General features: G+C 44.7%; 1 protein-coding gene across 1 annotated transcript; it reads left to right on the forward strand.

Annotated features, from left to right (window-relative positions):
* The first annotated feature begins 6301 nt into the window (after window positions 1-6301).
* On the forward strand, window positions 6302-194245 carry LOC124597197 (collagen alpha-2(I) chain-like). Its single transcript, XM_047135923.1, has 9 exons — window positions 6302-6542; window positions 29519-29736; window positions 39197-39206; window positions 39289-39571; window positions 51987-52269; window positions 100534-100749; window positions 155496-155671; window positions 164233-165475; window positions 193958-194245. The coding sequence occupies exons 1-9, from the start codon at window positions 6302-6304 to the stop codon at window positions 194243-194245; spliced, it is 2958 nt and encodes a 985-aa protein (XP_046991879.1).
* Window positions 194246-288358: the final 94113 nt, after the last annotated feature.

The following is a 288358-nucleotide window of genomic DNA, read 5'->3' on the forward strand; positions in this document are numbered from 1 at the left end:
GTGTAGAGAGCTAGAGCTGTTGAAGTAATAACGCAGCTGTTCTTCACGATTCAAAAACTTTGCTTCCTTTGTTTCGACAGCCAGGCCTCGTGGCGGCAGTGTCCCGCCTCTGGCCATCAGTTATCGAATTTACATTGAGTACTCTGGAGCACGGCGCCCTCTCCGTACGGAATTTTCACTGCGCCTGTCTGCGGCGGACGAGCACAAAAGTCGCAGGAAGCAGCGGCGGCGCTCAACGAGAGGCGCAGACGCCGGCGGTAAAAAGCGAGGCCCATTCAGCCGCCATGTTATTTATCGCAACGACCGAAGCGCCCTGCCTCTGGTTGCGGAGCAAACCGATACGCGAGCGCCAGCTCTGGAATGAGCATCCGCCCCGCCTTACGAAGAGAACGGGGGGCAAAAAATAATGTCGCGTATTATGGAAACGAGTGCTTGATTCCCCCGAGTGCGGGGAAGTCCCGTCATTACTTGCGGCGCGCTGCCGCGCCTCGTATTTACGCGCGCCCCGATCATCCGGGGAACCCCCGGCGCGCTTCGTCTTCCAAACGGCGGCCATTACGGGCCCGCCGATCGGCAGTTGCGCGGCATTAACGTCGCCCGCCGGCTTTTTCTCTTAACCTCTTCATCATCCACCAAACTACAGAAATTTCTCGACCGCCTTTGCTGCGTCTCTTACTGCTGCTCGCCAGACAACGCCAGTTCGTGTGCTGCAGCTCGCCAACGATGAATATTAAATACACATTGGAGCACGGGAGTTATGGCCGATGCGTCTGCCTGTAACAGTCTTTCTCAGCGTGTGAGTTGCTGCTAAAGTTTGACGTAATACACTGCCGGGAAAATAGGACTGTGTCTTGTGGTACCAGCTGTAATGTCGCGAGTCAATACGCAATAGCATTTATTGCACTACTTCGCAGTACGGCTCATAGCTTTGGAGCCGTTGGTGGTGACAGAAACAGCAGCTTGTATCTTTGCGTGACTCGTTCGCACCTGTCGCTAGCCTGGCCTGGGAAGCGGTACCTGTGTCAATTCGAGCGACAGAATGTTCAAGCCCCTAAGAATCTAAATAAACTATATGAAATATTATTCAATTTAGTTAAAAGTCAATATACTGCCCTTTGCTATTAAAAAGAAGATTGTGTAAAATCTCAGTTTTCTAGCTGGCATACTTTCAGAGTTAGAGAAAATTAACAAAAACATCCGAAGCCGACACTTGTAAGATTAAAGTCAGTTAGGATTCATAACAGTTTGTTTTTTATTATCATTTGGAATCATTACTAAAGTTCACAAAATGTTAGGTCAATTTGTTTGAATTTTTCTAATTGAAAACATTGACTATTTTTCATTTTCGTAATTTAAAAATCAGAAAAGATCAATATTTATTTAATGTGTTGATGTGTGAGTAAATGAGAAAGAGTGAGAGCGTGTATGTGGGACATATGAAAAAATTCAATATTATCTCATGTCAAACATTACGTAACAGTATTATGGGCAAGTGTTAAGCAAGCAAGTTGCAATGAAAAATGTAATTTCCCCACCTTGCTAATCACATATATATAAGGGTACTTGCTTTTGTAAGAAGGCAGCCAGAATAGCCGTTTACAGAGTAATAGCTTTCTAAAGTTATTTCAAGATTAGTTTTCGTTTGATTTTGTTAAACATTTTATTAATATTTGCATGATGAAGTGACGTAGATGCATCTGTGAATGTTGATTGGCGTAAACACTTTTAGCGCGAGAAAGAACTCTGAGGATTGTTTTGATTGGCCGGTCATTTTGAACAACCAATCAGCGTTAAGCGTTTCCCGCGCACTGGAAGTAGTTATAGGCCCTGGAAGGAACGGCACTGAGGGAATAACTGCCTAGCTATCGGACGTGAACGTGATGCTGGAAATGTCCGTCTACATTATGAGTAAAATCAAGAAGTTATTGGTTTCTCGAGTCCGGATTATATTTATACTAAGGATGAGTCACCTAACATTAACCGCTGGATGTATTTCGTAAACCACATCAAATACCGACGAATCGATTCCACAGACCGAACGTGAGGACAGGGGCTAGAGTAATTGGTTAATACAAACCATAAAAAAATGCACGGAAGTATGTTTTTTAACACAAACCTACGTTTTTAAATGGAACCCCGTTAGTTTTGTTAGCACATCTGAACATATAAACAAATACGTAATCAGTGCCGTTTGTTGCATTGTAAAATGTTAATTACATCCCCAGATATTGTAACCTAAAGTTAACGCTTGAGTACCACTCCTCCGCTGTTCGATCGTGTGTATCGGAGAGCACCGAATTACGTAGGGATCCAAAGGGAACGGCGATGGACGTTAGGTACAGAAGAGACTGGAACAGCACATTACGTCCACATGCTAACACCTTTTAATTGGTCTTTTTCACTGACGCACATGTACATTACCATGAGGGGTGAGGTACACGTACACACGTGGTTTCCGTTTTCAATTACGGAGTGGAATAGAGTGTGTCCCGACATGTCAGGCCAATAGATGTTCAATGTGGTGGCCATCATTTGCTGCACACAATTGCAATCTCTGGCGTAATGAATGTCGTACACGCCGCAGTACATCTGGTGTAATGTCGCCGCAGGCTGCCACAATACGTTACTTCATATCCTCTGGGGTTGTAGGCACATCACGGTACACATTCTCCTTTAACGTACCCCACAGAAAGAAGTCCAGAGGTGTAAGATCAGGAGAACGGGCTGGCCAATTTATGCGTCCTCCACGTCCTATGAAACGCCCGTCGAACATCCTGTCAAGGGTCAGCCTAGTGTTAATTGCGGAATGTGCAGGTGCACCATCATGCTGATACCACATACGTCGACGCGTTTCCAGTGGGACATTTTCGAGCAACGTTGGCAGATCATTCTGTAGAAACGCGATGTATGTTGCAGCTGTTTGGGCCTCTGCAATGAAGTGAGGACCAATGAGGTGGTCGCCAATGATTCAGCACCATACACTTACAGTCCACGGTCGCTGTCGCTATACCTGTCTGAGCCAGCGAGGATTGTCCATGGACCAGTAATGCATGTTCCGTAGATTCACTGCCCCGTGGTTTGTGAAACCCGCTTCATCGGTAAACAGGTAGAACTGCAACGCATTCTCTGTTAATGCCCATTGACAGAATTGCACTCGATGATTAAAGTCATCACCATGTAATTGCTGATGTAGCGACACATGAAACGGGTGAAAGCGGTGACGATGCAGTATGCGCATGACACTACTTTGACTCAGTCCACCGGCTCTCGCAATGTCTCGTGTACTCATGTGTGGGTTCATGGCAACAGCAGCTAACACACCCAACTGCACCCGCTTCTCCTGAGACGGGCCTGTTACGGACCCGTTTGCGTGCTACGACCATACCTGTTGCATACAGTTGGTAGTAGATGTTTTGCAATGTGCGGCACGTTGGATGCTCTCTGTCCGGGTACCGTTCTGCATACACCCTGCAGGCTTCAGCTGCATTTCGTCAAAAAAATGGTTCAAATGGCTCTGAGCACTATGGGACTCAACTGCTGAGATCATTAGTCCCCTAGAACTTAGAACTAGTTAAACCTAACCAACCTAAGGACATCACAAACATCCATGCCCGAGGCAGGATTCGAACCTGCGACAGTAGCGATCTTGCGGTTCCAGACTGCAGCGCCTTTAATCGCACGGCCACTTCGGCCGGCTGCATTTTGTCGACACTCGCCGTAGATGAGTATCATCTCCGCCTTTTCAGAGTTCGAATACACCATGGTCACAGTTCCTACAACACTACACTATCACAGACGTCTGGTAACACGGTGTACTACAGTTAGTCTGCGTGCGGAGACGAATGCAGAATAACAATAGCAGCAAGCGCTACATGCGGACACTGCGACAGCTAGACCAAACCACAACAGTGCACTACAGCCACACTCGTAAACACGGTCGTCATCGTCAACATGTCCCTGCAGATACTGCTCGCCGACCGTGGCCCGTGTTTGTTACAACACGCAACTGAACGTCGGAGGTTTCAAGCGTCAACTTTAAGTTACAATATCTCCGGATGTAATTAACATTTTACAATGCAACAAACGGCACTGATTACGTATTTGTTTATATGTTCAGATGTGCTAACAAAACTAACGTGGTTCCATTTAAAAAAACGTAGGTTTGTGTTAAAAAACATACTTCCGTGCATTTTTGTATGGTTTGAATTAAACAATTACACTAGCCCCTCTCCTCACGTTCGGTCTGTCGAATCGGTTCGTCAGTATTTGAAGTGGTTTACGAAATATATCCAGCGGTAACGTTAGGTGACTCACCCTGTATATATAGTTAAGGCTCACCGGCCACTTGACAATCTTCTTCTTCTGTGCAGATGCACAAACAGTGCCCGAACTCTTACGGGAATCGGCAACGCGCCGCGAGTAATGAGTATAATGTGCGGGGTCACTACGGATGTAGTGCAGGACAATACGTTGAGAACATGGGTTTCGCAGGATGCGTGCCAGAGATAAGTCCCTGCAGTCGCACTATCCTCTGTGTCCTCGATGGCTTACAGTCTGCTTTCCGCAGCGCTGCGGCGAGGACGTCTTGTTTACGTCCCGTCCGCGCGGTCGCGAGTGCCCGTAGTTGTTTACTGCTGCGTTGTCGCTAGTGTAGAGTCCATCACTACCGACGCAACATGGCACATTCATACAGACAAACCACCATCAAGATCAGTTTTCAACCCGATCATGCACGACCGCGAGCTTTTGAAGTGGAACGTTTTCTACGTTGTTGTTGTTGTGGTCTTCAGTCCTGAGACTGGTTTGATGCAGCTCTCCATGCTACTCTATCCTGTGCAAGCTTCTTCATCTCCCAGTACCTACTGCACCCTACATCCTTCTGAATCTGCTTGGTGTATTCATCTCTTCGTCTCCCTCTACGATTTTTACCCTCCACGCTGCCCTCCAATACTAAATTTGTAATCCCTTGATGCCTCATAACATGTCCTACCAACCGATCCTTCTTCTTGTCAAGTTCTGCAACAAACTTCTCTTCTCCCCAACCCTATTCAATACTTCCTCATTAGTTATGTGATCTACCCATCTAATCTTCAGAATTCTTCTGTAGCACCACATTTCGAAAGCTTCTATTCTCTTCTTGTCCAAACTATTTATCGGCCATGTTTCACTTCGATACGTGGCTACACTCCATACAAATACTTTCAGAAACGACTTCCTGACACTTAAATCTATACTCGATGTTAAGAAATTTCTCTTCTTCAGAAACGCTTTCCTTGCCATTGCCGGTCTACATTTGATATCCTCTCTACTTCGACCATCATCAGTTATTTTGCTCCCCAAATAGCAAAACTCCTTTACTACTTTAAGTGTCTCATTTCCTAATCTACGTGACGACGTTAAAATTGACCCGCGAGACATTATTGGTATCCATCTCACTATCACGAGCCTCTCTATCACGAGAAGTGTTGTCTACGTCAAGCTAGTAAGTGACGAGGTGTGCAACAGAATCGTGAGCGCACATGCGAACGATCTTAAATTCAAACATTCTGATGGCCATATTGGGGCGGTCTCTATCGATCACGCGGGGCTTGGCCTCCGTACGATACGCGTCTTCGAACTCCCTTTCGAAGTACCACCGGACGTAGTCACCGCGGCTTTCCAGCCCTGCGGCAGAGTGATCAGCCATATGGCCGAAAAATGGACCACCTTTACAACGTACCCCGTTCTTAACGGGGTACGACAGATTAAAATTGAACTGACCAAACATGTTCCGTCATATCTTGTCATCGGCGGATGTAGGGCGATCATTATGTATGACGGTCAGCCACGCACTTGCTCTGGTTGTGGCCAAGTAGGGCATGTCCGGTCGGATTGTCTCCGACGACGGCTTACTCAAATCCCGACAGGTGAATCTATGACTCCTTCTACGGTGACGACCCTTCCTCTCAATTACGCCGAAGTTACACGGGCAGCAACCTTTTCCGATAATGACGACATTAGTCCGATAGCCGCCCCCGATGGCGAGACCATAATGGCTTCTGCAGTACAGGATCCGGTCTCTACAACGGCGCCCCCACCTGAAGATAATCACCGACCGACCTTGCAAGAAGGTGTGGATGCCAGGATGGAGATTGACCCACGGGTTGTGCCGACAGCGGCTTTTCTTCCAGACACCAGAGCAGCTGAAGAAATCCACCCATATTCAGATACTGAAACACACGTCCGTAAACAGCGTTCCCCGCGAAAACACAAGAGACGGCGGCGTGCTCCATCGGACGAGTGTTTGCAGCGATCGTCTGACATGGACTGTGGAAATTCCGACGACGGTACCGGCGGTACAGAGGCCGCTGTAACTTCAAACTCAACAGATCGCCGTGGTGACGGCTTCAGCCCCTCCGACCCCACAGAACAGCAGGGTCACAAGCAGACAGCCGCTGCCGATTCCCAGCCAGCAGAGCCGATGGAGTCAGCGCCGAGTGCCGCAGCAGCCACTAACAGCCACCAACAGCCGATGGTATTTCATGGCGACTGGGCGGACGACTGTGAGGAACACTCCTTGCCCATCGTGTCGGACGACACGGGGGGAAATTTACCCCACCAGTGTTGATCCTTTCCCGCCGTCAGTTACAGTGACGAGACAGCCTTACAAGGGTATTGATGGCCAACACGGATGCTGTGGATAGACCTCAAACTTATCGCGTTGCAACTATAAACATCAACACTATACGGACGCGCGCTAAGTTATCCTTGCTTCAGGATATGTTGAACTCTGCTTCCATCGACATAGCCCTTCTCCAGGAAGTGTACGTCGACGACTTCCCAGGCATGTACGGTTATGATGCTTGCGTCTCTCCAGCTTCCCCAACAGGCAGCGGTGTCGCTGTATTTCTTCGGGAAGGGATAGTGGCGGACGATATCCTGTTTCTGCCTGGGGCAAGAGGAGTGGCACTCACGGTACTGGGTGTCCGCCTTATCAATATCTGCGCACCTTCCGGGACGGACAAACGTCGCGAACGTTCACGATTCTTTGCGGAAGACGTCGGCCCGTTCTTCCAAGGCCGCCACGACCATCTGGTGTTTGGAGGTGACTACAATTGCGTACTGGCGCCCAGAGACCAACTCCCACGACATAATCCGTGCCCGGAACTCGAGACGCTAATTCGAGACCTGCAGATGGTGGACACTTGGGAACATCTTCACGGCCACCGACCGGGATTCACGCACTTCACGAGTCACTCTTCCAGTCGTATCGATCGGATTTATGTCTCACGCTCTCTCGCCGCTGGAACACAGGATGCGGAACTGTGGCCTGCAGCATTCTCGGACCACTCAGCTTACATTTGTGCCGTCACCCTGCGGCGGCAACAAGTGTGGAGAAGCCGCAGGCCGTGGAAATTAAACATCGCTCACCTGTCGTACCCGGATTGCCGCCAAGCTGTTGAGGATACGTGGCATTCGTGTGAAAATCGCCTCCGCGCATATCCCACAACGATCCGCTGGTGATTGGACTGCGCCAAACCGGCACTGAGGCGAACGTTGATAACCTACGGTCGTGACCACGCTACTTGGCGAAGACATGCAATCGACTTTTACTTCCTGGTCCTGCGCGACTGCGATGCTATGGCGCCGTCTCCGGAACGACAAACGGCGGTCCACCGTGCTAAGGCTCAGATCCTCGCTCATATGCGACGCCACCTAGAGGGGGTAGCCATCCGCTCGAGGACGCAGGATCGGATACCTGGCGAACGCCCGTCAATGTTCCACGTCCTTCGTGAATGTAAACGACGCCAACGAACGCTGATACGCTTCATCGACACGGAGGACGGTCATCGCCTCACCACGCAACAAGACATAAACACAGCGTTCTACAATCATTATTCCCAACTCTATTCCGCTCAGACCCCTGATCCGACAGCACTGGAGGACGTCTCTCAGACGATTTACGGCACCGAAACCCCGGCAATGGAAGCGGCCTTGATGGAAGAAATTACGGAAGAAGAAGTGATCGACGCCATTAGAAAAGGAGCTGTCAACAAGTCTCCGGGTCCTGATGGCCTCCCCTTCGAATTTTACCGGACTTTTCAATATTTATTAGCCTCCCGATGGACGGACATCTGTCGCGAACTACACTCCTGGAAATTGAAATAAGAACACCGTGAATTCATTGTCCCACGAAGGGGAAACTTTATTGACACATTCCTGGGGTCAGATACATCACATGATCACACTGACAGAACCACAGGCACATAGGCACAGGCAACAGAGCATGCACAATGTCGGCACTAGTACAGTGTATATCCACCTTTCGCAGCAATGCAGGCTGCTATTCTCCCATGGAGACGATCGTAGAGATGCTGGATGTAGTCCTGTGGAACGGCTTGCCATGCCATTCCCACCTGGCGCCTCAGTTGGACCAGCGTTCGTGCTGGACGTGCAGACCGCGTGAGACGACGCTTCATCCAGTCCCAAACATGCTCAATGGGGGACAGATCCGGAGATCTTGCTGGCCAGGGTAGTTGACTTACACCTTCTAGAGCACGTTGGGTGGCACGGGATACATGCGGACGTGCATTGTCCTCTTGGAACAGCAAGTTCCCTTGCCGGTCTAGGAATGGTAGAACGATGGGTTCGATGACGGTTTGGATGTACCGTGCACTATTCACTGTCCCCTCGACGATCACCAGTAGTGTACGGTCAGTGTAGGAGATCGCTCCCCACACCATGATGCCGGGTGTTGGCCCTGTGTGCCTCGGTCGTATGCAGTCCTGATTGTGGCGCTCACCTGCACGGCGCCAAACACGCATACGACCATCATTGGCACCAAGGCAGAAGCGACTCTCATCGCTGAAGACGACACGTCTCCATTCGTCCTCCATTCACGCCTGTCGCGACACCACTGGAGGCGGGCTGCACGATGTTGGGGCGTGAGCGGAAGACGGCCTAACGGTGTGCGGGACCGTAGCCCAGCTTCATGGAGACGGTTGCGAATGGTCCTCGCCGATACCCCAGGAGCAACAGTGTCCCTAATTTGCTGGGAAGTGGCGGTGCGGTCCCCTACGGCACTGCGTAGGATCCTATGGTCTTGGCGTGCATCCGTGCGTCGCTGCGGTCCGGTCCCAGGTCGACGGGCACGTGCACCTTCCGCCGACCACTGGCGACAACATCGATGTACTGTGGAGACCTCACGCCCCACGTGTTGAGCAATTCGGCGGTACGTCCACCCGGCCTCCCGCATGCCCACTATACGCCCTCGCTCAAAGTCCGTCAACTGCACATACGGTTCACGTCCCCGCTGTCGCGGCATGCTACCAGTGTTAAAGACTGCGATGGAGCTCCGTATGCCACGGCAAACTGGCTGACACTGACGGCGGCGGTGCACAAATGCTGCGCAGCTAGCGCCATTCGACGGCCAACACCGCGGTTCCTGGTGTGTCCGCTGTGCCAGGCGTGTGATCATTGCTTGTACAGCCCTCTTGCAGTGTCCGGAGCAAGTATGGTGGGTCTGACACACCGGTGTCAATGTGTTCTTTTTTCCATTTCCAGGAGTGTACTATCCCCGGACGTGCCGCTCCCAGCGGCCCTTGTGGAAGGGATGATTATTCCTATTCACAAACCGTCCGGTGGCTCACGACTGCAGGACTACCGCCCGTTGACGCTATTGAACTGCGACTTTAAGATCTTTTCTCGACTGTTCGCGGCGCGGATACGCCAGACCCTACAAAATGTTATCTCACCCAATCAAACGTCATTAGGAGGCGACAATAATATTCGAACAGCACTCAGTGAATATCGTGACTTGATCTCACTGGCGAGGGCATGTCGTCTGAAGGGTGCACTGGCGGCAATCGATTTTAGTCAATCTTTCGACTGAGTGGACCACGACTATTTGGAAGCGGTCCTCCAACATATGCGGTACCCACAGCCATTCGTCACTGTCGTCATGCGACTACTCCGTGGCGCGACGTCCAAGGTGATCGTCAACGGCCGACCTTCGCAGCCCCTCACCATTTCTCGATCGATACGCCAAGGCCGCCCTCTGTCCAATTTACTTTACGCTGTGGCCATGGAATCTCTCCTCTGCGGCCTGCGCCAACGACTAACGGGTATGACGTTACGAGGCCACACTTTCCGGTGTAAAGCGTACGCTGACGACCTGGTGATTGTCATCCGCAACGGTGACGACACCGCTAGCGCACTGAATTGGATAGCGAAATATGGCATGGCCACTGGTAGTCGTATCAACGTCGCAAAATCGGTGGCGATGAACATCGGGGTCGGATTGTCGGAGAACAGTGTCACCCCCTTACAGCTCAGAAATAGTCTGAAATGTCTCGGCATTGATTTTACAGACGATATACGACGGACCGCTGCTCACAACTTTCGACGGCTTTTACGAAATGTTCGGACTGGAATTGCCAACAACCGCCTACGAGCCCTGGACATCGTCCAACGGACCCAGTATGTTAACACACATTTAGCGTCACGCATTCCGCACATCGTCCAGATATTACCTATAGCGGTGATGTTAGCTCGCCGTATACTTGCGGCTTTTGGGTCCTTCGTGAGTTCAGGAATGCTTTTCAAGATCAAATATGAGACTCTCACCCTTCCCCCGGATCGGGGAGGGCTTGGCCTTTATCACGTTTATGACAGAGCGGTCGCCCTATTTGTGAGCACATTAGTCAAACTGTGGCACCGCCGTCCGGACAATCTGACCAGTTTGTTAATAGAAGAACTAGCACCGCCCTCCCTATTGCCGCCTGTGCCGATACACCATGTCCCCTCCTCGCTCTTCTACATCGGTGTCTTTTACCTCGAACTCTGTTACGTTCGACTTGCCTTACCAGCGACTCAACTGGCGACGGCAAAGACGGTTTATAGGGTCCTGCAACGTGGACGACCCGATAACGTCGTGGAGAGGAAGCACCCGAACGTCAACTGGCGAGTAGTGTGGAGGACAATTCACCACGTAACACTGGACACTGACGTCACGGCGATGTGGTATATCACTGCCAACGGTAAGCAGGTGACCAGATCAAGGCTACATGCGATCCACATGGTGGAGTCACCCACGTGCACGAGCTGTGGCGTTCAAGACAACGATGAACACCGTCTTCTGTGGAGAGTCTACGGCAGTGTGGCACTTAGTGAGGCAAATGTCAGCATACTTCCTTCGGGTAACGCCGACTCATATCGACCCCAAGACTATCTTATTCCCGGATGAAACGTATTACCCACGCACTAAAACTAATGCACTGACGTGGCTTCGTGGACATGCAGTGCATTTTTTTTTTCAAGACGGCACTAAGGACACTTTAGACTTTTGGAACTATTTGCAGGAACGACATTGCAAGATCCTCCGTAACCCAAAGTATCGACGACCCTCCACGTAGCTGGAACATCACGGGTAAGAGAAGCTAAAATTACAATACGATGATAGAATACTACACGGTACAACGTGGGATCTACTTTCATCATTACGAGAAGTCATACCCGGATGATACAGCAGATGGAGAGTATCGTTGTGAACCCTCACACTCTGTAGCAGTATTTGCCCAATTTCCTCTTTTTGTCCCCGGTGCGAAAAGGTCTTCGCAGTTTTAGTTTTCCCATCCAGTGCAAGATGTAGCACTGGTTAATGGTGGTATGGATTCCACCCTCCAGTTTCGTTTCATGGTTTCCTTCGCCCCGCACTTTGCTCTCTTTCTTTATGCCTTTTTCTACAACTATTAGCATGGTTTTAGTTATGTGCGTCCCCAACTCGACACAACGAGTGCACTTACTAGTTTTCAGTTCCTTACTGTTAAAAACAATAAAAAAATAAAAAAATGAAAAAAATAATTAAAAATAAATGAATGAATTTAAAAAAAGTCAAACAGAGCTTGGAAAGAAAAAAAGGGGGTAGCGTAAAAAAAATAATAAAACAAAAAACAAAAAAACATGAATAGAGCGTCTGCCATGTAAACAGGAGATCCCGGGTTCGAGTCCCGGTCGGGGCAGACATTTTCATCTGTCCCCTTTGACGTATGTCAACGCCCGTAAGCAGCTAAGGGTTTTCATTTCATTGTAATCCGGATTATATTCCCGTGAAAGCAGTTGCATTTACGGACAGATTGTGAAAATCTGAGCTTTGTGAAGTGATCTGTTGGAAAGATAAACGCGTGTTAACTTTCGGCCTTTGTAGAATTCCACGTGGCATATTTCATACCCGTTTATGGAATAGGTGGCGAGCAATTTCTGTTAATAGAAATCCACTGAAAAGGACCGAAAGTGAAACTCATATATTGTAGCACACTGTAGATTGCGAAACAATTCGGGTTGGACTTAATGACATTTCTGGCTGCCTAGCGTGTGCACTGGGTTGCATGAACTGTGACCTGAGGACAGTGATATTATTCGTTAATTAAATTTGGGCTGATGGCAAGTGTTTGATTTTGAACCTGAGAAATAAAAGAACTTTTTGTAGTATTGTGCCATTTTTCTAAAGAGATGAAGGAATTGCCCTCCACTCGAAATTTGTTATAAGATGTAACAGGATAACTTGCTACCAGAGTTTACGCTGACTTTGCAAACGTAAGTATTGACAGTGTTTCTCCTCAACGCTACTTTCAGCATCGCCTGAAGAATATCTACGTATGCAGAGAAACGGGCTGGTGATCTGACGCCGTACTGAGGTAGGTGGAACTTTTGTAGTTAACAGTATGACGAGAGACAGTGAACAAACACACACGACGCAATTCTAACCCGGCACGCCTCACAGTGTTTAAGATATGCATACTGAGAGGTGGTGCAGTGTTCATGATTCGTTGGTGACGGTCATTGGTGATCAGATGGCGCTTAGGAGGCCTGGTTTCAGGCAGTAACTGTGCTGAGTTTGGAGCTGAACTGTGGTTGCAACAATTATTCTAGGGTGCAACCATGTCCCACAGATAAGTATGTACTCCTGTTGAAATACTTTAGCCATTTGAACAGTATCGCACTGTAGACTTGCGGGAAGCTGGATGGACGTATCAATGTACTACTGCAAATGATGAGCACAACGTATTGGTGGTTTGTCACCGCTGGTAGCTGTGGGTGTGGAACATTCCCACACCCATAGTCCAGCTTCTGGACATCCGTGTAGCACAATGCGTGTCAGGGTCGACGCATTGTGTGAGCGTGCAATGGCTAGCCGACCATCATCCAGGGGAGAAATCCATGCTAATGTTGCAGCACCTACTGTGTCACCGATGACCACTGGGAACCATCTGTTTCCAACAGCCCTAAGATCACATGTCCCTCTGGCTAGACCACTAGACACCATGACAGCACCAAGCATGGCTGGTTTGGTGTTGTGAAAGCGTCGACTGGAGAGTGGAATGGTTATCTGTTGTCTTCAGTGATGAGAGTACATTCAATCTGTATGCGAGTGATGGACGTACTCATGTATGACAGAGACCTGGTGAACTGCTGATTACAGAGTGCATTTCCCCATGTCAGAGAGGTCCCACCCTAAAGTTCATGGTGCGGGGCCATCAGTTACACCTGGCAGTCATATTTAGTATTTCTGCAGCATAAAGCAACCAGTCCCCATTACATTCTACAGATTATATCGAAATAATCAGCAACCAGTTGCATAAAAGAAATTGTAGCTCCTTAATTTTATTTCCTAGAGACTGAACCCCTTCCTAGTGATGTCTCTTCAACAGGAAACTGATCTGCTTCTTTAGCAGGACTATGTATCTTCACATACAGCTTTTGCGATGCTACATGCTCTTTGTGGTGTAAAAACCTGGCCTGGCCAGAAAGATCAGTGTTTCTCTCGCTAGTTGTACAAGTATGAGACATTGTGTTATGCAAACCTACTCACTTCCCAGAGCCTGCAAGAACTATTGTCTAATTGTAATGAAAGACGCAAGATGAGTGTGACAGTCTATTGCATGATCCATCTGGCACCTTTATAATCATTCGCATATCAGACTACACACTGCACTGCAGCCAGTGGAAAAGGGGGGGGGGGGGTACACTGGAACCAGATATTGTGACAGGTGCATTTCATATGGTTTGAATTTATCTTGTACTCCTCCAATGAAGCACTGTCTGTAAGATCACTTGTCAATAAAATGTCCTTGTCCTTCAGCTTGTTGCATTTTTGCCAGCAGTGTGTATTTTCTGCAAAAGTTATGTAGTATAGCGAATACTGTAGAAGAGTATCGTGCACAGAAAATAACTTGGCCCGTACCTGTGCAGATGCCGTAGTATTGGAGGGCACAGCAGCAGTGGTGGGGGTTCCACTGTGGGCAGGCACTGCACACGGTAGGGGAGCTGTGGTGCAACAGCTCAAGCCTACTCATGAGCTGAACTTGGCAGCTAAAGGTATAGCAAGTCTGCAACCACTACGTTAGCAAGATTTCCCAGTGCGACCAATAACTTGACAGGTCAACCTCGTTTAATAATGAACAGAATGCTTTCCAATATTACTCTGAAACTGCAATGAAGGGATATTATTTATTTTCGCCCGACTTTTACACTTTTCTTCTTTCTCATGTCGTGTTAAAATTAGCTTCTTTTACCAAAACTCAGTGGAGTTCACCACCAACATGCACAGTGCTTTGCTGACAGTTTGGGCCACGGTTTCGATCCCTACTATCAGTTCTTATCAACTGAAATCCGGTCTCATCTGACCAGGCCAAGGTCTAGAACCCAAACAGTACTGTCACGAGTCCAGGAGACACGTTGCAGGCGATGTCGTGCTGTTAGCAAAGGCACTCGCGTTGATCGTCTGCTGCCATAGCCCATTAACGCCAAATTTCGCCGCACTGTCCTAACGGGTATGTTCTTCGTACCTCTTACATCGATTTCTGCTATTTATTCACGCAGTGTTGCCAGTCTATTAACACCGATAGCTCTGGCACACGCCGCTGCTCTCTGACGTTAAGTGAAGGCCGTCAGCCAACGCGTTGTCCGTGGTGAGAGTAATGCCTGAAATGTGGTAATCTCGGAATACCGAGTTACCTAGAGATTTCCGAAACGGGGTGCCCCATGCGTCTCGCTCCGACCACCATTCTGCCTTCAAAGTCTGTTAATTCACGTCGTGCGGCCATAATCACGTCGGAAACCTTTCCACAAGAATCACCTGTCTACAAATGACAACTCCACCAGTTCAGCGTCCCTTCACACCTCGCGTACGCGACACCACGGTCATCAGTATACATACAAGGTGTACAACTTTGCTTCCGCCGATTTTTCCCCAACATTAGAGGCTTTAATGAAACACATTGGTTACACATATATCATTCAAACTATTTTCCATCGCTGGCCACTACTTTCTCCCATCTTTCGGGCACTGTACGAATCCCGCATCGAAAAAATTGTTCACATTTTGAAGCTATCCACGAATCGATCCAATTTGTGACTTCTTCATGAGATCGGAAGAGTTGGTCAGCCAGGCCATGTGCCATTGATCTAAACAGGTGATAGAGAGAGCAATGTCTGGAGAATACGGGGTAGGACTTCCCATTTTAACGTTTCCAAGTACTTTGTGACCTCTTTTGCAACGTGGGGTCGAACGTTGTCGTGCTGAAAAATCACTTCATCGTACCTCTCGCTGTATTGCAGCCATTTGTCCTTTAATGCTCTGCTCAAACGCATTAATTGCGTTCGATAACGGGCACCTCTGATTCTTTCACTTGGTATTAACACCTCATAGTACACGACGGCGAGCTGGTCCCACCAAGTGCAGAGCATGATCTTGGAGCCGTGAATATTCGGTTTGGCCGTGGACGTGGAAGCATGGCCGGGATGTCCCTATGATTTTTTCCGTTTAGGGTTATCGTAATGAGCACATTTTTCGTCCCCGGTCACAATGCGATGCAGAAATCCCGTCCTTTTTTGCCTCTGAAGCAACCGTTCACAAACACACAAATGCCGTTCAACGTCTCTTGGTTTCAGCTCACACAGGACCCAAGTTCCCTCTTTCTGAATCATGCCCATAGCCTTGAGACGCCTTGAAGTGGCTTGCTGCGCCACTCCCACTAATCGTGCCAATTCTTCTTGACTTAGACGTGAGTCTTCACTCAGCAATGCCTCCAATTTTGCATCTTAGAAAACATTCTCTCTTCCACCACTACGGCGGCCCACGACGTTAAAATCACCCTCCTTGAAGCGTTGAAACCACTCACGACACGTTCTTTCACTAATAGCGTCCTTACCATACGTAATTGAGAGTATTCGATGATGCTCAGCCGCTGTTTTCTTCATATTGAAATAAAACAGTAACATCTCCCGCAAATGACGAGAATTAGGCTCGCAGACTGACATTTTCAATCAAGAAGAACTTTATGATGCAGACACAAATCGACTAATGTTTGAATGAGGTTATGTTGACCGAGGTCCAAGCTAACTGCCTGACGTCTGCGATCTGTTTCTTTCGACCGCTACTTACCGTTGTTGCCACCTATCGGCAAACGGCGGAAGTAAAGTTGTACACCTTGTACATATAGCTATCCCATGACAAATGCCAAAGGAAAAGAAATATGATCGGTAGAAAATTGAACTGTCAGGCTGAATCTCGGGGTAGTCTTTCATATGTTCCTAGAGTCCATGGTGGAAGACCTATACTCGTGATAAAGATGCCTGCCATAGTGCTTTCGACTCTGTAAATACATCTATGTTATTGCTGTTGTTTCTCCAGTCCTAATACGTAAATTTAAGTTTGATGTTAGGCAGTTCCTCCCTTTTATAAATGCATTTCTTGCTACAGCCAGTCTGAATTTTAAATCTACATCTACATCCATACTCCGCAAGCCACCTGACGGTGTGTGGCGGAGGGTACCTCGAGTACCTCTATCGGTTCTCCCTTCTATTCCAGTCTCGTATTGTTCGTGGAAAGAAGGATTGTCGGTATGCCTCTGTGTGGGCTCTAATCTCTCTGATTTTATCCTCATGGTCTCTTCGCGAGATGTACGTAGGAGGGAGCAATATACTGCTTGACTCCTCGAAGGTATGTTCTCGAAATTTCAACAAAAGCCCGTACCGAGCTACTGAACGTCTCTCCTGCAGAGTCTTCCACTGGAGTTTATCTATCATCTCCGTAACGCTTTCGCGATTACTAAATGATCCTGTAACGAAGCGCGCTGCTCTCCGTTGGATCTTCTCTATCTCTTCTATCAACCCTATCTGGTACGGATCCCACACTGCTGAGGAGTATTCAAGCAGTGGGCGAACAAGCGTACTGTAACCTACTTCCTTTGTTTTCGGATTTCATTTCCTTAGGTTTCTTCCAATGAATCTCAGTCTGGCATCTGCTTTACCGACGATCAACTTTATATTCATTCCATTTTAAATCACTCCTAATGCGTACTCCCAGATAATTTATGGAATTAACTGCTTCCAGTTGCTGACCTGCTATATTGTAGCTAAATGATAAGGGATCTTTCTTTCTGTGTATTCGCAGCACATTACACTTGTCTACACTGAGATTCAATTGCCATTCCCTGCACCATGCGTCAATTCGCTGCAGATCCTCCTGCATTTCAGTACAATTTTCCATTGTTACAACCTCTCGATATACCACAGCATCATCCGCAAAAAGCCTCAGTGAACTTCTGATGTCATCCACAAGGTCATTTAAGTATATTGTGAACAGCAACGGTCCTATGACAATCCCCTGCGACACACCTGAAATCACTCTTACTTCGGAAGACTTCTCTCCATTGATAATGACATGCTGCTTCTGCTATCTAGGAACTCTTCAATCCAATCACACAATTGGTCTGATATTCCATATGCTCTTACTTTGTTCATTAAACGACTGTGGGGAACTGTATCCAACGCCTTGCGGAAGTCAAGAAACACGGCATCTACCTGGGAACCCGTGTCTATGGCCCTCTGAGTCTCGTGGACGAATAGCGCGAGCTGGGTTTCACACGATCCTGTTTTTCGAAACCCATGCTGATTCCTACAGAGTAGATTTCTAATTTCCAGACAAGTCATTATACTCTAACATAATACGTGTTCCAAAGTTCTACAACTGATCGACGTTAGAGATATAGGTCTATAGTTCTGCACATCTGTTCGACGTCCCTTTTTGAAAACGGGGATGACCTGTGCACTTTTCCAATCCTTTGGAACGCAAGAAGGGGGCAAGTTCCTTCGCGTACTCTGTGTAAAATCGGACTGGTATCCCATCAGGTCCAGCGGCCTTTCCTCTTTTGAGCGATTTTAATTGTTTCTCTATCCCTCTGTCGTCTATTTCGATATCTACCATTTTATTATCTGTGCGACAATCTAGAGAAGGAACTACAGTGCAGCCTTCCTCTGTGAAACAGCTTTGGAAAAAGACATTTAGTATTTCGGCCTTTAGTCTATCATCCTCTGCTTCAGTACCATTTTGGTCACAGGGTGTTTGGACATTTTGTTTTGAACCACCTACCGCTTTGACATAAGACCAGAATTTCTTAGGATTTTCTGCCAAGTCAGTACATAGAACTTTACTTTCGAATTCATTGAACGCCTCTCGTATGGCCCTCCTCACATTACATTTCGCTTCGCGTAATTTTTGTTTGTCTGCAAGGTGTTGGCTATGTTTATGTTTGCTGTGAAGTTCCCTTTGCTTCCGCAGCAGTTTTCTAACTAGGTTGTTGTACCACAGTGGCTCTTTTCCATCTCTTACGATTTTGCTTGGCACATACTCATCTAACGCATATTGTACGATGGTTTTGAACTTTGTCCACTGATCCTCAACACTACCTGCACTTAAAACAAAACTTTTGTGTTGAGCCATCAGGTACTCTGAAATCTGCGTTTTGTCACTTTTGCTAAACAGAAAAATCTTCCTACCTTTTTTAATATTTCTATTTACGGCTGAAATCATCGATGCAGTAACCGCTGCATCCTCTTAACTTCGGCCATCGTCAGTTATTTTTATGCTCAAATAGCTGAACTCATACGTTACTTTTAGTGTCTCATTTGGTAACCTCATTCCCTCAGCATCGCCTGATTTGCATGGACTACGTTCCATTATCCTCGTTCTGCTCTTGTTAATGTTCACCTTATACCTTGTATCCTTCTTTGAAGACACTGTACATTCCGTTCAACTGCTCTTTCAAGTCCTATGCTGTCTCTGACAGAATTAATTAGAACGTAATAGGCAAACCGCACAATATTTAAATGTTATTTTATCCGTGTTGGATCTTGTGAAAAACCACATGGACCACAACATAACAAATCTAATGGAACGGTTTGCTGAGCAGACGACAGGTTGCTGATCAAAACACCTGTGTAATGAAAAATAATAGCCATCTGAAGATAAGTATGGTAGCCCGAAACCGGTTATGGCACTGAAATAAAACATTTAAAAAGTTTTTATTGTTCGGTGCGTCATTGACCAACGCACAATATTTATTTCTTCTTCCTGAACTTCAATTCCTTCTCCAAATTTTTCTTTGCTTTCCTTTAGTGATAGCTCAATTTACAGTTTGAATAACGCAGGAGATAGGCTGCAACAGTGTCTCACTTCATTGTCAATCACTGCTTCCCTTTCGTGCCCTTCGATTCTTTTAACTACCGTCTAGTTTTTGTACACAAAGTATACAATTATTCGCTCTCTGTATTTTAGCTCCGCTGCAGTCAGAATTCCGAAGAGTGTATTCCAGTCAACAATGTCAGACGCCTTCTCGAAATCTACGATTGTTATAAACGTAGATTTGTCATTCCTTAACATGTCTTCCAAGAGAAGTCGTAGAGTCAGTACTGCCTTGCGTGTTCCTACATTTCTCCAGAATCCTAACTGGTCTTCCCGTAAGTCAGCTTCTACAAGTTTTTCCATTCACCTGTAAAGAATTCGTGTTAGCATTTTGCAACCGTGACTTATTAAAGTGATAATTCGGTAATATTCACATCTGTCGGCACATGCGTTCTTTGGAATTGGAATTATTACATTCTGTCTTACGTTTGAGTGTATTTTTCCCGTCCACCAGGTGGAATAGCTTAATTGTGGCAGGCTTTCCCAAGGATATCAGTAGTTCTAAGAGTATGTCGTCCGCCTTGTTTCGACTTCGGTCTTTCAGTGCTATGGCCATTTTTTCTGTCAGTATCACATCTCCCGTTTCATCTTCGTCAACTTCTTCTGGTCTTTCCACAAAACTTCCTCGAAGATCAAATGGTTCAAAATGGTTCAAATGGCTCTGAGCACTATGGGACTCAACTTCTGAGGTCATCAGTCCCCTAGAACTTAGAACTACTTAAACCTAACTAACCTAAGGACATCACGCACATCCATGCCCGAGGCAGGATTCGAACCTGCGACCGTAGCGGCCTCGCGGTTCCAGACTGTAGCGCCTAGAACCGCACGGCCACTCCGGCCGGCCTCGAAGATCATTTCCCTTGTTTCGCCACTCTATATATTCCTTCCACCTTTCAACTTTTCCTTCTTTGCTTAGTACTGGTTTCGCATTCGAGTTCTTGATTAGTTATACATGCTATTTGTTGCATTTATTCTCTATACAATCCTGCTCAGCCACAGTGCACTTCCAGCCAATCTCATTTTTAGCTGCCTGTGTTCTCTTTTGCCTGCTTCATTTGCTGCTCGCCAGACCTTGTCATTTTACCTATTTGATGCTCTGCTCCCTTCACTGTTTCATCTCTCAAAGCTACCCATTCGTCGTCTATTGTATTCTTTTCCCTACAGTGCGTAAGAAATTTCATTTCGAAGTAACTTTGTTTCTGTTTCATCTCATACGGCACGCAATTAAACGGGAAGTTGATGTTAGTTCAGCGCCCATCCCCCCAATCCATTACACGTTCTGCCATCAGTCCTTTCAGCGCGCTGGCAGTAGCATAATTCTCACGCGGGTGGCCAATTTGTTTATGCTCTCAGCAGAAGCGCAGAGCCGCTGCATGCAATTATTTAGTCCATACCACGTACACCAATTACCGCGAGCCGCTACGCTGTTATTACGCAATTAAACGCTACATAATTTCCCCGCCAGAGTTACGGCCGGAAGAAAGAGCATTAATAATTCATGCCATCGCTCGCCAGAACACGTTATGCTGTCCCGCCGCTATAGTAACCAGCACCGTTAGGGATCCCTGTCTATCTTCTGCAGCAGGTCCGACACCACCTGCTCACGAAAAGAAATCTGATTACAGCGCTGGCTGACAAGGCTTCGTGTGATCTCTTCATGTCTCTCGTGAATACTAACTGATAGCAATTTTCTTGGTTAAGTAACGTAGATGAAGGATACAGCAATTCCCTGAACAAACCATTAGATTTCGGACCGGATGTGGCCACGCATGAAAGCTGGAGATATTAAAGGTAATAGTGAGGTGTCGAAAAATAAGCTAAGACACAGCAGTGCTATACATATAAAACAGTTCCTGCATCATTCACTTGTTTATTCTGCCACTAAGCGTTTCGATGGTTCAAACTACTATCTTCAGGTGGAGAATTGTTTATTTACAAGGCTGGTACTGGTGGAGAGTACAGACGTCTTTTCACAATCGCAGACCAAGGGCAGTGTAGGTTATTGTGCGTCTTTAGAGAGACGGTATGGTTGTAAAAGGCGTGCTTACTATTATCTGATTCAGTTGTAAAAGGTCTGAGTGCTGTTACCTGATGTATGCCCTTTCCACTGCACATTAAATTTGCACTGAAACACACTATAAATGTAATGTGCATTGGATAGGACATACATCAAGCATAGCGCGTATGACCCCAGTTGTTTTTTGCGCCCGGAAGCAAAACAAACATACATCAGGTAAAAGTATGCACACCTACAACTGTGCTGTCCCTCAAAAGACGCAAATTAACCTACACTGCTCTTGGTCTGCGACTGTAAAAAGACGTCCGTTCGCTTCACCAACACCAGCGGTATAAATAGACAGTTCCCCGCCTGAAGATTATAGTATGAACCATCGAAACGCTTAGTGGCACAATAAACAAGTGACTGACGCAGAAACTTTTATTTTTATTGATCAACAGTCGCAATCCTCATAGTGCCGTCCCTTATGGACGAAATATTCTTTCAACGGCAATGCTACTTTCAGTTACAGGACACACAAGATGCCGATGAATACCAAACTGTGGCAGTTCATGTTCGCGTATTGTGCAAACAAGTGGTGTTTTTTTCGTGAGGAAGGTGAAACTTCTGGAAAGTGAGTTGTTGAAGAAAGATGGGATACCATTACCAGATGGAAGGCTCTATTGTTATCCGTCTTTCTGAGACTAACGCTCTGATTTATAGCGTTAAGAACATTTCAAATTATTGCTGACCGAAAGAGCAGATCTTGTTCTTACCAATAGGCAGCTACATTCCCAACGACTCTGAACGTAGACCAGAAAAACTGTTCGTCAGTTCTGAATGGTAACGCTGCAACAGGCTATAGCAATAGGTATACAGGCAGCTGTAATGTTAAAAATCAACAGTTTATTCTTTCACGAGTCTTCCTGGCGAATCATCGCTGTGTCTGTCGAATGATTGGCTTGTTTATCACCTTACGAGTGCTGTCATTGGGTTCAAATGGCTCTGAGCACTACGGGACTTAACATCTATGGTCATCAGTCCCCTAGAACTTAGAACTACTTAAACCTAACTAACCTAGGGACATCACACAACACCCAGTCATCACGAGGCAGAGAAAATCCCTGACCCCGCCGGGAATCGAACTCGGGAACCCGGGCGCGGGAAGCGAGAACGCTACCGCACGACCACGAGCTGCAGACCAGCTATCATTGGGTGAGCCGCTTTAAGTGCACGTGCCGACTAGCAGAGTCACTTATAAACCTATCACCCTTCATTATCCGAACAATCATTTCGTCAGTTGTGTGTGCTTTCTCTTTGTAGACATTGTCTTTCAACCTTTCCCACTGACAAAAATGTGAAGAGGTGAGGTAGGTCCGGGGACATTTGTGACCTAGAAATGTTACCATTTCGGCCGATCCACCTTCAGGGAAATATTAGATTTAGATGATAGATCAGAAATAATTGTCACGTTTCATGGCCACCAAGGACCACGGACCTTAATTACCTCTACGCATTTTTGCTGTGGGTATTGGAGAAAGGCGAAGTGAACAAAGAAAGTATGTGAACATAAGAGACGAATTGATTGATTGGATTATGAATAGTGCTGCTCTTACAAGATAACATCAGAACAGCTACACGTGGTGGCATCAAGAGAATACGAAAGAATTTAAGTTGGATGTGGAATTTATCAAAATTAGCTTTGAACTTAATCAGTTGCCTTTTGTTTACTCTATCATCAAGGGATTTGTTTTGGTTATGTTCTAACAGTTGTATCTCTCCAAGCAATAAAAACTGGACAAATATTATATGGAATGTTTTATTCGAATTAGTCTCTTACAGTTTTTACTATTCTTCACACACCCTGTATACCATACGTGAATTTCAGATCTTTTTTATATTGTTATTGTGGGAGATAAAGCCTTTAAAGTGATTTTGTGTCGCTACTGTGCACGTAGAGATTTGTTGGCTGCCCAATGATTGGCAAAAAGCGCAGATCGTTACCGTTTTCAAGAAGGGTCGTCGAAAAGAGAGACAACTATATGCCTGTATCTGTGACGTTGTCTGTTGTAGAATTTTGGAACACTTTTTTATGGTTGCGTATCTCGACATTTGTGGAGCTCAGTCACCTCTGTAGGAATCAGCATGGGCTCCGAAAACAAAGCACGTGTGAAACTCAGCGCGCTCCGTTCGTCCACAAGATCTAGAACGCAGGTGGGTACAGACGCCCGGGTAAATACCGTGTCCCTTGACTTCCGGAAGGTATTCGACACAGTTCCGCTTTGCCGCCTAACGAACAAAATACAAGCGTTCGAAATATCTCACCAGCTGTGTGACTCGGCTGAAGAGCGCCTAGCAGGGAGAACACAGTATGTCCTCCTACAGTTGAGAGAACTCTTAAGACGTAGAGGGAAATTCGGGTGTGCCTCAAGAGTGTGTTACAGGACCATTACTTTTCACAACATGTATAAGTGATTTCGTAGACGACGTCGGAAGTTCCAAAAGGCTTTTCATGGACGATGCTGCTGTATACAGAGGATTGGCGACACTGGAAAAATTTAGCGGAGAATTGACTCTTTGTGCAAGGAATGGCTCTTGACGCTCAGAGTGAATAAATGTAACGCATTGCCAGTACGTAGACAGAAAGACCCGTCATTGTATGGTTACAAAATTTCAGAACAATCACTGGAAGAATTACATCAAGTATCTGGGAATATGTTTCTTCCATAAAATATGCAGGAATAACGCGTATGGAGCGATGTAAAGTGGATCGGCCACATAAAATTAATCGCGAGTAATGCAGATACCAGGCTGACTCATTCAAAAACTACTCAGGAAATTTAGTCCATCAACGAAGGAGACAGGTTACAAAAGACTGGTTCGGCCAGTACTTGAATATTGCTCTTCGGGCTGCGATCCGTAGCACATACCACTGATAGAGAAGGTAGAAAGAGGAACAGCAAGTTTCTTTACAGGTTCTTTTAGTAAGCACGTAAGCGTCACAGATATAACAAACCTACACCATTGGCAGACGGTGCAAGAGAGGCGTTCTGTATCACGGTTTAGTGTTAAAAGTTCCGAGAGCGTAAGTTCGTTGAAGAGTCAACCAGTACATTGCTTCCTCCCACCTTTTTTCTTTTCTTTTTTTTTTTCAGTCATAATTCTTCTGACTGGTTTGATGCGGCCCGCCACGAATTCCTCTCCTGTGCCAACCTCTTCACCTCGGGGTAGCACCTGCGTCCTCAGTTATTTGCTGGACTTATTCCAATCTCATAGTAGAATGTAAACTGCCAGGGCCGGAATTGCCACAATTAATACAGGGTGTCTACGTGGACAAGAAAAAAATTCCCGGATTTTTCCCGGATTTCCCGGTTAAAAACACAATTTCTCCCGGATGAAATTGCGTATAAAGCGGGTGAAAATACATCCGGGTTAAGTAACAGTATACTTTCCCTCGGAGCTATAAAACGTATCAGTCCTTTGAATCGTAAAGGTCTTATACCGGCGGAGGACGTCCCACCACTTTAGGAAACGAAACCTGGAAAAACAATGCGTTTGGAAAGTTGTTTGATGCGAGACAATTATTTTCGTATTTACACAAATTCCACAAATTACAGCACGGTAGCTTCCGAATAGAGATTGCGTTGAGCGATGCACTTTTGTCAGCCAGTCATAGCTCATGTCACGTGATCTCGCTAGCGAATGACGGCAGTTATTCAGAGCACGAGGCCTACGAGAAAGACAGGCCGCGGCGCGTACGTTACGAAGGTAGGCCGAGCTCGCTCAAATCAGCAAAGTGCGTTTCTACACCGGTTAACTCGTAAGTAGATGTGTATGTACGAACGAGAACTGCATCGTCTATTGGCATCCACTGTTATTAGTCCTATAATGATAGGAAGTCCGTAGGCCTACTATCAGGCTCTAATTTGGCAATTAAAATCGTGCCAAAATGATTATCAGTTGCGTAGAAAAATTGAAGTGTTCTGGCATGAAGAGACTTGTGACATTGCTGACACATTATGCACATTTTTTTGAAGGTCAGTTACACTTTTTGGCATCGATTGCATAATTTATCTATGAAAGAACAACATTAAATATGAAAACTAACCTGAAGCTCGGTCTTTTTTTAGCGTGTGTTACATATTAAGTCATATCAAATACAAATGTGCCGGTAAAATTTTAAATAGTGGCATTAATGACTTATCTTCTGGGGCCGACAGTTTTCAAATGGCTGATCCTCAAAGTGTTACGTTTTGAATGAGAGTTATAACGCCCTGTGATTTAAGAAATTCACTGCACCCTCTCACACGTAACATAAATCATCTTGCATGGAAATTTACGTTAAAAGTAACGCATCTCAAGCCACTATTCGTAATATTTTCTGGTGATCTGTTAGAAATTTAAACAATTGTGACGTCACGCACATCGAATGCACGTTAGTTGTTACGGACGTACTGCATAATCTTTGACACTTTTCGGTGTCGGCAAACTGGTCTGTGCATTGTGTAAATTACCCATTTTCCATCCAACTAAACTTTTATTTTGGTGTTATTCTCTGATTTATGTTTCATTGCTGCAGTATTATTCAGCAGTAGTGGACTAAAGTTCTTTGTCAGCGTATCTGATCTTACACGTCAAACCTACAAAACTAACTGAAATATCCCGGAATTCTAAAAAATGCCCGGGTTTTTCCCGGATTTGTCCCGGATGAAAAAATTCCCGGGTTTTTTCCGGATCTCCCGGATGTCCCGGGCCGTATACACCCTGTAATAAGATATTTTGGAAGCTCACGGAAGCGGAATTTTGCTGTAGTCAGTAGCGAGCCAAGGTGTGAATCGGACATTCATCAAAGTTGCGATCCCCTTTGAAAATGTCCTCCCCAGATGGGGACGAAACGTCGGGTTTTAAAGTGAAATCCCTTCGACCACGGCATAACAGCCCAGAATACTTTACTAATTGTGATTCCAATCTCTGTCTGCCTCTACAGTTTTTGCCCTCTACAGCTCCCTCTAGTGCCATGGAACTCATTCCCTCATGTCTTAAACCGAAGTCCTGTCATCCTGTCCCTTCTCCTTGTCAGTGTTTTCCACATATTCCTTTTCTCTCCGATTCTGCGCGGAACCTCCTCATTCCGTACCTTATCAGTCCACCTTCAACATTAGTCTATTACACCGCATCTCAAACGCTTCGATTCTCTTCTGTTCCAGTTTTCCGACAGTCCCTCTAAAAATTACATTCTCAAAAATTTCTTCGTCAAATTAAAGTCTATGTTTGATATTAGTAGAATTCTCTTGGCCAGGAATGCACTTATTGTGAGTTCTGGTGTGCTTTTTATGTCTTCCTTGCTCCGTCCGTCGTTGGTTATTTTACTGCCCAGGTAGCAGATCTCCTTAACTTCATCCACTCCGTGACCATCAATTCTGAAGTTAAGTTTCTCGCTGTTCTCATTTCTACTGCTTCTTATTACCTTCTCCTTTCTTCGATTTTCTCTCAATCCATACTTTGTACTCATTAGACTGTTCATTGCATTTAGCAGATCATGTCATCAGCGAATCTTATCATTGATATCCGTTCACCTTGAATTTTAATTCAACTCCTGAACCTTTCTTCTATTTCCATCATTTCTTCTTCGATGAACAGACTGGACAGTAGGGGCGGAAGACTAAATCCGTGTCTTACACGCTTTTTAATCCGAGCGCTTCGTTCCCGATCGTCCACTGTTATTCCCTCTTGGCTCTTGTACGTGTTGTATATTAACGCGCTCTCCCTATTATCCTACGCTTATTTATCTCAGGATTTCGAACATCTTTCACGATTTTACATTGTCTAACGCTTTTTGCAGGTCGACGAATCCTATGAACGTGTCTTGGCGTTTCTTTAGTCTTGCTTCCATTATGAATCGGAACGTCAGAATTGCTTCTCTGGTGCCTTTACCTTTTCTAAAGCCAAACTTTTCGTCATGTAGCACATCGTCAATTCTTCCGTTCTTGTGTACATTATTCTTGTCAGAAACTTAAATACATGAGCTGTTAAGCTGACTGTGCGATAATTCTCGCAGTTGTCACCCCTCGCGATCTTCGTAATTGCATGGATGATATTTTTCCGAAGTCAGACTGTATATCGCCAGACACGTACATTCTACTACCTATATCACTCGAACAGACAATGAAAATCAAATTAGAGCGAGAGAGATTCGAGCCCTCATCGAGGTTTACAAGCGATCTCTTTTGCCCCGAACTATTGGGGACTGGAACAGGAAATTGGGGAAATGGCACTGGTGCACGAAGTACCCTCCGCCACACACCATGAGGTGGCTTGCGGATTGTAGATGTGGACGTTTATACAGGGTGTTACAAAAAGGTACGGCCAAACTTTCAGGAAACATTCCTCACACACAAATAAAGAAAATATGTTATGTGGACATGTGTCCGGAAACGCTTAATTTCCATTTTAGAGCTCATTTTAGTTGCGTCAGTATGTACTGTACGTCCTCGATTCGCCGCCAATTGGCCCAGTTGAAGGAAGGTAATGTTGAATTCGGTGCTTGTGTTGACATGCGACTCATTGCTCTTCAGTACTAGCATCAAGCACATCAGTACGTAGCATCAACAGGTTAGTGTTCATCACGAACGTGGTTTTGCAGTCAGTGCAATGTTTACAAATGCGGAGTTGGCAGATGCCCGTTTGATGTATGGATTAGCACGGGGCAATAGCCGTGGCGCGGTACGTTTGTATCGAGACAGATTTCCAGAACGAAGGTGTCCCGACAGGAAGACGTCCGAAGCAATTGATCGGCGTCTTAGGGAGCACGGAACATTCCAGCCTATGACTCGCGACTGGGGAAGACCTAGAACGACGAGGACACCTGCAATGGACGAGGCAATTCTTCGTGCAGCTGACGATAACCCTAATGTCAGCGTCAGAGAAGTTGCTGCTGTACAGGGTAACGTTGACCACGTCACTGTATGGAGAGCGCTACGGGAGAACCAGTTGTTTCCGTACCATGTACAGCGTGTGCAGGCACTATCAGCTGCTGATTGGCCTCCACGGGTACACTTCTGCGAATGGTTCATCCAACAATGTGTCAATCCTCATTTCAGTGCAAATGTTCTCTTTACGGATGAGGCTTCATTCCAACGTGACCAAATTGTAAATTTTCACAATCAACTTGTGTGGGCTGGCGAGAATCCGCACGCAATTGTGCAATCACGTCATCAACACAGATTTTCTGTGAACGTTTGGGCAGGCATTGTTGGTGATGTCTTGATTGGGCCCCATGTTCTTCCACCTACGCTCAATGGAGCATGGTATCATGATTTCATACGGGATACTCTACCTGTGCTGCTAGAACATGTGCCTTTACAAGTACGACACAACATGTGGTTCACGCACGATGGAGCTCCTGCACATTTCAGTCGAAGTGTTCGTACGCTTCTCAACAACAGAGTCGGTGACCGATGGATTGGTAGAGGCGGACCAATTCCATGGCCTCCACGCTCTCCTGACCCTAACCCTCTCGACTTTCATTTATGGGGGCATTTGAAAGCTCTTGTCTACGCAACCCCGGTACCAAATGTAGAGACTCTTCGTGCTCGTATTGTGGACGGCTGTGATACAATGCGCCATTCTCCAGGGCTGCATCAGCCCATCAGGGATTCCATGCGACGGAGGGTGGATGCACGTATCCTCGCTAACGGAGGACATTTTGAACATTTCCTGTAACAAAGTGTTTGAAATCACGCTGGTACGTTCAGTTGCTGTGTGTTTCCATTGCATGATTAATGTGATTTGAAGAGAAGTAATAAAATGAGCTCTAACATGGAAAGTAAGCGTTTCCGGACACATGTCCACATAACATATTTTCTTTCTTTGTGTGTGAGGAATGTTTCCTGAAAGTTTGGCCCTACCTTTTTGTAACGCCCTGTATATGCCTACGGATAGTACTTGTCGCGACAACGTTGCAATTGTGACACATTTAAAGCGGAATTTAGCACGAGAACCGCGCCGTGTTTCGGCAGCCCCTACCGCTGCAGCAGCAGGCAGCCTCTCCCTGGGGCAGCCCACGCCGCTGCCGCCACAGACCACGCCATTGTCCCCTGACCTCTGGTGGCGCAGCCGCGGTGGCCGTGAGCCAGCCGCGACGCCATTCATCAAGCTGCCACTCTTCCCCGCGCCTCCGGAAACCTCGTGCGCTCCAGCGCTGCGCTCACTTCAGCTCTACAAGTCAACGGCCACTGTTAGCTGCCAACAGTGGACGGGCTCAGAATGAGAACAATTCTAACCACTCTGCCCAGAGTGGATTCTTCGTAGCTTCCCACAGCCGTCCTCACACGAGGCGCGATTCTCATCACGAAGCACGCCACACGTGGTTCCTGTACGCCCTGAAAGACCTACTACCTCTCACGGAACGAGATGAGCTTAAGGGGACCACACCCTGCCTATTTAACCCATGTTAATCTACGCAAGTATTTGAACCATTCCTGAAAAAACTGTTTGATGCAGGACCTCAATATTTTTACTGTATATTACATGATGGTAATAGAGTCAACTGTACTAAAATCTACTTTATCCATTTTATACTTTTTAAGAAATACTTTTTTAAATTTATTAACAAAAAATATTAAGTTTTTCCTGCAGAAATTTTTTTTTTTTTGTGAATTTCCTAATGGGGGAATATTAATGAATGTGGTACCAGAGGTGGCTTTTTATGTTATGCAGAGTGTCTGAAAATTTAATTCATTTATCTATGATAGTTTCTGATATAATGTGGCATATGTACTGAAAATTTTAGTTTGCGGGAAATTGACTTTAAAGAAAAAAACTTTTGAAATTTGTTACTTACAGTTAATTAAAACTGTCCTGCTGCATATGATGGCCCTTCTTTGGTCTGTAGCAGGTCTTCCAGCTTATTTTTCACCTTCCAGGATGTTTGTCTTGCTTCCTTGGTCATATTAGTTGCAGACCTGTCTGCATAGGCTATCCTCATTTTATCGCAATGTTGCAGCCCAGTGGTCATATTTTCACCAGGATTAATTTCCAGCTTTTTCAGTACCCAGCACTTCCCAATATTACCACAATCGAATGTAATAACAGCATCATGAACTCCTAGTTCCATTGTATGAATGCCTACAAATACAGTTTTATGAAGATGGTTCAAAATTATGCTGTTGAAACATGCATTTGGGTCCTGTGACTGCCCATGCAGACATTTCCTTAGAAGGTCAGGTTGAGCCAAGTCTCTGAAAATAGCTTTAATTGCTGTAATAACAGCAGCAGGAAGAGAATGCTGGTGATAATAAGATTCTCCAGTTGTCTGAGCCCTATTGTATTTGCACCACGAATTTTCTCCTGATGGACACAATCAAAGACATTATCATCAGTGGAGGATTTACGGAAGAATATGGCACAAATATCTCTCTTCACTGCCTCCAGATTTTATTTCTCCTAATTGCCTGCTCATAATATACCTGCAAGTTTTCTGTTTCATTTTAGTTAACCGACCCTGTCCGGTCAACAATTTTCCATCTTCTAATTTTTTTCCTCTCATATCAACAGTTAGTTTCCTCAGCCTTGTTCCCTAACGTTTTTGAACGTGGCCTACACATTCTATTTTGCTAATAATGCCATCTTCATATAGCTAAGAGTTGACAGTGGGTGGGTTGACAGTGGGTGACAAAGTGGGCGTGGCACAAAAACACGTGGTAGGAAAATGCACTTTCAATGCTCGAAAAGAAAATTTTTTCAGCAAAATCCTTTTCAGAGTACTTAAATAAAACCTTAATCTATCGAAATAAGATGAAAACCGAAAATCGATTTTTTTCGACCTGAACCACGGTGTGGTCCCCTTAAAGGGCGCACGGCTCCGAAGGGTAGACTCGGAAGTGATGTCAAAATGACGAATACGTGTCCAGCGGCACCTTTCGAGTACTTAGCGTGACACTAACACCACCTTCTCCCGTAGGTGAGTGGATTCTCGGAAATCACTGATAAAGCTAAATATTTCACTTGAAGCAGTTTGGTCCGACTGCGGAAGTGGGAAAGATGATAATTATAGATGGTTGCACCAGGCCGGAAAGGAGTAAATAAGCACAAGTCTTTATTAAAAAGGGAAAGAACTGTAAATGTCCGTGTAAGTAAACAAGTGCCGATACACAGGGTGGTTAACTTGACATTTTCTTGAAATCGCTAACCAATGTCTCTTATTTTTCGCAGATGCTCCTGAAGAACGCTCACGACTGCAGAAAGGATAGCTATTGTTTTGGCTCGACTAAGGAAAGGCAAACCTATGTTTCTAGCATTTGTAGACTTAGAGAAAGCTTTTGACAATGTTGACTGGAATACTCTCTTTCAAATTCTAAAGGTGGCAGGGGTAAAATACAGGGAGCGAAAGGCTATTTACAATTTGTACAGAAACCAGATGGCAGTTATAAGAGTCGAGGGACATGAAAGGGAAGTTGTGGTTGGGAAGGGAGTAAGACAGGGTTGTAGTCTCTCCCCGGTGTTATTCAATCTGTATATTGAGCAAGCAGTAAAAGAAACAAAAGAAAAATTCGGAGTAGGTATTAAAATCCATGCAGAAGAAATAAAAACTTTGAGGTTCCCGATGACATTGTGATTCTGTCAGAGACAGCAAAGGATTTGGAAGAGCAGTTGAATGGAATGGACAGTGTCTTGAAAGGAGGATATAAGATGAACATCAACAAAAGCAAAACGAGGATAATGGAATGTAGTCGAATTACGTCGGGTGATGCTGAGGGAATTAGATTAGGAAATGAGACACTTAAAGTAGTAAATGAGTTTTGCTTTTTGGGGAGCAAAATAACTGATGATTGTCGAAGTAGAGAGGATATAAAATGTAGACTACCAATGGCAAGGAAAGCGTTTCTGAAGAAGAGAAATTTGTTAACATCGAGTATAGATTTAAGTGTCAGGAAGTCATTTCTGAAAGTATTTGTATGGAGTGTAGCCATGTATGGAAGTGAAACATGGACGATAACCAGTTTGGACAAGAAGAGAATAGAAGCTTTCGAAATGTGGTGCTACAGAAGAATGCTGAAGATTAGCTGGGTAGACCACATAACTAATGAGGAACTATTGAATAGGATTGGGGAGAAGAGAAGTTTGTGGCACAACTTGACCAGAAGAAGGGATCGGTTGGTAGGACATGTTCTGAGGCATCAAGGGATCACCAATTTAGTATTGGAGGGCAGCGTGGAGGGTAAAAATCGTAGAGGGAGACCAAGAGATGAATACACTAAGCAGATTCAGAAGGACGTAGGTTGCAGTAGGTACTGGGAGATGAAGAAGCTTACACAGGATAGAGTATCATGGAGAGCTGCATCAAACCAGTCTCAGGACTGAAGACCACAACAACAACAAGAGGGATGACCCACCAAGAGGTAAACAGGATTTCCTGAGGAAGTTTAGAAAGCCAGGTCCATCTAGGCAAGCCACAAGGGATTTCGTGAATACGTTCAGAAGAACAGCAAGTGTTGCTGGTGGAGTACGTTCTGGGAGGCCAGTAACATAATCAGACACATAGACGCCATACAGAACGCTATCAGCCGCAGTCCAACCGCCTCAACACGACGACTCAGGGGGGAGCTAGAAATCCTGCAAGCGACAGTGTGGCGGACTCAGATTCGCGCTGAATAAACGTGCATACCACATCCAGACTGTACACCACCTTGACCCTGAAGACACTGCTGCTCGTGTTGCCACGTGTGCAGACCTGCTAAAAGCAATGGATGACGAAAATCCAATGGAAAACTTTCTCTTCAGTGATGTATCGACATTTCACACGTGGGGCGAGGTGAAATGGCACAACTGTCGCATTTGGGCGGATGAACAGCCAAAAGCAGTTCAAGATCGGTAACGTGACACACTTAAGGTGAATATACGGACGAGAGTGTCCAAAACAAAGGTATACGTACCTTTCACGTTTGCTGAAAAGACAAAGGATCAATTTTCCTAAACATGCTTCAACAGTCTCTGGAACCACAAAATGGAGGGCGGGATGAAAGACCGTGTTTCCAACAAGATGGCGCTACTCCGCACCCTGCAAACATCGTTCGACATTATTTCGAGGAAATATTTTGTGGTAGATGGATTGACCGCGCATCACCTAGACTACGGGCTGCCCGCTCTCCTGACCTGACGCGCTTGGACTTTATTGTTTGGGGTTTTATAAAGTCAAACATGTACAAAGTAAAGATTAATAGCCCAGACCAGCTGATACAGCCAATAAACGATGCAGCTGGAGCAATAATACAAGATACAATCGTGACCGTGTTTCGTGCCACACAGGAGAGATACGCGCTGTGCGTAGATTTGCAGGGTCACCACACTGAGAAGTTTTCATGTATGTCCCCCACGCGGTGTGTGATGAAGCTGTAACTTTCATTTTGTGAATAAACATACGTTTCCTCAAAATGTCTACACTTTATGTTATGTATTAGTTTTTGTTGCAGTTTATTCGATGTAGAAAACCCAATTTTTACCATTTTCTTCTGTGGTGCAGTTTGTACCTGGGTCTTTCTTCACTTTGTCTAGGAATTTGTCAACTGTGGAAGCACTGTAACCATTGGCAAATGCAATCTTTTTCACTGTGTATTTCTTGTTGCATATTTTCTTGGTTCAATGGTATTTTAGTTGCCCTATGATGCACTGACCTCAACGCCGCCTGTTTATGGATATTTGGGTGACATGAGGCTGCAGGGATTGTGGTGTCGGTCATTGTGTTTTTCCTATGAATTTTAAATGTGTATGTGTTGTTCTGTCTTGTAGTATTTAGCTCCCGAAAGTTGATGCTATTACTTTGCTCACGTTCCACTGCAAATTTAATTTTCTCATGTAGATTACTGAAGTAATTTAGAATGTCTGTGATGCCTTTGGTATCCCATTTCACTAACAGTAGTGTGTCATCTACAAATCTCCTATAAAATCCAATTTTCTTTAGGCAAGGTTCTTGGCTGTAAAATAATTTATGTTCTAAGTGATTTATGTATATGTCAGCTATGGTACCAGATATACATGACCCCATTGCTAGGCCATCTGGTACTTTATAAATGTTGCGATTAAAAGCGGACTCTCTCACATCGACAACATCACATAGAAATGGCATAACACAAAAAACGCGCTTGAAAATGGGTATCATTTCCCGAAACGCGTCGTGTGAAAAATAAAATAAAGAAAATCGTGACTGGTAGCAGAAGGATTACTTATTAACAGACCTATTGTTTTCACAGTCGCAAGCATTCAGGACCATTTATAATGGATCAAATCAGATGTTGCTTTCAGTTCGAGCTCGTATTTGTAGGGTGTCATGCTATAACTTGCGCCCTGTGAATATAATACGATGTTCCTAAGCACCAGCATATTGAAGATCTTTCGAAAACGCTTCGTTGTTGGTACGATTTGCTGTGGTAAAACGACGGAAAACATCATAGTGATGGGTAAAGAATCTTCGGATTTACTTACAACTCGCGCGTTATGAAAGTACGCCATTTTAAGTCAACAGTACAGCGAAGATCCATCAGAAACACGTCGTTCTTGGTAGGATTTGTTATAATTAGGTGCCAATTAATAATGTATCGGCATTTAAAGCCTTCAGAAGATCTTAACATAAAATACACGGTCATTCGTCATCGTCGTCATCATCATCATCATCATCATATCATCATCATCATCATCATCGTCATTGTCATCCTATACGGATACAGCACCGAGACTACGATATAATGAAAGGAGGCTAAATGATATGGGAAAAACATGTAAAAACCACATGACTGTATATGGTTGAAGACTGCAGCGTACAAAAGTCTTACTCTAGACTTTGTTCCTGCCGGCAGATAAAGTCGCATTGCTGATGATAAACATAAATTAGTCTCAGTCTGGTGCTGATTATCAACAGTGTTTCCTCGCTGCCTTGCTGACTGCTAGAACAGTGTTGACACCCTACCGTAAACCAAGGTAGGCTGCTTCTCTCCGCGGGACGGTGAACTCTGCTATGCTGGCACTGCTGCCTTCCAGAGCCATCGAACTGGCGACAGCAGATAACGGTCGAAAGCCTGGGTGATGTTAATGAGATAAGACCCTCTCCCTCAGAAACTTCGTCAGCGCCTGTCATTATAATAATGGCGCCTGAGTAACATCCCATTTGACCTCCAAAATTGGTGAGAGGCTTTCCTGTCATTAGAAAGACTTTTCCTTGTCAACACTGTCGGTGTAATCCAACATGGTAACCTGCAAAATGGTGTAGTGAAAGAATATACATGTAGACGCTTGTCAGCCTCACCTTCGTCAAAATTTTATAATTACACCAGAGGAAGAAGTCTGCTACTAGAAGACGTTTAGAAAAATCAGACGCTCATTTCGGAACCAATGTACAAGGAACCTTGAATAAGTAGTGCAACACCTTTTCTCGGCACAAATTTTTGTGAGACATGGTGGAAAATTCCCGCTTCAGCCCGTACAGTTTCATGAAGTTCCGATACATGGCTGGGCTATACGTAGATTTCAAAAAGGCGCCTGTAACAGATGTGCATTCCAAGCAGAGTGTATCTTTTGGCGGAGAACCATACCGCCGCAGATATTCATAGGAGCTTGCAGTATGTATGAGAAGACATGATAGCGAACAAAAGCACGATGATCCGTTGGTCGAGGCGTCTGTCATCATCGCAACAAGGTCTGACTGCGAGTAAATCGAAGGAAGACGAAAGTAGTGGGACGTAGCAGAAATGAAAACACCGACAAACTTCACATCATAATTGGTGATCACGGAGTAGATAAAGTTAAGGAATTCTACTTAGGAGGCACAAAAAAACCATGAAGGGCGGAGGAACGATGACATCAGAAGCAGACTAGCACTGGTAAAAAGGTCATTCGTTGCCAAGAGAAGTCTGCTAGTATCGAACATCGCTCATAATTACAGCGAGAAATTTCTGAGAATGTACTTTTCGAGAACAGAATTTTATGGTACTGAAAGATGGGCTGTGGAAAATCGGAACAGCAGAAAATCGAAGCATTTGAGACGTGGTGCGACAGAAGCACCAGAATTAGGTAGACTGATCAGATAAGGAACGAAGAGGTTCCACACAGAATGGGCAAAAAATGAACATGTAAAACTGACATGTGGTAGGATGTGTGTTAAGACATCAGGGAATAATTTCGACGGTTCTAGAGGGAGCTGCATGTGGTAAAAACTGTAGAGAATGACAGAGACTGGAGTAAACATTAAGACAACGTTGTCAGGAAGTACAGCATCTGGTACTGACTTTCACTGAAAGAACAGTGGAGATCGCAATAACATTTGTTTATTATGACCAATTTTGGCTTACGTTAAAGCCATCCTCATGTTTTTTTTGAGCCCCCTATGGCTGGTGCTGGCAGCTTCTCGTTTTTTCACGTGATGCCATTATCGTAAATTTCTTTATTATGTGTACGATTGTGCCAACCGCAGCCATAGGGGGCCCAAAAAATGTGAAGATGGCTTTAACATAAGCCGGAACCGGTGATAATAAATAAATGTTATTGCGATCTCGGCTTATATTTTAATTAGAAAGACTGGAACACATCCGCAAGTAATTGACAGATATATATCACTTAAATTAATAATAAGTGATGGTACTGATCCACCGTGGTACACAAAACGGGTCAGATTGCTGTTGCTGAAGCAACGGAAAAAGCATGCAAAACTTAAAAGAACGCAAAATCCCAAACATTGGCAAAGTTTTGCAGAAGTTAGAAATATAGCGTGTGCTTCAGTGTGAGATGCTTTTAATAATTTCCACATCGAAACTCTGTCTAGTTATCTGGCAGAAAACCCAAAAATATTCTGGTCATACATAAAGCACACCAGTGACAAGACGCAATCAATGCCTTCACTGCGCGATAATAACGGTGAAGTCACTGACGATAGTGCCACTAAAGCAGAGTTACTAAACAATGTTTTTAGAAACTTCTTCACCAAAGAAGACGAAGTAAATATTCCTCAGTTCCAATCAAGAACAACTACCAAAATGAGAAACATAGAAGCGGATATCCTCGGTACAGCAAAGCAGCTTAAATCACTTAATAAAGGCAAGGCCTCCGGTCTAGGTTGTATACCAGTCCGGTTCCTCTCAGAGTATGCTGATACAATAGCTCCATATTTAGCAGTTATATATAACCACTCTCTCACAGAAAGATCCGTACCTAAAGACTGCAAAATTGCTCATGTCACACCAATACCTAAAAAGGGAAACAGGAGTAATCCGCTGAATTACGGGCCTATATCACTAACGTCGATTTGCAGTGGGTTTTGGAACATATACTGCGTTCGAACATAATGAATTACCAGGAAGAAAACGATTTATTGACACGTAGTCATCACGGATTCAGATAATATCGTACTTGTGAAACACAACTAGGTCTTTATACTCATGAAGTAATGGTGCTACCGACAGAGGATGTCAAACTGATTCCATATTTTTAGATTTCCAGAAGGCTTTAGACACCGTTCCTCACAAGCATCTTCTAACCCAACTCCGTGCCTACGGAATGTCGCCTCAGTTGTGCGACTGGATTCGTGATTTCCTGTCAGAAACGTCACAGTTCGTAGTAACAGACTGAAAGTTATCGAGTAAAACAGAATAATATCGGGCGTTCCCCAAGAAAGTGTTATAGGCCCTCTATTGTTCCTCATCTATATTAATGCTGTAAGAGACAATCTTAGTAGCCGTCTTAGATTGTTTGCAGATAATGCTGTCATTTACCGTGTTGTTAAGTCATCAGGTGTCCAAAAATGAATTGCAAAATGATTTAGATAAGATATATGTACGGTGCGAAAAGTGGAAATTGACCCTGAATAAAGAAAAGTGTGAAGTTATTCACATGATTACTAAAAGAAATCCACTAAATTGCGAATACGCGATAAGTCACACAATACTGAAGGCTGTAAATTCAACTAAATACTTAGGGATGACAATTACAAATAACCAAAAATGCAACGATCACATAGATAATGTTGTGGTTAGAGCAAGCCAAAGACTGCGATTAACACTTAGAAGGTGCAACAGGTCTACTAAAGAAAGTGTTTACACCACGCTTGTCCGTCCTATCCTGGAGTATTGCTGTGCGGTGTGGGATCCGCGTCAGGTGGGACTGACGGATGACACTGAAAAGTACAAAGAAGGGCAGCTCGTTTTGTACTATCGCGAGATAGTGCCACAAACATGATACGTGAATTGGAGTGGCTATCATTAAAACAAAGGCTTTTTCGTTGCGACGGAATCTTGTCATGAAATTTCAATCGCCAGTTTTCTCCTCCGGTTGCGAAAACGTTGTGTTGGCACCAACCTACATAGGGATAAATGGTCATCACGATAAAATCAGAGAAATCAGGAATCGCATAGAAAAATTAAAGTGCTTGTTTTTCCCACGCGCCGCTCGAGAGTGGAACACGGTAGAGAGACAGCTTGAAGGTGGTCCATTCAACCGACTGACAGGCACTTAATTGTGAATAGCAGATTAATCACGTAGACGTAGATGTAATTGAGGGTGTAGGTTGCAGCTGCTACTTTGACATGAAAAGGTTGGTACAGGAGACGAATTCTTGGCGGTTGCATCAAACCAATCAGAAGTCTGACGACTGAAGTGAATAAATGTCTCTGATTGGATTATATTGGAAGTGAATAATTCGAGACCCTCCTTTGCAGAGGCTGGGCGGTAAGTTCGCTACGCCTTCTCGACTGGTCCGCGTAGCATTGAGAGAAGTCTCGGGTTTATACGTCTGTAAGGTGAACTGCAGCCGGCGGGAGCTTGGTGCCGGTGTTCGCCGGCCAGGCAGGCAGCGCCGTTGGTTGGGCGCGGCGTCCCAGGTGCGGCGGTCTCGTCTCGGCACAGCCGGGACACCTGCTGCCGCTGCCGCCGGTGGTGCCCGTTGCAAACCGGTTGTCCGCCGGCCGCACCTCGCTGGACATAAACGGAGCCGCCACCACCGCCACCCCCACCACCACCCCGCCACCTGTCCTGTCCCCCGCACAGTCGCGCCGTGGAATGCAGCCGCGGGAACAACCGCCGCCGCTATTTCTGTGCGCGCCACGCCCGCACTGGACATTGTCGCGACACGAAACCGCAAGTTGTTAAGTTGGGCGTTGTGGCTTGTACACGACAGTGCCGCACGATAATGGAAATAATTCTGCCGGACTGGGTACAACTCTGTTTCTTGAAAGTGTGGACCGCTTCACGAGAAACTGTTGCGAGTTAAAATGTAAAAAAACCTGACCTTCTCAAAGCAAAAAAACGGAGTCCCACAAGGATCTCTGTTGGGACCTTTATTATTTGTTATATTTCCGCATAAATCCGTTATATACGCCGACGACACAAGTTTTGTCACATCACATAACGATGTGTGGATGTCCTCAAACATATGAACAACTCCATGATGGAAAATACAGTGTTCCTGTTGTTGTTGCGGTCTTCAAAATGGGTCTGAGCACTATGGGACTTAATATCTGAGGTCATAAGTCCCCTAGAATTAGAACTACTTAAATCTAACTAACCTAAGGACATCACACACATCCATGCCCGAGGCAGGATTCGAACCTGCGACTGTAGCAGCAGCGCGGTTCCGGACTCAAGTGCCTAGAACCACTCGGTCACAGCGGCCGGCCTGTGCTGCCATTCATGAACATGAAACGGCCGGTTGTTGCGGTCTTCAGTCCAGAATGGTGTGGCCGTGCGGTTCTAGGCGCTTCAGTTTGGAACCGCGTGACCGCTACGGTCGCAGGTTCGAATCCTGCCTCGGGCATGGATGTGTGTGATATCCTTAGGTTAGTTAGGTTTAAGCAGTTCTAAGTTCTAGGGGACTGATGATCTCAGATGTTAAGTCCCATAGTGCTCAGAGCCATTTGAACCAGTCCAGAATCTGGTTTGATGCAGCTCTTCATGCTACTCTATCCTGTGCAAGCTTCTTCATCTCCCAGTACCTATTGCAACATACATCCTTCTGAATCTGCTTAGTGTATTCATCTCTTGGTCTCCCTCGACGATTTTTACCCTCCACGACTGCTACGGTCGCAGGTTCGAATCCTGCCTCGGGCATGGATGTGTGTGATGTCCTTAGGTTAGTTAGGTTTAAGTAGTTCTAAGTTCTAGGGCACTGATGACCACAGATGTTAAGTCCCATAGTGCTCAGAGCCAATTGAACCATTTTTTTTTTTTACCCTCCACGCTTCCCTCTAGTACTAACCTGGTGATCCCTTGATGCCTCAGAACGTGTCCTACCAACCGATCCCCTATTCTAGTCAAGTTGTGCCACAAACTCCTCTTCTCCCCAATTCTATTCAATACCTCTTCATTAGTTATGTGATCTACCCATCTAAAATTCAGCATTCTTCCATAGCACCAGATTCCGAAAGCTTCTATTCTCTTCTAGTCCAAACTATTTACTTTCCATGTTTCACTTTCATACATAGCTACACTCCATACAAATTCTTTCAAAATGGTTCAAATGGCTCTGAGCACTATGGGACTTAACATCTGTGGTCATCAGTCCCCTAGAACTTAGAACTACTTAAACCTAACTAACCTAAGGACATCACACACATCCATGCCCGAGGCAGGATTCGAACCTGCGACCGTAGCAGTCGCGCGGCTCCGGACTGAGCGCCTAGAACCGCGAGACCAAATTCTTTCCTGATACTTAAATCTATGCCCGATTTTAAAAAATTTCTCTTCTTTAGAAATACCTTCCGTGCCATTGCCAGTCTACATTTTATACCCCCTCTACTTTCACCATCATCAGTCATTTTGCTCCCCAAATAGCAAAACTCATCTACTACTTTTAAGTGTCTCAATTCCTAATGTAATACTTAGCATCACCTGATTTATTTCGACTACATTCCACATTATCCTCGTTTTGCTTTTGTTGATGTTTGTTTTATATCCTCCATTCAAGACACTGTCTATTACTTGAATTGCCCTTCTAGGTCCTTTGCTGCCTGACAGAATTACAATGCCGACGGCAACCCCAAAATTTTTATTTCTTCCCAGTAGATTTTACTTCCTTCACTTCTTGCTCAATATACAGATTAAATAATACAGTAGTTCTAGGAAAATAGGTCTAAGTGAAATAAAAAAACTGAACAGATTCTCCTGATTTTACATCTGACATTTCGTGGGCAGCCAATATTTTTCTTAATTTATGGCCAATTTCGAGCTTGATATCCTGCAATATATGTTAATGAGATAAACTCAGTCACTTGAAAGGCCGAAACCTGGGTCGTAATGAAATAGACAACAATACAGTGTAATGGTGGTGTGTTAACTTAAAAAACCTCTTTCCCTTTAGAAACATTAATATTGGATAAAATAAATTACAGGTATCTGCCTCGATAGTAAATTGTGCTGTAATGCCCATTTAGAAAAGCTCTCCATTTACTTGACATTTTCTTTCTATCTCCTAAGGATATTGAAGGATTCCGTGAGTAAAGAGCTCACTTTTTGGTGTACTATGCCTTTTCCTTACACACACTATGTAATATTTCTTCTGGGAAAATCTGCTGGCGCAAAAGAAATTTTCTCTGCCTGAAGAAAGCCATTCCAAGTGTGTCGACTCATATGGAAGCAGAAACAGAATTTTACTGAATACTTCTCGCGCTGGATTAACCCTAGATTACAATAATACCCTCGCAAAATTTACGTTTGCGGTAGGGTATAAAACGGGAAATTTTCTACTTAACCATACCAAAAGAGTTCTAATAATGGTAATTAACTAATGCATAACCTATAAATTATGACTTCCTTTACGATGGTGTTGTAGAATTTGACATTTACACGTCTTTAGTGTTCTATGGTTAATCCAAATTAATTTTTTTCATGTTGACAATTTATTTTTCTACAGTATACCATACAACACAAGCGAATCGCATCAAAAAGAACTTAAAATGGTGGTAGAGACAAAATTACAAGAAGAAGCGTTCTATAATACAAATGAACTTCTATATAATGAAAAAAATGCTCTTATAATATAAATGTCACTCTGAACAAACCAAAATGTAATTTATGCCGTAAAACCGAATTCGTAGTCTATGTAATCTGTGATGCGCACAAGGTAACCCTTATCTATCTAATAATATATAGTTTTGTTATTTATTTGTATAAATACGTAGACACTTACGATGCTTTATATAGGGTGGTCAGAAACAGTCGATACGTTGCACCGTTTCCGATCTGATTAGATCTGACGTTAGCCAATCAGGTCGATCGGTGCCCAATTCAAGGACTTGCACGCGCTAAAACGCACAGACATCCGTGGGTCCGTGAGTCCTAATGCTCATTACCTGTAGAAAATTGCCCTTTTCAGATGCGATAAATTTAAGCTAGATGAGCCAAAACTACACTTGTTCGGTTCGAGGATACCAAACAAAGAAAACGTGTGGCGACATCGTCCGTGGCAGGCCTATTGAATTTGCGCGCGCAGCGACCAGACTGCAGAACTTCAATGCTAAGTAACTCGGAAACGGCACAGCATATCAGATTATTGTCTTAAGATTTATTTCTCAGCACAACGTACCCTACAATAGCCTTTTGAGATTTTCAGACAATTTCTGACCACCCTCTAAATCACAACACTTTTTTTTCCGTACAGACAAATAAATCAGTTTGAATATGAGATCTACGTCTATACAAAGGGTGGTTGTCAACTCATATTACAGGCCTATAAGAATCGAGGGACATGAACTGATGACCTCAGATGTTAAGTACCATAGTGCTTGGAGCCATTTGAATTTTTTTTTTATACAAATAATTACACAAGAAGAGAATAGAAGCTTTCGAAATGTGGTGGTACAGGAGAATGCTGAAGATTAGATGGATAGAACGTGTAGCTAATGAGGAGATACTGAATAGAATTGGGGAGAATAGGAATTTGTGGCACAACTTGACTAGAAGGACGGATTGGTTGATAGGCCACGTTCTGAGGCTTCAAGGGATCACCAATTTAGTATTAGAGGGAAGCGTGGAGGGTGAAAATCGTAGAGGGAGAGCAAGAGGTGAATACGTGTAGTGAGACGCGAAATTGAAGCGTCACCCATCCACCAGTGTCAGCCCAGTTTGCAGGTGAATATAAGTTTAATTTAGTTTTGTTTATGTATTTTTGTAATATTTGTAATGGTTGTGAATTGTCTAAAGTTTTTGTATTTATTTTTTATGTTTCATGTACGGAAAGGGCGGCGCAACGAACAGAGACAGCATCTTCGCTGCCGGGACCAGAGAGAAAATTGCTGGCCACTATACGTCGCGGGTCGACAGCCAAAGAGCAACAGTAGATCCTGAAACCGAGTTGTTGCGTCGTGCTTCTAAAAATCAAATAATTGAGAATTTGTAATGTTTTGTACAACAATGATATCATAGGAAGTTTAATCTTATTGAAAATGTTAGTTTTGTCTCGTCAAGGCTCAGGTTCACGTCTGTATGTAGGAAGATAATAAACTAGTGGATGCTATTAAAGTTGAAATACGTTTTCCGAGGATTTATTTATGAAGAATTATGTGAATGAATTAATAATATATTTGACAAGATTATTGAATTTTGACAGCGTTCATCGTGACTTTGAATCTCAAAAATCAGATAACGTGTATCAATATAATTTCTGAGGAGAAACAAACGACATATAAAATTGAAAAAGTTTACGCAAACCAATTGGCCCGAGTGACGTAATTCTGTGCATACGACTCAAATGATGTTTTACAGTTTCGTTCAAGAACCATTCTGAGACAATTTAAAAAGAATATAAATAATTTTGAAGTGGGTTGTAACTGACGTAGGTGACGAAGTCTACACATGGTCATATGTCGAAAGAAAATCATTTATAAGAAACTTACGTCGTTACACTAGATACGCTAAGCAGATTCAGAATGATGTAAGTTGCACTAGTTATTCGAAGATGAAGGGGATTGCACAGGATAGCAGCATGGAGAGCTGCATCAAACCAGTCTCTGGACTGAAGACCACAACAACAGTAACATTGGTTCTAGAGGGGAATTAGTAGACAGAGTTTTGATAAGGAACCCATATTCGCAGACGTACCGTTTGAATGTGAAATAAGTATGCAGGTCGCATCGCTTTCGTACCTACCGCTTAACGGTACGCTCCCAGACTGTGAAGAGGACACCTGCGTTAGTCCCTGTTGTAATAATGATATCAAACACAATTTTCGTAGGAATACAACGACGGCTGCTTGAAACCTCTCAGTTGTCTACTAGAAAGGTTGACTGTGATGCTCCACAGACAATCTCGACTTTGAAGTGGGCGTACTTCGTCACGTAGCAGATAACGCGACGACGAGTACTCTAAACACTGCCCACACTATGGTCTCAGGTAGAGCACACAGGTCAGAAACTCGTTGCCTCTACTGTGTGCGTACCGCGAAACGAGAGATTTGAAAGTGATCCGGTCTTCAGACATATTTTACATCCAAACGGCACATTTCCGACCATCGAAACTTTACCTATCGAGTCCCCTCTACAGCCCCTAAACGCCCGCAATAGGAATTGTGAGACACCAGGTCTCCACAACTACTGCACAATTCACGCTGAAGTGATCATGTTGTGGTGTTGCAGTTCTTATTATTTCGGTGCTTGCTAAGAATATATTATTGCCGCGCGGGATTAGCCGAGCAGTCTTGGGCGCTGCAGTCATGGACTGTGTGGCTGGTCCCGGTGGAGGTTCGAGTCCTCCCTCGGGCTTGGGTGTGTGTTTGTCCTTAGGATAATTTAGGTGAAGTAGTGTGTAAGCTTAGGGACTGACGACCTTAGCAGTGAAGTCCCACAAGATTTCACACACATTTGATTTGAATATATTAATAAACACGTTACAGGCCTTTATGAGACCACGCGAAGCATTTATGACTACTTGTATTTCCTTTTCTTCCAGCACTCTTTCATTCGTTCGCTAAAGGCCCTCTTCCTTTCTTCGGTCCACTTTGGTCTTTGGGCTTTAGGTGCTGTCTTCACTGACATTACTTCATACTTCTGTATTTTGTGCCTGTAGACGCTTTTGTCTGTGATGTCCGCTGAATCTACCTGAGCTTCTTCCAGAACAGTTTTGACTTGTGCCATCCAAGGTGTAGTGATTTTGAGCCTCTGTATGCATCTGAATATTCTGTTCGTGGGCCTGGTCTATGGGGGTCTGCTGGTGTGGCCGTAAAATTTTAGTCGCCTTTTTCTGATGTCCGATGGGACGTTGGACAACTTCTCTGTGGTGTCTCTGGAATGAAGCCTGTATCCGTCGTCTGTGAGTTTTGGTCCAGTAATTTTTCTGATAATTTTTTATTTCCTCTCTAAGGATCTTCTGTAGGTCCCCTTGGTGTGTAGAGTCAGGCGTATAGCACCTCGGGTTTGATTACAGTACTGTAATGACTGATTTTGATCGGGGTGGACAGACATTTTTTTCTTGTGTTTACACTGTGTATTGTATAAGGCACTCTTCATCTTCAGTAACGTGGTTTTATACGTGATCCCTTTTCTGTTGGTTCGAGCACTTCCCCTAGGTATTTAAAATGTCTTACTCTGTTGATCTTACCATATTTTGTGTTTAAATTCAGTATGTTGAATTTTTGTTTTTTGAAAGGAGATCTGTAACCCTACTTTTTCTCCGCTGTCTTATATATATGGGTAGAAGTACTCAAAGAGCACGCAGTAGCACGTAGTGCTACAGATCTCCTTCTTCAGCACAAAATTCAACATACTGAATTTAAACACAAAATATGGCAAGATCAACAGAGTAAGAAATTTTAAATACCCAGGGGAAGTGCTCGAACCGTGTGTGTGTGTGGGGGGGGGGGGGGGGAGGAGGTGGGGCAAACATGCAGGTAGGTAGGTATTTCAGAGCCAGGTACCAGGTACATAGAATGTCTCAGAGGCCTGAAAAGCAATAGCTCACATTCAATATTTGCAAATCACCTGACAGCACAGAATCAGCACCCAACGAACATTGAAACTGACTAAAAGATTCTTGAAACTAATAGCAATCTATACCAGAAATTAAAAATTGAACAAAACTGTCACATCCCAAAATCAATAGCCCACGGAAAGAAAGCACTAAATGAATACACATCACTGTGTAATAAAACCCTCTTCGCCACAACTGAAGAGCTTTCATATGATCTGCCCCCGGAACTAAATTTCCCTCTCCCCCATACTGCACTCATTCACTCTAGATGCCGTTCCACAAGAACCTCTCCTGCCCTCCCTCCCTCCCAGCCCTGAACAAAACACACACACACACACACACACACACACACACACACACACACACACACACACACACACGACTGCAGCTCGCTGTATACTATTTTCTGAATCTAATATGGTAACCACCGAGCAAAACAGAAGAAAAAGGTCAGAAAGGTCGTCGTGCCCGCTTTATTTACTTACTGCGCCATTGAGATGTTCGTACTGCATCTTACCTGAAAAGAAAGACAGAATGCCGATTAGTTGATGTGATCATAAGAATCCGGCAAAAAATGTAGCTGCTACACATTGCATCCTAAAACTGACATTACATTTTTGCTTGTGAAGTATCACTTATTAACGGCATGTGTCGGCTGGACTTTTATCAAGCGTGACAGGTTCATTATGAGAGAAATAGCACACTGTGATTTCCGAAAGCCCTACCGCACACTCGAACAATCTGCACTATGGTACGACACCTGTTCAGAAAACTTCGTACCACCTTCCGTGGTGCCTCTTCAAGAATAGTAGAGAAAACTACTGTTGAAATTGTAAATTCACTGGTACGGATACAATATTTAGTATCGAAAAGAGAGTATCAGTAATCAAAACTCATCTAGTGAAAGCGTAGTGTTTTTCAAGTAAGTCTCTTTTTGAAATGAAAATAATTAGGTTGGTGCATAACATCGTAGCGTTTAGTTCTGCATGTTGGTATACCGGTTAATGTTGGTTTATTTACCGAGTGCCAATTTTTATTCGTAGTTCACTGTTGTTATTTGAGTTTACATGTTGTCATTTCGTCTTGTGGAGGTAGTGAGTGGAGCGGTGGACGCTAGAAAATGGAGTCCCCAGTGGCGACATCGGAACATTTCCGACATACTGACCTATTTGAATTCAGTAGAGGGGTGATAGCAGAGGAAAGAGCCAGAAACATTTGTGCCCTGTGTGGAGATAATGCCATAGGACAGAGCACGGCAAGAAAATGGTTTTCTCATTTTAAAGAGAATTGTTTTGACAGTGACACCACGTTCAGGAAGATGTCTGGTGTTTCATGCATATAGTTTAAAAGTATTAATCCACAATTATCCACGTCAGTGTAGTCAAGAACTGTGAGATGTGATGAACTATTGTCATTCCACCATCGTGCGGAATTTGCATGCAATAGTGTAGGTTCAAAAAGGTAGTGTGTGAGTACCGCACGCTCTAAGCCAAAATAACAACAATCACCGGGTGTCCATATATGCATATCTGCTTGTTCGTCATCAACTGGCTTGTGAACAACACGAAACATTCCTATCCTGTGTCGTTACTGGTGACGGGAAATGGTGTCTTTCTGCTAATAGAAGGAGAAAAAGGAATGGCAGAGGCCAAACAAAGCAGCAACTGCGCTTACAAAGACCTGCTCGCATCCACGAAGAAAATGTTATTCATTTGGTGAAAGAGGGACGGTGTCTTGTACTACGAATCGCTTCCCCGAGATGTAACCTCACTGCTGTCATTTATTGTCAACAACTGACGCAACCTAAGAACAGCGACCACGATGACCGCGTGAAGTGATGCTATTCCGTGATTTCGCCCGCCTGCATTATGTTACAATGACAAAAAAAATCCTATTTAGGAGTCCGGTTAGGAAATCATTCCGCACCCACCTTATTCAAACGATCTTGCGCCCTCTGATTTTCAACTTTTCGGCTCTCTATCGAAGGAACTTCTTTTCCGGATGAAAATACGCTTCGAACACGGCTCGATGAATTCTTCGCCTCAAAACTGTGATTTTTTTGTCGTCGCAGAATTGAAAAGTTATCCCAGCTTTGGCAGAATGTTGTACATAGTGAAGAACCTATTATTGATAACTAAAGTCTCTGATATCGCTACAAACCCGTGCACCAGTGCAATAAACCAAGTAGAGTTCTCTTAGCAGTTTTATTTTTACCTGAAAGCCTTTACTTTAACCTATTTTCCTACATAATTCCCACCAATATTAAGGAACTTGTCGTATCGTATAACCAGCTTTTAGTGCCATTCTCGCAGGGATCTAGCGCCCGAGCATAAATTTCACTAATTTGAAAGTTCCATAACTATTATATAAAGCATACTTGTTGACACTTACGACTGATGGGATGGTACGGAAATGAGTGAGAACTTTAAATATGCCTGTACGAATGTATATGATGAGGAACGAAATGGGTGACCTTCAATCATTACTCACGATTTGGTGCGGAAAGTTGATGAAAAACAGAGACAACAGAAGCGTTAGTATTTCGACGTTAGGTGATGAGTTTCGTCGAGTGTCAAGGAGTATGCTTTATGTGGTTGCTACGGAACGTTAAAACGATTGAAAGTTATTGGTCAGGCAGCGGATTTCTACGAGGATGGTGTTTAAAGCCGGTTGTACGATGCGGTGAGTGCCCTAATGTTGTTGGGAATTATGCAGGAAAGTAGGTTAAAGTACAGGTTTTCACGTAAAAATAAAATTGCTATGAGTAGTCCATTGGCTTAATTTTTATTTCAAAACGGTGCTTACTTGAAAAACACACGCATTGTACCATACAACGACGTGTAACAAGTCACTTGCTGTTCATTATCTTTATAATCGATTTACGAGACAACCTGACCAATCCTCTTACACTGTCTGCTGACGACGCGTTATTTACCGTCTAGTAGATAGATTAATCTGATTGTTCTGTCTAGACTCCTTGTGCTTTCGGGATCAAATAATAACCCCCAAGTTAAGAGAAAAAACTCATTTTCATTGCTTTTCCGTTCGTTTCATCAATTTCATGTAAAGGAAGTGTGATTTTTTTAAGAAGGTAGTATTGAGTATGGACGGACAAATGCCTAAAAGTGTCGATGTATGTTGTATTGACTTTTATGAACGCAATCGATACTATCGAGACAACAAAACCGGTATTCCGATAAATCAATCGATATTTTCAATACATTCACAGGAATTTTAAAAAATTGGTCGAAGTCATAGAAATGATTAACAAACATTTAAAAATTGACAAATATTTTATTATATCCAACAATGTTCAATAAAAGACGAAGTGCACTATAAATACACTTATTTACAAAATCCAATTAATGACACCGGTAATCATCACCGATAGACAGTAATAGAACCTTTTGTTTAACATATTCCCTGACAGTCTGCTTGTGTTATCAGGCACAACAAAGTTTACTAAGGAAGCCACTCTCTTGGACGAAACCGAAGAGGCTTCACATATTACGTTTTCGAGCAATTTTTGACAAAACATTTGTGAAATTTTGCCTTAACATGTCAGACAACAGAGTCCATTTTCCTTTAAATAATAGTGCAGTAATGTGTGTGACTTTTGTGCCGAGTCTGCGTTACTTTTGCAGTGTGTCTATCTTTTCTTGATCCAGGCAACCAGGTGTTAAGAGAAACGGACATTCTGCCAAAGGCTGGGAGCAGGGAGTAACAATTTCCTCCATTCTCATACAGTGCTGTCACCAAATGTGTTCATTTTGCACCTATCATTAGCAGTGTCAGATGTGACACACACACAAGCAAAAAGCTTTCATGAACATGTGGTATACATACATTCATATTCAAATCTTGTGCTCATTTGTAGTACTGAACATGAAATAAAATCAAACACATTGCAAGACATTTGCTGTCGGATTGGAAAGATTGATAATAGTTGGAATGGGCAAGACATCTGCTGATGAGAACTATAGTGGCTATGAAGCAAGACAGGACAGGCAAAAATATCGCTTCCGATATTCACAATCGAAGATCAATTTACTCATACATCCATGATTTTAGTAGCGCCATATATATATATATACTACTGGCCGTTAAAATTGCTACACCACGAAGATGACGTGCTACAGACGCGAAATTTAACCGACAGGAAGAAGATGCTGTGATATGCAAATGATTAGCTTTTCAGAGCATTCACACAAGGTTGGCGCCGGTGGCGACACCTACAACGTGCTGACATGAGGAAAGTTTCCAACCCATTTCTCATACACAAACATCAGTTGACCGGCGTTGCCTGGTGAAACGTTGTTGTGATGCCTCGTGTAAGGAGGAGAAATGCGTACCATCACGTTTCCGACTTTGATAAAGGCCGGATTGAAGCCTATCGCGATTGCGGTTCATCGTACCGCGACATTGCTGTTCGCGTTGGCCGAGATCCAATGACTGTTAGCAGAATATGGAATCGGTTCAGGAGGCTAATACGAAACGCCGTGCTGGACCCCAACGGCCTCGTATCACTAGCAGTCGAGATGACAGGCATCTTATCCGCATGGCTGTAACGGATCGTGCAGCAACGTCTCGAACCTTGCGTCAACAGATGGGGACGTTTGCACCACAACAAACATCTACACGAACAGTTCGACGACGTTTTCAGCAGTAGAGAATATCAGCTCGGAGACCATGGCTGCGGTTACCCTTGAGGCTGCATCACAGACAGGAGCGCCTGCGATGGTTTACTCTACGACGAACCTGGGTGCACGAATGACAAAATGTCATTTTTTCGGATGAATCCAGGTTCTGTTTACAGCATCATGATTGGTCGCATCCGTGTTTGGCGACATCGCAGTGAACACACATTGGAAGCGTGTATTGGTTATCGCCATACTGGCGTATCACCCAGCGAGTGGACGTTACATTTCAGATGTCTTACGACCCGTGGCTCTACCCTTCATTCGATCCCTGCGAAACCCTACATTTCAGGAGGATAATGCACGACCGCATGTTGCAGGTCCTGTACGGCGCTTTCAGGATACAGAAAATGTTCGACTGCTGCCCTGGCCAGCACATTCTCCAGATCTCTCACCAATTGAAGACGTCTGGTCAATGGTGGCCGAGCAACTGGCTCGTCACAATACGTCAGTCTCTACTCTTGATGAACTGTGGTATTGTGTTAAAGGTGCATGGGCAGCTGTACCTGTACATGCCATCCAAGCTCTGTTTGACTCAATGCCCAGGCGTATGAAGGCCGTTATTACGGCCAGAGGTGGTTGTTCTGGGTACTGATTTCTCAGGATCTATGCACCCAAACTGCGTGAAAATGTAATCACATGTCAGTTCTAGAATAATATATTTGTCCAATGAATACCCGTTTATCATCTGCATTTCTTCTCGGTGTAGCAATCTTAATGGCCAGTTTGGTACAGCTTTTGACTCGAGGAAATAAACTAGATGTTAATGTAAGTTTTTATGTATTTTCACAGTAAACGTAGCTTCAAAAGTACTCCGCACTGGTCAGTGACGTTGCAATGACGGGACCAGTTTCAGCATCCGCGCTGTCAGGGTGAGGCAGTTTGCAGAAGCTGGGAAGCCGTCGACCACCTGCCTGAAAAGCCGCCACAGCACCGGCGCGGGACGAGCAGCAGGGGAGCCGACAAAGAGGCGGGAGGCGGCGTTGCTAGGCGACGCGCGACCGCCGCCGCCGCAGCGGCAGGTAATCAATAGCGGCGCACCGCCGCTCAGCGCCGCGGCGGACGGGCGGCGCGGCGGGCGAGCTGTGCACGCCGGGAGGCCCACGTGGCGCGGCTGTGTGTACAGCGTGCAGGCTAGGGTATACAGCAGCTGGTAGCGGACAGCCTCCCTAAGCGGTGCCTTGTGCACTAGGACTTCTGATTTAAAAAAAAGTCTGGAATCTGAGACATCGATATTTAAAACGAATCGTCATTACCTGCCCTCGATATATCACGGAAAATATATGGACTAACTGTACTGTTTCTCCTGGGTGGACTTGGGTTTAAAAAAAATGTAAACTAAATATTACGACAAATTTTATAAATAACCGACAAGTACGCCAAAGAAGAAGAGATACAACTACAATGGACATGTTCTTCCATGGAGTCTTGCGCTTCTATGCATGAGCTATCTTTCCTTTGTCATTTGCTTATCTTATCTGCTTGGGTTCAGACCTAAGAGGACGTTCTTGAGTTAAGATCATCTTGCTGTACCAGTTGATAATGTAAGTTGTACTTAAATCCCCGAAAAATATAATGGTTATTTGGTCAAAAGAATTTGTGTATGGTTCAAATGGCTCTGAGCACTATGGGACTTAACTTATAAGGTAATCAGTCCCCTAGAAGCTTTCATGAATATGTGGTATAGATACATTCATATTCAAATCTTGTGCTCATTTGTAGTACTGAACATGAAATAAAATCAAACACATTGGAAGACATTTGCTGTCGGATTGGAAAGATTGATAATAGTTGGATTGGGCAAGACATCTGCTGATGAGAACTATAGTGGCTATGAAGCAAGACAGGACAGGCAAAAATATCGCTTCCAATATTCACAATCGAAGATCAGTTTACTGATACAGACGCGAAATTTAAGCGACAGGAAGAAGATGGTTCAAATGGTTCAAATGGCTCTGAGCACTGTGGGACTTAACATCAGTGGTCATCAGTCCCCTAGAACTTAGAACTACTTAAACCTAACCAACCTAAGGACATCACACACATCCATGCCCGAGGCAGGATTCGAACCTGCGACCGTAGCGGTCGCGCGGTTTCAGACTGTAGCGCCTTTAGCCGCTTGGCCACCCCGGCCGGCATTTGTGTATGTGGTCAATCTACCGTAAATCTCATACCTTTATTGCCTTAAGTAGATATGGGCTTAACAAAGAATTTTCATTGTTAGGCGCCATCTTAGAAAAACCTTTAACAATTTTCTTTTACCTCATCTACGAGACGTGCCGTCGGTTAGGACAATTAACTTTATTTCAGATCCCACGAGACCGGAGGCAGCTACTCCAATTTTACTTACAGATTTTCTTTATATCACGAGATAACATCCCAGGCAGAAAAGGTCAGGTCACAGGCTTCCAGTTCCATTATCCGATTTCATTTGTAGATGCTACTCTTGTTATCTTATATTGGGGAATCGAGACGAAACCACGATATTACGTTACGTACTACAATAGTGTACACCGAACAGACTTGGCAAATATTCTCTGGTGCAACAAGCACACGGCGTCTCACGAGCCTAGTGTTGCATAAATGAGGAAAGAACAATTAATTATCGACGATTACGTAACTACCCTGAGAACTCAGCTAGTTTACTGAGTGTTTATACACGTCGGGCTAAATTAAACAACATATTACACTGTTAATAATATTCCTACATTATTTATTTCTCTTTTATGCTGAACCATTATATTAACGTGTGTTTCCTTTTTATATAAGTCACGGCTCATTTTACTTTATTACATTACATTTGCGAGGTGCCGGGGCTAGCAGTGTATTTAACACTAAATTCTAGAATCTACATATGTAAATGATGCTCTAAGCCCCCCTATTCTAACTCCGACTTTTGCTGTTACACAAGGATAAAAAAAATATACGCGAACTGACTGTAATCAACCCTGCAAGTGGAGTAGAAAAGAGTTTGGCACCTGCAATAATTTAATTTGATAAATAAGTTAAATAAAGGAAGGTTTCTTTAACGTAGTGAGAAATGATGGGTTGCTCTACCGATTAACAGAATGAAAGTTCTGTCCAAAATAACTAAGCACAAAATAATAAACAAAAACACATGAAACATTTATAATACATCAAACTGGCTCAAATTGAATACTCAAACAAACGCTGTGAAGGTGAACTTGTCACTAAACTAGATTGTGAGGTTTATGACGAAGTGGTATGTGGAGCACAATTCCTTGCCACCCAAATCCTAAGAGAGACACACAGCTAACCCAACATTAATTGCTGCTATTCAAGACACAACAAAGTTAGAAGAAAGACGAACAGGCGCGCTCTGCTGAGCTCTGATTATCACCTAGGAAAATCCCTATCTGCCGGTGCTGCGGACATACATTACCAAACTGTCTTCTTAACTGCCAGAACACGATCTGGCGTACCGGAGGCGACGGCTGGTTGCTTCGACGTCCTCGACCGAAAGGCGAGAGCCGACTACCTAGAGCACCTGTACAGGCCGAACACACAACATTCCCGCCCCCACGACAGTGGCCATAGTTAAACGTTCCAATCAGCAACTCGAAAACCGGCGGAAAATTCCACTCCATTGCCGGAGCACTACCATTCCACCAATGGAGATTCTTGGCGCCAATTTCTGCACTGATTTTGCTACGTCACGGAGCTATGCCCTGAAACAGCCAATCACAGTTACTATTTTGCAGAAAGCGCGGGAATTTTCCCGCCACAACTGCCTGGGTACACAAGTCATTCCCACGCCTCGCTGGTAGCCCGCCAGAAAGTGTTTTCGCTAAGATTCTGCGAAGTAACGGAACCTCTAGCCCAGCCGCTACTTCAGACCCCTCCGGACGTGTCTTTTGACAATGTCGGCGTCTGCAAAGCTTTCACTCGACTTCCTCACACCCGTCGGCTTAACCCTTTCCAGATCAGGATTGCCCGCCTGTCACCGGACCACCCGGGTGACGAGAGACGCTGCGTGGGAAGTCCGCATGTGAAGGAACAGTGACCCTTCACTGCATGCAACTAGAGAGGAAACTCGTAAGATAGAAATATGAGAGGGGGCTCATGCCACCTCTCACATTAGCGGCCTATAAAAACATCGGCTGCGCACTGCAAATATACTGACGATTTTGGAGCTGTATATGTAAGTACTGATGTATTATTAAATATTCTGTACTTCAACAAGCTAGTAGCTTGCTTATCCCCTTTAGACCAAGAATTGAAAGGAAAACGATGCGTCACTTGCTAATGATGGTAACTGCATGTAAGTGGCACAATAAAGTGTCCGATGGGTCTGCCGCTCGGTTCCGTCACCAACCGGATTTGTCCAGAACTCTCCATGTCGACTTCCCTGGTTTTTTTTTTTTTATTTCTGCAAACACCAGCTACCTAGCAGCCGTAGTGTCAAAATTGCACAGTTAAGTTAAACGTTGCTCTGTTGGTCGCGCCAAGGGCCGATTACATCACCGTTTGCCCCCACAGGTCACCGCAAAGACCAACCTTGTCATTTAGATTTTTGTTCAGTTTCAGCAACTGCTTCTGAAGAATGCCGATGTGAAGAAATGGCACAGTAATAACTTTAAAAATTGTTTGACGGAACTGGTGTGCTATTTCTACATCGGAAATCTTGTTATGCCATTCAAACAGCCACCCCGCAGTACGATAGGACTACTACTTTGCACCACCTATACTTGCTTCACACAATCAAAGAGAGAGACTGGACGTGCTGAAAGCTCGAAAAGTAGTAAGACTCCTTCACACAATGAAACTAAAATTACGTTCTACTAGAAATTCAACAAATGTTGTTGTTGTTGTTGTTCTTGTTGTGCTCCACAGTCCAGAGACTGATTTGATGCAGCTCTCCATGCTACTCTATCCTGTGCAAGCTTCTTCATCTCCCAGTACCTACTACAACCTACACCCTTCTGAATCTGTTTAGTGTATCCATCTCTTGGTCTCCCTCTACGATGTTTACCCTCCATGCTGCTCTCCAATACTAAATTGGTGATCCCTTGAAGCCTCAGGACGTGTCGTACCAACCAATCCATCCGTCCTAGTCAAGTTGTGCCACAAATTCCTCTTCTACCCAATTCTATTCAGTACCTCCTCATTAGTTACACGATCTACCCATCTAATCTTCAGCATTCTTCTGTAGCACACATTTCGAAAGCTTCTATTCTCTTCTTGTCTGAACTATTTATCGTCCACGTTTCACTTCCACACATGGTTACATTCCATACAAATACTTTTAGAAACGACTTCCTGACGCTTAAATCTATACTTTATGTTAACAAATTTCTCTTCTTCAGAAACTTTTTCCTTGCCATTGCCAGTCTACATTTTATATCCTCTCTACTTCGACCATCATCAGTTATTTTGCTCCCCAAATAGCAAAACTCAATTACTACTTTCAGCATCTCATTTCCTATTCTAATTCCCTCATCATCACCCGATTTAAGTCGACTACATTTCATTATCCTCATTTTGGTTTTGTTGTATTCACGTTATATCCTCCTTTCAAGACACTGTCTATTCCGTTCAGCTGCTCTTCCAGGTCCTTTGCTGTCTTACAGAATTACGTCATCGGCGAACCTCAAAGTTTTTGTTTCTTCTCCATGAATTTTAATTCCTACTCCGAATTTTTCTTCTTTTTGTTTCCTTTACAACTTGCTCAATGTACAGATTGAATAACATCGGGGATAGGCTACAACCGCCGCCTTGTGTGGCCGAGCGGTTCTAGGCGCTTCAGTCTGGAACCGCGCGACCGCTACGGTCGCAGGTTCGAATCCTGCCTCGGGCATGGATGTGTGTGATGTCCTAAGGTTAGTTACGTTTAAGTAACTCTAAGTTCTAGGGGACTGATGACCTCAGAAGTTAAGTCCCATAGTGCTCAGAGCCATTTGAACCATAGGCTACAACCCTGTCTCACTCCCTTCCCAACCACTGCTTCCCTTTCATGCCCCTTGATTCTTATAACTGCCATCTCGTTTCTGTACAAACTGTAAATAGCATTTAGCTCCCTGTATTTTACCGCTGCCACCTTCAGAATTTGAAAGACAGTATTCCAGTCAACATTGTCAAAAGCTTTCTCTAAGTCTACAAATGCTAGAAATGTAGGTTTGCCTTTCCTAAATCTATTTTCTCAGGTACGTCGTAGGGTCAGTATTGCCTCACGTGTTCCAACATTTCTACAGAATCCAAACTGATCTTCCCCGAGGTCGGCTTCTACCACTTTTTCCATTGGCCTGTAAAGAATTCGTATTAGTATTCTGCAGCCGTGGCTCATGGAACTGATAGTTCGCTAATTTTCACATCTGTCAACACCTGCTTTCTTTGGGATTGGAATTATTATATTCTTCTTGAAGTCCGAGGGTATTTTGCCTGTTTCATACATCTTGCTCACCAAATGGTAGATTTTTGTTAGGGCTGGCTCTCCCAGGGCTATCAGTAGTTCTAATGGAATGTTGTCTACTCCCGGAGCCTTGTTTCGACTTAGGTCTTCCACTGCTCTGTCAAACTCTTCACGCAGTATTATATCTCCCATTTCATCTTCATCTACATCCTCTTCCATTTCCATAATATTGTCCTCAAGAACCTCGCCCTTGTATAGACCCCCTATATACTCCTTCCACCTTTCTGCTTTCCCTTCTTTGCTTAGAACTGGGTTTCCATCTGAGCTCTCGATATTCATACTAGTGGTTCTCTTTCCTCCAAAGGTCTCTTTGATTTTCCTGTAGGCTGTATCTATCTTACCCCTAGTTATATACGCGTATACATCCTTACATTTGTCCTCTAGCCATCCCTGCTTACCCATTTTGCACTTCCTGTCGATCTCATTTTTGAGACGTTTGTATTCGTTTTTGGCTGCTTCATTTACTGCATTTTTGTATTTTCTCCTTTCATCAATGAAATTCAATATCTCTTCCTTTACCCAAGGATTTCAAATATTTACCGAAAATTTTGAAAAAAACGTGATATAAAATAAAAATATAGGCACTCGATATAGCGTTTTCGCTGACGTACGCCCATATTTCTCGGAAAAATATCGGTATCTCAATATTTTATCAACAGCCCTAGCGTGCACGGCAAATCCGCCGCTGCGTTCTCACGTTGTTTACCGTTGCTGCTGTTGGTGTGCACGGAATGGCTACTCTCTCTGTTTTATTCCTTTCTAGTCTCTCAGCAGAATCCCGGCGAAATGGAACGTGAACAGAGGCTAACATGGGTTTTTGTTGTATCTTTCTCGTTGAATTCGTCTTTCTTATTCCCCAGTAAAGTTTTACTTTGAGATATAAGTGAGAAAAAAATACTGATTTACTGATTTCAAATTATTGCTGAATGATGGAAGAAGGACGACGAGTGGAGGAACCCCCGCCCCCCCCCCTTCCCATTTATTGGTGTGGTTAACGGCCAGACCGTAATGAATTCGGAACACGTGGGTTCAAATACGGGTGGCTACCGACTAGCGTGCTGGAAAGCTCGTCGAAATTGCCAGGGTCGAAGTGTATTTTCCCTCCCTGCTGGTCGAATCGAGTCACGTAACACGGAGGTGGCATGTTCCCTCTAAGCCAGTGCTCCCAACCATTCTTGGACCATTATTCATGATTGCAATCGGACATTAGCGACGTCACCCTCTGGCTCGATGACGCTTCGAACAGCAAGAATTCGATACACGCCAAATGAACGTCAGAGCTCAAAAATTCATGTGAGGTGTGAGATGGGTAAATTATGTCATATTGGCACCAAATTTCGCCAAAATTCTGCCCAAACGCCACCGTGGACATGTCACACCATGGGGACGTCGTTAACAACCCCCCCCCCCCCCTTACCTGCATGTCCCTCTTCCTGTGACACCTCCACGATGGGGGTCAGAACCGCGACGCCCATATCGAATTCACGTAGTTTTCTTGTGGGTGCCTCAGGACATTACAGACACACTGCCACTCAGAACAGACACACTGCCGTTCAGAACAGACACGAGAAGACATCAGGAGTTGGCGTAAAGATCATCAATGGCACTACCGCTTTCCTTGGGGCATTCACTTGGACACATTTCACGGTCAATACGGCATTTGCGGTGCGATGTGCAATAGCCGGCGTTCTTGGCAATCTTTGACAGCGCCGACACCCCCGGACGATTCAACTCTTCATCTGTCTAGATCTACATCTACATCCATACTCCGCAAGCCACCTGACGGTGTGTGGCGGAGGGTACCTTGAGTACCTCTATCGGTTCTCCCTTCTATTCCAGTCTCGTATTGTTCGTGGAAAGAAGGATTGTCGGTATGCCTCTGTGTGGGCTCTAATCTCTCTGATTTTATCCTCATGGTCTCTTCGCGAGATATACGTAGGAGGGAACAATATACTGCTTGACTCTTCGGTGAAGGTATGTTCTCGAAACTTTGACAAAAGCCCGTACCGAGCTACTGAGCGTCTCTCCTGCAGTCTTCCACTGGAGTTTATCTATCATCTCCGTAACGCTTTCGCGATTACTAAATGATCCTGTAACGAAGCGCGCTGCTCTCCGTTGGATCTTCTCTATATCTTCTATCAACCCTATCTGGTACGGATCCCACACTGCTGAGCAGTATTCAAGCAGTGGGCGAACAAGCGTACTGTAACCTACTTCCTTTGTTTTCGGATTGCATTTCCTTAGGATTCTTCCAATGAATCTCAGTCTGGCATCTGCTTTACCGACGATCAACATTATATGATCATTCCATTTTAAATCACTCCTAATGCGTACTCCCAGATAATTTATGGTATTAACTGCTTCCAGTTGCTGACCTGCTATTTTGTAGCTAAATGATAAAGGATCTTTCTTTCTATGTATTCGCAGCACATTACACTTGTCTACATTGAGATTCAATTGCCATTCCCTGCACCATGCGTCAATTCGCTGCAGATCCTCCTTTATTTCAGTACAATTTTCCATTGTTACAACCTCTCGATACACCACAGCATCATCTGCAAAAAGCCTCAGTGAACTTCCGATGTCATCCACAAGGTCATTTATGTATATTGTGAATAGCAACGGTCGTATGACACTCCCCTGCGGCACACCTGAAATCACTCTTACTTCGGAAGACTTCTCTCCATTGAGAATGACATGCTGCGTCCTGTTATCTAGGAACTCCTCAATCCAATCACACAATTGGTCTGATAGTCCATATGCTCTTATTTTGTTCATTAAACGACTGTGGGGAACTGTATCGAACGCCTTGCGGAAGTCAAGAAACACGGCATCTACCTGTGAACCCGTGTCTATGGCCCTCTGAGTCTCGTGGACTAATAGCGCGAGCTGGGTTTCACAAGACCGTCTTTTTCGAAACCCATGCTGATTCCTACAGAGTAGATTTCTAGTCTCCAGAAAAGTCATTACACTCGAACACAATACGTGTTCCAAAATTCTACAACTGATCGACGTTAGAGATATAGGTCTATAGTTCTGCACATCTGTTCTACGTCCGTTCTTGAAAACGGGGATGACCTGTGCCCTTTTCCGATTCTTTGGAACGCTACGCTCTTCTAGAGACCTACGGTACACCGCTGCAAGAAGAGGGGCAAGTTCCTTCGCGTACTCTGTGTAAAATTGAACTGGTATCCCATCAGGTCCAGAGGCCTTTTCTCTTTTGAGCGATTTTAATTGTTTCTCTATCCCTCTGTCGTCTATTTCGATATCTACCATTTCGTCCTCTGTGCGACAATCTAGAGAAGGAACTACAGTGCAATCTTCCTCTGTGAAACAACTTTGGAAAAAGACATTTCGTATTTCGGCCTTTAGTCTGTCATCCTCTGTTTCAGTACCATTTTGGTCACAGAGTGGCAGAGTGCAGAATGTCTAAGGTCATCGCAAGGCTGCACCCCAATTCAACATGATCTGAACCCTTTGACATGTAGTGCGACTACAATTTTTGCTCTGCTATATAGGGTGAAATGACTAGGGACCGTTCAAATCCATCAGATAAAATATGAACACGATCCAAAGCATCAAAGGGTGTATGCTAGTTTTTTTTCAGCTCTTCTGTGGCTTGACCTCAGGGAAGGGTGCGGGAGGAACGGCAATGACATGAATAAAAAAAAAAAAAAAAAGAAAAGAAAACAGCAGTGGATACCGCTAAGGCTCCTTCAGTTCTCAGGCGCCTAGTGATCTGTAAAGGCTAGCCTCTGTACAGGTGCATTTGTAAAGTGATCAACAACGGTACACTGGTGGCATCAAGGACGTTGCCGAAATGAAGGGGAGTGCCAATCCGTTCACGCACTTCTCAATGTCGCACCTCTTACCCCACGCCATAGTCACGCAACAGGACAGTGCAAAACAGATGGGCTGAAATCGCATAAACAGCCGTTGGTGCTTTGGATCACGTTAAAATTTTGTCGGACGGTTTCGGAAGGCCCTAACGGTTCCATTCGGTATACCAGAGCAAAAACTGCGGACGTTCTACGAGTACAATCCAAAGTGGCTAGACCACGTTCACTTGGGTTGCAGCCCCATAATGTTCTGAAGAATGCGGTGAGCAGTCGGGGAGAGGGGTGGGAGGCGGGGGTTGTTGGCAGTGTCAAAGGTTGTCCCAGGACATCGTTCTGTTGCACACCATCGTTTTCAACTGCGAAATGTGTGTAAATGTAAATGAGAACCCCAATTGAAGGGGTTAGTTTCATTGATGCACATTATGCCACCTCCTGTTGCCTTTTCGTGTCGATTATGAGCGGTGCTGCGATTAAAATATTTTCCTTAGCTACCCATAAGAAAACTGTCTGAATCCAACGCTGGGCTTCCCAGTTCTGACCTCCATCACACAGGTGTCAAGAGAAGACAAAGGAAAAGAACGAGAAGACAAAGAAAGGAAACGAGAAGACAAAGGAAGGAAACGAGAAGACAAAGGAAGGAAACGAGAAGACACAGGAAGGAAACGAGAAGACAAAGGAAGGAAACGAGAAGACAAAGGAAGGAAACGAGAAGACAAAGGAAGGAAACGAGAAGACAAAGGAAGGAAACGAGAAGACAAAGGAAGGAAACGAGAAGACAAAGGGGGGGGGGGGGGGAAGGGGGACGAACAAATAAGAAAGAAAACAAGAGGAAAAGAGGACGAAACCTGGATTTGATGTGCTGTCCACAGGTTAAAGACTTTGTGTCCAACGTTAACGAAGCACTCTTGTGCACAGCACGGAAGTGTGTTCGCCATCCGCTTCCCTTCTTCATATACGGGCGGTAATCTTCCACCTTTTCATGCGTATTTAGGATTTTCTGCGATCTTGCGTGATCCCTCACGGTCCGGTTTAATTAACGCGCCGCTTTCAGAGCACCGCTTCGCTTTAAAAGGCTTTTTAACGCGCCGCTCACATCCGCTTTTCGAAATCCCGCGGTTACCTTCCGATTCTTCTTCCTGAAAAGGTACGGAACGAATTTCTATCAAACCCACTCGACTAAATCCCCACCTCAAACAAATTCACTCGCGACTCACGCCTCCACTGCTGCTGAGCTGCAGACACGTTCTTTTTTTAGTTCGTATTTATATTTCGTAATGGGAAACAGTCTTCCGTTCCATGAAGTTTGCCCAGCCGCTGATGTAGGCGTCTACGAGCGACTTTCCAGTCTGATTTGTAATATTTTTGAAAGCTTAAAAGTTGTAAGCCACTGGAAGGTACGATTCTTCCTCTACAGTTCTTGGAGTCGGTTTTAATCTCCTTTTTTGTGATTTGGTGGATTAATACCGTTTACTAATCCTCTAGCATAGCTTCTGTTTCCCAGATTTTGTGAAGGCCATGTAGTTTACTATTATTATTATTATTATTATTACATATTTTTCTGATTAAGCTGGCGTTTGGGCTTTAATATTACACGATTATACAAGTTTTACTTGATATTTTTTTTCCTTTTCCCTAAAACCTTTTCATTCTTTGACTGTGTTCCTGTTTCCTACGTTCTGCCCATATTTTCCCAGTTTTCTTCCTCCATTTATCATTTCCCTATTGATTCCTGCTTATTTTAGGTATTTTTCTATTTCTCGAAACCAACTGCTTTTTTTTTTAATTGAGCTGCTTACTATATCAAAAAACCTCTTTGTGACCGAGCGAGGTGGCGCAGTGGTTAGCACACTGGACTCGCATTCGGGACGACGACCGTTCAATCCCACATCCGGCCATCCTGATTTAGGTTTTCCGTGATTTCCCTAAATCGCTCCAGGCATTTCCTCTGAAAGGGCAAGGCCGACTTCCTTCCCCGTCCTTCCCTAATCCGATGAGACCGATGACTTCGCTGTCTGGTCTCCTCCCCCAAAACAACCCCCCCCCCTCCCCTCTTTGTGTGTTTTGTTCATTCTAGGTATGCGTCCATAAAATGTTATAGGCCGATTCATGAACCGCGGCGGTCCGCGCACATAGAGGCATGCACGGGGATTGCGTTGTTGCCGGTTCCAAGAGACAGCTGCTGTACGCCAGAAATGCGGGTGACTTGCGTTTTAAGAAGGCGTGTAGACTGTAAATAATGTCTCTCGCTTGCTTACTTAGAATTTGCCGCTAACCTCCACTATCGGCGACGACAATTCACAACAAATGGAGTAAAAATTCAATAAATAACTTGTAACCATCACGTTTGAGGTAACTAGTTCACAGCTGAGCGCTCAGAACACTGCTGAACCCAGACTGGCTGTCGGTGAATGCGTGACATAGGTGCGCAGAACAAGCATGAACAACGGAAAGAGATTTTCACTCAGCAGCGAAGTGTGCGCTGATATCAAACTTTCTGCCAGATAAAAACTGTGTGCCGGATCGAGACTCGAACTCGAGACCTTTGCCTTTCGCGGGCAAGGGTTCTACTATCTGAGCTACCCAAGCACGACTCACGCCCCGTCCTCACAACTTTACTTCTGCCAGTATCTCGTCTGCTACCTTCCAAACTTCACAGAAGCTCTCCTGCGAAATCTTATGGAACTAGCACTCCTGGAAGAGAGGATATTGCGGAGACATGGCTTAGCCACAGCCTGGGGGATGTTTCAGAATGAGATTTTTATTGTGCAGCGGAGTGTGCGCTGATATGAAACTTCCTGCCAAGTTCGTAGGAGAGCTTCTATGCAGTTTGGAAGGTAGGAGGCGAGGTACTGGCGGAAGTAAAGCTGTGAGGACGGGGCGTGAGACGTGCTTGGGTAGCTCAGATGGTAGAGCACTTGCCCGCGAAAGGTAAAGGTTCCGAGTTCGAGTCTCGGTCCGGCACACAGTTTTAATCTGCCAGGAAGTTTCAAGCCTAAACACGATCGCCATCGTTCGTGGCTATAGTCGGCGTTTCCTGGTCGCGTCTGGGAGTGCCTGTCGGTTCGGATAAGTCTTTGGTTGTCTCCTCGTCGTTATTGTTATTACGCTATTAGTGTCTATGATGTTGACTTAAATCCTGCGGTCAGCAGCAGGCTCCGGCAGGAGACCTGGCGAGGCGCCAGTGGCTTGCTCGTTAAGGGGAGGCTCAGACTTTGCCACCTCTGAGAGGCGGGAGCCCGCAGCCCTTCTGGAAGCCGCAGCTAAGGGCGACGGCGAGCACTCCCGTTAATTGCTGCGGCGGCAGCTGACAGCCGGGGGCAGATCGGCGCCGATGTGCGACTCGTTATAATCGCCCCAAACCCTCGCTGCAGCAGCCCCCTAGCAGCAGGCGGAAACCGCCAGCGCACCCTCTGGTTCCGTCATCTGCCGAAGGAATAGATTTATGAATAACTCGTGATTACACGCAGCACGCACTACGCTAGACTGAATCGAAGAATGACGAAAGCAGTGAGTAGTAGTATCAGTGTGATTAGTGATAAATTGGGGATGTGGAAATGGACAAAGTTGAGGATTAATAAAACATCGGGTTTCTAGCCGCGTGAAGTGGTTGGTTGTCCACGAGCTTTCGGCGGAGATCTTTTCTGCTGTTGTGAAGTGATTGACTGTCGTGGGGATGCCGCTGCCGTCGCCAGTGACGTCACTGGTGCTCAGTCACACACCATATATAGCAATATTTCGGTGATGCGACCGCCGCTACCGCTGAACTGCCCAATCACACGATCACAAGTAATACTCAGCTGCGAGCCATCGTCTTCATTGAGGGCTCTGACCCAATATTTTGATCTCTATTACTTCGTTTATTACGCTATCCCAAACCGCGTAATAATAGGGGATAGCGTAACAAATGAAGGAATTGAGATCAGAATATCGGGACGACGCCTTCAATAAAGACGATGGGTTGCTGCTGAGTACGACCTGGGATCCTGTGATTGGGGGATTGCAGCGGTAGCGGCGGTCAGGCCACCGAAATATTTCCATAAATGGTGTGGGACAGAGCACCAGTGACGTCACTGGCAACGCCGCAGGTATGTAAGAACGGCAGCGGCATCCACAAGACAATCAATCACTTGACAGTGGCAGAGGAGGTTTCTGCCGAAAGCTAGTGGCAGTTAACCACTTGACACAGGTTGGAACCCGACAATATTTGATCAATGGATATCGACGCGAGAGCATGCTTTCGTACGAAGTTAAGGATTTCTGCTACCTCGGAAGCACAATGACCTATCAAGCACGAAGCAACGACCAGCACATGCAAAGAGGTCTTTGGTGGTCAAACGAAGTCTTACTAGTGTTAAACATTGCCGTTAATTTCAGAAATAATGTACAGGGACTACAGGTTTGGAGCACAGAATTGTATGGTAGTGAATCAGAGACTGTCGCAGAACTGGGGAAGAGGAAGCGTTTGACATTTGGCGCTGTAGAAAGTTGTCAGAAATTAGGTCGATTGATAAGAAATAAAGAGAAACACATGGAAAACACATACAAGAAGAACGTGGCACAAGAAGAAGAAGAACACTGGCACAAGGAGAAGAAGAAGAAGAAGAAGAACACTGGCACAAGGAGAAGAAGAAGAAGAAGAAGAAGAACACTGGCACAAGGAGAAGAAGAAGAAGAAGAAGAAGAAGAAGAAGAAGAACACTGGCACAAGGAGAAGAAGAAGAAGAAGAAGAAGAACACTGGCAGAAGAAGAAGAAGAAGAAGAAGAAGAAGAAGAACACTGGCACAAGGAGAAGAAGAAGAAGAAGAAGAAGAAGAAGAAGAAGAAGAACACTGGCACAAGGAGAAGAAGAAGAAGAAGAAGAAGAAGAACAACAACAACACTGGCACAAGGAGAAGAAGAAGAAGAAGAAGAAGAAGAAGAAGAAGAAGAAGAAGACTGGCACAAGGAGAAGAAGAAGAAGAAGAAGAACACTGGCACAAGAAGAAGAAGAAGAAGAAGAAGAAGAAGAACACTGGCACAAGGAGAAGAAGAAGAAGAAGATAAGAACACTGGCCATTATTGTCAATTTTAAAGTTCTGACGTATATACCGTGTATGGGCTTCACTAATATTGTAATGTAATTTTTATATTCTGGCTGTATATGCCACTGTACGTAACTCTCTCGGCGTAAGCGCCACCAGCCTTTTTGATGTATAACTACATTAATTGTACCAAGGCTCCCATACTGATATAACGGAAGTGTTAAACGCTTTCCTTCTTTTTATTGTTACTTGATCTAAGGACGTTATTAATACTGATAATTTACACGTTGCTTTTGTACGCCAATCGGCACATGGTTCGCGCCATGAGCGCCACCTGCCCTGGCCGCAGAGTAACTACGCTGGCCGATTACACTCAGTCGGTTGTGAGCTCTGCAACATCCATGTACTGATTTATATTTACGTGACAAACCCTATTTTTAGGGCTATATTTTAATTTTGACAAATGGATCTATGCAGACATTTGTAAAAACGGCGATGATACATCAGTCCATACTAATGTAAAATTGTAAGTACCAGTCGTCGTTCTCATATTTTTGTAATGCAAGAGCTCTCTAATTTGTGTTAAAATCTATTCTTGACTTAAGTTTCATACCTTTCTAATGTAAGCTATGATGTTCATTGTCCTTAGGCCACCTTCTGAAGAAGACAAATTTAAATTTGTTGAAACCTAGGTAAAGAATTCTTTATCCATTGCAACTGGTCGGCTGTTTATAATTTTTTAATAATAATGTAGTTCTCGCGAACATTTGCCATCTCATCGACATATTTACTGATACAGTTATTCGAACCTTTGCATTTCGACACTTCTTACAATTATCCATACGCGTAACAACCAAACCGGTTGAAATTTGCGTATGCCGCTTTGGGATAACTTAGTGAGACGCGAATGTAGTGCCATCGTCTCCCCCTGAAAAAAAATCAATGCTGTGCCCTCAGCAGGTTACGTGACGACCACCGGGTTTTTCGACGAATCGAGGTCCGGTACTCACCGAATTTCTCGATCACAGGGAAAACGTTAGCAGCGGTGTGTACTGTGAGGCACTCCTTGGTCTACTGAAGTCCATCAAGACGAAACGGCCTGGCCTGCTCACTGAGGAAATGATTCTGCTCCACAATGATCCGCGTCCAAACGTCCCCCGAGGTCAGACTGTTCAAAAATGTTAAATGTGTGTGAAATCTCATGGGACAACTGCTAAGGTCACCACTCCCTAAGCTTACACACTACTTAACCTAAATTATCCTAAGGACAAACACACACACCCGTGCCCGAGGGAGGACTCGAACCTCCGCCGGGACCAGCCGCACAGTCCATGATTGCAGCGCCTGAGACCGCTCGGCTAATCCCGCGCGGCTCAGACTAATTGTTACGGCCAAGTTCAAGTGGAAGCAGTTTGACCGTCTGCCCTACAGCACGGAAATGTTGTCCTGCGACTTCAGTGTGTTTGGTTCGCCACAGAAAATATCTTCAAATGCAGCGCTTCAAGTCTGACGACCAACTGAATTACACACTGGAGTACTAGCCCCTATCACAGTCACAGGAATTCTGACAATAGCCAGTCCTTCGGGGCGTGAAAGGATGGGATAATTCTGCTGAAGCCTTTGGTGATTACTGCTCAATAAAGACTTCAATTATACCCGCAGTGGTTTTTTTTTAACTTCTCTGCCCGACATCCGTCATACACTAAGCTGACGAAAGTCATGGTACAACGATATGCAGGTATACAGATGGCGGTACTGACGCGTACACAAGATATGAAAGGGCAGTGCATTGGCGGAGCCGTCATTTGTACTCATGTGATTCACGTGAAAAAGTTTCCAACGATATTATGGCCGCCCGACGGGAATTAACAGACTATGAATGGTAGTAGATGCTAGACGAGACATTCCATTTCGGAAATCGTTGGGGAATTCAATATTTCCAGATCGACAACGTCAAGGGCGTGCCGAGAATATACTTCAGGCATTAGCTCTCACAAGGACAACACAGTGGCCAACAGCCATCAACTTAAATATCGAGAGCAGTGGCGTTTACGTAGAGTTATCAGTGCTAACAAACGGCAACATTTCGGGAATAAATAGGAGGAAACAATGTGGGACGTACGACGAACCTATTCCGTCAGGACAGTGCGATGAAATTTGACGTTAGTGGGCTACGGCCGATTCGAGTCCCTTCGCTAACAGCACGACATCGCCTGCAGCGCCTCTCCTGCTCTTCGTGACCATATCGACTGGACCCTAGAGGACTGGAAAACCGTGTGCTGGTCAGATCAGAGCTGACAGGGTTCGAGTGTGGCGCAGACCCCGCTAGGTCATGAACCCTGTTTGTCAACAAGGCACTGTTGAAGCTGGTGGTGGCTCCACAATGGTGTGGCTGTGTTTACACGGCGTGGATTGGGTCCTCTTGTCCAACTGAACCGATCATAGACTGGAAATGGTTATGTTCGGCTACTTGGAGACCATTTGCAGCCATCCATGGACTTCATGTGCCCAAATAGCGATAGAATTTTTATGGATGACAGCGCACTCTGTCATCGGTTTCAAGAACATTCTGGACAATTCGAGGGAATGATTTGGCAAACCAGATCGCCCAACATCGAAAATTTACGGGACATAATCGAAAGGTTACACCGTGCACAAAATCCTGCACCGGCAACATTCTCGCAATAAATTATGGACTCCTGGAGAGGCGGCATGGCTCAATATTTCTGGAGGGGACTTGCAACGACTGTTGAGTCCATGCCACATCGAGTTGATGCACTACGAAGGGCAAAAGGAGATCCGACAGGATATTACGAGGTATCCCATGATTTTTGTCCCCTTAGTGTATATGTGTTGTTGTGGTCTTCAGTGCAGAGACAGGTTTGATGAAGTTAGTGTATATACGATTATGGAAAATTACTTTTTCACGTCTTTCATCACTGGGCTGTCTGAGTATTTCACTTATAATGGCTGAAATGTGGACTCTACGTATTTCTCAGTATATGCAACTGCGTCAGCGTCTTGTTTCATCCCTGTGCGAGATTGATTCCCGCTGTACAGGTATTTCGCAATTAATGAAGTTTATCCAGAGGTGGCTATCCCATCTACATGAAAACTGTATTTTAGACTTTCTCCCATCGCTGATTTTTAATGGAACTTTGATACACTAATTTCTCTGCAGAAATTAGTGGACACGGGTGGAAATCCGCACATTTTTGAAAATTGTGTTTTCCGTATTACTGTGGACCGTATAAGCCGAGCGGCGATCGCATTAACTCAAGACAAATACAGAGGGGTCCAAAAAAATGTAACCACTGTTTAAAAGTCTATAACTTGCAAACTAATTGACAGAGTTGTCTCATTTTTGGTGAAAGTGTAGCTTGAAGTCCAACTTAAAGATACCACTGTAGGTGTTCGAAATGATCACCATTAACATCCACACACAAACGATGCCGCCGAACTGCAGCACGAACTACTGACTGCAACGTGTTCAGTTGGATATTTGCACATGAATGTACGATGGATTCTCGAAGTTCATCCAATGTGCGTGGCTTCTGTCGATAAACGACGTCCTTTACTGTTCCCCACAGGTAAAAGTTCAGAGGAGTTAGGTCTGGGGAACGTGGTGGATACTCCACAGCACCTCTACGGCCTATCCATCTTCCTGGTAGATTTTCGTCGAGATACGCCCTAACACGATTTTGGTAGTGGGCTGGGGCACCATCTTCTTGTAAGTAAACTCTTTCGTCTTCACATAAGTCTCGGATGGCAGGTAAAATGGATGTCTGAAGCTTATGAAGGTACACCTCACCGGTAACTGTGCCGTCAAAGAAGAATGGCCCAATCAAGCCCCGGTAAGACAACCCACACCCCACATTTACTCCTGGCAAATTCAAGGCTTTGTCTACATGGACGTTCGGATTTTTGGCGGCCCTGTAGATGCAATTGTGGCGATTTACTGTACCATTGAGTTTGAACTGTGCCTCATCAGACCACACAATCATCTTTGCAAACTCTTCATCGCTGCGCACCATGTTAGTAAACCACTCGCAGTACTCCATTCTACGATCTGGGTCGTTAAACGTGTCGGTGGCTCTGTTTGATACTCATTTCGCCATTGCCGTTGAACCTCATTAATGTTTTCGTACTTAAAATACCACTTCAAAACTGACTTCCTTTCATCGAATGTAAGCCTTGCACCAGCCATGTTTACGCGAGTAACTAGGTGCAACTAAGAACAAAACACTGACTATCTGGCGACTGTCATCTGACAAAACAAAACGACGCAATACAACGCTTGTGTGGCGATTGCCGGAACTACAAACTATTACACTACCAAAGATGAGACAACTACGTCAATTAGTTTGCCAGTTATGGACTTTTAAACAGTGGATACATCTTTTTGGACCCCTCTGTATTTACGTGTGAGCAGTAAATGTTAAGACAACACGTCCGCAGGGTCTGTGATCTCGTAACAGCGTCAAGCCGTCTGCCAGTTTTGTTCGCAGTCAGCGAAAGTGGAAGATGAACTACCACGGCTAATTGGAAAGTTGCGTGACTTTTCTGTAAAGCTCAGAGCTGATTGCCTGTTATGGAACAAAAAGAAGTTGCGTGCGGGAAACGGGGAGGTCGAGAAAACAACGGGAGAGGGAGAGGAGGTTGTTCACTGCGGAAAGCGATTGATCTCTCGTCCAGCCGTCCCCGTCGACTCCAATTTCGCTTGGATGTATCGCATCCTCGAGTCCATAAAATTTAGTTAGCTCTCCAACTCCACTAATAGCGTCACCGCAGCGTAGCTAGCGCTTACGAAACAGAAAACAAGAAACTACTGGTGAAACTAGCGGCATTATTTACTGCGCTGAGGAAATGTAGTTTCCCTGTCTCTTTTCCTAACAATGCATTGACTCAATGAGATTAAAATTGGCGACAGAAGTGGAACGCGAACTGTATGAGTAGTATACACAGGGTACCCCTCCTGAGAATCAGCATTTTCTCTGGTGTTTCGGGAAATATTTTCAATTTCGCTTTTGCAATGTGTAGCTGGAGTCAGCCCAAACAAATACTGCTCATCATGTTTTTCACACCACGCCCAGTATCGACGGAAAGCGTCCGTTTGTTTCCCGTTTCAAAGAAAAAAATCATTTTAAATTTACGGATGTCTATCGCACTGCATGGACGAGGGACTTGAGTTGCTGATATCTATAAGAAAAAGTACCACTACAGCTGTATCTTGAGAATGTCTTTTTTCCGCCACAAGGCTGGTTTCGGCGGCACATTACCGCCATCCTCAGACCGCACCACTGCCAAAAGAGTATTACAATTCTTTGGCGCATTTACTGTGAGATCCTTGTTTCTAGCACACAATGTCGAGTATAGATTCCTGATGAAAGCTAGCCCATGTGTGCCACAAACAAGGAATCAATAGTAAACGCGCCAAAGAAATGGTTGGTTGGTTGGTTGAGTTGGTGGAAGAAAAAAATGGATCAAATGGCTCTGAGCACTATGGGACTTAACATCTGTGGTCATCAGTCCCCTATAACTTAGAACTACTTAAACCTAACTAACCTAAGGACATCACACACATCCATGCCCGAGGCAGGATTCGAACCTGCGACAGTAGCAGGCGCGTGGTGGAAGAGACCAAACAGCGAGGTCATCGGTCTCATTGGATTAGGGAAGGATGGGGAAGGAAGTCGGCCGTGCCCTTTCAAAGGAACCATCCCAGCATTTGCCTGAAGCGATTTAGGGAAATAACGGAAAACCTAAATCAGGATAGCCGGACGCGGGATTGAACCGCCGTCCTCCAGAATGCGAGCTCAGTGTGCTAACCACTGCGCCACCTCGCTCGGTTGCCAAGGAAATCAAATACTCTGTTGGCAGTGGTGGGGCCTGTGGATGGCGGTACTGTGCCACCGAAACTAGCCCTGTGATGGAACAAAAACATTCTCAAGATACCACTGTGGTGGTATTTTTCTCATATAAAATCATTTTTGAAGCTGAAATTTTCCGAGCCGTTCGATAGAGCGGTCCCAAATTAATCTGGTGCAAAATTTGTTTTAGTGATATCTGTTAACAGGGACAGTAAAACCTGAAGAGCGACCAGTAATCTAGCTAGGAATGGGAAAACTGACCGGTTGCAGCCGATACCGGTTTTTTGGTTCTGAATAACCGGTATTTTTCGGCATTTCTTTAGTCTCTGTCATTTTTCACTAATAACCGGGTAAAAAGCGAAATATCTATTACCCATAGCAGCAGTACTATAATTTTTCGCTTTTTTAAATTTCAAGGAACGAATAATTTTATTCGTAAAATTTCCATTGCTTTGAAATACTGCATTATCAAAGAAGATGGGGAAAAGCTGTCTTCATTTTAATGACTGCCGACAGAAAGGACCAACGAACACATGACATAAGAATTGGAAAAGCATTGCTTAGACAATATGTACCTGTTACCATTTGGCGTCACGAGAGTGAAAAGCGGGGGTTCGGCGATTTGAGCAGCCATATTGTGGTATTTCATGGTTACCCTGCACGGTCATATCTCTGCCAAGGATCAGGTGACCATTCTGGCTGATCACGTCCATCCCAAGGCACAGTGCTTGTTCCCCAATGATGATGCCGTGTTCCAGTACGACAGGACCCCTTCTCATGCTCCTCGCATCGTCGGCGACTGGTTTACTGAGGACGTTGATGAATTGTTCCATCTCACCTAGCCATCACAATCACCAGATCTCAATATTATTGAGCCACTTTGGTCCATATTGGAGAGAAGTGTGCATAATCTCCATCCACCTCACTCATTGTTACCTGAACCTGCCAGTGTTTTGCAAGAAGTATGATAGAAATTCTTCCAATCCATATGTGGCATACAGCAAACCAGTGCTTAACAGTACTGGTTAAAAACAGTCTTGGTTGCAATTTTAGTTTTTTATTTTTCAACGACGCGTTTCGTCTTATTTAGGCATCTTCAGGCCCGCCCGGTTGGCCGTGTGGTCTAACGCACGGCTTTCCGGGCGGGAAGGAGCGCCTGGTCCCCGGCACGGATCCGCCCGGCGGATTTGTGTCGAGGTCCGGTGAACCGGCCAGTCTGTGGATGGTTTTTAGGCGGTTTTCCATCTGCGTAGGCGAATGCAGGCTGGTTCCCCTTATTCCGCCTCAGTTACACTATGACGGCGATTGCTGCGCAAACAAGTTCTCCACGTACGCGTCCACTACCATTACTCTACCACGCAAACATAGTGGTGGCACTCGTCTGGTGTGAGACGTTCCCTGGGGAGTCCACCAGTGGCCGAACCGCACAATAACCCTGGGTTTGGTGTGGGGCGGCGGAGGGGTGAAGTGGACTGCGGTAGTCGTCGTGGGGTTGTAGACCACTGCGGCTGCGGCGGGGACGGAGCCTCTCCGTCGTTTCTAGGTCCCCAGTTAACATACAATACAATACAATACAATACAATAGGCATCTTTGGGTTATCTTTTCTAGATGGACGCGAAAGGCACCAAGATCTGCATAACGCGTTCCCGTTCACAGGAGCGAATAACAGAGTAAGATAGGGGCTCAGGTACCTGATTGAAATTTCATGAGAAGATCCCGTCGCAACGAAAAACACCTTTGTTTTAATGATTGCCACTCCAATTCATGTATCATGTCTGTGACACTATCTTCCCTATTTCGCGATAATACAAAACGAGCTGCCCTTCTTTGTGCTTTTTCGATGTCATCCGTCAGTCCCACCTGATGCGGATCCCACACCGCACAGCAGTACTCCAGAATAGGGCGGACAAGCGTAGTACCTGAGCCCCCATCTTACTCTGTTACTCGCTCCTGTGAACGGGAACGCGTTATGCAGATCTTGGTGCCTCTCGCGTTCATCTAGAAAAGATAACCTGAAGATGCCTAAATAAGGCGAAACGCGTCGTTGAGAAATAAAAAACTAAAATTGCAACCAAGACTGTTTTTAACCAGAAGTATGATATACGATTTCCTTGAAAAGCAAACGGGACCCCTATTTATCCATTCCGAGACGATTAGAAACTGTTTTGAATGTCGACATATTTCCTGCGCCCTATTAGGCAAAGCAATGTGTTGTGTTTTTCGTGTTTGCACATTTTTGTCCACTCCTGTATATGTAATTCGTTTTCTCTTGCAACTCAATCATACTCTACTCACTAAAGCTTCGACTACACTGGGACCAAACGGCTATTTACAATTTGCACAGAAACCAGATGGCAGTTATAAGAGTCGAGGGGCATGAAAGGGAAGCAGTGGTTGGGAAGGGAGTAAGACAGGGTTGAAGCCTATCCCCGATGTTATTCAATCTGTATATTGAGCAAGCAGTAAAGGGAACAAAAGAAAAATTCGGAGTACGTATTAAAATCCATGGAGAAGAAATGAAAACTTTAAAGTTCGCCGATGACACTGTAATTCTGTCACAGACACCAAAGGACTTGGAAGAGCAGTTGAACGGAATGGATAGTGCCTTGAAAGCAGGATGTAAGATGAACGTTAACAAAAGCAAAACGAGGATAATGGAATGTAGTCGAATTAATTCGGGTGATATTGAGGGAATTAGATTAGGAAATGAGACACTTACAGTAGTAAAGGAGTTTTGCTATTTGGGGAGCAAAATAACTGATGATGGTCGAAGTAGAGGGGATATAAAATGTAGGCTGGCAATGGCAAGGAAAGAGTTTCTGAAGAAGAGAAATTTGTTAACATCGAGTATAGATTTAAGTGTCAGGAAGTTGTTTCTGAAAGTATTTGTATGGAGTGTAGCCAGGTATGGAAGTGAAACATGGACGATAAATAATTTGGACAAGAAGCTTTCGAAATGTGGTGCTACAGAAGAATTCTGAAGATTAGATGGGTAGATCACATAACTAATGAGAAGGTATTGAATAGAATTGAGGAGAAGAGGAGTTTGTGGCGCAACTTGACAAAAAGAAGGGACCGGTTGGTAGGACATGTTCTGAGGCATCAAGGGATTACAAATTTAGCATTCGAGGGCAGCGTGGAGGGTAAAAACCGTAGAGGGAGACCAAGAGATGAATATACTAAGCAGATTCAGAAGGATGTAGGTTGCAGTAGGTACTGGGAGATGAAGAAGCTTGCACAGGATAGAGTAGCATGGAGAGCTGCATCAAACCAGTCTCAGGACTGAAGACCACAACAACACTGCACTGTGGCGCACAATAAAATGTTGATAACGAAACAGCGTCAGCTCTAAACAGATTTTAAGAGTACCCATTCGGAGCAACTGCCTTATTGTGTCAGTGACTCTGTGCCGCCATTTTATTCCTTTCCGATGCTTCTGTGCTTAGTTCACGCTGAAGACTTGCGCTTGTGAAGAAGCACCAGGAATTTGAAGGTTCGGGCAAAGTTGCCGGGAGGCTTCGCAAAATATCTACAGGCCTCATTACCGCAGCAACACGCTTACCCGGCCGCAGACACGGAACAGCGTGGCGTGATATAGCAGCTTGATCACCGGATCCGCGGGGCGGTCGTGTCAAAGGCGCAGTGAATGCCGAGGGAGCTGTGGCGCTCTTAACGAGCGGCGAGGAGACACCGCCTGGAGTCTGGAGGAGTGAGTCCCCCCCCCCCCCTCCCCCCCTGTAGCCGTTGGAGGGCTCGGCAAACAGATCGCGTGCCGGCGCCTGGAGCAGTTACGCAGTCTTGCAGCCGACGAGAACCGGGGGGAATTCTGCTCGCTTAACCTGGAGACTCCTGCAGTCTTTTGCTGCCAACGCGAAGGTTTTGATACAGGGTGACAATTATTCAGCTCCACGAGAAAAAGGGAGTGAGACAGGGTTGAAGGCTATCCCCGATGTTATTCAGTCTGTACGTTGAACAAGCAGTAAAGGAAACAAAAGAAAAATTTGGAGTGGGAATTAAAATCCAGGGAGAAGATATAAAGAAAGCAGAGTGTCTTGAAAGGAGGATATAAGAGGGCTATCCACAAAGTACATTACGTTTTGGAATTAAAAATAAATAAAGTATTGGAATTTTTTTTAATTATATACAGTTGAAAGCCACACTTAAATACTACTTTTCTACATAGTTGCCATTTAAATTAAGGCACTTATCGTAGCGATGGACGAGCTCGGAAATTCCTTCGTCGTAAAATTCGGCCGCCTGCGCCTTCAACCACGTGGTTACCTCTTCTTGAAGCTGTGCGTCCGTCGCCATCAAAACGCTGCATAGCCAACCACTTCTTCATTGCTGGGAATAAGTGGAAGTCGCTCGGTGCCAGGTCGAGACTGTACGGCGAATGAGGAAACAACTCCCACTTACAAGATTCGAGAACTTCACGAGTGGCATTTGTCGTGTGGGCCCGGGCGTTGTCGTGAATCAGCAAGATCTTTGAGCCGAACTTTCCCCTGCGCTTGTTTTGTATTGCTCTTCTGAGGTTGTGCAGAGTTTGGAAATACCTTTGAGAGTTTATTGTAGTGCCTCTTTCCAGGAAATTCACAAAAATCACACCTTTTCCGTCCCAAAAGACAGTCGCCGTCACCTTCCTTGCCGACATTGTCTGCTTGCGTTTCTTGGGTTTTTGGGGAGAATTTGTGTGCCCCCACTGCATTGACTGCAATTTTGTCTCGCAGTTCACATGCTTAACCCATGTTTCGTCACCAGTAACGATGCGATCGAGTAATGAGTCGCCATCTTTCTCGTAAGGGTCCAAAAACGTTAACGCTGTAGCCATTCGCTGATTTTTGTGAATCTCTGTCAAGATTTTTGGTATCCATCTTGCAAAAAACTTGTGGAAACCAAGCTTGTCGGTAATGATTTCGTGCAACAAACTTCGTGAAATTTGTGGAAAACACATAGAGAGTTCCGTTATTGTGAAATTACGGTTTTCACGGACCGCGGCATCGACGTTTTCGATAAGTTCGGCAGTCACTATGCTGGGTCTTCCACTTCGCTCTTCGTCGTGAACGTTAGTTCGGCCATTTTTAAATTTTATGACCCATTGACGCACTACACCTTCAATGTTGTCCCCATACACTTCACAAAGCTGCCGATAGATTGCTATCGGTGTACAGTTTTTTGCTGTCAGAAACTTTATTACAGCACGCACTTCACACTTCGCGGCATTTTCAATTAACGCTGACATTTCAAACTGTCACAGTAACTCAACGGGGTACAGCACGAACCTCTCACTAGCACGGCAGGATGCCGACTGTGCGGCGGAATGCCATGACACCAAGATGGCCGCGCTAGCCCCGCCCCTAACGGACACAAACGAAAACGTAATGTACTTTATGGATAGCCCTCGTACGATGAAAATCAACAAAAGCAAAAAGCAGCAATTTGCGGAAGGGTTGCACATCTGTCACATTGAACGATTCTTTTCAGGCGTTGTCGGTACCGTTCTTGCAGGATCCTTTTCCGGCCGCAGCAATGTCGCATATTTGATGTTTCATTTACAGTAGTGAAATGGTCGTACGGGAAAATCCCCACTTCATCGGTACATCTACATCTACATCTACATCTACATCTATACTCCGCGAGCCACCTTACGGTGTGTGGCGGAGGGTACTTATTGTACCACTATCTGATCCCCCCTTCCCTGTTCCATTCACGAATTGTGCGTGGGAAGAACGACTGCTTGTAAGTCTCCGTATTTGCTCTAATTTCTCGGATCTTTTCGTTGTGATCATTACGCGAGATATATGTGGGCGGTAGTAATATGTTGCCCATCTCTTCCCGGAATGTGCTCTCTCGTAATTTCGATAATAAACCTCTCCGTATTGCGTAACGCCTTTCTTGAAGTGTCCGCCACTGGAGCTTGTTCAGCATCTCCGTAACGCTCTCGCGCTGACTAAATGTCCCCATGACGAATCGCGCTGCTTTTCGCTGGATCATGTCTATCTCTTCTATTAATCCAACCTGGTAAGGGTCCCATACTGATGAGCAATACTCATGAATCGGATGAACAAGCGTTTTGTAAGCTACTTCTTTCGTCGATGAGTCACATTTTCTTAGAATTCTTCCTATGAATCTCAACCTGGCGCCTGCTTTTCCCACTATTTGTTTTATGTGATCATTCCACTTCAGATCGCTCCGGATAGTAACTCCTAAGTATTTTACGGTCGTTACCGCTTCCAATGATTTACCACCTATGGCATAATCGTACTGGAATGGATTTCTGCCCCTATGTATGCGCATTATATTACATTTATCTACGTTTAGGGAAAGCTGCCAGCTGTCGCACCATGCATTAATCCTCTGCAGGTCCTCCTGAAGTACGTACGAGTCTTCTGATGTTGCTACTTTCTTGTAGACAACCGTGTCATCTGCAAATAGCCTCACGGAGCTACCGATGTTGTCAACTAAGTCATTTATGTATATTGTAAACAATAAAGGTCCTATCACGCTTCCCTGCGGTACTCCCGAAATTACCTCTACATCTGCAGATTTTGAACCGTTAAGAATGACATGTTGTGTTCTTTCTTCTAGGAAATCCTGAATCCAATCACAAACCTGGTCCGATATTCCGTAAGCTCGTATTTTTTTCACTAAACGTAAGTGCGGAACCGTATCAAATGCCTTCCTGAAGTCCAGGAATACGGCATCAATCTGCTCGCCAGTGTCTACGGCACTGTGAATTTCTTGGGCAAATAGGGCGAGCTGAGTTTCACATGATCTCTGTTTGCGGAATCCATGTTGGTTATGATGAAGGAGATTTGTATTATCTAAGAACGTCATAATACGAGAACACAAAACATGTTCCATTATTCTACAACAGATTGACGTAAGCGAAATAGGCCTATAATTATTCGCATCTGATTTATGACCCTTCTTGAAAATGGGAACGACCTGCGCTTTCTTCCAGTCGCTAGGTACTTTACGTTCTTCCAGCGATCTACGATAAATTGCTGATAGAAAGGGGGCAAGTTCTTTAGCATAATCACTGTAGAATCTTAAGGGTATCTCGTCTGGTCCGGATGCTTTTCCGCTACTAAGTGATAGCAGTTGTTTTTCAATTCCGATATCGTTTATTTCAATATTTTCCATTTTGGCGTCCGTGCGACGGCTGAAGTCAGGGACCGTGTTACGATTTTCCGCAGTGAAACAGTTTCGGAACACTGAATTCAGTATTTCTGCCTTTCTTCGGTCGTCCTCTGTTTCGGTGCCATCGTGGTCAACGAGTGACTGAATAGGGGATTTAGATCCGCTTACCGATTTTACATATGACCAAAACTTTTTAGGGTTCTTGTTTAGATTGTTTGCCAATGTTTTATGTTCGAATGCGTTGAATGCTTCTCTCATTGCTCTCTTTACGCTCTTTTTCGCTTCGTTCAGCTTTTCCTTATCAGCTATGATTCGACTACTCTTAAACCTATGATGAAGCTTTCTTTGTTTCCGTAGTACCTTTCGTACATGATTGTTATACCACGGTGGATCTTTCCCCTCGCTTTGGACCTTAGTCGGTACGAACATATCTAAGGCGTACTGGACGATGTTTCTGAATTTTCTCCATTTTTGTTCCACATCCTCTTCCTCAGAAATGAACGTTTGATGGTGGTCACTCAGATATTCTGCGATTTGTGCCCTATCACTCTTGTTAAGCAAATATATTTTCCTTCCTTTCTTGGCATTTCTTATTACACTTGTAGTCATTGATGCAACCACTGACTTATGATCACTGATACCCTCTTCTACATTCACGGAGTCGAAAAGTTCCGGTCTATTTGTTGCTATGAGGTCTAAAACGTTAGCTTCACGAGTTGGTTCTCTAACTATCTGCTCGAAGTAATTCTCGGACAAGGCAGTCAGGATAATGTCACAAGAGTCTCTGTCCCTGGCTCCAGTTCTGATTGTGTGACTATCCCATTCTATACCTGGTAGATTGAAGTCTCCCCCTATTACAATAGTATGATCACGAAACTTCTTCACGACGTTCTGCAGGTTCTCTCTGAGGCGCTCAACTACTACGGTTGCTGATGCAGGTGGTCTATAGAAGCATCCGACTATCATATCTGACCCACCTTTGATACTTAACTTAACCCAGATTATTTCACATTCGCATTCGCTAATAACTTCACTGGATATTATTGAATTCTTTACTGCTATAAATACTCCTCCACCATTGGCGTTTATCCTATCCTTGCGGTATATATTCCATTCTGTGTCTAGGATTTCGTTACTGTTCACTTCCGGTTTTAACCAACTTTCCGTTCCTAATACTATATGCGCACTATTTCCTTCAATAAGAGATACTAATTCAGGAACCTTGCCCTGGATACTCCTGCAGTTTACCAATATTACGTTGACTTTTCCTGTTTTTGGTCTCTGAGGACGGACGTTCTTTATCAACGATGATAATGTCCTCTCTGGTAAGCCGTCAGGTATTTTATCGTTTCGCCCAAGGGGGGGTCCCTCTAACCTAAAAAACCTCGGAGATGCTGTGTCCCATCGCTCGTGCGGCGACGACAACACCGCGTTCAAACTCACTTAAATCTTGATAACCTGCCATTGTAGCAGAGTAACCGATCTGACAACTGCGCCAGATACTTGTCTTATATAGGCGTTGCCGAACGCAGTGCCGTATTCAGCATGTTTACGTATCTTTGTATCTCAATATGCATACCTATAGCAGTTTCTTTGTCGCTTCAGCATGTTCGTTATTTCTCACGTTTTGTTGTGACTGATCCTCCTCCTTTTGCGTTCTGAGGGCACCGCACACGCACATTTCCCGCCACAAACATAATGATTTCTCAAGGAGGAATTTGGCATGTGCATTAGACAAAGCGCTCACAAGTGCGATATTCGTTTTATCGATACGTATGAGCAGGGACAGTAAAATGTAAATGTCGTGTGACTAGGGCCTCCCTTCGGGTAGACCGTTCGCCGGGTGCAAGTCTTTCGATCTGACGCCACTTCGGCGACTTGCGCGTCAATGGGGATGAAATAATGATGATTAGGACAACACAACACCCAGTCCCTGAGCGGAGAAAATCTGACCCATCCGGGAATCGAATCCGGGCCCTTAGGACGGACATTCTGTCAAGCTGACCACTCAGCTACCGGGGGCAGACACATGGACAGTAAAGCAAGAGGAATAACAAATAGTACCCTAGCAGCGGCCTGCCCGGATAGCCGAGCGATCTAACGCACGGCTTTCCGGAGTGGGAAGGAACGCCTGGCTGATTTGTGTCGAGGTCCGGTGAGCTGGCCAGTCTGTGGATGGTTTTTAGGCGGTTTTCCACCTGCCTCGGCGAATGCGGGCTGGTTCCCCTTCTTCCGCTTCAGCTACACTACGTCGGCGATTGCTGCGCAAACAAGTTCTCCACGTACGCGTACACCACCATTACTCTACCACGCAAACATAGGGTGTGAGACATTCCCTGGGGGGATCCACCGGCGGTCGAACTGCACAATAACCCTGGGTTCAGTGTGGGGTGGCGGAGGGGTGAAGTGGACTGCGATAGTCGTCGTGGGATTGGGGACCACTGTGGCTGCGGTGGGAGCGGAGCCACTCCGTCGTTTCTAGGTCCCCGGTTAACATACGACATACAACCCTAGCAGCGACAACATCGCCCTGACCCGCAGCGACTGCTACTGCCCCGCATCATTTCTGGACATGAAACGTGTTAGCACATAAAATTACCCTCAGAAAAGCAATAATAGATAAAAATAAAACGTACATTTATGCTATGCATGTCAACGGTATAGCGGAAGATTTTCTTTAAGGAACTCAAAAATGGTTCAAATGGCTCTGACCACTATGGGACCTAACTTCTGAGGTCATCAGTCCCCTAGAACTTACGAGTACTTAAACTTAACTAACATAAGGACATCACACACATCCATGCCCGAGGCACGATTCTAACCTGCGACCGTAGCGGTCGCGCAGTTCCAGACTGTAGCGCCTAGAACGGCTCGGCCACTCCGGCCGGCTTTAAGGAACTCCCCGACAGTTTAGGAAGAGTGAGCCATAAGGATATTTTTCACTGCAGACTTGAAAGTACGAGGCTAACTGCTAAGATGATTTTTTTTTTAAATTCTTGTGGCCGCTTGTTGAAAACGGATGCAGCAGGATACAGAAGGACTTTCTGCACATGAGTGACGGAGGTGCGATCCAAATGAAGGTTGGCTTTCTGCCTGCACGAGACTAATTTCGCACCGTTCTGTCGAATTAGCTCGTAAAATACTCTATAAAAATAATTTTGTTCGTAACGGGAAACATGCCGACGCTTTCTGTCAAACCTGGGCGCCACATTAAAGACTCCATGAGCGGTATTTGTTCGGGCTGAATTCAACTAGACGTTGCAAAAGCGAAGTTACAAGTTATCTGGCGAAACGTCGGAGGAAATGCGCTACATATACGGCCCAGCTCGTGGTATTTGGAATAAATTCAGTTTTATGGCACAGTTACAAGAGGTAGTAAGTAGGCTGTTTAGGTTTTTTATGTTGGTAACGCCACGTAGCGCTCTGTATGAAAATCATTGGCTGTGCTGTGTGCAGTCTGTGGTTGGTTAGCATTGTTGGAATATTCGCCATTGTAGTATTGGGCAGCTGGATGTGAACAGCGCTTAGCGTTGCGCAGTTGGAGATGAGCCGCCAGCAGTGGTGAATGTGGGGAGAGAGGTGGCGGAGTTTTGAGAGCGGATGATCTGGACGTGTGTCCATCAGAGACAGTAAATTTGTAAGACTGGATGTCATGAACTGATATATATATTACGACTTTTGAACACTATTAAGGTAAATACATTGTTTGTTGTCTATCAAAATCTTTCATTTGCTAACTATGCCTATCAGTAGTTAGTGCCTTCAGTAGTTAGAATCTTTTATTTAGCTGGCAGTATTGGCGCTCGCTGTATTGCAGTAGTTCGAGTAACGAAGATTTTTGTGAGGTAAGTGAATCATGACAGGTATAGGTTATTGTTAGTCAGGGCCATTCTTTTGTAGGGATTATAGAAAGTCAGATTGTGTTGCACTAAAAATAATGTGTGTCAGTTTAGTGATGATCAGAATAAGTAAAGAGCGTAATGTCTGAGTACGTTCAATTCTGCTCAGCTGTTCGAAAATCAGATAATGTAAGAGGTTTGTCAGCACAGTAATTCATAAATTTTTCCCAGGGGGAGGTTTCAAGGTCACCTATGCGACCGGTCGCTCTTGGGCCGTCCACAGCACTGGTGGATGGACTTTTCCGCTTGTGTGCTTGGAAATGCGACGAGGCTGGTCCAGAGTGACCTGGCGAACAGCAGCGGTGGTCCAGGTCAGGCGGGTCCCCGCGGCACAGAGCCGCCATTGTGGTCCTGTGGCGGCGGGGGCTGTTGTGCGGGTGCGTGCGCGCCACTTCACACGGTACGTCGGCCGCGCCCGTGTTGTGTGGCCTCCACCTGCCCACCCCCCACTACCGATACGTCTGTGCGCCGCGGCGTGTGAAAGAAGAATCACGCCCGTGAGTTCTGCCGCCCGGAACTGGGAAAAGACTGCTTAGTCACGGATTCCCGTCTGCCACCTATGGCCTCCGACGCTGCCATTTGAGGGGTCTTCCTGTTGGCCTTAAGAGGCCCGTGTTCTCAGATAAGTCCGCACCTACCTGCAGTCGAAAAGCGTCCACTTACCTGCCAGGAATGCAGGCGAGTCGAGCTCTTTCTTACTTATCTCGCCTGCCATTTCCCTTCCCTTCAAATCCCTCAGTCACCCCCCACCCCCTGCCCGTCCTTCCGCCTCCCTATCACGTTTTTGTTGGTAGTTCCACTAGATACTGTCAGCCATCACTGGAATGTATGTCGAACGTCCTGTCGACGGTAACGAAGCCTTCAAAGCTAGCGCTTGCCTACCATATCCTAGAAATGTTTCAGCTGAAATAGGCAGAATATTGAAAAGACAAAGTAATCTTTCGGTCCCCTTCCAGAATATCAGGGCTTTTGGGATCTGTTGAAGACAACTCAGAATTGCGCACAGCAGGTGTTTACAGGATTTCGTGCACAAGCACCAAATCATACGTAGGCGTCGTATCGGCCGCCGCACAGCAGCAGTCAACTCGGCGCGGCGAGCTACAACACGCGCGGCACAGCGAGTACCGCTGGCGCCGCACACGATGTCAACAACTGGCGCAAGTGAACGCGTCGTCGCGGGGTTAGCGGCAGCGTACACACCACTACTGATACGGATTACCCTCGCGGCACTGCCCTTGCCACCAGAGTGAGCAACCGCATAAGGGCGCCATCTACCAACACACTGATTGGCCGGACCTGCGGATTTAAGCGAGCTCCCTGAGCCCATTTAACCATTTCAGTCTTCGCCGATGACTGTCTTACTACGCGGCTGATGGATTCACGACGACCGAACCGTGCTGTGGCGTCCCTGGCTGGAAACTTGCGACGCGTCGGTATCGGCTGGTCGGCAGTGGTTTGGACTTGTATTCTCTACTAGTGACTCTGATTTCTCCTTGGCGCTACAGCCAGCGAAGTGTTGTGTAGTCGAACTTAGTTTTGTTTGGAGTGACAGAAGGTCAAACGAATTTGGTTATCACGGAATATTTGTTGTGTTATAGTGCGGACATAACAACAGTAGGGAAAATAACGCGCACTGTGCAGGATCGTGTTATAGATTGAAAGGTATGTGCTAAGGTCTGATCAGCATAGAACCAGAAAATAAAGTCGGTAGTTGCCAACCGCAAGGTGGGATGAGTATAATATCTTTGAGTAGGACGATCTTTGATGGTTAAGAGAGCTGGACGCGCGCAGTACAAAACTCGGGAGTCGCAGCGAGCCGGCAGCGGTGGCCGTGCGGTTCTAGGCGCTACAGTCTGGAACCGCGTGACGGCTGCGGTCGCAGGTTCGATTCCTGCCTCGGGCATGGATGTGTGTGATGTCCTTAGGTTAGTTAGGTTTAAGTAGTTCTAAGTTCTAGGAGACTGATGACCTTAGAAGTTAAGTCCCATAGTGCTCAGAGCCATTTGAACCAGTCGCAGCGAGGTGCCCGGAGGAAGCAGACGTGTGGTGACAGCTTTGGTTCAAATGGCTCTGAGCACTATGGGACTTAACATCTGAGGTCATCAGTCCCCTAGACTTAGAACTACTTAAACCTAACTAACCTACGGATGACACACACATCCAGGCCCGAGGCAGGATTCGAACCTACGACCGTAGCGGTCGCGCGGTTCCAGACTGAAGCGCCTAGAACCGCTCGGTCACTCCGGCCGGCTGGTGACAGCTTTAAGGTAGGACTAAAGCTGCGCAATTTACACTGAGCAAACTTTAGCACGTAAAGGAGAGAAGATATATAATGATTTCAAAGTGGTTTCTGTTAGATAATGTTCAGAGTTAGGATTTGTATGTCCAAGGTTTGACGCAGTAAGTGTTTTGCAAAATTTTTTGTAAGAGTGATTCGTGCTACAAAAATGTTGGAGATGGTAGTTCTGTGTATGGCTTAACATTTTAACAATATATATATTGAGATCAACATTGTGTTTAAATCTAACAGCCTGAATCATAATCATCTACATCCATTGCTTGTATTGAATATGAAAATGAGTAGTAAAGTAAAGTTACCCACCAATGAAAGAATTTAAAAAATGAGGCCTGTCTGCAATATATATGTGCAGTTGATGGTTTGAAATCGATTTGGGTATAACTAAAGGTATCAGAGCAAAGTAATTTCAAATAACAAATTTTATGCCATTGCACACCTGGCATTATTCAAGGCAAGTTATAATTTCATTCATTAAACATCAGGGCCAAAAGTTAAATTTTCAGTACCATCTTAATGCCATTTCACAAACGGTATTAGTCTCTTAAACTTGATTGCTGAGTCAAATACATGTTTCATTACTGGCAAAATGGAGGAGTGCAAGAAACAAGTTCGCAGACGCAGCAGATGCAGGTTTGTTGAATAACTAATTTGGAACAACTTTATCATTGGTACTTTCACTAATTAAAAGGGAAAATTTTGGTTAGATACTTTCACTTTTAAAGATATATTTATCTATGATACTTTCAAGATCATCAGCGGCGTACTCGCCTTCTCCAAGGGAGCAAGTCCGCTGTCGCTCATCACCGCATTTCTTCTTGTCATTCGACGAAATACAGGAAAACAAAAATTGTGGCCGATACATCAAACTTCTGGAGTTCAGTCATCAATGAATCAGTGTAAACACAACTGTCTGAATCTCTTATGAATCCAGACGGCGGTTTCCAGTTAAATTCCGCTCGGGACCCGTTTATACAGAAACTTCGTGGTCTGTGCAATCGGTATCGTCCTGCAATCTTGCCGTGCGAAGACAATCGTTTTGATATTGAAGAGGCGAACTTTCACCACGGACCAGCGCACAGGCTTCAGCAGAAGGTAATAGGCTCAAGCAACGCATGCGCAGTGCCAACTAGGACACCACTCATGTACGGTCGGGATTTTAAACAGGAGAGCTTTGTGTATTGCTCGTCAGTATTCACCTGAAGATGACCGAAGACTCTGCTCCGAAATATCGTACCAGTAGGCACCCGGCAGTCCTCCCGAAATTTTATGTAACAATTCGTACGCCGAGACAGTTTTAAATTTCAATGCAATCAAGACTTTTTAATTCAAATCTCCTGACTGATTTACCGACTCGTCAGCGGCCAATCCAAACCACTACGGATGGAAACTTAAAATTTGGAGAATGTGTTGACTGTGTAGCGTAGGGATGGTGTAAGAAGGGAATTTTTCAAAATTCCACCCCTAAGGTGGTGAAATATGGGATCAAGATTTTTATGAAAATATTTCTTTATGGAAGCAGATTCGCTTTTTGCGAATAACATTCAGAGAAGACCTTTCTTCTATGGCCTTAATTAGCGTCGAAAGATTAGAAGGTGCTGCAATAGCTGCTTAACCGTCATGAGGACAAATCGGCTTTGTCAGAACGGCATAGAAAAAGAAACTGGTCTATAATACATTAATATTTCAGCAAGCCTAATACATGCTTATGGAATTATTTTTGTTGCAATCACTACGCAAACTACTCATTAGTGATCGCGAAATGCCGGCCGAAGTGGCCGTGCGGTTAAAGGCGCTGCAGTCTGGAACCGCAAGACCGCTACGGTCGCAGGTTCGAATCCTGCCTCGGGCATGGATGTTTGTGATGTCCTTAGGTTAGTTAGGTTTAACTAGTTCTAAGTTCTAGGGGACTAATGACCTCAGCAGTTGAGTCCCATAGTGCGCAGAGCCATTTGAACCATTTGATCGCGAAATAGGTCTGTTTACATGCGATTCCATGTACAGGAATAACCGTTTGAGATGAGCGAATTCAATACGCGGTGTAAGACTGGCGATAACAAGTGTAGAACCGCTCATCCGATTAGTCACTTCCTTCTTCTAACTCGTTATACAAAAATTAAATTAAACCCGTTGGAACATTTTAGCTATGCAATGACGGACAGCTGTGTAAAGGATATCTAACTCTTTTCTAGTGTGTAGATTTACACATGAGAAATGGGCGTGACATAAAAATTCGATTAAAGAAAAAAACTCCAGGCAGACTATACAGTTTACGCGAGCGAAGCAGCGGACGCTACGCTTGTTTATAATAATATTATAATTATAATAATATAAATACGTAAAATTATTACGTCCCTACTACTTACCCGTAAGCGTTTCAGCCAGTGATTTTGGACACCTGATCCCCTGCTTCAACGCTGCCAGGCAGAAAATAATCGAATTATGTAGTAATATATACAGGGTGGTCCATCGATCGTGACCGGGTCAAATATCTCACGAAATAAACGTCGAACGAATAAACTACAAAGAACGAAACTCGTCTGCCTTGAAGGGGGAAACCAGATGGCGCTATGGTTGGCCCGCTAGATGGCGCTGCCATAGGTCAAACGGATATCAACTGTGTTTTTTTTAAAATAGGAACCCCCATTTTTTGTTACATATTCGTGTAGTACGTAAAGAAATATGAATGTTTTAGTTGGACCACTTTTTTCGCTTTGTGATAGATGGCGCTGTAAATGTCACAAACGTGTAAGTACGCGATATCACGTAACATTCCCCCAGTGCGGACGGTTTTTGCTTCGTGGTAACATCACCCGTGTCAAAAAGGACCGTTTACCAATTGCGGAAAAGGTCGATATCGTGTTGATGTATGGCTATTGTAACCAAAATGCCCAACGGGCGAGTGCTATGTATGCTGCTCGGCATCCTGGAAGACATCATCCAAGTGTCCGGACCGTTCGCCGGATAGTTACGTTATTTAAGGAAACAGGAAGTGTTCAGCCACATGTGAAATGTCAACCACGACCTGCAACAAATGATGATGACCAAGTAGGTGTTTTAGCTGCTGTCGCGGCTAATCCGCACAGCAGACAAATTGCACGAGAATCGGGAATCTCAAAAACATCTGTGTTGAGAATGCTACATCAACATCGATTGCACGCGTACCATATTTCTATGCACCAGGAATTGCATGGCGACGACTTTGAACGTAGTGTTAAGTTCTGCCACTGGGCACAAGAGAAATTACGCGACGAAGACACATTTTTTGTACGCGTTCTACTTAGCGACGAAGCGTCATTCACCAACTGCGGTAACGTAAACCGGCATAATATGCACCATTGGGCAACGGAAAATCCACGATGGCTGCGACAACTAGAACATCAGCGACCTTGGCGGGTTAATGTATGGTGCGGCATTATGGGAGGAAGAATAATTGGCTCCCATTTTATCGATGGCAATCTGAATGGCGCAATGTATGCTGATTTCCTACGTAATGCTCTACAGATGTTACTACAAGATGTTTCACTGCATGACAGATGGATGTCCGGCACATAGCTCGCGTGCGGTTGAAGCACCATACCACGGCCCGCACGTTCGCCGGATCTGACGTCCCCGGATTTCTTTCTGTGGGGGAAGTTGAAGGATATTTGCTATCGTGAACCACCGACAACGCCTGAGAACATGCGTCAGCGCATTGTCAAAGCATGTGCGAACATCACGGAAGGCGAACTACTCGCTGCTGAGCGGGATATTGTTACACGTATTGCCGAATGCATTGAGGTTGACGGACATCATTTTGAGCATTTATTACATTAATGTGGTATTTATAGCTAATCACGCTGTAACAGCATGCGTTCTCAGAAATGATAAGTTCACAAAGGTACATGTACCACATTGGAACAACCGGAATAAAATGTTCAAACGTACCTACGTTCTGTATTTTAATTTAAAAAACCTACCTGTTACCAACTGTTCGTCTAAAATTGTGAGCCATATGTTTGTGACTGTTACAGCGCCATCTATCACAAAGTGAAAAAAGTGGTCCAACTAAAACATGCATATTTCTCTACGTACTACACGAATATGTAATACAAACTGGGGGTTCCTATTTTTAAAAAACGCAGTTGATATCCGTTTGACCTATGGCAGCGCAATCCAGCGGGCCAACCATAGCGCCATCTGATTCTCCCCTTCAAGCTAGACGAGTTTCATTCTTTGTAGTTTCTTCGTTTGACGCTTATTTCGTGAGATAGCCGGCCCGGTCACGATCAATGGGCGACAATTTGTGGCTTGTTAGTGGTACAGACCGATTCTGGACGCGTTGAATGGACCGTCCAGAGCTCGCCTCAACGGGCAAAGGCCCCGGCAAATCTAAATCACGTAACCGACCATCCACAGGAATTAGAGACTACTGACGCAACTGCTGCACAGCAATGCTCAGCATTTAAACTCACTCTACTGGCAAATACTTCCCGCCCCCTCCCTCCTTCCAGCTTTCCCCGTAATTTCCAGCCTCTCAGAGCATTTGCAAATTTAGGCCAATAACTCACGCCTAATTGAATGCAGATTTCTACACGCCTCGAGAAATCTGCATTCAATGCAGATGAGGGATGAAGAGAACAGAAGGAGAGGAGGAGGAGGAGGAGGAGGAGGAGGAGGAGGAGAGAGAGAGAGAGAGAGAGAGAGAGAGAGAGAGAATGTGGGGAGGTGGTCGAAGCTATGCAATTCGATTATTTTCTGCCAGGAAGCACTTAAGCAGTGGATCTGGTATTCGGAATCACTGGCCGGAGAACGTACAGAGACCAGGAGTAGTGACGTAAAAATTTTACTATTCTAACTCCTATGAAGGAATGTTTTCTCTCGAAGATGGTAATTGCATGCTGCTTTCCCGTGAGTATTTTTGATGCTAAGGGAACATCAACTGCAATTTTTTGAAGCCGTAGTCCATAAACCCGCGCTATACACGCATTGAGCAAGAAAACATGGTATCATTGCCTACTACGTGACACTGCGTACTGATATTTGAAGATTTTCTTAATGATAAAAGTTAACACTCTTTCTTTTAGAAACATCTTTTACTGTTAGATTAGACCGTATTTCTACGAAGATTTTAGATTAACAACACTGTATTTGATGCTATGTTACTGTAAAAGATTATCTAAACTGGAAAAAATTACATTAAATTGTGTAAGAAAGGAAGACAGTGTTGTACGGCGCATATACTGGAGGAGGATAAGCATCTAACTAACTTAAGCTTTTTGAAGGCATTTGTCAGTAGAGTATCCTTCTAGGTAGAGGAAAGGTGGATGATAACTGGCAGGAGCAAGAAAAGCTTTTGAAACGTAGTGCTGCAGAAGAAAGATGAAGATCGGGTGTGTGGACCGGATGATTAATGTAGTACTGAATGAAGTGGTGACCGAAAGAGCTTTATGGCACGACGTTAGGTTGACGGAACACATCCTGCAGCATTAAGCTATAGTTATTTTTGTAACAAAGACAAACAAATTCTACACAAAAAAATGTTCAAATGTGTGTGAAATCTTATGGGACTTAACTGCTAAGATCATCATTCCCTATAAGCTTACACACTACTTAACCTAAATTATCCTAAGGACAAACACACACACCCATGCCCGAGGGAGGACTCGAACCTCTGCCGGGACCAGCCGCATATTCCACACAGATTCTGAGGAAGAGCTCCGCCCCTTGTAGGAGTTTATCATAGGTTGCTGAAGCGACGACAGGTGCCTAGTGATTGAAAGGAAGAGCAAATCAGCCGATTTTTGAAAAATTTTGATACACATATACCCAGAATTTGATGCCTGAATCACTTTCGTCAACCTGCTGTAGAACTGGGATACATTTTATGCTTACGCATTATGATGTTTTTGGAAAACTAAAATCTCTTCTATAAAGTTCAGTAGCCCAAGTGAATGAGTCTCATCCCATGATCTATTGGAAATGGCTAGCGGCGAAGTCAGGTAAATATTGAAGCGAGGTTTAATTGTAAAATCTTTTGTCATTTTAATATTATTCTTCATGTCATGGTGCTTTCAAATGAAATGAGAAAATATCCAAATTTCTTTAACTTTTTTGCTCAGAGAGTAAAAACGAACAGTTTACAAGGAAATAAGCTGCCTCGTTTCGTATTTGACACCAAATAGTCAATTGCAAACCGATTAATTTTCGCCGGTGTGGCCGAGCGGTTGTAGGCGCTACAGTCTGGAACCGCGCGACCGCTACGTTCGCAGGTTCGAATCCTGACTCGGGCATGGATGTGTGTGTCATCCTTAGGTTAGTTAGGTTTAAGTAGTTCTTCTAAGTTCTGGGGGACTGATGACCTCAGATGTTGAGTCCCATAGTGCTGAGAGCCATTTTGAACCAATTAATTTTCGTTGAAAATCTAGAGAGATCTACTCTCCCAAGGCTGTTACGCTATTAAAGTGAGGAAGTCAAGGATCCAAAAGTCAGCGAAACAGCACAGAGACCCAAATAAATGGGCCAAACATCACAATTGTCATTTGATCAATTTTAACGCGGCTGGCAGTGATGGTCGGGCACGTTACTTCTGCCTTGGAAGAGAGACAAATGAAAGTGCAGCTCACCTCTACCCCCCTCGAACGCCTGGAAATTTCCACGTTAGGAGCTCAACTTGTGTATGCACACAGGCTGTACCACTGGAGGAAGATGTATGGGCAGTGCAGCAGTGAGCTAAGAGAAAGTCCAGTCGATGTATGGTCAGCAGTGTAAGTGTGCCAGGCGAGTCACGAACTGGTCGTAAATACTAGAAGGGAGATCTTACTCCGTCGGAGTAACGCGCGGCATGCAACGGGGCGGACCTACTTGCATTGTCCGTTAAACTCTCCGCGTCTCTCTATGGTCATACTCTTGTAGAACAGCCTTAAACTGATTCCCAGAAAGATTACTAATGGTGCCTGCTACACAAATTTTCAAGTAATGTGGTTTTTTCCACATTTATTATGAACACAAACATTGTGATCACCAGATACAATTTAACATCAAACGTTATGTGCAGTTAGGTACCAACACTTAACTATACGCCAAAGTTCAAGAAAGAATAGGCAGTCTCACCTGCAAAATAATTTTTTTACTATTTATTTAGTTTGTGATGCGTTTCACTCTCACAGGAGCATCATCAGACATCGGGTAGGATACTCGAGGACCACTGGGAAGTGTACAGAAAGGTAATTTAATGGTTCAAATGGCTCTGAGCACTATGGGACTCAACTGTACAGAAAGGTAACTGCAGGACTTTCTGTACACTTGCCAGTGGTCCTCGAGTATTCTAGCCAATGTCTGATGATGCTCCTGTGAGAGTGAAACGCATCACAAATTAAATAAATAAATAAACCAATTTGGAAGAGAGACTGCCTATTCCTTCTTGAGCATCTTAAGAGGTTGCTATACCATGATCCGAAAGAAGGCTGGGCGTTATTTTCATACGCGACAGTGGCATTAACGACATAACAACACTATGAAGCCACATTTTTTTGAACACAATATCAACAGTACATAGCGACAGAGTATCACTGATATAGTGCACATGTTCAACAGAAGTTCTTACGAAGTCATACACTTTATCGAAGTTAACTTGTTGAGCCACACGCGTATCTTGAATGGACAATACTGTCGGGCGATTTTTATACAATGTTACTGACTCTGACTCTGGCGAGTATGTTACACAGGTGTTACTTGATTGCTTGGCGATGCGGACTGCCTGTTTTGGGGTGGAGTGAGCTACACAGAGTGACTTCTTAACGTTTAAAAACGCGCTAAACGACGCGTACATACCACTGCGACAGTTAATTTAAGACAAGACACATGGGGCCGCAAATGACGGGAAATACCTCAAAAGATGACAAATATTGAACATGTGACGACACCAGATTACATACCTCGACGCACGTGTAACGGTGCAAATTTCTAACTCCTTTTGTAAAAGTGAACTGTTGTAAACGTAGAAGTTACACATATTTTCCTTGCTCTAACTGATCAAAAGCTTTTCTTATTTTGAGTTTCTTTTCTTTTGTCTTTGTTTGCAAACATTATTTAGTGTAGGAAACATAGGTCATTTGCTGATAACGACGAAATTGGGAAGCTTAGACTCACTCACTTGTGATGCAGTACGGCAGTTTTTTGCTGTTCTGTACTATGCAATAAACTAGCGGAGACCACTAGGCAGGTGTAAGATGGCTATTTTTTGATGACGCTATTGGATGTGTTAATATTTGTAAACGAAAATGATATAATTTACGAATTGTGGTCAGAGAAACTGTTGTTAGCCAACGGTACCCATGTCTGCGATGACAGCACTGTGGAGTCGTAGAATGTTTCACAGTCAGTAGTGGACAGCTGCGGTGTGGAGCAGGCGGGTGGTTTTTCGTTGAGCGTACAAGGTAATGCATGGACGCACTTTTGGAGCTATGTGGGTTGCAGATTTATTACGAGGAGGAATGAATTATGACCCAGAACAATGGCTCGATAGCACACGGACATGAAGGTATTGAAATGAACAAGGTATTGTGTGATGAGGTAAAAATTTTGGTGGTAAGTTCCTATGGGACCAAACTGCTGAGGTCATCGGTCTCTAGGCTTATACACTACTTAATCCAACTTCAATTAACTTACGCTAAGGACAACACACACACACACACACACACACACACACACACACACACACACACACACACCCGAGGGAGGACTCGAACCTCGGCGGGAGGAGTCGCGCAATCCGTGACATGACGCCTCTAACCACGCGGCCACTCCACGCGGCTAAAAAGTTTATTTTCATTTTTGTAGAGTTGTATTGTTGGTTCACTTCACTCTCGTCACAGTCGATTTTTTGATAATTATTGTATTGATTGATCTGAGTTAATTTACTGATCATGGAAGTTATTAGATTAAATGACTTTCCATATTAGAGTCTATAATTGGTTTCTTAGGTAAGTTTCTGCCTAGCTGAAATCTCTGAACTTAAAGATTGAGTCTTGTGTTTAACTGGCACTCTCTGTTAACTGGACTAACTGTACTTACTTTTTAGCAGTGTTCTTTAGCTGTTGCGGAGTCTTGCTGTGTTGCTGTTTCTGCCCGTACTTCATTTTGCAGATGACATTCAAAACACGTGATTGTTTCGTTTCTTTGAGCAATGTAGGTTCTGCCAGTTTCTTTATTTTACCAGGGCCATATGTCAGTGCAGAAAAAAAATGGTTCAAATGGCTCTGAGCACTATGGGACTTAACTGCTGAGGCCATCAGTCCCCTAGAACTAAGAACTACTTAAACCTAACTAACCTAAGGACATCACACACATCCATGCCCGAGGCAGGATTCGAACCTGCGACCGTAGCGGTCGCGCGGCTCCAGGCTGCAGCGCCTACAACCGCTCGGCCACTTTGGCCGGCACCAGTGCAGAAATTTTCGTGTGTTTCGTGCTACATTCTTGTACAGGTCGGCTTTGCTTATTTATTTGCTTATGTATGAGATCGGTTTCCACACACACACACACACACACACACACACACACACACACACACACACACACACAGACGAGATTCCTTTTAATTTCGTGTAAGTGATATGGCTTTGAGCTCAGTAGCACATTTAGGTTCTCTGTTCACATTCCCAGGTTTGTACTTACGATAATACACACACGTAAAGGCTTCTCACTTACACCGGTACATACAAGCTTACCTCAATGTAAACACATTATTGTCTAATGCAGAGAAAACAACAGGCTGCCGCACGCAAGACTCGAAACCTGAGCCCCGCGCGCTAAAGTCGCGAGCTTAGGGCGGGAGCCACACCGACGTGAATACGTGACTCGTGTTGGGTTCATCAGGTGCGGCAGGCCGATAGGGTCAACCGCTGCACGTACATCATATGCTAACATCACATGCTCAACATTTGTGATCCACTTTTGGGATATTTTCTGACACTTTGTCACTTACGTCTCTTCGCAGATTTTTAAACGTTAATAAAAATCACGCCGTATAAACATGGGTTATGAACATGGGTTATGAACATGGTGCGATTTGATAAACTACATTTTGGTTTGAAAAACGGTTACGTTTGGTTTTTTGTAATTCAGAGTGACTATATGTTATAATACTAATCTTGTCGTTTAGGAAAACACGAATGCTCGTGGAAACATGTTATCCGTCCGCGCTGGGAATAACCCATTTACAAGTACATGCGCCATATTTCGTTTGATAATCACCTCTGCCAATTTTGTACAATTCTCAATTAATGGCTTAATTATTTAGTGAAGGATGTCATTCGATGCAGGAAATTTTAAGCGACAAAATCATGGTGGTAAAAGTTGGAATCAACCAAGAGCAATGGGTAAATCTACAATAGAAGACCTAGATATATTTGAACTTTTAACATTAACTATCTCTTAAATCAATTAGTTTCAGAAAAATCAAAGAATGTTACTAGAAGGTATGGCTGTCTTATCTTCCCAGTGGGTGGTGTCATCATTATCAAACGTGTACATCACATCAAATCTTTTCCAATTACGCACTGTAGTAGAATTTTCAATCACTCATAACTTAACAAACAGGGTTTTAAACAAAACTAAGTAATCAGTTTTGTCATGTTATGTGAGACTATAACCTGAGGTAATGACACTAAATGTAGTCTGGTGTAAATAATAATTGGATAGATTCGTGCCTAGCAACACATATACGTGGTACAAAACATCAGAATCAAATAGCAATTGAAGCAAAAATTAATTATTACTTGCATTTAATATGAATAATACGGAGATTGCATCTTGCTCCGATTCAAGCGAACCAGCCTTTAGTTTCGACATGCTGGGCTGCGCTTCTGGAGACGTACTCTGGTCAACAGGTGCAGCAAGTCAGCAACAGCTTTTGTGACATCCATCCATCCATTCATCCATCCATCCATCCATCCATCCATCCCTCCCTCCCTCTTTCCCTCACTCCCAATCTCGTTACAGCTACGACATACAAGCAACGTGGAGCTGACTCATGTATAGCAACGAATACCTTTCTGAATATAAAAACATAATAAGCAAACAGTTACATAAAATAAATTTAATTTCTTGACCGGTTTCGGGCACTCAATTCCCTTCTTCAGAAGGTTATGCCTATCACGTTATTTGCGATTGTCAGTAATGAAGTGCATCCAGCACAGGATCCGGTCACTTATGTACCGGGTGACCAAAAAGTCAGTATAAATTTGAAAACTGAATACATCACGGAATAATGTAGATAGAGAGGTACAAATTGACACACATGGTTGGAATGACATGAGGTTTTATTAGAACCAAATAAATACAAAAGTTCAAAAAATGTCAGACAGATGGCGCTTCATCTGATCAGAATAGCAATAATTAGCATAACAAAGTAAGAGAAAGCAAATATGATGTTCTTTACAGGAAATGCTCACTATGTCCACCATCATTCCTCAACAATAGCTGTAGTCGAGGAATAATGTTGTGAACAGCACTGTAAAGCCATGGTGAGTCATTGGCGTCAGATGTTGTCTTTCAGCATCCCTAGAGATGTCGCTCGTTCACGATACACTTGCGACTTCAGGTAGCCCCAAAGCCAATAATCGCACGGACTGAGGTGTGGGGACCTGGGAGGCCAAGCATGACGAAAGTGGCGGATGAACACACGATCATCACCAAACGACGCGCGCAAGAGATCTTTCACGCGTCTAGCAATATGGGGTGGAGCGCCATCCTGCATAAACATCGTACGTTCCAGCAGGTGTTTATCAGCCACGCTGGGGTTGATGCGATTCTGTAACATATCGGCGTACCTCTCACCCGTCACGGTAGCAGTTACAAAACCAGAATCACGCATTTCCTCGAAGAAAAAAGGCCCGATAACGGTAGATGAGCTAAATCCAGCCCATACCGTGACTTTCTCGTCATGCAGTGGAGTTTCCACGATAGTTCTAGGATTTTCGGTAGCCCAAATTCTGCAGTTGTGGGCGTTGACAGACCCTCGGAGCGTGAATTGAGCTTCGTCGTTCCACAACACGTTACTCAACCAATCGTCATCTTCCGCTATCTTTTGAAACGCCCACACCGCAAATGCCCTCCGCTTCAATAAATCGCCAGGTAACAGTTCCTGACGCCGATGGATTTTGTACGGATAGCACCGGAGGTTACGCCTAAGTGCCAACCAAACAGCAGTGTATGGAATGCCGGTGCGACGTGCGACTGCACGAGCGCTGTCTTCCCCGTGCGTAGACGATCCCGCTACAGTCTCCATTTCTTCCTGAACTGTCTCAGCAGCATTACGCCTTGTGCTCCGTCGGCCACTACGGGGTCTATCGCCTAAACAACCCGTGGCTTCGAATTTCGATATCATTCTCGCCACAGCTGCATTTGTTAACGGACCTTTACCCGTTCGAATCCCCTTCCTATGGCGATAGGATCGTAACGCTGGACTAGCACATTCCCCATTCTGGTAATACAGCTACACTAAAAGCGCCTTTTCAGGTAACGTCAACATGCTGCGACTGCTGGCGCATCTGATTCTCTCACTCATTACAGCTCCTTTTATACACGATTGTCAAGCGTAGTCATTGACGTCTTGCTGTCCAGCGCCATCTGTCGGACATTTTGTGGAACTTTTTTTTTTTGTTCTAATAAAACCCCATGTCATTCCAAGCATGTGTGTCAATTTTTACCTGTCTATCTAAATTATTCCGTGGTTTATTAAGTTTTCAAATTTATACTGACTTTTTGATCACCCGGTATATTGTTCTTGAATGCATGAGCTGTTAAGCTGATTCTGCGGTAATTCTCGCACTTGCCAACTCTCGCAGTTTTCGGAATTGTGTGGATGATATGTCGCCAGAATCATGTAAGTGCATTCTGCATACCAACGTGAATTCTGATGGAATACGTAATATAAGGTACCCGATGAAAGTCTTAATTTTGTCGCGTGCTGTCGAGAGCTCGTATGTATTGAACACGCAGTCAAGAACTATTAAACTCGTCTGAAGTACACTCATGCTCATTAATTAAGGATAATGCTGATATATGGTGAAACACGCTCTGATGTGCGGTTTGCGGGTTTAAATCACCTCGGAGTATGACCATGCGATGCATTTGACCTGCGGTTGTCGCACGGTGGCGCTGGCAGCAGTCAAATGGTTCAAATGGCTCTGAGCACTATGGGACTTAACATCTGTGGTCATCAGTCCCCTAGAACTTAGAACTATTTAAACCTAACTAACCTAAGGACATCACACACATCCTTGCCCGAGGCAGGATTCGAACCTGCGATCGTAGCAGTCGCGCGGTTCCGGACTGAGCGCCTAGAACCGCTAGACCACCGCGGCCGGCTGGCAGCAGTCCACATACGGAGAGGTGTGTTGGTGCACGTCAGAGTACGGTGCAGCGACTAAGTGTGCAGACGTTTTCAGATGTGCTAATGGTGACAGTTTGTTGGAAATGACTCAAAGGACACATATTGATGACATTATGAGGAGTAGAATACAAGAGCGACTTGAGGCTGGTCAAACACAGCAGGTCGTAGCACGGGCCCTCCGTGTGGCACAAACTGTGATCTCAAGATTATGGCAACGATTCCAGCAGACAGCAAACGTGTCCAGGCGTTACAGTACGGGACGTCCACAGCGTAAAACACCATAAGAAGACCGATATCTCACCATCAATGCCCGCGGATGGTCACTGCGTACTGCAGGGGTAGCTTTGCTCGGAACCTTATCGCAGCCACTGGAACAGTTGTCTCCAGACACACAATCTACAGACGACTGAACAGACATGGTTTATTCGCCCAGGGACCTGCAAGGTGCATTCCACTGACCCCTAGTCACAGGAGAGCCCGTAATGCCTGGTGTCAAGAACATAGTGCATGGTCATTGGAACAGTGGTCCCATGTTATGTTCTCCGACGAGTCCAGGTATAGTCTGAACTGTGATTCTCGCTGGGTTTTCATCTGGCGTGAACCAGGAACCAGATAACAATCCCTTAATGTCCTTGAAAGAGACCTGCATGGAGGTCGTGGTTTGATGGTGTGGGGTGTGATTACGATTGGTGCACGTACACCCCTGCATGTCTTTGACAGAGGAACTAAAACAGATCAGGTGCATCGGGACGTCATTTTGCACCAGTATGGCCGCCTTTTCAGGGGTGCAGTGGGTCCCACCTTCCTCCGGATGGATGATAACGCACAGCCCCACCGAGCTGCCACCGTGAAGGAGTACCTTGAAACAGAAGGTATCAGGCGACTGGAGTGGCCTACTTGTTCTCCAGACCTAAACACCATCCAGCACATCTGGGTTGCTCTCAGTCGACGTATCGCTGCACGTCATCAAACCCCTACGACACTTCAGGAGCTCCGACAGGCACTGGTGCAAGAATGGGAGGCTGTACCCCAGCAGCTGCTCGACCACCTGGTCCAGAGTATGTCGGCCCATCGTGCGGCCTGTGTACGTATGCATGGTGATCATATCCCTTATTGATGTCGGGGTATATGAGCAGGAAACAGTGGCGTTTAGTAGCACATGTGTTTTGGGACGGTTTTCTCAACATATCACCAATGCCGTGGACTTACAGATCCGTGTCGTGTGCATTCCCTATGTGCCTATGCTATTAGCGCCAGTTTCGTGTAGTGCCACATTGTGTGGCACCACATCCACACTTATGCTTAATTTATAAGCATGAGTGTAGTTACTCGCTCCTCCCCGGACACGGCTGCTGGCACTCGTAAGACCTGAAGTGTCACGTGCTGTGACGTACGCGCCACGACCTGTCTTTCTTGTTCGCCTCACGCGGCGAGTTAACGCGCGGCGCTGAACGCTTCAGGTGCTGTAAAATGGTAGCAGACGCCGCTCCGAGTGCGAGTAGTAATGTCTGCGCCTATTGTGGTGCAGCGTCGGGCCGGCGCGCCCCCTGGCCTGGGCGGAGTACGCTATACGGCGCGTCCCGGACTCATCCGCTATTCAGCGCGCGCGCCTCGCGGCGGACAGGGCAATGCTTTTAGCCCTCCGCCCTGCGTCACACAGGGCTGGCTGGGCGGCGGCGTGCGTGCGGTGTCGCCAGCACACGGCTGCCCCGGGGGACACGAGGCTCCGGCCGAAGAACAAGGGGTCCGCGAGCGCGTCGCAGCGCTCCCACGGGACGGTCGAACGGACACACACTCTACTCTCTGATGACGCGACCCGCTCTACGGGTCCGAAACGTTCTCCTCAGTTTCCTTCCCTGTGCCAACAAAGGGCGCGTCGTGAACTGCCGGACCTCTTGTCGGCTCCACTCAGGACCACTATTTTGCTCATGGCTACTGAGAGGAACAAATGAGAACAATCTATTCAATCAGTTGTTCGAAATCCATCAATTCAATCCGTTGAGTGGATTTTACCCGTAACTAGCTGCAGTGTCCGGCGTTATCCGTGGTGTTTAACCTCTTGTCGACGCCTGTTCACGAGTCAGGGTATCTTGACATTAGCCTCTCAATATACGGGGGTGAGTGAAAAGAAAACCTTAAATTTGTAATAACAAATCGAAATTTCTCGCCGTTATCCTGTAAGCACGAGGATAATGGAATGTAGTCGAATTAAGCCGGGTGATGCTGAGGGAATTAGATTAGGAAATGAGACACTTGAAGTAGTAAATGAGTTTTGCTATTTGGAGAGCAAAATAACTGATGATGGTCGAAGTAGAGAGGATATAAAATGTAGACTGCCAATGGCAAGGAAAGAGTTTCTGAAGAAGAGAAATTTGTTAACATCGAGTATAGATTTAAGTGTCAGGAAGTCGTTTCTGAAAGTATTTGTATGGAGTGTATCCATGTATGGAAGTGAAACATGGACGATAAATATTTCGGACAGGAGGAGAATAGAAGCTTTCGAAATGTGGTGCTACAGAAGAATGCTTAAGATTAGATGGGTAGATCACATAACTAATGAGGAGGTACTGAGTAGAATCGGGGAGAAGAGGAGTTTGTGGCACAACTTGAGTAGAAGAAGGGATCGGTTGGTAGGACATATTCTGAGACATCGAGGGATCACCAATTTAGTACTGGAGGGCAGCGTGGAGGGTAAAAATCGTAGAGGGAGACCAAGAGATGAATACACTAAGCAGATTCAGACGGATGTAGACTGCAGTAGGTACTGGGAGATGAAGAAGCTTGCACAGGATAGAGTAGCATGGAGAGCTGCATCAAACCAGTCTCAGGACTGAAGACCACAACAGCAACAATATCCTCTAAGTTGGTAAGCGTGCTACAAACAGCGTGCACAATGGCCTGTAGGTGGCAGCATAGTGCAGATGCACACATACCGTCGCAGTATCAGTATAAATATGGCCGCTCCGCTTGCTACTTGCACCAGCGAAGAACAGCGTTCTGTTATTCGATTTTTGCGTAGCTATGGTGTGAAACCTATTGAAATTCATCGACGAATGAAGGTTCAGTACGGTGATGCATGTTCGTCACAGCAGCAAGTCTACGAATGGAGTTGGAAGTTAGCAAGTAGTGTGGCTTCAGTGGAAGATGCTCCTCGTCCAGGTCAGGCATAACGAGTTGTGACTGCACAGAACATTGCAGCAGTTGAAGCCATAGTCAAGGAAAACCGCCGAGTGACACTGAATGACATTGCAGCATGTATGCAGATTAGTCATGGGTCAGCACACCACATTGTGCATGATGTGCTCCAGTTTCACAAAGTGTCTGCAAGATGGGTGCCACGGCAGCTGACTCCTGAAATGAGAGAACGACGTGTTGATGCTTGTGAAGAACTCCTTCGGCGCTTTGAACGAGAACGTGATGGCTTCCTTGAAAGAATCGTTACTGGAGACGAAACCTGGGTTCACTTCCACCAATCGGAAACGAAGGGAGCGAGCAAGGAATGGCGCCATTCCTCATCACCAAAACCAAAGAAGTTTCGAACAGAACCATCAGCAGGGAAGGTTAATCTGACACTCTTTTGGGACGAAAAAGGCGTCATTTTGGACCAATACGTGCCTAGAGGGACCACTGTCACCAGTGCAGCATACACAGATCTCCTAAAAAATCATCTGCGGCCTGCAGTCAAATGAAAGTGACGTGGATTCCTTTCAGCAGGTGACCTTTTGAAACATGACAATTCAGGGCCCCCACACTGCCCGTACAACAGTTGCAGCAATTACAGACCTGCATTTTCAGTGTCTCCCTCATCCACCATACTCACCGGACCTTGCCCCAAGTCATTTCCATATGTTTGGACCACTCAAAGACGCAACGAGAGGAAAGAAGTTCCGTTCTGATGAAGAGGTACGCCATGCGGTGCATGAGTGGTTGCGCGGACTACCAAAAGAATTTTTTTTTAAAGGAATTTATGCACTTTGTAAGCGCTGCAGGACTTGCATTGAGCGTGGGGGAGATTATGTTGAAAAGTGATACAGCTTCGTACCACTTTTGCACAATAAATAAAATTTTAAAAAATATCTAAGGTTTTCATTTGACTCACCCTCGTATTTATTCCTTACTGTCATTCATTGTTAACAATATTATCTTATTCCCAAGAATAAGCAGCTTTCACTCAGTTAATACTCGACAAGAATTCAAACCTGCGTTTGGATCGGACTTCCTTAACTCCTGTGCACAAAGGTTTGCAGTATATTGCTGCATCCATTTTCAATAAGCTACCACTGGAATTCAAAAATCTTATCAGTAATCCAAGCGCTTTCAAATCGAAACTGAAGAGTTTCCTCATGGGCCACTCCTCCTATTCTGTCGAGGAGTTCCTTGAAAAATTAAGCTGATTCTTGTTGTATTGTTGACTGCGTTTACTTAAACTTATGGACTGACTATTTTCGGGTTCATAAACGTTTACAGGGCGTACATACAGTTCGGGAGTTCGGGAACACTTTCAGTTCTTTATTGCACAAGAACCAAACACTGTACAGATATCATACATATGTCATTTTGAAGAGAAACCCTGAAAGTTTTTTTTTTTTTCATGTATACCACGACAGCGTAGTTTGGTAATTTGCCGATAGTCAGCGCTAGTCGCAAACATGGCGAGTTCAGGTGCGAGGGCACTTCGCGAGAGTATTGTCACTGTGTATTCCTACTCGGACATGTTGCAGCAATGGCCGATGCCTCAAATGCAGTCGGACTCTCCGTTCCTCTTTCAGCAGAATGGGGCTCCACCCCACTTTAATCGTGATGTTCGTGGGTACCTGAACACTGAGCTACCGCATCGATGGATCGGCCGTGTTACAGAAAGGGGCAGCTGTTTCATGAAATGGCCTCCCCGATCACCAGGTCTCACTCCGTGTCACTTTTTTCTGTGGGGGACACATTAAAAAGTGTATGTATCGCCTCTACCACGTGATGTAGCAGAGCTCCGGCAGAGAATACAGGAAGCGACTGCCACAGTCGACGATGCCGTGCTGGAACGGGTATGGCAAGAATTCGATTACCATACTGACGTCTGCCGGGTCACTCGAGGTACGAATATCGAAAGCTTGTACAAAAAAAAATAAAAAAATAAAAAAACACACCTTTCAGAGTTCCTCTGCAAAATGCAATATGCATGACATCTGTACAATGTTTAGTTCTTGTGCAATAAATAATTGGAAGGGTTCCCGGACTTCATGTACACACTGTATTTTTATCTGTTATTACTTTTTTGTAATTTCATGTACTGACATGTTCCATGACCTTGGAGATTTGCTTCTCAATTTGGTCCTACGTAACTTGACGTGTAAATAAACAATATCTGCCACGCTAGGTGAATGGCCCTGTACCTTTTTGATACTCACAACGAACGCAAGCTGCATCGGAAACTTCAGTCGCTTTAAGTCGCAGGCCATACTATATTTGAATTACTCGGCGTCAACGGAATGCGACGAATGAATACGTCTCCGCTTGTATGGAAAGGTCATTAGCTGCGTCATCTGTTACATTTTGCGAGAAGTATCTGACTGCAATTTTTTGAGAACTGCCGTAAATATGCGCAGGGCGAAATTTTGTGGCAGACATGTTTGTATCGGTAGTAAGCGAGGAATCGCGCTCCGGAGTCCGAGTGCACGAATTTTTCTCCACCCTGTATATTACATAATTCTTTTCTACTCATACTACGAAACATTATGCAGACAGTGATAGTCCTTTTATCTTTAAAGTCTGCAAAAATTTCATGAAGATCGAAATAAAACAGTAGATTTGTATGAATTACAAACAAAAACGGACGCTCTTTCTTGTAATTAGGCGGCCGCGGTGGACGTGCGGTTCTAGGCGCTTCAGTCCGGAACCGCGCGACTGCTACAGTCGCAGGTTCGAATCCTGTCTCGGGCATGGATGTGTGTGATGTCCTTAGGTTAGTTAGGTTTAAGTAGTTCTACGTTCTAGGGGACCGATGACCTCAGATGTTAAGTCTCATAGTGCTCAGAGCCATATGAACCTTGTAATTACAAACAATTTAATAGATTGTTCGTCCATCTCTGGAACGAAATACATTGCTAATACTGCGTTTCAGTTTGTTGGTAAGTTTGTGGAGGTATGTGGCCTATGTCTAAGCGCAGTTCATGTAATTCGCATAAATAATGGGCCGTTGATTTACGCACGCGGTGATGACTCCCGATAACGACCCAGATGGGTTCGACAGAATTTACATCAGGTGAATTTAGCCGCCCAGACGTCAACGAGGGTTCACTGTAATACTCCTCACACGACTGTAGCACGATCCTGCCTCCGAGACACGGAAATTACACTGCTGGAATATGACATCGCCGTCGGGGAAGACATCAAGCACTAAGGGATGCAGGTGGTTCGCAGCTGTCAGCTTGTTTTCGATTACTACCACACGTCCAACGCAAGCACAGGAGATTGTACCCCACAGCATAGTACTGCTCCCAACAGCCTGCGTCCGTGGCGTGCTACAAATTTCGAGTCGCCGTTTACCTCGACGACGGCGTTTGCGGAGACGACAGTCTACCTTGGGTAGCAAAAATGTGACTAATTCGAAGAGCACAGACGTTTCCACTGATTGACGGTTGAAGCCGGATGGTACCGTTCCCACTGACGATGTCGTTGGGCAAACATGTGAACACGTAAGGGTGGTTCGCTGCGGAGCTCCACATTCAACAACGTACGATGAATGGTGTTTTCCGAAACACTTAGGTGTGCACCAGCATAGTGCTCTTCGGCTGAGATGCCAGAGATCAACCTCTATAGCATTTCACAGAGCAGACAAGCCTCCAAACCCCACATTCTGCGAAGAGTTGTGGACGTCCAACCGTTTAGCGCCTAATGATAGATTCGCCGTATTTATACCTCTTTCCGTAATTGCTCACGACAGTAGCACGTGAACATTCGATCAGCTTCGCCGTTTTCGAGATACTCGTTCACAGGCAAAGTCGCTTTGATTTCCGCATACGCAGCCCGTATCTTTGCTAGGCTGACCCCCCGTTCGTGTCTGCCACGCTTACATGGTTCAAATGACTCTGAGCACTATAGAACTTAACTTCTGAGGTCATCAGTCCCATAGAACTTAGAACTACTTAACCTAACTAACCGAAGGACATCACACACATCCATGCCCGAGTCAAGATTCGAACCTGCGACCGTAGCGGTCGCGCGGTTCCAGACTAGCGCCTAGACCACGCTTACATACTTTTGTTACACCGTCACGTGCCCGCAACGCCACCATACCACCAGACGGCATTCAACGTCGCGGTGGGCAGCGGTCAAAATGTTTTGGCTTATCACTGCAGATCTAACTACTCACCCGAAATCGATGAAACTGGCGTTACTTCTCGACGTAATCGCCCTGCAGACGTACACATTTTTCACAACGCTGACGCAATGATTCCATGGCAGCGGCGAAGGCTTCTTTAGGAGTCTGTTTTGACCACTGCAATAGCAGCACGGCTGGTGAATGTGCGGCCACGGAGAGTGTCTTTCATTGTTGGAAAAAGCCAAAAGTCACTAGGAGCCAGGTCAGGTGAGTAGGGAGCATGAGGAATCACTTCAAAGTTGTTATCACGAAGAAATTGTTGCGTAACGTTAGCTCGATGTGCGGGTGCGTTGTCTTGGTGAAACAGCACATGCGCAGCCCTTCCCGGACGTTTTTGTTGCAATGCAGGAAGGAATTTGTTCTTCAAAACATTTTCGTAGGATGCACCTGTTACCGTAGTGCCCTTTGGAATGCAATGGGTAAGGTTACGCCCTCACTGTCCCAGAACATGGACACCATCATTTTTTCAGCACTGGCGGTTACCCGAAATTTTTTTGGTGGTGGTGAATCTGTGTGCTTCCATTGAGCTGACTGGCGCTTTGTTTCTGGATTGAAAAATGGCATCCACGTCACATCCATTGTCACAACCGACGAAAAGAAAGTCCCATTTATGCTGTGGTTGCACGTCAACATTGCTTGGCAACATGCCACACGGGCAGCCATGTGTTCGTCCATCAGCATTCGTGGCACCCACCTGGATGACACTTTTCAAATTTTCAGGTCGTCATGCAGGATTGTGTGCACAGAACCCACAGAAATGCCAACTCTGGAGGCAATCTGTTCAACAGTCATTTGGCGATCCCCCAAAACAATTCTCTCCACTTTCTCGATCATGTCGTCAGACCGACTTGTGCGAGCCCGAGGTTGTTTCGGTTTGTTGTCACACGACGTTCTGCCTTCATTAAACTGTTGCACCCATGAACGCACTTTCGACACATCCATAACTCCATCACCACATGTCTCCTTCAACTGTCGGTGAATTTCAATTGGTTTCACACCACGCAAATTCAGAATACGAATGATTGCACGCTGTTCAAGTAAGGAAAACGTCGCCATTTTAAGTATTTAAAACAGTTCTCATTCTCGCCGCTGACGGTAAAATTCCATCTGCCGTACGGTGCTGCCATCTCTGGGACGTATTGACAATGAACGCGGCCTGATTTTAAAACAATGCGCATGTTTCTATCTCTTTCCAGTCCATAGAAAAAAAATCGGAGGCCTTAGAACTTGAATGCACCTCGTATTTGGGGTGGTACCTATACTGCCAACAATTGAGTCTCGAGGCCTATCGCGACCAATACACTGCGACATTGTCGGACACAATCACGCAACAGAACTATCGAATATATGCTCGGGCTCTGCTACCCGCTACAAGACTATATAACTAAACTTATTGTTGCGCCGCTTGAAATAACAATGCCTTGACTTTGTCTGCCTCTACATCTTGCAGTTATAGTGTTGCTAACAATGATTTTGAGATTTCGTTAACTTTGCAGGACGCTTTCGTGAAGAGTGTGCAGTGACATACTTTTTTGTCGGTGAAATTCGCCAGAATAAAATACGCATAATTTCGGTCAGGTACGTCCACCAATCAAAATTATCTAATTAAATAAAAATCGTAGTTCGTTTCAGTGTTAGCTATTCCCACAACCTTAGATATTTGCGATTTCATCTTTCCTTTAGCCTTACATTACGATGGTCATGCAGTGCTAGGGTGCTTTAATCGCACTAGGTAAATCTTGGCCCTTATGACTTTGTGGAGGAGTCAGCGTGGCCCGCGGACTAAAATGTTTGGAGACCCCTGGTGTAGATGATTGATAGACGGGTGCAGCACACCAGTTTCAGACGTATCAGAACGATCTTCGCTTTTAACTTTCGGCTCGGTCGTTTCCGGACCAGTGACCCTCACCTAAAATTGATTCATTTACCCTTCTCCATCATCCCTGAAGGTTTGCAATATCATCAAGGAATCGCCCTGTGTACGCTCCATCTGCGGATGCAGTGTCGTCACACAACGGACAACTTTTGTCACGTCTTTCCGCGTCACGCTTGCGCTGGAGTGGATTACGGTGTCTTGTTCCCTGGGACACGGCGTGCTTTTACGTCAGACACATCCGGCTGCAATCACACTGACGTACATGGGATTGGGAGACATCTTGTGCAGTCTCTTCACGAACCCTTCAAGCAAAGACAGGGCTTAGAGATTGAACATCTACTTCCTTTCGACTTAGGGTCGCTCATGTTTACCTAGTAAGCGAACTTTCGAAAGCAACAAGAATCGACTTTATTTTTGTAAGCGATGGCTCAACCATGTAATAAACAGAGGAAAAATTCCCCTACCGGAGCACAAAAAATTCGAGAGCGTTTATTTAAAACCTGGTGGTCCTGACAGTCAGGATACCAGTTACATTGGAATAAGGCTGGGCGTCTCTGACATATTCTGAGTCGTGGTCACCTTTGTGCTCAGACGGCAAAGACTACCAAATCCACCGGTTAGTCCCTCAACCGTTAGGGGTAAAACCCAATGGGACCCGGGGCAAGTAAGGCTAGCAACCTGCTTCCCTGGTACTTTAAATATGATGCTGGCAACAATCAGAGCAAAATGCCTCGGACCTTTGGAGGTGACGGAGCCCCACCTCCAATTGACAAACCAGAGACTCCTAAGATACGACTCGGCAAACGAATGGTAACGAGATGGGGAGCTATTAATATCAATGGGGGCTACTCTGGGAAGAAGGTAGAGTTGGCAGAGGCTGCAAGTAAGATGGGGTTGGACGTTTTAGCTGTTAGTGACATTCGGGTAAGGGGTGAGAAAGAAGAGGAAGTGGGAGAATACAAGGTTTACCTGTCAGGAGTCAAAGCAGGAATAGCACAATGAGGTGTAGGGCTTTACATCAGGAAAGAAATGGAATCCAGCGTAGTTGCAGTAAGATATGTAAACGAACGACTGATGTGGATAGATCTGACAGTGTCTAGGAAGAAAATTAGGATTGTGTCAGTATATTCGCATTGTGAAGGGACAGATCAAGATAAGATGGATAGTTTTTATGACGCACTCAGTGACATAGTTGTTAGAGTAAAGGACAAGGACAGTGTTCTGCTCAGGGGTGATTTTAATGCCAGGATTGGAAATCGAACAGAAGGATATGAAAAGTTTATGGGTAAATTTGGAGAGGATATGGAGGCCAACAGGAACGGGAAACAACTCTTGGATTTCTGTGCCGGTATGGGCTTAGTAATCACAAACTCCTTTTTTAAACATAAGAACATTCACCGGTATACTTGGGAAGGCGAGGGAACCAGATCTGTCATTGACTAGATAATAACAGATCAGGAATTCAAGAAGGCTGTGAGGGACACACGTGTATTCAGGGGATTCTTTGATGACACTGATCACTATTTAATCTGCAGTGAAATTGGTATTGTGAGGCCGAAAGTGCAGCAGGTCAGGTCCATATGTAGGAGGATAAGAGTGGAGAAACTTCAGCATAAGGAAATCAGGCACAAGTGCATAACAGTGATCTCAGAAAGGTACCAGTTAGTTGAATGTTGGGAATTACAGTCATTGGAAAAGGAATGGACAAGGTACAGGGACACAGTACTAGAAGTGGCTAAAGAATGTCTTGGAACAGTAGTGTGTAAAGGTAGGATGAAGCAAACAGCTTGATTGAATGACACTGTCAAGGCAGCCTGTAAAAGGAAAACGATGGCGTATCAAAAATGGCTACATACTAGAACTCAGGTAGACAGAGAAAGGTATGTTGAAGAAAGAAACAAAGCCAAACAGATAATTGCAGCATCCAAGAAGAAATCTTGGGAAGACTTTGGAAACAGGTTGGAGACTTTGGGTCGAGGTGCTGGAAAACCATTCTGGGGTGTAATTAGCATTCTTCGAAAGGGAGGTAAGAAGGAAATGACAAGTATTATGGACAGGTCAGGAAAGCTGCTGGTGAATCCTGTTGATGCCTTGGGCAGATGGAGGGAATATTTTGAAGAGTTGCTCAATGTAGGTGAAAATACGATGAGTAATGTTTCAGATTTCGAGGTAGAATGGGATAGGAATGATGATGGAAATAGGATCACATTTGAGGAAGTGGAGAAAATGGTCAATATATTGCAGTGCAATAAAGTGGCTGGGGTGGATGAAATTAAGTCGGAACTCATCAAATACAGCGGAATGTCAGGTCTTAAATGGCTACACAGGATAATTGAAATGGCGTGGGAGTCGGGACAGGTTCCATCAGACTGGACGAAAGCAGTAATCACACCAATCTTTAAACATGGAAACAGAAAAGATTGTAACAACTACAGAGGTATCTCTTTAATCAGCGTTATGGGTAAAATCTTCTCAGGTATTGTTGAAAGGAAAGTGCGAGTATTAGTTGAGGACAAACTGGATGAAAATCAGTGTGGGTTTAGGCCTCTTAGAGGTTGTCAGGACCAGATCTTTAGCTTACGGCAAATAATGGAGAAGTGTTACGAGTGGAACAGAAAATTGTATCTATGCTTTACAGATCTAGAAAAGGCATATGACCAGGTTCCTAGAAGGAAGTTATTGTCTGTGCTACGAGATTATGGAATAGGAGGCAAACTTTTGCAAGCAATTACAGGTCTTTACATAGATGGTCAGGCAGCAGTTAGAGTTGACGGTAAATTGAGTTCACGGTTCAGAGTAGTTTCAGGGGTAAGACACGGCTGCAACCTGTCTCCACTGTTGTTCATATTATTTATGGATCATATGTTGAAAACAATAGACTCTCTGGGTGAGATTAAGATATGTGAACACAAAGTAAGCTGTCTCGCATATGCGGATGACAGATCAGAAATGTAAGGACTATGGTATGAAGATTAGCATCTCCAAAACGAAAGTAATGTCAGTGGGAAGGAGATATAAACGGACTGAGTGCCAAATAGGAGGAACAAAGTTAGAACAGGTGGACGGTTTCAAGTACATAGGTTGCATACTCTCACGGGATGGCAACATAGTGAAAGAACTGGAAGCGAGGTGTAGCAAAGCTAATGCAGTGAGCGCCCAGCTACGATCTACTCTCTTCTGCAATAAGGAAGTCAGTACCAAGACTACGTTATCTGTTCACCGTTCAATCTTTCGACCAACTTTGTTGTATGGGAGCGAAAGCTGGGTGGATTCAGTTTACCTTACCAGTAAGGTTGAGGTTACGGATATGAAAGTAGCTAGGATGATTGCAGGTACTAGTAAATGGGAACAATGGCAGGGGGATGTCCACAATGAGGATATCAAAGAAAAACTGGGAATGAACTCTGTAGATGTAGCAGTCAGGGCGAACAGGCTTGGATGGTCGGGTCATGTTACACGCATGGGAGAAGCAAGGTTACCCAAGAGACTCATGGGTTCAGCAGTAGAGGGTAGGAGGAGTCGGGGCAGACCAAGGAGAAGGTACCTGGATTCGGTTAAGAATGATTTTGAAGTGATAGGCTTCACATCAGAAGAGGCATCAACGTTAGCGCTGAATAGGGGATCATGGAGGAAATTTATAAGGGGGACTATGCTCCAGACTGAACGCTGAAAGGCATCATCAGTCTTAAATGATGATGATGATGATGAAAAGTGGGGTTCCAGCTGTCTCATGCCACCTTAGCCGCCTGATCTGAACTCTACCTCTTAGCCCTCTACTTCTCTATTCTTTATGGTCGAGTGCTCCATAGGGTACGTTGACTTACTTTATTACAATTCCACCCTTGGGTCACGATGGTTATTTGTAGCCAGGTTATGAATTTCGGTCTGTAATGACCATCTTCAGACCTGAATGGAAACGTGTTTCATTATAAATGTGCAACACATTTCTATTCACGTCTGAAGATGCTCGTTAGCGACCGAAATTAATAGCCTGACTACAAATAAACATTGTGATCCAAGATTTGAATTGTAATAAAGCAAATATCAATCACTGAAAACTTTTTCGTGACTGTCGCAACTTGAATGTTGATTTAGTCCTAAATAAAACGACGCGTCTCTCTATTGTTTTAAGACAATCCTAGTGGAACACATATGTATACCATCTCGCTGACATGTTAGCACCTAATACGTGCAGTTGTCGTGAAGGTGAAAGATGATACTGACAGAAACGAACAACAAACCAGAGGCACACTCTATACAGGTACTGCGTGAACAGTCTTAGTTTCACGCCAGTCTCTTAGTCCGAACACCACAGTGAAAGGGAAAAAGATTAGCCGAAAGACTTCAGAGATGCAGAGCGTTGAATCAACATCCCATCATTTACCGAAAGAAGAATTACTGTCTGGTCTTGTGCCGACGCGTCGATTTCTTTTCCTATGTATGTCTAATGATTCTTGACGTTCGAAGTTTTTTGTACTATAAATGCCATATCTGTAATTCAATAATTTTTAATGCGCATGGCCAGAGAATGCAAACTTAATGTATATAGCTGTAATTGCAATAAAATCAACAAAATGTTATCTCTGATTTTTTGGTAAGTTTTACGTCACTTGACTTTAATAAACACACTGTTGTTCTTCTTCTTCTTCTGCTAGACTTCTTTCTCCTGCCTTGGCCAGTGCTTGTGTAAGCATTTGTGATTTTTAGATAATAATAATTTCATTAACTGGGAATCGTGTACGTGTATTTATCGTAAAACTAATTATCACCATTTTCACAGATGGCAGATGTTCGCGTTCCTGTAAGTATCTGTAATGCTTTTTCCAGAATAACGGTTTAATTAGCAGGCATTAGCCATCTGCATGAGATGTAGAAGTCTCAGGCAGATCGCTACTAACGTTAGCCAACTTTTCCAGAGCCTACGTTTATTATTTAATTACGAAGACCGACGTCTAAGCGGAATGAATTTGGCACACCTGTAATAAATTCACACGGTCGCGAATTAAGAACTACGAGCCTGCTAATTCCAGCAACCGAGTACTAGTCCACGGACTCTCGTTTCCAAATATGAATAATTTTCTTTGCCAATGTAATTCTCCTTCTCGGTCGGAGGGGAAGACTTACATAACATTCTACACCTGCCTTTTCCTGTACAGAAAGCTCTGGACTAACTTTACATTGGAGTCTCGGACAACAGTGTGGAACTACAAGGCAAGTACTGCCTGGAGACGTGAATACCATGTGTTGCTGTGGAGAACACAACAAAACATCAAACAGCTTGGCGATAGCCACGACGCCAGAGATGTACTGGTAGCAAATGACAAGGCTATTAATGCTGCCACATATTGCGTGGACTGAGTTATCCACAGCTTGGAAAAATAAATATTCCATAATTGTCCATAACACCATGGAAGGGACTTTGCTTTCTAGAGATTGTGGCGACCGTAACATGTATCAATTTTTCTATTACAAAAAAAAAAAAAAAAAAAAAAAAAAAAAAAAAAAAAAAAAAAAAAAAAATCCCACGCGACTGAGAGTTTTGGAATTTTGATCCAGACGCGAAGTTCACTATTATGTAAATAATTACTTATTGCTGCTAAATAAAAAGCAAATGTCGGAAAGAAAGTACCAGTGACACCGGGCGACAACAGAGTGCAATCAACATTAACGATTTAACAACGTCAAACCAATCGATTGTTTCCACTCAGAATACAATGCACTGTTAGTCGGACGGGTGTATTCGTCGTTCGTACCGTTCCGGAGGGAGTGCGAACTTAACAACACACTATCCGCAGCGTTAGCTAGGAATGGAGTTAACTGTGAAACTGAAATACCTGTGTGTGAACGTGAACAGTACTTTTTCATGTCCATGAAATACTACACCTACTTTTTTCAGAGGCTGTAAAAGATAAACACGTTTGTGCGTCTAGGTATGATCTGTGTATGCGTAGCCGGTAACGTAATTTTCTGCATAATACAATCAGCTCCCACAGAAGTAAATGAACAAATAAATGTGCCGGACGTTGTGGCCGAGCGGTTCTAGGCGCTTCAGTCCGGAACCGCGCTGCTGCTACGGTCGCAGGTTCGAATCCTGCCTCGGGTATGAATGGGTGTGATGTCCTTAGGTTAGTTAGGTTTAAGTAGTTCTAAGTCTAGGGGGCTGATGACCTCAGATGTTAAGTCCCATAGTGCTTAGAGCCACTTGAACCATTTTTCGAATAAATGCAAATGATTGTTAATTTACGCAGATCATCCCAACTTTTTAGTAAAAAGGTATGCAAGCGATCACTATAATTTGGAAATGTTTGTATCATCTTCACTACTCCTAAGGGACATTTAAACACTGAACTTTCTACCTCTTACAATACATCAAAGCATTAACTGCATCGGGAACAAATTAATCCCCATCAATATATTAATCAGATGTAAATGAAAGGAATTATTAGTCAGTTCAGTACATAATGAAATAAATATCTACAAGATGAAGGAGAGGTCAGATAAACTTTCAGAGGTGGTAGTACGGATCGACCCGAGAAAAAAAATTCAGTAAACATGGGCTCTAAAACGCATACTTTAATATCTACGAGCTCTTGTTCATCTTCGCTACTTCGAAACACATCTCTTCTACTGAAGGATTGCTCACAGCTCAAGAAGTTTACAGCCCACGTTTACTAGATATTTTTGCCTTGCATTTGATCCATTTGGCCACTTCTGTAAGTTTGTCGCAGTTCTGGTTCACCCTTTATAGTAGTTAATTTAACATTGCGTACCACCCTACATATCTTCACTTGCCCCTGTGGGTAGCGGTTATCCTCTGAGGGGCATGTGTCCCCAATTGTAGACTACCGGTGTAGTTTAATCAATGGAAGTACAACAGACTCCTTCCACTCAGAAGAATGAATTGATATCTCAGGCATCTAAAACACAGGAAAGTGGTTTCTGTTGAAAGAACGAATACATTTTTCAGTTGACAGTAAACCACTGACTGGTGTCATTTGAACAGAACTGATGAATAATTCACTCAGTGTGCAGAAGTACGACGGACTGAATAGATTTTTCATTCAATTGCTCCCACAGACTGGCTTCACTCGAAAGGAATGAATAAATAATCATCCAATCGATACCTAAACCACAACCGACTAAATGTGTTTTCATTCGGTGTACCTCGTAAAGTAGATTCAGTCAAAAGAACGAATAACTCAGCCGATACGTTAAAAAACAGGCGGAAGAAGATGTAGAACAATAACCACTACCAGTCAGAACAGACGGTGATTTCATTTAAAACGCGACCAGTTTCGGACTCGTGCCCATCTCTACATCTACATCCATACTCCGCAAGCCACCTCACGGTGTGTGGCGGAGGGTACCTTGAGTACCTCTATCGGTCCTCCCTTCTATTCCCGTCTCGTATTGTTCGTGGAAAGAAAGATCGTCGGTATGCCTCTGTGTGGGCTCTAATTTCTCTGATTTTATCCTCATGGTCTCATCGCGAGATATAAATAGGAGGGAGCAATATACTGCTTGACTCCTCGGTGAAGGTATGTTCTCGAAACTTCAACAACAGCCCGTTCCGAGCTATTGAGCGGCTCTCTTGCAGAGTCTTCCACTGGACATAAAAGTTTTCTGGGTATAGTACTGCGTCATAATGTAAAAACTACTGCTGCTGGAGAAAAACCAACGTTTCGGCCACGATTGCAGCGGCCTTCTTCTGGGTCTAATGGTGCGTTCTAGCTATGCAGTGTCCTTTATATTTTGTTGTTAATGTTCACTACGCATGCCATTACGTCATAATTTTAAAAAGGTAGTTAGTTTCATTGGTCACTTAAGGAAGAAGGAGAGGGAACTTTATTTTAATAGGTTATTGCGGTGGAGGGAGAACGTGACCTCTGTTGTCTATTGGCTCTTGTGTTATGTACCATGATTGGTGGTCACCGTCGAATGAGAAGTTTGCTGCTGTTTACTAACTGCTGAATGTCGGCCGCGCGGCGGCAGTTACTCGCCGGTAGCGCTCGTGCCTCGTGTTGACACTGTGGTCTGTCGGGCTCTGATTGCTGGCAGCCAAGATGGGGCAAGCCCGAGTCCATCCTCCCTGTTCATGTTGTTAGGGTGTTTTAGTATTTCGATGGCCTCTCTGATTTTGCGTTTCGTCATAATTGGCTGCTTGGTCAACACAGGCTTCGCTGAACTTTATTTCTTTTCCGCAGTCTTGATGGTGTTCTTCCACTGCGGATTTGTTGTGTTGCCCTAGACGAATATAGCGCTCGTGTTCCCGAATGCGCGTTGCTATTGGCCTACCAGTCTCGCCGATGTATGCCTCACCACATTCACATTCCAGCTTGTAAACGCCTGCAGTGTGTAATGTATCCACCTTGTCCTTAGTGGAGGCTAGCACGTCCTTGATCCTACGACCACTATAGAAGACAGGCTGCGACCCAACGCGGCGAAGGTGTTTGCCTATTCGGTCAGTAACGTTTTTCATATAAGGTATGCGCACTGTTGACTGCAGTTTGTCTATTTCTTGCTTATCTTTCTTCCTTGTGTTCGTCGACAAGGCTGTGTTTATCGACTTATGGCTGTAGCCATTGGCTAAAAACGTTGTGCGTAACCTTTTAAGCTCAGGTGTGATGTTATGAGCATCACTTAGGCGCTGCACACGGATTGCCAAAGAGCGGTTGACAGAGTTGTTCTGCGCTGGGTGGTGGTAGGATTGGGCATGCAGATAGGTGTCTGTATGTGTAGGCCTGCGATATACTCTGTGCCCCAGTGTGCCCTCCGTTCTCCTGTACACTTCGACGTCTAGAAATGGATACAGGTGATCAGACAAGATACTTACGTACGTGTCACCTATGAGAGTCGTATGTAGACGTATCAAGGGTGCCGCATCACTCCAACTGCACACGCCTCACACCATTACAGAGCCTCCACCAGCTTGAACAGTCTCCTGCTGACATGCAAGATCCATGGTTTCATGACATTGTCTCCATACCCGTACACGTCCATCCGCTCAATACAATCTGAAACGAGACTCGTCCGACAAGGCAACATGTTTCCAGTCATGAATGTCGATGTTCAAGGGCCCAGGAGAGGCGTGAAGTAGTCAAGGGTACACGAGTGGCCCTTCGGCTCTGAAAGCCCATATCGATGTTTCTTTAAATGGTTCGCACGCTGACAGTTGATGGCCCACCATTGAAATCTGCAACAATTTGCGGAAGGGTTGCACTTCTGTCACGTTGAACGGATTCTCTACAGTCGTAGTTGGTTCCATTCTAGCAGAATCTTTTCCCGGCCACAGAGATGTCGCTGATTTGATGTTTCGCCGGGTTCCTGATATTCACGGTACGCTAGTGAAATAGTCATACGGGAAAATCCCCACTTCATCGGTACCTCGGAGATACTGTGTCCAGCACTCGTGCGCCGACTCCAGTACCACGTTGGAACGCAAATCTTGATAACCTGCCATTGTAGCGGCAGTAACCGATCTAACAACTTCTCCAGACACTTGTCGTCTTAGATAGGCGTTGCCGACCTCAGCGCCGTATTCTGCCTCTTTACATATCTCTGTATTTGAACACGCATGCCCATACCAGTTTCTCTGGCGCTTCAGTGTAGTTACTACTACTGCGGCTACAGGTCATTAAATCGTAGCTTACTGGCATAATTTTGCACGAGCTGCTACTGGAACTACATTTACAGTTCTCAAGAAAAAAACTTAACCGATTTAGTGGTCGTTAGAGAATCGTCAGTCTCCATGCTAACGCTAGGAAACTATTCTAAACAGGAGAGCTTGAGCGGTTTTTTTTTATGAACGCGCTCGAGACGGGACGCCCACTGACTGCAGCTCCTGCTGGGACCGGGACCGATAACACCAAATCCGGGGGAGGGCAGGAGCGGTCGCGCGCGGCCGGCCGAGGACAAAGAGTGGGTGGTGGGCGCGCAGAGAGGACACTCCACAGCCGCCGACGCATCCTTTGGCGGCTCCTCTGGCGGTCATTACGCGGCCGCCGCTGATCGATGTCGGCGCGGAACAAAGGCGCCGCACGCTCGCCGCCGCCCGCTCTCTGATTGGTCGGCCAGGGTCCGCGGGCCTCTCCACTCTGCCACCGCGCCGTTTATAGCCGCACCGCGTCTCGTTTACTTCGTGACAGCGACCTCTCCACCTGCCAAACTCCCTCCCTCACGTCTTCAACTACACACACTGCTCGGCCAGAGCATTGAGACCTCCTACGTAATAGCCGGTACGTCCACCTTTCGTACAGGTAACAGCCGCGCGCCGGAGGGAGTTGGCGCCGCATCTGCAGAAACAAGACACCTGATTCCCGCAAGTTCCGGAAAACGGGGCGATCAGCTCTGATGCCACGTTTGATCACATCTCAGATGTGTTCACTGGGCTCAGATATGGCGTGTCGAAGGGCCAGCACATCAATTTGAACTCGCCACTGTGTTCCCCGAACCACTCCATCACACTCCTGGCCTTGTGAGATGGAGCATTATCTTATTGAAAAAATGCACTGCCGTCGCGAAACGTGATTGCCATGAAGGGGTGTACGAGGGTCTACAACCAGTGTACGATACTCCTTGACCGTGACGGTGCCTTGCACGAGCTCCACTGGACTCATGGATGCCCAAGTGAATGTTCCCCAGAGCATAACTGAGCCGCCGCCAGCTTGTCTCCGTCGCGCAGTAAGGCGAGAAGTTGCTGTGCCCCTGGAAGACGACGTTTTCGTGCCCTCCCATCGGCATCTACATCTACATCTACATGGACACTCTGCAAATCACATTTAAGTGCCTGGCAGAGGGTTCGTCGAACCACCTTCACAACTCTCTATTATTCCAATCTCGTATAGCGGGCGGAAAGAATGAACACCTATATCTTTCCGTACAAGCTCTGATTTTCCTTATTTTATTGTGGTGATCGTTCCGCCCTATGTAGGTCGGCGTCAACAACATATTTTCGCATTCGAAGGAGAACGTTGGTGATTGGAATTTCGTGAGAAGATTCCGTCGCAACGAAAAACGCCTTTCTTTTAATGGTTTCCAGCCCAAATCCTGTATCATTTCTGTGAAACTCTCTGCGATATTTCGCGATAATACAAAACGTGCTGCCTTTCTTTGAACTTTTTCGATGTACTCCGTCAGTCCTACCTGGTAAGGATCCCCCACCGCGCAGCAGTATTCTAAAAGAGGACAGACAAGCGTAGTGTAGGCAGTCTCCTTAGTAGGTCTGTTACATTTTCTAAGTGTGCTGCCAATAAAATGCAGTCTTCGGTTAGCCTGCCCCACAACATTTTCTATGTGTTCTTTCCCATTTAAGTTGTTCGTAATTGTAATACCTAGGTATTTAGTTGAATTTACGACTTTTAGATTAGAATGATTTATCGTGTAACCGAAGTTTAACGAGTTTCTTTTAGCCATGATGAAGAAGGTACAGGGATTCATCAGGCAATGAAACGATCTGCTACTGCGCGCCAGCGTCTAGTGCCCACGGTCACGTGCCAGTGTCAGTGTGACATGTCGATATCGGGGTGTTAATGTTGACATGCATGGGTCTCCGGCTGCAGAGGCCCGTCGTTAGGAGTTTTCGGCGCACTGTGCGTTCAGACACACTTGTACTCTGTCCAGCATTACAGTCTGATGTTAGTTCCGACACAGTTCGCCGCCTGTTCTGTTCTACCAGTCTGCCCAGGGTACGGCGTCCGACATTTGTAATGAGTTTTGGTTACCCAGCCCCACGACGTCTGGACGTGGTTTCACCTTGGTTTCACAACGAATTGAAGACACTCACCATAGCACTCCTCGGACACGTATCAAATCTTACCGTTTTCGAAATGCTCGTGTCGAGCCTCCGGGCCGTCACAATCTGCCCTCGGTCAAACTCAGATACATGGCGCGCATTCCCCATTCTACACACGGACAGCATACCCACATACATGTCCCGTGCATTCTTGACTATAATCCGTTCACCATAAGAGTAAACCTGATGTAAACAAACACAAACGCGATGATTGGTCAGAAGCCGTAGCACACGAACACTGGTGTCGTTACGCCCTTGGAAGTAGACCCTACTTATGGATCAAATGGCTCAGAGCACTATGCGACTTAACTTCTGAGGTCATCAGTCTCCTAGAACTTAGAACTACTTAAAGCTAACTAACCTAAGGACATCACACACACCCATGCCCGAGGCAGGATTCGAGCCTGCGACCGTAGCAGTCGCGCGGTTACAGACTGAAGCGCCTACAACCGCTCGGCCACCCCGGCCGGCGATTGTATTGTGGAAGACTTGCAGTGCATCAATTCAATCTGCTTAAAAATTAAATGACATTCGCAGCTCTATTGCTCCAATGCTCGTCTCTTTTTACGTGTGAACTGCAGCTGGCCACGTTACTGCAGGCTAGCTGCACCAGCTGACCGGCCAGTGTTGTCCATGTTGAATGCGCCAGTAAAGCTCTTGTCCCGTATTATGGCTAACTCGATGTGCGCGTAACGGCTCTGAGTACTATGCGACTTAACATCGGAGGTCATCAGTCCCCTAGAACTTAGAACTACTTAAACCTAACTAACCTAAGGACATCACACACATCCATGCCCGAGGCAGGATTCGAACCTGCGACCGTAGCAGTCGCGCGGTTCCAGACGGTAGCGCCTAGAACCGCTCGGCCACCCCGGCCGGCGAAGCAATATTAAGCCAGCAAAATCTACAGGGTTATCTAACTTATATCTAATCATTTACAGCTCCTACGAACACAAGACCAGACATCAAGACGATGACAACTGGACGACATCTATCATTTATCTCAGTGGCTCTCCAGTCACCACCTATACCGCTTGCGCAAGTACCGATGCAGAGAAGGTGTTCTTTGGTGCTACAATGTATATTGTTCATTACCTGGCTTTTTTACAAATCAGTTATCTTTTTCTTAATATGGATCATCACAACATTAATTAAATGAAAATAAATTAGAGATAAAAGAAAAAAATAAATATTTCAAAGCAACGCATCACTTCACTAACGCTCTATCCCAATGTCAGGGGCTCTTTTCCCTACCTATCTACATTGCTCCACATTTAGAGCTAGCTATCACGTTAACTAGAAATGTAATAATTATATCTTGGAACTCTTCCACTTGGTCCGTGTTTGCATAGAAAAACAACAATAATATCAGAAATCGAGGGTTTTTTCTTTATTCTCCCAAAGTAGTTTCGGCGAGGCGATAAATATCACCACCATCAGTGTTTTTTTTTAATGTAAAACATGCAAGGCGAACTCAATTTCTGATTTATTGTTGTAGAAATGTTGTCTAAGTCATCTTGTATCCTTCAGCCAAGGCCTTCCCGTAAACCGCAACATCAGCAGCAAGCAACAGCGAATTGCTGCTTACTCTGTCTTCAGATCATTTGTGTTTGTGTATAGAGAATAATAGCTCTCCTGTCGCACTTCCCTGGGGCACTCCAGACGATACCCTTGTCACAGACGCACACTCGCTGTCAAGGTCGACGTACTGGTCTCTGTTGCTCAAAGAGGTCTTCGAGCTTGTGCCTATCCATTACGGATATTTTAGAACCCGTGACCTAACTGTATGTAAATACATAAAACTGCAACCAGTCACTTTTTAAATAGTTATTTATTATTCCGTGAACGGATTTTCGAACCTTTCACCTTCACCTCCAGATGGTTTTCCGGAAGTTACATCACTATTTGTAGCATAATGCTAGGTGCTGGCTCGCGACAGAATGGGCGATTCTTTTGTGTTAACGTCCGTCTGTCTGCTTCCATCTTGATGGCTAGTTGTGAAGTGATGTACCAACTGGTCATCAAAATGGAAGCAGACAGACGGACACTAAGAGAAAAAAGTCGCCCATTCTGTCGCGAGCCAGCGCGTACCATTATGCTAGAAATAGTCATCTAACTTCCAGGAAACCATCTGAAGATGAACGTGAAAAGGTTCGAAACCGGTTCGTGCAATAATAAATAACTATCAAAAAAGTGACTGGTTGCAGTTTTATGTATTTACAGTCTTCGAGCTACTGTCATACCTGTGAACTTATTCCACATGCTCGTATCTTCGTTAACAACCTGCAGTGGGGCACCCTGCCAAATGCGTTCCGGAGCTCTAGAAATACGGAATCCGTCTGTTCCGAGTTTCACACCAGCGATGCTTTCTAAAACCGTGCTGATCTGTCTACAACAGCTTCTTTGTACCAAGGACCCTCTTCATTTCTGAGTAGTCTGTACACCCACCGTCCTCAATTGTTTGTTGGTTGTATTTCAATACCTGTCTTTCCATGCCGTCTTCTCCCTCTCCAGCTCCCTCTAGAAGCGTGAAAATTATTCCGTGATGTCGTAACACACGTCCTATCATTCTGTTCCTTCTTCTTGTCAGACTCTTCCACATTTCGTTCCTAGCCCATTCTGCGGAGAACCTTTTCATTTCTTATCAGTCCACGTAATTTTCAATATCCTTGAAGACCTCTCAAACACTTTGATTTTCTTCTCCTTCCCCCCTCATTCCATGATCTACTCTCATACAATGTTGTACTCCAAACGTACATTCCTAGAAATGTTCTCCTCAATTCGAGGCCGATGTTTGCTACTAGTCGCCTCCTTCTCGCCACTGACGCCCTCTGTGTATGTAGTCCACTTTTTATGTCCTCCTTGCTATATTCATCATACATTTTTTAGGTACAAAGGAGGCAAAATTCAGGTTGATTCTTACGAAGATGAAAACAGCAAAGAGCCACTATTCACAATGCTCTTTATTTACTCAAATAACGGTTTCGAACCGATTGGTTCATTTTCAGTCGGCTGTTCACGTCTAGATTCACATTTGTTGGAGTTTACAATCGGCTCTATTCCCCCTAGAGGAAACATTTGTCTGAAGATGAACCTGTCGGTTCGAATTCAGGAACTGCGGTATTTGTGTAAATAAAGAGCATTGTCAACAGTAGCTGGTTGCTTTTGTCTTCTTTGCAAGAATCTATCTGTATTTTGTACACAGTCGTGGTCTGAAAACGTCAATTTTCGAAGAAAAAAAATAGCAGGAAGCAAAATTCCCCCACTGCGTCCATTTGGTGATCCCCAATTTTGACGATAATTTTATGACTAATCTCATTTCCGCTAGTCATCACTTTCTTCGGGTTACTATCAGTCCATATTCTGTGCTCAGTGGACTGTTCATTTCGTTCAGTATGTCATGTAACGGCTTGTCGCTTCCACTGAGGATAGCAATACCATCAGCTGATATTATCGATATTCTCTCAACCTCAATTTTAATCCAACTTCTAAAGCCATCCTTCGTTTCCGTCATTCCTTTTTCTATGTACAGATTGAACAGGAGAAAAAAAGCTGCATCTCTGACTTGCACTTAATTCGAGCATTCGTTCCTGATCTTCCACTCGTACTGCTTCTTCTTGGCTCTAATACATATTGTATATTATCCGTCTTTCGCTATGGTTCAAATGGCTCTGAGCACTATGGGACTCAACTGCTGAGGTCATTAGTCCCCTAGAACTTAGAACTAATTAAACCTAACTAACCTAAGGACATCACAAACATCCATGCCCGAGGCAGGATTCGAACCTGCGACCGTAGCGGCTTGCGGTTCCAGACTGCAGCGCCTTTAACCGCACGGCCACTTCGGCCGGCGTCTTTCGCTATGCTCATACATATTTTTGTGAGAATTTGGAACGTCTGGGACTATTTTACATTGTGGAACGTCTTTTACGGATCGGGAAATCCTATGCTGGAGGATTTTAAGATGCGTAGTTAAGTGTTGCGTGAGTATTTGCTTCCCCATGGGGGGAGGATATGTTATAATTGAGTGATTTGCCACTGTCATTCTTGACATTGAGTTTAATATTCGGGAGTATTTGGAACCGATAGTGTTGCTTCCGGAATACCTAAGTACGCGAGCACACAATCAGTTGATTTAACCGATCGGAGAATGGGGACGTTACAAATCCACGTTCCTTTTTCAGTCACCTTTAAGGTTCCCAATACTTTACCGAATTTCGAGAGTTCCGGATTTCATTACTGATGCGACTGCCCCGCAGATTTTCATAGTTACCTTCCTTGCCGATGAAAATTATGATAAAAAATAGAAAGAGAGGAAGTCTAATTGTCGAACTCTGAGTCATTACAATTGGTGTTTCGAATAAAAGAGCTCAGTTGAGAAGAATGGATTTCAGCAGATATTTACACCGTAGAAAAGTTTACGAAGGAAGGCTTCTAAATTTAAGTCTCAACCTTCTGAACTTAAACGGTTAATACACTAAGCGTTAGTCGGACCTTAAGAAGACGACATCGGCTCTTTTGCGTCTATGAAACGGCAGCAGTCTGTGTGAAGGAAATGGATTGCTTTAGTGTGAGAGATTCGCACCCTTTACGCTGACGAAGAATTCGGAACAATTAAAAAGGGGCCAGATACGTACAAAGAATTTGGTAGAGAGAAAAATATTAGACAAAATTTGTTCTCTGAGACATTGAACGACAGAGAAAAGACGACGTTCTCGTCAACTGTCTCTTAAAATTTCACTGAGGCGCGATGTAACGACTGAAACCTATCTGCTGTTTGTCAAACGCATTTTGGGCGAAAGTCTTACAAGAAAAGCTATTTAAGAATGTACCGATGAGACGTTATTTGTCAAGTATTCCGCGGAAACAGTCGCTACCTCCATTTCATTCTAAGGCCTGACGAATATTGACGGAATAAATTTATGCGCAGACGTCGATGAGAAAAACTTAATGTTCACTTTACGTGGAATTACTCTAATGATGCTCCAAACAAATTATTTGTGGCACAGACAAAGCGTCTGGACGAAATGACCGCGCAACACCCAGTTTATTCCCGGTTTCGAGTTTTCTACCTTGTCTCACTGAAGAGCAAAGTACCCTCTGACGGAACTCAGCCACGTAAGAACTGACACATGGTGTGCCCAGCGACTGTAATGTAAATCGAAAAACCAAAAGAGCAAACTTGCTGCTCTGTTGAACCTGCGCATTTATTCTTGGAAATTTAGGAGGGCAGTGTAGCTGAGAGAATTCTGTGAACACGCACCCGATAACCAGAACCCATGTTCCAGCGAACACACTGCTTTTTTGTAAACGGCTGGGGGTTGAAGACTAATGTTTTCCCGCACCGTGCCCTCGCTGTCTGACAGCGTCTGGCTTCGTGGATCCTCTGCAGCACGAATTTGGTTTTCAAATCGCTCGCCCGCTTTCGAAGTCAAACAACGGAGTCGGCCCCGGGGCAACCGTTTGTCCGCCACCGCTGCGACCAAGAGTTTCCGCCACGCTACCGCGGAACACGGGTCAGGGTGCTACGTTGCTGGAGAATGACGTGCGCGTTCGCCGCCGTTCTCCCTGGAATTGAATACCAGTCTGGAGTTGAATACCAGTCGAAGGCGTCTATTTTCACTATGATTTGAACCACGGTCTTAATGTACGACGTGTGGCTATTAAATAACGGGACTGGCACTGTCAACACAGTAAGTGCGCATGCGCCAAACATGAACAACCAATAGCTGTGAAGTGTGAAATGTCATTCGAATGCGATACCTGTGGTGTCTGCAGACCAATCAGTGTGACTGTCGCCTTCGTTCTTGTAAGAGCTATTAATTTTTTTTCCCCCAAAATCGGCTTTTTTTGTAGTAAGTTAATATCTATTCTTTTTATACATAAATAAAATGACTAAGCGTAAAAGTAACTTCAAGACACGCAAATTTGCGGGTAATATATGTGAGACCTGCATTCATCGAATATCAACCAATGAAAAGCCATGTCATACTTTGTGTCCACCTCCACCAAACACTTGATGTAAAAATAGGCAAGCTGAATTTTCTGGCACGCTGCATCAATTTACACAAACATTCTCTTCCTCTGGCAGTAATAGAGGCAATCAAACCTATTTACAGAGATGTGGCAAATCCTGAGCTACTAAAGAAGTGTTTACATGGGAAGACCCAAATTGTGAATGAGTCCTCCAGTAATGTGTGGTGCCGTGTGCCTAAAAGTGTATTTGTTGGCCTTATGACTGTAATGTTAGCATTGTCTGATGCTATAATAACTTTTAATGGTGGGAACTAGGAAAGACAAGGCTCTGGAGAAGTTAGGTGTATGATTTGGACAGAACACAGCTAAAGGACTATTGGAACTCAGTGAGCTTCGTGTCCGTGAAACAGAGTAAGCTGCTCAGCAAATGACAAAAGAAGCAAGAAGGAAAAGGAGGCGGCAAGCTCTGGGCTCTTGAGACACTGAAGAAGACAGATTTTGGGCCAGGGCAATTCTAGTGCATAAAAGGCGCAGTAATGTCTGTATAAGAACTTGTAATAAAGTTTTAAACCTCAATATCTCTTAATTACATTTTTTTGCAATAATGACCAGTTTTCTAAAAAAGTACTGATGGTAGAGACATTTGTGAGATTCAACACATATGGAACAAGAATAATTAAAATATCCTGAGTTGTTTTGTTTTTTATGTTCATTTATTTACAAAATTCTGTCAAAAATTGAGTGTTTGAAAAAAAAAAAAAGATAACATGCACCACAACAGAATTTCAGTAATAATACTAGTTCAATTTATCCAGAAAGGTAAATTCAATAATTGTGGAAAATTGTAAATTAGTGTCTTAAAAAGCTTCCAACATAAGGCGTCACAAAATTCGATAATTCAATATTGGCGGCCTAGGACATACAAAAATGTCTCCTTAACAAAATTCTCTCGGGCTTCCAGCCGTGCCAGGTAACTTGCTGCATACCGTTTTTCTTGTTTCTTTGTGAGCCACTGTCAACATCCTGGGAACCCACCTGGCACAAACCTTTTTCTAACGCCAACACTTTCAGCTTTCAGTATTGTGCAAACACTTCCTTCCCCTATTCCAACGTAGCGTGACAATTCGTTCACTGTGATGCGTCTGTCAGCAGTCACCAATTCGTTAACTCTCTGCACATTGTCTGGAGTGTGTGCAGTACGAGGCCTGCCGCTGCGAAGACAATCCTCAATACTGCCGTGCCTCTTATCACGTAACATGCTTGCCCACCGACTAACTGTACTGCGATCGACAGCAGCATCTCCATACACCTTTTTCAACCTCTTGTGGATGTTTCCCACTGTCTCGTTTTCACAGCACAGGAATTCTATGACAGCACGTTGCTGCTGATGAACGTCAAGTGTAGCAGCCATCTTAAAGACATGCTGTGACGGCGCCACCCACGGGAACAGGTTGAACTAAGTTTGAAAACAAGCGGGAAGGATGTACCTACACATTCTAAAACTTTCACACATGCAGAATGAAAACTGTATTTTTACAAAAATAGTGTGCATTTCTTTTGGACTGGCCCTCGTAGTTCTGGTGACTATGCCGAGAAATAGTGTCATGTACCTGTGTCACTTTGAAGTGTAGCGCCGCGTTCAGTAAAAGCTGCTTTGCCTGAAGTAACCTCCTACCTCCATCTGGTTGAATCATGTCAGTAATGCGAGCATGTATTGTGTGTACGATTTTGGGTAACTGTTATTGTCTTTCAGTTGCCACAGGCTTCTTTTCCAGTGGCGATGACACACACACACACACACACACACACACACACACACACACACACACAAATGTAACCGGCACTAAGTAGATACTAAAACGGCCATACTGGTGGAAAGAAATAAAAATCGAGAGCAGAAAAGCGGACGCTGCAAGACGGTTGACAGGAGAGATGTTCGCTTTCGGGGAAGGACGGACGGGATGTAAAATCTTTTAAGAGCAGGGCGGACGCACAGAAAGTTGTGGCAGAACGTCGCAGGAATTCGCAGTGTGCGCCTGCCGGCCGTCTCCTCGCCAGCTATGCTCTGTCCCAGGGTCACAGGAGTGGAGGAGGGGGACACAGAGCGGAGAGGGGGCGGAGATGGTGGCGCCGGCGCCGCAGACTTGTGCGAATATCATTCCGGAGGCGGCGCCGGGGGCGGCGTCGGCGCCGGGCGTCGCGTCAGGGCGTCGCCCTGGCGGCCGGCGCCGAGGGACGCCGCCAACCGACGCCCGCCGTCTGTGCGAGCACACCCGTCTGTTGTAAGTCGCGACTCTCAACTTTAGCAGACACAGCGGGAGAAAAGAAGATAAAGATTTTATTTGATCTGATTCTAGAAAGGTCACTTAGAAAGTTAACAAGCCCAGAGACAGCAGGCCAGAAGGATCACGTACGGAGTGACCCACAGTCCTCCAACATTTGAAAATGCACCAATTCACGGAATGGTGTATGTAGAGCTTAAATTTGAGAAGCGTGCCTGAAATGTAATTGGGTTTTTTTATAACCAAAAACGAGTGCAATAACTGGCCAACAGATGGCGATGGACAGCAACATGTCAGTAACCTCTCATAAGAATCGTCTACAAAATGAGCTGTAGTGAGATACGGAGTCAGATCGTCCCTAGCCTGGCTGATAAATACCTGCTGGAAGATACGACTATTATCCTCTCCATATTGCTACACGTGTGAAAGATCTCTCGTGCAAATCCTTTGGCTAGGATCACCTGCCCAGGCGCCAGGTCCGTTGCGATTGACTTCCCAACTCCGCAGACCTTGAAACATCCCCTTAGAAAAATTATGAATGACTGTGCTGGTAAACCTCTTACGTTATTTGATTTTCGAACAGCTGAGCAAAACTGAACATACTCAGATATTTCTCTCTTTACTTATTCTGATCAACAGTAAACTGACACACAATATTTTTTTAGCGCAACGCAATCTGACTTTCAATAATCCCTACAAAAGAATGGCCCTGACTAACAATAACTTATATCTTTCATGACTCGCTTACCTCACAAAAATCTTCGTTACTCGAACTACTACAATACAGCGAGCGACAATACTGCCAGCTAAATAAAAGATTCTAACTACTGAAGGCAGAAACTACTGATAGGCATAGTTGAAAGATTTTGGTAGAGAACAAACGATTTATTTACCTTAATAGTGTTCAAAAGTCATTATACACTCCTGGAAATTGAAATAAGAACACCGTGAATTCATTGTCCCAGGAAGGGGAAACTTTATTGACACATTCCTGGGGTCAGATACATCACATGATCACACTGACAGAACCACAGGCACATAGACACAGGCAACAGAGCATGCACAATGTCGGCACTAGTACAGTGTATATCCACCTTTCGCAGCAATGCAGGCTGCTATTCTCCCATGGAGACGATCGTAGAGATGCTGGATGTAGTCCTGTGGAACGGCTTGCCATGCCATTTCCACCTGGCGCCTCAGTTGGACCAGCGTTCGTGCTGGACGTGCAGACCGCGTGAGACGACGCTTCATCCAGTCCCAAACATGCTCAATGGGGGACAGATCCGGAGATCTTGCTGGCCAGGGTAGTTGATTTACACCTTCTAGAGCACGTTGGGTGGCACGGGATACATGCGGACGTGCATTGTCCTGTTGGAACAGCAAGTTCCCTTGCCGGTCTAGGAATGGTAGAACGATGGGTTCGATGACGGTTTGGATGTACCGTGCACTATTCAGTGTCCCCTCGACGATCACCAGTGGTGTACGGCCAGTGTAGGAGATCGCTCCCCACACCATGATGCCGGGTGTTGGCCCTGTGTGCCTCGGTCGTATGCAGTCCTGATTGTGGCGCTCACCTGCACGGCGCCAAACACGCATACGACCATCATTGGCACCAAGTCAGAAGCGACTCTCATCGCTGAAGACGACACGTCTCCATTCGTCCCTCCATTCACGCCTGTCGCGACACCACTGGAGGCGGGCTGCACGATGTTGGGGCGTGAGCGGAAGACGGCCTAACGGTGTGCGGGACCGTAGCCCAGCTTCATGGAGACGGTTGCGAATGGTCCTCGCCGATACCCCAGGAGCAACAGTGTCCCTAATTTGCTGGGAAGTGGCGGTGCGGTCCCCTACGGCACTGCGTAGGATCCTACGGTCTTGGCGTGCATCCGTGCGTCGCTGCGGTCCGGTCCCAGGTCGACGGGCACGTGCACCTTCCGCCGACCACTGGCGACAACATCGATGTACTGTGGAGACCTCACGCCCCACGTGTTGAGCAATTCGGCGGTACGTCCACCCGGCCTCCCGCATGCCCACTATACGCCCTCGCTCAAAGTCCGTCAACTGCACATACGGTTCACGTCCACGCTGTCGCGGCATGCTACCAGTGTTAAAGACTGCGATGGAGCTCCGTATGCCACGGCAAACTGGCTGACACTGACGGCGGCGGTGCACAAATGCTGCGCAGCTAGCGCCATTCGACGGCCAACACCGCGGTTCCTGGTGTGTCCGCTGTGCCGTGCGTGTGATCATTGCTTGTACAGCCCTCTCGCAGTGTCCGGAGCAAGTATGGTGGGTCTGACACACCGGTGTCAATGTGTTCTTTTTTCCATTTCCAGGAGTGTATATATATCAGTTCATAACATCCAGTCTTACAAATTTACTTTTTCTGACGGACACACGTCCAGATCGTCCACTCTCAAAATTCTCCCATGCCTCTCCCCACATCCACCACTGCTGGCGGCTCACCTCCAACTGCTACGCATTGTTCACATCCCACTGCCCACCAGTACAATAGCGAATATTCCAACAATGCCAACCAGCCACAGATTGCACACATCACAGTCAGTGATTTTCATACAGAGCGCTGCGTGGCGTAACCAACATAAAAACCTAAACAGCCTACTTACAACCTCAGTGCGTGGAGTTACCATTGCTACCCCAAACCGTCCGACCTCGTTAGGGATGGTAAAAGACAACATGCAGCAGCAATTTCTCACCATAACTACCTACATGCTGTACACCGCTCTTCACAACGTTGTCCCTCGACTACAGGTAAAATACCGCCGACCTGTTGACCACTTGCCATGAATAACATTTTCTTTGCTAAAAGTCTGTATTCACGCTAATTTTTGCTTAGGTATCATATGAAGAGCCATCTGCTAATAATTTTGTGAAATTTTTCTGGTTTCAACAAAACCTCGCGTCATTGTCACGTCATTTCAAGCACGTCCGCCCCCGGTAGTTGAGTGGTCAGCGCGACAGAATGTCAATCCTAAGGGCCCGGGTTTGATTCCCGGCTGGGTCGGAGATTTTCTCCGCTCAGAGACTGGGTGTTATGTTGTCCTAATCATCATCATTTCATCTCCATCGACGCGCAAGTGGCGTCAAGTCGAAATAGTTGCACCCGGCCTCCATCGACGCGCAAGTGGCGTCAAGTCGAAAGAGTTGCACCCGGCGAACGGGTTACCCGACGGGAGGCCCTAATCACACGACATTTCTTCTTCATTTCAAGCAATTGTTAATTCTTTGATGGGTAGATCACATAACTAATGAGGAGGTATTGAATAGAATTGGGGAGAAGAGGAGTTTGTGGCACAACTTGACAAGAAGAAGGGACCGGTTAGTAGGACATGTTCTGAGGCATCAAGGGATCACCAATTTAGTATTTGAGGGCAGCGTGGAGGGTAAAAATTGTAGAGGGAGACCAAGAGATGAATACACTAAGCAGATTCAGGAGGTAGGTTGCAGTAAGTACTAGGAGATGAAGAAGCTTGCACAGGATAGAGTAGCATGGAGAGCTGTATCAAACCAGTCTCAGGACTGAAGACCACAACAACAACAACAACAACAACAAACCCACATTATTCTGCGAAGTACTGAAATTTCAAATGTTAACCGACTTTTGGGTCAACCTGTAGTGTTAACAGTACAGAATGATCAAGATATGGTTCAGATGGCAAGAATGTTGTGTGAGAGGCACGGAGAGCACGCTCTAACATGAATGTGAGTATGGATAACGCTAGATACCTCTTAGTGAAGAGAGAGAACGGCGACAAACATTTAGATGTTAAAATCTCTGAAATGTTGAAACAGCTCAGACGACTTGAGGCAGCAGTTAAAGGAATGGGACAGACGAGGAAATAACGGCAATAAATCAAGCGGAGAACATGTCAAGGTCTGTCCTCGGAAAGCTGCTCAAGAGATCCATGAAGATTGGGATCTACAAGGTTGCCATGCCAACCCTGTTCCTGTACGGAGTAGACTCCTAGAGACTGACCCCAAAGATAGAAAGAACGTTTGAGAAATCCTGAGAGAGATTTTTGGACCAGTGAAGGATGGGAACGCCTAAGGAAACGACCGAGAAGACCATGGCTGAGGTGGATTGACGTCGTCAGGGAGAATGCGAGCACGATGGGACTAGCAGGAGAAGACTACTTCCACCGGTGAAGATGGAGGAGGCTGAATGGAGAGATCAAAGAACGAGTGCCGTTTGTGTGGGCCGCATGTGAAGTTAAAAAGTAAAAATTCTGTGTCAGAAAACACCTAAGTCGCCTTTGTTTTCAAGAAGGTATCAGAATTAGAGTGATCAAACAGTTCAGACAGTGGAGAACAATAAACGAGAATATTAAGACCAGAGAGGCAATTGCGGCACAAAAAGTATGGCAGAGCCCAAATGGACTGACTAGCCATTGCCGACGACATGGCGATAGCAGTGAGACGATGGAAAGACGCGAAAACACAGCTCGACAACCTAAGAGAGGCAGCAAGAAGGGTGGGAGTGAGCGTCGTGTACAACAAGACAAAGGTACTTTGCAAACAGCAGACGAATTTAAATACTGGTAGAATACACAGCGTGTCTATAAAGTCCCTTTACAACTTCAAAATTTTATTACAGCGGCAGTTGTTGAAATATTTTAACAAAATTTCTTTTATTGTAACTACTGTTTACTAAAGATTTTATATATACTAAAATACTTTGTTGATGGAAGGAACTGAACCTCTATAAAATGGCAACTTCTCAAGAGAAGGCACAATGTGTGTCCTGGTTTATTGAGACCAAAAGGAATGTTCTGACTCATCGAAACTTCAGAACGAAGTATGGAAGAGATCCACCATCGCGCCCTTCAATCCGTGCAAGGCGCAAAAAATTTATGGAGACAGGGACAGTGTTGTATAAACGGAGGAGCCGGCGACCAAAAACATCCGAGGAAAATTTCGATCGTGTTTTGAACGTCTTCACTCGTTCACCTACAAAGTCCATCCGCACTGCTGCCAGACAGTTGCAACTACCACGTTCAACTGTACGTAAGGTCCTCCACAAGAACATACCGTTGTACGCTTACAAAGTGAAACTGTTACAGACACTTGGGCCAAACGACAAGCCAAAACGGACAGAGTTTGCACTCAACATGCTGGAACGCCTTCCGGAGGATGAAGCGTTCCTCAAGCGAGTTTGTTTCAGTGACGAGGCAACTTTTCATGTTTCTGGGACATTAAAAAGACACAGTGTGAAAATCTGGGGATCTGAACACCTCCATTTGACTAGGGAACTTCACCGGGATAGTCCCAAAGTGAATGTGTGGTGTGGAATCATGTGCAACCGAATAATTGGTTCATTTTCTTCAACGACTCAACAATTACTGCAGATGTTTACCTCAACCTTCTGACCGAATATGTAGCACCACAATATTGATTGACTTGAAACCAAGTATTTTCCAGCAAGATGTGCACCGCCACATTGGAGACTGCATGTTTGTCGGTTCCTCAGTGAAACATTTCCAGGATTGGGAGGGATGGGCCAATTCCTTGTCCACCGCGTTCGCTAGATATCGCTCCCTTGGACTTCTTTTTTGGGGGGGTATGTAAAAGATATCGTGTATCAAACACAGATACGAGACATTGCTGAAGGATTCGTAATGCCATTGCCACCACTGATGACGCTGCGCTACAGCGAACATGGCAAGAAATCGAGTACCGTCTTGATGTGCTTTGCAACTAAAGGCGCCCATATAGAGGTGTATTAAACTCTGTCAAAAAAACTTTTATAAAAACTGATTGTTAAAATATTTCAACAACTGTCGTTGTAATAAAATTTTGAAGTTGTAAAGGGACGTTACGGATACCCTGTATGACAGGAAGAAACAGGAGTAACAAGCGAATAATCAGGTGGAGAAGATGAGGTCAGGCTTCTGTATAGCCAGAGATACATACAATAAGAAGGCAATATCTACTAAAGCATATAGACACTACAAGGCAACTGTTGGGAATGCAATATTATATCCAACTGAAGCGATAATACTAGCAAGAAACAGCGTAGAACGGCCAGAGACAGAAGAAAGAAGAATACTAACTAAAATACTAGGTCTTAACATTATTAGTGAGAGAGAGATGCGAAGATCTGGCGAAGATTTGTTCAAAATGGCTCTGAGCACTATGGGACTTAACTGCTGCGGTCATCAGTCCCCTAGAACTTAGAACTACTTAAACCTAACTAACCTAAGGACAACACACACATCCATGCCCGGGGCAGGGTTCGAACCTGCGACCGTAGCGGTCGCGCGGCTCCAGACTGTAGCGCCTAGAACCGCTCGGCCACTCCGGCCGGCGCGAAGATTTGTGTCGGAGCATGGGGAAAATATCAGCAGAAAGACTGAAAATGGGTAAGGTGTGTCTGAACATCTAACCCGGATGAATATGGATGTAATGACGAAAAGCGTATAGAGAAAAGCAGGGAGGACAGGAGGAAAGAAATAACAAAGAGGGTTGTTGAACTCCGGCCGCATTGGTCGGAACTGGAAATAAGACAGAAGGAAATTACGAGAATCAAGTACCCAAGACCAGATGCCTCAGACAGACGACACCGAAGGATACGGGAAATGGATAAAGAATCACCAGTGGAGCAGACAAGAGAAGCGGATACTGAAGAGCGGAGAAACGAAGAGACAGGATGAAGAGGTTCTGGTTGGGAAAGTGCTAAATACAATCCATGAGGAGGTTACCTATAGTCCCACAGAGGCCTTAACGCAAGAAGTAGAAGAAGATTCTGGTCGTATGTAAACTATACCATCAGGATGGTACAATACATACCTTCACTGTGCGATGGGAGTATTAATGTTAACTGCTGACAGCGCGACTAAAACACAGTTACTAAAAACAGTACTCCGACAGTTCTTCGCCAAAGAAGATCCAGTAAATATTTCAGAATTCCAGTTAAGTACAGCTGTCTACATCTACAAACATAATCCGCAAACCATCATACGATTCATGGCGAAGGGCACGTTGCACCACTGCTAGTTATTCCTGCTATTATACAATCGCAAATGGAGCGAGGGAAAAACAACGTTCTTTATGATTCCGTACGAGTCCTGATTCATTTCTTTCTCCGCGGTGCTTAAACGATATGTACGTTTCCGTTCTGGAGTCTGTTGTGAATAGCACTTCTCTTAACTCAACAGCATTTCGTGAAAAGAACGTCTTTTCTCCAGGGATTCCCGTTTGAGTTCACGAAACATTTCCGTAATACTTGCGTGTTGATGAAACCTACCAGTAGCTAATCCAGCAGCACGTCTCTAAATTCCGACCTGGCGGAGATCCCAAAAGCTATAAAATTACAATGGGTCGTACAAATGTTCTGTACACAGTCTCGTTTAAGATGAGCTGCTGTGAAGATACAGCTAAATGGATAATTTTTTTTTTCCTTCTTTCTTTCCTTGTGGTTCCTTTTACTCTGTAAGTATGTCTTTGGCGGTCTAGAATACTTTTTTGTTTTCCTCTGTAATATGAAAAGTTACTATGACTTGCTTTATTTTGCAAAATGAATCTCGTTTTAACTGAGTATGCAAAAGTTTCAATGCGTGTTTCATTTTCTTTGTAATGCTTATGTCTAACCCGCTGTGCAGAAATAAATGTAATATGTAGCACTGTTGCAAGAACTGAGATGCGAGAGTGATATCGATAGTCGCAGTCGGACGGCAAAGGCAGTCAGGTGGTGTGCGGTGTCATAGCGCACGGGCGGGTCATATGTTGTGTAATCGTGTTAGGCATAAGCATACGATGAGTCACGGCCGCGTTCTTATTTTTCAGTCGCAGCTTAAGCTAAAGTTCAACGTGGACGTTATGAAATGAAGTGTTACAGTTTGTGGGTATTGTGCGCTTCGTGGAGAACTATAAACAGCAGTGATAATGTGTACGCGAGTGGACTGCGATTGGCTTTGTGAGAGCTGAATTGTTTCCTCCTCCTAACTGAGTTGCGCGGACTAATATACTTTAAAATACTGATCTGGTTTGCTACTCAATAAACTGCTGCACGTGTTAAAACATTAACTGTCCCCGTAGAGACTTACAAATTGATTGTGGCGTGTGGCACTGTCTTCTCCCGAATTGTGAATTCGCTATCGTGATTGCTAAAAATGTACACACTATAACGTCTCAATCAGCGGGACGAATTGGGTACTTTGTACAGGACGTTAGAAATAGAAACGTGTGTGTAAGGAACGTTATCATCATCCGCATATGAACGTGGATTTTTCTCTGCCTCGTGATGGCTGGGTGTTGTGTGATGTCCTTAGGTTAGTTAGGTTTAAGTAGTTAATTAGTTCTAAGTTCTAGGGGACTGATGACCATAGATGTTAAGTCCCATAGTGCTCAGAGCCATTTGAACCATTTTTTTTGAACGTGGATTAATACGTAAACAACTACGTTCCACCCGCCCATGACGTAAGAAAGGGAACGAAGAATGCAATAACCGCCCGGAGAAATACATTCCAAATGGTTCAAATGGCTCTGAGCACTATGCGCCTTAACTTCTGAGGTCATCAGTCGCCTAGAACTTAGAACTAATTAAACCTAACTAACCTAAGGACATCACACACATCCACGCCCGAGGCAGGATTCGAACCTGCGACCGTAGCGGTCGCGCGGTTCCAGACTGAAGGGCCTAGAACCGCTCGGTCTCTGCGGCCGGCAAACAATTTGAAACGAGACTCGTCCGACCAAGTAACATGTTTCCAGTCATCAACAGCCCATTGTCGTGCAGTCGTCAAAGGCATACGAGTGGGCCTTCGACTCCAAAAGCCCGTTTCGATTATGTTTCGTTGAATGGTTCGCACGCTGACACCTGTTGATGGCCCAGCACTGAAATCTGCACTCATTTGCGGAAGGGTTGCATTTCTGTCACGTTGAACAATTATCTTCAGTCGTCGTTGGTCCCGTTCTTGCAGGATCTTTTTCCGGCGCATCCATGTCGGAGATCTGATGTTTCAGTGGACTCCTGATATTCACGGTACACTCGTGAAATGGTCGTACGGGAAAACCCCCACTTCACTGCAAGCTCGGAGATGCAGTGTCCCGTCGCTCGTGCGCCAACTACAACATCACGTTCAAACTCACTTAAATCTTGATAACCTGCCATTGTAGTAGCAGTAATCGGTCTAACAACTGCATCAGACACTTGTCTTATATAGGCGTTGCCGCCCGCAACGCCGTATTCTGCTTGTTTACATATCTCTGTATTTGAATATGCGTGTCTATACCTGTTTCTTTGGCGCTTCTGTGTACGTAAACTGTGTTTACTTTATAGAAGAGGTCGTATTAGGACAGACTCTTGACCAAGTGCAAGTTTATTTAGCTCTTACAGCTATAACTGAACAAAATTATATCCATTTCCTTAATTATTTATCAATGATTTACGGGAGTTTTCGTGTTTTATGCTCTTTTGGTGTTGTTTGCCAAACTGTAGAGTGTATACTTTCGTTAAGCTAGGAAGTAATACTGGTTCTTTTTAGTTCAAATAATAGAAATTCACGGTCAGAATGACGCAAAATAGAGCTCTGAAAACTATTTTCTTCACATGCGGCTCATATCTTGTCGTAACTTTCTAACACAGTACGTTATGGTTTAATTTCTTTACACTACCCAGTCATTTTCTTCACATTTTACGTGCTCGTTCCATTTAATGGCGTTTTGGAACGTTACTCCTAAATATTTAATCGACGCATCTGTGTGAAGCAGACCACCACTAATTCTGCATTCGAACATTACAGAATTGTTTTTCCAACTCATCTGCATTAACTTACATTTTTCGACGTTTAGAACTAGTTATTCTGCTGAATAACAACTTGACCACTCTAGTGACGAAAGTTGCTCCGAGTTGCGTGGAATGCAGCTATGCATTGTGTAAGTGACTAAGAACAGTTTTAAAACTAGTTGTTTCAGATAACTTCAGCTAGATAGTTACCAACCGTTGTAATACTAAGGTTGTTCAGGTGTTATTCACGTAATGGCCAGAATACCAGATCCGCCGTCCCTTTTTTTTCCAAACTCCAAATACCAGGACGGACAAGTGCAGTATAAACGCCAGAGAGAAGACCTACCAATGATGTCACGAGGACTCATCGGGGTCAGTCCGATTTGAGCACGTCGTACGGCTTCCTAGCGTGAAGGTGGAGGACTAGGTGCACTTATAAAATCACTGCTCGACCAGCATTATCAGCAGAGTCTAAACCAATGGGTACTGATCAGAATTGTAAAACTACCGTAGGCTATCGTACACTACCGTAAGTAACGGTTGACTACGGTAATTTTCCTATGGTCGTATTTTTCACAAATATTACGTGAACTGTATTATTCGACCATCATCTACGATTAGACCCTTTTTAGATTCCGTAAAGGATGAACCTCTTTCACATAAGGTGGCTGTCTGCCGTATTCCTTGCAGTTTGAGCATTTCATTTACTGGTCAGACCTTCATGACCGTCGAAGACTCTTGTGTTGAGGACAAGCGTCACACACGCTATTGGAGAACACTGCCCTGGCACCCATCATTCTATGGAATATAACAAGACGGAGATTCTGCATTCATTTCCAGCCAAGTGTTACTAAGGAAGCAGTTGAGATGAAATTTGCAAGTGACCTTATAAGTAGATGTGAAGGTTTTTGTTTAAATTCTGCATGGAATACTATTCTCTCTCTACTTGGTCAAAAAACGGAGGGTCAGAATTAATGCTACCTCACTCTTTGGTTATTAATTTTCGCTATTGATAACTTCTGACGTAGGTTATCTTTAGTTGTGTGATGGTGCTATTGTCTACAGTGTGTGTGTGTGGGGGGGGGGGGGGGGGAGAGGGGGGGGGAGTTTGACGGCTTTTGGCTCGGATACAGAGGTTTTAAATTTTCTTGACAGCGATCTCCCGTTTCATTTGTGCCTCGGAAATGACAAGTTCTGGATCTGTCGAAATATCGGCGGTTGTCGAAGATATCATCCGACCACGTTCGCGAAAGTTATTTGAGCGTTTTATATGCCGGAAGAAACTAAAGTATCAGAAAAATAGTAGTCCATCCTTAGGTTCTCCTTTCTTGGGAGCATGTGGGCGGCAACTATACTGGCTCTTAGCTAAGAGTCCGACGTCGCTTGCACTTTTCAAAAAATGGTTCAAATGGCTCTGAGCACTATGGGACTTAACATATGTGGTCATCAGTCCCCTAGAATTTAGTACTACTTAAACGTAACTAACCTAAGGACATCACACACATCAATGCCCGAGGCAGGATTCGAACCTGCGACCGTAGCGGTCACGCGGTTCCAGACTGAAGCGCCTAGAACCGCTCGGCCACACAGGCCGGCGACACGATACAGATGGTCCTGCAAAACCATATAATGTAAAGTCACAGTAAGAAGAAAAACGAGCAAAAATTTTCTTTACGTCTCACTTTTTTATATCAGTTACAACCTAAAATATGTTCAGTTTTTAGAGTTTCCAATAAGCAAAACCCACTGATGATGGCACAGAGTCGCCGACACATATTTGGGTAACAAGAAAAACAATGTTTCTGCATTAAAGGCGGAACCTATATCCATGAATTAAATATCCACACCTGACATTTAATCTTCACACCTGAAATAGGATGGTACTGTAGTCTCAAGGCATGACTTTTGATAGTATTCTTGAGATTAGTGTCTCATATGACAAGAGCAGTTTGGCTTCATTCATCGGATCTTATCAGCATATTACGTAAAAAGGTCCATTACACCTTCTGCAGAACAAGACAATTTTAAAATTGTCAAACTGGAGATCAAGGGTTCCAATAAACCTTTGCTTGCAATTGGCTGGCAGATTTTTTCAACCTCTACAAATTTACTGTTGTGTCGTTACTGAATTTACAGCCAAGGTGGAAAAAATTGAATCGTAAGGTGTTTTCTTTTTTCCTTTTACTCACTTCCTTCGCGGGAAACCTACCTTCTTTCCAGTGTGGGTCGTACACTACTGGCCATTAAAATTGCTACACGAAGAAGAAATGCAGATAATAAACGCGTATTCATTGGACGAATATATTATACTAGAACTGCAGGTGAATATCGACGTCTGAAGTGCTGCCTCTGCTCTCGCGCGTCGAAGAAAGACGGCGGGAGGAGTGGAGGGGAGGCGAGGGAGGCGGCGAACGAGTGCTCGTCGTCTGCGCCTGGCCGTGGCAGAGTGGCCACGATTTTACGCGCGGCTGTTCGGCTCGGCTGGGGCCTCCCATTGTAGCAGTTCTCGGCACTCCCTCTCAGATCTCCACACTGTTCCTCCCTGCCTCCCGCTCGAGTTGGACAAAAAACCTGACCGCGAGCTCTAGAGCAGGCAGAGGTGGTCCAGCGGCGAGGCGGCGGGACAAAGGAAGAGGTAGGGTAGGTGGCCACCGTCCAGAGCAGGGCACGCCGGTTAGATGGGCGCGAATTAGCCGGCGAGCGGATTCATCAGAGCGCTGCAGTCAGCCACGTTCCCCACTCTTGCTTACCCCCCCCCCCGACACCGACCCCACCCGCAGTGCCGCCGAGACCGGGCGACAGCCTCGCTCCCCCACACTGCCCTTTGACAGCCCTCGACGCCTCGGAAAGGACACCTACGGACGCCGGGCAGTGCGCCACCGCCCTGTCATTGGTTCACGTTTCCGGCGCAGCAGATCAAAGAGCCCGCCGCGTGGGCGGTTTGCAGTCTGCGCCCACCGCAGTACGCCAGAAACACGTGACACAATGACAGCGCAGTCGCTTTCACGACATTTCACCTGCCGAGCAGCGTCTCTCCCGTGCTGTTTTATTACTTTAGTACCCCTGCCTGACTAACATCGAGATCGAGACGGACGTACCAGCGTTGTTTCGTGGAATTGACAGGCACTGAATAACAGAACATTACCAGTTGGTGTTTTATGTGACCTACAATAAGAAATCCACAGGATGTGCAAAACGGCTAAACGGGAATGGCTAGAGGACAAGCGCAAGAATTTTTTTTTTTTTTTTTTTTTTTTTTTGATCATCAGTCTACTGACTGGTTTGATGCGGCCCGCCACGAATTCCTTTCCTGTGCTAACCTCTTCATCTCAGAGTAGCACTTGCAACCTACGTCCTCAATTATTTGCTTCACGTATTACAATCTCTGTCTTCCTCTACAGTTTTTGCCCTCTACAGCTCCCTCTAGTATCATGGAAGTCATTCCCTCATGTTTTAGCAGATGTCCTATCATCCTGTCCCTTCTCCTTATCAGTGTTTTCCACATACTCCTTTCCTCTCCGGTTCTGCGTAGAACCTCCTCATTCCTTACCTTTTCAGTCCACCTAATTTTCAACATTCGTCTATAGCGCCACATCTCAAATGCTTCGATTCTCTTCTGTTCCGGTTTTCCCACAGTCCATGTTTCACTACCATACAATGCTGTACTCCAGACGTACATCCTCAGAAATTTCTTCCTCAAATTAAGGCCGGTATTTGATATTAGCAGACTTCTCTTGGCCAGAAATGCCTTTTTTGACATAGCGAGTCTGCTTTTGATGTCCTCCTTGCTCCGTCCGTCATTGGTTATTTTACTGCCTAGGTAGCAGAGTTCCTTAACTTCATTGACTTCGTGACCATCAATCCTGATGTTAAGTTTCTCGCTCTTCTCATTTCTACTACTTCTCATTACCTTCGTCTTTCTCCGATTTACTCTCAAACCATACTGCGTACTCATTAGACTGTTCATTCCGTTCAGCAGATCATTTAACTCTTCTTCACTTTCACTCAGGATAGCAATGTCATCCGCGAATCGTATCATTGATATCCTTTCACCTTGTATTTTAATTCCACTCCTGAACCTTTCTTTTATTTCCATCATTGCTTCCTCGATGTACAGATTGAAGAGTAGGGGCGAAAGGCTACAGCCTTGTCTCACACCTTCTTAATACGAGCACTTCGTTCTTGATCGTCCACTCTTATTATTCCCTCTTGGTTGTTGTACATATTGTATGTGACTCGTCTCTCCCTATAGCTTACCCCTACTTTTTTCAGAATCTCTAACAGCTTGCACCATTTTATATTGTCGAACGCTTTTTCCAGGTCGACAAATCTTATGAAAGTGTCTTGATCTTTCTTTAGCCTTGCTTCCATTATTAGCCGTAACGTCAGAATTGCCTCTCTCGTCCCTTTACTTTTCCTGAAGCCAAACTGATCGTCACCTAGCGCAGTCTCAATTTTCTTTTCCATTCTTCTGTATATTATTCTTGTAAGCAGCTTCGATGCATGAGCTGTTAAGCTGATTGTGCGATAATTCTCGCACTTGTCAGCTCTTGCCGTCTTCGGAATTGTGTGGATGATGCTTTTCCGAAAGTCAGATGGTATGTCGCCAGACTCATATTCTACACTCCAACGTGAATAGTCGTTTTGTTGCCACTTCCCCCAATGATTTTAGAAATTCTGATGGAATGTTATCTATCCCTTCTGCCTTATTTGACCGTAAGTCCTCCAAAGCTCTTTTAAATTCCGATTCTAATACTGGATCCCCTATCTCTTCTAAATTGACTCCTGTTTCTTCTTCTATCACATCAGACAAATCTTCACCCTCATAGAGATTTTCAATGTATTCTTTCCACCTATCTGCTCTCTCCTCTGCATTTAACAGTGGAATTCCCGTTGCACTCTTAATGTTACCACCGTTGCTTTTAATGTCACCAAAGTTTGTTTTGACTTTCCTGTATGCTGAGTCTGTCCTTCCGACAATCATATCTTTTTCGATGTCTTCACATTTTTCCTGCAGCCATTTCGTCTTAGCTTCCCTGCACTTCCTATTTATTTCATTCCTCAGCGACTTGTATTTCTGTATTCCTGATTTCCCCGGATCATGTTTGTACTTCCTCCTTTCATCAATCAACTGAAGTATTTCTTCTGTTACCCATGGTTTCTTCGCAGCTACCTTCTTTGTACCTATGTTTTCCTTCCCAACTTCTGTGATGGCCCTTTTTAGAGATGTCCATTCCACTTCAACTATACTGCCTACTGCGCTATTCCTTACTGCTGTATCTATAGCGTTAGAGAACTTCAAACGTATCTCGTCATTCCTTAGTACTTCCGTATCCCACTTCTTTGCGTATTGATTCTTCCTGACTAATGTCTTGAATTTCGGCCTACTCTTCATCACTACTATATTGTGATCTGAGTCTATATCTGCTCCTGGGTACGCCTTACAATCCAGTATCTGATTTAGGAATCTCTGTCCATGATGTAATCTAATTGAAATCTTCCCGTATCTCCCGGCCTTTTCCAAGTATACCTCCTCCTCTTGTGATTCTTGAACAGGGTATTCGCTATTACTAGCTGAAACTTGTTACAGAACTCAATTAGTCTTTCTCCTCTTTCATTCCTTGTCCCAAGCCCATATTCTCCTGTAGCCTTTTCTTCTACTCCTTCCCCTACAACTGCATTCCAGTCGCCCATGACTATTAGATTTTCGTCCCCCTTTACATACTGCATTACCCTTTCAGTATCCTCATACACTTTCTCTATCTGTTCATCTTCAGCTTGCGACGTCGGCATGTATACCTGAACTATCGTTGTCGGTGTTGGTCTGCTGTCGATTCTGATTAGAACAACCCGGTCACTGAACTGTTCACAGTAACACATCCTCTGCCCTACCTTCATATTCATAACGAATCCTACACCTGTTATACCATTTTCTGCTGCTGTTGATATTACCCGATACTCATCTGACCAGAAATCCTTGTCTTCCTTCCACTTCACTTCACTGACCCCTACTATATCTAGATTGAGCCTTTGCATTTCCCTTTTCAGATTTTCTAGTTTTCCTACCACGTTCAAGCTTCTGACATTCCACGCCCCGACTCGTAGAACGTTATCCTTTCGTTGATTATTCAGTCTTTTTCTCATGGTAACCTCTCCCTTGGCAGTCCCCTCCCGGAGATCCGAATGGGGGACTATTCCGGAATCTTTTGCCAATGGAGTGATCATCATGACACTTCTTCAATTACAGGCCACATGTCCTGTGGATACACGTTACGTGTCTTTAATGCAGTGGTTTCCATTGCTTTCTGCATCCTCATGTCGTTGATCATTGCTGATTCTTCCGCGAATTACCCCTAGAACCTTTCTCCGCTCCTCCGCCCTCTTTGACAAGGCCGTTGGCAGAATGAGGCTGACTTCTTATGCCGGAAGTCTTCGGCCGCCAATGCTGATTATTTATCAAAATTTAGGCAGTGGCGGGGATCGAACCCGGGCCCTAAGAAGTTTTGATTATGAATCAAAGACCCTACCCCTAGACCACGGGCGCAAGAATGTAAACGCGTATAGATGCCGCCTACAGAAATATTAGAGACCTTTCGAGAAGAGAGACCCAGCCGTAAGAATATCTACATCTACATCTACATACATACTCCGCAATCCACCATACGGTGCGTGCCGGAGGGTACTTCGTACCACAACTAGCATCTTCTCTCCCTGTTCCACTCCCAAACATAACGAGGGAAAAATGACTGCCTATATGCCTCTGTACGAGCCCTAATCTCTCTTATCTTATCTTTGTAGTCTTTCCGCGAAATGTAAGTTGGCGGCAGTAAAATTGCACTGCAGTCAGCGTCAAATGCTGGTTCTCTAAATTTCCTCAGTAGCGATTCACGAAAAGAACGCCTCCTTTCCTCTAGAGACTCCCACCCGAGTTCCTGAAGCATTTCCGTAACACTCGCGTGATGATCAGACCTACCAGTAACAAATCTAGCAGCCCGCCTCTGAATTGCTTCTATGTCCTCCCTCAATCCGACCTGATAGGGATCCCAAACGCTCGAGCAGTACTCAAGAATAGGTCGTATTAGTGTTTTATAAGCGGTCTCCTTTACAGATGAACTACATCTTCCCAAAATTCTACCAATGAACCGAAGACGACTATCCGCCTTCCCCACAACTGCCATTACATGCTTGTCCCACTTCATATCGCTCTGCATGTTACGCCCAAATATTTAATCGACGCGACTGTGTCAAGCGCTACACTACTAATGGAGTATTCAAACATTACAGGATTCTTTTTCCTATTCATCTGCATTAATTTACATTTATCTGTATTTAGAGTTAGCTGCCATTCTTTACAGCAATCACAAATCCTGTCCAAGCAATCTTGTATCCTCCTACAGTCACTCAACGACGACACCTTCCCGTACACCACAGCATCATCAGCAAACAGCCGTACATTGCTATCCACTCTACCCAAAAGATCATTTATGTAGAAAGAAAACAACAGCGGACCTACCACACTTCCCTGCGGCACTCCAGGTGATACCCTCACCTCCGATGAACACTCACCATCGAGGACACCGTACTGGGTTCTATTACTTAAGAAGTCTTCGAGCCACCCACATATTTGGGAACCAATCACATATGCTGGTACTTTAGTTAGGAGTCTGCAGTGGGGCACCGAGTCAAACGCTTTCCGGAGTCAAGGAATATGGCGTCCGTCTGATACCCTTCATCCATGGTTCGCAAGATATCATGTGAAAAAAGGGCGAGTTGCGTTTCGCAGGAGTGATGCTTTCTATAGCCGTGCTGATACATGGACAGCAACTTCTCTGTCTCAAGGAAATTCATTATATTCAAACTGAGTGCTCAGATGGTAAACCAGTCCTAAGCAAAGAAGGGAAAGCAGAAAGGTGGAAGGAGTATATACAAGGTCTATACAACAGCGATGTACTTGAGGGCAATATTACGGAAATGGAAGATGACGTATATGAGATGGGAGATATGATACTGCGTGAAGAATTTGACAGAGCACTGAAAGACCTAAGTGGAAACAAGGCCTCGTCAGTAGACAACATTCCATTAGAACTACTGATAGCCTTGCGAGAGCCAGCCACGACAAAGTTCTACCGCCTGGTGGGTAAGATGTATGCGATAGACGAAACACCCTCAAGACTTCAAGAAGAATGTAATAATTCCAATTCCAAAGAAAGCAGGTGCTGACAGGTGTGACAATGACCTAACTATCAGTTTAATAAGTCACGGCTGCAACATACTGACACGAATTCTTTACAGACGAATGAAATAACTGGCAGAAGCCGACCTCGAGGAAGATCAGTTTGGATTCCGTAGAGATGTAGGAACACGCGACGCAATACCGACCCTACGACTTATCTTAGAAGACTGGTTAAAGTAAGGCAAACCTACGTTTACAACATTTCTAGACTTACAAAAGCTTTTGAAAATGTTGACTGGAATACTCTCTTTCAAATTCTAAAGCTGGCAGGGGTAAAATACGGGGAAGGAAAGGCTATTCATAATTTATACAGAAACCAAAAGGCAGTTATAAGAGTCGCGGGGCATGAAAGAGAAGCAGTCGATGTGAATGGAGTGAGACAGGATTGTAGCCTATCCCCGATGTTATTCAATCTGTAGGTTGTGCAGGCAGTAAAGGAAACAAAAGAAAAATCTGCGGTAGCAATTAAAATTTATGGAGAAGAAATAAAAACTTTGAGGTTTGCCGATGACATTTTAATTCTGTCAGAGGCAGCAAAGGACCTGAAAGAGCAGCTGAAAGGAATGGACAGTGCTTGAAAAGAGGGTATAAGATGAACATCAAGAAAAGAAAAACGAGGATAATGGAATGTAGTCCAATTAAATCGGGTGATGCTGAGGGAATTAGATTAGGAAATGAGACGCTTAAAGTAGTAAACAAGTTTTTCTATTTGGGCAGCAAAATAACTGATGGTGGTCAAAGTGAGGAGGACATAAAATGTAGACTGGCTATGGCAAGGATATCGTTTTTGAAGAAGAGAAATTTGTTAACATCAATATAGATTTAAGTGTCAGGAAGTCTGTTCTGAAAGTATTTGTATGAGGTGTAGCCTTGTATGGATATGTTTGGGAGAGACATCACTAGTTTACATATTTACATTCAATTAAAAAGCGTGTAAGACAAGAATGTAGCCTTTCGCCCCTACTGTTCAATCTGTAAATCGAGGAAGCAATGATGGAAATAAAAGAAAGGTTCAGGAGTGGAATTAAAATTCTAAGTGAAAGGATATCAATGATATGATTCGCTGATGACGTTGCTATCCTGAGAGAAAGTGAAGAAGAATTACATGATCTGCTGAACGGAATGAATAGTCGAATGAGTACAGGGTAAGGATTCAGAGTAAATTGAAGAAAGACGAAGGTAATGAGAGGTAGTAGAAATGAGAAGAGCGAGAAACTTAACATCAGGATTGATGGTCATGGAGTAGATGAAGTTAAAGAAGTCTGCTACCCACGCAGCAAAATAACCAATGACGGATGGAGCAGTGAGGACATCAAAAGGAGACTAGCAATAGCAAAAATGGCGTTCCTGGCCAAGACAAGTCCACTAATATCAAATATCGGCGTTAATTTGAGGACGAAATTTCTGAGAATGTACGTCTGGAGTACACCATTGTATGGTAGTGAAACATGGACTGTGGGAAAACCGGAACAGGAGAGAATCGAAGCATGTGGTGCTACAGACGAATGTTGAATATTAGGTGGACTGATAAGGTAAGGAATGAGGAAGTTCTGCGCAGAATCGGAGAGGAAAGGAATATGTGGAAAACACTGATAAGAAGAAGGGACAGGATGATAGGACATTTGTTAAAACCAGAGGGAATAACTTCCATGGTACTAGAGGGAGCTGTAGAGGGCAAAAACTGTAGAGAAAGACAGATTGGAATACATCGAGCAAATAATTGAGGCCGTAGGTTGCAAGAACTACTCTGGGATGAACAGGTTAGCACAGGAGAGGAATTCGTGGCGAGCCGCATCGAACCAGTCAGAAGATTGATGACAAAAAAGAAAAATCTACACCTACATAGAGACACCGCAAACCACCGTACGGTCCGTGGCGGAGGGTACACTGTACCACAAGTTGTCATTTTCATTCCCGTTTCACTCAGAAACAGAGCAGTATAAAGGCGACACTCTATATGCCTCCGCATGAGCCGTAATTTCTCGTATGCTTATGTTGGTGGTCCTTACGTGTAACGTTTGTTGGCCGCAGTAGGATCGTTCTGCAGTCAGTTTCAAATGGCGGTTCTCCAAATTTCGTTTATGGTGTTTCTCGAAAAGAACGTCACCTTCCCTCAGGATTCCCATTTGAGTTTCCGAATCATCTCCGAATACTTATGAGTTATTCGAATCTATTGACAACAAATCTGGCAGATCGCCTCTGAATTGCTTCGAAGTGTTCTTTTAATACGCCCTGGTACCGATACCAAACGCAGTACTCAAAACTGCGTCGCACTAGTGTCTCATATGCCGTCTCCTTCACAGATGAACCACACTTTCCTAAAATTTTCCCGGAAAACGAAGTCGACCATACCCCTACCCTAATCCAGTCCTTACATGTTCATTGCATGGTACGTCAACTGTTAAAATATGAGATAGTAACTCAAGAGGTACTTTGATGGAGCTGTGGAGGGCAACAACTGCAGTGACAAGCTATAGGTACTCTGAGATGAGAAAGTTGCCACAGGGGAATGAATAATGGCGATCCGCACGCATCACAGCATACAGAAGACTGACGGGGGGGGGGGAGGGGGAGGAGGAGGGGGGGGGGGGAGGAGGAGGGGGGGGGGGGGAACGCTGTTGCCTGCCTTCAACAGTTAAACGAACTTACCAAGAGACCATTATAAGGGGACCTACTGTTCAGCCCGCCGCGGTGGTCTCACGGTTCTAGGCGCGCAGTCCGGAACCGCGCGACTGCTACGGTCGCAGGTTCGAATCCTGCCTCGGGCATGGATGTGTGTGATGTCCTGAGGTTAGTTTAACTAGTTCTAAGTTCTAGGGGACTGATGACCTAAGATGTTAAGTCCCATAGTGCTCAGAGCCATTTGAACCATTTGAACCTACTGTTCAACGTGCGCTACAAACCACGGTACGTCTCGGCATTATTCACATCAACAAAATTTGCCGGGGGTGATATACAATGTGAGCACAAAGTTTTGCCCTGGTTATAACAATTTATTACAGCAAAACCGTTTGACTTAATAATTTACATTTGATGCCGTTACATAGTTTAGTGTTACTAGCTTTTTAAGACCACTTACGTTAGTAAACCTCAACGTATGGTGGCTCGGAGAATGTCGAGGCGGTATTCCAGTTCCCGCCAGGTGTTTCGTAACATGTGGAGGGAGGAGTAATGTCCGTTTCGGTGGATTGGAAGGAACGGTCCAACACCTTGGCCACCCAGCTCTCCAGACATTACGCCCCTCCACTTTTTTTTCTGGGGCTATATCAAGGACAGAGTCTTCGTCACACAAGTTGCTAACGTCGACGAACTGAAGGCTAGGATATAAGCTGCTGTGGGTACTGTGACAGAACACATGTTACGAAACACCTGGCGGTAATTGGAATACCGCCACACTTTCCAAGCTACCAGGGGAGGACACGTTGGGGTTTACTAACGTAAGTGGTCTTGAAATAAACTAGTAACACTAACCTATCTAACTGCATCAAATGTAACTTATTATGTCAAACGGTTATTCTGTTATAAATTTTTATAATCGTGCAAGACTTTGTGCTCAGCCTGTAAGTGGTGACAGACAAATATACCCCAGCAGGAATCGTACCAGAGACCGTGCAAACCGTAGTATGGCGTCAACCAAACTCCGCGATACTGCTTTTCGCGTTGATCGGGATCCCGCGCTTACCATGGGGATCTGTAGCGGATAGGCTGATGAGGGCCACGAAGCCTTGTAGGATGTCGACAGCCCTACGTAAATAGCGCCCGAGAGGATACGGATATTTTTTGCTCGTCCATGCAGGATCGTACAGCTACGTCCGTCGGGTGGGTTGTGTATCCGTTTGCAGGAAGGCAAGTATCCCCCCCCCCCCCCCCCCCACAGCCACCACCACCACCACCACCACCCCTCGCCCCCTCCCCCCCCCCCCCCCCACACACACACACTGCGACGACATGTGGAGCACCACCGCCTGCAAACAGGGCGACTATTGTTGCTGTTTCACTTGACGGGGTAGCACTGACAGAGCCGCAACGACAGTGGTGATGTCTGGACAACATGTTCACGCGATGGCACCGCGTCGTCTTTCCAAACGAATCCCAGTTCTGTCCGCAGCTTGACGATAAACGTAGCCGAATATGGATGCTCCAGATTCCATTCGTAATTGACATAGAAGCCCAGCCATCTAACGTGATTGCACGAGGTACACTGGGCACACAACACCATCTCTTGTTGTTCGCATAGCCGCTACGTTGGACAGCAGGCATTAAATTTCGGTCTCTGAAGACTTTTAACTGTGCGCTAGTTTCGAGGTCTGCAGGACGCTGTCCTTCAACAAGGTAGCGCAAGACCACGCGTTGCTCGTGCTGTCCTCGCGTATCTCGACGCGGGGTGTGTTCGACTGTTACCATGGGCAGCATCGCTCTCCACATACAATGTCTGGCCATGTGCTGCAGAGAGCCTGGCTAGGAAACACTCGCCAGCCATTTAGATTATTGAAATCTCGCGTAGAGCTTGAGAAGCATAGAATGACGTACCCTTGTCATCTAACCTCAGCTGGACTCAGTTTCGTTACACGAGAGGCACTGCTGCGTTGGAAGCACAATTGCCGCTACAGGTGGTTGTTATGTGTAGTAAATCTGTAAATCTTGCACCCTATATAACCCCACGACGCCAACACGTTTAGTCAGATACTCTCCTTAATATACCAGATTTTCGCAATAAAAAAAAGATTTCGTTTACTGCTATCTTTTCTGATGTTGCAATTTTCATGGCCAGCAGTCTACGAGCAGACGTGACCTTTGTTCTTTCCGTGAATAGCGCGACTTTTGTAATGGCTGTACTGCTCGCCAAATGACGGTGCCTGTGCTGAAAGATGGCGTATCGGCCGATGTGTAATACTTATCCGATTTTCAAAACATGTCACGTGAAAAAGTTTGCCGCGCGGAATTAGCCGAGCGGTTTAAGGCGCTGCAGTCATGGACTGTGCGGCTGGTCCCGGCGGAGGTTCGAGTCCTCCCTCGGGCATGGGTGTGTGTGTGTGTCTTTAGGATAATTTAGGTTAAGTAGTGTGTATATCTTCACTCGACAGAGGCTGTATTTCTTTTCGTTATCCGCCATAATTACTGCGCCGCATCAGATTACGTAAAATATTGCACGTAATTTTAAGAAGTTTGCAGAGGTAAAAACGAATTGAGTAAACTTTGCGTATGGTTGATTTTAGCTCATATAATGCAGTGAATCAAATTTAGATAAGATACAGAAATTTTATTTGAAACTGAGAGCAGAACGGTATCTCATTTCGTTCTCGAGTTATTGGGTTTTATTTCCGACGGCCGGTCGCGTGCGAAGAGCCGGTTCTGTCAGTGCGGACTTGCCGGCCGGCTGTTAATCTTCCGATTAGATGAAAAAAAAATATTCTTGCACGTCTACAGTCTGATATCTTTGCTCGATCAAGGAACGGTCGACTATTGCTCTGCATCAAATTAAGTGAAATATTGCGCGAGGTGTTATGGATTTTGCACAGGTAAAAACACATTGCGTAAACTTCGCGTATGCCTGATTTTAGCTCATACATTGCAGTGAATGTTAGAGACCAGAACGATCTCAATTCGTTTCCGAGTTTCTGGGTTTTATGTGAGAAGGGTGGTCACGTGATATGTGCGTATTCACGTCCTTGCGGCTCGCGAATCATGCCGTCATAGCAATCTTTATATTTCAAACGATTCGAGATATGCAAAAGAGGACTTTTTTGCGAACTGTAGCACGGCGCATATTTTGTGTGATAAATACTTCTTTATTCACCGAGATACGGAAGTAACTCGTCCGCAGCAGAGAGCTGTCTGCGGTTCAGGACGCATACAGACGTATAGTAGGAAAATCCAAACCGCGCGCGTATACACGTCCACAGCACTTGGAGAACGACACAGCAGGACGTGTACACACGTCCACAGCAGCGAAAGGATTAATACTCTGTCGACAAGTAATTCTTTGCGGATGAGGTGTGCATCGTTAGTGAATGTAATCCAGGTCAGTTGGAAAAGAATGGGAGAACTCCCTTAATTAAAACTTCCAGGCTGAGAAGTCGTGGTCGAACAGTAGAATTTCTTCGTCATGACGTTTCGTTCCCAATTGCGGGCAACATCTTCCGAGATGAGTCAACGACTGGCTGGTGGGGCGTAGATGCCTCGTTTATACGGAGCGCATATATGGCGCCACCACCCATCACGCACTGTGGACAAACTGCATCTGACTAACGTCATTACTCTCGATCAGAGGCAATCTATTGTCACATTATTGGTATGAAGCTGACAGTCATATCTTACCTAAATTTAAGCCTTCTTTCCTGTGAAAATTTTTGTGGTGTTTATAGATCTCTACGGCTTCTCCATATAGGTGCATAATAATGCGATGTCTTTAACTAGCACGCTTGTATCATTAAATTTTATGTCATTACCACCTCTTTAAGAACATGTCCCGCTACAGAAGATTTGTCGATGTGTCCCATACATTTCCTTTTTCTGCTCAGTTAGGCAGATATTACCACTCCTAAAAATGGTTCAAATGGCTCTGAGCACTATGGGACTTAACATCTATGGTCATCAGTCCCCTAGAACTTAGAACTACTTAAACCTAACTAACCTAAGGACATCACACAACACCCAGCCATCACGAGGCAGAGAAAATCCCTGACCCCGCCGGGAATCGAACCCGGGAACCCGGGCGTGGGAAGCGAGAACGCTACCGCACGACCACGAGATGCGGGCATTACCACTCCATTTCGTTGTTCCAATATAAACCTTACCACGCCTACACGGAATTTTATACACCCCAGGGGTTGAAAAAGGGTATAGTGCGTCTTCCACCGATCTTAAACATTCACTGATCTTCTTGGTGGCTCTGAAAATTGTTTCAACTCTAAACTTGGCCACAACTTTCCCAATACGGTCAGTAATATTGTGGATAAACGGAAGATTCCCAGCCGACGGTGGTGGTTGTGGCATATTTCCGGACACTCTTCTTCTGGGATGGAGTGCTCTATCTCAGTATCAGCGTATCCATTTTTCTTAAAAGCATTCGCAAATGGTTTTGTTCTTCTTTGAAATAAACTGACTCACAGATTTTATCATCACTATTCACCAACGTTTTAATAAGACGTCTCTTCTGCCTGGGATGATTCAAATCATTATGGAGTTAACAATCTGTATGCGTTTCTTACTGAAAAATCAAAAAATTAAGCTGTCCGTTACTCTCTGTCTCCGTAGTAAATCGGATCTTGGAATTAATGCTATTTAAATGCATCACGAAACCGTTCAATTCCTCTTCACCGTGATTCCAAGTCATAAAAATGTCATTCTCATACCGAGACCGCTTCAGAGCCCTTTTATTGGCTGACTGCAGCGCATGAAGTTCAAAAAATTCCTTAAAAAGATTAGCAATAGCTGGACTTAGAGGGCTTCGCAGACGGAAAGTGTCCGGAAACATGCAACAACAACCACAACTATATTGGTGATCCCTTGATGCCTCAGAACGTGTCCTGCCAACCCCTTCTTCCAGTCAAGTTGTGCCACAAATTCCCCCCCCCCCCCCCCCCCCTCCTCCCCAAGTCTATTCAGTATCTCCTCATTACTTACATGATCTACACATCTAATCTTCAGCATTCTTCTCTAGCACTACATTTTGAAAGCTTCTGTTCTCTTCTTGTCTAAACTATTTACCTTCCGTTCCGTTCAACTGCTCTTTCAGGTCCTTTGCTGTCTCTGACAGAATTACAATGTCAGGAGGGGGTAAACTTCAAAGTTTTTATTTCTTATCCATGGATTTTAATTCCTACTGCATTTTTTTTTGTTTCCTTTACTGCTTGCTCAATATACAGATATACAGGCTACAATCCTGTCTCACTCCATTCACAACCACTGCTTCTCTTTCATGCCTCTCGACTCTTGTAACTGCCATCTGGTTTCTATACAATATACAATACTCCCTGTATTTTACCACTGCCATCTTCAGAATGTTAAAGAGTATTCTAGTCAACATTGTCATAACCTTTCTCGAAGTCTACAAATGCTAGACAAGTAGGTTTGCCATTTTCTTAATCTATCTTCTAAGACAAGTCGTAGGGTCAGTATTGCCTCCCGTGTTCCAACATTTCTGCGGAATCGAACCTGTTCTACCCCGAGGTCGGCTTCTACAAGTTTATCCATTCGTCTGTAAAAATTCGTGTCGGTATTTTGCAGCCTTGACTTATTAAACTGATAGTTCGGAAATTTTCACACCTTTCAGCATCTGCTTTCTTTGGGATGGGAATTATATTATTTTTGAAGTATGAGGGTATCTCGCCTGTCTCATACATTTTGCTCACCAGGCGGCAGAGCTTTGTCATGGTTGGCTCTCCCAAATCTATCGTTAGCTCTAATGGAATGCTGTCTACTCATTTCTACTTAGGTCTTTCAGCGCTCTGTCAAATTCTTCACGCAGTATCATATCTCCCATTTCATCTTCATCTACGTCCTCTTCCATTTCCATAATATTACCCTCAAGGGCATCGCTCTAGCGTTTTCGCTTCCCACGCCCGGGTTCCCGGGTTCGATTCCCGGCGGGGTCAGGGATTTTCTCTGCCTCGTGATGACTGGGTGTTGTGTGCTGTCCTTAGGTTGGTTAGGTTTAAGTAGTTCTAAGTTCTAGGGGACTGATGACCATAGATGTTAAGTCCCATAGTGCTCAGAGCCATTTCCATTTTCGGGCATCGCTCTGGTATGGACACTCTACATACTTCTTCCACTTTTCTGCTTTCCCTTCTTTGCTTAAAGGTGGTTTTACATCGATTCCTATGCGCTCTATGGAAACGGGACCTCCACGGCCCTGCAATTAGTCGTTCACTCACCTTGGATGATGTTGCCCACAGTTGGCAACGAAATGCCAATAGTAAAAATTTATACTGTTCGACCACGGCTTCTTAGCACCGAAGTTTTAATTAATGAAGCCGCCGGCCATGAAAATGTATGAATGTAATGTCACATTATTGCACTTAGGTCTGCCTTTAAACACAGTGGTGAACGATAAATACGAAACGAATGGCTGCTCTTCTCGCCTTTCTCCGCTCATACAGCAAAATTACTGCAAGCTCTAAAAATTTTAATCGAGGTAATGGTACGCATCTGCTCGATCAGCGCAGCGCTACTGCAGCCTGTGGTGTTAGTTATCTTTTTCCTCTCGCACACAGCTACGCCACGGAGCAGCTGCCCTCTTGGACGGCAGCCCACTCGAGGACCTCAGGAGGCCGCTGTTCCCGAGGACACTCGCCGTGCGGTGGCACCTCCACATTCCTGGGCCCGTCAGCGGCGCACCTGCATCCACACTTGGCACTCAGCTGCCGCCCGGGTGTAAACGACACGCCAGGTGGTTCGCGATAGCAGTCACGCCGGGGCAGCCCCACACCGTCATACACTAACTATGCGGCACTTACCGCGCCTCTGGTACTCAAGGTTCTCCATCACATTACACATTCATTAACGGTAGCTGTCAGTGTCCGACCGAAGGTCGATCTCTGGCCGAAGCCGATTAATCGACTATCGCCCTAACCTTCCGCCGAAGCCGAAGGTTTAACAGCCACAAGAAATTCCGCTCAAGATTGGCAAAATGTGAATAAAATAATGATTTTTTTATACACCGAAGAGCCAAAGAAACTGGTACACCTGCCTAATATCGTGAAAGCCCCCCCCCCCCCCTCACGAGCACACTAAAGTGCCGCAAGACGACATGGCATGGACTCGCCTAACTGGAGGGAACTGACACTTTGAATCCTGCAGGGCTGTCCATAAATCCGTGAGACTACGAGGAGGTGGTGATCTCTTCTGAACAGCACGTTGCAAGGCATCCCAGACATGCTCAGTAATGTTGTGTCTGGGGAGTTTGATGGCCAGCGGTAGTATTTAAACTCAGAAGAGTGTTCCTGGAGCCACTCTGTAGCAATTCTGGACGTGTGGAGTGTCGCATTGTCCTGCTGGAATTGTACAAGTCCGTCGGAATGCTCAATGGACATGAATGGATGGAGGTGAAAACTGTGTGCCGGACCGGACTCGAACTCCGGACCTTTGCCTTTCGCGGGCAAGTGGTAGAGCATGTCTCCGCAATATCCTTTCTTCCAGTAGTGCTAGTCCTGTAAGGTTCGCAGGAGAACTTCTGTTAAAACTGGAAGGTAGGAGACGAGGTACTGGCGGAAGTAAAATTGTGAGGAGGGGTCGTCAGTCGTGCTTGGGCAGCTCAGATAGTAGAGCACTTGCGCGAGAAAGGCAAAGGTCCTGAGTTCGAATATAGGTCCGGCACACAGTTTTAATCTGCCAGGAAGTTTCATATCAGCGCACACTCCGCTGCAGAGTGAAAATTTCATTCTGGATGGAAGTGATCAGACATGACGCTTACGTACGTGCCACCTGTCAGTCGTATCTAGACGTTTTAGGGATCCCGTATCACTCCAACTGCACACGCCCCACACCATTATAGAGCCTCTATCAGCTTGAACAGTCCCTTGCTGACATGCAGGGTCCTTGGATTCATGAGGTTGTCTCCATACCTGTACACGTCCATCCACTCGATACAATATGAAACGAGACTCCTCCGACCAGGCAACATGTTTCCAGTCATCAACAGTGTAACCTCGGTGTTGACGGAGCCAGGGGAGGCATAAAGTTTTGTGTCGTGTGTTTCAAGGAATGGTTCGTTCGCTGATACTTGTTGAACGATTTCCTTCGGTAGTCCTTGGTCCCATTCTTGCAGGGAAACCACACCATGTAGTAAAAACGTATGAATACATAATTTTGTGTGTTCTGGAAAAAATTTGTAATTACTTTTTTGAAAACTAATATTTACATGTGTACAAACAGTAAAAAACATCCTTTATGTTCATCAGCCATAAAATAAAAGCCCACTGATGATGCTGCAACTGCAGTGAAACGTGTTTGGATAAAGAACAAAATTGCGTTTTTCTATAGGCGGACCCTATCCAAAAACATATGTATTGTTAAAGTAAACACGGAAAACCGAGCTCCAACCTCAAGAAGTAAGAAGTTTCTTAATGACTAGACCCTACCGTGCTCATATTACCAATTAAATTTAGTTCCATTCAGACTCTGAAGTTTGCCGTTGCTGTATTGCTTTACCTAATAAAACTACCACGGTGCAATAGTTCACGGCAGCCTTAAATCACTCGGAGACCAGGAAAATCGTGCCAGAGGAAGCTCGTAGAGCCACCATTAATTAACAGTTGCAAGTTTCTTACTTACTCCGCCATCAGCATGCTCGGGTTGAAGCTTACCTGGAAACAACAAAAACTGCCGGTTAGTTTCCAAGATCGTTATAATCAAGCAACAAAAAAAAAAAAAAAAAAGATACGCACTGTGACAGAAAATTTTTTATAGTATTATGTGAACCTTTTATTTTTTACGCACATTTCGCACATATTTAACAGTATATGTCATATTTCGTTTCTTATCGAAGACTCCACAGTTACAATGAAACAGCACACGATGATTTCTGTCATCGCTAGCGACATTTATAAAATGCCGAGGTAGTTCCTTTGAAAGGGCACAGCCGACTTCCTTCCCCATCCTTACCTAATTCGATGGTAGCGATGGTAGCGTTTGATCCCCTCCCCCTGGACCAACCAACCCATCATTTATAAAATTTCTACTAAGAAAGGAATTCTGTTCAAATTTTTCCTTATTGCGTTCTGTGGCTCCTCCAAAGATTGGTCAGAAAATTATTGGGAAATTTACAAGTTCGTTCACTAAAAACTGTTGAAATATATTTGAAAGAGCGTCTGGTTAACTGGTTAATTACATTGAGAAATCGAAAATGATAAATTTCTGAATATTATAACCAAAGAGAACAAGAAAACTTGTCTCCTTGCAATTAATTGTGCATTTTTTTAACGTAATCGACCGTCTACAGACTGTTCCAGCAACGTTAACTGGGGAAGCAACGGCTGAATGAGGAAGGTCACATTTGTCACATTGAAAGTGACACCTTTTGTTTCGCGAAACTGTTTCTCACACTGATTACCTGTTTCTGGTCCACCACTGCCTAACTTGAGGAAGCTTACGGACGTTTTGTATTTAGAATGTCTTGGACGTCAGAGCTACAAAAGATGATAAAACCTGAAATTGTATTTCGCAATATTTTGGAGTTATATTTGTCAAAACAAAGCCCATGCGGTAGACGACATTCCATTAGCAGTATTGAAATCCTTTGGAGAGGCAAACTTGGCGGGTGCAAATATTTCCATCTGGTTTGCAAGATTTATGAGACAGCTGGAACACACACATATACTTCAACAACATAATACAATTCCAAGGACGGCAACTGCTTACATGTGAATAGGACCGAACCATCAGCTTAATGAGTGATGGTTGCAAAATGACGACACGAATTATTTGCAGAAGAATGGAAAAATCTTGTGTTAAGTCGACGTCGGAGAAGATCAGTTACGGTTCCGGAAATTTGTACGAACACACGAGACACAACTTACCCTATGACCTATCATATAAGCTAGCTTGGAGAAAGTAAAAAAAAAAAAAAAAAAAAATGGTTCAAATGGCTCTGAGCACTATGGGACTCAACTGCTGTGGTCATAAGTCCCCTAGAACTTAGAACTACTTAAACCTAACTAACCTAAGGACATCACACACATCCATGCCCGAGGCAGGATTCGAACCTGCGACCGTAGCGGTCGTGCGGTTCCAGACTGTAGCGCCTTTAACCGCTCGGCCACTCCGGCCGGTGGAGAAAGTCAAACGTACGTTGAAGACATTAGTAGATTAGAGAAAGGTTTTGTCAATGTTGACTGGAATACACTCTTTGATATTCAAAGTTATCAGGGAAAAAATAAAGAGAGAAGAAGTTTACTTACAACTTGTTCAGAAACCAGATGGCAGTTTTACGAATCAACTAACATGAAAGGGAAGCAGTGGTTGAGACTTGAGACTGGAATGGGACAGCGATGTAGCCTACCCCCGAAGTCGTTCAATAAGTACATTGAGCGAGTAGTAAAGGAAATCAAGGGGAAATTTGGAAAGGGGATGAAAGTTCAGGAGAAACAGAAATTTTGGGGTTTACCAGCGCCACTGTAATTCTGTCAGACGAAAAAGGAGTCTGAAGAGCAGTTTAATAGATGGATTCCGCCTTGAAGAAGAGATTGTGAGGTGAACATCAAGAAAATTGAGAGGTGGGTAGTGGAATGTAGTTAAACTAAATCATGCGATGCTTGGGCAATCAGATAAAGAACACACTGGAAGTACTCTAGGTTTGGTATTCTGGCAGCAAAGTAACTGAAAACAGACTATGTACAGAGAAAAGTGTTTCTGGACAAGAAAATTTTGTTGATTTGGAATATGAATTTAAGTGCTACGAAGTTTTTCCCGAAGATACTTTTCTGGACAGTAGCCTATCTGTTCGGGCAAGAAGACAATACAGGCCTTTCAAATGTTGTGCTAGAGGACAAATGCTGTAAATGAAATGCCTAGATCCGGCAACTAATGAAAGAGGCACTGAGTGGAAGTAGGGGGAAAAAAGAAATTTTTGGCATATCACAACTAAAAGGAGGAATCGGTTGATGGAATATATCCTGAAACGTCAAGGAATAGTCAGTTTGGTAACGGGAGGCATGTGTGAGGGGTAAAAATGGTATGAGGGGACCAAGGTTGGATTGCATTAAGCAGGTTGATATGGATGAAGGTTGCAGTAGTTATTTGGGCATGGAGAGGCTTGCACAGGATAGATCCGCGTGGAGAGCTGCATAGAACCAATCTTCCTACTGAAGACGACAAAAACGTCTTTGTTATGTGTAATTTTAGCGCTTCTCTTGTAAGAGCAGGAAGTCTACAATTGAACGTCTCAGTATGCGTGCTGGGGTACTTCAAAAAACGTCTAATGCCCACAACATCTTGCCATTTCTGCATCGACACGCCGTACTTCTGTGATTGGCTTACCCTGTTGCGGAACATTGCTCTTCAGTGTGGATGAATAGGTCTTTGTGGCATAGAGTTCAACGATTCCACGTGTCTTTCAACTTGTACCATCTAACCTACACTCACTTTCTGGATACCCATACTTCGCCACATACCACCTCATTCTATGCGGCGGGGTTGTGCGCCGGTATGAGAGTAGTAAAAAAGCTACAGGAAATCCTAATCTCCCTGTTCACGCAAACATTCCAACCATCAGTAAGGCAAGGCTTCGCTCTTGCCACCCTCCCTTGGAAACATCAAGAATGTTAGTTGGCAACGGCATTAATACTAATGACTGCTGGAGTCACACATGGCAGATTAATGCTACGACGGAAGAACCGAAGATGCCGCGCATATCTATCAAGCCACCTGGTTTTCAACTGAGCCGCAATATCTGGTCGGTTATTTTCTCACGTGGAAGAAATTAACTTCACCGAGCTGTGTCTGAGGCGCTGAGAAGCAGGCTTCAGCATGGTTCAACAATGTCCTCTGGGAGCTTTTCCTAGCGACGCAACAGAGTTCCTTGTGATGACGGAGGGATCAACAAACTACATTCGTAGCCTCGTTATTAGTTTGTAGTCTAATTTTAGATAATTTTTTGCCATAAAAGAAATCAACGGTCTCTTGCAAGGGCTTCGATATCGATATTTCTTTCACCTTACGCTTGCCATTCTTGTAAGACCTATTCTGCTTCTTTAAAATTTCATCTCGCAAGACTATCCTGCTGAACTGTCTTTACTTCATTACCCATGTTTCTTACGCATACGCTTGTATTCAATCATAATATTCCCGGTGTAACAGCAGCTTGCTTTTGGGTAGCACGTCATAGCTGCAAACCACGCTTCTTACACTCTGCAAGAATCCACGGATTGCCTTCCCCTTTCACTAATCATTATTCCGCTCGCTGTCTTCTATTATGCTCCCCAGGTAAATGGAGCTTTTCACTTTCTTTAGTATTTATCCTCTAATACTCATATGCATTGCTACTCTTTTCTTATTCCGCGTTGTCACTCTCAGTTCTCATTTATTTACATTAAATTTCTATCCATACCGTCCCACCATATCCTCTCAAACGTTTAGCCCGTCTTGTACTCTTCCTCCTCCATTTTCTCACACCTTTAAATCATCTGCATACACAGGTGACACTGCCCAAAGCGCTTAAATATACGATTATGAGCATACTGAAAGGTCAGCAATAGCACAACTCGCCGTTGTGTGCGCTTGCTGTACGTGCTTCTGAACATTGGTCCTCTTCCAGACCGAGTTCAGATTTATGTACGTCTATGGAGATTTATTCTGCGTAATCTCACACTGCAATTCTAAGTGCCTACAATGTGTTTGCTGTCGTTGCCCTGACGCAGCTGGGTTTCAAATTGCAACGCCGTAGCGGTTAACCTCCATGAACTTCAGTGACGTATGTAACATCTATTACAGTTGTCAGTCGAATCAAGGCTCGCGCCAGATACTTCCACCAGCTGACAGTGGTAGCTGGCTGTTCATCCTAGCACTACCATACGTTTGTCTGTCGACAACAAATCTCACACGGGCACACAGATGTAGACTTATTTTCTGTTTGTTTACGTACACTAAAATTTATTGGCTTATTTTAGACGCCACAACCATTTTATCGGCATAAAGCTATGAAGAGCGTCTAATATTTTGATCAGGAATGGTGTCAAAAAAATGGTTCAAATGGCTCTGAGCACTATGGGACTTAACATCGGGGTCATCAGTCCCCTTGAACTTAGAACTACTTAAACCTAACTAACCTAAGGACATCACACACATCCATGCCCGAGGCAGGACTGAAGCGCCTGGAACCACTCGAAACATTTTAGCTTTACAGTATTAAGTACTGAGTACGCACCGACATGTCGCTGCTAAAATTTTTAGATCGGAAGACAGATGCCAAGCCGAAACTGATTATCAATTTTCATAAAATGTTACGTGATGAAGACATTGACATTTGTCAGTATGAGAAGGTCAGAGGCTTTCACGTGTGGGCTTTAACAAAATGTATTCCAGTTAAGTTGATGAACTTTGAATGCAATTTCTAAAATTAATACATTACTTCTAGGACTTCGACTCGCGAAATTGCGACGAATATTCAGCTCACTGCAAAAGCCACCTCATCAATTAGAGGTGGCTCTTCAGTTGATTAATTAAGCTGTCGTTTCATCTGGTAATTACTTTGCATTATTCCTATGCTTTAAGCGATTTATTACGGTTAAGGTTATACTTCGTTTAAGAAAAAATTTCTGAGACCACCTCTCTCTCTCTCTCTCTCTCTCTCTCTCTCTCTCTCTCTCTCTCTCTCAAATTCCTCTGCGACGTCGAAGTTAATTTAATTCCACCACTCTCGACAAATTGCCGCAGGTAAAATAAAAGCTCGTTCGTCAGAAATTCAGCAATATTTCTTAGTTGTTTTGTACGCTCATAGAACGTCTCTATAGCCGGCCGGAGTGGCCGTGCGGTTCTGGGCGCTACAGTCTGGAGCCGAGCGACCGCTACGGTCGCAGGTTCGAATCCTGCCTCGGGGATGGATGTGTGTGATGTCCTTAGGTTGGTTAGGTTTAATTAGTTCTAAGTTCTAGGCGACTGATGACCTCAGCAGTTGAGTCGCATAGTGCTCAGAGCCATTTGAACCATTTTTGAACGTCTCTATAAGCCATCGGGGGATTAAATTTCAATAGAAATGCTGGAGTTCTACGCCACTGTTAGGAATGGAATCATAGCTACAGCAATGAATTTAGTCTCTCTTTTGTAACACGTGAATCTGGATTTATTTGGGCCGGAAAATAACTGACGATTGAGGAACAAGAGAGGATGTAAAATATAGAATAGCAATAGCAAAAAATCGATTCTAAAAAAAAGAATTTAAAATTGGATGTTAAAATATAGCTTTTAGTAAGTCTTTTCTGGAGTTATGTCTGGACTTAGCCTTACAGCGAAATGAAACGTTCGCAATTAGTAATTCAGATAATTCAGGCAAGGAAAGTTCAAGCTTTTGAAATATGTTGCTAGAGAAAAATGTTAAGTATTAGGTGGCTAGATTGTGTAACAAATAGAAAATAAATTTATGGGCGAACTTGGCTAAACGAAAGGATCGGTTGATAAGACAAACTCTGAGACATCAAGGAATCGTCAGTTTTGTAATGGAAGAAAATTTGAAGATAAAAGTTGTATAGGAAGTTCAATGCTTGAATACAGTAAGCAGGTTCAAATGCATGCAGTTCAAATGCATGCAGGCTGTAGTTATTATACAGGGATGAAGAGACTAGGAGGCTTCCACAGGATGGAGTAGCATGGAGTGCTGCATCGAACCTGCCTTCGGACTGAAGACTACAACGACGACGACAGACAGTGCACATGGTTCCGACAAGGCAGTTCTCGTTTCATCCTTCAACGTAAGATTTGCCGTACCAAAGTAGACTTACAGAGATTTGGTTGGTTGGATGGGGAAGGAAGTCGGCCGTGGCCTTTCAATGGAACCATCCCGGCATTTGCCTGAAACGATTTAGGGGAATCACAGAAAACCTGAATCAGGATGGCCCGACGCGGGTTTGAATAGGCCGTCCTCCAAAATGCGAGTCCAGTGTGCTGACACTGTGTCACCTTTCTCGGATTTGGTCTTCAAAGATGAACCATATTCAGATTAAATGCTTAAACTGTCGATTTTGCGCCGGCCGGGGTGGCCGAGCGGTTCTAGGCGCTACAGTCTAGAGCCGCGCGACCGTTACATTCGCAGGTTCGAACCCTGCCTCGGGCATGGATGTGTGTGATCTCCTTAGGTTAGTTAGGTTTGAGTAGTTCTAGGGAACTGATGACCTCAGATGTTAAGTCCCATAGTGCTCAGAGCCATTTGAACCATTTTGTCGGGTTTGCTTACTCGGGTGGCTGCAGGTAAACTGCGGAGAAATCGAGAAAGAAATACTTGTCACAAAGAACAATTTACAGAGAGAAAAGTCGAAATCACCTTGGGAAGAGTGGACAGGTTGGAAAGAGTGGACAGGTTGGAAAGAGTGGACAGGTTGGAAAGAGTGGACAGGTTGGAAAGAGTGGACAGGTTGGAAAGAGTGGACAGGTTGGAAAGAGTGGACAGGTTGGAAAGAGTGGACAGGTTGGAAAGAGTGGACAGGTTGGAAAGAGTGGACAGGTTGGAAAGAGTGGACAGGTTGGAAAGAGTGGACAGGTTGGAAAGAGTGGACAGGTTGGAAAGAGTGGACAGGTTGGAAAGAGTGGACAGGTTGGAAAGAGTGGACAGGTTGGAAAGAGTGGACAGGTTGGAAAGAGTGGACAGGTTGGAAAGAGTGGACAGGTTGGAAAGAGTGGACAGGTTGGAAAGAGTGGACAGGTTGGAAAGAGTGGACAGGTTGGAAAGAGTGGACAGGTTGGAAAGAGTGGACAGGTTGGAAAGAGTGGACAGGTTGGAAAGAGTGGACAGGTTGGAAAGAGTGGACAGGTTGGAAAGAGTGGACAGGTTGGAAAGAGTGGACAGGTTGGAAAGAGTGGACAGGTTGGAAAGAGTGGACAGGTTGGAAAGAGTGGACAGGTTGGAAAGAGTGGACAGGTTGGAAAGAGTGGACAGGTTGGAAAGAGTGGACAGGTTGGAAAGAGTGGACAGGTTGGAAAGAGTGGACAGGTTGGAAAGAGTGGACAGGTTGGAAAGAGTGGACAGGTTGGAAAGAGTGGACAGGTTGGAAAGAGTGGACAGGTTGGAAAGAGTGGACAGGTTGGAAAGAGTGGACAGGTTGGAAAGAGTGGACAGGTTGGAAAGAGTGGACAGGTTGGAAAGAGTGGACAGGTTGGAAAGAGTGGACAGGTTGGAAAGAGTGGACAGGTTGGAAAGAGTGGACAGGTTGGAAAGAGTGGACAGGTTGGAAAGAGTGGACAGGTTGGAAAGAGTGGACAGGTTGGAAAGAGTGGACAGGTTGGAAAGAGTGGACAGGTTGGAAAGAGTGGACAGGTTGGAAAGAGTGGACAGGTTGGAAAGAGTGGACAGGTTGGAAAGAGTGGACAGGTTGGAAAGAGTGGACAGGTTGGAAATAGTGGACAGGTTGGAAAGAGTGGACAGGTTGGAAAGAGTGGACAGGTTGGAAAGAGTGGACAGGTTGGAAAGAGTGGACAGGTTGGAAAGAGTGGACAGGTTGGAAAGAGTGGACAGGTTGGAAAGAGTGGACAGGTTGGAAAGAGTGGACAGGTAGGAAAGAGTGGACAGGTCGGAAAGAGTGGACAGGTCGGAAAGAGTGGACAGGTCGGAAAGAGTGGACAGGTCGGAAAGAGTGGACAGGTCGGAAAGAGTGGACAGGTCGGAAAGAGTGGACAGGTCGGAAAGAGTGGACAGGTCGGAAAGAGTGGACAGGTCGGAAAGAGTGGACAGGTCGGAAAGAGTGGACAGGTCGGAAAGAGTGGACAGGTCGGAAAGAGTGGACAGGTCGGAAAGAGTGGACAGGTCGGAAAGAGTGGACAGGTCGGAAAGAGTGGACAGGTCGGAAAGAGTGGACAGGTCGGAAAGAGTGGACAGGTCGGAAAGAGTGGACAGGTCGGAAAGAGTGGACAGGTCGGAAAGAGTGGACAGGTCGGAAAGAGTGGACAGGTCGGAAAGAGTGGACAGGTCGGAAAGAGTGGACAGGTCGGAAAGAGTGGACAGGTCGGAAAGAGTGGACAGGTTGGAAAGAGTGGACAGGTTGGAAAGAGTGGACAGGTTGGAAAGAGTGGACAGGTTGGAAAGAGTGGACAGGTTGGAAAGAGACGTTGAAGGCCCCTCAAAGATGAAGACTTGCCTGAAGACGTGATAGAAGAATAGAAACACACAGGGATACAGTACTGGAGTCACAGTTTAACAGAGCTTTCGAGATCCTATTAAATCGTTTGGAAAAGTGGCAACCAAACGACTTTCCAGTTACTTGAATGATGAAAGCCGAAAACAACAAACAACTGTGTTGCATGCCGGACCAAGACTCGACCTTTGGCTTTCGCAGGCAAGAGCACTCTTGTCTGACCATTGGTGGTCTTGTTCCTGCAAGTTATGGGATCCAGTTGATTTTGGACTCGCTGCATTCGACTTGGTTGGCGGCAAATTCTGGCGTAACACGCTTAATAAGTTGTACTGTTTCTGTTTAAAGACTCCGTTGGTCTTTATCGCTGTACTTTGTACCGGGATGGCAGACTACACTTGGGCATGAAGAAGCAGCTTTTTCGCGTCGAAACTGGTAGCATCTTTTGAGTAAAAGACGTTCGAATTACAATACAGCACCTGATTCCAGTTTTGATTACTCACTTCACGTCCGGCTGCTGCCCCACCGCCCTCGATGGACTACCAGAGACTACTCACGTTATTTTGTACAGTGTGAGACAGGAGCTACACTAGCCGACTTGGGAGGAAATATAATCCTCCCTGTCTCTAGGCTAGTAAGGAAAATAAATGCGAAAACTATCGTACGAACAGCTTAATAGCTCATGCATCAAAATTGCTAACGATAAGAGTCAGAATAATGAAAAAGAAAGTTGAGAATGTGTTAAATGAAGATAAATTTCGCTTTTGGAAAAGTAATGGCACCAGAAATGGTTCAAATGGCTCTGAGCACTATGCGACGTAACTTCTGAGGTCATCAGTCGCCTAGAACTTAGAACTAATTAAACCTAACCAACCTAAGGACACCACACACATCCATGCCCGAGGCGGGATTCGAACCTGCGACCGTAGCGGTAGCTCGGCGCCTAGAACCGCACGGCCATTCCGGCCGGCTGGCACCAGAAAGGCAGTCTTGACGTTGCGCTTGATGATGGAAGCAAAAATGTAGAAAAAAATGAGGAAACAGAGCAGAATCTGTCCACCTGGGAAAAGCTTTTGACGGTGCAAAATACCGCAAAACGTTCGAAATTATCAAAAAGGTAGGTGTAAGATATAAGGAAAGACAGGCAATATAAAATGTGTACAGTAAGCAAAAGGGAATATTAAGGATGGAAGGACTGAAACGAAGAAAGAAGGAAGGGGTTTATTAGTTATTGGGAGTTCCAACGTTAGGCGGGTGATGGAGCCCCTTAGGGAAATAGCGGGAAGGTCAGGGAAGAAGGCCAGTGTTCACTCTGTCTGCTTGCCGGGGGGTCTCATCCGAGATGTGGAGGAGGCCCTACCGGCGGCGATAGAGAGCACTGGGTGCACCCGACTGCAAATTGTTGCTCATGTCGGCACCAATGACTCCTGCCGTCTGGGTTCAGAGGTCATCCTCAGTTCGTACAGGCGGTTGGCGGAATTGGTGAAGGCGGAAAGCCTCGCTCGCGGGGTGAAATCAGAGTTAACTATTTGTAGTATCGTTCCCAGAACCGATCGCGGTCCTCTGGTTTGGAGCCGAGTGGAAGGCTTAAACCAGAGGCTCAGACGATTCTGCGGAGATCTGGGGTGCAAATTTCTCGACCTCCGCTATCGGGTGGAGAAATGTAGGGTCCCCCTGAACAGGTCAGTCGTGCACTACACGCCGGAAGCGGCTACAAGGGTAGCGGAGTACGTGTGGAGTGCACATGGGGGTTTTTTAGGTTAGAGAATCCCCTCCCTAGGCCCGACAAGACGCCTCCTGAGACGCAGCAGGGTAGGAGTAGGCAAAATGCAACAGGGAATAACAATATTAATGTGCTAATAGTAAACTGCAGAAGCGTCTATAGAAAGGTCCCAGAACTGCTCTCATTAATAAACGGCCACAACGCTCATATAGTACTAGGGACAGAAAGTTGGCTGAAACCAGACGTAAATAGTAATGAAATCCTAAACTCAGATTGGAATGTATACCGCAAAGACAGGCTGGACAGTGAAGGGGGAGGCGTGTTTATAGCGATAAGAAGTGCAATAGTATCGAAGGAAATTGACGGAGATCCGAAATGTGAAATGATTTGGGTGAAGGTCACGGTTAAAGCAGCTCAGACATGGTAATTGGATGTCTCTATAGGCCCCCTGGCTCAGCAGCTGTTGTGGCTGAGCACCTGAAGGATAATTTGGAAAATATTTCGAGTAGATTTCCCCACCATGTTATAGTTATGGGTGGAGATTTTAATTTGCCGGATATAGACTGGGAGACTCAGACGTTCATAACGGGTGGCAGGGACAAAGAATCCAGTGAAATTTTTGTAAGTGCTTTATCTGAAAACTACCTTGAGCAGTTAAACAGAGAACCGACTCGTGGCGATAACATATTAGACCTTCTGGTGACAAACAGACCCGAACTATTTGAAAAAGTTAACGCAGAACAGGGAATCAGCGATCATAAAGCGGTTACGGCATCGATGATATCAGCCGTAAATAGGAATATTAAAAAGGGTAGGAAGATTTTTCTGTTTAGAAAAAGTGACAAAAAGCAGATTTCAGAGTACCTGTTGGCTCAACACTAAAGTTTTGTCTCAAGTACAGATAGTGTTGAGGATCAGTGGACAAAGTTCAAAACCGTCGTACATAATGCGTTAGATGAGTAAGTGCCAAGCAAGATCGTAAGAGATGGAAAAGAGCCACCGTGGTACAACAACCGAGTTAGAAAACTGCTGCGGAAGCAAAGGGAACTTCACAGCAAACATAAACATAGCCAAAGCCTTGCAGACAAACAAAAATTACGCGAAGCGAAATGTAGTGTGAGGAGGGCTATGCGAGAGGCGTTCAATGAATTCGAAAGTAAAGTTCTATGTACTGACTTGGCAGAAAATCCAAAGAAATTTTGGTCTTATGTCAAAGCGGTAGGTGGGTCAAAACAAAATGTCCAGACACTCTGTGACCAAAATGGTACTGAAACAGAGGATGACAGACTAAAGGCCGAAATACTAAATGTCTTTTCCAAAGTTGTTTGACAGAGAAAGATTGCACTGTAGTTCCTTCTCTAGATTGTCGCACAGATGACAAAATGGTAGATATCGAAATAGACGACAGAGGGATAGAGAAACAATTAAAATCGCTCAAAAGAGGAAAGGCCTCTGGACCTGATGGGATACCAGTTCAATTTTACACAGAGTACGCGAAGGAACTTGCCCCCCTTCTTGCAGCGGTGTACCGTAGGTCTCTAGAAGAGCGTAGCGTTCCAAAGGATTGGAAAAGGGCACAGGTCATCCCCGTTTTCAAGAAGGGACGTCGAGCAGATGTGCAGAACTATAGACCTATATCTCTAACGTCGATCAGTTGTAGAATTTTGGAACACGTATTGTGTTCGAGTATAATGACTTTTCTGGAGACTAGAAATCTACTCTGTAGGAATCAGCATGGGTTTCGAAAAAGACGGTCATGTGAAACCCAGCTCGCGCTATTCGTCCACGAGACTCAGAGGGCCATAGACACGGGTTCACAGGTAGATGCCGTGTTTCTTGACATCCGCAAGGCGTTCGATACAGTTCCCCACAGTCGTTTAATGAACAAAGTAAGAGCATATGGACTGTCAGACTAATTGTGTGATTGGATTGAGGAGTTCCTAGATAACAGGACGCAGCATGTCATTCTCAATGGAGAGAAGTCTTCCGAAGTAAGAGTGATTTCAGGTGTGCCGCAGGGGAGTGTCATAGGACCGTTGCTATTCACAATATACATAAATGACCTTGTGGATGACATCGGAAGTTCACTGAGGCTTTTTGCAGATGATGCTGTGGTGTATCGAGAGGTTGTAACAATGGAAAATTGTACTGAAATGCAGGAAGATCTGCAGCGAATTGACGCATGGTGCAGGGAATGGCAATTGAATCTCAATGTAGACAAGTGTAATGTGCTGCGAATACATAGAAAGAAAGATCCTTTATCATTTAGCTACAAAATAGCAGGTCAGCAACTGGAAGCAGTTAATACCATAAATTATCTGGGAGTACGCATTAGGAGTGATTTTAAATGGAATGATCATATAATGTTGATCGTCGGTAAAGCAGATGCCAGACTGAGATTCATTGGAAGAATCCTAAGGAAATGCAATCCGAAAACAAAGTAAGTAGGTTACAGTACGCTTGTTCGCCCACTGCTTGAATACTGCTCAGCAGTGTGGGATCCGTACCAGATAGGGTTGATAGAAGATATAGAGAAGATCCAACGGAGAGCAGCGCGCTTCGTTACAGGATCATTTAGTAATCGCGAAAGCGTTACGGAGATGATAGATAAACTCCAGTGGAAGACTCTGCAGGAGAGGCGCTCAGTAGCTCGGTACGGGCTTTTGTCAAGTTTCGAGAACATACCTTCACCGAAGAGTCAAGCAGCATATTGCTCCCTCCTACGTATATCTCGCGAAGAGACCATGAGGATAAAATCAGAGAGATTAGAGCCCACACAGAGGCATACCGACAATCCTTCTTTCCACGAACAATACGAGACTGGAATAGAAGGGAGAACCGATAGAGGTACTCAAGGTACCCTCCGCCACACACCGTCAGGTGGCTTGCGGAGTATGGATGTAGATGTAGATGAAGTGGTCCTATTAAAAGAAATTGGCAGTTTTTCGCCACTATTGCTCAATCGATATATGGAAGAAGCAATGAGGGAAAGATGAGAAAGGTTCAGGAGTGGAGCTAAAATTCAAGGTGAAAGGATATCATGAGATGCACTGATAACATCGCTACCCACATTGAATGTGAAAATTGAAGGACTGTTGAATAGAACGAAAAGTGCAGTGAGTACAGAATATGTATTGAGGGAAAACAGAAAAACGACGAAAGTATTGAGGGGTAGAATAATGATAATGGCGAGAAGCCCAACACCAAAACTTGTGATCACAAGGTGACGAATCCGTCTACCTTGGAAGGAAAACAGGACTTAAGAGACGAAGCTAGGAGAACTAAAAAACAGATCGTCACAGAAAATGAGGGCATTCCTGACCAAGAGAAGATTGTCTGAGAATGTACGTTTGGAACACAGCGCTGTATGGAAACAGAACCATGGCGCGTGGGAAAACCAGAATAAAAGAGAATCGAAGCGTTTCAGATGTGGTGCTACACAAGAATGTTGAAAATCAGATGGACTGATAAGATCAGTAATGAGATTTTCGTCAGGATAGCCGAGAAAATATATGGAAAAGTGTGACAAGGAGGTTTGAAAGGATGCTAGGGTATGTGTTAAAACATCATGGAATAACAATCTCCATGTTTCTTAAGGGCACCGAAGGAAATATGGTGGTGCAAATATCTGAACTGTGAGATAAAGCTGTAACCACGAAGTTTTTCGCTATGGATTCCTTGTACAACATGTTCTCGGAAAATTTCTGCCTTTAAGATCTGCAGTAAATTCCTAACTTTCGACAATTTCTACTACTGTCTTCGTGAGGAAATAGAATTATCACCAAGACCATTATACAATTCAACAGTGTTCGGCCATAAATGAGCAACAGCTGCAAGTTTTTTTGCTATTTCGTTACAGCACCGCTCCCGAGAGAAAGGCACATAAAATACGTGTCGGCAAAAGGTGTGGAGGCGTATGCTACCCTTTCAAAGAAATAACCTGCAAACCATTGAGTACAGAGCAGAATTGTGTAGTGCCATGCGGACTTGCGAAACAAGCTGCATTAATGAGCCTGCCCTGTTACGTCACGGAATGCCGCCAATCCGGTCGCGGAACAAGCACGGGGTACTGCAGCGTATTTTGGCGCCAGAATTGCACAACTATTCATCGGCAGCCATGGAAGGCGCATCGCTGCCAGCTACACATGTCGTACTGGAATGGCTGGTGAATTCTTGTGCAAAGGAAGGCACTAACTTTTGGAATTCATGATTCTGAAATAACACATTGCTGGAACAGTGTGACACAATACCAGTTTCTAAAAATGGAACAAAAATAGCTTCGCAGGTAATGATAGGAAGATGGGTTACCAATGGGATCCCCAGTATCAGGTACCCTAGCAAACATTTTCATAAGCCATGTAGAAAACTTAATTTTCAAAAATGTTGTCACGAAGAATTACAACATACTTTATTGGTTCAGATACATGGATGACAACCTTTCTTTAACAGATGAATCTCAGGCAAAAATTGATCAGTTGCGTACAGATATAAACACAATACACAGAAAGATAAGATTCACAATGGAAAAATAACAGAACAACCAAATAAACTTTTTATATATAACCATTAAAAAAGAAAATAAATAAAAACTAGTAATAAAAATAAATAATTTTTATTTTATTAAAAAAATAAAAAATAAGAAATCTCTCTCCCTCTCTAATACACACACACACACACACACACACACACACACACACACACATTCAAAAAACAGTTGGATGCAGAAAGATGAGAATGTTGGTAACACTTAGAAAAACAAATGAAACTCTTTATTAAAAAGATGGCAGTTACAGTGATGTGTAACGTAAACAGTGAACTGAAAGTGAACTGTAAGATGTCTGCCGGTCCGGGTGGCCGAGCGGTTCTAGGCGCTTCAATCCGGAACCACGCAGCTACTGCGGTCGTAGGTTCGAATCCTGCCTCGGGCATGGATGTGTCATGTCATTAGGTTACTTAGGTTTAAGTAGTTCTAAGTCTAGGGGACTGATGACCTCAGATGTTAAGTCCCATAGTGCTTAGAGCCATTTGAACCATTTGTAAAATGTCCACCTGGTTGCGAGATGAGAAAAAGCAGTTTGCTTGGATGCAGTGAATTAGAAGTTACCTGTAAGTACCTTTTCATTTCATAAAAAAAAACGTTAAGGAACTGTTTTTAAATCTATAACCATAACCTGTGTGTAAAAATGGACAAATCGTGTAAGATTTTAGGACACCCACTGAAGATGCCTCGTAAAAAAGGCGAAACGCGTCTGGGTGAACAAATAAAAATAAAAATTTCGATATGCAGCATGCAAAAAAGGCATTTTCTTTGAAACAACTGCAATTTATTAATGACACTGTCTATTTTCGCCTACCTTTTAAGAAGATTTAAGAAAAAAAAAATTCCTGCGCTGTCAGTTCTCAGGGTAAAATATCGCAAATTGTGTAAATTAATGGTAGTTTCCGAGCAGGCTAGCACCGATGCAAATTGACGTATTCGAAGTAGTGTAACATTTTCTGGCATTACATCTTTCAAGTAGGAAACGGAGTGTTTTGTGTGTACGCACGATATGCTGTACGTAGTATTCCCGAGAGGAAGTGGTCAATATTCAGGGATATCACAGAAATGATCACTTTAAGCGAAAATCTTCATAAGGATTTATGCCCTATTGCGAATGGTTTTGGGTATAACACATTTAATGTAAATGTGTCATTTATTCTCAGTGCACTGTGAATGTTTAAAAAGCACCACAGTTGCGTAAAAGAAGTCGAGATGAACAGTGTGACACAGGATCTATCAACTCGGGAAACCATCTCAGACTGGCCTACAAAACGTACGTAGCTACACGACACGTGCGTCACCAAATTTTCAATATTCAGAATAGGGCATCTTTCCACAGAGTTTATTGCTTCGAATGAGCGTTACTGTCGTATATCTGAATACTGACCATTCCTGCTGGGATACCCTTTCTATGTTGGCATCGATCATCATCATCATCATCTTGGACAGTTTCCAGCTGGGTCTGTCGGGAACACAAGCCTCTCTATCGTGTTCTGTCTTTCCACCATTCCCCCTCTTCCACCTTCGTCCAGTTCTCTCCTCTTCTCGTCGCACATTCCTTCACTCCCTTCACCCATCTATCTCTTGGTCTTCCTCTGGGCCTCTTCCCCTCCAGTTGCAGATCAAACATCCTCTTTGGAATTCTTCCCTCATCCATTCTCTTCATGTGTCCATACCACTGCAGTTTTGATTTTTCTATCCTGTCCTGTGCTGGTTCCTCCTTTAGTCTTTCCCTCACATACACATTTCGCAATCTGTCTCGTCTTGTTACACTCAACCTGCTCCTCTGGAACTTCATTTCACTAGGCACCGATAATCTATTTTAAATACGAGGCTAGCAACAATTACGGTCTTTTTATCGACATTGTTTAACAGTGAATGAAGCGATAATGTCATCAAAAGGAAATATGCTCGTTTGATCTGCAGTCAACTATTTATAAAGCAACAAACCTCAAAGACTGTAGAAAGAAAATTTTACTTACAATAAATAGCCTTTATCACTGGCAAAGAAACTAATACGTTAAATGAATGGTAACACCAGAATAGATTTTCCTTTCGCAGGTTAGCAAAGAAACGAAAAAACTACGATTTTCAAGGAATTATTAGAAGGATGTAGTCCCAATGAGGGAAAATAAGTGAATATACAGATTTATGTGGAAATTTTTACGGTAAACGAAAGGGCTCAAAATTTAGCACCTGGAATTTCTTAACTAACATTATAGTCGCAATAATGAATTAGTAATGATATTTTAAGTAAGATCCTAATGAAATCAAAATTCATATGACCAAAATTAATTATGGGTGGGGTGGGGGGAGAAAATGTACGACAGTACACTATATAAGAAACGATACCACATGTGGAAACTAACTATCTTAGTCATGAATGATTAGAATTATTACTAGAAGCGACAAGAGCATTGAACACTCGGTGAATGGAGGGCCACTGTTCCTTAGAACCCAGCCAGTGAATACCAGTCAATGATCAGGATGTGTGAGATACGATGAGAAAGGTGAATCACTGAACTCGGACAGAGAATAGATGGAAAAACAACGTGAAAAAGATCTTAGGCAAATATATACTGCGAAAAATATTTGACATAAAATTGTATCTACACTTATACCCGAGAAATCGCAGAAGTGCGTGCCAGAGTGCGTTCCCAAATAATGAATACTCAAGTGTTTCTACGTTCCACCTACGGACTGAGTATCAGGTTACATGAACTAGCAATGAAGTCCTGTCCACCTGAGGAGGAGGAAGCAGGGTCAAGAGTGAGAGGGTAGTACTCATTTAAAAATGACAAAGAGAAAATGGCATGCCAGTATTACACACTGAAGCGCCAAAGAAATTGGAATAGGCACGCGTATTTGAATACAGAGATATGTAATCAGGAAGAATACGGAGCATCGGTCGGCAACGCCTATACAAGACAAGTATGCCGCGCAGTTGTTAGATCGGTCACTGCTGCTACAATGGCAGGTTATCAAGATTTAAGTAAATCTGAACGCAGTGTTATAGCCGGCGCACGAGCTATGAAACACAGCATCTCCGAGGTAGCGATGGAGTGGGCGTTTTCCCGTACTACCATTTCACGAGTGTACTGTGAATTTCAGGAATCTGGTAAAACATCAAATCTCCAACATCGCTGCGGCCGGAAAAAGATCCTGGAAGAACAGGATCAACGACGACTGAAGAGGATCGTTCAATGTGACAGAAGCACAACCGCCGGCCGCTGTGGCCGAGCGGTTCTAGGCGCTACAGTTTGGAACCGCGCGACCGCGACGGTCACAGGTTCGAATCCCGCCTCGGGCATGGATGTGTGTGATGTCCTCAGGTTGGTTAAGTTTAAGTAGTTCTAAGTTCTGGGGGACGGATGACCTCAGATGTTAAGTCCCATAGTGCTCAAAGTACAACGCTTCCGAAAACTGCTGTTGATGTCAATGCTGGGCCATCAAAAAGTGTCAGCGTGCGAACCATTCAATGGAATATCATCGATATAGGCTTTCGGAGCCGAAGGCTCACTCGTGTACCATTGATGACTGCACGACACAAAGCTTTACGCCTCGCCTGGGCTCGTCAACACCAACATTGGACTGTTGATGACTGGAAACATGTTGCCTGGTCAAAAATGGTTCAAATGGCTCTGATCACTATGGGACTTAACTTCTGAGATCATCAGCTCCCTAGAACGTAGAACTACTTAAACCCAACTAACCTAAGGACATCACACACATCCATGCCCGAGGCAGGATTCGAACCTGCGACCGTAGCGATCGCGTGGTTCCAGACTGGAGCGCCTAGAACCGCTCGGCCACATCGCCCGGCGTTGCCTGGTCGGACGAGTCTCGTTTCAAATTGTATTGAGCTGATGGACGTGTACAGGTATGGAGACAACTTCATGAATCGATGGACCCCTCATGGCAGCAGCGGAGTGTTCAAGCTGATGCAGGCTTTGCAATGGTATGGGGCAAATGCAGTTGAAGTGATAGGGACCGCTAATACGTCTAGATACGACTTTGACAGGAGATACGTACTTAAGCATTCTGTCTGATTAACTGCATCCATTCATGTCCATTGTGCGTTCCGACGGCCTTGGGCAGTTCTAACTGGACAATGCGACACCTCACACGTCCAGAATTGCTGCAGAGTGACACCAGGAACACTCTTACGAGTTTAAACACTTCTGCTGGACACCGTACTACCCAGACATGAACATTATTGAGCATATGTGGGATGCCTTGCAACGTGCTGTTCAGAAGATATCTCCACCCCCTCGTACTCTTACGGATTTATGTGCAGCCCTGCAGGATTCAAGGTGTCAGTTCCTCCAGTATTACTTCAGACATTAGTCGAGTACATGCCACGCCGTGTTGGGGCAGTTCTACGTGCTGGCGGAGGACTCTTCACGATATTAGGCAGGTGTACAATTTTCTTTGGCTCTTCAGTGTACATCTCGGCCATAACTCTTCACCTGCTTGCACAGCCTGCTCCAATAAGAACATTGCCGTATACTGCACACAGTGCAGCAATGATGACCACATCATTAATGTGGCCACACATTGGCGTAATTGTATGGCGCGTGGCATCTTTTTACGAGATACTCGAGCTTCCACGAATGTGATCAGACCACAGCGTCTCCTCCACAGCTTCCACGAGCTTGTTACCGTGCCGCGCCCTCTGCCGTTGCGACAACGGGTGTCCGGCGGAGCCTAGCGGGGTGCTATTTCACGGCGCGGAAGACGACGCCCAGCTAGCGACGGCTAGAGCTGCCGCTGACGTCGTTAGTGGGGCTGGCGCGTCCCCAGGGAGCCAATTAGCCTACCTGAGGAAAGGAGAACCGGTAGGGGTGAATGGGTGGGGGTGGGGCGGTGCAGCCATTAGCGGTCTAATCTGCCGACTCGTCGCTTCCTTATCGCGCCTGTCCCACTTGTCGGCCGAGGCTGCGCGGTGGGCGGTCAGGAGCCGGCGAAATGACGCCTCGCTGCACTCCCGGCTGAAATTCATTAGCTGACGCCGGGAGCACAAGTGGGTCAGCCGTGCCACAAGTTACGTAGTGGCGCCACTTTTCAGACTGCAATTGCACTGGTGTGCAAAACTGAAGGTTCAAAAATGGCTCTGAGCACTATGGGACTTAACTGCTGAGGTCATCAGTCCCCTAGAACTTAGAACTACTTGAACCTAACTAACCTAAGGACATCACACACATCCATGCCCGAGGCAGGATTAGAACCTGCGACCGCAGCGGTCGCGCGGTCCCAGACTGTAGCGCCTAGAACCGCTTGGCCACTACGGCCGGCAAAACTGAATGACAAACTAACTTACGCATATATCATTGCCAACATAGCTCGACTAAACTTTGTCAAACAGAAATGACACTTTTATTCCCACTAAATAATTTGAATACTCTCTTTCAAATTCTGAAGGTAGCAGGGGTCAAATACATGGGAGCGAAAGGCTATTAACAATTTGTACAGAGACCGGATGGCAGTTACACTACTGCCCATTAAAATTGCTTCACCACGAAGATGTGCTTTTTTTTTTTTTTTTTTTTTTTTGTCATCAGTCTACTGACTGGTTTGATGCGGCCCGCCACGAATTCCTTTCCTGTGCTAACCTCTTCATCTCAGAGTAGCACTTGCAACTTACGTTCTCTATTATTTGCTTGACGTATTCCAATCTCTGTCTTCCTCTACAGTTTTTGCCCTCTACAGCTCCCTCTAGTACCATGGAAGTCTTTCCCTCATGTCTTAGCAGATGTCCTATCATCCTGTCCCTTCTCCTTATCAGTGTTTTCCACATATTCCTTTCCTCTCCGATTCTGCGTAGAACCTCCTCATTCCTTACCTTATCAGTCCACCTAATTTTCAACATTCGTCTATAGCACCACATCTCAAATGCTTCGATTCTCTTCTGTTCCGGTTTTCCCACAGTCCATGTTTCACTGCCATACAATGCCGTACTCCAGACGTACATCCTCAGAAATTTCTTCCTCAAATTAAGGCCGGTATTTGATATTAGTAGACTTCTCTTGGTCTGAAATGCCTTTTTTGCCATAGCGAGTCTGCTTTTGATGTCCTCCTTGCTCCGTCCGTCATTGGTTATTTTACTGCCTAGGTAGCACAATTCCTCAACTTCATTGACTTTGTGACCATCAATCCTGATGTTAAGTTTCTCGCTGTTCTCATTTCTACTACTTCTCATTACCTTCGTCTTTCTCCGATTTACTATCAAACTATACTGTGTACTCATTAGACTGTTCATTCCGTTCAGCAGATCATTTAATTCTTCTTCACTTTCACTCAGGATAGCAATGTCATCCGCGAATCGTATCATTGATATCCTTTCACCCTGTATTTTAATTCCACTCCTGAACCTTTCTTTTATTTCCGTCATTGCTTCCTCGATGTACAGATTGAAGAGTAGGGGCGAAAGGCTACAGCCTTGTCTTACACCCTTCTTAATACGAGCACTTCGTTCTTGATCGTCCACTCTTATTATTCCCTCTTGGTTATTGTACATATTGTATGTGACCCGTCTCTCCCTATAGCTTACCCGTACTTTGTTCAGAATCTCGAACAGCTTGCACCATTTTATATTGTCGAACGCTTTTTCCAGGTCGACAAATCCTATGAAAGTGTCTTGATTTTTCTTTAGCCTTGCTTCCATTATTAGCCGTAACGTCAGAATTGCCTCTCTCGTCCCTCTACTTTTCCTAAAGCCAAAATGATCGTCACCTAGCGCATTCTCAATTTTCTTTTCCATTCTTCTGTATATTATTCTTGTAAGCAACTTCGATGCATGAGCTGTTAAGCTGATTGTGCGATAATTCTCGCACTTGTCAGCTCTTGCCGTCTTCGGAATTGTGTGGATGATGCTTTTCCGAAAGTCAAATGGTATGTCGCCAGACTCATATATTCTACACACCAACGTGAATAGTCGTTTTGTTGCCACTTCCCCCAATGATTTTAGAAATTCTGATGGAATGTTATCTATCCCTTCTACCTTATTTGACCGTAAGTGCTCCAAAGCTCTTTTAAATTCCGATTCTAATACTGGATCCCCTATCTCTTCTAAATCGACTCCTGTTTCTTCTTCTATCACATCAGACAAATCTTTACCCTCATAGAGGCTTTCAATGTATTCTTTCCACCTATCTGCTCTCTCCTCTGCATTTAACAGTGGAATTCCCGTTGCACTCTTAATGTTACCACCGTTGCTTTTAATGTCACCAAAGGTTGTTTTGACTTTCCTGTATGTTGAGTCTGTCCTTCCGACAATCATATCTTTATCGATGTCTTCACATTTTCCCTGCAGCCATTTCGTCTTAGCTTCCCTGCACTTCCTATTTATTTCATTCCTCAGCGACTTGTATTTCTGTATTCGTGATTTTCCCGGAACATGTTTGTACTTCCTCCTTTCATCAATCAACTGAAGTATTTCCTCTGTTACCCATGGTTTCTTCGCAGCTACCTTCTTTGTACCTATGTTTTCCTTCCCAACTTCTGTGATGGCCCTTTTTAGAGATGTCCATTCCTCTTCAACTGTACTGCCTACTGCGCTATTCCTTATTGCTGTATCTATAGCGTTAGAGAACTTCAAACGTATCTCGTCATTCCTTAGTACTTCCGTATTCCACTTCTTTGCGTATTGATTCTTCCTGACTAATGTCTTGAACTTCAGCCTACTCTTCATCACTACAATATTGTGATCTGAGTCTATATCTGCTCCTGGGTACGCCTTACAATCCAGTATCTGATTTCGGAATCTCTGTCTGACCATGATGTAATCTAATTGAAATCTTCCCGTATCTCCCGGCCAAAGTGTACCTCCTCCTCTTGTGATTCTTGAACAGGGTATTCGCTATTACTAGCTGAAACTTGTTACAGAACTCAATTAATCTTTCTTCTCTTTCATTCCTTGTCCCAAGCCCATATTCTCCTGTAACTGTTTCTTCTTCTATCACATCAGACATTCCAGTCGCCAATGACTATTAGATTTTCGTCCCCCTTTACATACTGCATTACCCTTTCAATATCCTCATACACTTTCTCTATCTGTTCATCTTCAGCTTGCGACGTCGGCATGTATACCTGAACTATCGTTGTCGGTGTTGGTCTGCTGTCGATTCTGATTAGAACAACCCAGTCACTGAACAGTTCACAGTAACACACCCTCTGCCCTACCTTCCTATTCATAACGAATCCTACACCTGTTATACCATTTTCTGCTGCTGTTGATATTACCCGATACTCATCTGACCAGAAATCCTTGTGTTCCTTCCACTTCACTTCACTGACCCCTACTAGATCTAGATTGAGCCTTTGCATTTCCCTTTTCAGATTTTCTAGTTTCCCTACCACGTTCAAGCTTCTGACATTCCGCGCCCCGACTCGTAGAACGTTATCCTTTCGTTGATTATTCAATCTTTGTCTCATGGTAACCTCCCCCTTGGCAGTCCCCTCCCGGAGATCCGAATGGGGAACTATTCTGGAATCTTTTGCCAATGGAGAGATCATCATGACACTTCTTCAATTACAGGCCACATGTCCTGTGGATACACGTTACGTGTCTTTAATGCAGTGGTTTCCATTGCCTTCTGCATCCTCATGTCGTTGATCATTGCTGATTCTCCCGCCTTTAGGGGCAATTTCCCACCCCTAGGACAAGACAGTGCCCTGAACCTCTATTCCGCTCCTCCGCCCTCTTTGACAAGGCCGTTGGCAGAATGCGACTGACTTCTTATGCCGGAAGTCTTCGGCCGCCAATGCTGATTATTTATCAAAATTTAGGCAGTGGCGGGGATCGAACCCGGGACCGAAGACGTTTTGATTATGAACCAAAGGCGCTACCCCTAGACCACGTGCTACAGAAGCGAAATTTAACCGACAGGTAGAAGATGCTATGATATGCAAATGATTAGCTTTTCAGAGCATTCACACAAGGTTGGCGCCGGTGGCGACACCTACAACGTACTGACATGAGAAAAGTTTCCAACCGATTTCTCATACACAAACAGCAGTTGACCGGTATGTTGTTGTGATGTTTCGTGTAAGGAAGAGAAGTGCGTACCATCACGTTTTAGACTTTGATAAAGGTCGGATTGTAGCCTATCGCGATTGCCGTTTATCGTATCGCGACATTGCTGCTCGCGTTGGTCGAGATCCAATGACTGTTAGCAGAATATGGAATCGGTGGGTTCAGGAGGATAATACGGAACGCCGTGCTGGATCCCAACGGCCTCGTATCACTAGCAGTCGAGATGACATGCATCTTATCCACATGGCTGTAACGGCTCGTGCAGCCACGTCTCGATCCCTGAGTCAACAGATGGGGACGTTTGCAAGACAACTACCATCTGCACGAACAGTTCGATGACGCTTGCAGCAGCATGGACTATCAGCTCGGAGACCATGGCTGCGGCTACCCTTGACGCTGCATCACAGACAGGAGCGCCTGTGATGGTGTACTCAACGTCGAACCTGGGTGCACGAATGGCAAAACGTCATTTTTTCGGATGAATCCAGGTTCTGTTTACAGCATCATGATGCTCGCATCCGTGTTTGGCGACATCGCAGTGAACGCACATTGGAAGCGTGTATTCGTCATCGCCATACTGGCGTATCACCCGGCGTGATGGTATTGTGTGCCACTGGTTACACGTGTCGGTCACCTGTTCGCATTGACGGCACTTTGAACAGTGGACGTTACATTTCAGATGTGTTACGACCCGTGACTCTACCCTTCATTATATCCCTGCGAAACCTTCATTTCAGCAGGATAATGCACGACCGTAGGTTGTAGGTCCTGTACGGGCCTTTCTGGATACAGAAAATGTTCGTATGCTGCCCTGGCCAGCACATTCTCCAGATCTCTCACCAACTGCAAACGTCTGGTCAATGGTGGCCGAGCAACTGGCTCGTTACAATACGCCAGTCACTACTCTTGATGAACTGTGGTATCGTGTTGAAGCTGCATGGGCAGCTGTACTTGTACACGCCATGCAAACTCTGTCTGACTCAATGCCCAGGCGTATCAAGGCCGTTATTACTGCCAGAAGTTATTGTTCTGGGTACTGATTTCTCAGGATCTATGCACCCAAATTGGGTGAAAATGTAATCACATGTCAGTTCCAGTATAATATATTTGTCCAATGAATATCCTTTTATCATCTGCATTTCTTCATGGTGTTGCAATTTTAATGGCCAGTAGTGTATAAGCGTCGAGTGGCATGAAAGGGAAGCAGTGGTTGGGAAGGGACTGAGACAGGGTTGTAGCCTTTCCCCGATGTTACTGAATCTGTATACTGAGCAAGGAATAAAGAAGACAAAAGGAATTTTAGAGTAGGAATTAAAATCCAAGGAGAAGAAATAAAAACTCTTAGGTCTGCCGATGACATTTTAATTCTGTCAGAGACAGAAAAGGCCCTGGAAGAGCAGTTGAACGGAATGGACAGGTTCTTGAAAGGAGGATATAAGATGAACATCAACGAAAGCAAAACGAGGATAATGGAATTTGTGTAATTAAATCAGGTGATGCAGAGGCAATTAGATTAGGAAGTGAGACACTTAAAATAGTAGATTAATTTTAATATTTGGAGAGCAAAATAGCTGATGATGATCGAAGTGAGGAGGATATAAGATGTAGACTGGCAATGGGAAGGAAAGCGTTTCTGAAGAAGAGAAATTTGTTAACACCCAGTATATAATTAAGTGTCACGTAGTATTTTCTGAAAATATTTGTATGGAGTGTACCCAAGTATGGAAGTGAAGTGTGGACGATGAACAGTTTAGACAAGAACAGAATTTAAGCTTACGAAATGTGGTGCTACAGAAGAATATCAGAGATTAGATGGATAGATCACGGCCGGCCGGTGTGGCCGATCGGTTCTAGGTGCTTCTGTCTGGAACCGCGTGACCGCTACGGTCGCAGGTTCGAATCCTGCCTCGGGCATGGATGTGTGTGATGCGCTTAGGTTAGTTAGGCGATGACCTCAGAAGTTAAGTCGCACAGTGCTCAGAGCCATTTGAACCATTTTTGATAGATCACGTAACTAATGTGGTGGTACTGAACAGAACTGGGGAGAAGAGAAATTTACGGCACAACTTGATTAGAAGAAGGGATGGGTCCGTAGGACATGTTCTGAGGCATCAATGGATAACCAATTTAGTGCTGGAGGGAAGCTGGAAGGTAACAATCATTGGAGGGAGACCAAGGCATGAACACACTAAGTAGATTCAGAAGGATGTAGTTTGCAGTAGTTACTCGAAGAGGCTTGCACAGGATAGAGTAGCAAGGAGAGCTGCATCAAACCAGTATCTGGACTGAAGACCACAACAAGAACAATTTCACTAAAGTTACCGCTATTTATATGGTGCCCCGGACACAACAAAAAGGGGGCATGGTTCTTAAGGGGAGATTTACTACCTTTGGCCCGAAAAAAGCATGTTCTTTGAGACTGTTTTCCTCAGGATTTGTTATAGATACGAATGTCAAATTTGGTCAAAATTTTTATTGATATTCCCTCTACAGGCTGTCGGAAATGTCGAAGAGCAAAGGCGGAAGTGCCGTAGGAACGAATCAAAATTTCGATGTAGACCTCCACGCGCGGTATGTCACTGGTGAGCCGGCTCGTCTGAAATCAAAAGTGAGTTGACTTTAGCGAAGTATATAAGATTCTTTGGGAGTTGTACCTCGCTTAAGTTATTTGGACCATAGGAACAAAATGGCGGCTATTTAAAAAAAATGGTGTTTTTTCATCGATTTTCCGACTTCGTCGGCCAAGTAAAAATATTTATAGTTGATGGATCGGAATAAAAGTGGTATATGTGGTGTCACCGCCAGACACCACACTTGCTACGTGGTAGCCTTTAAATCGGCCGCGGTCCGGTAGGATACGTCGGACCCGCGTGTCGCCACACGGCAGGTCTAGAGAGACTTCCTAGCAGTCGCCCCAGTTGTACAGCCGACTTTGCTAGCGATGGTTCACTGACAAATTACGCTCTCATTTGCCGAGACGACAGTTAGCATAGTCTTCAGCTACGTAATTTGCTACGACCTAGCAAGACGCCATTATCATTTGCTATTTATCTTGTGATGCATGTACTGTCAGACCGATGTTCACCAATTATGGATTAAAGTTAAGTATTCCACACGCTACGTCCTGTTTCTGCTAGTTCATTTCCGTGTCCTGTTCCAGACCTCACGCCAGCCTGCGTGAGCTTAAAGGCGTGCCTTTCGGCTACCCGTGACTGTGGATTGGCTGTCTTGCCAGTCCACAAAAGTATAACTCCTAGACAATTTAGTTAGCTTCGTCGGAAACAAAGAATCATGTCAATCGGTTCAGTAGATTTGAATTTACCATACCACGCGATAAAAAAGTCATTTCGAGAAAAACGCTTTTGAAGTTTTGACAACATATAAATCAATATTATGCAACGTACGTTCAGTCTGCTATTCCGCATCCATAAACTAGTCCTTCGTCTTCCTCATAGAGAACGTTCTGCTCGATCTGGGCCATCCTGCGCTGCTCCATAGCCGCTCGTACGGCCGGTGAAAAGCGGTTTTCGGCCGCTCGAATCCGGTGGTCGCCCGAATGCTTGGCGAACTGCGTCGAATAGAGTCCCAGGGTGACGTGCATCGTTGTCATGGTCTTCAGAATTGCTGAATACCCTTCGGTGAAGCTGCTCACTGCCAGGAAAGTCGTAGTCTCCACAGTCTTCGCACCAGAATGCAAATGCTTGGGGGCTAACTTCCAAACAAACGCGTTCAAACTTTCATTTGAATTGTGTGTGTTTCCTCCCAAGCACTGGTACAATAACTTGTCCTCCGAAAGAAAAAAACTGGTGCGTGAAAAAGGCCGATTTCAGGCAGGTGCGTTTTTTTGTTCAACCGCGAATAACAAACACTTCCATTCCTGTTCGGAAAAACCGTTTCAGGGGTGGATTCTAAACACTTTTATGGATCCAAAAATGCAATTTAAAAAAATCGATTTTTTGAACCAAAAGATAGTAAACCTCCCCTTAATAGCGTTTGTGACCACCACGGGCGGCAATGCATGTTGAGCAACGTCCTCCCATGTTGACCTCAACGCTGGTAAGGAGTTCTTGTGGCAGGGTGTTTCATTCCTCCACCAGCGAGGGTGGTGCATGTGGACGTACAGCGACACGTCTCCATCTTACAAGTGCTCGATGGAAATTAAGTCAGGGGATCGGGCAGGCCAATCCATTCAGCAAATACGCTCTCCCTCCAATAGTTGCTCCACCTGCACAGTCCGATGCAGTCGCACATTGTCATCCATAGAAAGTGAAGTTATCGCCGAACGCACGAGTGAAAAGGCGCACATTTCGATCGAGTAGTGTCAACGCTGATCAGTGAGTGTACCGTGTTCAAGGATTTGGAGTTCAGTACGCCCATTCAACATTATGCCCCACCACGCTGCAACACCTGGATCACTAAAACGATCGTGTTCGATTTGACGTAACCTCATATTGCGAGAGATGGTAACACGTAATGCAACAAGAAATACTGTCGAAGGTGCGACTGAAATTCACTGTGAAAGTATTGCACCGTCAAGATTCGCGGATGACCTGCTATCCTCGGTGAAGGTGAGGAAGATTACAGAGCACACTCAATAGAATCAACAGTCTGATTAGTGCAAATATCGACCGAGACTGAAGGACGAAATTAACCAAGAGCAGCAAAAATGAGGAACTTAACATTTTGAATGTGGACGAAGTGACGCTGGAAACAAAATAATGTTTAACTGAAAAGTATAGAGATACAAAAAGCAGAGAAGAACAGGCAAGGAGGGCATTCCTATCCAAGTGAAGTCTGCTAGTAAAATTTATTCCAATCCATTGTGGTGCGGTGGTATGGCAACCTTCTATTGTGTTTTAGTATTTAAAGACAATCCTAGGTTGCAGAAAGCTCTTAAAAAAATATGCATTTCGCCCGTGGAGGGTTATCGTCAGGTTATCGTGAAATGGCCGGCCGCGGTGGTCTAGCGGTTCTAGGCGCTCAGTCCGGAACCGCGGGACTGCTACGGTCGCAGGTTCGAATCCTGCCTCGGGCATGGATGTGTGTGATGTCCTTAGGTTAGTTAGGTTTAAGTAGTTCTAAGTTCTAGGGGACTGATGACCTCAGATGTTGAGTCCCATAGTGCTCAGAGCCATTTGAACCATATCGTGAAATGTCGTCCATCAGTCATAGCAGCGTAGAGTAAGGCGACGCTCGAAAACTGTAATAATGGCCGCGGAGCAAATCGCTGGTGGGCGATCCGCGCTCACAAAGAGTGCACACAGACAACCTGGTGGTGCTCTACCTCGTTAACGGCTCGTTTTTTAAGAGCTCTCTGCAGTTTAGGACTGTCTTTCAGTATTGAACTTGTTTGTGTCAAACATCAGCCTTATTTTAATGAAGCAAAATCTGACAAAATATCTCTCAACCACACCACTGTATGGTATTGGATGACGGATTTTGTGGAAAGCACGGAAGTATGAAGATTTGGCACTGCATGATGATTTTGAAAATCAGATGGACAACTAAGATAACGAACATGAAGGTTCTCTGGAGAGTGAAAGAAGAAAGGAAGATGTGGAAAACATTCCAGAAGGACCGGATAGGACGGCAGGACACGGGTTAAGTCATCATGGAATAACTTCCACGGTATCAGAGACAGTTGCATAGGGGAAGACAGACATTGGGACATACCCAAAAAACATAACTGATGTAGTGGGCAAGTGCTCCTCTGAGATGAAGAGGTTCGGACAGGAGAGGAGCAATTCCAGGCGTGCCACCTCAAACCAGTCGCAAGAAGGATGACAAAAAATGCCAAGGAGGTTTTCCCCAGGCCAGCGTTGGGCTTTGTAACTTTTTATGTGAGCTCAATCGGTATGCTACAGCGGATATTGGATTTTTTTACCGTTACCTTGAACGCTGAAATGACGCTGGCAGCGATTATCAAAATATTTTTCCTAATGCAGCAAAGGAGTGTTATGATCCGTGTCTACCAATTGCCTTTACCTTCTCTGGCAGTGGTGAAGTTGCAGTGCACAGCGGAAATGCGTGTTTGGCAAACACCTGTTTCACGCCGACCACGAAATTTCGTGCAGTTGAAATGAGAGCTTGATTGTTTCACCGTCACGTGCTTCATATCTTAGGTTTCACAAGGTTTTTTTTCTTCAAAAGCAGTTTTATTATAAACCTGAGACTTTTTCTACATGTTTCACACTCACACAGGTGGAGAGACCAGAGATCTTAGCGAACGTTTCGTCCAGCTCTTACAAAGAAAGAGCACCGAAGTGTTGAATTGGCATAGAATCCAATCAGAGATTAGTACAGAAGAGGAAATTACCAATTCAACGACTGCAATCACGGGGCGATATCGTGTGTAGTAAGAGAGTGGCAAAATTTAATATGCAAATGTCTTTTATAAAATCAATTTTGCTTAGCATCCTGGACCCACCCGTGAGTTAATGAATCACAGGACCATCGGATGCAAAGATCAAAATTATTCTGATGGCCGCCATGCACATTATTAAAGAAGAAAGACCGAAGATGGCGGGCACCGTTGAAGGAATAAGTGCCATTTAGGTCAGTTTGGCACTGTGGCCAAGCTGGTATGGATGTCAACCTCATCTCACAGCGTAGGAGACGTAAGTGCAGCCTCACCTGTAAGGTTGTCTCTCGGGACTGTGTTTCGCTGCTGGAGTCGCACCGTCTGGTCAGTGAAACAGGTCTCTCGTCGGTTCCGTTTGTTTTTGGATAATTGCTGAAATCTGACGTGGGGTCTCCAGTCATCTACTGTCCTTCGTGGGCACTGCGACCATACTACATTAACTGTCGGTAAAATTCTTGAGTGGGCGTGCCGACCACTATAAATGTCTATCACGCGATTCCGCGAAAACTATTCGATATAAGAGACCGCCCGGCTGGCCGTGCCGTCTAACGCACGGCTTTCCGGATGGGAAGGAGCGCCTGGTCCCCGGCACGAATCCGCCCGGAGGATTTGTGTCGAGGTCCGGTGAACCGGCCAGTCTGTGGATGGTTTTTAGGCGGTTTTCCATCTGCCTCTGCGAATGCGGGCTGGTTCCCCTTATTCTGCCTCAGTTACACTACGTCGGAGATTGCTGCGCAAACAAGTTCCCCACCATCACTCTGCCACACAAACATAGGGGTTACGCTTACCTGGTTTGAGACGTTCCCTGGGGGGGAGGGGGGGGGGGTCCACAGGGAGCCGAACCGCACAATAACCCCGGGTTCGGTGTGGGGCGGCGGAGGGGTGAAGTGGACTGCGGTAGTCGTCGTGGGGTTGTGGACCACTGCGGCTGCGGCGGGGACGGAGCCTGTCCGTCGTTTCTAGGTTCCCGGTTAACATACAATACAATACATAAAATTCGGTATAAAAAATGGATTCTTTCACACCGTACAGCCTGGTGCCTTCACTCGATAAAGCACTGAATTTCTTGTCCTTTCTTGTCATAGTTTTGTGCTGCTTGAAACTAAGTAAATCACTGCACAAATTTTTAAGTATTGCATATGTAAAAATAGTTTACATAAGGTTCGTTTTAGGTCATACATTGCTGCATACGAGATGTAGCCAGCGTATCGAAATTTTATTTGATGTTGAGAGCTGAACGATATTGTCTATATTCTCGAGGTATTAGGTTTTTTATCTACAAGAGGGTTAAGCGGTCTGCACTCAGATCTGTCGGTGCACAACGTGAATCATGTGGTCGTAACAACTGTCATACTTGATAAGCGGTGCAACATACTGAAGTCAGGTTTTGTGCGAATGACAGCACGCGAAGAGGTGCGTGTTTTGATCCATCATTAACACTCTAAACTATTTTATCTGTCAAGATATGGAAGTATAGTTTTTTTTTTCAACAGAAACATGAACTTTAAAAGCACATAATATCTTGTTGAAGAAGAATACCATGGCACTGTACACGTTAATATTTACGATGTTCCATATGGGCGACTTAGCTTTAATCGAAACCTGTTTGTTGTTATGTCACAATGTACTATCACAAAGTAAGTACACCTTTTAATTATTTCAGTTTGCATCGAGACCATTTGTTGATTTATTTAGAATGCTTTATAGTTACGTGTAATGGTATTATTACCTACAGGAGCGCTACTGAAATGGTCTTTATACGGAGACGGCTGACTCTACAGTAGTTCCTTTTATAGAGTGATGCCAAAGAAGGAATAATTGTCTATCACCATCCTCAGGTTTCACAGGTGCTGTAGAGCCAATACAGCATAAAGAAATTGAAAAGCCAAAGAAACTGGTACACTTGCTTAATATCATGTAGGGCTCCCGCTAGCACGCAAAAGTGACAACACGACATGGTATGGGCTCTACTAATGCTTGAAATACTTCTGAAGGGAATTGACACCATGAATCCTGCAGAGCTGTTCATAAATTCTTAAGAGTACGAGGGGGTGGAGATCTCTTCTGAACAGCACGCGGGAAGGCATTGCAGATATGCTCAATAATCTTCATGTCTAGAGAGTTTCGTGGCCAGCCGAAATGTTTAAACTGAGAAAAGTGTTCCTGGAGCCACTCTGTGGCAATTCTGGACCTGTAATGTGTCGCATTGCCTTCTGCAATTGCCCAAGTGCGTCGGAATGCACAATGCACATGAATGGATGCAGGGGATCAGACAGGATGCTTGCTGTCAGAGTCGTATCTAGACGTATCAGGGGTCCCATATCACTCCAACTGCATACGCCCCACACCATAACAGAGCCTCCACGAGCTTGAAGAGTCCCCTGCTAACATGCAGGCCCCATGCATACACCAGGTTGTCTCCATAGCCACACAAGTCCATCCGCCCGATACAATTTGAAACGATACTAGTCCGACCAGGCAACATGTTTCCAGTCATCAACAAACCAATGTCGATGTTGACTGGCTCAGGCGAGACGTAAATCTTTGTGTCGTACAGTCATCAAGGGTAGACGAGTGGTCCTTCGACTCCGAAAACCCATGTCGATGATGTTTCGTTAAATGGTTCGTACGCTGACACTTGTTGATGGCCCAGCACTGAAGGGTTGCACTTGCGTCAGGTTGAACGAGTCTCCTCAGTCGTCGTCGGTCCCGTTCTTGCAGGATCTTTTACCGGCCACACCGATGTTTTACCGGATTCCTGATGCTCACGGTACACTTGTGAAATTGTCGTACGGGAAAATGCCCACATGATCACTGCCTCGGAGATGCTGCGTCCCATCGCTCGTGCGCCGACTATAACACCGCGTTCGAACTCACTTCAGTCTTGATAACCTAAGTTTGTAGCAGCAGAAACCGATCTAAAAACTGCGCCAGACACTTGTGGTGTTATATAGGCACTGCCGACCGCAAGGCCATATTCTACCTGTTTACATCTCTCTGTATTTGAATACACATGCCTGTACCACTTTCTGTGGCGCTTCAGTGTATGATGCCGACTAAGGGCGGGCTGACTCAGGCAATTTGTTGGCAGTTGTTATGAACGTGTTGTTTGGTTTGGGAGAGGGGACCAAACAGCAAGGTCATCGGTACTATCGGATTAGGGAAGGCTGGGGAAGCAAGTCGGCCGTGCCCTTTCAATGGAACCATTCCTACATTCGCCAGAAGCGATTTAGGCAACTCACGGAGAACTTAAATCAGGAAGGCCAAACGCTGGTTTGAACCGTCGTCCTCCCGAATGCGAGTCCTTCTTGCGCACCATGACACCGCCTTGCTCGGTGGACGTGGCGGAAGATGGCCTTTACGGACATGGAACTGCAGAAGGGATCTTGAAATACGTCTACGCAAGACTTCACGGCATGTTCAAACAACTTCACGGGAGCTGAAGTCGTTCCTGACCACGAAATGTCTCTCCGATCTGCAGCTACATCTCAGTCCGCAGGAAGCGGCCACGGATTGGTCAGGTGTACAAGCAAAACAAAATGCCAAAATATGAGGTGCCTTTGTGTCAAAAAGAAAATTAATTGCAATTCAAAATGTCACTCTAGCCTTCCGTATTCCTACAAAAAGGTCATGCCAATTCTGCTTTGTGTTTTACCGTTAACAATATTCTGCTCACACTCTTCTTTAAGTCGTCATATATATGTACAAGATCAAATTGCCAAAAAGTAATGTGTGTTTTTTTGTGAGGAAGAAACATAAGAACTTACTACAACAAGTACTTCAATCTCAGTTCCGCCTGCATTGTTTTCCCGTAAGAATATCCTGTGCTTTATTTGGTAGTTTTGTTCTTTCAGTTTCAAATGCGTATTAATTAATGAAGGCATTTTATCTTTTGCTCTTTTAACACTTTGCGTGAATGGTACTGGTCATTCTGTATAATGCCTAGGAATAGTGTAGATGCTGAGAAAAACATGTACGAGAGTCAAAATGGCTCTGAGCACTATGGGACTTAACATCTGTGGTCATCAGTCCCCTAGAACTTAGAACTACTTAAACCTAACTAACCTAACGACATCACACACACCCATGCCCGAGGCAGGATTCGAACCTGCGACCGTAGCATGTACGAGAGTCGTTCAGTAAGTAATGCCCCACATTTCTTTTAAAAACAGCCTTTAATATACCGGTACATAGAAAAACGTCCTTGTTGGTGCTTCACATTTGATGTTTGTTCTGTGCGCCGGCAGATGGCAGAACAGTAGTACACAGTCAAAATCGCGTCTACATACGACTCACGTTACAAGCAGCGTGCTGTTATTGAATTCTTGTGTGCAAAAAAAAGGAAACCGTGGTGAAAATCCCTAAATGTTTGTGTGCAGTGTATGACGATGCTGCAGTTGATCTTGTTCCAACACGATGATGTGCGCCCAAACACAAGCCTCAGAACCCGGGAACACATCGTCAAATTGGGTTGGAGATCACTGGCTCATCCACCCTACAGTCCAGACCTGGCATCCTCGGACTTCCATCTCTTTGGGCCGCTTAAAGATTCTCTACGGCGAACACACTTCGAAGATACAGAGTGTGTCAGTCATGCAGGGAAAACATGGCTGCGCCTACAAGACAAGAGCTTTTACCAGCAGGGAATACGTGCTCTTCCATAACGTTGACGTACGGCCATAGAACGTGATGGTAACTACGTAGAAATATAGGAAATGGACAAGACATTTTGATGTATATTGTCACCAAATTCTGGCTCTTAACAAAGGCACCCTGTCTTACAGGGTGTCCGAAAAGACTTCCCTGATTACATAAATTGATAACTCAGGCTAGAAGTAAGATACAAATATGAAACTTGTGTCGAAGAGACACGATCACCAACGATAGTGCAGAGACACTTCCAGACAACATTTGACAGGAATCCACCAGGTGTCAAGAGCATTAAAGCCTGGTATGAGAAGTTCAAGAACACAGCATCGGTTGCTGACCTTCCGAGGCCTGGTCAACCAAGAACCTCAGCAGACAAGGTAGAAGCTGTAAGGCAGTCTTTTCTGCGAAAGTCTGAAGAAATCGGTGCGCAGGGCCTCACGTGAATTACAGATGCCAAAAATCTCTCTCCATGACATTTTACACAAACGTTTATTGTTTCGTGCATACAAAGTGCAAATCGTTCAGGCCTTGTTGCCCAATGACAGTACACGTCGATATGACTTTACGGTCGAGATGCTATCACGTATTGAGGACGATGATGGTTATCTCAGACGAATTGTCTTTTCGGACGAAGCGACCTTTTTTGTCAGTGGAGTAGTGAATCGCCATAATGTGCGCATTTGAGGTTCACAACCCCATGGCGAGGTCATGTAGTGCACAAGAGGCAGTCCAAAGGTGAATGTTTGGTGCACGCTATTGCACGATCGAATTATCGGGCCATTTTTCTTCGCTGAGGCTACCATCACATCTGCAGTGTATCTGGACATGTTGCAACTGTATGCTGTTCCTCAGCTGCTTCAGTATCATCCCGACGTCTTGTTTCAGCAAGACGGTGCACCGCCTAATTGGGGTTTGGACGTCCGTGCCGATCTCGATATGACCTTTCCTGGGCGATGGATTGGTCGTGATGGGCCTCCACGCTCTCCTGACATAACCTCATTAGACTTCTTTTTATGGGGTTATGTCAAGGACGAGGACTACCGAACACGTGTATCAGATCTTGAAACCCTGTGGCAACGGATAACCACAGTCGTTGAATCGATCCCTCCAGTGATGTTGGCTAATGTGTGGACGGAAATTGAATATCGCCTAGATGTGCTACGTGCTACCAAGAGTGCTCATGTGGAAGTTTACTGATGTGTGAAAAAACTTTGATAGTTTGTAAACAATTAGACACAAGTTTCATATTTGTATCTTACTTCTAGCCTGTGTTATCAATTTATGTAATCAGGGAAAGACTTTTCGGACACCCTGTACTACATTGCAGCAATCTTCATTTAATAGTCATTATTCCAAACGCACTTTCTATCACTTGTCAAGCCTCAGAAAGACACTTGTTCATAGTGGTTTGCATTGATCCAAGTTTAACACCAGGAATGGTATGATTATGTAAGTCAACAAGGCAGCCACAGACCATCAACCGTCTGGTGACGAATCTTTACTTCGCTTACGTAGCCATCCAGGCATCCTGTTTTGAAGGAATATTTTCGTTTATCGGTTACGTTAAGTTTTTGGGGCGGGAGTGTGTTTCTCTTAGGCAGGCGGCGACTTTAGTAATAAGGGCGCCTCCGGGAGCAGTCTACCCGTAGCGGCAGCGAGGCGTGGCGCTCACGCGACCCCGCCCGCCGCCATTAGCGTAATGACAGGAGAGGACAGGACAGGACAGGACAAGGGAGAGGGAGAGGCGCTGCAGGCCGTACCTGTTAACAGGTCGCCAGGTGAGACGCGCCACGTCACCAAACAGCCGGGTCTCGACCACCTCTCAGTCTGCCACAAGGCGGCGTTCCTAGCCTGTAGCTGCGGTGGGCTCAGGAAATCTGAATAAAGCTTTTCGCGGCGTTCCCTTACATGAAAGGAATAGGGTTCAGATCAGATAAGATCCGCAACAGCCAGACTTCTTCGACTGCTACATCCAAAACCTTTGAAACGGTAAGGAGCCTGAGCACTAGAAGTTCGATGTGCTTGCTTTAAAAGTGGTCATATTACACATCAACTTCCTTCTTATTTTACAGCCTGATTGGACCACTTCGGTCAATCATTTTCTGGTTATCATCTTCAATAGGTTTTCTTTCCGAACTGCCCAGTACCTTTTCACTGATTTTGATCTTTTTCGTCCTTCCTCATCTAAGAATACCCTTTCTTTATACTGCCAATAGGCCATCTGAGAATCACGTTCCAATTTCAATTCGTCCGCAGCTCGTGGTCTAGTGGCTAGCGTTGCTGCCTCTTGATCACGGGGTCCCGGGTTCGATTCCCACCCGGGTTGGGGATTTTTTCTGCACGGGGACTGGTGTTTGTGTTGTCCCCCTCCCCCACCTCCCCCTCCCCCCCCCCTCCTCATCATCATCATCATCCGTGACAATGAATAGATTGGAATGTGTACAAAAATTGTTCAAACGGCTCTGAGCACTATGCGACTTAACTTCCGAGGTCATCAGTCGCCTAGAACTTAGAACTAATTAACCCTAACTAACCTAAGGACATCACACACATCCATGCCCGAGGCAGGTTGCGAACCTGCGACCGTAGCGATCGCTCGATTCCAGACTGTAGCGCCTAGAACCGCACGGCCACTCCGGCCGGCGACTGTGTACAAAATTGGATTGTGAAAAAACTGGGACTTTGTATGGGCGCTGATCACGTCGCAGTTGAGCGTCCCACAAACTAACCATCATCATCAATTTCAATTCTTCTTTGTTCTTTTCTTTTCCTCCAGTAATCTTTCATTTGTTCATTATGTTTCTTCTTTCTGTCTTCAGATCATTTTGAACCGGTCTTTTTAGCTACCCTGCCTTGGAATCCCTCCATTTCAATACTTTTTTCCCCGAAAGGCTTCTGTTGTTTATATCTTGGTTTTATTCTGTTGCTAAATCCTTTTTTACGTCGTTGACCCAGCCTGTGTACTTTTTACACCACAAATATTAGAAACTCCGAGTTAATCTAGTCTCATGCGTTCGAAATAAACGTCCAGAAAAATAAGTCTTCCTTTTTCTTATTACGTTCCACACATTTTCTGTATTTTGGAAAATTTCCAAAATTTTCTCGAATATTCTGCTAAGCAGGCTGACACCATATGCAGATGAAATTGTGGGGGATTACCAAGCAGGCTTTTGGAGGAACAGATCAACTATAGACCAAATATTCACCCTGCGTCAAATTTTGGAAAAGAAATGGGAATACAATAAACCAGTTCATAATCTTTTCATAGATTTTACAAAAGCATATGATTCAGTATTGCAATCAAAATTGTACAGAATTCTTTTGGAACTTGGAATACCAAAGAAGTATGTTAGACTTATAGAAGCGAGTTTGAAAGACACAAAAGGTAGAGTACGCGTGGGGAAATTGGAGTCAGAAGAATTTGTAATAAAGAACGGACTTAAGCAGGGAGATGCCCTGTCTCCGCTACTTTTTAATTTAGTCCTAGAATATATTGTACGAATGGCAGCAGATAATTCAGAGGGTGTGGAGTTAAATGGAAATATGAAGATATTAGGATATGCAGATGATCTAAACATCATTAGCGATAGGAAAGAATCTGTAACAGCAAATGCGAATGCGTTAATCAAGGCTAGTGAAGGTGTAGGTCTAAGGATAAGTGAAGAAAAAACTAAATACCTGGTTACTACTAGAATGCCAACAGCAGTAGATCAGGAAATTTTAAGAGTTGGAGACATGCAGTTTGAAAGAGTGAACACATTTAAGTATCTAGGCGTGGACATCACTTCAAGAAATGAGATTGAATCCGAACTGAAGAAGAGATTACGGGCGGGAAATGCGTGCTACTTCTCACTTCTCACTAGATTACTTTCATCACGGATATTGTCTAGGAATTTAAAAATTAGAATATACAAAACTATTATTCTACCAGTTGTGCTGTATGGGTGTGAGACTTGGTGTCTAACTGTGCAAAATGAAAAGCCGTTTCGAGTATTTGAAAACAAAATTTTGAGGAAAATTTTCGGAGCAAAAAGGGATGACATTGGCGGAGGGTGCCGAAAACTGCAAAACGAAGAGGTTCACGAACTCTATTTAAGCCCTGACATAATCAGTATTATTAAATCACGTAGGCTGCGATGGGCGGGTCACGTAGCTCGAATGGATGAGGGCAGGGCAGCGCGCAGAGTACTGGTAGGGCACATAGAGGGAAAACGTCCTGTGGCGTAGATGGGAGGACAATGTGAAGGCTGATTTGAGGAGCCTAGGTATTGAAGGTGAATGGAAGGAAATAGCCCAAGACAGGGACAGGTGGCGCAAATACATTGCTGCGGTAATGTACTCTCGAGTCCGGTATGACCAGTTAATAAGTATATTTTCTGTATTTTGGTACATTTCGGCATTTGCTTCGTGATTTCCAACCTTCTCCTGTGTTTTGTGGAAACACGAATTTAAAAGTTCATACGAACCTAGTAGAAGCCGACCTCGGGGAAAATCAGTTTGGATTCCGTAGAAATGTTGGAACACGTGAGGCAATACTACTGACCCTACGACTTATCTTAGAAGCTAGATTAAGGAAGGGCAAACCTACGTTTCTAGCATTTGTAGACTTAGAGAAAGCTTTTGACAATGTTGACTGGAATACTCTCTTTCAAATTGTGAAGGTGGCAGGGGTAAAATACAGGGAGCGAAAGGCTATTTACAATTCGTACAGAAACCAGATGGCAGTTAGAGTCGAGGGGCACGAAAGGGAAGCAGTGGTTGGGAAGGGAGTGAGACAGGGTTGTAGCCTGTCCCCGATGTTATTCAATCTGTATATTGAGCAAGCAGTGAAGGAAACAAAAGAAAAATTCGCAGTAGGTATTAAAATCCATGGAGAAGAAATAAAAACTTTGAGGTTCGCCGATGACATTGTAATTCTGTCAGAGACAGCAAAGGACTTGGAAGAGCAGTTGAACGGAATGGATAGTGCCTTGAAAGGAGAATATAAGATGAACATCAACAAAAGCAAAGCGAGGATAATGGACTGCAGTCGAATTAAGTCGAGTGATGCTGAGGGAATTAGATTAAGAAATGAGACACTTAAAGTAGTAAAGGAGTTTAGCTATTTGGGGAGCAAAATAACTGATGATGGTCGAAGTAGAGAGGATATAAAATGTAGACTGACAATGGCAAGGAAAGCGTTTCTGAAGAAGAGAAATTAGTTAACATCGAGTATAGATTTAAGTGTCAGGAAGTCATTTCTGAAAGTATTTGTATGGAGTGTAGCCATGTACGGAAGCGAAACATGGACGATAAATAGTTTGGACAAGAAAAGAATAGAAACTTTCGAAATGTGGTGCTACAGAAGAATGCTGAAGATTAGATGGGTAGATCACATAACTAACGAGGAAGTATTGAATAGGATTGGGGAGAAGAGACGTTTGTGGCACAACTTGACCAGAAGAAGGGATTGGTTGGTAGGACATGATCTGAGGCATCAAGGGACCACCAATTTAGTATTGGAGGGCAGCGTGGAGGGTAAAAATCGTAGAGGGAGACCAGGAGATGAATACACTAAGCAGATTCAGAAGGATGTAGGTTGAAGTAGGTACTGGGAGATGAAGAAGCTTGCACAGGATAGAGTAGCGTGGAGAGCTGCATCAAACCAGTCTCAGGACTGAAGACCAAACACACACACACACACACACACACACACACACACACACAGACACACACACACACACGCGCGCGCGCGCGCGCGCGCGAACCTGTTCCAATATGACCCATTTTTCGTAAAAGAGAATCAATCTGTTGGAAGGGGGGGGTGGGGGGGGGGGGGAAGTACTGAAAACAATAATACACGCACAGTAAGTAAAGTTCCCGGTGCAGTATCAGCGGGCAGCAGTGTAAATAATTAGGGGAAATGTCGTTAGGGGAGTATCGTACCGCCGGGGCATCACTGCTGGAGCAGCTTAGGGCGACTACGAGCGCCCCAGTGCGCGCGCGGGGCGATCCCATTCGCGGAACTGTCTGTCCCCATTGACAGTTGGCAGCGGCTGGCGCCCGACAATGCAGCCAGTGTGGCCCTCGGAAACTGGCAGCCCAGCGCGTCCGATTACCTCCATCAAAGGGCTCGATTCGGAAGCGGGATTGCGCTCGCTCGCAATGCACAGTGGCCGCTCTATAGCAGCGCAAGCAGACAGGCCGGGTTCTCACATTCCGCGCCAGCAGTCAGCTAACTCTCTCTCCCCCCCCCCCCCTCTCTCTCTCTCTCTCTCTCTCTCTCTCTCTCTCTCTCTCTCTCTCACCCTCTCCCTCTGTCTGCTGCTGCTGATCACCCCGCTCGCTCGCGGGTCGATCTGTCCGATTGCACTTTCCATTTACATGTTTGGGACGGCGGAGCGAAATAATACGGTTATATAGGAGCAGTTAGGAAACAGAACAATACGCGAGTCTGCATGTCATTTTGTGTAGTCAGTTCCCTCTCTCCTGAAAATCAATTTTCCGAAGATCATATCGGGAGCGATTTGTTTTTCCCTGCACAGAACCGAACTCATTGGCACGGCTAGTTGTGGATATGTACACTACTGGTCATTGAAATTGCTACACCAAGAAGAAATGCAGATGATAAACGGGTATTCATTGGACAAATATATTACACTAGAACTGACATGTGATTACATTTTCACGCGATTTGGGTGCATAGATCCTGAGCAATCAGTACGCAGAACAACCACCTCTGGCACAAATAACGGCCTTGATACGCCTGAACATTGAGTCAAATAGAGGTTGCGTTTACAAGTACAGCTGTCCATGCAGCTTCAACACGATACCACAGTTCATCAAGAGTAGCGACTGGCGTATTTTAACGAGCCAGTTGCTCGGCCACCATTGACCACACGTTTTCAATTGGTGAGAGATCTGGAGAATGTGCTGGCCAGGGCAGCATACGAACATTTTCTGTATCCAGAAAGGCCCGTACAGGACCTACAGCATGCGGTCGTGCATTATCCTGCTGAAATGAAGGTTTCGCAGGGATCGAATGAAGGGTAGAGCCACGGGTCGTAACACACCTGAAACGTAACGTCCACTGTTCAAAGTGCCGTCAATGCGAACAAGAGGTGACCGACACGTGTAACCAGTGGCACACAATACCATCACGCCGGGTGATACGCCAGTATGGCGATGACGAATACACGCTTCCAATGTGCGTTCACTGCGATGTCGCCAAACACGGATGCGAATATCATGATGCTGTAAACAGAACCTGGATTCATCCGAAGAAATGACGTTTTGCCATTCGTGCACCCAGGTTCGTCGTTGAGTACACCATCGCAGGCGCTCCTGTCTGTGATGCAGCGTCAAGGGTAACCGCAACCATAGTCTCCGAGCTGATAGTCCATGCTGCTGCAAACGTCGCCGAACTGTTCGTGCAGATGGTTGTTGTCTTGCAAACGTCCCCATCTGTTGACTCAGGGATCGAGACGTGGCTGCACGAGCCGTTACAGCCATGTGGATAAGATGCATGTCATCTCGACTGCTAGTGATACGAGGCCGTTGGGATCCAGCACGGCGTTCCGTATTACCCTCCTGAACCCACCGATTCCATATTCTGCTAACAGTCATTGGATCTCGACCAACGCGAGCAGCAATGTCGCGATACGATGAACCGCAATCGCGATGGGCTACAACCCGACCTTTATCAAAGTCGGAAACGTGATGGTACGCATTTCTCCTCCTTACACGAGGCATCACAACTAACGTTTCATCAGGCAACGCCGGTCAACTGCTGTTTGTGTATGAGAAATCGGTTGGAAACTTTCCTCATGTCAGCACGTTGTAGGTATCGCCACCGGCGCCAACCTTGTGTGAATGCTTTGCACAGCTACTCATTTGCATATCACAGCATCTTCTTCCTGTCGGTTAAATTTCGCGTCTGTAGCACGTCATATTCGCGGTGCAGCAATTTTAATGGCCAGTAGTGTAGTATCTCAACACAATGCGCCTTGGCATACTATCTGACCACCTGGCGTAGTACAGCTACTTCTTTAAAGCGACTGTTACACAGAAAAATGTATCAGTACTACTGGCACAAAGTAATTTCGGTTATATGTTTCTGAAAGTACAAATTTACATTTGCTGTGGTCATTCAGTTCGAAGAATATCGTTTCAGTTATGTGACTGGATTCGTGATTTCCTGTCAGAGGGGTTAATTGACACCAAGTCGCCGAGTAAAACAGAAGTGATCTCTGCCGTTCCCCAAGGTAGTGTTACAAGCCCTCTGCTGTTCCTGATCTTGATAAATGATTTTGGAGACAAACTGAGCAGCTCTCTTAGGTTGTTTGCTGACGATTATCGTCTAGTTAAGGCATCGGAAGATCAAAAAATTGAAAAAAGATTTCGACATGATATTTGTGTGGTGCGAAAATTGGCAATTGACCCTAAATAACGAAAAATGTGAGATCATCCTCTCGAGTGCTAAAAGGAATTCGTTAAACTTCCGTTACACGATAAATCAGTCTTCACTGGAGGCCGCAAATTCAACTAAATACTTAGGAACTATAAAAGATGGTTCAAATGGCTCTAAGCACTATGGGGCTTAACATGTGAGGTCATCAGTCCCCTAGACTTAGAACTACTGAAACCTAACTAAAGGACATCACGCACATCCATGCCCGAGGCAGGATTCGAACCTGCGACCGTGGCAGCAGCGCGGTTCCGCACTGAAGCGCCTAGAACCGCTCGGCTACAGCGGTCGGCCTTAGGAATTACAATAACGAACAATTTAAACAGGAATTAACACACAGAAAATGTGGAGTAGGCAAAGCAAAAATTGCGCATTATTGGCAGAACACTTAGGAAATGTAACAGATCCACTAAAGTGACTGCCGACACTGCGTTTGTCCATCCCTTTGGAGTACGGCTGCGCGGTCTGGGATCCTTACCAGATATGATTAACGGAGTACATCGAAGAAGTTCAAAGATGAACACCACATTTTGTATTACCGCGAAATAGGGGAGAGTGTGTCACTGATATGATACAGGATTTGGGTGGACGTCATTAAACCGAAGACGCTTTTCGTTGCGGCGGCATCTTCTCACGAAATTTCAATCATCAACTTTCTATTGATGTCGCACTTAGTGCATCAACTTTCTCCTCCGAATGCGAAAATATTTTGTTGACGCCGACGTAGATACGGAGAAACGATCACTATAATAAGATACGCAGAAACGATCACCACAACAAAATATGGGAAATGAGAGCTCGCACGGGAAGATATATTTGTTCTGTTCTTTTCCGCGCGCTGTTCCAGATTGGAATAATAGAGAATTATTGTGAAGGTGGTTCATGAACACTCTGCCAGGCAAGTAAGTGTGATTTGCGGAGTATCCATGTGGATGTAGAAAGAGCGGTTTGCTGTAACTCTCCAAGCTAGTCCAATTCCGTGCAAGCGTAACGACCTCTGCACAGTAACTGCAATCTATGTCCTTCTGAATCTGCTTACTGTATTCATCTTTTTCTCTCCCCGTAAGATTTTAACCTCTCACACGTTTCTTCAATACTGAATGAACTTGTGATCCTTTGATGTCAGAATGTGTCTTATCAACCGATCCCTTCTTCTAGTCAGGTTGTAACACGAATTTTTCTTCCCCAATTCGATTGCGTACATTTTCCTTAGCTACCCGATCTACCCACACAGTATTCAGCATTCTCCTGTTAACACCACATTTGAGAACCTTCAATTCTCTTCTTGTAGAAACTGTTTATCTTCCACGATTCAACTTCAGTACAAGCCCAAACTCAAAATAACCTCAGAAAAGACGTCTTTAACATTTAAATTTATAATCGATGTTAATGACCTTCCGTTTCAGGAATGCTTTTCTTGACACTGCTAGTCTACATTTCATATATACTCTCTACTTCGACCATTATCAGTTACTTTTCCTGCCCAAATAACAAAACCCATTCACTACATTTTCTGTCTGATTTCCTAATGTAATTCCCACAGCGTCGGCTGATTTTATTCGACTGCATTCCATTAACCTTTTTCTTCTTTTCTTGATATCCATCTTATAACCTCCTTTCAACAACCCATGTATTCCGTTCAGCTGCTCTTCCAGTCCTTCGCTGTCGACAGCATATCAATGTCATCGGCAACCTTCAGAGTTTTTATTTCTTCTCCCTGAACTTTAATTCCTTCTCCAATTTATTCTTTCGTTTCTTTAACTGCTTGCTCAGTGTACAGATAGAATAACATTAGCGATAGGCTACAACTCTCTGTCACTCCTTTATCAACCACTCATTCCCTTTCAGGCCCCTCGATTCTTTGAACTCCCGTCTGCCTTCTGTACAAATTGTAAGTAGGCACAACAGTTATTTCGAACAATACAGGAATTAATACAGTCGCCAGCCCTATTCGGCACTGTCTGCCTAATGTGATCAATAATGCGGACGACAATGATATGTAACCGTTTTGCTGTATGTATGGAAATTGAAGGGTGACGCAAGTTGCTGACAGCACAATAGGTTACGAAACAATAATGAAAAAAGAAAGCAGTTGTCTTATCTCGTAAATGCTGAAATATGTTAATTTGGAAAAGCGGATTCGATTTCGTTATTGAAAAGTAACTAATTAAGCGGAAGCAGCTGTTTTGTCACGACATCAATTTCGTAACCTCAGATTTACGCTTACTTACGTACATTAGATTCCTGGACATGTGCTTTGAACAGATCGTTATTACTACAAAAATTTACTGGATGAAATAAGCAACTGTTGGCTTCCAAGAGATCGACAACGCCGAAATACGAAATATGCCAGCACACAATAGCATTATTACAATAAACACACATAAGCGATATGTGAACTTAGTTGATTTGAGACTGCCAGAATTACTTGAGTTTTAGTTACTTTACTTCGCCTTCAATCAGTTAGCAGGAGTAACTGCCTGTAAAAAAATAATTAGAAATGTTGACAATATAGCCGTATGTACAAATTAATTTCCCGTGTGAATGTATAATGACTCGTTCCACATTATTACGATCTACCGTGCAAAATGATCCATCGAACATGACAACAACGATGTTAGGCATCAAAAAAAATGGTTCAAATGGCTCTGAGCACTATGGGACTCAACTGCTGCGGTCATTAGTCCCCTAGAACTTAGAACTAGTTAAACCTAACTAACCTAAGGACATCACAAACATCCATGCCCGAGGCAGGATTCGAACCTGCGACCGTAGCGGTCTTGCGGTTCCAGACTGCAGCGCCTTTAACCGCACGGCCACTTCGGCCGGCCTGTTAGGCATCATTATTAATTACTTTCAATTATTTTTAGTAAACAAACAGAAATGGCAATGATAATCTTTTAATACTTTTATTTTCACTACTTAAACAACACTCCGGTATTCAATAACTTGAAAGGAATCGGACCAAGCAGGTGATAATGACTGAATATAATGACTGACAAGATCAGATACCCACAGTTTTTATGTAGCACGCTCATTACTTTTGTGAAATTCACCGGGAATGTCACTTGGTAATGCCTCACAAACGGTAACGAAAATGAAACGATCTTCCCGTTCGTTGCAGATAATAAGCCGTCGTCTTCGTTGTCTACAATGCTCCCATTTCTCCATGTAATATTGCGGGCACACCTTGATTAGCAGTGACCAATTACGGGGCAGGATCTCTGTACTATTGGAGCCTCTTACATCTGCCCCCACTCATGCTCTCGGAGCCTCGCTACTAGCAACGCTGCGCCTGCACAGAGACCGGGCAGTGTGCGCCACTTGCGTGCGGTCAACTCTTAACGTATCACAACCTAGCATGTCTTCTAAGCGCTCTGCTCTGACGTCACACCCGCCTCCTCAGACAGCGCTCCCACACACGTCTTTAACCTCTGCCAACTATATTGGCTTTCCTAACTTTCCCTAACGGTATAAAGACAGAATTGATACAGCATAGTACAAAATTTCGCCAGGTTACAGACCATATCACGTTTCTAATTAATGTATACAGGGTGGTCCATTGATCGTGACCGGGGCAAATACCTTATTCATTAAAACGAAAAAACTACAAAGAACGAAACTTGTCTAGCTTGAAGGGGGAAACCAGATGGCGGTATGGTTAACCCGCTAGATGGCGCAGCCATAGGTCAAACGGATATCAACTGCGTTTTTTTAAATAGGAACCCCCATTTTTATTACATATTCGTGTAGTACGTAAAGAAATATGAATGCTTTAGTTGGACCACATTTTTTGCTTTGAGATAGATGGCGCTGTAATAGTCACAAACATATGGGTCACAATTTTAGACGAACAGTTCGTAACAGGTAGGTTTTTTTAAATTAAAATACAGATCGTAGGTACGTTTGAACATTTTATTTAGGTTGTTCCGTTGTGATACAGGTACCTTTGTGAACTCATCATTTCTGAGAACGCATGCTGTTACAGCATGATGACTTGTAAATATCACATTAATGAAATAAATGCTCAAAATGATGTCTGTCAACTTCAATGCATTTGGCAATATGTGTAACGACACTCCTCTCAACAGCGAGTAGTTCGCCTTCCGTAATGTTCGCACATGCACTGACAATGCGTTGACGCATGTTGTCAGGCGTTGTCGGTGGATCACGATAGCAAATATCCTTCAAATTTCCCCACAGAAAGAAATCCGGGGACGTCAGATCCGGTGAACGTGCGGGCCATGGTATGGTGCTTCGACGACCAATCCACCTGTCATGAAATATGCTATTCAATACCGCTTCAACCGCACGCGAGCAATGTGCCGGACATCCATCATGTTGGAAGTACATCGCCATTCTGTCATGCAGTGAAACATCTTGTAGTAACATCGGTAGAACATTACGTAGGAAATCAGCATACTTTGCAACATTTAGATTGCCATCGATAAAATGGGGGCCAATTATCCTTCCTCCCGTAATGCCGCACCATACATTAACCCGCTAAGGTCGCTGATGTTCCACTTGTCGCAGCCATCGTGGATTTTCTGTTGCCCAGTAGTTCATATTATGCCGGTTTACGTTACCGCTGTTGGTGAATGACGCTTCGTCGCTAAATAGAACGCGTGTAAAAAATCTGTCATCGTCCCGTAATTTCTCTTGTGTCCAGTGGCAGAACTGTACACGACGTTCAAAGTCGTCGCCACGCAATTCCTGGTGCATAGAAATATGGTACGGGCGCAATCGATGTTGATGTAGCATTCTCAACACCGACGTTTTTGAGATTCCCGATTCTCGCGCAATTTGTCTGTTACTGATGTGCACATTAGCCGCGACAGCAGCTAAAACACCTACTTGGTCATCATCATTTGTTGCAGGCCGTGGTTGACGTTTCACATGTGGCTGAACACTTTTTGTTTCCTTAAATAACGTGACTATCCGGCGAACGGTCCGGACACTTGGATGTCGTCGTCCAGGATACCGAGCAGCGTACATAGCACACGCCCGTTGGGCATTTTGATCACAATAGCCATACATCAACATGATATCCACCTTTTCCGCAATTGGTAAACGGTCCATTTTAACACGGGTAATGTATCACGAAGCAAATACCGTCCGCACTGACGTGATCCCACGTACTTATACGTTTGTGACTAATACAGCGCCATCTGTCACAAAGCAACAAAAGTTGTCGAAACAAAACTTTCACATTTCTTTACGTACTACACGAATATGTAATAAAAATGGGGGTTCCTATTAAAAAAAAAAAAAAAAACGCAGTTGATATCCGTTTGACCTATGGCAGCGCCATCTAGCGGGCCAACTTTCGTTCTTTGCAGTTTTCTCGTTTGATGCTTATTTCGTGAGATATTTGGCCCGGTCACTATCAATGGACCACCCTGTAGTATCTAAAGATTTACGCAATAAAACAAGTACATCATATTTGCAGTAAACATAATGGAACATAATGCTCAAAAATTTTAGGGAGCACATCTGTGTTATAGTGTCACGTCCAACGTCTTGCTCACCAGGTAGAATAGTTTTGTCGTGGCCGGCTCTGTCAAACATCTCAGTTTTGAGGGAATGTGGTATAGTGCAGTGGCCTCGTTTGGACTCGGATCTATCAGTGCACTGCCAAATTCTTATCGCACTGTCGTATCTCCTTTCTCACCTCCATCTACTTCCCTTTGCCATTCTATGACATTGTCTTCGAGTTCATTCTCCTCGTAGAGCCACTCTATACGTTCCATCCATCTTTCAGCTCTTCCTTCTTCGCTTTAGTACTGCACGTAAGTGTAAGAAAATGTTACGGCAGACAGTATCAGGTGGCCATTGTCGGGAACGTAATCTGCGGCACTTGCTCTCGCTCTCTCCTTGGCGCACTGCAGTGTGGCGGGGCGGCCACTCCCGGGTCTTGAGCAACCGCACCGCCACATTTTGCAACACACTCACACACAGAGGTAGGTGCCATTAATGAGGCTGCCAGCACGCCATTCAGTTCAGCAGCACACCAGGAGAGCCATTCCAACGCAGTTCCCACCATGTCCTTTTAACTGTGTCCCGCGATACTGCTGAACTGGTGCCTTATCAGTTATCTACACGTAAGCTGTGAATCACGCTGTGATGTTACGAGAAGCCGGCTCCGGCTCGGGGAGAGAAAGAGAGAGAGAGAGAGAGAGAGAGAGAGAGAAACAGACAGACAGACAAGAGATAGACAGACAAGAGGTAGAGAGAGAGAGAGAGAGAGAGAGACAGGCAAGAGGTGGAGAGAGAGAGAGAGAGAGAGAGAGAGAGAGAGGCAAGAGGTAGAGAGAGAGAGAGAGAGAGAGAGAGAGAGAGAGAGAGAGACAGGCAAGAGGTAGAGAGAGAGAGAGAGAGAGAGAGAGAGAGAGAGAGAGAGAGAGAGAGAGAGGCAAGAGGTAGAGAGAGAGAGAGAGAGAGAGACAGGCAAGAGGTAGAGAGAGAGAGAGAGAGAGAGAGAGAGACAGGCAAGAGGTAGAGAGAGAGAGAGAGAGAGAGAGAGACAGGCAAGAGGTAGAGAGAGAGAGACAGACAAAAACAGAGACAGAAACCGAGAGGGAGAGGGACAGAGACAGAGAGGGACAGAGACAGATAGAGAGGGACAGAGACAGATAGAGAGGGACAGAGACAGATAGAGACAGGTAGACAGATACTTTAATTTTTTTTATTATTTTTATTTGGGTTCAGGCAGTCACTTCACCACATGCAACTATTTGACATGATGATAGAAACGGGACACTCGTCTGGTTTCATTGTAACATACACTCAACGAAAAAAACGGCACATTACTAAGTAATTACACACACCAAAAAAAGTTTTGCATCACCCCGGTTCCCAAAACTCATGAAGATAGACGCTGACCGTGGATACTGTATGGCAGTCACAGTACCTTGGACTCTTCAGAGATGTCACTAAACCCGCCCAAAGATGTAAACAACAATGCACGACCAGCGCCTGTTAGACGGAAGGGTTCCGACAGCCGATCAGTTCCAGTCATTCCACCGGGAAGGAGGTACAGGGCAAGTGTTGTCTGTAGTTCAACCATGCCTAGACGGTCAATACCGCGGTTTCATCGCGTCTGCATTGTTATTTTGTGCCAGAAAGGGCTATCAACAAAAGAAGTCTCCAGGCGTCTCGGAGTGAACAAAAGCGAGATACAGAGGGAGAGGAGCTGTCGATGACATGCCTCGCTCAGGCCACCCGAGGGCTACTAATGCAGTTCATGACCGCTACCTTTGGATTATGGCTCAGAGGAACCCTGACTGCAACGCCACCATGTTGAATAATGCTTTTCGTGCAGCCACAGCACGTCGTGTTACGACTCAAACTGTGCGCAATAGGCTGCATGATGCGCAGCTTCACTCCGACGTCCATTGCGAGGTCCATCTTTGCAACCATGAGACCATGCAGCGCGGTACAGATGGGCCCAACATCATCCCGAATGGACCGCTCAGGACTGGCATCACGTCCTCTTCATCGATGAGTGTCGCATGTGCCTTCAACCAGACAATCGTCTGAGACGTGTTTGGAGGCAACCCGCTCAGGCTGAACGCCTTAGACACAATGTCCAGCGAATGCAGCAAGGTGGGGGTTCCTTGCTGTATTGGGGTGGCGTTACGTGGGGCCGAGGTACGCTGCTGGTGGTCATGGAAGGCGCAGTAACGGCTGTACGACACGTGAATGCCATCCTCCGACCGGTAGTGCAATGATATCGGCAGCATATTGGCGAGGCATTCGCGCCCCCATCATGCTCATCTTGTGAGTGACTTCCTTCAAGATAATAACATCGCTCGACTAGAGTGGTCAGCAGACATGAACCCTATCGAGCATGCCTGGGATAGATTGAAAAGGGCTGTTTATGGACGACGCGACCCACCAACCACTCTGAGGAATCTACGCCAAATCGCCGTTGAGGAGTGGGACAATCTGAACCAACAGTGCCTTGACGAATTTGTGGACGACTACAGGTATGCATCAATGCAAGAGGACGTGCTACTGGGTATAAGAGGTACCCGTGTGTACAGTGATCTGGACCACCACCTCTGTAGGTCTCGCTGTATGCCGGTACAACATGTAATGTGTGGTTTTCATGAGCACTAAAAAGGGCGGAAATAATGTTTACGTTGATCTCTATTCCATTTATCTGTACATTTTTCTGATGTGTGTATTCAAATGTTGTAGCTAGGCTCAATACCGTTTCTTCCAAATCCACCAGAAACAAACGCAAAATAATTTTATTTAAAAAAGCGGATAAAGTGTCACTAGAAGCCTTCCTAAGAGACAATCTCCATTCCTTCCGAACTAACTATGCAAATATAGACTAGATGTGACTCAAATTCAAAGATATAGTAGCAACAGCAATTGAGAGATTCATACCTCATAAATTGGTAAGAGATGGAACTGATCCTCCATGGTACACAAAACAGGTCCGAACGCTGTTGCAGAGGCAACGGAAAAAGCATGCGAAGTTCAGAAGAACGCGAAATCCCGAAGATTGGCTAAAATTTACAGACGCGCGAAATTTGGCACGGACTTCAATGCGAGATGCCTTTAATAGGTTCCAAAACGAAACATTGTCTCGAAATTTGGTAGAAAATCCGAAGAAATTCTGGTCGTATGTAAAGTACACAAACGGCAAGACCCAGTCAATACCTTCGCTGCGCAGTGCCGATGGTACTGTTACCGACGACTGTGCCGCTAAAGCGGAGTTACTGAACGCAGTTTTCCGAAATTCCTTCACCAGGGAAGACGAACGGAATATTCCAGAATTTGAAACACGAACAGCTGCTAGCATGAGTTTCTTAGAAGTAGATACTTTAGGGGTTGCGAAGCAACTCAAATCGCTTGATACGGGCAAGTCTTCAGGTCCAGATTGTATACCGATTAGGTTCCTTTCAGATTACGCTGATACAATAGCTCCCTACTTAGCAATCATACACAACCGCTCGCTCACCGATAGATCTGTACCTACAGATTGGAAAATTGCGCAGGTCGCACCAGTGTTTAAGAAGGGTAGTAGGAGTAATCCATCGAACTACAGACCTATATCATTGATGTCGGTTTGCAATAGCGTTTTGGAGCATATACTGTATTCAAACATTATGAATCACCTCGAAGGGAACGATCTATTGATACGTAATCAGCATGGTTTCAGAAAACATCGTTCTTGTGCAACGCAGCTAGCTTTTTATTCGCACGAAGTAATGGCTGCTATCGACAGGGGATCTCAGGTCAATTCCGTATTTCTGGATTTCCGGAAAGCTTTTGACACCGTTCCTCACAAGCGACTTCTAATCAAGCTGCGGGCCTATGGCGTATCGTCTCAGTTGTGCGACTGGATTCGTGATTTCCTGTCAGGAAGGTCGCAGTTCGTAGTAATAGACGGTAAATCATCGAGTAAAACTGAAGTGATATCAGGTGTTCCCCAGGGAAGCGTCCTGGGACCTCTGCTGTTCCTGATCTATATAAATGACCTGCGTGACAATCTGAGCAGTTCTCTTAGGTTGTTCGCAGATGATGCTGTAATTTACCGTCTAGTAAGGTCATCCGAAGACCAGGATCAGTTGCAAAGCGATTTAGAAAATATTGCTATATGGTGTGGCAGGTGGCAGTTGACGCTAAATAACGAAAAGTGTGAGGTGATCCACATGAGTTCCAAAAGAAATCCGTTGGAATTCCATTACTCGATAAATAGTACAATTCTCAAGGCTGTCAATTCAACTAAGTACCTGGGTGTTAAAATCACGAACAACTTCACTTGGAAAGATCACATAGATAATATTGTGGGGAAGGCGAGCCAAAGGTTGCGTTTCATTGGCAGGACACTTAGAAGATGCAACAAGTCCACTAAAGAGACAGCTTACACTACACTCGTTCGTCCTCTGTTAGAATATTGCTGCGCGGTGTGGGATCGTTACCAGGTGGGATTGACGGAGGACATCGAAAGGGTGCAAAAAAGGTCAGCTCGTTTTGTATTATCACGTAATAGGAGAGAGAGTGTGGCAGATATGATACGCGAGTTGGGATGGAAGTCATTTAAGCAAAGACGTTTTTCATTGCGGCGAGATCTATTTACGAAGTTTCAGTCACCAACTTTCTCTTCCGAATGCGAAAATATTTTGTTGAGCCCAACCTACATAGGTAGGAATGATCATCAAAATAAATAAGAGAAATCAGAGCTCGAACAGAAAGGTTTAGGTGTTCGTTTTTCCCGCGCGCTGTTCGGGAGTGGAATGGTAGAGAGATAGTATGATTGTGGTTCGATGAACCCTCTGCCAAGCACTTAAATGTGAATTGCAGAGTAGTCATGTAGATGTAGATGTAGATGACGGAAAACGGTAGATGTGATGTGCGTGTACAGGCGAACGAATGATTACAACTTCAGAAAAACTAGATGATTTTTCAGGAGAAAGAGTTTCACAAACCGAGAAAAATCAATAACGTAATGTTCGCAGTGTCCCAGTTTGGGTGCTAGTAAGCCTGCCAGATGTTTCGCCAGTCTGTAGGTGGGTGGTTATCGGATCCTGGAATCTCACAGACTGGAATAAAATCACCTTCAGTGATGAGACCCGCTTCGAACTCAGCCCCGGTGAGCAGCGAAGACGTGTGTGGAGACGACCCCGACAGCGGTGAGGTACCAACCGGATGGACGCCCGCCATATAAGGAGTGATGGTCTGGGCTGCCGTTTCGTTTCATACCTGGCCCTCTTTGGTTGTCATCGGTGGTAGCCTTACAGCACAGCGGTATGTCGACGGTATTCTATGCCCCGTTTTGTTGCCCACCATGGCCAGCCATCCTGGGCTTACATTTCAGCAAGATAATGCCCCCGGACATGGCTAGTTTCTACTGCCTGTCTTCGTGCTTGCCAAAATCAATCTTCGCCTGCTAGGTTACCGGATCTCTCCCCAATTGAGAACGTTTCGGTTATTAAGACTGGAGCAGTCCAACCAGCTCGGAATTTTGATCTAACGCGCCATTTGGACCGACTTTGGCACCATGTCCCTCAGGAGGACACTCAACAACTCTGTCAATCTCAAGCAGAACAACTGCTCGCATAAGCGCTAGAGGTGGACCAAAACGTTATTAACGTGCTCAATTTGTCTGTACACCTACATCACATCTACCCGTTTCCGCCCGAATCGGATGATTCTTTCGTGGTGCGCCTTTTTTTCCTGTGTAAAAACATAATTAAACGAGACAGGAGTCAACGAAGTGTATTAATCTGACTTTAAAATTGCAATAAAAGTCTAAGTTTTAGTATACAGTATACACAGACTGAAACATTAAAGACAGCCCCGAAGTTCCCTTTCACAAAGACAGATAAAATGGCAAATTCGACAACGGAGTTATTCACGACACTAAGAGCTACTCGAAGAGAAAGACACATTTTAATTTTTAAAATATTGTCAATATTAATGTAGATGCTGCTAGTTATGACTTTCTATTAGTTTTGTCCTCGTCAGTGAGGCAGCACTCACAGCTTGGAGAAAGAATTATACTTGCACGAATTCTGCGTCAACCCTCTTCATAACCCAATGGACTGTGGTTACACCATGATCAGAGAGACAATGTTGTGTATCTCCTTCAATCATACCATCAAACAGATGAGTGTATAAGACACCACATGAGGAATTCAGTCAATGAGATTCTAACTGAACAGGGTATCGGTGGAGGACTAAGTAGTTTTTGGGCTTGAAAGGCGCTGTCACAGGAAGCAAAGTTCCATTGCATAAGCGAGTGCAGGACTAATGGGCCTGCAACGGTGTCTATACTTTTCTGAATGACGAATGGATTTAATGTAGAGAAGTTCTGACCTTCCACTGTGGGTAACACCACAAGGTAACTGATACAACTCGAAGATTCGTCGTGCTTTTGGCTTCATCCCATTTCCGTTTATTACAGGGAGGTTGAGTCGATGAAGTTTATGTACTCATCGCGGGTGAATCCCCCGTGATTGCCAGCATCTTTGGTGGGGCGTTCCTTCCTCCTGGGGTCCCCCACCGAGGGGAGCACACCCACCTTAGATGATATTTACACATCAGATCAAACATCCCGAACTTCAGACAGTGGGACGAATCGGCAATTGGGAACGTAACAGCTCCGGCAGTAACCCCTTTATCGAGAGGCATTTGCGAGCCTTACCAGCCGACCCGGGTGCTGGGAGTTACACATTACCCAGTCACCTTTTATGCATCAAATGCGTAAGACGGCCTTCACGTATGCAAAGGTAAGAAAAAAGACAGAAAGAGAGACCTCAAACGTAAAGCAGAGAAAGAGCACGAAAAGTCAGAACAAGAAAGGAGAAAAGACAAAAATTAAACTTTGTTAAGTTTCGGTTACCCGATTTCACGCAAGACCTTGTTCCCAAGAGAGGGGAGAAAAAATAGGAGAAGGACAGACATGCAACATGGAAAAGGTCGGAGTATTGCAAGGGCAGGGGCCCCATCTACGTCAAGCACGTACTCACAAAAGAGTTGGGAGTCCCCAGGGGGTTAATTGTATGAGGTTTAACCAGTCATTTCACATATTTTATATTATTTGCGAACTGTCTATTCACTAATGAGGATTTGGGGATTAATTCTGTACCAGATGGGTGTGCTTTTAAGTGTTTGTGCCCAGTCGACCCATACGACAAGGACGAGTCGAGTCAACAATTAAGTTGCGCATCGAGCAGACGAACAGTGCCCAATAGAACTGTCAGAACTCTCGAAACATTACTATGAGACTTGAGAAAAAGGCAGACTGGGAAAAAGTATCGACAATAGTACGTTTTTGTTTGCGGGCAGCACGATTCCCAACTGAAGAGTCATAAAAGACTCGAACTCAGGATCTTTGCCTTTCGCGGGCAAGTGCTCTGCCAACTGAGCTACCCAAGCACGACTCACGACCCGTCCCCACAGCTTCAATTCTGCCAGTACCCCGTCTCCTACCTTCCAAACTTCACAGAAGCTCTTCTGCGAACCTTGCAGAACTAACACTCCTGGAAGAAAGGATATTGCGGAGACATGGCTTAGCCACAGCCTGGGAGATGTTTCCAGAATGAGATTTTCACTCTGCAGCGGAGTGTGCGATGATATGAAACTTTCTGGCAGATTAAAACTGTGTAGGAAGACGAGGTACTGGCAGAATTGAAGCTGTGGGGACGGGTCCTGAGTCGTGCTTGGGTAGCTCAGTTGGCAGAGCACTTGCCCGCGAAAGGCAAAGATCCCGAGTTCGAGTCTCAGCCCGGCACACAGTTTTAGTCTGCCAGGAAGTTTCATATCAACGCACACTCAACTGCAGAGTTAAAATCTCATTATGAAGAGTCATAATTCAGGTCAACCACTTATAGCAAGTGTAGCAAGAACGTTAACGGAAACCTAGCAGAGCGATGGGCAGTGGGAGACTGTTGGCTGCTCACTCCAAAACATCGCATCACAAATGGCCCCACCAGCCTCGTCGCTAAGTTACGCTAGGTTGATACAAGATAATCTAGACAGAATTTCTGGTTGGTCCGATGAATCGCAGCTCGCTTTAAATGTGGAAAAAATTTAAGTTAATTCAGATTGGTACAAAAAACAGTCCTGCAGTGTTCGAATACAGCATTAGCAGTGCTGCTTGACGTGGTCACGTTGGTTAAATATTTAAGGATAGTGTTGCAAAATGAAATGAAATGGAGCGAGCATGTAAGGTCGGTTGTAGGGCTTGTGAAGAACGAATGAAGTAAAAAGAATGAAACAAGAGAATGATTCAAGAGACTGAGAAGGTCCAAAGAAGAGCGGCAAGATTCGCGACTGGTACATTTAGCCATCGCGAGAGCGTTTTAAATCTCATAGAAAGTTTGAAGTGGGACACACTTGCAGATAGACGGCGCGCTAAGCGGAAGGGGCAGCTCACTAAATTCAGAAATCCGCTCTTCACCGAGGATGTAGAGCATATATTATTGCCACCAACTTTCAAATCGCGCAATGATCACCATTCAAAGATAAGGAAAATTAGAGCTCGTACTGAGACGTTCAGATAGTCGTTTTTTCCCGCGCGATCCGCGAGTGGAACAGAGGGGGGGGGGGGGGAATATGACTTTGGCGCGAATTGTGCCCTCCGCCACAGACCGCTTGGTGGCTAGCGGAGTATATATGTAGACGTAGATGTAGATGTAGATCAGCACCTGACAGATTAAATGGATTCTCGTTGTGGGCATTCATTTGGTCAGCTGGTCGAATCGTTCACTCTCAGGATTTGTGGGGCATTCGGAGGTGGCAGTGGCTCGGTTTTGGTCTTCAATGGAACGAGAGGGCAGGCATATTGGTTGGAAAGTTGTTTTTTGTGTGTTTGGCCCTCCGAGTAGCAACTCAATTTAGCCATCAATAACACACAATTACAATGTTAATAGACTCGAATAAAATAAAAATAATACAGAAATGCATGTTTACAAGTAGAGAAAGCTCAAACCGTCACAGCTGTGTCCATTATATTTTTGCAACAATCAGATTAAAAGGTAGTGGGAATTTTATTGAGTTACAGTTCACACCAGTCCTGAAATATTTTCAGGAGCAAGACAGAGAAATGGAATATGTACACCATTAAAACCTACAGATTGTGCCCAGTACTCTTAAGGAACTTAACAATCACTTTACAAAGACGAAGGTTTTTGGTAAATAAAAGTATCTGATTGCGGGAGGTCTTAGCCCGTACTCAATGATGTCTTCAAAACGTCCAACCGTTCGCAGTCAAATTTGGGACACACAATACGCTGTTAACATCAGTTTCCGAATCAGGGCCACACTCCCACGCCGGCGAAGCATAAACTTTGATCCGATGTAGATGTTGAGGAAACAAGGAGTGACTGAAGCGAAATCGAATGATATAGAAATGCATTGGTCCATGTGAGTCACGAACCACAGTTGTGAAGGAATCCGAGGTTGGAGCACTGCGTAATAACCACCTTTCGTTTGCTGGGAAAAGTTCCACATCTCGTGCCACTGTTGATTCGCATGACCCTTGACATCAAGTAAGTAGTATGTGTAAGGTTATTTCAGATTCAGGACAGTGCCTAAAGGTGTCGCTTGCCTGGCTAATGCATCCTCATTGTACACGACACCTGCGTGGGAAGCCATCCACAGCAAAAGGATTGTCCGCCCCCATCCGTGTGCTGCGAATATATTCCGAAACCACATCCGTGATAGAGCGGTTAGTTATTTTGTTGCATCTCCGGTGCTGAATATTTTGAAGGACGCTTTGAGAGCTAGAAAATCTGGAAATCTGTGGTAAGGTCTTATGGGGCCAAACTACTTAGGTCATCGGTCCCTAAACGTCAACACTACTTAATCTAACTTACGCTATGGACAACACACACACCCATGCCCGAGGGAGGACTCGAACCTCCGCGACGGGGGGAGCCGCACGGACCGTGACAAGGTGCCTTGGACCACGAGGCTGAGAGCTAGACAAAATATCTTGGGGAAAGAAGTGGAAGGGACAAACTTAGAAGCTTCCAGATGTTCCACTGTCTCCGCTGTCAATATAGAAGAGCTGGAGTGCATTTTGAAGGTTTTCCCGATCTGAATCTGCACGTCCAGTATCATCTCCCTGCGGAATTTTGGATCAATCGGTGTATACACAGAGGAAACCAGGCCACTGAGCTGCAACGCGATTCCTGAATCTATTGACATTACCACTTTCCAAACACTTTATATTAAAATAATAAACTGGATCATGACAGCTGCGTATGTGTGCGATTAATGTATAGTCTAGTATAAAACGTATTGAGGTGACCAACTGTCAAAGCTGGTACAAACGACCGGAGCTTTATTCCTTCTGTAGGAGGCAGTCCATAGTCGGTAAAGGGGCTCTGAGCACTATGGGACTTAACATCTGTGGTCATCAGTCCCCTAGAACTTAGAACTACTTAAACCTAACTAACCTAAGGACGTCACACACATCCATGCCCGAGGCAGGATTCGAACCTGCGACCGTAGCAGTCGCGCGGTTCCGGACTGAGCGCCTGAACCGCTAGACCACCGCGGCCGGCCATAGTCGGTAAATGCAGTCTAATTTGGTAGACAGAACTGTCCATAAAGGCCATGCCCTGAACACAGAATTTATGCATAACATTTAGCGTCTAATGCTCCAGGTCCTCTCCCTTGCTTCCACTAAAAACAGTTTTGGTGGGCGTCGATTGCATGGCTCCAAGACAGGTACGAATGGCTCTGTATTGAAAAGTATCTAGTTTGGTGAGGTGAATCTTTGGCGCATTGTCGTACAGTTGGCAGCCAGTCTAGCCGAGATCGAATAATCCCCGGTACATGGTGAGCAAACTACTCTGGTGGTGCTCTCCCCATCACACAGGGGTCAGTGGTCGAATTACATTTAAGCTTTCTTCATACTTGGTAACAGTGCTAGAGAAGTGAGGCGCCCAGCTTAACCGAGAGTCAAAAATCATCCCCAAAAATCGAGCGTGAGATTCTATGTAGAAAGTGTACTTTCCACACGTAGTGCGACCATCAATGTGAGTCTATGTCGACTTGTAAAAGGGGAGGATTACTGATTTGCCAGCCGAAATCTCCAGCCATTAGTAAATAGCCACTCATCAATGTATGCAGGGGTTGTGAGAACGCCGTTTTGGACTGAAGATGCGAAGCGACAGTGGAATAAACATGGGCATCGTCTGTATACTGCAGTATTTGTGTGTGTGTGTGTGGGGGGGGGGGGGGGGGTGATTTTGCGCTATAGATCACGCTTGTACAGGACGGGACTTAAAATTGCACCATGAGGCAAGCCCTGCGAGACAAGAAATGGTCCGAACACGTTTCCTCTGCAACGGACGTAGATGATTCTTTGAGCAACCAGGATAGTAATGCCATACATCATCCGAGGACCCGGACGCCAGGTCCGACCACCACAAAGGAGGTTCGCCGTATTGTGCACCAAGCGCATCCTAATCGTGACACCTGCGCCTGCCATCCGAGAACAATGGATTGCCTGCAACATTCTTTGCCATCCTGCTCCGTTGGTAGGATAGCAGCAGCAGCCAGACTAGGGAATTACCGTCCAATGCTCGGCTGCCTTTAACACCACAACAAAAACGGCTGTGACTGCTGATGAATGGATCGCACTGCGTTCAGATATGGTTCACAGTTATGCACTACAGATTCGTCGTCTTTCAGATATGGTTCACAGTTATGCACTACAGATTCGTCGTCTTTCAGATATGGTTCACAGTTATGCACTACAGATTCGTCGTCTTTCAGATATGGTTCACAGTTATGCACTACAGATTCGTCGACTTTCAGATATGGTTCACAGTTATGCACTACAGATTCGTCGTCTTTCAGCTATGGTTCACAGTTATGCACTACAGATTCGTCGTCTTTCAGATATGGTTCACAGTTATGCACTACAGATTCGTCGTCTTTCCAATATGGTTCACAGTTATGCACTACAGATTCGTCGTCTTTCAGATATGGTTCACAGTTATGCACTACAGATTCGTCGTCTTTCAGATATGGTTAACAGTTATGCACAACAGATTCGTCGTCTTTCAGCTATGGTTCACAGTTATGCACTACAGATTCATCGTCTTTTAGATATGGTTCACAGTTATGCTCTACAGTTTCGTCGTCTTTCAGATATGGTTCACAGTTATGCACTACAGATTCGTGGTCTTTCAGCTATGGTTGACAGTTATGCACTACAGATTCGTCGTCTTTCAGCTATGGTTCACAGTTATGCACTACAGATTCGTGGTCTTTCAGATATGGTTCACAGTTATGCACTACAGATTCGTCGTCTTTCAGATATGGTTCACAGTTATGCACTACAGATTCGTCGTCTTTCAGATATGGTTCACAGTTATGCACTACAGATTCGTCGTCTTTCAGATATGGTTCACAGTTATGCACTACAGATTCGTCGTCTTTCAGATATGGTTCACAGTTATGCACTACAGATTCGTCGTCTTTCAGATATGGTTCACAGTTATGCACTACAGATTCGTCGTCTTTCAGATACGGTTCACAGTTATGCACTACAGATTCATCATCTTTCAGCTATGGTTGACAGTTATGCACTAGATTCGTCGTCTTTCAGATATGGTTCGCAGTTATGCACTACAGATTCGTCATCTTTCAGATATGGTTCGCAGTTATGCACTACAGATTCGTCATCTTTCAGATATGGTTCGCAGTTATGCACTACAGATTCGTCATCTTTCAGATATGGTTCGCAGTTATGCACTACAGATTCGTCGTCTTTCAGATATGGTTCACAGTTATGCACTACAGATTCGTCGTCTTTCAGATATGGTTCACAGTTATGCACTACAGATTCGTCGTCTTTCAGCTATGGTTCATAGTTATGCACTACAGATTCGTCGTCTTTCAGATATGGTTCACAGTTATGCACTACAGATTCGTCGTCTTTCAGCTATGGTTCACAGTTATGCACTACAGATTCGTCGTCTTTCAGCTATGGTTCACAGTTATGCACTACAGATTCGTCGTCTTTCAGCTATGGTTCATAGTTATGCACTACAGATTCGTCGTCTTTCAGATATGGTTCACAGTTATGCACTATAGATTCGTCGTCTTTCAGCTATGGTTCACAGTTATGCACTACAGATTCGTCGTCTTTCAGATATGGTTCACAGTGATGCACTATAGATTCGTCGTCTTTCAGCTATGGTTCACAGTTACGCCCTACAGATTCGTCGTCTTTCAGCTATGGTTCACAGTTATGCACTACAGATTCGTCGTCTTTCAGATATGGTTCACAGTTATGCACTACAGATTCGTCGTCTTTCAGATATGGTTCACAGTTATGCACTACAGATTCGTCGTCTTTCAGATATGGTTCACAGTTATGCACTACAGATTCGTCGTCTTTCAGCTATGGTTCACAGTTATGCACTACAGATTCGTCGTCTTTCAGATATGGTTCACAGTTAAGCACTACAGATTCGTCGTCTTTCAGCTATGGTTCACAGTTATGCACTACAGATTCCTCGTCTTTCAGCTATGGTTCACAGTTATGCACTACAGATTCCTGGTCTTTCAGCTATGGTTCACAGTTATGCACTACAGATTCGTCGTCTTTCAGATATGGTTCACAGTTATGCACTACAGATTCGTCGTCTTTCAGCTATGGTTCACAGTTATGCACTACAGATTCGTCGTCTTTCAGCTATGGTTCACAGTTATGCACTACAGATTCGTCGTCTTTCAGATATGGTTCACAGTTATGCACTACAGATTCGTCGTCTTTCAGCTATGGTTCACAGTTATGCACTACAGATTCGTCGTCTTTCAGCTATGGTTCACAGTTATGCACTACAGATTCGTCGTCTTTCAGCTATGGTTCGCAGTTATGCACTACAGATTCGTCGTCTTTCAGATATGGTTCACATTTATGCACTACAGATTTGTCGTCTTTCAGAAATGGTTCACAGTTATGCACTACAGATTCATCGTCTTTCAGATATCTCGCCTCTTTTACGGGCAAGTACTCGTAAGAAAAATACTCATGACGTCATGTAACCCCTACAATTTGTCGTGAAAACGAAGCCAACTAATGAAACAAAGACGAAGAACAGAGAAAAACACGAAATCCACTACAATAACGTGAGCGCAGCAAGTGAACGTCAGCTATCAGTCAACGCCACTGTCACCATGACAAACGTCATTGTATTATCATCTTCCCAAGGATCTTGATGCTTATGTCCCATTGTGGTGACGGCTTGTATGAATGGCGCCATTCGAAATGCGTCGTGGAAATATTTTGACTTTTTTTCCATTATACATGGAATGAATTCGCAAGTGGAAATAAGTAAAATCATCAGTTGTAGAATGGAATGACGACAATGAAAATTTGTGCAGGGCCGGGACTCGAACCCGGGTTTCCCGCTTATCGCGACCGATTGTCATAGCGTTTGGCTATCCGTGCACTACTCACGGGCACACCCAGACGTCCGAATGTCTTCAGCCACACGTCTACTACCTGCACTCCTACATCCATTATGCATATTCCCGACCAGGTCACGCGTCGTACTTTGAAGTCGCTTGCCCGGTCTCGGCAGATAAATACTATATTGCAGTGCCTGTGTTATTCTGATTACGATTTATTTTATTTTATTTTATTTAGCGCATGGCAGTACACATCATTTTACGCTTCTTACAAATGTTTAAACAAAGATATACATAAAAACACAATAAAACATACAGATAATGGGCAATACAATTAAACAGAGACATCAAGATTATATGTGGTCAATACAATTAAATTATAAAAATCAAGATTTGAATAAAGTATTTTGCGGCGTCTGTTGCCATCCGAAAATCACTAAACCTTCCACTGTGTGCTCTTATGTCGAACTATTGGACGATGGTCTGTCTGTCGGCTCCGCAGTCACAGTTGGGAGTTGGTGTTTTTCCCCCATTTGTAAAGGGTATCTGCACATCTTCCGTGATTTGTCCGTATTCTGTTAAGGGATGACCGTAGTTCATATCCGGCCGGTCTCTCAGTGATGCAAGGGAGGGCTTCACAATGCTCAGGGCACACCTCTCGCCACTGTTCGCTCCAGGTCTTCATTGCATCACAGTTTATACTTTGCAATTCCTTGGCTGTTATCATTGTTGGATGTCTAGACCGAATTCTGTTTCTTTCCAGGTCAGGCATGTCTCAGTGTATAGGGAGCCGGGCGTTGTCGAGTATCTTCCTATATTCACGGAGAAGAGCATTCTTCCGACGTAGGTCCGCAGATGGTATGTGGCTTAGAATTGGCAGAAAATGTGTTGGGGTTGATCTCATGGTTCCGCTGACAATTCGCATCGCGTTGTTCAGCTGCACGACGATTTTTTTGTGTGTGAACACTGTTCATCCAGACCGGAGGGCAGTACTCTGCGGCCGAGTAGACCAGTCCGAGTGCCGACGTGTGTAGCGTGTCAGCCGAGGAGCCCCAAGTAGTGCCGCACAGCTTCTGGAGAACATTATTGGGTTGTTTTGAGGGAAGAGACCAAACTACGAGGTCATCGGTCTCATTGGATTAGGGAAGGAAGTCGGCCGTGCCCTTTCAAAGGAACCATCCCGGCATTTGCCTGGAGCGATTTAGGGAAAACACGGAAAACCTAAATCAGGATGGCCGGACGCGGGTTTGAACCGTCGTCCTCCCGAATGCGAGTCCAGTGTGCTAACCACTGCGCATGAGAATATTATTCCTCGTCTTTAGTTTGGCTGCAATATTTTCCAGATGTCGCTTACAAGTGAGCGCTCTGTCCGAAGTGACTCCAAGGTACTTTGGATGCTCATCAGATCGGAGCCGATTTTCCTCGAGATGAACGTCAAGTTGTTTGCTAGCTAATTTATTATTGAGATGGAAACATGTAGTTTCGGTTTTTGTAGGATTTGGTTGTAATCTCCATTTACGAAAGTATGTACTTAATGTCTCCAAGTCAGATGTCAAGGTTGTTTCGACGACCTCGAAGTTCTTGTGTTGTGTTGCCAAGACCCAATCGTCTGCGTACCCAAACTTCCAGGAAGATGTGGATGGCACATCGGCAATATATAAGCTGAAAAGTAGTGGGACCGACACGGAGCCCTGCGGTAGGCCGTTGTTCAGGGTTCTTTGGACGCTTATCTGTTCTCCTGTTACTACTTGGAATGTTCTGGCGACAAGCATGACATCTATAAGTCTGGTACTTGTCAGGCAAGGTACTGTTCGCATGAATTTGTACAGTAAACCATGTCTCCAGACACTGTCATAGGCAGCAGACAGCTCTATGAAAACAGCTGGTGTTTATAATTTCGGGGTGTAAGGCTAGTTTGCGTCCGTAGTAGAACACTACACGTGCACCCTGGATAGCGTCTAATTATAGACGTGAACTAAATGAACTAGCGCTAACTGGCAGCCAGACAATCATATTGATCTCCTGGCTATTTAATAGCGCATCCTAATCTTATGACGATGGAAAGTTCCTTTGGACATACATGTATGCACATGCAGGCTCGCTATAAGCGGGAAATCCGAGTTCGAGTCCCAAACGGCACAAATTTTCATTGTTGTCATTCCATTCTACAGCTGACGGTTGTCCTTATTCGCAATTGCTAGTTCATTCCATGTACACTGCTGGCCACCGTAAATGCAACACCCTGAAGGAAGCATCCGAATCAAGTGAAATTTACACCATGGGTTTGCAGCGATGAGATATGCAACTGATTAGAATTTCAGCGCAGGCGCACATCACGCGCGCCTGTGGCGCCACCTCATAGCGCCATTTAAGGCTTGGCGATTTCGACGAGTGTACGTTCGGCACGTGTGTTTACGTTGTGGTTGTTTCACAAGACGATCAGTTATGCCTCTTAGACAACAGCGAACATCGTTTGATCAAGTATCCGAGTTCGACAGAGGAAGGATAGTGGCTTACCGAGATTGTGGATTATCATACAGAGAAATCGCTAGTCGTGTTGGACGAAACCAAACAACTGTAATGCGGATATGTGACCGTTGGATGCAGGAGGGTACGACGGACCGACGTGGTCGATCGCATTCACCTCGGTGCACCACTGCACGTGCTAATAGGCAAATTGTGCGCATGGCAGTAACGGATCGCTCAGTGACATCCCGAACCACAGCACAGCGCATTGCGTCTGTAACGCATCATCCAGTGTCTGCGCGTACCATTCGACGCCGTTTACAGCAGAGTGGTCTGTCCGCAAGACGTCCATTGCTTCGTCTACCATTGACTCAGAACCACAGACGTCTCCGTCGCCAATGGTGTGATGACAGACGGATGTGGACGGCAGAATGGAATGACGTTGTCTTTACCGAAGAGGCACGCTTCTGTCTGCAGCACCACGATGGTCGGATTCGAGTGTGGAGACACCGTGGAGAGAGGATGCTGGACAGCTGCATTATGCACCGCCACACTGGTCTTGCACCGGGTATTATGGTATGGGGCGGTATTGGATATTACTCTCGCACGCCTCTAGTACGCATTGCCGGTACTTTAAATAGCCGGCGCAACATATCCGAGGTGCTGAAGCCAGTTGTCCTTCCTTACCTTCAGGGCTCGGCCACAGCCATATTTCAACAGGATAATGCGCGACCACACGTGGCACGCATTGTCCAAAGGTTCTTCGTCAATAACCAGATTGAATTGCTTCCCTGGCCGGCTCGCTCCCCTGATCTTTTGCCGATAGAAAACATGTGGTCCATGGTTGCTCAACGAGTGACCCAGATTACATCCCCAGCTGTCACACCAGATGATCTTTGGCAACGTGTGGAAGCTGCTTGGGCTGCTGTACCCCAGAAACACATCCAACGTCTCTTTGAAACAATGCCGAGACGTGTGGCGGCGGTGATCTCCAACAATGGCGGCTACTCTGGCTACTGATTCTGGCAGGAACCACATGTCACAGACGTCTGTAAACGTAATCATTTGATACTTGGTCAACATGTTATCTACAAAATAAATTTTGTTGTGCTACTTCTTGTCTTTCTTGGTGTTGCATTTACGGTGGCCAGCAGTGTACTTCGTAGCGGCTGTAGTCGCCGCAGTGCCTGCGCGTTTGGACATGCGTGCGTGTCCAAAGGAACTTTGCATCGTAATCGGAATAACACAGGCACCCCAGTACCGTATTTTGTTCCATTTGCCGAGAATCGACCATTATTCAGACTAAGGGTAATTTTCAGGTGTAACAGTTATGGGCATTATTGGGAACTGCGGTCGATTGTTAACAATATGTGCCATTCAAGAATTTATACAGCGTGAATCTGCGCTCAAAATAGTCTTAACACTTGTATTAGAGACGATACAACAGACCACTGCCATTATTCGTTGGACTAGCCTCAGTGTCCCCCAGAAATGTGATAACAGAAGCTTCCAGTGCGTAGTTTTTTTGGATTTCCCCGGTCTATACTTTTTTGTCGTTATGTGCATTTCACGTGATCTGATCAAATTTCCATTTTCTCCCTTCTGCGCTGCTGCATTAATTTAATTGAATTCGTTGCAGCAAGCGAACGCGCTTCATCCCCTCCGTCGAGCGGGCGCAGTTCAATTTCGTGGTCCGTGCGCCGTTATTCACGCGTCTGTTTTTACGTTGTTTCAGGAGCTGAAAACGTTATATCGACACTATCGAAAACTGATCGAAACGTTTTTAAATTAGATCAGCCGAAGGACATTATGCGCATAAAATGTCGGAAACAGTAAACTGCGTTTGCGGAAAGGCATCGTACGTCCATCGACTATCGCTTGTCCGTCAGTCGCATGATTAAGTTAACAAGCGAACCGTTAGGTCAGGAAATAGCTTACTGTGTCCAAATCATTGCTCTTGTTTGACATCGAGCATAGCCCATGCGAGGGACCGACTACGCGTTAAATATAAAACGTCGGCGCATGTTTAATATTAAGTGCAGCAGTTTAAAATATAAAGGCCTTCTGTACGTAGCAGATTTAAGTATTTTTATTTGACGTGTGCACCCAGTCGCGTTCCGCTTTATTTATAAGGCATCTTCAGTGCGTGTTCTGCAATACTATATAATTTTTTTTCGTTTGCACATGTAGGTTGTAGATTTAGAAGAGTTCATTGAAATATTTATAATAAAATGCGAAGGTACTCCGAAGTCAACGTCCAGTTCATTATTTTGTAAGCGAAATACTTATTTCATGTGGCAAAATCGCTGAAAGCTTGCAGTTTTCCTTGTGGTCACTGGTTTTGAAATACAACACTGCCATTTTATGTGTCTACAGTGTCATTCATTTGCCTAAGTGTCGCCAATTTTCTCGGGTTTTGCTGTTAGTTGTTTTTTGGATGACTGTGTGTTAATGTAAATTCTGTCAGTCTATACAAAAACTTTATTATTTTTTTCTTTTCTCTTTTCATGTTTCATTTATAAACTTAGGAGAGGACTGCGATTTGTGATCGTCTATTTGGATCGTTGTCTAGTGAGTGGCTAGTTGTCGAGTGAGTGGCTAGTCATTTCTCTTAGTCATTTAGTAGTAGATACTTTTCAGCCGTTTGTTTGTATATGTTTTAATTTTCTCGTATGGTTACGGGGTGTCTCATTTACTCTATGCATTTTCATGTTTGCCTCTTGTTGTAGGTTTGTGGTTACTTCGTCTTAAAAGTTTAATGGCTTGTACTATATTTCCATGGCCTACTATGTTGTTTGTACCGGGTGTCGACTTACAAACCAGCAGAACATTCCACAGCCGGTGCAAAGAACATACTACAGCATGGAAACATGGGACATGCCACTCAACTTCTACAGATCATTTAGGAGAAGGTAATGACAAACCTACAAGAGAGAAAGACGTGAAAATGGTTAGAATAAATACAATGATTAGAATAAATACTGAAAGATACCTCCTAACATTACAATAAAATCAGAACATATACAAAACAAAGGCTGAAAAGTAGCTACGAGGACTACTAAACGACCAAGTGAGTATGATTAGTCCCTCGCTGTTTACATAGACTGATCATAAAATAGAAAACTTTAGTCAGTTGGCAACACTCACAGAAACAAATGACACACTAGCCGTTACAGCCATATTCCGAGAAAAGAATTATCAAAAGGAAAACTGCAAAGCTTTGAACCAATTTTCCACATGAAAGATAGTTGTTCTGCGTACAAAACAATGGATTAGACGGGTAGTACCTTCTAGTTTATTATAAAAACGTTAATGTACTGTTTGACTCTATAACCTATACGCACAAACGATAAGCTATATGTGCAAACTAGAAAACTCGTGTAGTTTTTCAGAACACCCACAGAAGATGTCTTGTAAATAAGGCGAAACGCGTCTGAATACCCACGTTAAATAGATATACTTAATCTTCAGCAAGCGAAAGTCGCTTTTCTCGTAAACTACTGCAATATTTGTATAGTTTCTGCGAAGACGGCCACCACAAGAAACTTGTTAAATTTTATTCGGCAACCCTGTAAAATAAAAATGACATCGTGATTAAAATTCTTCTGGGTATTATGCCGCGTCATTGCTAAAAACTAACAACAATAATAAACTAAAACCGACGATTTGGCCGAATTGCAACGGCCTTCAAAAGGGCACGACTGCTTCTATGTATTACAGACTATCAATGTCTGACGTCACTGTTGTAAAACTTTTAATTGGTCCTGTGATATGACTGGCCAGTCATGACGTAAGGGAAGATGGAAGGAAAGAGGCTATTCGTGGATGGACATGCACATTCACGAATAGCCTCTTTCCTTCCATCTTCCCTTAAGAGTTTTACAACAGTGACGTCAGACATCGATAGTCTGTAATAAAAAGAAGCACCTATCCCCACGCAAAACCAGTCGTTCCCTGAGGAAGGCCGTTGCAATTCGGCCGAAACGTGGGTTTTAGTTTATTATTGTTGTTAGTTTTTAGCAATGACGCGCCATAATACCCAGAAGAATTTTAATCACTATGACACCGGCCGCGGAAGCCTACGTTCTTATAAAAATGACATCTACATGGATACTCTGCAAATCACATTTAAGTGCCTGGCAGAGGGTTCATCGAACCACATTCACAATTTTCTATTATTCTAATCGCGTATAGCGCTTGGAAAGAATGAACACCTATATCTTTCCGTAGGAGCTCTTATTTCCCTTATTCTATCGTGGTGATCGTTTCTCCCTATGTAAGTTGGTGTCACCAAAATATTTTCGCATCCGGAGGAGAAAGTTGGTGATTGGAATTTCGTGAGAAGATTCCGTCGCAACGAAAAGCGCCTTTCTTTTAACGATTTCCAGCCCAAATCCTGTTTATTTTCTGTGACACACTCTCCCATAATACAAAACGTGCTCCCTTTCTTTGAACTTTTTCGATGTACTCCGACTGTCCTATCTAGTAAGGATCCCACACCGCGCAGCAGCATTCTAAAAGAGGACGGACAAGCGTAATGTAGGCAGTCTCCTTAGTAGGTCTGTTACATTTTCTAAATGTCCTGCCAACGCAATCTTTGGTTAGCCTTCCCCACGACATTTTCTATGCGCTCCTTCCAGTTTAAGTTGTTCGTAATTGTAATGTCCAGGTATGTAGTTGAATTTACGGCTTTTAGATTAGACTGATTTATCGTGTAACCGAAGTTTAACGAGTTCCTTTTAGGACTCATGTGGATGACCTCACAGTTTTCTTTATTTAGGATCAACTACCACTTTTCGCACCATTCAGATATTTTTTCTGAATCATGTTGCAGTTTTTTTTTATCTTCTGATGACTTTATTAGTCGATAAACGCCAGCGTCATCTGCAAACAACCGAATACGGCTGCTCAGATTGTCTCCCAAATCGTTTATATAGATAAGGAACAGCAAAGGGCCTATTACAGTACCTTGGGGAACGCCAGAAATCACTTCTGTTTTACTCGATGACTTTACGTCAATTACTACGAACTCTCTGACAGGAAATCACAAATCCAGTCACATAACTGAGACGATATTCCATAAGCATGCAATTTCACTACGAGCCCCTTGTGTGTTACAGTGTCAAAAGCCTTCCGGAAATCCAGAAATACGCAATCGATCTGAAATCCCTTGTCAATAGCACTCAGTCCTTCATGTGAATAAAGAGATAGTTGTGTTTCGCAGGAACGATGTTTTCTAAACCCATGTTGACCGTGTGTCAATAGACACTTTTCTTCGAGGTAATTCATAATGTTCGAAGACAATATATGTTCAAAAATCCTGCTACATATACACGTTAACGATATGGGCCTGTAATTTAGTGGATTAGTCATACTACCTTATTTGAATATTGGTGTGACCTGTGCAACTTTCCAATCATTGGTTACGGATCTTTCGTCGAGCGAACGGTTGTATATGATTGTTAAGAATGGAGCTAATTCATCAGCATACTCCGAAAGGAACCTAATTGGTATACAGTCTGGACCAGAAGACTTGCTTTTATTAAGTGATTTAAGTTGCTTCACTACTCCGAGGATATTTACTTCTGCGTTACTCATGTTGGCAGCTGTTCTTGATTCGAATTCTGGAATATACTTCGTCTTCTTTTGTGAAGGCATTTCGGAAGACTGTGTTTAATAATTCTGGTTCGGCAGCACTGTCTTTGATAGTATCTCCATTCCTATCGTGCATCGTCTAAGATATGCCGCGTGTGTTGTACTCAGCACAATGGTCCCGCCTCCTAAAGAAGCTCCAAAGCCGAATACTCTGTACACTCACTGGTACGTTTCTTTCTTCGTTCTACGATGTTCCGGTAAGGCTCCCAGCATTCTGCAGAACCCTCGTGGTTCACTCGTTGGGACTCACTCAGAAAACTGGCACCTTGAGGGTGGAAAGCAGCAGATTACATGATTACGGTTTTGCAGTATTTTGTAAATATGGCCAGATTCAACGCGAGCTCCTCTTTCGCATGTGCATACTGAGCGGTTACTCGCGCCAGACAGCCGGCAACGCTGGCACTACCTCATCCGCGAATTATTCGCCGCTGGCTCAGGTCGGAACAAAACAAATCCTTCCCCGAGACGGCAGACGGCGCGGTGGAGGATCCATTCCCTCCGGTCCGGTCCGCTCCGCCCACTGTTTACACGCGTCTCGTGCCACTGCAATTTACATCGAATTACCCCCGTTTATCCAAACACTGCCGCGGAACACGGCGTACAACATTCTGTTTCATTAGCGTCGTACCGCGTAACTAGCGAGCTCACGAGGTAATTTTAATATTTAAATTGTAATCTCTTCCTGAATGGGAAATAAACTTCTTTGTCTAGCGCATGCTAAAGAGGGAGAGAAACGTCGGACGTAACACCAATTTACGTCCGCCGCGGCAGCAGACGTCGCTGTAGATGTAGAGCTGTTTCAAATGGTGGAAGGAGTGGGGAGAGGCATTTCTTTACCTGTGCGCGCCCCACGGCGAGGTCTTCAAGCTCTCTCATTATCACATTATGGACCGCCTCTTATTCAAGTTACGGTATTGGCATTGCTAATGCTTTTGTTCGGCTGGCAACAAAAAATGAAAATGATTCCTATTCCGGAAACAGGGGAGAAACGTTGTTTCCAAGCACGAGAACTTATTATTCTCCCAGACTCTGCCAGATTGCGATATGGGAAAAAAAACTGTTGCGTGTCAAATGACAAGTGCTCCCAGTTTACAGACTACGAAAGATTACTCGGGTTACCAACTTACCCCAAACTTTAATACACTGTCGGAAAAAAAATATGCAGCGCCTTCAACGACGAGGTCATTTTATTATACATGGATACTCTGCAAATCACATTTAAGTGCCTGGAAGGGGTTCATCGAAAAACCTTCACAGTAATTCTCTATTATTCCAATCTCCAACAGCGCGCGGAAAACACGAACACCTATATCTTTCCGTGCGAGCTTCGATTTTCCTTCTTTTATGATGATTGTTTCTCCCTATGTAGGTCACTCTCAGCAAAATATTTTCGCATCCGGAGAAGAAAGTCCGTGATTGAAATTTCGTGAGAAGATTCCGCCGCAACGAAAAACGCCTTTGTTTTAACGATGGCCACCCTAAATGCTGTGTCATTTCAGTGACACTCTCTCCCCTATTTCGGATAATACAAAACGTGCTGCCCTTCTTTGATCTTTCTCGATGTACTCCGTCAGCCTATCTGGTAAGGATCCCACACCGCGCAGTAGTACTCCAAAAGAGGACGGATAAGCGTAGTGCAGGCACTCTCTTTAGTACATCTGTTGCATCTTCTAAGTGTTCTGCCAATATAACGCAGACTTTGGTTCGCAATTTCCACAACATTTTCTGTTTATTCCTTCCAATTTAAGTTGTTCGTAATTGTAATGTCTAGGTAGTTAGTTGAACTTACGGCCTTTACTTTTGACTGGTTTACCATGTATCTGAAGTGTAATGGATTCTTTTTAGCACTCATGTGGTTGACCTCAAACTTCTCCTTATTTAGGGTCAATTGCCAATTTTCGCACCATACATATATCTCTTCTAAATCGTTTTGCAGTTCGCTTTTAATCTTCTGATGACTTTACTACACAAACGACAGTATCATCTGCAAACAACCGAAGACTGCTGCTCAGATTGTCTCCTAAATCATTTATATAGATAAGGACCAGCAAAGGGCCTGCAACACTACCTTGGGGGACACCAGAAATCACTTCTGTTTTACTCGATCACTTTCCGTCAGTTGCTCCGAACTGTGACCCCTCTGACAGGAAATCACGAATCCAGTCACATAACTGATATTCCATAAGCACGCAATTTCACTACAAGCCGCCTGTGTGGTTCAGTGTCAAAAGCCTTCTGGAAATCTAGAGATACAGAATCAATTTGAAATACCTTGTCAATAGCACTCAACTCTTCGTGTATGTTATTTACAAGTGAAGTGACAATCTTCCGTCACTGTACTAGTATACAGGATGTTCGGAAATTTGCTTTACAAACTTCTAGGCGTTGTAGAGGAGAGAGAGGGACTAGGAACTATTCTGAATAGGTACCCATGTCCGGAAACGCATTGTTTCCTCTCTGCGACGGTTTCAAATCAGATGTGTAATGCGTCCGCGTCAGATGAGGGAAAGACGAAAGTCTCAGCTGCTTGTCCCGGTACGCAATGGGGTGGACAGAATGACGTGTACTACGTCAGATGATCACTTGATGGTATAATGAATCAGTGCTGTTGTGTACGTACAGAATGCTAGGTTCTTTTCTTGCTTTGGAATAATATAAACACGTAATGCCAGAGTTCTAATACAGACAAATAAATCTGCCGGCCGTAGTGGCCGTGCGGTTCTAGGCGCTACAGTCTGGAGCCGAGCGACCGCTACGGTCGCAGGTTCGAATCCTGCCTCGGGCATGGATGTGTGTGATGTCCTTAGGTTAGTTAGGTTTAATTAGTTCCAAGTTCTAGGCGACTAATGACCTCAGAAGTTAAGTCGCATAGTGCTCAGAGCCATTTCAATCAGCTAAACAAATGTTCTTGAGTAATAAATTGATGTTTCCTTTTGAATTGTTTCCTAATAACTGTACTGCGTCACGTCTAATTCAGTTCCTGAAGCAGAAGTGGATGAGCTAAACACCTGAATTGAAACCGCCGTAGGATAGAAATGGTACGTATACGGACATGGGATCTTATTCGAAATATTATGTTCTCACTCCCCCCCTAGAAGTGCTAGAAATTTGTTTCCGAACGCCCTGTATGAAAAATGTAAAGCAAATGAAACAGCAGTGTGTGTGGACACTCCTTAGAAATGAAGTGATATCAAACGGCTCATCATCATCATCATATTATAATTATAATAATAATAATAATTATTATTATTATTTGCTTTCTTAAAACTGTATAGCATAACGTTCATCCTAAAGCATCCCGAGGATTTAGATTTTTCAACCACATGAAATTGACGCCTATAAATAGCCGAGTTTATTGCAAACACATCGGCACAGAATCACCCTACCTTTCATAGAAATTCGGATACGAATTACAGGATTTGAAATCTGTCAGCTGCAAAAGCCGGTTTATCCAGTTTATTCTGATATCTATCAGAAACAAAATGTTTCACAAAACTAGACAAGATATATATATATATATATAAATATTGAAAATCTGTATCGATAATCATACTGACAGGAAATTGTGATTGCCCTGACAGCCGGAAAAACAATTTCGAGTTTATTCCAGTTAAACTAAATTCCACTGACACGAAGTAAAACGGAAAATACCCTTGTGCGTCTCTTGCACTCCTTGTTTAAACAATACTGTTACTGTACATATACTTCGCACTTCGTAAAGTAGGCGTTGCGCAATGACAAGAATTGAGATCTATGATAGATGTGAGGTCGTTAGCACGATTCCTGCATAATCACTGTTTCATTTCCAGTCCCTGCTTCGCATTACAAACTAATCAATTACGCAAACGATAATGAATTTCGAAACGCAAATGGAAATTAACTAGGGTGTGGGAAGAATGTAGAATTAACTGTTTCAGACTTCCCCGAAGGAAGTTCACTTGTTCACGGGCGTCGCGTCGGGTAATGTTGCGGATGCTGCACAATATTTCATCTTCAGGTGAATCACTGAAGCAATATAAGTTTGATCACCGTCATCTGCCATATTCGAAGCGCCTATGAAGTTTGATGATACCATGACTAAACTTAGAGTGATTCCTGTGTACCTGATTTACTCAGATCAAATTTCTCTTCATATTGGGGTCACATTATTCTTTGTATCGTACAAACGCGCCAATGGAGACCTTGAGCCAGCAGAAGGAAAGCCATGCCTAATCCGTCAAGTTCGAATCTTGCATTGAAAGCAGTTAATTCAATAACGATATTCTTATTCCCACTTTTTTATTTTCTTGAACAGATACAGTAGTTTTAATGAGGCAGCAAGCGTAACAAACAGGAATGTATTTATTACCTTTCAAATGTATAACCATACCATGTTACTTATATTACAGCAGAAAACCAATTATTTTGATGTAGTTGCCTCTAGAGCTTCAGACTCTAAAAACAGTGAGAGACTAAAGATTCCAAGAAAATGGTCAGACAACTATCCCATAAATACAAAATCAATATAAAATACGATTCGCCACGACTATATATGTTGCCTTGCGGAATGAGGCGAATGCATTTCGGAAACAGATTTCCGCTGACGTGTTTACATGTTAGACATAAACCTTCTATGAGTGTCAGCTTTTTTTATACAAGCTGTGCCTAACCAGCTGTTCCGGTTTCGTCACCACGATGAAGTGACGTTATTAGCAGTGAACACTGATGGAGAAAAGAGCAAGAAAGAGGAGGAGGAGAAGCAAGAATCGGAGGGGCTGGCGGAACAAGAAAAGCGAGAGCAGAATAGCGAGTATTTAAATCATCCATTGATCATTCAGAAGACTTTTGTCACTAAAAGATTGTGTGTGCAGCAGTATAGAAATGAGTCAAGTGTGCAGAACACAAGCCTGTTGGCGATTACACATTTCTCTCTTATATAATTAAGATCATTCATGATTCTCATTACATAAACGAAGTGAATACACTACTGGCCATTAAAATTGCTACACCAAGAGGAAATGCAGATGATAAACGGGTATTCATTGGACAAATATACTAGAACTGACATTTGATTACATTTTCACACAATTTGGTGCTTAGATCCTGAAAAATCAGTACCCAGAACAACCACCTCTGGCCGTAGTAACGGCCTTGATACACCTGGGCATTGAGTCAAACAATGCTTGCATGGCGTGTACAGGTACAGCTGCCCATGCAGCTTCAACACGATACCACAGTTCATCAAGAATTGTGACTGGCGTATTCTGACGAGCCAGTTGCTCGGCCACCATTGACCAGACGTTTTCAGTTGGTGAGAGATCTGGAAAATGTGCTGTCCAGGGCAGCAGTCGAACATTTTCTGTATCCAGAAAGCCTGTACAGGGCCTGCAACATGCGGTCGCGCATCATCCTGCTGAAATTTAGGGTTTCACAGGGATCGAATGAAGGGTAGAGCCACGGGTCGTAACACATCTGAAATGTAACGTCCACTGTTCAAAGTGTCGTCGATGCGAACAAGAGGTGACCGAGACGTGTAACCAATGGCACCCCATACCATCACGCCGGGTGATGCGCCAGTATGGCGATGACGAATACACGCTTCCAATGTGCGTTCACCGCGATGTCGCCAAACACGGATGCGACCATCATGATGCTGCAAACAGAACCTGGATTCATCCGAAAAAATGACGTTTTGCCATTCGTGCACCCAGGTTCGTCGTTGAGTACACCATCGCAGGCGCTCCTGCCCGTGATGCAGTGTCAAGGATAACCGCAGCCATGGTCTCCGAGCTGATAGTCCATGCTGCTGCAAACATCGTCGAACTCTTCGTGCAGATGGTTGTTGTCTTACAAACGTCCCCATCTGTTGACTCAGGCATCGAGACATCGCAGCACGATCCGTTACAGCCACGCGGATAAGATGCCTGTCATCTCGACTGCTAGTGATACGAGGCCATTGGAATCCAGCACGGCGTTCCGTATTACCGTTCTGAACCCACCGATTCCATATTCTGCTAACAGTCATTGGATCTCGACCAACGCGAGCAGCAATGTCGCGATACGATAAACCGCAATCGCGATAGGCTACAATCTGACCTTTATCAAAGTGGGAAATGTGATGGTGCGCATTTCTCCTCCTTACACGAGGCATCCCAACAACGTTTCACCAGGCAACGCCGCCGCACACCGAACCACTCTTTCAGGGTTATTGTGCGGTTCGGGCCCCAGTGGACCCTCCCAGGGAACGTGTCACACCAGACGAGTGTAACCCCTATGGTTGCGTGGCAGAGTAATGGTGGTGTACGCGTACGTGGAGAACTTGTTTGCGTAGCAATCGCCGACATGGTGTAGCTGAGGCAGAATAAGGGCCCACATTCGCCGAGGCAGATGGAAAAACGCCTAAAAACCATCCAAAGGCTGGCGGGCTCACCGGACTTCGACACAAGTCCGCCGGGCGGATTCGTGCCGGGGACCAGGCGCTCCTCATCAATCCGGAAAGCCGTGCGTTAGACCGCACGGCTAACCGGGCGGTCTATTGTTGGATAATCCGGCAGAGAACCGCGGGCCTCACTTTATTCGGGTCGCGTGCTGCCGGGGGGCCGCAGTTTGACGATGACTGGTCGACAGGGTTCTAAATGCAGCGTGTGATTTCATAAAATTCTATTTTCTTTCCTGACTTGGTACTTCCCGTGCAGGGACAGGAAACATTTATCCGAGTAGACGGTTCTGGTCGTGACTGGACCGTGTTCCGGAATACACAAGAGCTGACGGCACCGGTGCTGGTTTGGGGACCGGTGCGTCAGCTCGGCTCACGACCACGACCACGGCCACGGTCGGCGCGCAGTTGGGCGGGGCGCGGCGCGAAGCGGTCGATCAAGCGGCCCAGACAGCGCGCCCCTCGCAGCCGCCTTTGTTCCGCGCGGACCTGACTCCCAAAGGCGGGGAGTCAGCCGAGGTGACGCGGCCGCGCCGCTACTTGTCAACGCGGCGCCGTTTCCACGCCGCGGTGCCCTTCCTTCACACTAATCTCACTACAGGACTGATCGGAAGGTTCCAAATGATTGGAAAAGAGCACAGGTAGTTCCTGTTTTCAAGAAGAGTCGTTGAGCAGATGCGCAAAACTGTAGGCCTACATCTCTGACATAGATCTGCTGTAGAATTTTAGAACATGTTTTTTGCTCGCAAATCAATTAGATACAGGCTCACAGGTAGATGCCATTTTCCTTGACTTCCAGAAGGCGTTCGATACAGTTCCGCACTGTTGCCTGATAAAGTAAGAGCTTACGGAATATCAGACCAGCTGTGTGGCTGGATTGAAGAGTTTTTATCAAACAGAACACAGCATGTTGTTCTCAATGGAGAGACGTCTGCAGACGTTAAAGTAACATCTGGCGTGCCACAGGGGAGTGTTATGGGACCATTGCTTTTCACAAAATGCGGCTTTTGGTGGATGATGCTGTAGTATACAGAGAAGTTGCAGCATTAGAAAATTGCAGCGAAATGCAGGAAGATCTGCAGCGGATAGGCCCTTGGTGCAGGGAGTGGCGACTGACCCTTAACATAGGCAAATGTAATGTGTTGCGAATACATAGAAATAAGGATCCTTTATTGTATGATTATATGATAGCGGAAGAAACACTGGTAGCTGTTCCTTCTGTAAAATATCTGGGAGTATGCGTACGGAACGATTTGAAGTGGAGTGATCATATAAAATTAATTGCTGGTAAGGCGGGTGTCAGGTTGAGATTCATTGGGAGAGTCCTTAGAAAATGTAGTACATCAACAAAGGAGGTGGCTTACAAAACACTCGTTCGACCTATACTTGAGTATTGCTCATCGGTGTGGGATCCGTACCAGGTCGGGTTGACAGAGGAGATAGAGAAGATCCAAAGAAGAGCGACGGCTACGGTCGAAGGTTCGAATCCTGCCTCGGGCATGGATATGTGTGATGTCTTTAAGTTAGTTAGGTTAAAGTAGTTCTAAGTTGTAGGGGACTGATGACCTCAGATGTTAAGTCAAATAGTGCTCAGAGCCATTTGAACCATTTTTGAAATAACCCCTTATTCATTCAGTTAGCCGCGGGGAAGAATTAAAACTCACAGCCGGCCGCACTCGACAGGGGGTGGCATAAAGGATGTCAACGAAACCATACCTTCCCTTGCGGCGTTGACTCCCACACACACCGTCAGAAACGACAGTCTGCAGTGCGATGAGCAACGGTTGACACTGCTGCCTTCCCTGGGCTTTTCAGCCCTACTCTAAGGGCACCGTGGGGCTGCAACCGCTTGGAACGTGGTCTGTCGCTTTCGAATGTACTGCGTCTATCTCAATTTTTGCTGTGGTATACGTGGTGGATCCACAATGGACCTTTCAGAAGCGTTCGACGAAATCTGAACGCGATCAGAAGCGAAAAACGAGTTTCATGCTTTTTCAGCGAGTCCGTTTCGCGCCCTCCTCCGCCGTGATCAGGACACCCAGTTCGACAACACCCTCGATGGCACCCACGCTATTGAGTTTCGCGGCTGCTCTAACGCCTGAATACTAGGCAACCCCTTCGACGTTCCTTGCGCGCTGTACTTATATATAGGATTATTCTTACAAGGGGACCTCCATACTGCAAATTACGGATTTTGATGCGCTTCAAATATGTTGTAGAGGCACTTACCCTGAGTACCTGGCTATTCGTTGTTTTTTTTGCGACGGGCCTTGGTTTTTGAGAAAATCGATTTTGAAGTTCATTGCGCGCTTTTCATACCGGTTACATACATTCCGAGCGAGTAATTCTTCCGTACGTGGGACAGAAATTTTTTTTGTACATTATCGATTCGTGGGGAGGGCAAACCGATTCAACTTTATACGATATTCAGTGATGAAAGGAAAGCGAGCACCTGCACCCTAAAAGTGGTCCCACCAAAGTCCATTCCTTATTGCCAGCCCTGCGATGTTTATTTTTACCGACAGGTGAAAATCTTCACGAAAATTGTTCAGAATGCTCCTGACTTGATAAAGAAAAACAAAAAACAAAAAAAAAAAAACGAATAGCCAGGTACTCAGGGTAAGTGCCTCTACAACATATTTGAAGCCCATCAAAATCCGCGATTTACAGTATGGAAGGTCCCCTTGTTAGTACCTCTGGGGTTTCAGAACACGATTGAACAGTAACTACAAGACACACAGAAAAACGAAAGCAATGCACGGCCATATCTCGAAGTTTCGATTAGTAATACGCGCCGAGGCGTAGATCAACAGCGTACCAGTAGGGGGAGAGCGTGCCACAATATGTACTCTAATCATCCACTCCAGACTGTCGCTTACAATTAGTTCGCGCCTACCGACCCAATGAACATATTTCCGAAGTGTCCTGCTACCATTGCGCACGCACTTGTTTCTCGTGCTCCTTCACAGACGCCGCCTATACTGCGCACCTGTGATGTGAGTTAAAGAACTTTGAGGTATACTCTGTCAGCTGATGTGTGTATTTGCTATATGGCTTGCACTATTTGCGCGGTCGTCTTGTGAAACCTAGTAGGTACTTCCAAATAACCTTATATTAAAATATATTGAAGAAATTGCGGATGCAGCTAGAGACACAGTTTAACAGAGCTTTGGAAGATTTGAGATCAAATAAGGCAGAAGGTATGGAAAACATTCCTTTGGAATTTCTAAAACCAATGGGGGAAGTGGCAACCAAACGACTATTCTATTCAAACTGGACTGTAGAGCGCATGAGGCGGACGACATACCGTATCATGAGACTTTAGGTAAAATATCATTCACACATTTCGTAAGATAGTAAGAGCAGGTGAGTGCGACAACTATCGCACAATTAAAGACCTCGTGGATTCAACTTGCTGCCAAGAATAACACAGAAAAAAATCGAAAAGAAAGTTGAGGAGCAGTTAGATAAGGCTCTTTAGGAAAGGTAAAGCAAAACCTACCAAAAAATCAAGAGACGTTCACAGGATTTGCATTGCTCTTTAATTTACTCCTATTTTTCTCACAATTTCTAACATCTTGCACTGTTTTACATTCTCAAACCGTTTGAGAATGTAAAACAGTGCAAGATGTTAGAAATTGTGAGAAAAATAGGAGTAAATTAAAGAGCAATGCACAATATGCAGCCTGCAAGAACCAGGAGGGAACAGTAAGATTGGGAGATCGACAAAGTGTTCAGATTAAAAAGAATCTACGACACGAACGCAGCCTTTCGAACCTATACAATGAAGATCCGATTACGGAAATGAAAGAAAGGACCAAGAATTGGATAAAACGTCAGGACGAAAGTATATCAATGATGAGATTCGCAGATGACGGTATAATCCTCATTGAAACTGAAGTGTCACAGGATCTGCCGGCTGGAGTGGCCGAGCGGTTCTTGGCGCTACAGTCTGGAACCGCGCGACCGCTACGTTCGTGGGTTCAAACCCTGCCTCGGGCATGGATGTGTGTGATGTCCTTGGGTTGGATCGGTTTAAGTAGCTAAGTTCTAGGGGACTGATGATCTCAGAAGTTAAGTCCCATAGTGCTCAGAGCCATTTGAACCATTTTATCACAGGATCTGTTGATGGAAGAACAGTGTATCGAGTACAGAATGTGGACTGAGAGTAAACCGTAGACAGACTGAAGCAAAGAGGAGTAGCAGAAATGAGAATAATGAGAAACTTAACATCAGCATTGGGGATCACGAATTAGGCGAAGTGAAGGTATTTTCATACCTTAGAAACAAAGTAACCCACTAATGACGAAGCAAGAACTACAGAAAAAGGCCAGATGGTGTACGCAAAGCGGTACTCCTAGGCAAAAGAAATCTGCCAGTATCAAACATGAGTCTTTAATTGATTGTGTGGCAGTGAATCACGGAGTACTTTTTTTAATTATTCCATTACCGGTTTCGAACCGCCTAGCGATTCATCATCAGATGGAACATATATTAATTGTCTCGATGAGTGTGGGAGTAATGTAGAGTGGTTCGTATCCGTTGGTTAGAAGGTGGTGTACATAGTGTTCTAGAAAACTTAATGAATGTTTTCCAGTGATGTTAATTGTACTGGATCGTAGTAGGAATTTTCTGGTACGAATGCATGGTCTCGCGGCTACATGAATTAACCAAATCTCGGGTTTCCAGCCGCGTCAGGTGGTTAAAATCCCACGAGCTTTCGACTGACCATTCCTTGGTCATCGTCGAGTGGTAAATGACAGCCGAACTGCCGTGGCCTAGACGTTATACAGCCGCGCTGCTGGCTATGACGTCACTGGTGCCAGATTCCTCGCCAAATACGGCGGTGTTTTCTTTCCGCGTCCGTCGCGACCGCTTCAGCCTCGCGATGTTTAGGTCACTGGCTGTGCTCTGCTTCAAATCGCCGTCCTTACTGATGGTGTTTTCAGATATTTTTATTTCTACCGCTTCTTATATAATGCTATCCCAAAATTCTTCATAATGACAGGTGTTTCGTCGAACAGAATTTGGTGTATTTTCTACAGCGTGTTCTGTCACGGCTGATTTTTCAGGTAAGCGTAGGCGTAAGCACCCCTCGTGTCCCATCTGGCGTTGGTCCACCACCTGTAGTGTTTCGTAACAACCAAACTGGCATGGTCTCTTTTACACTGCAGACGTCCTGAGGCCTAGATCGTCCTTCACAGGCCTCATGAGCTGTCTTATTTCTTCTGAGGCCTGAAAGCTGACAAGACGTTGTGTCCCTTCAGGAGCCGGCTAATCTTTCCCCGACACTGTACTGCAGAAAGGCGTTTCTGTGCCGGGTGGCTGTGGCTGTGAGGGAGCAGATAGCGATCCGTGTGTGTAGGTTTCCATTAGGCACTCTGGCTGAAGTGTCCACTGGTTTTCCGGCGAACGTGGACGTTAAGGAAAGTCACTGCACCACGTGTGTCTGTTCCTATCACAAATCTAATGTGGTCGTGAATGCCGTTCAGGTAATCTAAGAACTCTTCCAGTTTTTCACGTCCATGGGGCCAGATGATAAAACAGTCGTCGACGTAACGATAACAGCAACATGGCTCAGCTGAAAACGTTGGCTATGCACGGAGCGAACAGACTTCCCATCACCACGCTGTCCCTACACAGGCCGCCGTATAGGAAATACGATGATATCAAAGTGTGTTTAAGCAATCCCACAACCGTACTGTCGAGTAACTGGGAGAGAAGATCTCTAGTCTCATCGTATCCCCTTCCCCTGGAAGCAGATGTTTAATTCGGTTGATAAAATCGTCGGTGTTCCAGTAGATGCACAACGTTATTTTTTGTGGATGCTCGCAGGTGTTTGTACGGGGAACTGCTGGTTTGTTTGGGCGGTACCATTCCTTATTTTCCTGATGTTAGCATAAAGGCACCATTCTTCGTCACCAACAAGGAATGTTTAGCGTTGTTCATGAGCCAATTGATGGCGAGCAAGCACGTATGGCCACCCACTGATTTTTGCGAGTTTGGCTTAGAGAATGCGAACGTCGCACGATGGTGGAATGGTCACAGTTCATCACATTTGCCACTTCTCGAGTCACTGATGTGGTTCACTGTGGATCAACATGGAGAGTCATTGATGTCAAAACGACGCTCCTTAGAACAAGAAAACCATTTTCTTGCCATGCTCTGTCCAGTGGCATGATCCGCATACACGGCACATATATTTCTGGATGCCTCCGCTGCTGTAACCCCTCGACTGAACTCTGACGGAAATCTTCCAATTTCTTCAATTGGCACTCCATTTTCTAGCGTCCACAGTTCCACGCACTATCTCCAAATGACAACATGACGACATGAAACTTCCTGACAGATTAAAACTGTGTGCCAGATCGAGACTCGAGCTCGGGACCTTTGCCTTTCACGGGCAAGTGCTTTACCAACTGAGCTATCCAAGCACGACTCACGACCCGTCCCACACAGTTTCAATTCTGCCAGTACCTTGTCTTCTACTTTCCAAACTCCACAGAACGTCTTCTGCGAACGTTGCACAACAGCCGGCCGGGGTGGCCGATCGGTTCTAGGCGCTACAGTCTGGAACTGCGCGACCGCTACGGTGGCAGGTTCGAATCCTGCCTCGGGCTTGGATGGGTGTGATGTCCTTAGGTTAGTTAGGTTTAAGTAGTTCTGAGTTCTAGGGGATTGATGACCTCAGTAGTTAAGTCTCATAGTGCTCAGAGCCATTTGAGCCATTTTTGTTGCAGAACAAGGCACCTGTCCGCGAAAGGCAAAGGTCCCGAGTTCGAGTCTCGGTCCGGCACACAGTTTTGATCTGTCGGGAAGTTTAATATCAGTGCACACTCCGCTACGCAGTGAAAATCTCATTCTGGGAACATGACGACTTGTAAACTTAAAAAGCAACAGTGAACTTGGTTCAAATGGCTCTGAGCACTATGGGACTTAACTTCTCAGGTCATCAGTCCCCTAGAACGTAGAACTACTTAAACCTAACTAACCTAAGGACATCACACACATCCATGCCCGAGGCTGGATTCGAACCTGCGACCCTAGCAGCAGCGTTTCCGGACTGAAGCGCCTAGAACCACTCGGGCACAACGGCCGGCAACAATGAACTACAAATAAGAAATAACAATCTTCAGATAAACCCATAGCAACCGGAATAGCCGGGAGGACGACGGTTCAATCTCGCGTCCGGCAATCCTGATTTAGGTTTTCCGTGATTTCCCTAAATCGCTCTAGGCAAATTTCGGGATGGTTCCTTTCAAAGGGCACGGCCGACTTCCTTCCCCGTCCTTACCTAATTCGATGAGACCGATGCCTCGCTGTCTGGTCTCCTTCCCCAAAACAATCCAACCCAACCCGGAATAGCAACATGCGTAACAAAAACGCTACGAACTCGCTCACCATCCCAATATTATGGTGCCACAGGAACCGGGAATGTCACAGCACGCCATTTTGAAATCGTGGTATTTGTGTCGCATTTTGGGGGTGCTTGTTATGAGGTCAGTGGTCAGAGTGAACGTTTGTTACGGAAGGCTGTGGTTTATAACCGCCCCGCCCCCCTTCCCTCTGTACTGAACGGCGGGTTGACGCTACACGCAGGGCTGTTTGTATGCGGCGAGCCACGTGCAGGTCGTCTGGCGCAGGCGGTGCCGCGCTCGACGGCCCACGTGTGTGTGTGTGTGTGTGTGTGTGTGTGTGTGTGTGTACGCGCTCGCCCGCGACAGCTGCCGGCCGCCGCAGCCGACCGGCGCCCCGGCCCGGGCATGCGAATGTCCGGTTTATGCTAAACCTGCCGCTTCTACCCAGCCAGCCCGCCTGCCTGCCTGCGCGTTGCTGCGCACGGCGCATGCGCGACACTGCTGCCCTACCTGCCTACGTACATAGCCCGCCCGCCAGCCTCCGCTTACCAATAATAATTAGCCCCGTTGCGCCTGCCGCTACGCGTTCGCTGTAATTATCCATTGTCCCCTTGACCTGCGTACTCTGCCGGACGCTACAGAGCCCGTTGCGGTAGTGATTGGGAATAGGAATCGGCAGGAGCTGCGTACAAATGCCCGTGCCACCAGATACGGGGCGTCCATAATTAAAGTTCCAGTTTCGAAACGCTGTAGACGGAGAATCACTGCTCGGAATGGCGTCAAATTTGAACAGCATATTACTGACGCCTAACAAAATTCTACCATCTGGTGAGCAAGATGTATGAGACAGGCGAAATACCCTCAGACTTCAAGAAAAATATAATAATTCCAATACCGAAGGAAGCAGGTGTTGACAGATGTGAAAATTACCGAGCTATCAGTGTAATAAGCCACGGCTGCAAAATACTAACGCGAATTCTTTACAGACGAATGGAAAACGTGGTAAAGGCCGACGTCGGGGAAGATCAGTTTGGATTCCGTAGAAATATTGCAACACATGAGGCAATACTGACCCTACGACTCATCTTAGAAAATAGTTTAAGGAAAGATAAACCTACGTTTCTAGCATTTGTAGACTTAGAGAAAGCTTTTGACAGTGTTGACTGGAATACTCTCTTCCAAATTCTGAAGGTGGCAGGGGTAAAATACAGGGAGCGAAAAGCTATTTACAATTTGTACAGAAACCAGATGGCAGTTCTAAGAGTCGAGGGGTATGAAAGGGAAGCAGTGGTTGGGAACGGAGTGGGACAGGGTTGTAGCCTATCCCCGATGTTATTCAATCTGTATATTGTGCAAGCAGTAAAGGAAACAAAAGAAAAATTCGGATTAGGAATTAAGATCTGTGGTGTCACCGCCAGACACTACACTTGCTAGGTGGTAGCCTTTAACTCGGCCGCGGTCCGTTAGTATACGTCGGACCCGCGTGTCGCCACTATCAGTGATTGCAGACCGAGCGCCGCCACACGGCAGGTCCAGTCTAGAGAGACTCCCTAGCACTCGCCCCAGTTGTACAGCCGACTTTGCTAGCGATGGTTCACTGACTACATACGCTCTCAGTTGCAGAGATGACAGTTTAGCATAGCCTTCAGCTACGTCATTTGCTACGACCTAGCAACGTGCCATATTCATTTACTAGGTCTTCTGAACAGACGATATTGTGACTTATGTACCGTCAAGAGCGACGTTCATCATTAATGGATTAAAGTTAAGTATCAAACTAATTACGTCCGCTTTCTGAATTCTAATTCCTTGTCATGTTCCAGACCTCACGTCAGTATAGTCTTTCCCTCCTCACGCCAGCCTTCTTCCAACCCACCAAGATCCATGGAGAAGAAATAAAAACTTTGAGGTTCGGCGATGACATTGAAATTCTGTCAGAGACAGCAAAGGACCTGAAAGAGCAGTTGAACGGAATGGACAGTGTCTTGAAAGGAGGATATAAGATGATCATCAACAAAAGCACAACGAGGATAATGGAATGTAGTCGAATTAAATCGGGTGACGCTGCCGGAATTAGATTAGGAAATGACACACTTAAAGTAGTAAAGGAGTTTTGCTATTTGGGGAGCAAAATAACTGATGATGGTCGAAGTAGAGAGGATATAAAATGTAGATGCAATGGCAAGGAAAGCGTTTCTGAAGAGGAATTTGTTAAATCGAGTATTGATTTAAGTGTCAGGAAGTCGTTTCTGAAAGTATTTGTATGGAGTGTAGCCATGTATAGAAGTGAAACGTGGACGATAAATAGTTTAGACAAGAAGAGAATAGAAGCTTTCGAAATGTGGTGCTACAGAAGAATGCTGAAGATTAGATGGGTAGATCACATAACTAAATGGTTCAAATGGCTCTGAGTACTATGGGACTCAACTGCTGAGGTCATTAGTCCCCTAGAACTTAGAACTAGTTAAACCTAACTAACCTATAAACATCACAAACATCCATGCCCGAGGCAGGATTCGAACCTGCGACCGTAGCGGTCTCGCGGTTCCAGACTGCAGCGCCTTTAACCGCACGGCAGATCACATAACTAATGAGGAGGTACTGAATAGAATTGGAGAGAAGAGAAATTTGTGGCACAACTTGATTGGAAGAAGCGATCGGGTGGTAGGGCATGTTCTGAGGCATCAAGGGATTACCAATTTAGTATTGGAGGGCAGCGTGGAGGGTAAAAATCGTAGAGGGAGATCCAAGAGATGAATACGCTAAACAGATTCAGAAGGATGTAGGTTGCACTAGGTACTGAGAGATGATGAAGCTTGCACAGGATAGAGTAGCATAGAGAGCTGCATCAAACCAGTCTCTGGACTGAAGACCACAACAACAACAACATTACTGACGCAGGGGGAAACTTCACGGAACAAAAAAACCAACGAAAATTTGAGCAACAGAGGGCGCTTTAGTCGTCAGATTATGCACACCTACAGAAGCGCGGCACACGGCAGTTGCGTCCGAGATGCCCAGTTTACTGTCTCCATGTAGGATCGCGCGTTGCTGGTAAAGCTCTTTTGCAAGAACTGTGACTGCGCGCCAGTAGCCCTGCAGAAGTTCCGGACACTCACGGATATGAAGAAAAGGCAATGGTCCGATGGCTGCTAAGGGTCTGGGGAAAATGGCTACAAAAGTCGCAATCACAATGCGGCAGATGGAGGAAAGCAGTTAATCCGACATCTGTCGAAGATGTGCCCACAGCATTGTAGGAGGGGTCGAGCGGTGGTTTGCAAACGTGTAATCCATGGGGAATTGCCCGAACATTGGATATGCCTGCGATAGCGGTGCAAAAAATCCTACAAAACATCCGGCATTGCTATCCATACGAAAATCGCCCATGATCAAGAGCTGGTTCCTGCTGACCTGCCAACAGTACAAACTTCCTCTCTGAAATTACTTGTTAGCGTGGAAGTGGGCAATTAATGGACATGGAACATTCTCTGGACAGAAGAAACCCAATTCCGTCTCCAATGACATGTCAATATGGAGAACAGCAGAATATGGGCAACGGAAAATTCGCACGCACATCAACCGGTACCATTTCATTCTGCATAGGTGCGGGCTGAAGGCATCTTTTTTTCATACAGCAGTATTTTTGCAGGTGGTCATTCCTGCTGGTCCTGTCACTTGTACCGTCACTGGCAAACGCTATGAGAGTGAAACTTCCTGGCAGATTAAAACTGTGTGTGGAACAGAGACTCGAACTCGGGACCTTTGCCTTTCGCGGGCAAGTGTTCTACCATCTGAGCTACCCAATCACAACTCACGCCCCGTCCCCACAGCCTTGCAGAACATCCCACAGGCTGTGGCTAAGTCATGTCTCCGCAATATCCTTTCTTTCAGAAGTGCTAGTTCTGCAAGGTTCGCAGGAGAGCTTCTGTTAAGTTTGGAAGGTAGGAGACGAGGTACTGGCAGAAGTAAAGCTGTGAGGACGGGGCGTGAGTCGTGCTTGGGTAGCTCAGATGGTAGAGCACTTGCCCGCGAAAGGCAAAGGTCCCGAGTTCGAGTCTCGGTCCGGCACACAGTTTTAATCTGCCAAGAAGTTTCATGTCAGCGCACACTCCGCTGCAGAGTGAAAATCTCATTCTGCTAGGAGAGTGTTTTGCGCACCAACGTCATTCCAACCCTTTAACAGCGCGGATGTGTGGGTAGGATCATTCTTATACAAGATGGCGCACTGCACAACCAGTGAAGTCGCTGCTTGGAAATGCTAGAATTGTCAGGCGCTATTTCACTACAGCCTGGCCGTCCAGATCACCTGACCTTAATCCGTGCGACTTCCGCCTGTGGGGCTGTCTGATGGATATTGTGTTCAGTGGTCCAGTTACGAACGTAGTTGAACTGAGGGTATGCATTGCGCAACGCATTCTGAACGTGACCCCCGATAAACTCCGAAATGTTGTGCAACACAGTGTTTGTATATTTCAACTCGTGGCAGAAATCAGTGGACAGCATACTGAACATGTCTTGCGCTCGGCTCGAGACAGTTGAAACCCGATGTCTTTTCGCTTTTTGTGTGGCTTTTGGTCCAAGGAGAACCGAAACCCACTGCCATTGTGCTTTTTATGTAGTTTTGGCCTCAGGACAACTAAAAACCAATTTTTCCCACCCGGTGTGGTAGGACCTTGCCATGCCGCCACAGTAGTTTGCTACCGAACTTGTGCAGTCACTCACGTTAAACATTATGGATGGTGTGATGTGCAACTCAAGCCATAGCCGTCGTATCGCGATTCATCTGTTATTCGTAGCTGATCCCATGTACCTTAAGACGCTTAAAAGCGCCATCTATTGGTAAGATTTTCGTTATTTTTTGGTGACATGACCTGTCTACATCGTTAGTAATATGCTGCTCATTGACGTCATTTCTCTTTCTAAAGCGTTTTGAAACTGGTGCTTTAGTTATAGGCACCCTGTATATTCTGGGCTTTTGTTATGGTTTCATTTGATCGAAGGAACTTGGCAGCGAACGTTCCACAGACGGGTGACATTACATAAGAGACGGTTAAAGCGAGATTTGGAATGTACTTCTATTCTGAAAAAGTAAAAACAGGAACTAGCCACTGTTAATAATGCTGTTTATTGAGGGGCGGTTGGAGAAATATTCTCCACATAACCGATATATTATTTTGCGCTTCCCCTTCTCCCCTCAGACATTACGTTGCTTTTCCTAGGGCCCTTGGTGAACCCTCAGATATACATGAAGATTTAGTGGTAGAGCAAATTGGCTGTTTTTAGGGTTTCGTATTTCAGTCGTGAAAACGATACCCGTACGAGATCATGCTCCTATCTCTGCCTGTCCTTCTGCTAAGACCCCTGTTTCTCAGGAACGGGCAGAGGTATCAGATTGGAATTTACCTCAAGTACTAAGGTCTACAACACCTTGGCGGTGTCAAGTCAAGGCAGTTGAAACCTCTCTGTGAAGTCGTTTCATAAGACGCTTGTCGAATTCGGTACAACTTATTCACTTTATTACCTGATTTTTAGCTCAATTCAGGAACACTTCCAGAAAGACTGAGCACTCAAATAAGGCCTATTGAATATTATGTGTGTGATTTAATGTGGGGTTTCGGTTTTGTTTTGTGGGAAACGCTGAGTTGGTCATCGTCTGCTGGGAGCAGACGGTGTTGCTTCTCGTTCGAAGGAGAGCACAAGATGACCAACTTAGGTTTCCAATACCTGAACAGAGAGGTTTACCCATCTTAGTCGAAGGCTGTTTTTGTGTGTGAGGTTGGTGGAGTTAGGGCTTCGTTATGTTTAACTGTTGAAATACTTAAGAACTTCAGCTTAACTGAAGCGTGTGGCCGGCCGGAGTGGCCGAGCGGGTCTAGGCACTACAGTCTGGAACCGCGCGACCGCTACGGTCGCAGGTTCGAATCCTGCCTCGTGCATGGATGTGTGTGATGTCCTTAGGTTAGTTAGGTTTAAGTAATTCTAAGTTCTAGGCGACTGATGACCTCAGCAGTTAAGTCCCATAGTTTCGAGAATGAGATTTTCACTCTGCAGGGGAGTGTGCGCTGATATGAAACTTCCTGGCAGATTAAAACTGTGTGCCCGACCGAGACTCGAACTCGGGACCTTTGCCTTTCGCGGGCAAGTGCTCTACCATCTGAGCTACCGAACCACGACTCACGCCCGGTCCTCACAGCTTTACTTCTGCCGGTATCTCGTCTCCTACCTTCCAAACTTTTCAGAAGCTCTTCTGCGAACCTTGTAGAACTAGCACTCCTGAAAGAAAGGATACTGCGGAGACATAGCTTAGCCACAGCCTGGGGGATGTTTCCAGAGTGAGATTTTCACTCTGCAGCGGAGTGTGCGCTGATATGAAACTTCCTCGCAGATTAAAACTGTGTGCCCGACCGAGAATCGAACTCGGACCTTTGCCTTTCGCGGGCAAGTGCTCTACCATCTGAGCTACCGAAGCACGACTCACGCCCGGTCCTCACAGCTTTACTTCTGCCAGTACCTCGTCTCCTACCTTCCAAACTTTTCAGAAGCTCTTCTGCGTACCTTGCAGAACTAGCACTCCTGAACGTCCCATAGTGCTTAGAGCCATTTGAGCCATTTGAAGCGTGTGAAGCGAGTTATATTCCCGAATGCGCCATAATTATATTGCTTTAAATAGGCGATTTTTGGGTGTTTGAGTTAAAAGTGTGGAAGTTACTTTGTTCATTCTGAACAACGATGAAGTACAATTTCAAACGGTAAACCTGATGTGTAAATACTGCGTCGAAGCGAATATGATTTTTAATTATTTTTAATCTTATATTTTTTGGAAGTTGCTTTTGTCTTTGTGTGTCGATTTTGTTCCATGTGTTTGGTCAGGCACCAGTTACGTGCAGTTAGGATGTGCAACCAAATACTCAGATACAATAAATAATCTACGTGAAAGATAAATTCTGTGGTGTTGATCTTACCCACTCACTCCGATTTCCAATCCTAAATTAATCGAGTTGCTTCATGCACGACATGGAGTGCTATTTATCTGGCTACTTAAAGAAATTTGCATACTTATAATTAAATTATTGAAGTAATTAAACTAATAATTTTCCAGCTCGTTTTTTTTAATGGTTAGGAAGGGCGTTGGCTGGTGGCGACCCTGAATTTCTGAATTTTTATCGTTACTTACGTGAGAGAAGGAGCTAGAAATGCGAGATAACGTATATGGCTCGATGAGAAAAGCCGTAAAGATAGTAATACGTTACACGGTCAAAAGATACGGGCATATATGTCACGTTTCTTGATACCCGCAAAATCACGATTCAAAATCTACAAATGACTGAGTATATATACAGCAGACATGTCAGGTCTGGTGGTCTATTGATAAAGCGCCTGTCTAGTGGCAGACGTGGGTTCGAATCCTGGTCCGACCACGGATCTTTCAGTTTTCACTTAAGCTATCCGTCAGCTATCAACGATGTGAGGTAGCGCCAAAAACAGCACGTGGTTCGGATTTCACGTTGAACCCGTAGGTCCGCTTTCCTCGAGTGGATAACTGGGATAGTCACCGCAGTGGTTTGCGATAGCAATACCTGCACTCGGCCACTCAGCCGCACGAAATAATGATACCACCACCACCACCACCTCCTCCTATATAGGGTGTAACGAATATGTACGGCACGAATTGCAGAACATATTCCTCACACGTAGACGAACAAATTATGTTACATGAACATTTGTCTGAAAACGCTTTGTTTCCATGTTACAACTCCTTTTCTCAAAGACAGTCATGGGAAACACACCCTAACAGAAAACACCAGCATACCACATACAACTCCTCCTCACAGGAGATGCTCAATATGCCCTCCGTGGGCACTGATACAAGCATCTACCCGCCGTCATGGTAAATCTCGGATACTCTGATGTATTCCTGGAGTACTGCGTATGGTTTCGCAGCGTCCCATAATACGGGCACGGACACTCTGAACGTCTTCGTACTGGGGTTCCATACATAAGAGCTTTCAAATGCTCCAACAAGTTGAAGTAAGATGGATTTAGCTCCGGAGAGCGTGGAGGTCAGGCAACTGGTCAATCTCTACCTATCGATCTGTCAGCGAATGTGTTGTTTAGAAGCGAACCGACAGTAACGCTAAAATGAGGAATGATAATTAAATCAAGACCCTATGTTGTCGACAGGCGTTGATATACGAGGGTAATCCCAAAAGTAACGTCTCCTATTTTTTTTATCATAGACCTGTTTATTTCTACAATGGTTTACATCAGTTTACAGCTTGAACATTTAGCTATTTTTCGACCATTTCTGTCGATGCATTTTTGTAGACGCTGTGGCAGTTTTTGTATGCCCATGTCATACCAACTCGCCGCCATGCTAAATGGTTCAAATGGCTCTGAGCACTATGGGACTTGACATCTGAGGTCATCAGCCCCCTAGAACTTAGAACTACTTAAACCTAACAAACTTAAGGACATCACACACATCCATGCCGGAGGCAGGATTCGAACCTGCGACCGTAGCAGTCGCGCGGTTCCAGACTGAAGCGCCTAGAACCGCTCGGCCACCGCGGCCGGCTCGCCGCCATGCTGTTCAGAAAGTTATGAACCTCTTCTTTCACCTCGTCGTCGGAGCTGAATCGATGGGACCACAATTAAGGCTGACAGGTACTGTGAGACTCTGAAAAAAAACTCAAACGGGCAATTCAGAACCGGACAAGAGGAATGTTGAGCAAGGGCATACACACTCGCTATGACAACGCTCGCCCACACATCGCTTGGCAAACCGTAGCTCTCCTGCAACAGTTTCAGTGGAACATAATCACCTACCCAAGCTATAGTCCTGACTTGGCGCCCAGTACCTATCACCTGTTTCCCAGGTTAAAGGAACATTTGGCCGGAAAGCGATTCGGCTCCGACGACGAGGTGAAAGAGGAGGTTCGTAACTTTCTGAACAGCACGGCGGCGAGCTGGTATGACATGGGCATACAAAAACTGCCAGTGTCTACAAAAATGCATCGACAGAAATGGTCGAAAAATAGCTAAATGTTCAAGCTGTAAAACTGATGTAAACCATTGTAGAAATAAACAGGTCTATGTAACTTTTTTTTTGTAAAGATCTCATTTTGGTCTAAATTGGTCGATGAATTTGTTCGTGGCGGACGTCCGATGACAGCCGTTCAGGCTCTTTGTTGATTCGTTCACTCAGTCTTTAATTACAGAAGGTAGCTGACCGAGCACGCTTTTTTTTTAAATCTCATTTTGTTCGTTTTGGTTCGTTGCATCTGCTCGGGGCGGATGTCGCAAGACACTCGTTTCAGTTCGTCGTTGATCCATTAACTCAGTTTTTTTTGTTTTTTTTTATTATTACAGAGGGCAGCTACCCCTCTGACAGAATACGCTGAGCTACCGTGCCGCGTCCGCAGCTCGTGGTCGTGCGGTAGCGTTCTCGCTTCCCGCGCGCGGGTTCCCGGGTTCGATTCCCGGCGGGGTCAGGGATTTTCTCTGCCTCGTGATGACTGGGTGTTGTGTGATGTCCTTAGGTTAGTTAGGTTTAAGTAGTTCTGAGTACTAGGGGACTGATGACCATAGATGTTTAAGTCCCATAGTGCTCAGAGCCATTTGAACCATTCTTACCGTGCCGGCAGCACGCTGAGCTACCGTGCCGGCTGATCCATCTGAACCACCGAGGGCACAGAGGATAGTGCGACTGCACGCTCCCTGTGAGACCCACATTCCCAACTCATGTCCACACACTACATGAGGAGGTGCTCCATCATGCACCAAGTACATGTTTTGTCGCACAGCTGAAAGCGCATCTACCAACAGATCAGGCAGAACATTCTCTACGAAATTATAGCAACTCTGTCCCTTGCGACTGGGTGGAAGAAAGTGTGGCCCTGCCAAAGAGTCACCAATAATGCCAGCCCAAACAGTGACAGAATATCTTTGTTGATGACTTGTTTCAACAGTTGCGTGAGTATTAGTATCTATCCACATGAACAGATAGTGAAAATTTCGAATCGGTTCAGATGGTTCAAATGGCTCTGAGCACTATGGGGCTTAACATCTGAGATCATCAGTCCCCTACAACTTTTAAACCTAACTAACCTAAGGACATCACACACATCAATGCCCGAGGCAGGATTTGAACCCGCGACCGTTGCAACAGAGCGGTTCCGGACTGAAGCGCCTAGAAGCGCTCGGCCACACCGGCCGGCTTTAGAATCGGATCTGTTTGATTAATAAGTAGTAGATAATGAGTTGTAACATGGAAACACAGCGTTTCCAAACCCATGTTCATACAACATAATTTCTTCGTCTAATTGTGAGAAATGTCCCATGCAGTATGTGCCATACTTTTTTGTTAATCCTGTATACGTGGTTAAGTTTGTACGAAACCCTTCGAAAGCGAGACCTGCTAGCTCGTGTTCAATTTCTTTTCTTTTAAACTAAGTACTGTACAACGACAATCCTCTGTAACAGAGCTTCTTAGTGGTATTCCAGCGCTAAATATTAAAAAGGACCAGTTTCCATTTATGGTCATTCGTGGCACCTTTAAAAGCTTTTAGTGAAAGCAGAAAGGGCTGCTTCTATTGCATTCCAATTGAAATGAGCTGGCTATTAAACTGAGTGCAACGAATGAAAAAATAGAATTCGGTTTTTTTAGTTTTTATAATTTAACTTTTTAATTCCGTAATTTAGAAATTAATTCATTTGCATCCGTAAAAGTGGGACATACATACGAAAAAAATCATGTAATTTTATACTCATGTGTTCAACATCAGACACTGTGTAAGCTATATGTTCCATGTATTTGCTATTACAAAAGCCGGCCGAAGTGGCCGTGCGGTTCTAGGCGCTGCAGTCTGGAACCGCGAGACCGCTACGGTCGCAGGTTCGAATCTTGCCTCGGGCATGGATGTGTGTGATGTCCTTAGGTTAGTTAGGTTTAACTAGTTCTAAGTTCTAGGGGACTAATGACCTCAGAAGTGGAGTCCCATAATGCTCAGAGCCATTTGCTATTACAAAAGGAAACTGAGTGTTCCCCTTCTAATACTGGGTATATTTTCAAGGGCCTTTTCATTGTGTTGTTGCTGTTACAAGACCATTAGTCTAAGATATGTTCGAGATGAAAAATTTTAATTTTGTTAATATTTATTCGTAGGAGAATGGAATAAATCCAGTTTTCCTTATGTGTAGAGTGACCTGCCAACTCACTGGCAGGGGTATAGCAATATTGTTCTTCATGTGGCAATGACAACGTTTAAAGCAGATTCCCCCCCCCCCCCCCAACCCCTAAAGTTCGAACTCTACAGGGCTGCAAAATGTTTTAATATTGGCTCTCGTCATTGAAGTTTGTAATACCAAATAACTCTTTTTAAAAATTAATTTATGCGATTCTGTCTCTTTGTAAACACTAGCTTTTGAATACAGATTCAGCCAAATGTGAGTAAAACGTATTTAATCCAGAAAATATTTTTCTGGATGTTAATCACGTTTGAATAATCGGTGTGTAAAAACACGATTATCCGGACGGGTAAATTTTAAAATGGACGTTAGCTAAATTATGAACGCCATAAAATTAAAGTGGCTTCGGAATTTAGAGCTTATTTTATTTTATTTTATTTTAGGCTCAAGATTCGCGCTTACTGTCCACCGACATTGTGACGTAAATTTTCAACGTATCTGGAAAGGACGTGGTTTGGCACGAACTTTGTTTTATTCGAGTAATGTAGGTTAGATTCAGTATTTTGCTTCTGTAATCAATCTCTTATTTAGAGCATACGCGATTAGCTTTATTTTAGAGCACCTTCAGTCTTCAGGTTGTTTTGCTTCCTCCGGTCGCAAAAGACAGTGTTAGGAGAAAGCATTGACCTACATTGACCAACATAACTGCAGAAAAAGAGGCTGAGGAACAAAGAAGATAGCATGTATATGATGCCCAGTCAAGCAGTTAATTGTCTGAGAGAAGCCCAGGTCCAACAGTTTCCGGTAACATACTTTGAAGATTTGAGAAAGTCTGTAAGAGTGGATAGGTAACGGAAAAAACTACGGCAAATTGGTGGGACAACAGCGAAAATTCGTTACGTGTCATCCATAACGTCTGGTGTAACGTTAGAAGTATGTAGGCGAGTTATTCGTCCCACCTAGGGCAGGTATAGAGGAGAGACGACTTTGCTCGTGTGGGCGTGGAGCTCGGGGCGCGCCGTGGCCGTCTTAACCAAGGCGCCGCTTCTGTGCAAGCCGAAGCAACCGGTACATAACGTGTCAGGCAAGTGCAGAGGCGAGCAGCGTCGCTGGAAATGGGTGAATCCCAAAGCTGGCAGTCTGGACGGTGTTGTTCGCACTGCCTTTGTGCAGGGGACAATGCTCCAAAACGGCGAAGTGTCAGACAAGCTGAAAGGTGGCTTCTTACAGATCTTTGTGTATCTACAATAATTTGCAGTCAAATACTAATGCAAATCTGAATACAACGGCGATCCCAGAAAAATTAGGCGCATTCAGTGACAACAATAATTTTAACACAGGGTGTGCATAAAGTCCGGGAACACATTCATTTATTTATTGCACAAGAACTAAACATTGTACAGATTTCATACACATTGCATTTTGAAGTGGAACTGCCGGCCGGGGTGTCCAAGCGGTTCTAGGCGCTACAGTGTGGAACCGCGCGACCGCTACGGTCGCAGGTTCGAATCCTGCCTCGGGCATGGTTGTGTGTGATGTCCATACGTTAGTTAGGTTTAAGTAGTTCTAAATTCTGGGGGACTGATGACCGCAGCAGTTAAGTCCCATAGTGCTCAGAACCATTTTTGAAGAGGAACTCTGAAGGTTTCTTTACAAACATCGATATGCGAACCATGAGTGACCCGGCAGACGTCAATACGGTAATCGAATTCTTGTCATATCCGCCCCAGCTTGGCATCATCGATTGTGGCAGTCGCTTCCCGTATTCTCTCCCGGAGCTCTGCTACATCACATGGTAGAGTACGTACACCAGACCTTTAATGTGACCGCACAGAGGAAAGTCACACGGAGTGAGAGCTGGAGATCGGGGAGGCCATTTCATGGCTGTCCCCTTCTGTAGCACGGCTGATCCACCGATGCGGCATCTCCGTGTTCAGGTACCCACGATCTTTACGATGAAAATTGGGTTGATCCCCAGCCTGCTGAAAGATGAACAGAGTCCGATTGCATCTGAGGCATCAGCACTGTTGCATCATGTCCAAGTAGGAATATTCAGTGACAGTTCTCTCGGCGAAGAAAAATGGCCCGTACAGTTTTCGACGTGGCAAGGCACAAAAAACATTTACCTTTGGGGAATCACGCTCAAATTCAATGCATTGGTGTGGATGCTTTGCACCCCAGATTCGACAATTATGCCTGTTCATTTTCCCGTTTGTGTGAAAAGTGGCTTCGCCGCTAAAAATTAAGCGATCAACAATGCCATCCCCATCATCATTAAATTGTTGCAACTGCGAACAAAACTCAACGCTGTTCTTTGTCGTAGTCATTGAGCTTCTGCACTAGCTCCAATTTGAATGGTTCCATATACAGCTTCTGTCTCAGGACTTTCTACACTGTCATTGCAGCCATTTCTGGTTCATGGGATGCACGCCGCACCGATTTCTTTGGACTCCTTATGAATGTCTTTCGTACGCGCTCCACATTCACTTCACTCACACTGGGACGTCCGCTTCTCTTTGCTGGGCACAAGCAACCCGTCGTAAAGAATTTGTGGTGCCAATGGTAAATGGCCTTCCTTTTTGGTGGTTTCTTACCGTACTTGGTTATAAACATCCGTTGAACAGCTGTCGCACACTTCTTTTTGTCGAACTCCAACACACAGAAAGCTCGCTCCACAACTGAACTCGTCATGTTTGCGACTAGCGCCGACTATCGGCAAATTGCCAAACTACGCTGTGGCGGTATACATTGAAAACAAAAAAAAAACAAAAAAAAAAAACTTCCAGGGTTTCTCTTCAAAATGACATATGTATGATGTCTGTAAAATGTTTGGTTCTTGTGCAATGAATAATTGAAAGTGTTCCTGGACTTTATGTACACACTGTATGTTTAAAATTACAGAAATCAATATTTCACACTGAATAAATGTTTACTGAATGAACCGCTGAATTAACAACTTTTAATCGCTTCATGTGAGTTCAACAAACGATATCTCTGATGATGGCATCATCCACTTATCTGTATATTTCGTTTGTTGATTTACGACTTCTTTTATGTATCAATTAGGTAAATGTTCGTCATAACGTCGTATCTGCTACAATTACACAGCAAATGAATAAAGCACGAATTTTTTTGTCATATCTGTGTACTCATTTAATGAACAGTTTACTATTTTGGCAGTAACTTTATTCAAGTCTAGATTTTAAAGTGCTATTAAAACACTGTGATAATTTAGAAGTGTTAGCGGGCACCACAATTGACAAGAGAACTAAAAGACGTTTCTCTCAAGAAGGCATAAATAATGGTTAAAACAAAATTTAACGACATGTCGTTGTCATTCAATGTGAGCACACTTGTGCAACAATACTACCTTATTTATTTCTGACAGACCCTTTTTTCTAATCGCTGTAAATGGTCCGAGTGTGACCGAATTTTTTATAACATTTATTTTATTGTATTATTGTAGTAATATATTAATTTATTTGGGAAAGTGGTTATGTCGAGTCAAATCATGTCTCGAGAGTTTAAGAACGATGTGCTTTAGGTGGGGACAGCCTTCAGCCCATGGAAAAGCAGACAGCAGCGCAACACTACGGGAGTCACGTGGAGAGTGGGGGGTTTATCAAGTGAAGAGGTCAAAGAAGTGATTCCGGGGCACTTTATGTCGAGTGTTGGAAGGAGGTGAACCTGCCGATGGTAACATACGTGGCTGAGTCGTATAGGTGATTAACTCTGGGCAGTGAACGGCCGATATCATACTTAAACTTCTGAAAGGACTTTTATGTTTCGAGAGGTTTGAATGTGTTCCCAAGGAGGACTAACTTTTTTCCACTTGATATTACGGAGCTGAGGATAGACAGATGTATGAGTTACTAATCTTTGCATTGTGTGCGACATTTTATAAACCGTAATGTTGAACTTCGAACTGTTTTGCGGTGGTGAATATTTCGTGTATCGTGACTATGAAATAGACTTAGTTCTCGAGTATCTTTGATGGCTAATTTAATGTGAAGATTTTCTATCGTTCTCGTAACGCTCTCGACGTAACTTTACTGCATTCGATAAGGGTATTTTGCCGGCCGCTGTGACCGAGCGGTTCTAGGCGCTACAGTCTGGAACCGCGCTGCTGCTAGAGTCGTAGGTTCTAATCCTGCCTCGGGCATGGATGTGTGTGATGTCCTTAGGTTAGTTAGGTTTAGTAGTTCTAAGTCTAGGGGACTGATGACCTCAGAAGTTAAGTCCCATAGTGCCTAGAGCCATTTGAACCATTTTAAGAATATTTTCTGTCTGTATTTTACGTAAATATTGTAAGACCATTTCCCGTTTATCTGAGATGTTCTTTCTTGAATAAAAATTATTGAACACAGTTCTCTGTCATCCACATCAATTGCAGACATTAGAATAGAACCCCTGTTATTAAATTATTCGTTTACCCTCCGTTCTTTAAATCTGTGTATTTTATTAACTCCCTACTCCAGTCAATGCATAGGCTATCTGACTGAGGGATCATAGTTGAAGGTTATTATTTACAGCGAATTAGCTGCTGGGTATTAAAGACGTGCGTGACTCGTCCCTATGACTACAGCGAGCTTTTCTTTGAAACTGGTTTGCTCCTATGGGATGCTGTTTGGAAGAGCAACCAGCAGTAACCAAAAGGTACCGTCACAGCATACTTGAAACAGAGTCTGCACATGTTCTAGATACTGTCACTTCCTCAGATTAAATATCGTATCTAAATACCAAAACATTACGCGATAAAATTTCAACAGAAATCACAAATCTTTGGAGTTTGAGTCAGTCACCAGTGGACTGTGGTACAATTTCTGGTTGGTCTAGTGGATTTTGTGGTGGTCGCAATTTCAACAATTCTTTCAACGCTCTGTAATAACACAGTCACAGGACAGACGGGGAACGTTCAGGTGAGACTAGGGACTCTACCAACGACAGTATTCCTCATTATAGCAAATTATTTAAACAAAAGACAGTTCCGAAGATTACCGAACAGAAACCAGCAGGATTGTACACTTCAGCCTTGCTGAAATCTTCGTTGAAGATAAAGCATTCTTGCACCGACAGAGATGAAAATTAAAATCGGGTTTCAACGAGTAAAAATAATAATAGTAATAATAATAATAATAGGTGCCTATATATACCCACGACCTCAATCGAAGCAGAAACAAATGGTGCTGATGTTTGTTTATGGCCACCAAGGTAATACGGCAAAGTTTCATGTAGCACAATTCACATACATCTTCCTGAAGCCATTTAGTTCAATGGATAAGTACATCTTTTTTGTTTACTGCACGAACTAAATGTTTTGTACATGGTGGCAGTTCAGACATTGTGACTGTTTCGAGCTATTACCTGACACGGAGATTGTCGTGTGAAAGCAACAACTTCGATTAAGCATGATCACTTCTGCTGGTCGCGGAAATAACTGCATCCGCACAGAATCATGCATGTACAGTTAAACTTGTTGCATACAAAGTGGCTGTTGTCACTCCAGTGATTGGCGCTCCAGCGAGATTACATCGACGCGTTCTCCACTGGCCATCAAGTACGCAAACGAACCGCGACAATGTGGCAGCCATAAGCGTGATTCCGCAGACAGTAAGACACCGAAACATTGCAACAGCGCGAATCACACAATGATATGCAACACTGCAAAAAAATTCGCCTCAAGGGGCAGTGATCAGTCTCTCGTCAAAGATGGTTTTGTTTAACAGACAAGACTGAAAATAATTATAGGAAAAAGAAAAATTTTAATATGAATAATATCTACGAAATGAAAGAGGAATTTTAAGAAGGAATTAAGGGAAAACTGAAAGAATGTAAATCAGAAGACAAATGTACTAGCCGCAACAGCTGAAGTAGTAGGTGGCTTGTGTAAATCTCAAGACCAACCAAAGACGTTAACAAATAAACAACAGCCGGCCGGTGTGGCCGTGCGGTTAAAGGCGCTACAGTCTGGAGCCGAGCGACCGCTACGGTCGCAGGTTCGAATCCTGCCTCGGGCATGGATGTGTGTGATGTCCTTAGGTTAGTTAGGTTTAATTAGTTCTAAGTTCTAGGCGACTGATGACCTCAGAAGTTAAGTCGCATAGTGCTCAGAGCCATTTGAGCCAAATAACATGAATATGGATATTACGCATGCGCGAACTGACGTTAGCCACTGTACTTTAAGTATATTCTGTTTAAGACCGGAAATAAGATGGAGGTTCAATTGAGTTAAAGGTCAACTCCCACTACTATGTATCTTAGATCGTTGAACAGCGTCATCTAGTTCTTCCCGGCCAGCAATTCGCTGTTCGAGCTATCGGTGAGTCCGGAATCTTCTTCGCGATTTTCTCCGCTGTTCTTCGACGACCGCTAACAGAGTTAATACAGCTATTTTACACAAGTCCATTTTCGTAAAGAAATTGTTTGATTTGCGCGTGAGATGCAGCCGGGAACTGACGCTGGAGAGAGCGCTACGGTCGCGAATCACGACGAGGTCGTTCCAGAGAGTGCAGCAACCACGAAGAATACAGTATATGATCCGAAAACGTTCTGCATATCGACGTTAGCGACATGGGCCTAAATTCAGCGGATTACTCTTGCTTCCTTCCTTGTGTTTTGGTGTGACCTGTGCAACTTTCGGAAGTCTTGGTATCGATCTTTCGTCGAGCGGTTGTATATAATTGCTAAGTACGGGCTACAGTATCAGCACACGCTACAAGGATCCTTACTGGTGTGCTATCTCGATCGGAAGACGTACCGTTGAGTGCTTTAAGCTGCTTCGCTGCATCGAGTATATCTACTTCGAAGTTACTCGTGTTGGCAGTTTTCGATTCGATTCTGTAGTATTTACGAGGTGCATTCAACCTCTAAGGCCTCCGATTTTTTTTCTAATTAACTACTCACCCGAAATCGATGAAACTGGCGTTACTTCTCGACGTAATCGCCCTGCAGACGTACACATTCTTCACAACGCTGACGCCATGATTCCATGGCAGCGGCGAAGGCTTCTTTAGGAGTCTGTTTTGACCACTGGAAAATCGCTGAGGCAATAGCAGCACTGCTGGTGAATGTGCGGCCACGGAGAGTGTCTTTCATTGTTGGAAAAAGCCAAAAGTCACTAGGAGCCAGGTCAGGTGAGTAGGGAGCAAGAGGAATCACTTAAAAATTTTTTATCACGAAGAAACTGTTGCGTAATGTTAGATCGATGGGCGGGTGCGTTGTCTTGGTAAAACAGCACAAGCGCAGCCCTTCCCGGACGTTTTTGTTGCAGTGCAGGAAGGAATTTGTTCTTCAAAACATTTTCATAGGATGACCTGTTACCGTAGTGCCCTTTGGAACGCAATGGGTAAGGCTTACGCCCTCGCTGTCCCAGAACATGGACACCATCATTTTTTCAGCACTGGCAGTTACCCGAAATTTTTTTGGTGGCGGTGAATCTGTGTGCTTCCATTGAGCTGACTGGCGCTTTGTTTCTGGACTGATAAGTGGCATCCACGTCTCAACCATTGTCACAACCGACGAAAAGAAAGTCCCATTCATGCTGTCGTTGCGCGTCAACATTGCTTGGCGACATGCCACACGGACAGCCATGTGGTCGTCCGTCAGCATTCGTGGCACCCACCTGGATGACACTTTTCGCATTTTCAGGTCGTCATCCAGGATTGTGTGCACAGAACCCACAGAAATGCCAACTCTGGAGGCGATCTGTTCAACAGTCATTCGGCGATCCCCCAAAACAATTCTCTCCATTTTCTCGATCATGTCGTCAGACCGGCTTGTGCGAGCCCGAGGTTGTTTCGGTTTGTTGTCACACGATGTTCTGCCTTCATTAAACTGTCGCACCCACGAACGCACTTTCGACACATCCATAACTCCATCACGACATGTCTCCTTCAGCTGTCGATGAATTTCAATTTGTTTCACACCACGCAAATTCAGAAAACGAATGATTGCACGCTGTTCACGTAAGGAAAACGTCGCCATTTTAAGTATTTAAAACAGTTCTCATTCTCGCCGCTGGCGGTAAAATTCCATCTGCCGTACGGTGCTGCCATCTCTGGGACGTATTGACAATGAACGCGGCCTCATTTTAAAACAATGCGCATGTTTCTATCTCTTTCCAGTCCATAGAAAAAAAGTCCGAGGCCTTAGAACTTGAATGCACCTCATACATCGCCTTCTTTAGTGTAGCAATTTCGGGAAACTGTCTAGTGACTCTGGTTTAGTGGCGGTGTCATCGGTATTATTACCATCGGTATTATTACCATCGGTATTATTACCATCGGTATCGCGCAATGAAGGTATTGATTGTGTCTTGCCACTGGTGTGCTTTACATACAACCAGAACTCCTCTGGATGTTTTGTCATATTTCGAGACAGTTTCATTGCGGTAGCCATTAAATGCTTGAAGTACTGTAAGTATTAAGAAAGTTGAAGAGAGCCAATTCCTCGTGTGTCACAAAATACTGTTTGGTAACAACATGTCAGCGGTGGAGATAGATTCTGCTACTGTACATGGTGCAAGTTTCGTAAGTTAATCATAAACCATTCTTTCGTATGCACCGCATGCGATGCTAGTTGTCTACATGGAAGTCTGGTTCCCCGCCATTTCCGGCACCGACGTCATTGCCAACAAACCCCATCTCGTCTAGGCACGCGCCTATCAGGGATGGAGACATTTGCGTTATCAGTCTTGTGAATGGCCTGGTGCGATCCTCTCCTATTCTGCGCAGAACGTCCTCATTCCTTACCTTATCAGTTCACCTAATTTGCAACATTCGTCTGTAGCACCACATCTCGATTCTCTTCTGGTTTTCCCACAGTCCATATTTCACTACCATACAATGCTGCGCCCCAAACGTACATTCTCAGAAATTCCTTCCTCAAATTAAGGCCTATGTTTATGCTAGTAGACTTCTCTTGGCCAGCAATGCCCTTTTTGCGAGTGCTAGTCTGCTTTTGATGACCATCTTGCTCCGTCCGTGATTGGTTATTTTGCTGCATACGTAGAGGACTTCCTTAACTTCATGTGTTTCGTGACCATCAATCCCGATGTTAACTTTCACGCTGTTCTCATTTCTGCTACTTCTCATTACTTTCGTCTTTCCTCTATTTGCTCTCAGGCCATTCCATTCAGCAGATTCTGTAATAATTCTTCCCTTTCCCTGTGGACATCGAATCGTATCATTGATAGCCTCTCACCTTGAATTTTTACTTCACTCCTGAACCCTTCTTTTATTTTCTTCATTGCTTGACCGATGTACCGATTGAACAGTAGGGGCGAAACACTACATCCCTGTCTTACACCCTGTTTAATCCGAGCACTTCGTTCTTGATCGTCCGTTTTTATTGCTCCCTCTTGGCTCTTACATATGTTGCGTATTACCCGTCTCTCCATGTAGCTTACCCCTATTTTCCTCAGAATTTCGAACATCTTGCACCATATTACATTGTCAACCCATTTTCCAGGTCAACAAATCCTATGAACGTGTCGTAATTATTCTTTAGTCTTGCTTTCATTATCTACCGCAACGTCAGAACTGTCTCTCTGATGCCTTTACCTTTCCTCAAACCAAACTGATCGCCATCCAACACATCCTCAATTTTCTTTTCCATTCTTCTGTAAGGAGACGGTAACTGTCTACAACTATGAAGGTACACCCCGGAGGCGCGCACTAATCGCTGCTGAAAGAAGGGGGTCGATCAAAGAATCTCGTGGGCGGTCCGTGCGGGGGGAGGGGGGCGCGGAGGTGCACGCCCCCGCACACCTACACCTTCCTTCGTCACCTTCTCCTCCTCTCCCCCCCCCCTCCCTCCCCCGGCAGAGCATCGGCGATGTTCGGCCGACCGACTTGCGAACTCTGCTACGGGATTCAGAACTTCCGAACTTGCCTCTCGAGAACGGCGGCAACAATCCCCGCCCCCGTTAAACTTCTGCCACTGCCTCTGGGACGCGCCCCTCCTCTCAACTTTTAATACTGCTGCGCGCGATCTTCTGCAGAAAAAACTATTTTCTTCTGCAAAAAAAGAAGTTGGACGTGATAAGCATTTCCGCAGGTTCCTGGGCGCTCGATCTGCTTACAGCTTGGAACTGAGGAATCTGGCACTGCGAAACTCTCAGATCAATGGCCAGACGACTACCGGCGTACACAGGTTCCTAGATCTTTCACTCTAACTCCCCTCTGGTAAGACCGAAGTCTGGTTCACACCGGAGCGACTAGAAACGAACACAAAAGAACGAGAATTCCAAGACAGTGCCCAGTTTTCACCACGATTCGTTTGTATCTGTGAACAAGCGTTTACAGTAGAGGGAACGTAAGCGAACACGATATACTGAGTGTAGCAGTAGTTCCCAATCTCTCTTACACCATTATCCCTTAGGGTAGTTCGACATTGGCTAGTACCCCCCCCCCCCCCCCAACATATTACCAACTTTAGCTCCTAACTAAACTGTAGAATGAAAGACTTTTCTTGGAACACTTATTTTTAAAATGATGAAAGATGAATGATATTTTGTGTGTGTGTGTGTGTGTGTGTGTGTGTGTGTGTGTGTGTGTGTATCTCACGAAGGAATTCGTGGTGTATCCCAAGAGCTACTCACAACTTCTTTTCAGATAAGAAAGTTAATTATCCACAGTAAGGGTAGAGACTTGTTACAAAACGTATTTTCCCTGCATCACTCCAATGCGGCATTTGCTTGACCTGCACACTGCAACCACACTTAGTATCAAACAGTTTCAGACGTGTGCATTATACTTACTGTTCGTAAATCACATGACTGCTGCACTCCTTACTTCTGAACTGGCAGAAACTTCAGGATGTTAACGCTTTGTGTCTGGCGACAGCCACTAATAGTAATAATAATAACAATAAAACTGTGTCCAACACTACAGTAGTCCTTATGTAGTTACTACTTAGTCGTGGTGTCAATTCATTTATCTGTTTCGAAGTGGGTAATGAAGGAATTTCTGGACTACTGCAGGTACTATCTACAAATTGGAGAAAACATTTTCTTGAGACATTTAGCATTTGTCACGTATGCGGTTCACTTTCATCATCAACGATTATCAGGTCAAAGCACAACATACGTGGGTAGTGGGCGGCATATGTAAGGAACCTTACACTCCACGACAAGGCTACTAACTGAGGAAAAATTATTGATGGCTTATATAATCAATATTGGAGTCTTACAAAATAGTGATAATAGTAAGATATTTCCAAAACAATTTAGTTCGTGACAAACAGAATCCAACTGTTTAGATTTTACTCCTCAGAAAATTTCATGTACACCTCAGCGGGTGATTACCCCTAGTTTGGGAACCACTGGAATATACCTAAGAAACACTCCGTTCTAATAATAATCAGCACCCAGCATACACCACTATATAATTAGAGCCACGATGCAAAACATATTCAGAGAGAATTGTCTTTCACGGCAAGCGCACCGTATTTGACGGAGTAAGCAAAACGCCGTAGAAAAAGAAAATTTTTTGTGTCTGAATTTGTACGTAAGGGTGAAATGCGTGGTGTTAGACGAAGACTGAATTGCAGCTCCAACTTTCCTAAGCGTTATTCGAAATCTTTGCACATATGTCGGTTGACACTTAACTGGCTTCTCTTTACAAATCAGAACACTAATTACAGACAACCAACGCAATCTCAAGAAAGGGTAGAATTTACACACTGCTTACCAGCGCTGGCCGTTGTGGCCGAACGGTTCTAGGCGCTTCAGTCCGGAACCGCGCTGCTGCTACGGTCGCAGGTTCGAATCCTGCCTCGGGCATGGATGTGTGTGATGTCCTTAGGTTAGTTAGGTTTAAGTATTTCTAGGGGACTGATGACCTCAGATGTTAAGTCCCACAGTGCTCAGAGCCATTTGAAGCATTTGAGCTTATCAGCAACTGAAAACATTTACGTCACTGAAGTCATTGTTTCAATAGCTCCTGTGTAAGTTTCTTATGTCTGCAGCGACATATGAAAAGCAATTCAAGGATTTTATTAATGCCATTAAAGTATGATTAATGAAATGCGAAATATACGTAGAACTTGTTACATAGGTTACTGAGGATGTCCCAGGAGCAATGACCAATTTTCAGGGATATGACGGGAACGATCATTCGAAACAAAAGTCTGGTAAAATGCATGCTTTAAGAGTTACGAGTGCTTGTTCAGTAGAAGAGGTTTCACAGTAACGAAGATGAAGAAGTGCTCATATCCACAACTCTTAAGATATGCGCTTTAGAGTCCATGTTTACTGGACTCTTTTCCTTGTTTTGGTCCATACAGCATAGAAACGTGGATTAGCGATGATGTCATTATGGCAACTAGGCTAGTAGAGTTTCTGTTAGATACAGCAGATGAGCAGTTATTAACATCTCACTTAGGCAGTGAATTTGAATCACTTAGTACCTGTAAGATGGATGTAGAGAAATTATGGGCAAAATTTAAGCAGATTGTAAATCTTGGTCTGGAGAGTTGTGGCTAGTAAGTGGATAAAGGCTGGGAAAGACCCACCATGGTTTAATAACGAAATGCGGCGGATGCTGAGGAAGTAGGGGCTGTTGCACTCTCGGTTCAAAAGGGAACCCGCAAATGACGACTACTGACGGTTAATGGAGATTAGTGCGTCTGTGAAAAGATCTAAGCGCGAAGCATGGAACAACTACCGCCGTCACACTGCAGCAAAGATCTGGCAGAGAACCCGAGAAAATTCTGGTCTTATATAAAGCCGCTAGGTTGGTCTAAGGCTTCCATTCAGCCCCTTATTGAGCAGTCTGGTGTGGCAGTTGAAGATAGCAAAACGAAAGCCTAAGTTTTAAATTTCACGTTAACGAAACCGTTCACACAGGAGAATCGTAGAAACTTACCGCCACTTGACCACCAGACTGACTCCCGTATGGACGATACAGTAAGAAGAGTACCTGGCGTACAGAAACAACTGAAAGATTTGAGAGCAAATATATCACCTGGTCGGGATGGAATCCCAGTGTGATTTTACGAAGTGTACTCTACGGCATTTTCGCAACTACCTTGCACCTCTCGCCCAGCACGAAGTATAAAGCGACTGGAAAAAAGCGAAGGTGACTCCAGTATGCAAGAAAGGCGAAAGAACGGACCCGCAGAATTAAAGACCAGTGTGTCCTGATTTCTGTTTGCTGGAGAATCCTTCAAAATATTCTCATTTCGAATATAATAAACTTGGTTGAGATGTGGAAGCTTATGTCGACGAATCAACATGGTTTTAGAAAGCATCGCTCATGCAAACTCAGCTTGCCCTTTTTTCACGCGATATACTGAGAACTGTGGATGAAGGGCAACAGGCAGATTCCATATTTCTAGATTTCCGGAAAGCATTTGACATCGTGCCCACTGCAGGCTGTTAACGAAGGTAAGAGCATGTGGAATAAATTCACAAATATGCGAGTGGCTCGAAGACTTCTTACATAATAGAACCTGTGATGTTACAAAATAGAAGCGATGTTGTTATTCAATGGAAAGTTGGCAAATGAGATTTAGCTTACTGTTTTATCAATCACAATTGGCGTAAGAATCATGGATTGACCATTGTCATAAAATATTGCATTATGAGATGTGATTAGTTTTTACTTGCAGTTTCGCGTGGCTTGAGGCAGTCACAAGTAGCGTGCCATTGATTAAGAAATCGCATTATCGTCTTTCTAATTACTTCATGATCGTAGATACGATCATACCCGGTTGTGAAGTTATTGTTATGACAAAACAATTTCCTAAGGGACCAGAAAGTTCTTAAGGGCGCAAAAACAACTGTAACATCACACAAAAGGGAAATTCAATATTAAAGCTGATGCAAGAAGACGATAAAACAGTTTTCTTTTTATCAATGTAACACGCACATTGGACTGCTGATCTCCGTGTCTAATCTTAGCAAAATGCATAATTAAAATGAAAATAATAGTGAGGAGATGATAGGAATGAGCACTGCTAAATGATTCAGTATTCCCAGAACAAATATTTATTATAAACTAAAACATATATCGTACCTTAAGCTTAGTACTACAATGACGGTAGATTTTTATGTCCATATCATGTCCATTGAGCGCTCTTTTATATGGCCATTGTCTTCTTTGAGTCGCTCGTGCGTCCTCACGGTAAGTTATAACAGTTCTTTACACTTCACTCAAACTTAGACATAACACGTTTTTATACATTTAGTAAAAAATTAGATCAGACTGCCACAGATCTGCGTCCATCTTACTTGAGAAAAACAGTACAAGACTTTTTAGCGCTCAAGGTTTCATTTGTTCTCCAGCGAACAAAATAGTGAAGGATCGCATACCTATCCGTATTTTTCTGTTTGCCGCCCAAAGACGACGAATTACATTATTTAGAAAATTCCACAGTCGCCATGCGACTCCTCATTATACATTAATCATTATTTACAAACAAGTATTTGCCTTCTGGCTGAAAGTATTAACTACTCGTATTTGCTGTTTTAATGAAGTCAAAAATGTTGTCCTCAGTTGTGTTCATCAGAAACAAGGGAATCGTCAGGAGTGCCCCAGTGAAGTGTGGTAGGACTGCTGTTCTCGATACACACAAATGATCTGGCGGACAGAGTGGGAAGCAATCCGCGATTGTTTGCTGATTATGCCGTGATGTATGGTAAGGTGTCGGAGTTGAGTGACTGTAGAAGCATACAAGATACCTCGGAAAAAATTTCCAGTTAGTGTAATAATGGCAGCTAGCTCTAAATGTGGAAAAATGTAAGTAAATGCGTATGAGTAGGAGGAAGAAACCTGTAATGTTCGGATACAGCATTACTGGAGTCCTGCTTGACACAGTCAAGTCGTTTAAATATATCTGCGCGTAACGTTGCACAGCGATATGAGATGGAACGAACTTGTGAGGATGTGGTGGGAAAGGCGAATGGTCGACTTCGGCTTATTGGGAGAATTTTAGGAAAAGAGTGGTTCACCTGTAAAGGAGACCGCGTAGAGGACACTGGTGCGACCTATTCTTGAGTACTGTTCGAGTGTTTGGGATCCGTACAAGGTCGGATTGACGGAAGACAGCAAAGCAATTCAGAAGCGGGCTGCTAGATTTTTTACCGATAGGTTCTAACAACACGTAAGTCTTACGGAGATGCTTTGGGAAATCAAATCGTTTGAAACTGACTGCTGAACGATTCTACTGCCGCCAACATACACTTCGCGTAAGGACCGCGAAGATATACGGGAAATCAGAGCTCATACGGAGGCATATAGACAGTCGTTTTTTCCCGCTCCGTTTGCGAGTGCAACAGGAGAGGAAATGACAAGTAATGGTACAGCGTACCCTCCGCCACGCACCGTACGGTCGCTTGCGGAGTATCTATGTAGATGTATTTGTAGATAATATCACCACTGAAAGTATGGATAGCAAAGCGCTTGCAACAGCAGAGATTTGTTTCACAGTATCGAAGATTAAGTGGTCACACCTCTTACGGTATGCATTTTAGAGACTAGAATACAGAACTTTTGCTTCGTTTGATCTTTCCTGTCATAGCCCTGAAATTTGACCATTCCTCCTGGGACACCCTATATAGTTTGTTAGATGTCATAGTGAGATCACGAAAGGTTGCCAGAAAAATCATCGAAGTATGAATATTAGCTATAAGCCATGTAACTTAGGAGCGCACAATTAGACCTGCTTTCGTTATTCCATTGAGAGGTCACATGCACTCATAAATGGCTTATTTCATGCGCACAGATCGCGAGTTGGAGGTAAAGAGCGATGCAGTCACGTAGCTATAAGAAGGCAGTTTAAAACGCCTTATACAGACGCCCTCAAACGTTTGCCTGTACGTACCTCTGCGCTAGTGTCATTGGTTTCCATTGTACGTTTGTCTTCATTTACGTATGTCTGCATGTCACATGTTGACGAGTAATTTAGCCTAAGGGTTCGATTGGACCAATAGAATCTGGCACTTACAGGTGCGTGGTCTATGGTAACACACAATACTGGGTGTACCCGAAGTTATTGACTGGGGTGGCCATTTGTTCTGCTAAGTTGTTGTAAGCTCTATCTGTGTCCTATGCTTACTGAAACTATAAACTAGCGTCTGTTCCCTTATGAATGTTCTTTGCTAATACGTGAAGAAGCAATAAAAAGCAGACCAGTAAGTCAATCCAAACTCTCATTTCTCCCTATCGACACTACATCTACCTCCTTAGCCTAACCGCCGTTTCATTCTATACGGCTCCAATCACAAGGACCTGGAAAATCTCAGGTTGACCGCGTCGATGTTTAACTCCTATTCGCAGCCGCTCGCGTATCGAGGAACGGATGACCAAAAACCCCGCTTCATCTCTGATCCGAGCGTGAGCTTCGAAAGTAAATACGTCGCGACCCACGTCCGGTTACAACACCGGGAAAAATAACAGTGACATCAGGCATGCAACGACAGCCATCACGAACGTAAACAATGAGAATGATCAGGTCTCTCGTATACTTTTAATCCCAATCAACATAATCAAACATACTTGCATTTTTTTTACTTTCACGGAAATTTATTGTGCTTTCCCATTTTAATAGAAAGAAACACAAATCTTGTCCTCATTAACCCCGTTCCCGCCCGATGGAAGCAGCGAATGAATTAATCGTCTTTCTCACGCCCCAGCAAGATCTTTGAGTGCTTCGGCAATTTTCTGCGAATTTTCTTTTCCTTCTGCACCAATGCTGTGGGTCTTTCGGATTCCAGAAGCACTTACGATATCAGCACTATTACATTCTCTTTCAGAACACACCATCGCCCACGCAAATGGGTCAACAACAAAGTAGACATGATAGCACGTGAAAGCTTTCTGTACCTTTAGTGTTGAACGAGAATGCTCGTTCGCTCCGGTGGAAAGCAGGCTAAAGACGACGACTGTTTTTGCACAGTTACAGACCGCGCTCCTTAAGACGTCAGTGATGAGTATGTACTTATACTGTTTAACGTGTGATCGGTAAGAAGTAATGATAACAGCTTCGAGGGTCCCAGTAACCGGTATGGCTACTTCACAGGGACAACTTTTAACATATGTACAGCAATTTTAGAGGCAAGCAACCAGTTTTAGCAGAGTCCAGACATTCCGCAGGAAACATCTAATATAAAATGCAAAATGAAGAAACATTTACGTAATGCAAATCAGCTTACTGTGGCACTGAAAAATAGCATTCCATCTCCGTTTAACAGCACTAACGCACGTTGTAATTTGGAAACAGCCTTTAGAAGTACAGCAGGTACGGCACATGTGGTTCATAGAGACCTCCATCAGCGAAAAAAAAATTCTGACTGTTTGTTATGTCAGGCGTGTTTCGAAGTACAGGGTGACTATTTAACTGCATGAAATAAACTTCTGAAGGATTTACGTTTGGGTGTTCAAACTGCACGGTTGGCCGCGGGGCATGATGGAAATTTTATTGTTTGTTTTAGCGACGAAGCCCACTTTCATTAGGATACGTTCGTCAATAAGGAAAACTGGCCCATTTGGGGGACTGAGAATCCGCCTTTCGCGATCGATAAATCTCTACCCTCTCAGCGGGTGGTGCTGTGGTGCGCAATGTCCAATCACGGAATAGTCCGTGCGGTATTCCTTGATGGCACGGTGACTGCCGAACGGTACGTGAAGGTTTTGGAAGGTGATTCCATCCTCATTACCCAAAGTGACCCTGATTTCGAGAAGATGTGGTTCATGCAAGACGGAGCTCGACCCAGTCGAAGGAGGAGAGTGTCTGATATCCTGGAGGAGCACTTTGGGGACCGCTTTCTGGATTCGGGGTACCCAGAGGCCACTGGCAAGGGCCTCGATTGACCGCCATATTCTCCGGTTCTGAATACATGCGACTCCTTTCTGTGGGTCTATAATGACGTCAAATGTACAACTATAGCCCGAAACTCATTGCTGACCTGGAAACAGCGATTCAGGAGGTCATCCACAGCATCAATGTTCCGACACTTCACAGGGTCATACAGCATTTCGCTATTCGTCTGCGCCACATCATTACCATTGAAATGAAATGCTCGTATGGCATTGTTGGGCGGGAGGCCCCATGCGGGGAAGTTCGGCCGCCGTATTGCAAGTCCTGTTTAGTTGACGCCACTTCGACGACATGCGAGTCAATGATGATGAAATGATGATGAAGAACACACAACATCCAGTCATCACGAGGCAGAGAAAATCCCTGACCCCGCCGGGAATCGAACCCGGGACTCCGTGCGCAGGAAGCGAGAACGCTACCGCAAGACCACGATTGATGGCAGGCTTATCGATCATGTCATAACCCAAATCCGAATATCTGTAATGAGTTGACATGTTGAATAAAGTGTGTGCACGTCGTAGTTTGTAACTAATTTACGTTTTTCTTCATATACTTTAATAACTGTCACCCTGTATCTTCATCACAGACTGTGAAGTTAACATATTTTCAGCTTGCATGTTGCAGAATGGGTGAAGAAGCAAACCAAGGACACTCTTCTAAAACTGCAGAAATGCAGTTCTTATTTCTACGGTTTCATATGCAGGACTGTTAAACGATGACACACATGCAAGGGTTCCGAAAATTAGCGTACACTGGTGTCTACAGATAAAAAGATACGCCGTTACCGTAGTTCCTCTCCTCTAGGTGTTCGAAGTGGCAATAAGCTATCAAACATTGTTGATGTTGCCGAACTACTGAGCGAGTTAAGGCTGTCAATGTGCGTCCACACAGGAAAATGATACGTAAAGGGCCTAAGACAAATATCCCGAATATATCTTTTGATACGGACGAAGCTACTCAGGAAAGAATAGAAATGTGATTGTGTCGTATTTCTTTTTAACCAAAATGGCAGTCTCTGATGTCTATGTAAGTTCGCAGTGTTACACTCTACGGAACATCACTATGCTCGATGTCAAGTAGAAGACTAAACCATTCCGAAACAGGGTCATTACACGCACCTTATGTTAAATGTTTTCAGTTGTGAGTCACGTGGGGAACAGTTTAGATTTCCGCCTTCAGTCTATCTATTCGCAAAACTATTATGAGAATTCGAAGTCCTTTTATTCACAACCTAATAAGTAAACCCGTTTTCGACCAGTAGCTTGGTTTTAATACCATAGTTCGGGAATCTAATTTTGAGTGGAATATGAACGACGCACGACCATCTTTTTCTTTCCACGTTAATTACACAAAGAAGAATTAAAGCGTCATGTTCACTCCAAGAAGAAATATTGTAAGCAACACGGTATGGAACCGCTTTACTTCGTGTTTATGGTTTGGCACTTGCCAAAGCCGCCTCGAGCCTAAAAAACCTTTGACATAGGAATAACATCCAATTTTAAATGCTCTTCGAAAATATTAGCATAGCTGTTTAAAAAAAAGCGACAAGCATCGTTTCAGTCAGTGAGGGTAAAAGTAAAGCTCAAAAGGGATGATGTGTAAGGATACAAAGATTTTCCCTTATAAATAGTTTTCTTGAAAGGCTGAGAATGTGAAAACAATGGGTTTTGTTTATAAATTACTTTCTGCTATCAGTCACGATTTTCTTTTATTTGTGTTTTACATGACGCGTTTCGGGAAATGACCCCATTTTCAGGTGGGTATTTCTTTGTACTATGCCATTTTTGGTAATGGTTTCGATGTGCACATTAAAGCCTACACACACACACACACACACACACACACACACACACAGGATACACAATATGAGTACTAACTACACACATACGCAATACAGGACACCCATTTGAAAAAGTAGAGCAAAATGTCCGAGTAATCCACCGACTAAATAAAGGACATGAAATGGATTTGTTAGAAGAACTGGAGATATACGCACATTACAGAAAATATGAAGACAAAATGCTAAACGAAAAATTTGAAAGTGAATCGGTGAATTTCTTCAGATGCTTCGACGATACACTTGAAGTAGTAACACACAGAAATAGACGCTATCGTAAAATAGATGTAAGCAAATCAATATTGTTAAATACATTCTGCACAAAAGCATATCGGTGGAGGACTTAACATTATCCCTGTTAACTACATCTAAAAATATCTTTGTAACTGTTTGTATGTGTAAGTTATTCTCGATGCGTACAGTGCACTGAAAGTTGTGAGTGATGTTTAACAACTATGACTGCACAAACGGACCATAAAAAAAGTAAGTGCAAGTTCTTCCAAATTTCGCCACTAACTACATACAAAAATCGATAGCCAAAAATTGCGCGTTTTCTTATATATTGCAGTAAAGTCAACAAAACAAAGCAGAACATCACACATCGAAAACATTACGAAAAATGGAATAGTACAAAGAAAAACACACTTGAAAATGGGAATCATTTCCCGAAACGCGTCGAGAAAAGATAAAAGAAAATCGTACTGGAAGCAGGAAGTTATGTGTAAACAAACCCCAAGATTTTCGCCCTAAACATACAGGTTACTACAAAAGAAAAGTCAGTTATCAATAATCATACGAAGTGCTCTACGCCACGTCCTGTAGAACGGCTTGCGTCACGTGGAGGTAGTCTTAACACAAAACTGCCACGTTTTCGTCTCAGGGCAGAACTACACGGCCCTGAGAATGATCCTACCGGCGTATGCAAACAACTTGCTGCGCTCTAAGTTCAGCAAATACAGGGATTCACGACGTGTCACCCAGATTCTTCTGTGACAAGAACACACAAAAATCTCACTCGCCAAAGGTAAGCGTGGCAAGCATAGCAGAACGAAGGGCCGCAGCACTGAAGAGTACTAGGTATGTGCGCAGTACTGTACAGTGTTTATCAATTCATTGTCTGAAGGTCCGGATACAGACTGCTATTTTTTTTAATTTTTTCACGATACATCAAAGCGAGTGATCCAATCGTTATTATTTAGCATACAACAACCAAATGGGAGGAACTTTATCCAGAGCTATGCGTTTCAAGAGTCAAGCTCCAATCATCTGACTGTTCAGCTCTTATATACACAAAGCATAAAATAGTCATGGAATAAAATAAACATATTCGGACAAAGTCCTCGTACTTTAAAATCGACGACATCTGGTTATTTTCCTTCTTCATACTGCCGTCCGTTCGCCAAAGTGCTCCCTTTTCTATAGTGGTGATACCGATCGCGTCTGCTTAACCTGACACCAGCTGCTTTCCTGGACAATTGTTTGTTCCTTAAAGAGGTATACTGCCTCCAACTGACTACACCACTACCCACCGTTCCTGTACTCCAGAGATGCCTCGGGGAACATGAAGCATCATTGCCAAAAGTTATCAACGCAAACAGCTCACACAAATCTTATTATTGCTAAATTGAAGAAGTGTACATGACCCCGTTGAATAATCCGTTACCGATCTCTCTAGTTGGTACATCAAATCTGTCTCTGTCAATTAATCTTTGTATTTTTTTTAGGTTGACCACGTTTTCTTCCTTTGCAATGTGCACCATCTCAAAATCCTCTTCAGTGCTTTTTAGCGGGTGGCCTGTTTCGCATATGTGTTTGGCTGCCACAGATTTACCGTAATTGCAGAGGCCTTTACAACCGCATCTTACAGAAGCTCTTCGTTCCATGAACAGATCCGTTACCAGATGGGTTTGCAATTTCGTCCGTCATTGTAAAAGGGAAATTCAAAATCTGCGGAACTATATCTTACATATTGTAATGAAGACAAACCATAATCTTGTTTGTACCTCATGTGAAATAGCTCCGTCTGGTGAAATGGGCTCTGCCTGAAACCAAATTAAATGAAAAAGAAAACCATGTATGGAGTTTTCTTCTTAACGAGGTTTCCGTTTTTTTGTCCATGTAGTATATATAGCATTGACAATTTCCTTGGAATTATCCGTATTTATATTTAGATCTAGGCTGATCAGTATCTTTTTACATACTTCTATTGGTGGTGTGCGTGTTTTTTATGTTTTTTCTTCAAGCAGCTCAGAACGCAGTTTTCGATCCATTTTTTTTCTTTCTAAGGAGTTTTTACTTTGATAAATTTTCTTACGGCTTGCTTTTTAATTGCGATGCGTGGGTATCGTGTATAGCTGCTTGGCAACAGTAGGTGCAGTTTTGACCGTTCCGGTTATGTGGCGAGGAGTCTGATAATTTTTGTCACAGAGTCTGTTTTTGTTGCTAAGGAAAGCAAAATTCGATTTCCATATTTAATAACTGGTCTCATATACACACACATCAAAAAAAGTTTTGCATCACCTCGGTTTCGAAAGTTCCGAAACCTGTACAGAAAACTGGAGTAGAGATCAACATAAACATCGTTTCCGCCCTTTTTATTGCTCATGAAAACCACACATTGCATGTTGTACCACCACACAGCGAGACCTTCAGAGGTGATGTTCCAGACTGCTGTACACACTGGTTTCTCTAATACCCAACAGCACGTCCTCTTGCTTTGATGCATGCCTGTATTCGTCGTAGTGTGCTATCCACTGTTGGTCCAAATTATCCCACTCCTCAACAGCGATTCGACGTGGATCCCTCAGAGTAGTTGCTGGGTCACGTCGTCCAAGACAGCCCTTTTCAATCTATCCGAGGCACGTTCGATAGGGTTCATGTCTGGTCACTAGTCGAGCGATGTCTGTTTTGAAGGAAGATATTCACAAGTTCTGCACGATGGGGGTGCGAACTGTTGTCCACGAAGACGAATGCTTCGACAGTATGCTGCTGATATGGTTGCACTATCCTTCGGAGGATGGCATTCACGTATCGTACAGCCGTTACGGCGCCTTCCATGACCACCAGCGGCGTTCGTCGGTCCCACAAACGTCACCTCAGAAACTCAAGGAACCTCAACCTTGCTGAACTCGCTGGACAGTGTGTCTAAGGCGTTCAGCCTGACTGGGTTGCCTCCAAACACGTCTCCGACGATTGTCTGGTTGAAGGCATATGCGACACTCTTCGGTGAAGAGAACGTGGTGCCAATCCTGAGTGGTCCATTCGACATGTCGCTGGGGCCATCTGTAACGCGCTGCATGGTGTCGTGCTTGCAAAGACTGAACTCGTCATGGACTTCGGGAGTGAAGTTGCGCCTCATGCAGCCTACTGCGCACAGTTTGAGTCTTAACAGACGTCCTGTTGCTACACGAAAAGCATCAATCAACATGGTGGCGTTACTGTCAGGGTTCCTCCGAACCATGATCCGGAGGTAGCGGTCATCCACTGCAGTAGTAGTCCTTGGGCGACCTGAGCGAGTTATGTCATCGACAGTTCCTGTGTCTCTGTATGTCCACGTCCGAACAACATCGCACTGGTTCTCTCCAACACGCTTGGACACTTCTCCTGTTGAGAGCCCTTCCTGGCACAAAGTAACCATGTGGACAGGATCGAACCGCGGTATTGACCGTCTAGGCATGGTTAAACTACAGACAACACGTACCGTGTACCTGAATGGTTCAAATGGATCTGAGCACTATGGGACTGAACATCTGAGGTCATCAGTCCTCTGGAACTTAGAACTACTTAAACCTAACTAACCTAAGGATATCACACACATCCATGCCCGAGGCAGGATTCGAACCTGCGACCGTAGCGGTCGCGCGGTTCCAGACTGAAGCGCCTAGAACCGCTCGGCCACTCCGGCCGGCACCGTGTACCTCCTTCCTGGTGGAATGACTGGAACTGATCGGTTGTCGGACCCCCTTCGTCTAATAGGCGCTGCTCATGCATGGTTGTTTACATCTTTGGACGTGTTTAGCGACATCTCTGAACAGTGAAAGGGACTGTGTCTGTGATACAATATCCACAGTCAACGTCTATCTTCACGAGTTCTGGGAACCGGGGTGATGCAAAAATTTTTTGATGTGTATATATTGGACGTTTTGTTGAAGGTCTCGAGTGCATCCTCGTTTGCTCCAGCTACTATTTTTACGACTAGTATTCTTTTATTGTATTCTTTCTTTAATGAATTTACATTGTTGGCGTACCTTAATGTTTTATCTAATGCTACATTCAGGTATTTGATGAAGTTGCTCTTTGGAAGCATTTCTGTATCATTTGGTTGCTTTCGAAATTTACTGAATGGGCGTTTAAATTCAGCAAAAAAGTAACAGTCAAAACGGAATTTTATTCCCGTTCTACAGGAGGTAACTGGTTTCGGTTATGATAATCATCAGATCAACATTCCAGATGGCATGCAGAGCCAGTGTGCTGAGTCGCCGCGTAATACCATCCGGTATCTGCCAGCAACCACCTCTAACAGAACGAAAACACACTTATTTGGACTGTTACTTTTCATTTTTATGTCAAGGATTATCATTGGAGTTCCATTATGATATCAAAAATTCGAAGGAAAAACTCAGTTACTCCGACAAAATCGTTTATTCTACACTTTTTTTAAAGAATAACAGGACCGCTCACTACGAATTACAGTATTTTTCGTATATTTAAACATTTCTTGTCGAGTAGAATTGTTATTGTGAACTATAACCATTCACAATACGCAGGTCTAGCACAAATTTTCATTGTCATTCCCATGGCGACTCATATTCAGAACTGCGAATACGTTTCATATGTTTATCTTCTGTAGTCGCTGCAGTACCTGTTCCAATGTCCGTAGGAATACTACATTGCATTTCTTACTAACACGGACCCTGCTATTTCTTCAATCTTTTTTTCGCAAGAAGTAGCGTCAATATTGCCTTGCGCGTGCATAGCCCAAATTTCTACGGAAACCAAACTTATTTTCTCCTAAGTTCAGTTCTAGCAATTTTTTCCTGTCTTTTGTAAGTAACTCGTGTCAGTATTTTGCAACAGTGCCTTATTAAACTGATATTTGATGATATTCACATCTCTCAGCTCCTGCTTTCATTGGAATTGTAATTATTAGATTTTTCTTGAAGTCTGACGGTATGTCTCCTGTCTCATATCTGGCATCAGGTCGAGAAGTTTTGCCATCGCTGGCTCTCCCAAGGATGTAACTAATTTTGATGGAATACCGTCTATTTAATGGCCTTGTTTTGACATATGTCTTTCACTGCGCTCCCAAATTCTTGTCACACTTTACTATCTCGTCTTCATCTACTTCCTCTTCCTTCGCTGTAATACTGCTTCAGATTCATTTCTCTTGTGTAGAAGTTTGCAGCCTTTCGTGGCCGTTAAACGTTCCAGGTTGTTACGCCGCGTTAGGTTCCTCTTCAGTTTCTTGTTATACAATTAACTTTTTGACCGCTCTGCTGGAATCTTCTGACGTTTCCGGTTAGCTGAACATTGTCGAAGACTAGTTTTGTTTTCACTTATGAAAGGGGGGTTTTCCCACGCTTGTTCTAAGGAAGTGGGGTTATTGCGTTTTTCGTTGTACTGCTGGTGGGCCACCGTCATTGCATAAAAATCGAAACTGGCCGATCAAGAGGGGAATTGTTTAAATGTTTATCAAAATAATCTGCCGCTGAGGTGGATTCATGGTAATAGTTGGTATTCCTCGTGCACTGTGGCTGCTTATTCACTTCCTTGAAGGCAGGAAGCCTCGAAGAAGGAACGTTTTAGGGGCCACCTCTACTGAAGCTCGATTCGCTCTTGGAAATCTAAATCGCTTTTCGGACTTTTCTTGTATAAATGTTGGGTTTCTTGGTTAACCAATGTGCCTGCGTTGTTGAAATCAATCTCTTGTCCGCAGTTCTTCCGACGTTATGTTACCGCGGATTTCGCACTTTGAAGTGCGTGTGGCGTTCGTGTTATTTTACCGTCCTTCCGGTTTCGCTTGTATAGACTTTGCCACAGCCATATTTCATTTCATTGACCAACCCCCCCCCCCCCCCCCCCACACACACACACACACAGTGTCGAGGTAATCAGATTCGTCCGTTTTGCGTCGGAAAAATTCTTGCATTTTGTTTTGGCTGAAAAATGTGGCCTGTATACCATGCTTCCGCATAATGCTTCCGTCCCGTGTGGCATTCGTGTTCTTTTACAGTCCTTCCTGTTTCGCTTGTATAGACTTTGCCACAGCCATATTTCATTTCATTGACCAACCCCCCCCCCCACACACACACACACACACATACACAGTGTCGAGGTAATCAGGTTCGTCCGTTTTGCGTCGGAAAAATTCTTGCATTTTGTTTTGGCTGAAAAATGTGGCCTGTATACCATGCTTCCGCATAATTCTTCCGTTCCTAGCAGTATCTCAAGAAACACACGGCAGTTTAATAGATTGAACGGCGGTTCCTCACCGTTCTTGTTAGCAAAATTAACATTCCATTTAGAAGACATGTCTATAGACAAACCATTGTAGCCGTTGACCTCCAGTATCTCATTCGACATTCTACTCTTATTGACTTATTGAAAGCTGTTACTGTCACTGATGTCCCTTGTATAGCTCTTCTACATCATCGTTTTCTGCTCCTTTAGGAGGTCCTTTGTGTCTTCAGTTCCTGCGTTCCACTCTTCCTTGTTAATGTTTTTATAAGTCCTTTATCACTTTATAAATGTTCTGACTTCTTTGTTTTCTCCTCTTTTTATTACGTTCAGTAATAGTCTTTCCTCTCCAAATGTTATCAGCACCCCTTCAATTTTCACTCGATGCATCCAACTCTCTCGATCCTTCGCCACGTCCACGCCTCAAAAGCCTCTAGCCTTGCTCTATATTTCTTCCCCAGTAGCCACATTTCGGCACCACTGAGGTACACACTCCATAGAGAACATTTTATTAGTCTTTTCCTCAAATATTTGTGCAAACTGCTGCAGAAAATTCCTTTTTCCCCTAAAATGCCTCTTTTACCATTACTGGTCTTGTAATTTCTGTGATGCTCTTTCAAGTACTTTCTGTACTGCTTTCTGGATATTTAATGCTTTGCACATATGCTTTTATTTTTCCGTTCAGCATTATCTTCAACCTCTTACTTTCTCCTTGTTTTCTTGGGCATTGATTTTTACTTTAGAATTTCATGAGGACCGGCTCCACAGCCTTCGTGAAGTTTTTCGATGAAGCCATTCCGTTTTAGGCTGTTAAAACATTACTTATTGCGACTGCTGTTTAGACACATGGCTATTTTCAAGCAATCTGAAAGCAGTCACCAAACGAAATACACGTAATTAGAAAACTGACATAGCGCTGGGAACTACGTTTCAGCATGTCACAGCTTTATGTTAGTGAGTGAGTTATAACATCCCACGTAAGTAGCTTTGAAATTTTCATTTTTCAACGTTTGTCAATTCTGTAATTACGTGCATTTTTTTCTGGCGAGTAAAAGTTACTCGTTTCGGAGTGTTTGCCAATGACCATATGTTGAAACTGCTATCAGTATCTTTAGCTTCAATTATATCCGCCAGTCCTGTAATTTTTCATCTGTTGCTAGCAGGACCATGTCGTCTGCCAACCCCAAACGTCACATTGTTCCTCCAAATTTCACCCCCTTGCCATCTAGTGGACAGTGGTCAACCGTAATTTGTTAAATAGAGACTGAAAAGGGTAGGAGACAAACAGCAGCTTTGTTTTTTTTTTCTTTATTTAGTTCTATTCACTTCATACCTTCTTTCTCTTTGACTTTTTTTAATTCAAGTATGAGAGGTTAAGTCGTCTGGTTTCCCATTCGTCTTTCTGTTCCTCGTGGTTGCCAGCTTATCCGAAGCCACATCATCAAACGCCTTTTCCACGTCAATGAAACATTTACAGGGCGACAATTATAGAACTATATGAAAAAAACATACTAACTACGGCGTGCACACACTTTATTCAACATGTAAACGTTACTGCAGATATTAGGATTTAGGTTATGAGATGTTCGATATGCCTGCCATCATTGGCGATGATGTGGCGCAGACGAATAGCGAAATTCTGCATGATCCGCTGAAGTGTCGGAAAATCGATGCTGTCGATGACCTCCTGAATGGCTGTTTCCAGCTCAGCAATGCTTTTGGGGTTATTGCTGTACGCCTTGTCTTTAATATAGCCTCACAAAAAGGAGTCTCATGTGTTCAGATCCGGAGAATATGGCGGCCAATCGAGGCCCATGCCAGTGGCCTCTGGATACTCTACAGCCAGAATGCGGTCCCCAAAGCGCTCCTCCGGGTCATCACTCTCCTGTTTCGATGGGGTCGAGCTCCATCTTGCATGAACCACATCTTGTCAAAATCAGTGTCATTTTGGATCATGGGGATGAAATCATCTTCCAAAAGCTTCACGTACTGTTCGGTTGTCACCGTGCAACTAACAAATATTGCACCGATTATTCCGTCATTGGACATTGCTCACCGCAGTCACCGTTGATGGCCCAAGACTTCTCGATCGCGAAACGCAGATTCTCAGCCCCCCAAATCCGCCAAATTTGTTTATTAATGAATCCATCAAAATGAACGTGGGATTCTACGTTAAACCAAACTACCCTGCACATAGTAATCCCCATCACTCCCCGCGTCCAACCGTGCAGTATAAAAGTCCTAATGCAAGCCATTCGGAAGTTATGACGATTTTATTTCATATAGTTCAATAATTGTCACACTGTGAATCTCTTTCCTTTCCAACAAAACTCTCTCCAAAAAATTGCGAGAGTCCTGTTGCATCTCTTGTGGATCTACATCTACATGGATACTCTGAAAATCACATTTAAGTGCCTGGCAGAGGGTTCATGGAACCACCTTCACAATTCCCTATTATTCCAATCCCGTATAGCACGCGGGAAGAATGAACACCTATGTCTTTCCGTACGAGCCCTGATTTCCCTTATTTTATCTTTGTGATCATTCCTCCCTATGTAAGTCGGTGGCAACAAAATATTTTCGCATTCGGAGGAGAAAGTTGGTGATTGGAATTTCGTGAGAAGATTCCGTCGCAACGAAAAACGCCTTTCTTTTAATGATGTCCATCTCAAATCCTGTACCACTTCTGTGACACTCTCTCCCATATTTCGCGATAATACAAAACGTGCTGCCTTTCTTTTAACTTTGTCGATGTACTCAGATGGTCCTATCTGGTAAGGATCCCACACCGCGCAACAGTATTCTAAAAGAGGGCGGACAAGCGTAGTGTAGGCAGTCTCCTTAGTAGGTCTGTTACATTTTCTAAGTGTCCTGCCAATGAAACGCAGTCTTTGGTTAGCCTTCCCCACAAGATTTTCTATGTGTTCCTTCCAGTGTAAATTGTGCGTAATTGTAATTCCTAGGGATTTAGTTGAATTTACAGCTTTTAGATTAGACTGATTTAACGTGTAACCAAAGTTTAACGCGTTCTTTTTAGCACTCATGTGGATGACCTCACACTTTTCGTTATTTAAGGTCAACTGCCACTTTTCCCAGCATTTCTATATTTCTTCTAAATCATTTTGCAATTTGTTTTGATCTTCTGATAACTTTATTAGTCGATAAACGACAGCGTCATCTGCAAACAACCGAAGACGGCTGCTCAGATTGTCTCCCAAATCGTTTATATAGATAAGGAACAGCAAAGGGCCTATAACACTACCTTGGGGAACGCCAGAAATCACTTCTGTTTTACTCGATGACTTTCCGTCAATTACAACAAACTGTGACCTCTCCGATAGGAAATCACGGATCCAGTCACATAACTGAGACGATATTCCATAAGCACGCAATATCACTACGAGCCGCTTGTGTGGTACAGTACTGCATGTAAACCGAACTGCTCCTCCATTACCTTTACCAGTTTTTATTAATGATACTTGACACAACTTCGGCTGCGTGTGAAGTGAGACTTGCCACCTGAGCTCTCGCTATTCATACAGCCGATCCTCTTTTCCACATAGGTCTCCTTACTTTTCCTGCAGGTGGCATTTACGTGTCACGCAGTCATGCATGTTTGTCCAGCCTTGAACGCGACGGCGCATGAGCTTCTCGGCAGGTCGACAGTGGCAGGCAGAGGGAGCGAGCGAGCGAGAAGCGGGCCTTGAGACTGCTCGCTAGCGAAGAGTGCGGCCGGGTGTGGCGGCCGGGCCGCCTCAGGTAAAGTGGCCCACACACACACACACACACACACACACACACACACACACGTGAGCGCACGCACTCACGCACACGTAACCTGCCCGCCGCGCCGCCATGTTGAGCGGGCCCGACCCCCCTGCCCGAAAAGGTTTCCTCTGTCAGCCTAGCAGCAGTGTCAGCCGCACTAAAGCCCGCGGCGACGGCGGAGCGACCCAAATTATAGGTGTGCAATGTTGGGGGGTTATCGACGCTGATTTCGATTCCATTATCGACGGCCGATAATCGACCCGAACACATATTCTATAGGCTAATTCCTCGCCGATTGATCTACTCTTCTGTCACTGGCTGTTCGCCTCAGTTGAGTGCATTCTATAGGCAGTAATGTATTCAAGAGTCCACAACTTACTCAGCGTATCACAGTTTGGATTTCAGGCGGGTTGCTGGATTGAGACTGCTATTTACACATTCACTTCTCAAACAGTACAAGCTTTGAATAATAAAATATCGTCAGTTGGTTTTCTTGTGGTCTTTCCAAAGTGTTGGTGTAAATAATATTAATCACTTACATAAACCCAATAATGGAACTGATGGCTTTAGGTACAGCTGGTCTGAATCATAACTAAACAGAACCCAAAAAGCTGTGCTGAATAGTTAAAACAATGTTGGAAGGTTAGAACACCCTACTGACCGGGGTGAAATCACTTAGGCAATCCCACAGGGTTCAACTTCAGGGCCATTCCTATTCCTTATACACTCCTGGAAATTGAAATAAGAACACCGTGAATTCATTGTCCCAGGAAGGGGAAACTTTATTGACACATTCCTGGGGTCAGATACATCACATGATCACACTGACAGAACCACAGGCACATAGACACAGGCAACAGAGCATACACAATGTCGGCACTAGTACAGTGTATATCCACCTTTCGCAGCAATGCAGGCTGCTATTCTCCCACGGAGACGATCGTAGAGATGCTGGATGTAGTCCTGTGGAACGGCTTGCCATGCCATTTCCACCTGGTGCCTCAGTTGGACCAGCGTTCGTGCTGGATGTGCAGACCGCGTGAGACGACGCTTCATCCAGTCCCAAACATGCTCAATGGGGGACAGATCCGGAGATCTTGCTGGCCAGGGTAGTTGACTTACACCTTCTAGAGCGCGTTGGGTGGCACGGGATACATGCGGACGTGCATTGTCCTGTTGGAACAGCAAGTTCCCTTGCCGGTCTAGGAATGGTAGAACGATGGGTTCGATGACGGTTTGGATGTACCGTGCACTATTCAGTGTCCCCTCGACGATCACCAGTGGTGTACGGCCAGTGTAGGAGATCGCTCCCCACACCATGATGCCGGGTGTTGGCCCTGTGTGCCTCGGTCGTATGCAGTCCTGTTTGTAGCGCTCACCTGCACGGCGCCAAACACGCATACGACCATCATTGGCACCAAGGCAGAAGCGACTCTCATCGCTGAAGACGACACGTCTCCATTCGTCCCTCCATTCACGCCTGTCGCGACACCACTGGAGGCGGGCTGCACGATGTTGGGGCGTGAGCGGAAGACGGCCTAACGGTGTGCGGGACCGTAGCCCAGCTTCATGGAGACGGTTCCGAATGGTCCTCGCCGATACCCCAGGAGCAACAGTGTCCCTAATTTGCTGGGAAGTGGCGGTGCGGTCCCCTACGGCACTGCGTAGGATCCTACGGTCTTGGCGTGCATCCGTGCGTCGCTGCGGTCCGGTCCCAGGTCGATGGGCACGTGCACCTTCCGCCGACCACTGGCGACAACATCGATGTATTGTGGAGACCTCACGCCCCACGTGTTGAGCAATTCGGCGGTACGTCCACCCGGCCTCCCGCATGCCCACTATACGCCCTCGCTCAAAGTCCGTCAACTGCACATACGGTTCACGTCCACGCTGTCGCGGCATGCTACCAGTGTTAAAGACTGCGATGGAGCTCCGTATGCCACGGCAAACTGGCTGACACTGACGGCGGCGGTGCACAAATGCTGCGCAGCTAGCGCCATTCGACGGCCAACACCGCGGTTCCTGGTGTGTCCGCTGTGCTGTGCGTGTGATCATTGCTTGTACAGCCCTCTCGCAGTGTCCGGAGCAAGTATGGTGGGTCTGACACACCGGTGTCAATGTGTTCTTTTTTCCATTTCCAGGAGTGTATATGTCAATAACCTTCCACATAACATTCAACAAGCAGAACTGGTAGTTTTTGCGGGCGATACTAGTGTTATATGCCCTTAGAAAGAAAGCTATGGAAGAGATCCTAAGTGATATTTTCCAGAGAAGTGGTTCTCAGAAAATGGACTCTCCCTAAATTTTGAAAAAAATGCTATATTCATTAATGTAGAACACAGTTATATCAACAATTGATGTAGTACATGATAGTCAGCAGATAGGGCAGCATGCTCCAAATTTTTCGGTGTACATACTGACGAAAATGAACTGGAAGAAGCATATCAATGAGCTTCTCAAACGGTTAACTTCAGCTACTTTTGTTCTTCGTGTAACTGCTAATATTGGAAACAAATTTACCAACCTCCTGACATGCTGCACATTTCCATTCAACAATGTCGCACTGAATAGTTTTCTGAGGTCAGTCATCACTTCGAAAGTACCGACTGCGCATAAGCGTGCAGTAAGATTAGTATGCGGTGTTCACCCACGGACGTAACATATAGCTACTTCTTCAAGGAGCTAGGCATCTTAACTGCGCTGTCACAACAGTACACGTTTTCGCTAGTGAAATTCGTCATAAGTAATCTCAAACAATTTTACAAGAACACTGATGTACATACCTAGAACACTAGAGGGAAAAGTGACCTTTATTGGCTCTTAAGCCGTCAGTGGCTCAGAAAGAAGTTGAATGTGTAGTAACGAAAATTTTTCGTCATTTGCCCAGTAGCATAAAACATCTGAAAAGTAGCATAGCAAGTTTCAAATCCAACATAAAATCATTTCTCCTAAACAACTACTATCCCATTGGTGAATTTCTATTTGGAAACTGGTAGCCAGTACAAAAGCTATGTGTAGTTTCGTTAGTAGGACTAAAACAATGTCGTTAACGTTAATACTATAATGCATGTATATCCCTTAAACTGACTCGTTCCACATCATTTAGATAAAAGAATCTTTCAAATGATCTATGGAACATGTAGCTAACCAACGAATCAACAATCCCCTTCTGAACGTCTTCCAAATACTTCAACCTAGGCTGTCCTCTTCCTTTCTTTCGAAGCACCTTCCGTTCAAGAATGGAAATGATGAATATGTTGTGTCTGATGACATACCCAATAAATTTTATTTTTCTCTTTCCCTTTCCTTAAGAGCTTCAGCTTTGTTTCTCTTCCCGTCCAATCCGTTCTTGCGATTTTGCTCCACGCGAGCATTTCAGCGGTTTCAAGTCGATTCCTTTCCAAATTACCCAGAGTACAACTTTCACACCCACACACCAGTGTACTCCACAGAACTGACCTTACAAAGTATGTTCTGACAACTACTTAAAATGTTTTCCTTAGACATAAATGCCTGTCTTGCCAAAGCAACCATTCTCTTCACTTCCATTAAGCATCCGTTGTCCTCTGGTTATATTGTGTGACCGAGATAACAGATTTACCTCATCAATTCTGATATCAATTTTTATATCCGTTTTAATCTCTCCCATATTTTTCCGTGCTCCCATTACTTTCATATTCCGTTTGTTCTCTTATTTTACATATTTTAGGGGTATGATAGAGCTCGATCATTTTATTTATTTCCTTTTCGGACTCTGCATCTATTACGATGTCATCAGCATATCTGATACAATTTATTCTTTCACCATTGGCTTTTACTCGCTTTGTCTTCACCATGATTTGAATAGCTTCACGGAAAACATAAAATAAATAGACAGTTCTTCGCCGTCAACTCCTTTTCTAGTCCTTCTCTCTTCCTCTACCTTACTGTTGCTTAGTTTTGTGCTTTGGTTCTGATACAGTTAGTTGATCATTCTTCTATCCTTTCAATCCAGTCTTGTTTTGTTCAGCTCCCAGTTCACATTGTCAATAGCTTTTTCTAAGTCAGTGAAGATAACATCTATTCATATCCATCCTTCTCTCCAATAGCATGCACAACGCCAAAATTACTTCTCTTGTTCCTCTAGCTTCTCTCAACACAACTTGTCTTCTCCAGTGTATGTACCTACTTTTCCTTTTATCCTGTTCTTAAATATATTACTGAGTATTCTGGAGTGTTCTATAATTCGTGCATTCAGCTGCCTTTCCTATTTTAGATGTGGTAATAGTTCTGAACTGCGGGAAATCTTCTGGTATGATCTGTCTTCCGTAGCAGTCATTTAGTACTGTGAATAACTGGCCTTTCACGTTGCATAAATTTTGCGCCAATTCTGCAGGAATGTCTCCAACACCAGTTGCTTTTCCTTATCTGAGACTCCGAAGAGCATGTTCCTATGAATGTCTTCTGCCCACATGTTGATGTCTTCAGTTAGATGTAAGATGATGAATAAGAAAATGGCGTTAAAAGCTACAAAAATATATCTAATATATTTATTAATCAAAAATACAACAATAATTAACATCACATACCCACAACAATTTGTCTACAAAGTATAATGATTTTTGTTACCTGTTAGTAGTTCCAGTGGTGATCGAGGAATAAAATGATTCTTACTCCTCACTTCACATTTAACCTAACATGGAATTCTCCTA

Source organism: Schistocerca americana, chromosome 1 (assembly GCF_021461395.2).
Source record: "Schistocerca americana isolate TAMUIC-IGC-003095 chromosome 1, iqSchAmer2.1, whole genome shotgun sequence".
NCBI classification, from domain to species: Eukaryota; Metazoa; Arthropoda; class Insecta; order Orthoptera; family Acrididae; genus Schistocerca; species Schistocerca americana.

Excerpts from the sequence above, each read along its gene's own strand:
- LOC124597197 (XM_047135923.1), top strand. The coding sequence starts at position 6,302 with ATGGACTGTGGAAATTCCGACGACGGTACCGGCGGTACAGAGGCCGCT. Across the intron at positions 52,270-100,533 it reads TGTACAGCGTGCAGGCTAGG|CGTCGGGCCGGCGCGCCCCC; the intron begins GTATACAGCAGC and ends ATTGTGGTGCAG. Across the intron at positions 165,476-193,957 it reads AGGTTGGAAAGAGTGGACAG|GCAGGCGGCGACTTTAGTAA; the intron begins GTAGGAAAGAGT and ends TGTTTCTCTTAG.